Here is a 223,979-nt window from a genome sequence, read left to right as displayed (position 1 = left end):
AGTCCCCGACAGGCCCGTTGGTCGTTATTTTTTACGAGGTTCAGATTTATTATCACATACACTCCAGGCAGCAAAAACATCAAGGCAGATGCCCTGTCCAGATGTTTCGAATTAGAGACAGCACAGCCTCCCGCTTCTGAGTCCATCATCCCGCAGAGGCTGGTGTTAGCAGCCACAGAGACCTGGGAGGATTGGACAAAGGTTTTGGGTCCCTTTCAGCAGGATGTCCCTGAGGGAAAACCGGAGGGGGTCTTGTTTATCCCACTGTTTTTTCGTCTACAGGTCTTACAAATGTTTCACGCCCATAAGAGTGCTGGTCACCCTGGTGCTGCCAGAATGCAGGATCTGATTGCCAGGTGTGCTTGGTGGCCTTCTATGGCATCAGACTGCAAGGAATATGTCAGGGAATGTGCGGTATGTGCCAAAAGTAAACCCTCCCGGCAGGCACCTGTCGGTACCTTACAGCCTTTACCCGCCCCGAATGATGGTAAAAATTCAAGTAGCCAATTTCATGTAAACAAAATTGGTAAATGTGGTGGTAAAAATATAAAGTGCATGGTAACCAATGCTCGGAGCCTTGCAAATAAAATAGACGAACTAGAGTTCATTCTGAATGACAAAGGCTATGACATTGTGGGAATAACCGAGACATGGATGGATGAAAGCCATGACTGGATAGCTAATTTAAAAGGATACAATGTGTTTAGGAGGGATAGAACAGGGAAAAAAGGTGGAGGGGTTTGTCTCTTTGTTAAGAATTCTCTTACAGCTGTCCTCAACGATGAGATGGAGGAAGATTGCGAAGATGTGGAGTCCGTTTGGGTAAATATTCATGGTGGAAATAAAAGTTGCCAATTGCTTATTGGGGTATGCTACAGGCCACCTCTTATTAATGAAGCTGCAGAACTGCGATTACTACAGCAGATTGAAAAAGCTGCAGGTAAAAATGAGGTCATAATTATGGGCGACTTCAACTTTCCAGACATTGACTGGAGTATTGAGGCTACCCATTCTGGTAAAAGCAGCAGATTTCTGGCAGCACTACAGGACAATTACTTGACTCAAATGGTAACTGAACCAACTAGGGGGAATGCGTTACTGGATCTGATCATTTCTAATAGACCAGATAATGTATCAAATGTGCAGGTTCAAGAACATTTGGGAAATAGTGATCACAACATGATAACGTTTGAGCTGGTGACTGATAGGCCACGGGGCAGCGGGACCACTAAAACTATGAACTTTAGAAAAGCAAAGTTCACTCAAATTAGGCAGGCACTAAGTTTGGTGAACTGGGATAATGTACTACAAGGGGAAGACACTGAAGGGAAATGGCAAGCTTTTAAACTTATACTCAATCAATACTGTAGTATGTATATCCCATATGGAAACAAAATGTCTAGGAATAAAAAAAGGCCTCTATGGATGAATAGAAAGGTTAAAGATAAAATGAAGAGGAAAAAGAATGCCTATAAGGTCTTAAAACAGGAGGGGACAGAGGCTGCACTAAGCAATTATAAGGAGTGCAATAAAAATTGTAAAAAAGAAATTAGGCAGGCAAAGATTGAAGCTGAAAAACAAATCGCTAAGGATATCAAATCTAACCCAAAAAAGTTTTACAAGTACATTAACTCTAAAAAAAGAAAGGTTGACTGTATAGGACTCCTAAAGGATGAGGATGGGAACTCAATGGTGGATGACCAAGGTAAGGCAGAGTTATTAAATGCTTTCTTTGCTTCTGTCTTCACAAAAGAAACAGCACTGTTGCAAACTACAGAGGCGGAAGAGTCTCAATCTTCTAACTGTAATATTAAATACTTAACGCAGGAAGAAGTGAAGGCAAGACTAAATAAATTAAAAATAGACAAGGCACCTGGCCCGGATGGCATGCATCCTCGGGTCCTAAGGGAATTAAGTTCAGTTATAGATAAACCCCTTTATCTTATCTTTTGTGACTCTCTTGCAACTGGCAGAGTCCCAGTGGATTGGCGTACAGCCCACGTTTTCCCATTATTTAAGAAGGGCAAAAAATCTGATCCAGGAAATTATAGACCTGTAAGTTTAACATCAGTTGTATGCAAACTATTTGAGGGGTTACTAAGAGATACTATACATGACTTCATAGTAGAAAATAATCTTATTTCTCAGCATCAACATGGGTTTACTAAAGACAGGTCCTGTTTGACTAACATGCTCAGCTTTTATGAGGTAGTGAATGCTAATATGGATATTGGGAATGCTGTAGATGTGATATACTTGGACTTTGCAAAGGCCTTCGACACTGTTCCCCACAAAAGTCTGGTGCAAAAGTTGAGGATGCAAGGACTGGGGAAGAGTCTGTGTTCATGGATAGGGAACTGGCTAATGGACAGAAAGCAAAGAGTTGTGGTCAATGGATCATACTCAAAATGGGAGACTGTTAGCAGTGGGGTCCCACAGGGGTCTGTTCTGGGTCCAGTGCTCTTCAATTTATTTATTAATGACCTAGTAGATGCAGTAGTGAGCAATGTTGCTATTTTTGCAGATGATACAAAATTGTGCAGAATCATTAACTCTCAGGAAGATAGTGTCATATTGCAACAGGATCTGGATAGGATGGCTATATGGGCACATACATGGCAGATGAAATTCAATGTTGACAAATGTAAGGTCATGCATTTTGGACGTACTAATGGTCTAGCACCATACAAAATAAATGGGATACAGTTGGGGACATCAAACTTGGAGAAGGACTTAGGAGTACTCATTGACAACAAGTTAAATAATCGTACTCAATGCCAAGCAGCTGCAGCTAAAGCTAACAACATTTTGGGATGCATTAAAAGGGAAATAAAAACTCGAGATGCTAGCATAATATTGCCCCTGTTTAACTCTCTAGTAAGGCCACATCTGGAATATGGAATTCAGTTCTGGGCACCACATTACAAAAAAGATATTGCAGTTTTAGAGCAGGTGCAGAGACGAGCAACAAAATTGATGCGTGGGATGGAAGGTCTCACTTATCGACAAAGGTTAGATAAACTGGGTTTATTTAGTCTAGAGAAAAGACGCCTTAGAGGGGATCTAATTAACATGTATAAATACATCAGAGGGCAATATAATACCTTGGCGGATGAGCTTTTTGTCCCTAGGCCTTCTCAAAGGACTAGAGGACATGATCTGCGCATGGAGGAAAAACGTTTTAGCCATTTATTTAGGAAAGGGTTCTTTACAGTAAGAGTGATTAAGATGTGGAATGCATTGCCACAGGAAGTCGTTATGGCAAACTCTATACCTGCATTTAAAGGGGGCTTAGATGCTTTCCTTGAGTTGAAAGACATCCATGGCTACAATTACTAGGTAATGCCTAATGATGTTGATCCAGGGATTTTATCTGATTGCCATCTGGAGTCGGGAAGGAATTTTTCCCTTTAGGGGCTAATTGGACCATGCCTTGTAAGGGTTTTTTCGCCTTCCTCTGGATCAACAGGGATATGTGAGGGAGCAGGCTGGTGTTGTACTTTATACTGGTTGAACTCGATGGACGTATGTCTTTTTTCAACCAAAATAACTATGTAACTATGTAACTATGTAACCATGGACCCACTTGTCCATGGATTTTGTGGGTGAGCTCCCCAGGTCTGAAGGCATGTCGGTCATTTGGGTGGTAGTCGACCGCTTCAGCAAAATGGCCCATTTCGTGATTTTGAAAGGACTCCCCTCGGCCCAAGAATTGGCTGACCTTTCATCGTCCACATTTTCCGGCTGCACGGCATTCCGGAGAACATTGTGTCCGATCGGGGAGTCCAATTTATCTCTAAATTCTGGAGGGCATTTTGCCACCAAATGGGCATGAAGCTGTCTTTCTCGTCAGGCTACCACCCACAAACGAATGGGCAGACTGAACGAATTAATCAGTCTTTAGAACAGTTTTTAAGATGTTACGTTGCGGAGGCACAGAATGACTGGGTGAAGTTTCTGGCTTTTGCAGAATTTGCGCAGAATAATTTAAAGAGTTCTTCTTCTGGTTTTTCCCCGTTCCAGATTGTGACAGGGAGGTCACCCAAGTTCTCCCCTTTGCCAGTTGCCTCTTCTCCGTTCCCAGCACTGGAGGATTGGCAGAGGTCACTCAGGGACAATTGGGGAATTGTTAGAGATAATTTGCAGAAAGCGTTCCAAAGTCAAAAGGGTCAAGCGGACAAGAGACGTTCCATGGAATGGAAGTTTCAGCCAGGGGATTTAGTCTGGGTGTCCACACGTCACTTGACCCTGAAGCAGCCTTCTGCCAAACTGGGCCCCAGGTTTGTGGGTCCGTTTTCTGTGACCAAAAAGATCAACAACGTCACTTATACCGTTGATCTCCCCGCCAGCATGCGTGGGGTGAGATCATTTCACGTATCCCTGCTCAAACCTGCAGTCCATGTGGGCCCTACTCCTCCTCCTCCTGTCCTGGTGGATAGTCATCCTGAGTTTGAAATAGAGAAAATTTTGGACTCTCGCATTGTCCAGAACTCGGTACAGTATCTGGTACACTGGAAGGGATATGGCATTGAGGAGAGACAGTGGGTACCGGGGACTCGCATGCATACGGATGAGTTGAGGAAAGAGTTTCATGCCTTACACCCCGAGAAGCCTGGTAGGAGTTGTCCGGAGTCCACTCCTCGAGGGGGGGGTACTGTGATGAAACGCGGAAAAGCCGCTGTCTCTCAAGGCGAGGCGGCTGTTTCCGCGTCCAGCATGGCGTCACAACGCGGAAAAAACGCCGCATGCCGCTTAGGCAGAGCGGCGGAATCCGCATCGGAGGCGGCTCCCGCACTCAGTTCACTGGATACATTGCAAGACAGTACTGGTGTGGCTGGGACTGATAGTCCACCAAGATTCAGACTTACACGCGCGCGAGCACAGAGGCAGAGTTTAAATAGCAGTTAGAAGGGTGTCGGCTGACCAGCTGGGTCAGCTGACAAATTCCACTACTCTCATTGGACCAGCAATTAGGGAGGTCCTGGAAAGGTCCTAGAGTATATATACCGCTGGTTGTTCACTTGCTCTTTGTCTGGCGTGCGATCACATATGTGGAAGCACCCAGATCCGTAGTCAGATCCGCAAGTGTGCCGGGACCAGCTGGAGCTGTAATCCTACACTTAGCTAGATTTTGTTGATAGCTTAAAGTACTTGTTTGATTGTGATTATTTGTTATGACTTTTGCCTGCCTTGACTACCCTTCTGAACTCTGATCTTGTACCTTGATATTTCTGATACCCTGTTGCCGAACCCCGGCTCGTTTCTAGACTTCGCCTCAGCCTCCTGATTCTGTACCTCGATATTTCTGATACCCCGTTACTGAACCCTGCCTGTACTTAGACTCCGCCTTTGCCTCCTGATCTTGTACTTTATCTGTCCGTGTGTGTACGACCTGGCTTGTCCGACCTCGAGAACCGACCTTACCGTTAGAGGCGGTTCCTCGCTCTGTTAGCGACCTTTCCTCCTGAGGGTCACTTCCAGACATCCTTCCTACTGTCAGTCTGACTCCTCCCGTCTTGGAGAGCTCAGGTCTGCAGAAGGAATCTGTGCAGTACTCCTTGCTGCACTGAGGCCTAGTCCTTAAAGTGTTACTGTTACACCAAACACTACACTCTACTCAGGTGAACAGAGGTTAGCTAGTATATCGGATTATCGGTGAGACTGCAGATCACTTATAATCTGGTATATATCTGTATTCCCAGTGATACTGCAGATCACCGGTAATCAGATCCTCTCTGTGCTTCACCGATCGTTACAGTGGGGTTTATAAAAGTAGCAGCAACAACATAGGTGAATTATTTTTCATTCTTCACATTCATACCTAACATACTACTCCAGGCTCATTTGACCTTTTTTGTCAGTTTACTTTCCTGAGTCTCAAATCCCCATTGGGTCACTTCAGATTACTTTTTATGATAAGTGAAAATTGTATACTTACCTACCGGTAATTTTCCTTTCCCCATGCCTCCATGGCAACACAACGGTATTAGCCCTGCCCCCTAATACCCCATAGGATGTGTTATGTATAGGTGTTTTGAGAGTAACCCAGCCAGCTGTCTTGTAACTGGTACCTCACCGAATAGTGGGAAGGCAGGCTGTGTTGCCATGGATGCTGACCGCTCTTCCGAATTCTAAAGAAGTTGCGTCTGAAGTATCAACTTTGTAATAATTAATAAAGGTATTGATATTAGTCCAGTTCGCTGCCTGACATATTTTTTCAGGAGTAACTTTCGCTTGAGATGCCCATGAGGTAGCAATACCCCGAGTCGAGTGAGCTCGGATTTCTTTTGGTGGTTCCTTTCCCAACGATTTATATGCATTATGTATAACTCGAACCAACCAAGATGCAATTGTTCTGCTCGAGGCTGCCTGACCTTTCCTGTAACCAGCCTGTATAATAAACTCAGATTTTCTAATGTCCCTTGTCGCTTGCACATAAGCCTTCATAACTCGAGACATCCAAGGAATGAAGTCTAGAGGAATCATGCTGCGTGAAATTTGGCAACGACCACTCCTGATTGAGATGATAAAGCGAGGAGACCTTTAAAAGAAACCCCTGAACAGGCCTGAGCTGCACTCTATCGGGATAGAAAATAAGATATGGCTCTAGATGGCTGAGAGCTTGCAACCCCGAGACTCTCCGAGTTGAGGAGATCGCAACTAAAAAGATTGTCTTTAGAGTTAGGTCCCACAAAGAACATTGTTCTACAGGCTCAAAGGGTGGCTTTGTAAGATACTCTAATACGAATGGTAAGTCCCATGTAGCAAACATTGGTTTTGTAGGGGTGTAACTTCATCACTTCTGCCACAAATTGTTTTATGAGCAGGTTTTCTGCCCATTTCTGACTGGTTAAGGCCAATATTGCATAAATTATTACCTTGATGGAGTGGAAACTTAGGCCCTTTTCCACTCCCGTTTGAAGAAAGGCCAAAATCTCATTTACTAATGATTTAAGGGGATCAAAGTTGTGCATTCTCGCAAATTCCATAAAAAGTTTCCAGATTCTCTGGTAGGTGGTATTAGTGGAAAGTTTCCTAGCTTTCTGTAGAGTCGAAATTACTGCCTCCGAACAACCGAGATTCCTCAGCTTCCTCCTCTCAACTTCCAGGAGATCAGCTGCAACCGAGCTAGGTTTGGATGATATATTGGTCCTTGAGATAGCAGTTCTTCGCTGAGAAGAAGTTTAAGTGGCTGAGTCATTGTCATCTGTAGAGCTATAGGAAACCAGGGCCTTTTGGGCCAGTATGGAAGAATCACTATTAAGGTTACAGGTTCTGATCTGAGTCTCCTCAAGAGATGCATTATCGGAACTGGTGGGAATACATATGCCAACTGGAAAGTCCAAGGCGCCGTCAATACGTCCACCTCTTCCGCATACAGTTCCGGGTACCGACTGTAAAACCTTCTGCACTTGCTGTTGTTTTTCATGGCCATTAGGTCCACTTCCGGAATCCCCATCTGTGAACAGACCCAAAGGAATACTGCCCCATGCAGTTCCCACTCGTTGGAGAGTTGTATGCGACTGAGGTAGTCGGGAATAATGTTCAAAGTGCCCGAAATATGTGTCGCTGAAAGAGAGACTAGGTGACTTATTGTATATTTGAACATAGCTCTCGTCTCCTCCAACAGAGAAAGGCTCTGAGTGCCCCCCTGATTCCTGATATAGGCCACCGCCGTCGTGTTGTCCATTCTCAATATCACCACTCTGTCCTTGACTAGATGATAAAAGGCTTTCAAGGCACAATAAGCTGCCCTCAATTTCAGTCTGTTTGCCGGCCAACTGTTCATGATATGAGGCCAAACTCCCTGTGCTATCTCCTGCGCACAGGAAGCTCCCCAACCTGTTGTGCTTGTGTCTGTCGATACAATGATAGGTTTCTCCTGTCTTAGTTGAACTCATTTCAGAAGGTTGCTGTCTGTAAGCCACCAACTTAAATCTCTCTTCATGAAACTTGTTATTAGAATGTCCTGTTGCAGATTCACTCCATCCCATTGTTGAAGAAACCCCTGTTGAAAATTTTCAAGTGCCAATGTGCCCACGGCACCATTGGTATGGTGGATGACATTGTCCCTAGGACTTTCAAACACAATCTTGCTTGTGCATGATGCCCCAGAAGTACCTGTGACACTCTTTGCTTTATTACTGGCACTTTTTCTTGTGGTAATCCTACCGCATTCTCTTCTGTCAGAAATCTTGCTCCCAGATATATCAGATCTTTTGTCGGTGAGAGATGGCTCTTTCGATAATTTATTATCCAACCGAACTTTACAAGTGCTTGAATTAGTAGCTGTCTGTGAGCAGATATCTCCTTTTCTGACTCTGCTAGGAGCAGGATGTTGTCCAGATAATGATGACAACGTAGACCTTGTAGTCTTAGAAGTGCGATTATCTCTATCAACACCTTCGAGAATGTCCTCGGAGCTGTGCAAATCCCGAACGGGAGGCAGACAAATTGAAAATGTGGATTTCCTACAGCAAACCGGAGATATTTTTGGAATGATTCTTGTATAGGGACGTGCAAGTAAGCGTCCTCCAGACCGACTGAAAGCAAGAAATCGTTTGGTTTTACTGCTGTGATTATCGTGTTCAATGACTCCATCTTGAACTTGTCTAGATGTATGTATGAGTTCAGACTTTTTAGATCTAGGACCGGCCTCCAATCTCCCGACTTCTTTTGTACAATGAATAGGGTTAAGTAGAAACCTCGTCTTTTCTCTCGATCTGGGACTGGTATAATAGCTTGCTTTAGATGCTGCAGGTAAGTATCTAGTATTGCTCTTTTGTCTGCAGTTCTAGGTGTTTTTGTCCTTTTGAAGTGCTTTTCTGGTAGAACTTTTGAAAAGGTCCAGAAATGCCCTGACGTTAGAGTTCTTATTACCCAAGGGGAATGGATGTGAGATTTCCATATATGGGCAAAATTTTTTAATCTTGCTCCCACCGGACATTACTGGCCTTGACAATTGTCAAAAAGACTTCTTAGGAGTTGTTGCCAGAGTTGCCTTTTGCCTATTAGCTTTGGCGTAACTGGTTTGACCCTTTTGCCAATTTCTTCGATAACTACATCCAGTTTTGTAATTCCTGGTATTTCAATATCTGGACGACTGTTGCTGATTCTGTGTTGTCGGAAACTGCCTTGTAGGACGTCTGTCCTGCGGTATGAGAACCGATTTACCGCCTGTAACCCTCGTGATTGCTGTATCCATTTTATCTCCAAACAAAGACTTTCCGTCAACGGAATTTTACACCAGAGCAGACGGGAAGCCCGGTCCGCCACCCAGGACCTTAGCCATAAGGCTCTCTTCGCTGTAACAGATACCAGTATAGACCTTGCTGAAGAACGGATAACGTCTATGGCCGCTTCTCCAATGAAATCTGCTGAGATTTTCAAATCTTCTAACGAAGCAATCAACTCGTCTTTATCAGCATCCTCTCTCAATCCTTGCTCTAAGTTGTCAGTCCATGCTCTAATAGCCTTACCCACCGAAGTGAGAGCAATTGCGGGTTTGCAAGCACCACCACAACCTACATATATCTTCTTTAGGTCTAGATCAAGCTTTCTGTCCAAATGATCTTTAAATGCAATAGAATCTTCTATTGGAAGCGTGACATGCTTTGCCAGTCGGACTACCGACGCATCTACTGTAGGTGCATTTTCTAAGGATTGTACTCCTTCTTCCGGTAAAGGATATAGCTTTGAAAGTCTATTGGCCATGGGCGTTTTCTTCTCAATCCTTTGCCATTCTTCATGAATCAAATCTTGTATTTCTTCCATGATTGGGAACGTCGTTCTGGTTTTGGATAAATGTTTATAATATCTCTTTTTAGGTTTTTTAGATGTATCTTGCGATTCCGGTTCTGTATCTTCCCATCCGATCACATCTCTCACTGCCTTAACATACAGCTCTACTAGAGCAAAATCAAAAACAATTTCCAGTTCGCCTTCCGGAACTACAATAGCTGATGTAGAAGGCTGATCCTGATTGTACAACTGTTGTTGCTGTGATAATTGGACTGGTAGTTTTGCTATGTAATCTTGCATAGAATCTTGCACTGCTTTTTGTATAATTTCCGAAACGTCTACCGGTTCCGCAGTCGTTTCTTTTCCTTTTTCACAAGACCATCTTTCCTGGATCTGCTGGTTGAGCACATGCCCAACAAAGTTTTTCTTGACTTTCATAAACTGGAGATCTTGATTTCGATTTCGTTTTTTTATGAGATTTAGTATGTTTAGATTTTCTTCTCCGCGATCTCTCCTTAGAATTCGACCTCTCTCTTGACCGATTCCGTGGAGGTGAGCCAGATGCACGCCTTTTATTGCGTGATCTCGAACTGCAATGAACAAAAAGCAGTAATGAGCACTCCTAATAATTTTTTTTTTTTTAAAGAGACACTGTAACGAGAAAAACGTCCCCTGGAGGGGTACTCATCTCGCGACTGTGAAGCCTCAGGATCCTAATAAGGTTTCCCCCGTCCTCCTCTGTCCCACGGGGGTCTTGCTGCAGCCCTTCAAAGCCGGCGCAACAAATCCGACAGCCTGTTCAATATTTACCTTTCCAGGCTCCAGCGGGGGTGCTGTTTCGGCTCTTCTGTTGGAGATAGGCGGAAATAGCCGATCTCCGTCGGGTCCGTTCTACTGCGCAGGCTCAGGAGACTTGCGCCTGTGCAGTAGAGCGGCCCGACGGAGATCGGCTATTTCCGCCTATCTCCGTGGGAAGAGCGGATACTGCGCCTGCGCTGGAGCCATGGAGGTAAATATTTATATCGCCGCCGCTCCGGGAGGATTTTCACCGCCACCGTGGGACCGAGGAGGACTGGGGAGTCTCAATAGGATCCAGAGGCTTCCCTCGCCCGAGGTGAGTACCCCCCAGGGGACGTTTTTTCGTTACAGATTTTCTTTAAACTTACCTTTAAACCCCCTTACCTTTGACTTTAATGCTGGTCTGTGTAGGGCCTGTAGGCATCCATAGTTAGGCAGCCAAAACAGCTGCAAGGAGGAACAGAGAGAAAGTAATATAAGTGAAACCTATACTGTTCAGAGAAGTCCCAGAGATAGGGAAGTAAGTAAAAATATTTGTGCCTACCAGCAAGGAGTCTGAAAATGAAATGTATATATAGAGATTCTGTATGTATAAACTGTATGTATAAACTGCCGTGCGGGAAATTTTCCCCCGTGCGCACAGCCTTCAGACACTTTGTACAGCACGCCAGCTGATTAAATAGGCTGTGTGCGCTGTGAGCCAGAGCACGGCTGGCGCACAGTTCCAGCCGGCGACAACAGCCAATAGGGGCTGGCGGAAGTTATGTTTTTCCTCAAACTTCCGATTTCTTCTCCTGCGTTCCATTTGCCGATACCCGGAAGCCATAAGATAGTGGAGCGCACGCCGGACCTTGCTCTGTGCGGCCATGAAATTCAGCAGACTCTCGCCAGGCAGAGAAAGAGGAAAGGATGCCAGCCCAGACCGCACTATTAGAGTGGTAAGACAAAGGAACTCTAGCCCATGACATTGAGACACTGTGTCCATAAAAACACATGAGCGAGCGACATTATATACCCTCAAGAACCAGAAGAACGGAGTCACCACATGTAAGCCCATTTAGAGCCTGTTTAGTGGTCCTGCAACAGGGAGGGCAGCCTGTACGGGGGTCACATGATGCGACCGATAAGGGAGTAAAAATAAAAATGTTTTGCAGGATTAAAAGCCTGCCGTCCTGTGAGGTGAGGGACCAGGAAAAAAGACAGCTGGCTGGGTTACTCTCAAAACACTTATACATAACATGTCCTATGGGCTATTAGGGGGCGGGGCTAATACCGTTGTGTTGCCATGGAGGCATGGGGAAAGCTGGATTCCAGGGAGAGAAACAACCTAGTACACTTTGAGATATACTGGTGATGGCTAAAGATGTCATTGTATTAAACCGGTTAGATTACTACAAAAGTTTACCAGCGCAGGATTTTACTACAGGCTTAGCAGGCAAAATAGTTAAAAAGGGCTGAGGTGTGCCTGGTGATTTGGACGCCACAAAAGGCTGCTATTCAACTAGCGGCTATGTATTTGTGTGTAATTTGGGTGCTAGAGTTACTCCAGCTATCGGGGAAACAGTAATAGGCACCCATTTGCAGTATAGACGAGCACCAGGAAGGTCCTTTATGAAGCAATTATTGTAGGCTTTTAGAGCCGCTCGCCTTCCTACTGTAATCTCCGTCTTTATGCTGTTTACTGGCCGCGTTCCCCTCACAGTAAAGTAATGCATTGAACAGTGCATCACTGTGGCTCGATTAATACTCAATAAATTTACAGCTTTGATCTATTAATAATGTATGTGCTGTGTGCGGTTAGGGTTGCCACCTTTTTGGTGGAAAAATACTGGCTTGGGGGTGTGGCCTGGGGGCATGTCCTAAAATTGGGAGTGGTTTGCCACCCAGTACATGTCTTTCTCCTTGAGTTTTTTTATACGGGGGTCCCTCAACAGGCTGGACAGCATGAAAGACCCCATCTGCACAAGGTTGGATGCCGACCTACTAGTCATCTCCTCTTCCTCACTGATGTTAGATAAGTTCTCCTCCTCCCCCCAGCCACGAACTATACCACCGGTACCCAAAAGGTGAGCAGCACAAGCCCCCTGCGACGCCTGCTGCGGTTGTTCTTCCACCTCCTCCTCAAAGCCACCTTCCTCCTCTGACTCCTCTTCCCCAGACGACTACTCCTCCGCCCTCCTCTGTGCTGCCGCAGGTGTTGACGACAAATCTGGTTCCGGTGATGGTGGTTCCCACAACTCTTCCTCCTCTTCCTGTTCACGCTCTTCTTCAGCTTGATCCACCACTCTACGCATGGCACGCTCCAGGAAGAAAGCGTATGGGATCAGGTCGCTGATGGCGCCCTTCGCTGTGACTCACCAGGTTTGTCACCTCCTCAAATGGACGCTTGAGCCTGCAGGCATTACACGAGTGTCCAATACCTCGGAAAGAAAATCCCCAGCTCCCCAGAGCCTGCCCGAGCACTGTAGCTGTACAGATACTCGTTGACGGCTTTCTCCTGTTGTAGCAGGCAGTCAAACATGAGGAGCATTGAATTCCGGCGAGTCGGGCTATTGCAAATCAAGTACCTCACTGGCAAGTTCTCTTTCCTCTGAATATCGGAGAATTGCGCCATGGCTGTGTAGGAAAGCCTGAATTGCGCACACACCTTCCTGGACTGCTTCAGGTCCTCTTGTAAGCCTGGGAACTTACACACAAATCGTTGGATTATAAGATTCAGCACATGTGCCATGCAGGGCAAATGTGTCAACCTGCCCAAATTCAAAGCCGACATAAGATTGCTTCTGTTGTCACACACCACGTTGCTGATCTCCAGTTTGTGCGGGGTCAGCCACTGATCCACCTGGTTTTTCAAAGCGGCCAGGAGTGCTGGTCCGGTGTTACTCTCGGCTTTGAAGCAAGACATGTCCAAGATGGCGTGACACCGGCGTACCTGGCATGCAGAATTGGCCCTGGGGAGATCGGGGTGTGCAGTTGGAGAAGAGAGCGCAGCAGTAGAGTAGCACTCAGCCAAGGAGGATGTCGACAGCAAAGAGGATGTAGGAGGAGGAGGCTGAGAAGGAGAGCAGGTGGCAGCAGGCCTGCCTGCAAGCCATGGGGGTGTCACCATTAACTCCGCTGCACAGCCACGTACTCCATGCTTGCCAGCAGTCACCAGGTTTACCCAATGTGCCGTATAAGTAATATACCTGCCCTGACCATGCTTTGCAGACCAGGCATCTGTGGTCAAATGGACCCTTGACCCAACGCTTTGTACCAGAGATGACACCACTTGCATTTCAACATCACGGTACAGTTTGGGTATCGCCTTTTTCGAGAAATAATTGTGGCCTGGTATCTTCCACTGCAGTGTCCCAATCACCACAAAGTTTTGGAAGGCCTCAGAGTCCACCAGCTTGTATGGTAACATCTGGTGGGCTAACAGTTCCGCCAAGCCAGCTGTCAGACTCCAGGCAAGGGAGTGACTGGCAGACATTGGCTTCCTCCGCTCAAATATTTCCTTAATGGACACCTGGCTATGGGCAGAGGAGCAGGAACTGCTCAAGGTGAGAGGCGGAGTGGAGGAGGGTGGCTGTGAAGGTGCAAGGGCAGCAGAGGATAAAGCGGCTGAAGATGCTGCACCTAGAGGAGGAAGAGGAGGCGGAGGGAGGCTTTGCATTTATGTGCTGCTTTTCCTCATGTGCTCATCCCATTGGTGTTTGTGCTTCTTGATCAAGTGCCTTCATAAGGCAGTTGTCCCTAGGTGGGTGTTGCTTCTTCCACAACTCAATTTTTGGTGGCAGATATTACAGATGGCATTGCTGTAATCTGAGGCAGACACACACAAAAAATTTCCACACGTGTGAGCTCTGGGTTAACGGCATTCTGGTGGTGGCAGCAGTTGACGTTGAAGGGTGTGTTTGCTGGCTGTCCCTAGGTGATGATACATGCCGCCGGACACTGCCACGAGCTGTTTCTGATGAGCTCCCCCTGCTTCTTACAGCAACTTGTCTCCTCCTCCTCTCTGTCTCCCCCTCTGATCTGTCCCCCTGTTCATCTTGTCTTCCAGGATCCTACGTGACATCCATGCCATGATCATCATCATCATCATCCACAGCTTGGTTTGTATCAGACACCTCAAAAACTGCACCAACAACAGGTACTGCATCATCCTCACACTGTACATTCATAGTGACGCCTAACTGAGAATATGAGGTGGTGTAACATCCTTAGCACCTTCATCTTGTACCAATAATGCTCTTGCATAAGTAAATTCACCACAAACCTGTGTGAATAACTCCTGCAAACTCTCAAATGGAGCAGCTGTGGTGCTAGTAGTCGTGGTGTTGGCTGCTGGCTGAGTGTTAAGTAGTTGTGGGGTGCCCAAATCAGAGCAGTAGGAGGAAGATATGTCACAGTTCCGTCCGGAAGCTGAGGAAGATGAGGTGTTCTGTGTTATTAAATCAAGTATGTACAATGAGGGTAAAGTATGTACAATGAGGGTATCAAGTATGCCCTCATAATCTTGGGGGTTGAGGGTACGTGCCCTCTGAACACTGTGCATCAGTCGAGGGCCGCACGAAATCACACCAGCACGACCCCAAAAAGACCTACGGGGTGTCCTGCTTCTGCTTGTCATTTTTTCCATATTGGGTATGCAGTAATACTAACAATATTCAATAGTGGTAGACAGTGTGTGTAATCACAGAGGCCCACAATCAGTGTCAAATACACAGCAGCTGTGTATGTGTGTATCACAGTAGTAGAACTGCAAAGCCCAGCAACTGACTGTGGACTGCATGCAGTGTGTGTAACCCACACAAACAGATATCAATAACATATACAGTAGCAAGCTAAGCACAGCTTATGATAGACAGTGTGCTGGCTTGCTTGCAATATAGATAGGAGAGTATAGTAGAACTACACAGCCCAGCAATGACTGTGTGGCCTGTATGCAGTGTGACCAGTGACACACACACACACACACACACATTTTTACAAGGGAAGGGACCTCCTCCTAGTGTTTCTCATACTGCTGTAATTTAACATACAGTGGTGTGAAAAACTATTAGCCCCCTTCCTGATTTCTTATTCTTGTTTTTTTATTATAATAAATTTTTATTTCAGAGTAGAGATACATACAGGTCAATGTTCATATAACATTAAGGTTGCCAATTTACCATACAGCTTAGTATAATATTATCTTATACCTCAAATAGTGGTGATATAGTTATAGGCATGTCCATCTTGTTGGAGGGTCACATATAGTCCGAAAAAAATGAAATGATTAAATACATTTCCTCTTGTACTTTTTCTTACTTGTTCTGAGGCGCAAGGAAAGAGAGTCTCAGTCCACTACTCCCAAAATTGGGGTTGGACTGGATCTCAATTTGCCCCCCAGTGATCGGAGAATGGTAGGAACAGTGGTCATTAACCTACCTACCACACTGATAAACATATACTTCTCTTCAGTTAGTCGTAAGATTAGTTCAAGAGTTATGATGTATTATAGATTGTTTTTATTAGTAAAACTAAACCACCAATATGCGCATTATTAGGTTCAACACTTCAATAGTTAGTTCTACTGTCTAAACTGGTAACCAATTAAAAGTGAGATCTCTCCTCTGAGATTTTAACTTTGAAACTTGGAAGCTGTATATCTCTCTATTCATCTATATCGTCTTATTGGCTTACTACAACTCTATTCTACAACTACAGCCATGTCCACTCAGGTGTAATTGGCCTATATAATGTATCTTCATTCAGATGATATTGGGCGGAGTCTTTATGGGATGCGTCTTATCGCCATGTGGAGATATTCTAGCTCGAATATACTTTTCCATAGTTAGATTATTCTTGAAAGTACAAAGTATTACATGGAAGGGGATAGGATCTGACGTCTTCCAGTTGCTCACAATTATATGTCGGGTAGCTAATATGATATGGCATATTGGTAGTTTAACTGATTGGTCAATTGTATCTAGGCCGATGGATAACACTGCTAAAGATTGAGACAAACAAAAAGTGTTGAGGAAATGTTGTTGGATATATGCTTCCGTTTGTATCCACAAAGCTTGTACCACCGGGCATTCCCATATCATATGTATTAATGTGTCAATCGAGGTGGAGCAACGCCAACATTGTGGGGAAGAATTAGTGTTAAACAGGGCTAACTTCCTAGGTGTTAAATACCATTTAGAGAGAATCTTAAACCAACATTCCCAGTGGGAGGTACATTTAGATAATTGTAAGAGACTTCTATTAGTTGATAATATTTGAGGTATAGTGATTTGTGTATGCAAATCATATGACCACGTTTGGACATATTTAGTCAACGGAGATATCTGATGTCTATTCAATACCCCATACCATAAGGATATTGTTCCTTTCTGAGGAATTGTGGTGTTTAACATAGTAAGTATTTTATCATTAATTTCTGGGAGAGCTATTTTTTTGTTTTTTAGGAAATCCAGAATTCTGTGGCAAGTAAAAAGGGTACTGAGTGTTAATTGGAATTCTTGGTGTACATCTCTAATCTCTTTGATTTTGTTATGCTCATATAAGTCATTAATGAGGGTTATCCCAGCTAAAATCAGAGGTTCTACATTTAAGTCATTCATGAGTAATTGCAATGTGGATAGTGGTATTCTCGGAGTGATGGACTGTGTATTAGGAGGAGGGCGTTTTAGGAAATATTCCCATGCTAATAGGGTAGCTTAGATGGATGGAAAATCCGTTTTGGGGGGTTTGAAACCCAATAAGTTGATGCATAGAAGGTCTCTTAAGGATTTCTTTAGTAGGTTTTGTTCGAGGGAGACCCATTTCTTATTTGTATTATTTGACCATGATTTCTTATTCTTTTGCATGTTTGTCACACTTAAATGTTTCTGCTCATCAAAAACCGGTAACTATTAGTCAAAGATAACATCATTGAACACAAAATGCAGTTTTAAATGATGGTTTTTATTATTTAGTGAGGAAAAAAACCTCAAAACCTACATGGCCCTGTGTGAAAAAGAAATTGCCCCCTGAACCTAATAACTGGTTGGGCCACCCTTAGCAGCAATAACTGCAATCAAGCGTTTGCGATAACTTGCAACAAGTCTTTTACAGCGCTCTGGAGGAATTTTGGCCCACTCATCTTTGCAGAATTGTTGTAATTCAGCTTTATTTGAGGGTTTTCTAGCATGAACCGCCTTTTTAAGGTCATGCCACAACATCTCAATAGGATTCAGGTCAGGACTTTGACTAGGCCACTCCAAAGTCTTCATTTTGTTTTTCTTCAGCTATTCAGAGGTGGATTTGCTGGTGTGTTTTGGGTCATTGTCCTGCTGCAGCACCCAAGATCACTTCAGCTTGAGTTGACGAACAGATGGCCAGACATTCTCCTTCAGGATATTTTGGTAGACAGTAGAATTCATGGTTTCCATGTATCACAGCAAGCCTTCCAGGTCCTGAAGCAGCAAAACAACCCCAGACCATCACACTACCACCACCATATTTTACTGTTGGTATGATGTTCTTTTGCTGAAATGCTGTGTTACTTCTACGCCAGATGTAACGGGACACGCACCTTCCAAAAAGTTCAACTTTTGTCTCGTCGGTCCACAAGGTATTTTCCCAAAAGTCTTGGCAATCATTGAGATGTTTTTTAGCAAAATTGAGACGAGCCTTAATGTTCTTTTTGCTTAAAAGTGGTTTGCGCCTTGGATATCTGCCATGCAGGCCGTTTTTGCACAGTCTCTTTCTTATGGTGGAGTCGTGAACAATGACCTTAATTGAGGCAAGTGAGGCCTGCAGTTCTTTAGATGTTGTCCTGGGGTCTTTTGTGGCCTCTCGGATGAGTTTTCTCTGCGCTCTTGGGGTAATTTTGTTCGGCCGGGCACTCCTGGGAAGGTTCATCACTGTTCCATGTTTTTGCCATTTGTGGATAATGGCTCTCACTGTGGTTCGCTGGAGTCCCAAAGCTTTAGAAATGGCTTTATAACCTTTACCAGACTGATAGATCTCAATTACAGTACTTTTGTTCTCATTTGTTCCTGAATTTCTTTGGATCTTGGCATGATGTCTAGCTTTTGAGGTGCTTTTGGTCTACTTCTCTGTGTCAGATAGCTCCTATTTAAGTGATTTCTTGACTGAAACAGGTGTGGCAGTAATCAGGCCTGGGGGTGACTACAGAAATTGAACTCAGGTGTGATAAACCACAGTTAAGTTATTTTTTAACAAGGGGGGCAATCACTTTTTCACACAGGGCTATGTAGATTTGTTGTTTTTTTTCTCACTAAATAATAAAAACCATCATTTAAAACTGCATTTTGTGTTCAATTATGTTATCTTTGACTAATAGTTAACGTTTTTTGATGATCAGAGACATTGAACTGTGACAAACATGCAAAAGAATAAGAAATCCGGAAGGGGGCAAATAGTTTTTCACACCACTGTAAATAAAAAATAATAATACCTGTATTACCGTATATACTTGAGTATAAGTCGAGATTTTGGGTCCAAAAAAGTGGAACAAAAGTGGGGGTCTCGACTTATGCTCGAGTCTCCACCCCTCAAGTGCATATCATCCATGTCCCCTTAGTGCCCTGAGTACCCCCCGAGTGCCTCCTTGTCCCCCGCCATGTGTTTTGGCTGATTCCGATACAATTTATGTGAGCCCTGAGACGCGTGCATCTTTGTCATCCCGCTAATCTCTCCCCCGAGTCTCTCCCCTAAGCCAAAGCGCATCGATATGCGCTCTTACCGGTAATGAGTCCGATCGTTATGCATAGAGGTCCTGCACAGCGTTCATTCAGACTAGAGATGGGAAGTTCGGATCTTTTCAATGATTCGGATGATTCGAATCGGATCATTGAAAAGATCCAGACCTTTGATCCGAATCTCGGATCATTTTACTAGGGAAGCATTCGGGGGTGAAATGACTAGCAGGACATGACTTTCCCTGCGGTGGACAGAGAAGGGGAGGGGGGTGGACACATAGAGAAGGGGAGATGGTGGACAGAGACGGGAAGGGAGTGGACAGAAAAGGGAGGAGGGACGAGCAGAGAGCAGAAATGTTTGTTTGCACACAATACCCACATGCTGCAATCATATGCTTTACATATATTTCACCTATATGTTCATCTGTATACCTTGGATGCAAACGTCGCACAGTGAAAGAAAGCATTCCCCAAAGCATTCCCAGAAGTAAAGTGCAACTGTTTAGATAGAGTGCAGGAGGATCATATTGCACTGCAATCACAGTGCCTGCCCTGTTCTAGCCCAACACGCTGTCTAGAAAGTTACTGAGCTGTGCCAAAAGTTTCCAATTTGTTCAATGTGCACAACTACGGTACGGAACAGACAGCCTATAATGAGCAGCACATTATAGCCAGTATGTGTGCTCTACACATATCTGGCAGTGGCACCGATGTCCCCTCTCTCTGATCTACCTGTCCCTGCCAGGCTGGCTCCCCTCCAACAGAGCAATCCATCTCTGCTCTGCTTCCAGGACCCCGCTGCCCACTGAGAGGGGGGTGTGCCGCTCCTGGCCCCGCCCCCTTTGCGATCCGAATCACTTATTTGGATGATTCGACTCACAAAGAAGATTCGGATCTAAGATCCGAATCGTTCATGATCCGGACAAAACTAATTCAGACCACACTGGATGTAGGAGTCTCCTGTATATGATGCCCCCTAGTGGCGCCTTTAATTACTTGCGCTGCTGCAGGACGTCATAGATAGGAGACGCTTACATCCAGCGTGGTCCGGTGAGTGAACGCTGTGCGGGACCTCTATGCATAACAATCGGACTCTGCACCAGTAGTTCTGCACCTGCGCAGTAAAGCCCAGAGGACGTCCGATGACGTCAGCGCGCCCGCGTGGGACGCAGAAGAGCCCGTCCTTGGAGCGCAGAAGAGCCCGACCTGGCAGCCGGCCTGGCCAGGTTGGGTCGGCCACTGAAGACGACCGGAAGCCTCTGGAGCGGCGGCGAGGGCACCTCCTGCCTGCCACGGGCTGGAGGAAGCCCCAGGTAAGTGGATATGGATTTTTATTTTTTTAAAGGTTTCCCTGAACCTTACCTTTAAGGTAAAAGTTGGGGGTCGGCCTATACTCGGGTCGGCTTATACTCGAGTATATACGGTAAATGAAAATACAGTCATTAAAAGCACAGCAGAGCCCACAAGCAGCCTAAAGGTGCCCACTCACCATGCAATTTTTAAAATATATTTTAAATTCAAGACTTTCAATACATTTTTCTAACTGATTGTAACATTTCAAAAATTTGACCAATGTACCATACACCTGTGTTAAATTTTTACCCAATTATGAAAAAGATGAGTGAAAACGCTAAGAAAATTGCATGGAAGTATATACAGTGGATTGCAAAAGTATTCGGCCCCCTTGAAGTTTTCCACATTTTGTCATATTACTGCCACAAACTTGATTCAATTTTATTGGAATTCCACGTGAAAGACCAATATAAAGTGGTGTACACGTGAGAAGTAGAAAGAAAATCATACATCATTCCAAACATTTTTTACAAATAAATAACTGCAAAGTGGGGTGTGCGTAATTATTTAGCCCCCTTTGGTCTGAGTGCAGTCAGTTGCCCATAGACATTGCCTGATGAGTGCTAATGTCTAAATAGAGTGCACCTGTGTGTAATCTAATGTCAGTACAAATACAGCTGCTCTGTGACAGCCTCAGAGGTTGTCTAAGAGAATAATGGGAGCAACAACACCATGAAGTCCAAAGAACACACCAGGCAGGTCAGGGATAAAGTTATTGAGAAATTTAAAGCAGGCTTAGGCTACAAAATGTAAAAAAATTCCAAAGCCTTCAACATCCCACGGAGCACTGTTCAAACGATCATTCAGAAATTGAAGGAGTATGGCACAACTGTAAACCTACCAAGACAAGGCTGTGTACTTAAACTCACAGGCCGAACAAGGAGAGCGCTGATCAGAAATGCAGTCAAGAGGCCCATGGTGACTCTGCACGAGCTGCAGAGATCTACAGCTCAGGTGGGGGAATCTGTCCATAGGACAACTATTAGTTGTGCACTGCACAAAGTTGGCTCTTATGGAAGAGTGACAAGAAGAAAGCCATTGCTAACAGAAAAGCATAAGAAGTCCCGTTTGCAGTTTGCCACAAGCCATGTGGGGGACACAGCAAACATGTGGAAAAAGGTGCTCTGGTTGGATGAGACCAAAATGGAACTTTTTGGCCAAAATGCAAAACGCTATGTGTGGCAGAAAACTAACACTGCACATCACTAAGAACACACCTTCCCCACTGTCAAATATGGTGGTGGCAGCATCATGCTGTGGAGTTGCTTCTCTTCAGCAGGTACAGGGAAGCTGGTCAAAGTTGATGGGAAGATGGATGGAGCCAAATACAAGGCAATCTTGGAAGAAAACCTCTTGGAGACTGTCAGAGACTTGAGACTGGGGCGGAGGTTCACCTTCCAGCAGGACATTGACCCTAAACATAAAGCCAGGGCAACAATGGAATGGTTTAAAACAAAACTTATCCATGTGTTAGAATGGCCCAGTCAAAGTCCAGATCTAAATCCAATCGAGAATCTGTGGCACGATCTGAAAACTGCTGTTCACAAATGCTGTCCATCTAATCTGACTGAGCTGGAGCTGTTTTGCAAAGAAGAATGGGCAAGGATTTCAGTCTCTAGATGTGCAAAGCTGGTAGAGACATACCCTAAAAGACTAGCAGCTGTAATTGCAGCAAAAGGTGGTTCTACAAAGTATTGACTCAGGGGGCTGAATAATTACGCACACCACACTTTGCAGTTATTGATTTGTAAAAAATGTTTGGAATCGTATGATTTTCGTTCCACTTCTCACGTGTACACCGCTTTGTATTGGTCTTTCACGTGGAATTCCAATAAAATTGATTCATGTTTTGACAGTAATGTGACAAAATGTGGAAAACTTCAAGGGGGCCAAATACTTTTGCAAGACACTGTATAAGGAAACTGACAATCTACCCTACACCATTCAATTTTCATAAAAATTGATCAGAAAAATCCAGCACTCCCGATAGACTTTTATCGAATAAAAATGGGAAATCCGATCGGATTTCTTGCTCGAATAAAAAAAAGCTTTTGATCTTTGTGGAAAATACGATCGTTTTTATCGAATTTCTGTAAAACCGGATCATTTTATTGTATCATGTGTGGTCACCTTGGAATTTTTTTTTCAATTTTTCTAAAGTTTGTATGGTGTGTTTTACATTGTCAGTTACACACCCTAGCAATTTTCTCAGAGTTTCCAATCATTTTTATCATAATTGGGGAAAAATTGAACATAGGTGTGTGGTACATTGGTCATATTTTTGAAATGTTACAATCAGTCAGAAAAAATGGATTGCAATTCTTGAATTGAACAGATATTTAAAAAATTGTATGGTGTGTGGCCACTTTAAAGGGAACCTAAACTGAGAGGGGAAATGGATGTTTCCTTTTAAACAATACCAGTTGCCTGGCAGCCTGGCTGATCTCTTTGGCTGCAGTAGTGGCTGAATCACACACCTGAAACAGGCATGCAGCTAATCCAGTTTGACTTCAGTAAGAGCACCTGATCTGCATGATTGTTGAGTGGCTGTGGCTAAAAGTAATAGAGAGACAGGATGGCCTGGTGCACACCAAAAACCGCTAGCAGATCCGCAAAATGCTAGCAGATTTTGAAACGCTTTTTCTTATTTTTCTGTAGCGTTTCAGCTAGCGTTTTGCGGTTTTGTGTAGCGGTTTTGGTGTAGTAGATTTCATATATTGTTACAGTAAAGCTGTTACTGAACAGCTTCTGGAACAAAAACGCCGGCAAAACCGCTCTGAACAGGCGTTTTTCAGAGCGGTTTGCGTTTTTCCTATACTTAACATTGAGGCAGGAACGCATCCGCAATCCAAAAAATGACTCACCCCGGGAGTATGCGTTTCTGCATAACGCCTCCCGCTCTGGTGTTAACCACCCCATTGAGATACATTGACCAAGCGTATCCGCAGCCGCAAGCGGCTGCAGAAACGCTGAAAAAGCCGCTCGGTGTGCACCAGCCCGATCAGCCAGAGAGTCAGGCAACTGGTATTATTTTAAAGGGAAAAATCCATATCGTTCTCAGTTTAGATTCCCTTTAAGACTTTGGCCTTCACTGCTGTGAGTACTTACCGCGATTTGTGCTGGTTGGCCGAGACTGCTGGTTACTTGAGTTCCGGATAACCAGGACTCTACTGTAGTTATATACGTTTCAAAAGATCTCACCATAAACCATGGTTATGTAACATCCTGCTCAGTCAGTTTAAATATGGAGAAACCGCCCAAACACTACTGTTATAATGACCAATCCAATTGGTGAAAAAAATCCCAACTCAATTGATCAATAGATCAATAATGCACTAGAACGTACCGCTAAACTATCTCAGGCCTCATTCACATTGCGTTCCGTTCACTTTAGTGCTTGCGTTTGGCGTTTTTTGAGGATTTTTTTTTCTCCTCCCGGCGCTCGGGTGGGCACTGCGGTTTTTGTAAATCGCTTTAATAAGCGCTTTTTCAGAGGGATTGGTTTGTTTTCACTTGCTGATGCAAGTCAGGAAGTGAACTCTTTGACCCCGAAAAAAATAAATACAATGTATTTATTCTTAAAAATGTGAACGCAATCAGAATCAGAATCTATTTATTTCGCCAAGTACAACGGTGGATTGTACCCGGAATTGGTTTTGGCGCATACATGGTCGTTGATGAAAAACAAGAAAATAGCACGTTTAAGCATGGTACATACGTAGACGTGGGACAAGCGTACATAGGACAACATTACAGTTTGAGCGTACACTTAAGCAGAGCGTTGTATACAGTTAAGCATGGTACATACGTATAAACAATAAAAGCAAAACAAAAGCAAAAACAGAGCATTACAGCATACACATACAGTTGACGTAATTCACAACAGAGCATTACAGCATACACGTACAAATAACGTAATACAAACATAGCAGGACATACACTGATAGCAGGAACAGAAAAGAGTGGGACTGGAGGAGCAGCCTGAGAGCTGATATGAGCGCTGCCATTTTCGGCACTGGACGCTACACAGCGACACGCTCCCAAACTAGACAGGTGCTACCGATTGTCCACGAAGAGCAGAGAGGAAGCTGGGGGGGATAGAGAAAGAGAGAAGGGATAGCTAGAGATAGAATAGGGAAGAAGAACAATGAGAGTGAGAGTAAGGTCCCTTGGGCAGTGCGGTGTGACTGGAAAGCGTCCCGTTTGGCTGGCTGTGCCGCAGTGATGCGAGATGGAGCTGGTGGGTGCACGGGCCCTGCCATGAAGCTGATGATTGCAAGGGGCCATGCAGCCCGGCGCACGATCCGCGCTGATATGCACCTTCTCATAGACATTCATTGCACAAGCGTTTTGGGGCGATTTTAAAAATTGTCTGCACTTGAAAAAACGCTGAAAACGCCTCTAGTGTGAACGAGCCCTCAGGGTTATTTTCTACAACCTAAAAAAAAAATATGTTGGCAAAAGGGAAACATAATTTTGTCACTACTTTTAGCTGACAATCACAAGAATTTAAACAAGCTGTTAGGGCTCGTTCACATCTAGGGCGTTTTGCTTTTTTTTTTAAGCACCGGAGATTTTCAAAATCGCTTGTGCAATGATTCCCTATGAGAGAGTTCACATCTGAGCGGTTCATTTCCCATCCGCTCAGCAAATCGCTGCCTATACCATTTGTAGGCCTCTTGCACACTACATGCGATTCTGACTTTTTATATGCCCGATTTGGATGTAGCACGCAGTACATTTTTTAATCGGAATCCAAAATCGGATCAGATAAAAAATCGGAATCACATGTAGTATGCAAGAGGCCTTAGGGCGTTTTTGCTACAATGGAAGGTATAGGAAAAGCGCAAAACGCTGATGTCAGGAAGTGAAAAATCAGAATCGCTTTGCAAAAAAGCTTAGAAAAGCGCTTTATAAAAAACACGGCGCGCAGGTAAGCGCCAGGAGGCGCAAAGAAAATCGTGCAGAAAATCAGTCAGCGCGATTTCTATTTTAGATGTGAACAAAGTCTTAGGGCTCTTTCACATTAGGGCAGACTTTGTGCGTTAACGCAAACGGAAGCCGTTTGCGTTAACCAAGGTAAGATGAAAGTCCATAGACTTTCATTTTATCTTTCACACTCGACGCTGCGTTTCGATGCGTTGCGGCTCCGACGCACCCGCGCGTAGTTTTTCCTCCAACGCACCCATGAGCCGGCGTTTTCCGTTGGGTTTAATTACCAGCTACCGCCGCTGATTGCGTCGCACCGCAGATACCCGACGACACGCCGCAGGCAGACAACGCGTGCAGGAGAACGGCTCCTGTTCGCGTTGTCTGATGTGAAAGAGCCCTTACTATGTTATGGCCCATCCCTGCTCTTAAACAGGCTTTTCCTTCAACTAATTTCACATTTAGGAAATCTAGATCTATGACAGTGCCTTGTAATTTAAAGGACAACTGTAGCAAAGGGGCTATGGAGGCTGCCATATTTATTTCCTTTTAAGCAACACCAGTTGCCTGGCTATGCTGCTGACCCTCTGCCTCTAATACTTTTAGCCATAGACCCCAAACAAGCATGCAGCAGATCAGGTGTTTCTGACATTATCGTCAGAACTGACAAGATTAGCCGCATGCTTGTTTCTTGTGCACTTCAGACACTACTGCAGCTGAATATACGCAGGGCTGCCAGGTAACTAGTACTGTTAAAAAAGAAGTTGTCCTTTAGAGAAAAATCCTAAAACAAATCCAGCACAGCTATACAGAACAAACCCACAGGTGCTTTTAAATATTTATCCAGAAGATGTCGCTCTTGCTTTACCACCAACAACCACATCTTTCAGTAATGGCAGTAAATTGAAGATGAATTCCCTGGCCATACACTGGTCGATTTGCCATCAGATTCGACCAACAGATAGATCCCTCTCTGATCGAATCTGATCAGAGAGGGATCGTATGGCTGCCGTTACTGCAAACAGATTGTGATTCGATTTCAGCATGAAACCAATCACAATCTGTGAAGCTACCGCGGCTGCCCCCCCTTGCATACATTACCTGTTCCGGCCGGCGCGTATCCCCTGTCACTGCTGTCTTCTTCTCCGCTGGGTTCCGGAACGGCTGGATTCACTTCTTTCTGTCCGGGGAAGTTTAAACAGTAGAGGGTGCTCTACTGTTTAAACTTCCTGCCGGGACAGGAAGTAGCCAGCCGAAACCCGGAATCCAGCGGAGAAGAGACAGCGGTGACAGCGGGGACTCGCGCCGGCCGGAGCAGGTAATGTATTGCTGCTGTATTGCGTCAGTCGTCGGGCATTCAAACGCCGCTATCGACGCACTCCCGACCCGCCGGCGATCGAGCAAAATCTTCCGCATGGACAGCTCGACGGGAATCGATGGGAACGATTGATTTCAGACGGAAATCAATTGTTTGCGCAACGATTTCACAGCAGATTCGATCACAGTGATCGAATCTGTTGTATATCAGCGGTAAAATCGTTAGGTGTATGGGCCCCTTTAACCTCCCTGGTGTTCAGTTTCTGCTGGGTTTCTGTGCAAAAAGTGATCCAATTAATTTTCCTGTAACTTACCAAAATGTGTCAAGCAAGGGTCTAGTATACATTTTAGCATAATAAAGGCTTAAAACACAAAATCAAATCAAAACTTACATTTCAAAATGACTCCCCAAAATATCTGATCATTTACATTTCTGAGCTGTAGCTGCTTAACCTGCACTAATAATTAGCGATGATTGGCAGATTCGACCAAGAGACAAATCTCTCTCTGATCGAATCTAATTAGAGAGAGATCTATTGTCTACCCATATACCACAGGCCGATTCCTGATTGACAGGGTTGCTTGGATACCCCTGATCACGAATACGAGTGATCATCAGCATGACTCCGCCCACTTCTGAATTGACTCGAGTAGAAAGGAATATCCGACTCGAATGTGATTTCGAGTTGAATAAGCGCATGTAATCACGAATCACAAGTCGGTATTCATGATTAAAAACCCGACGACTTTAGCGGTTAATAGCAAAGCCCCCTTACATGCTCGAAACACTATTTTACAGGGTATCTTAAAGGATACCACAGCCTACAGGCTGTGGTAAAATAAATGCTGCTATGCGTAGGGAGAAAAAAGGACATACTCACCTCTTCCCTCGCTCCCTTCCGTCGGCCCCGCTCGTCTCCTACAGCTGCCGGTACCGGCCGACTCTCCTGACCCCTGACCCGGACATGCTGCGCATGCACAGTATGTCCTATAATCTTCCCTTCTGCCGTCGCATCTTGACGGCAGAAGAACGGACACTCCCTCGCCTCCTCCCTTCCCAGCGTGTGCTCTCCACTAATAAAGCTAGCGTGACATGCTAGCTGGAGTTGCGCTGGGAGCGGTGATTTGGAGAGAGAGCGGAGGGGGAGATAGTTGGGATGGGCAGGGGAAGCGGGCACTTTGTTATTGATAGTGCCTGCTTCCCCCGTCCATCCCAACTTACTCCCCCTCCACTCTCCAAATCGCTGCTCCCAGCGCAACTCCAGCTAGCTTTATACCGGAGCACACACCTGGGAAGGGAGGTGGCGGGGGAGTGTCCGTTCTTCTGCCATCATGATGCAACAGCAGAAGGGAAGATTATAGGACATACTGTGCATGTGCAGTGCAGTATGTCCGGGTCAGGGGTCAGGAGAGTCGGCCGGTACCGGCAGCTGTAGGAGACGAGCAGGGGCCGATGGCAAGGGGTGAGGGAAGCAGTGAGTATGTCCTTTTTTCTCTCTATGTATAGCAGAATTTATTTTAACACAGGCTGTGGTATCCTTTAAGAAGAACAGTGGGAACAAGAGGATTTTTTTTTTTCAAAAAGACCTTATAGTTTTTGAGAAAATCGATTTTAAAGTTTCAAAGGAAAAAATTATACAAGCAAATGCGGTAAATGACAGTTAATGTAGCGAACCTAATGGTAGTGTAAATTTACATATATCAAAAGAAAAAGCAATTAATTTAATGACGAACCCCTCGGAGCAGCAACACTTTGGCCAGGGATCGCTATACAGCCACAATATAGCTGTATAAAGATCCCTGGCATCTTTTCCCATTTTTTAAACGTGGGGTCCCCCCTCCCGAGTCTTTTTTAACCCCTTGTCCCCCATGCAAGAAGCTAGGATAGCCAGAATGCGGAGCTCCGGCCATGTGGGGCTTCGCACCCTGAGCTATACCAGCCCGCATGGTCCATGGTACGGGGGGGATGTGCCAGGGAAGAGGGGCGGCCAAGCCTTTCTGTCCAAGGCTCCCTATTGGTCTATTAACAGACCAATGGAGAGCCTTGGAGCCAAATTCAAAGATGCTTTAGCTCTGCTATACTAAGTATAGCTAGAGCTGCGTCTCGCTCTCTGTCCTCCATTGCTCCCAGCTTCACTCTCCTTCCTGCCCATCGCACCGATATCGCCCACCTATGCTGTCACCCTGAAGCACCCATAGAACCCTCCAAACAGTCTCAAGCTATGCCAACAAAGTTTAGCAGAACACATTTATTTACATACTCCAGGGGAAAATGCAACACATTTCGCAGGTTTGACCCCGCTTCATCAGACAATAGTAGGTACAGTGCAGGTCTGTAGCGGGGCCAAGTGCCTCTGTCACTATTGGAGGTACATGATGAGGGATCAACATGCCAATGGTATAATAAGTGCCCCCAGTATAGGTAGCCAAGTATAGGTGACCCAGTATAGTTTAGCCAGCTATAGGTGCCCCAGTACAGGTTATCTAGCTGTAGGTGTCGGAGTATAGGTAAGCCAGCTATAGGTGCCCCAGTACATGTTAACCAGCTATAGGTGCCCCAGTAGCCAGCTATGGTGTTGTAGTATAGGTTAGCCAGCCATAGGTGCTGCGGTATAGGATAGCCAGCTATAGGTCCCCTAGTACAGGTTAGCCAGCCATAGGTACCACAGTATAGGTTAGCCAGCTATAGGTTCCCCAGTATAGACTAGCCAGCTATAGGTGCCACAGTATAGGTTAGTCAGCCATAGGTTCTCCAGTATAGGTTAGCTATTTATAAGTGCCCCAGTGCAGGATCCCCCTGCCTCTAGCTCTCTCCGCAGCGATAATGGACAGCTGGTGCTGTTACTCACCGTATCGCACCACCAACTCCAGTCTTCTCTGTCTACAGTACTGGGGTGCAGCTTGATGACATCATCAGGGAACTTCCCGGTAATGTAGATGGAGAGTGTCACGGACAGTTGCGTGGCCGCAGACGCGTCCTTGTACCGCCCGTGAAAAAATGCGTGTGATTTGTAATTAGCATATGACTGGAATCTGGACCTTAACAGAGGTGTCAATTGCTCAGCCATATGGCTGCCTGAAAGGAAGCCAGCAAGCTAGCTCCCCATGTGGCCTGGATGAGCTAGCCAGTGCGTCACCGCTAGGGGCAGATTCAGATGCATGTGTTATATGATTTTTTTGCATATTTACGGAATACCGTAAATAGGATAGTTATGAGAGCAGCATCATTGGATTTGTAGAGTCGTGCTGAATCTCTTGATACCAGTCTAGAGGGGCCAGGGGCTCCTACAACCAAGTTATTAAACTTCTCAGGAACTGGATCCTCAACCCTAATCAAGTCTGATGTCATAAGAATTGTCATCATCTGAGGACTATTAATCTGTTATCAGCGCCAATGTGGCATTTATCGGTTTTGAATTACAGTGCTCTATAGGTTTAAACCTAAATCTCTCTCAGAGGGAATGAACTGTGATTGGTTTGTAGTTCAGAGGGGGCAGGCGTTGCCACACCACCAAACCAGCTTTATCAAAAGCACATTGCTAGCAGGCGGGCTTTAGTCCTCCCCTGTCTACCATCACCTGATCAAGCCAGCCAGAGGACCATGTGGCTGGCGGCCATTTTCCTGAACTGAAACAAAGGACATTTTCCATGTGCTCAGATTTTCCCAGAAGGACATATTTCCACGAACTCTAAGGGCTTTATTCTCAAAGACTTCCCGCATGCGGTAAAGTGCATGCGGGAAGTTTGCACCCAAAATACCGTCAAGTTGGAATTCTCAAAATGTTCCGCATGTTTTTTCCGCATGCGGAAAAAGTGTGGTAAAAGTGCGGGATAAAAGTCGGTATTTTCCGCAATAAAAGATCAATTCTCAAAAATGTTTAGGCGCATCATTTCGTCGTTAATTACCGATTTTTTATCACCTACAAGTAGTAGGTGATATATTCCGCATCCCATTGACTTTAATGAAGTGTGGAGGCTTAAGGGCTGTGTTTGCTGGACTTTAACTTTTTTTTTTTAAACACTTTTTCATGCGACCTTTTTACCGCATAATTTCCGCATGAATAATGGCTGTTACCGCATCTTTTTTCCCGCATGCGGAAAACATGCGGAAAATATTAGTGAATGTGGAAAAAATGCAGAGTTTACCGCTGGCGTGAATATAGCGGTAAAATTTTGCGGAAAATTTGGCTCTTTGAGAATAGAGCCCAATGTATTTTCTCCTTTTTTATTTTCATACTGGCTATTAATGTTTCTATAATTGTTGATTTTAACAATTTTCTGTATATATTAATTATTTATATTGTGTTTTAATAAACGATGCTAAATGTTTTTTGTTGATCCAGCTACCCTGCTATTCAGCCGCACAAACTGAATCCTGGTCTCTGAAGAATCGCTACTATTGTTACTAGCTAGACAGAATAGAGTGTGTTTAACCGTTTTCATTTGCAGGTCTAGAATCAGCCAGTCAGTGGGCTCCTCTGTCCCATGGTAACAGAGGTGGTGGCAGTTATACCCTGAAATAGTGTGTAATTTGTAATTACCGTAACTCACAGGCTCCCTTCTAGTCGGTCTGCTGCCAAAATTCCGTTGGTTTCTGCGAACCGATTGCGACCACAGCTTGCATGGTCTGTGTGCTGAAACCGATTGGAAGGCATTTTGTGGTCCGGTCACTAGGGGTCCTGTGACAGAGAGGACCGGAGTTGCTGGTGCTTTTATCGGCGCAGGCAAGAGGCACGATGAGTAACAGTACCGGCTGCCCCCAATCGTTGCAGAGGGAGGGTGGGAGAGAGGAAGAGGAGGGATAGGGGACACCTATACTGTGGCTCCTATACAGTATCGGGCTGGGAGGTGAAAAAACTGAGGAAATCCACCTGCTGGCCAAGCAGCAGTAACCCTGTGTTATCACTCCCAATAGAAACCTGCAGCAAGTCTTCACTGTGAGCAGCAACACCTGATTACTGCTGCTTGGGCTGGTAGTGGATTTCCTCAGCTTTTCCCATTCCCAGTCCGACACTGCTCCTATAGCTAGTTAGCATGTTCTGGTGCACTTTTAGCTAGCTAACTTATTCTGGGGGAACATAGCATGCTAGAAAACCTCCTGGGCGGCATGCCCATCACTGTGTCGGGCATATGCTTTCAGCAAATTTTTCTTGCTCGACTGTGTCGGGCATACCGCCCAGGAGGTCAAATGCTGTTAGCGCTTATGTCATTTACATCATTGAATGTTTCTGTGGATATCATTACATAGGGAGGACTTTGCAAACCATCAGAAAAAAATAAATATAGAAGTAACACTGAAAAAAACAAGCACAGTGTCTCCAGATATTTTTCTCTTCACCATGATAGCAATCCATTTCCTACTTAAAATCACTCCCATCAAGTTGATCCAGAAAAATATTCCGAATAGATTAACCAGCCTCTGCTACAGGGAAACTTTCTGGATATACAAATTAGGAACCATAGCACCCTGTGGATTAAATAATTGTTTTGATACTCTTTACTTTTAAGGCTCCCTGCACACTGCAAATCCGTTTTCCGATTCCGATTCCGTTTCCGATTCCGATTCCGTTTCCGATTTTCCTTGAATACATTCAACAGAAAAATGGATCAAAAAACGCAGCATGCAGTTAAGATTAAAAATCTGAATCGGAATCGGATGTAAAAACAGATTACAAATCTGAATCTGAATCTGATTTGCTTGCAGTGTGCAAGAGGCCTTAATTATGTATATTTATGAACAGTGGGATGTTCTTAAATTCAATCTTTCTTGCAACATCTTGTATTTCAATGTTTTTCATTGCCCTATGCATAGGCGCTTTTTTAATTTTTTTTAGCTCTCCTCTGTCAGACATGAAAGGTCTCACACTGAGCACATGAATAGGGCTTCTCACCAGTGTGTGACCTCTCATGTGTGACAAGCAGTGAATTATGCTCACATTTCCCATACTCAGAACATGAACATGGCTTATTTCCAGCGTGAAAGCTGTCATGTAAAAAAAGCTCTGATTTCTGTCCAAAACAATTCCCACTCTAAAGGGTTTCTCACCAGTGTGAGATGTCTAATGTATCTAGTTGTGATTGCCGTGTAAAACGTTTCCCCCACTAAGCACATGGATAGGGCTTATTTCCGGTGTGAAATCTGTCATGTAAAACAAGCTGTGATTTCTATAAAACCATTTCCCACACTCAGCACATGAATAGAGCTTTTTATCAGTGTGAAAAATATCATATCTGACAAGCAGTGATTTATGCCCAACACATTACCCACACTCAGAACATGAATATGGCTTATTTCCAGTTTGAAAGCTGTCACGTAAAGTAAGCTCTGATTTCTGTGCAAAACATTTCCCACACTAAGCACACAAATAGGGCTTCTCACCAGGGTCAGTTCTTTTATGATTAGCAAGGTTTCCTTTATCACCCAAATATTTCCCATTATTTTCCAGCACTGCCTTTACTCTCCTGGGCATGGAGTTCACTAAAGCTTCACAGATTGTCACTGGAATCCTTTTTTACTTTTCCATGATGAAGCTAGTGAATGAAGCTGGTGAATGTTAGAGATCTTGTACTCACCCGTTTTAGGATGCTCCACAGACACTCAATAGGGTTTAGGTCTGAGTACGCCTGACGCTGACACTGTATGCGGAAGTTCGGGTGAGGTGGACGCCGTGAGGGGACCTAGCGGGACGCCGCGCACGGACTCGGAGAGGCACACCAGGCCCAGCAGACTTGCCGCTGTGACATGCTACTGACCCCTAAGGGGAGCTTGTAAGTGTATGGAGGGCGCGAGGAGCGCAGTGTGGTTTTATTTTTCTTTATATATTGCGCAATGAAAGTTTTATGTGTTTTATTGAGGAATAAAAGAAACTAACCGTTTGGAAAATTGCATATGGATCATTGATGCACCTAATGTACCATATATTGAACGAGTACCCCACCCTGATCTGGTGGCTACAATCTGGTGAGCCGCTCTTTTACTAGAGGTGGTGGGAGCGCGAGTGGACACTCAGTTTTCACGTGCACAGTGGATATGTGTGTTGCATATAACAGTAGTTGAAACAGTATTACACTATATATATGATTTGGTCTTAGGTGTGGAAGCGCGCAGTGGATTACTTTTTATCTTCAGGTCTGAAGACATGTTGCTCAGTCCAGCACGTTTATCATCAGTTTCTTTAGCAAGGCAGTGGCCATCTTGGAGGTGTGTTTGAGGTCGTTATCAGGTTGAAATACTGATCTGCAGCCCAGTACCTGAGGGGAGGGGATCATTCTCTGCTTCAGTATGTCACAGCAAATGTTGGCATTCATGGTTCCCTCATTGAACTGTAGCTCCCCATGTGCTGGCAGCCCTCATGCTGCCCCAAACCATGACATTCCCACCACCACATGTACTGCTCACCTGGTTGTTACCACACATGCTTGACACCATCTGAACCGATTAAGTTTATCTTGATCTCATCAGTTCACAGGACACGGTTCCAGTAATCCATGTCCTTAGTCTGCTTGTCTTCAGCAAACTGTTTGCAGGCTTTCTTGTGCATCATCTTTAGAAGAGGCTTCTTTCTGGGACAAAGGCTATGCTGACCAATTTGATGCAGTGTTCGGCATATGGTCTGATCACTGACAAGCTGATCAACCCACCCCTTAAAACTTTGCAGCAATGTCACCAGCACTCATACATCTATTTGCAAAATACAAACTTTGGATATGATGCTAAGCACATGCACCCAACTTCTTAGGTCGACCATGGCAAGACCTGTTCTGAGTGGAACCTGTCCTGTTAAACGCTGTATGGTCTTTGCCACTGTGCTGCAGGTCAGTTTCAGGGTGTTGGCAAACTTCAGCTAGTAAAAAATGCTGCCTGCTATTGCCACATAACACCAATTCTTTGCTTACTACACTTGCTAATTGTCCTGTCCTGTCTTGTCCTGTCATGTCTTGTCGTATCCTGTCCTGTGGTGTCTTGTCCTGTCGTGTCCTATCCTGTCATGTCTTGTCCTGTCATGTCTTGTCCTGTCGTGTCTTGTCCTGTCGTGTCTTGTCGTATCCTGTCCAGTCGTGTCTTGTTCTGTCCTGTCCTGTCTATTCTTGCCGTGTCTTGTCCTGTCCTGTCTTGTTCTGTCCTGTCGTGTCTTGTCCTGTCGTGTCCTGTCTTGTCTTTTCCTGTTGTGCCCCGCCTTGTCATGTCGTGTCCTGTTGTGTCGTGTCTTGTCCTGTCGTGTCTTGTCCTTTCCTGTTGTGACTTGTCCTGTCCTGTCGTGTCTTGTGCTATCGTGTCTTGTCATGTTGTATCATGTCCTGTCATGTCCAGTTCTGTATTGTCCTGTTGTGTCTTGTCCTGTCCAGTCGTGTCTTATCCTGTCATGTCCTGCCTTATCCTGTATCTTCCTATCGTGTCTTATCCTGTCGTGTCTTGTCCTGATGTGTCCTGTCCTGTCGTGTCTTGTCCTGTCGTTTCTTGTCCTGTTGTATCTTGTCCTGTCTTGTCTTGTCCTGTCATGTCCTGACGTGTCCTGTCCTGTTGTGTCTTGCCGTGTCCTGTTGTGTCTTGCCGTGTCCTGTTGTGTCTTGTCCTGTCGTGTCTTGTCCTGTCGTGTCTTGTCCTGTCGTGTCTTGTCCTGTCGTGTCTTGTCCTGTTGTGTCTTGTCCTGTCGTGTCTTGTCCTGTACTGTCTTTTCTTGCCGTGTCTTGTCCTGTCCTGTCTTGTTCTGTCCTGTCTTGTCTTTTCCTGTCGTGCCCTGTCCTGTCGTGTCGTGTCCTGTTGTGTCAGAGATAAAGTTGAGTCCGGCACCATCCACTTGTATGCTCTTTCACTTTATTGTTAAATCACTGACATCACAACGTTTCGGAGGACTAACCTCCTTTATCAAGTTAAAGGGATACTGTAGGGGGGTCAGGGGAAAATGAGTTGAACTTACCCGGAGCTTCTAACAGTCCCCCACAGACATCCTGTGTTGGCGCAGCCACTCACCGATGCTCCGGCCCCGCCTCCGGTTCACTTCTGGAATTTCTGACTTTAAAGTCAGAAAACCACTGCGCCTGCGTTGCCGTGTCCTCGATCCCGCTGATGTCATCAAGAGCGCACAGCGCAGGCCCAGTATGGTCTGTGTCTGCGCAGTACACTCCTGGTGACATCAGCGGGAGCGAGGACACAGGTGTGCAGGTGCAGTGGTTTTCTGACTTTAAAGTCAGAAATTCCAGAAGTGAACGGGAGGCGGGGCCGGAGCATCGGTGAGTGGCTGCGCCAACACAGGATGTCTGCGGGGGACCATTAGAAGCCCCGGGTAAGTTCAGCTCATTTTCCCCCGACCCCCCTACAGTATCCCTTTAAGTCAGCATCTAAACCACTTCACAATTATGTCTCCTTTTATATTCAGTTAGTACAAAATAGACCAATCAGCTGTTCCTGTCGCATTATAGCGACCAATCCCCTGCTGTCCGTCAATCGGACCTGATAGGGGACTTCTCATTACCATGCAACACGCTGTGTCTCCAATGAGAGCACAGTAGGAGTGGCCATGCGCGTATGTGGAGAGCCATCCCCCTGTGCTGCCTCCGTGTGCGCCGACCAATAGGGACACGGTCACCTGGTGACATGGCGTCAGGCCATGCCCCCCATAGGAGCGGACCTGACGGGAGACTTATGTCCCAGGGAGGGGAGCATAACTCCTCCTCCCGGCAGCGCGTCACGCGCCACCCAATAGGGATACAGTCACCTGTTGACATAGCGTCAGGCCACGCCCCCAGGAGCGGACCTGACGGGAGACTTGTGTCCCTGGGAGGGGAGAATAACTCCACCTCCCGGCAGCGCAACACGTCAGCTGGATGGGCGGACCTCGTCATTGTCCGCCTGCCCGCTGTATCTAGGCAACCAGCGGGACGCTCTCCACCCGCCCATAGCGTCCATACAAACATTGCAACATCTAGCTACTCAAAACTAGATTCTCACTAAAGTGCTATTAGATGGATATATCTATCATGGGGCATCATATGCAGCAACTCAGAATAAATAAATGATATAAAAAGAAGGAGTTATTAAATGTTAAGGTGACTGAAATCTACTATATAAATGGAAGCATGTCATACTCCCTATTCATCCCTCTAGGTTCTAGAGTATCCAATCTACGGAACCATACTGCCTCACGGTATAGGAGTTTTTTAAGCCTATCTCCTCCACGTCTCAATGGAGCAGTGGTAGTGATGAACTCAAAAGATTATAAGAATGAGATATACCGCTTATTATCTGATACAGCAACTTGTGTCAAATTAGATGGTGATCCAACTAGAGAATTTAAAGGAAGAATAGCTACTTTATTGAAACAAGCGGTAGATGAAGGGATTATTGACGAAAAGTTAATGCAGTTCCTTATCCAACAAGATCCTACCATACCAGTGTTTTACATATGTCCCAAGATCCATAAGAGTCTATCCCGGCCACCGGGTCGGCCCATAGTGGCCGGGATAGACTCTATTTTCTCTCCTTTGGCTAGATACCTTGATGTGGTGCTCAGACCGTATGTTGTTGCGGGCAAGTCTTATTTAAGAGATACATCCATGTTTATTGATACTATTAAGAAATTACCATTGATTCCAGAAGGTGCATTATTTATTTATTCTGAGTTGCTGCATATGATGCCCCATGATAGATATATCCATCTATTAGCACTTTAGTGAGAATCTAGTTTCGAGTAACTAGATGTTGCAATGTTTGTATGGACGCTATGGGTGGGTGGAGAGCGTCCCGCTGGTTGCCTAGATACAGCGGGCGGGCGGACAATGACAAGGTCCGCCCATCCAGCTGACGTGTTGCGCTGCCGGGAGGTGGAGTTATTCTCCCCTCTCAGGGACACAAGTCTCCCGTCAGGTCCGCTCCTGGGGGCGTGGCCTGACGCTATGTCAACACGTGACTGCATCCCTATTGGGCGGCGCGTGACGCGCTGCCGGGAGGAGGAGTTATGCTCCCCTCCCTGGGACATAAGTCTCCCGTCAGGTCCGCTCCTATGGGGGACTTGGCCTGACGCCATGTCACCAGGTGACCGTGTCCCTATTGGTCGGCGCACACGGAGGCGGCACAGGGGGATGGCTCTCCACATACGCGCATGGCCACTCCTACTGTGCTCTCATTGGAGACACAGCGTGTTGCATGGTAATGAGAAGTCCCCTATCAGGTCCGATTGACGGACAGCAGGGGATTGGTCGCTATAATGCGACAGGCACAGCTGATTGGTCTATTTTGTACTAACTGAATATAAAAGGAGACATAATTGTGAAGTGGTTTAGATGCTGACTTAACTTGATAAAGGAGGTTAGTCCTCCGAAACGTTGTGATGTCAGTGATTTAACAATAAAGTGAAAGAGCATACAAGTGGATGGTGCCGGACTCAACTTTATCTCTGTCTATTTGGAACTGTTGGCTGTCAGTTCTATCTCCGGGCACATCCCATATCATCTACTGGTGAGCGGCTGTCTTCTACTCTCATAGTGTCCTGTTGTGTCGTGTCTTGTCCTGTTGTGTCTTGTCCTTTCCTGTTGTGACTTGTCCTGTCCTGTCGTGTCTTGTGCTATTGTGTCTTGTCCTGTCATGTCCAGTTCTGTATTGTCCTGTTGTGTCTTGTCCTGTCCAGTCGTGTCTTATCCTGTCATGTCCTGCCTTTTCCTATCGTGTCTTATCCTGTCGTGTCTTGTCCCGATGTGTCCTGTCTTGTCTTGTCCTGTCGTTTCTTGTCCTGTTGTATCTTGTCCTGTCATGTCCTGACATGTCCTGTTGTGTCTTGCCCTGTCCTGTCGTGTCCTGTCTTGTCCTGTCGTGTCTTGTCCTGGTGTGTCTTGCCCTTTCGAGTCCTTTCTTGTTTTGTCCTGTCGTGTCTTGTCCTGTCTTGTCCTGTTGTGTCATGTCTTGTCTTGTCCTGTTGTGTCTTGTCTTATCGTGTCATGTCTTGTCGTGTCATGTCTTGTGACTTGTCCTGTCATGTCTTGTCCTGTCATGTCTTGTCCTGTCCTGTCGTGTTTTGTGTCATTTTCAGGGCTGCTCAAATCCGGATTTGGGAAACATCTGGATAGTTCTATCCGAATATCTCCCAGTTCCCTGTGCGGGGTGGGCGGGGGGTCTTCTTTGGTCCATCCCTCGGCGCCTCCCACGATGCGGTCCAAGCGGCGGTCACGTGATTACAAACACTTCCTCCTTCTGGGTTGAAGGAGGAAGTGTTTGTAATCATGTGACGCGCGTGGAGCGCATCGTGGGAGGCGCCGAGGGACGGACGAAGAAGACCTCAGACAGGTAAGATTGACCCCCCCACCTCGCATAGGTTTACTGGGAGAAATCCGGATAGCAACTATCCGGGTATCTCCTGGATCCGGATTTGAGCAGCCCTAGTCATTTTTGCATGTATTTTGTGTATTGGTGCCATCTTAAGCATGCTGTAAGTATCCAAAGACTAGTTAAAATCACCTTCCTCTTATATCAACAGCTTCTACAGCTTAATAATCCTGGTAAAAAAAATAAATAAAAATAAACTAAGTTTGCTTTAAACCATGGAAAAGGTACAGGGAATTCTATGCACATTTCTTTTGTGAAATTACAGTAACATGGTGTGCCTAGACTTGATCTTTATTTAATGTAGAGCTGTTGAAACAACGTGATGTCCCAGAAGTTCTGGCATGCCTCTGATGATGCCACGTAGACATCAAGAGCAGGGTGACGCGTGTTACCAGGCCCGGATTTACCTCACAGGAGCCTATAGGCACAAATGCCCTGGCACCTTAGACTTTGCCCTCCATGAACCTACAAACCCCCACCGAACCGCACTGCAATTGTGCTGGCATTTCCAGCTGTCACTTCTCCCTTACTTACCTTGCCCTTCATAGGTAGCTACAGGTGCCCCTTATTATTAGGTAGCCAGAAGTAACCTCAAAATTGAGTAGCTAGAGGTGCCCCCAGGTATTAGGTAGCTAGAGGAACATCAGTATACCGTAGCTAGATGTGCCGCTGACTGAAGGGAGATCTGGTCAGTGGAATGCCGAGAGCCAGTTGAGTAGCCTCTCATTTACACTCTAACCAGGACTCTGCATAGGGAGAAGGGAGGGAGGCACTCTGGGAGGGGAGTGAGCTGACTTTCCATCATCAGGCGTCTTTAGGCACGTGCCTACAGTGCCTTAAGTTAAATCTGGCCCTACATGTTACATATGTATATCAAAAGTCTATGGTTCTATACAGTACTTCCCGTGCTAAAGAAGATGCTAAAGACATTTGTCAATGCTGAAGAAAACTGTCTTGAACTGAGCAATAACAGAATGGCACGAGTGTTCAAACAACAAAGTAAGTAGTAACAGCTAAGTGTCCACTGTGCAACGCTGCGCTAGATTGAAGCGCTGTACAAAAGTATCCGCGATCGGCATTAGGCGGCCGTAAGGTGGCTAAGGAATACCAGTTGCCTGACTGGCCTACTGATCCTGTCTCTAATGCTGGGCATACACAATTCAATTTTGCCACTCGATTCTTCTGCTCGATCGATTCCCCAGGCGATTCTCTTATCTTCCGCGCGTTTTTCTTAACTTTTTCCATTGTGTTCAATGCGGAATCAAGTGGGGAAACGATCGGGCGGGAGATCGGACATGTCGGAAATTTTCTATCGAGCCATCTAAATGGCTTAGAATCGAGCCGTCAATTCCCAGCATAATACTTTCACCCTAAAGGTGCGTACACACACACTACTAAAGAGAACGACGGGTCCATCAGACCCTCCAGCTGGGCGGGTGTTCTCCCGACAGTAGTGCGTGTGTACAGTCTGTCTGCAGACTGATAAGGCTGTTTCTGAATGAGCCTAGTCTGCAGATAGACTGTACACAAGCACTACTGTCGGGGGAACGACCGCCCAGCGGGAGGGTCTGACGGACCCGTCATTCTCTTTAGTAGTGCGTGTGTACGCACCTATAGACCCTGAACAGGCATATGCAGATCAGGTGTCAGTAATCCTGCGCTTACCAGCTCAGTTGCTGTTTCCTCCGCTGGTAGCGCATCTGGGGCTTCTGGTGCGGCCTGGCAGGAATGATGTCAGCAGCATGCCTGCGCGGATCCGGTCGCATGATACTCTGACTGAAAATGAGGGCGGATGCATGCACTGGCAGCGACACGCAGGACTCCACCTCTGGTTCCTGATTGGCCAAGCGGCTTGAGGGCGTGGTTTCCTGCTTACTCAGGCTATTTAAGCTCTGTTCTGACACTTGCTCACTGTCTGCTCTAGCTAACACTTCACAGTAAAGGCTTCAGACTTTAGTCAGATCCGTGTGTGCTTTGAACCGGCAAGACCCCGGGGATTTCACACTAGCTCAGCATAAATATATATTATTGTGATTATTGACCTCTGCCTGATTATTTACTCTGATTTTGCCTATCGATTCTGTACCTCTGCCTATCTGATCTGTTGCCGACCCCTGCCTGAATACTCACTCTGATTTTGCCTAACGATTCTGTACCTCTGCCTATCTGATCTGTTGCTGACCTCTGCCTGTATACTCACCCTGATCTTGCCTGCCAATTTTGTACTTTATCTGTCAGATCTGTTACCGACCCAATTTGTTGACCACTCTGTTAATCTGTATCAGTGACAGTACTGCCTTCTATTGTGATTGTCTGCAGACTATTTCCCTGTTGGGAACGTCTGATATTTGTCTGTCTGCTAGTGCTCACACACTAGCAGATCTTTACATCAGGTGTTTTATGACAATATTGTCAGAACTGACAAGATTAGCTGCATGCTACTGCAGCCAAATAGACCAGCAGGGCTGCCAGGCAACTAGTATTGTTTAAAAGGAAACAAATATGGCAGCCTCTATATCACTCTCACCTCAGGTTCACTTTAACGCCAACCTGAACTGAAAATAAATTGTTGAGATAAATAATTGTATTTATCCTCCTACTCCTAAAAATTACCTTTTCTTTTCTTTTAGAATCGTTTTTTCTTATTTTTTATTTATTCCCTTCTTGCTTGCTGGTGTCTTTTATTGTGCTTTCCTGCCTTTTTCCTTTTACAATGGTGGAGGACAGCAGATCTAGGAGCATGTTATATTACTATATATTATAGAGGAATTACTACTGTCACCAGACACTGCATCTATCCGGGCACCTCCTACCACTTCATTAGTCAGCAGATCTACTCACGTTGGGCGATTCTATGACAAATGAAAGACTGCAGTGTTCGAGTATTTTGTACTGAGTAAGATGTCCTTATGAGAGAGATGTTTCGAGCCACACAAATATATCATTTCATTCATAGTACATTCCCCCAGTTCGAACCATATCAGGTCACCTCTTTTGAATCCATTTGTAGTTCAGACCACATTCGTAAAGGGGTATTGTCATACCTATATTCTATCTTAAATCAGGATCTGTCTGAGAAGAAATTAAAGTTCATGACAGACTGGGAAGAGGACATTGGGTGTACAACCAGCAATGGTTTCAGTGTGTAGAGACTCTGGGTAAAGGAAGCTTGCAGATGAACCACATGGAGTACTAGGAAAGGTTGGAGGCGCCCGTGTTGAAAGAGAAGAAACATATATATATATACACCTCTATATGGTAGTGTCCAATAGTAAAACATTGTCCTACCATATAGATGTCTCATTAAGCATTAACACAAGTAAAGATTCAAGATAAAAAATGAAAACAATTTTATTAATGCACTTAACAATGTGTTTCACGGCAAAAAGCCACTTCCTCAGGTCAAGAGCTTCCGGGTGCCGTATTAGGCTATATGGCCCCCAGAAGCTCAGCACACTGCTTTTACAGGCACTGTTACTGACCAGAGGAATCAGCTTTTGCCGTGACACGCGTTGTCAAGTGCATCATAAAAATTGGTTTCATTTTTTCTTGAATCTCTACTTGTGTTAATACCTAATGAGACATCTATAAGGTAGGACAATTTTTTACTATTGGATACTACCATATAGAGGTGTATATATACTTATTCTCCTTCAATACAGGCGTCCCCAACCTTTCCTGGTACTTACTCAGTACCCCTAACTGTATAGGGGAGATTGGTCGAAAGTTTTTCTCGACCAAAAATCCTTTTTTTGGAGCAGCAACCACTTTTCCATGAAAAGCCGAGTGGGGACGGTACTTCCCCACATGCGACAACGAGTGGTTGCTTTATAAAGCAACTCACTCTTGCGAGTATAATCTCAATTGTTTTCTTTACCGTTTTGACAAACTAACGATATTGCACCAGACTGGAATTCACCAACTACCCCCCCCCCCCCACACACACACACACACACACTCCATCCCATTGTTTTAGAGGATGTAACACTGGTGGGACTTTTTTACCACACTTGGTGGCTGTGCCCTGTAGTAGCTAGGTGTGGTCTGGTCTATTAGGTATTATTACAGGCACACTAGTGTCCGGACCACTCAGTGCCTTCCAATGTATTTTAACCCACAGGCTGTCCTCTTGGACGCAATCGATGAGCTGGAACCGTTGGAGTTTTGCCGCAGACAGGCTAACAGGGAACACAAATTACACACTATTTCAGAGTACAAAACTGCCACCACCTCTGTAGAAGGACAGAGAACTTATTCTAACTGATTCTAAGACCTGCGAAAAAAAAACGGTTAAGACACCCTAATCTGTCTATAATGAACAGTAGTAGTGACTCTTCAGAAAGCTAGGATTCATTCTGTGTGGCTGAATAGTAGGTGTAGCTGAAAAATAAGTGACTTTGAAAAGTCTTTTATTATAAATGCAATATAAATAATTAATATATACAGAAAATCATTAAAGTGACAATTAGACAATCATAACCCAGTGTAAAATTAAAAAGGGAAAGAAATAAACAAATACTTAAGTTCAGGTGAAATATGTCTCTTTAGGGAAATCTAAGCACATGGAAAGTCTTTGTTCCAGGTCAGTATATCCAAGTATATCCAAGATGGCTGCTGGCTCGGTCCCCAGGCCAGCAGCAGGCTTTCGTAATGATGGTAATATGGAGGACTACCTGTATGCATCCTGGTTTTATTGAAGCTAGTTTTTGGGGTGGGACCAAGCCTGCCCCCTCCGGTTTACAAACCAATCACAGTCCATGGAGATGGAGAGAGATTTTTAGGTTTAACTGTGGAACACTGTAAGTCAGAAACAATAAATGCCATATTTGTGCTGATGACAAATTCATGATCCTCAGAATATGACAATTCCTATGACATCAAACTTGGCTACCGTAGGAGGTCCAGTTCCTGAGAAGTTTAATAACTTGGTTGTGGCGTACCCCTGCCCCTCAATACCGGTATCAAAATGTTCAGCAAGACACCAAAAACCAAAGGATACAACTCCCATAACTATCCTAGGTACGGTATTCCGTAAATAAGCAAAAATCATATACTACATTTATGTCATATCTGCTGACAATGGTGCCAGCCTGTCTTACTCATGCAGAGTGGAAAGCTTGTTTCAGACCTCCACCAAATGGCTCTTCTTTTCAGCTCAGCAATTCACACCTGGGTGTCACTGCTAATGAAGGAAGTCCTTTTGAACCAGTTAATTAAACAAACATTGCCTTATCAGAGAGCAAATGTATTATATGAAAAGAAGCTCTGCTAGCAGCTGAGATGGCCAGATTCCACAGGACCCCAGGCCTTTGCAGTCTTCTAGGACTTACACATACATTTGGATTGTATCCTTAACCACAATCGGTGCAGAAAACTGATTGCGATTGCATTTTCTCACGGCTTTTCCGTGAAAGGTATGATTTGCATTATGTTTGATATGTCCTTTAATAAAGACCCAAAAATGTTGCTATTGGGCTATAAGCCCTCTAAACGTAAATATACTCAGCACAAACTCACTCACTTCACTTCATGGCGGCAGCCAAGACATATATTGCCTCTCAATGGAGGCAAAGGGAGCTTCATGGATAGGATTGATACTGGGATTTTGAATGAGCTCATTAATGCCGTCATTAAAAGGAACCTAAACTGAAAAGCATATGGATTTTTCCTTTTAAAATAATACCAGTTGCCTGACTCTCTGGCTGATCCTGTGTCTCTAATACATTTAGCCACAGCCCCTGAACAAGCATGCAGATCAGGTGCTCTGACGGAAGTCAGACTGGATAAGCTGCATGCTTGTTTCAGGTGTGTGATCCACTTACTACTGCAGCCAAAGAGATCATCAGGACTGCCAGGCAACTGGTATTGTTTAACCAGTTCAGCCTATCTGGACGAGCATGTTTGTCCAGATAGGCTGTGGTGCTGCAGCGGCGCTGCGCGCGCTCTCGCCGCCTGCCGTTGGCCCCCCGATCAGTGAATGGGACTATAGTTCCCATTCACCGATATAAGTCCCCCACAGAAAAACCGACGATCTCTTATCAGAGACCGCCGTCTTTCTGCATTAAAAAATAAATAAATCCCGTCCTCTTTCTAGTTCCTGGATGCGAGATCGTTCACATCCAGGACTTTTTTGACTGTAGCCATCTTGTGGCCAAATAGTAAACTACACCCACATACATTTTTTATTAAACAATTACATTATTTTACATTTAAAATTAGCTGTTTCCCTCCCACACCAAAAATTACCCAAATAAATGTTTTAATAAAAAAAAATTACAATTAAAAAAAACAAACAACATAAATAGTTACCTAAGGGTCTGAACTTTTTAAATATGCATGTCAAGAGAGTATATTATTATATTTTTTTAAAAGTGCTGATTTCTCCGTCCCTGGTGTTAACAGGGTGGAAAAAGGGACAGAGAAATCCGCACTGCTGGGGGTAAAGTGGTTAAATATGCATGTCAAGAGAGTATATCATTATATTTTTTTAAATTATAAGCTTGTAAATAGTGATGGACGCAAATTGAAAAAATGCACCTTTATTTCTAAATAAAATGTTGGCGCCATAAATTGTGCTAGGGACATCATTTAAACGGTGTAATAACAGGGACAAATAAAATACATGAGTTTTAATTACAGTAGCATATATTAATTTCAAACTATAATGGCCAAAAACTGAGAAATAATGATTTTTTTTTCATTTCTTTCTTAATCTTCCTGTTAAAATGGATTTAGAAAAAAAACACTTCTTAGCAAAATGTACAACCCAAAGAAAGCCTAATTAGTGGCGGAAAAAAGGATATATACAGTGGCTTGCAAAAGTATTCGGCCCCCTTGAAGTTTTCCACATTTTGTCACATTACTACCACAAACATGAATCAATTTTATTAGAATTCCACGTGACAGACCAATACAAAGTGGTGTACACATGAGAAGTGGAACGAAAATCATACATGATTCCAAACATTTTTTAAAAATAAATAACTGCAAAGTGGGGTGTGCATAATTATTCAGCCCCCTGAGTCAATACTTTGTAGAACCACCTTTTGCTGCAATTACAGCTGCCAGTTTTTTAGGGTATGTCTCTACCAGCTTTGCACATCTAGAGACTGAAATCCTTGCCCATTCTTCTAGGCAAAACAGCTCCAGCTCAGTCAGATTAGATGGACAATGTTTGTGAACAGCAGTTTGCAGATCTTGCCACAGATTCTCGGTTGGATTAAGATCTGGACTTTGACTGGGCCATTTTAACACATGGATATATTTTGTTTTAAACCATTCCATTGTTGCCCTGGCTTTATGTTTAGGGTCGTTGTCCTGCTGGAAGGTGAAACTCTGCTCCAGTCTCAAGTCTTTTGCAGACTCCAAGAGGTTTTCTTCCAAGATTGCCCTGTATTTGGCTCCATCCATCTTCCCATCAACTCTGACCAGCTTCCCTGTCCCTGCTGAAGAGACGCACCCCAGAGCATGATGCTGCCACCACCATATTTGACAGTGGGGATGGTGTGTTCTGAGTAATGTGCAGTGATAGTTTTCCACCACACATAGGGTTTTGCATTTTGGCCAAAAAGTTCCATTTTGGTCTCATCTGACCAGAGTACCTTCTTCCACATGTTTTCTGTGTCCCCCAGATGGCTTGTGGCAAACTGCAAATGAGACTTCTGATGCTTTTCTGTTAACAATGCCTTTCTTCTTGCCACTCTTCCATAAAGGCCAACTTTGTGCAGTGCACGACTAATAGTTGTCCTATGGACAGATTCCCCCACCTGAGCTGTAGATCTCTGCAGCTCGTCCAGAGTCACCATGGGCCTCTTGACGGCATTTCTGATCAGTGCTCTCCTTGTTCGGCCTGTGAGTTTAGGTGGACGGCCTTGTCTTGGTAGGTTTACAGTTGTGCCATACTCCTTCCATTTCTGAATGATCGCTTGAACAGTGCTCCGTGGGATGTTCAAGGCTTTGGAAGTCTTTTTGTAGCCTAAGCCTGCTTTAAATTTCTCAATAACTTTATCTCTGACCTGTGGTATGTTCTTTGAACTTCACGGTGTTGTTGCTCCCAATATTCTCTTAGACAACCTCTGAGGCCGTCACAGAGCAGCTGTATTTGTACTGACATTAGATTACACACAGGTGCACTCTATTTAGTCATTAGCACTCATCAGGCAATGTGTATGGGCAACTGGCTGCACTCAGATCAAAGGGGGCTGAATAATTACGCACACCCCACTTTGCAGTTATTGATTTGTAAAAGATGTTTGGAATCATGTATGATTTTCATTCTACTTCTCATGTGTACACCACTTTGTGTTGGTCTTTCACTTGGAACTCCAATAAAATTGATTCATGTTTGTGGCAGTAATATGACAATATGTAGAAAACTAAAGTTATTGGCGAATGAATGGAAGGTGAACGTTGCTCGGATGCATAAGGTTTTCGACACTGTGGGGCTGAACTGGTTAAAAGGAAACATCCATATCCCTCTCAGTTCAGGTTCCCTTTAAAGCCAATGGGTACCGCTGTAAAAAAAAAAGTCAGATACTCACCTAAGGAGAGGGAAGGCTCGGTCCTAATGAGCCTTCCCTCTCCTCTCATGGTGCCCTCGGTGCTGCGCTGGCTCCCCCGTTCGCGTCCGCCGCCGCAGGGACTTCGAGAGCACTCGGGCTTCCGAAGACGGGCCGCTCCATACTACGTACGCGCAAGCGCGTCATAGAGGGCGCTCGCGCATGCGTAGTATGGAGCGGCCCCGTCCTCGGGAGCCCGAGTGCTCCCGAAGGCTTCCGAAAGCTCCCTTCGGCATGCGGAAGTGGCAGTATTTGACCGAACTGGTCGAATACTGCCACGGGGGATCCTGCACGGGACCGGGCATCGGGAGAGGAGAGGGAAGGCTCATTAGGACCGAGCCTTCCCTCTCCTTAGGTGAGGATCTGACTTTTTCTTTTTTCAAACGGTAAACATTCACTTAAGCATACAGTCCCCCAGTTTGAAAAGGTTTGGGAATGGGGTTGACATACAGAGGGGTACCTCTTTGTCCTCTCTATTTTAACTATGTCTAACTCTTAACCAGGGGAGCCTATTCTACCTTGTTGATTTCTCTCATTTTTATAATACTGCAACATGTGAACGCCATATATTATGTTTAAGCCTGTTGTCTTTAAATGATATTCCTAGACTTGGGCAGCAGGGTAGCGTAGTGGTTAGTGCTCTTGCCTTGCAGCATTGTGTCTCCAGTTCAAATCCCAGCCAGGTCAACACCTGCAAGGAGTTTATATGTTCTCTCCGTGTCTGCGTGGGTTTCCTCTGAGCGCTCTGGCTTCTTCCCACATGCCAAAAACATACAGATAAGTTAATTGGCTTCCCCTAAAATTGACCTTAGACTATGATACATGCACTAAATACATAAATAGACATATGACTATGGTGGGGACTAGATTGTGAGCCCCTCTGAGGGACAGTTAGTGACAAGACAATATATTCTGTACAGTGCTGCATAATATGTCAGTGCAATATAAATACTTAAAGGAACTCTGTTGCGAAAATCTTAAAATGTAAAATACATGTAAACATATACAAATAAGAAGTCCGCTTCTTCCAGAGTAAAATTAGCCATAAATTACTTTTCTCCTATGTTGCTGTCACTTACAGTAATTAGTAGAAATCTGACATTACCGACAGATTTTGAACTAGCCCATCTTCTCATGGGGGTTCTCAGGGTTTTCTTTATTTTTAAAAGCACTTAGTGAATGGCAGTTGCTCCGTCCAACTGCCCAAAAAAAGTGTACGGTGAGCACAGAGGCTGGCCGGCATCTTTGTGTAAATCTTTTTCAGGGAATGTCTTTATAAAGAATAAAGGCCATGCTGAGAATCCCCCATGAAGAGATGGACTAACCCAAAATCTGTCGGTAATGTCAGATTTCTACTACTTACTGTAAGTGACAGCAACATAGGAGAAAAGTAATTTATGGCTCATTTTACTCTGGAAAAAATGTACTTCTTATTTGTATGTGTCTTAAATTTTAAGTTTTTTGCGACAGTTCCTCTTTAAATAAATAGACTATGTATGTGACTGATGATTTAGTTATTTCCTGTATGGTGGGATATTAACCCACATAAGTTTATTGTAAGCCAATGTTTGGCTAATGTTGTAAGTGTTTTATATGCTATTATTTTCAAAATAAAATCATTTGAAACTAAATGTATTTTATTGATAAAGTGTGAAAAAATCTCCTGGGAGAAAACTCATGTGAGAGGTTAAATGTATAGAGCCCTTCCTGTCTTTTTAGAATTTTGTTTGCTTGTATTCTCCTCCCAGTTCATATCTCACTTCTGCTTTTTTTTCTTCTTTCTCTGTACAGTGTAAGATGTCATTCTTCTTCAAACTTGCTTTTTTTAAAATTTTGAAAGCTTGCAAGAAAACTAAGTTTAGTTAGGCATTAAAGGAATTACCTAGAGTGAATTAACATTTTTTTGGCTTGAAGTTAGCAGTTTGGTCTGAATAAGTTTCCTTCAACATATAGGCTGTTTTAACCCTATATGCTTTCATAGCTCTCTATAGAATGTTCTTTTTCTACCTATAATAAGGACCTTTTCATTTTAAGAAAATTATATGATCTTCAAAAGGTACAGGAAGGCTCTGCGGCAGGAGTGCCCACACTTTTCCGAAAACTTCTGAGTCAAAGTGATCTACCATCAAAAACCTCACACAATTCCCTCCCGCCTCCCAAATCTCCAGGCTGGCAGCCTGTGAAGGATCGCCGGCCCCCAGTGGGTCGGCGTCTTCTGCACATGTGCGGGAATGTGCCCATGTCACTGGGAGTGTAATGTGCCAGCGCAGCATGCTTCTGATGACATGGGCGCATGCGCAGAAGACGCCAACTCGTAAGGTGTGGGCGATACTTCAGAGGCTGCCAGCTGGAACCGTGAGAAGACTGGAGCTGCAGCGAGGGACACATGTGACTTTTAGGAGATGGAAGAAGCCCCAGGTAAGTAAAGATACATTTATTTTGTTGCCTCCCTTATCCTTTAAACTCACGATGAGCAATACATGCAATGCATTACGCTCTACTTATCGCAAGACTTTAGCCAGGAACAGGTGCCCTAGTATAGGTAGCCTGAAAAAGGTACCCCAGTATAGGTAGCTAGCTATAGGTGCCCCCAGTATAAGTAGCCAGGAATAGGTGCCCCCAGTATAGGTAGCCAGCTATAGGTGCCCCCAGTATAGGTAGCCAAGAAATAGGTATCCAAGTATAGGTAGCCAGGAATAGATGCCCCCAGCATAGATAGCCAGGAATAGGTGCAGCTAGAATAGGTAGCAAGGAATAGGTGCCCCCAGTATAGGTAGCCAGGAATAGATGCCCCCAGCATAGATAGCCAGAAATAGGTGCAGCTAGAATAGGTAGCAAGGAATAGGTACCCACAGTATAGGTAGCCAGGAATAGGTGCAGCCAGTATAGATAGCAAGGTGGAGGGGGGACACAACGGCAGGTGACGAACAGCGGCGGAGGTGGGATGCAGCGGCAGGGGTAATCAGAAACTCACATTGCCAGGATCTATTGCTGCATGTACTACTTACTTTTTTCCTGTTTCTGCATTCCATCTCACTGTAACAGCGCCCTAGGGGCATTGTTACTATGAGATGGAACGCAGAAGCAGAAAGGAGTAAGTAGTACATTGCGACTGGATTCCGGCAAAGTGAGTATCAGAGTATCACCACTGTTAATGCACCCGTTGCGTCCAACCCCTGCCACTGTTCGTGTGCCCGCCGCTGCGTTTCCCTCCCCCGAATACCAGTAATAGAGGATTGTGTATGGTATGATTACCATGCGCAATAAAACAATGGTAACCCTAGTGAAGAGGCTGGAAAAAAGATGGCCACAATCAATGTGAGAGAATGGGAAGTTGTACTGGCCTCACTTCTTATTGGGGGGGGGGGGGGGGGGGGAAGCAGAGCGTATGTTTTCCCACCCACCCTGGGGGAATAATTTCCATTGAATGCTAGTTTTCTGGTGCTATGCGATGCAGGAAAATTATGATCATTGCATGCTGAAGCACGCATACATTCTGCATGTATTGATTGACGGCTGCATACAAAAAGTTGCTTTAAATTTCTGATTAAAAAAAAAAAAGCACGGAAATCCGCATACAGTAAAATGTATGCGAAATGTAATATAGTAGTGGAAACGGGCCATATAAATGCCCTCTTGTTTTCATGAGGTACGTTTGTGCTGGAAGCCCAGCTCTTCTATTCCTGTCAGACAGCACAGCACCTGAGCCTCTTCCCTGCAGACAACACTGTATACAAGTTCATTAGAGGCGGGCAGAAACGTCGCCTGGTTTGGACTAGACTTCAACAACATGGCCTCGTCGTCCCTATGGTTCTCCAGGAGTCTGCCCGCTACACAGACACTGACACCGCAAGTTATAAGGGTTATTACAGCCGCGCTCACAAGCTGAGCCTCACTAGAACTGTAAGCGGCGGCAGGACATATACATTGATTAATAGGGCAGCTAAGAAATCATGTTGACAGAAATGGGGCGGGCCAGTGACGTGATGCGGACGTAGGGCTGATGAGCAGTAGAGGGAGGAGGGGGTGAGAGGCCCGTCCGCTCCACACACCGAGAAAGTTGGCGTGAGGTTAGAGAGAAGAGCCAGCAGCCGGGGGAAGAGCGGGAAAGGGGCGCGGAGTGGTCTGGAAGCGGTGTGTGGGCTTCAGGCATCGATGACTGCCGCACATTGCGCTTCTTCTGACGAGTTGGACTTCAGGCTGACATTTGAGGAAACAACGGCGCAGCCTTCAGCACCGAAAGGTGAGAAGCGGCTGCAGCGTCCCGTCTCCTGACTGGTGACAGCACAGCGGACGCGTACCTACATAGCTGACGCGTAGTACTAGTTAGGGCTCGACTGTAAATAGTAATCAGTCTGTGGTCAGTTGTGGTGAATATAGGTAGGGGGCGCTATCATTTTCGGAAACATGATAAGCTTGTTCGGTGCGTTATAAACTCGCGACCTTACAACTTTTGAAGAGACACCAAGCCTAGGATATTCCGTTACCCGGAGGCTAATGTGGCATGCTGGGACGTGTAGTCATCCATGGGGAGGCTTGGCATACTTGGCTTCCTGTTATGGTTTCTCTTGCCCGTGGTTAAAATGGCATTTGCTGGGCATGGAAGTGTTCTACAGCCTGGCATTGTGAGTGAGCGGTATGGAGTTGGCTATTTTAATTCTGCATACTTGTGTTTGTAGCAGAGACGTCCACCAATATAGACGTACGTGAGGTGTTAAAGTGGAACTCTAGACTTCCCCACTATAGTTGACATTTATGCTAGAGACAGTTCAGTACTGATTTACCATGACAGGTGCAAAGGAAGGCAGAGAGACGTTGGTGCGGGTGCCCAGAACTGCCAGTTGGAATTTTTTGTTTCATTTAACAGCTGAATCTTGATTGGTTGCTCTGAGCAGCTGGTCCAGTCTACTTTACATTGGTCTTGATAGATGCACCACACTGTAAAGTGCAAGCGTGAACTGAAAATAAACTCATGAGATGATTCATTGTTTGTGTAGTATTAATAGTAAGTCTATTATTTTCGATTTGAGGGGATAACAAGCATTTGTTTGCTTTGTAACATCAGTTCCCACAATAAACAGAATTGTTTACCTGTTGAATTTTTCAGCCCCATCCCCACCCTATCATGGTTTGATCTGTCAGATACAAATGTTTTGTCTTTTATATACTTTTCAGTAAAGTTTTTTTTTTTTTCTGCATTTGATTGCTTCATTTGCATAGGGAAAGCACTTATTTGTGAACCCTTACAATAAATAAAGGAAAGTACAGTAAACGGGCAAGTACAGTGGCTGTGCCCTGACGCTATATGTTGTGACTTTTTATTACTTATACAGGTGGGTAATGCAACTGCTTGTGAATTGGCATGGATGGTGTCAGAAACTGTGCCATTTGGTTGTACTTTATTTGCGCTTGTGATCAGCAGATGAGGCGCTGAATTGCCCGACAAGCGTGCAGTTAAGCCCAGAGCTGAGAAGTCGGAGCAGTTTTGGGTACCTGGAGTCGGTGGTTTCATGAACGTTGGAGTCGGATGCTTTTTGTACTAAATCCACAGCCCTGATAAGTATCATACTTCGGAGTCGAGGAGTCAGAGCCATTTTGGGTACCTGGAGTCGAGTTGGTGGTTTCATAAACTGAGAAGTCTGAGTTGGAGTCGGATGTTTTTTGTACCCACAGCCCTGGTTAAGCCATCTGTCTGAAAGAGGGCTAGGACTGCTTACCTATGTAAGCTTGTCATCATGGGCCTGATGCACCTAAAGTATGGCAAAGTTACTGTGTGCAGGGAGAGCACAACAGTTTTACCGTTACTATCGCAGGGGGAGCACTGGCTGTGGCTGTCAGCCTGTTAGCGTCACGCATGTTACCATGGTAATGGCCGCATTTCTGGTGTAACCAGGTCTGTGAAGTCAGGCAAAGCAATTTTTGGGTACCTGGAGTCGGTGGTTTCATAAACTGAGGAATTGGATGATTTTTGTACACTCCATAGCCCTGTTGTAACGCATGTGCTGCTAATGAGTTGATGGCGGTGCTCCCCCCCCATCCTTGCTAGTATGGGTAAAATTGCCAAGCTCTTTCTGCGCATGGCAACGTTGCCATACTTTAGTGCATCAGCTCACTTATCAGTTTAGTTTTGTGAAGCTTTCCTCTGAAATGACAACACTTCCCTTTTTTTTTTTTTTTTTGTTTTTTTTTTTTTTTTGTTTCTTTATTGATTTTTATCCAATGGGCTCTATTCTCAAAGGAGCCAAAGTACTGCAATATATTACCGCAAAATTTCCGCCAGTGGTAAACTCCACATTTTTTCCACATTCACTAAAATTTTCCGCATGCGGTACAAAACAAGCGGAAACAGCCATTAAAACATGCGGTAAAAAGGTCGCATGAAAAAGTATTTTTAAAAAAAAAATGCCTAAGGGTGCGTACAGACATGCGACTATAGTCGTTTAAAACGATCGTTACCGACGGCATTGCCCGACGATCGTTCGTAAAAAGTGCACGAGCGATCATTAAAATGACCGACCAACGAGATATGTCGTTGGTAAAGAACGATCCATTCTGCCAGATCTTTTCCAACGACCATCGTTCAAAAAGTAATGTCTGTACAACGATCGGTCGTTGATCGATCGTTCGTTCTCAAAGCTTTGCACATGCTCAAACAGTTCTTTTTGACACTTGTGTTTGAAATCAGTTTATACATCATGTTGCGCACGCAACGCTCGTTCCAAGATCGTTCGTACACGAACGATGTTAAAAGTAGCCTTTCTTCAAACGATCATCGGCCGATACCTCCATTAACATCGTTCGTCGTTCAGAACGAACGATCGTTATCGTATGTCTGTACGTACCATAAGTCCAGCAAGCACAGCCCTTAAGCCTCCAGACTTCATTAAAGTCAATGGGATGCAGAATATATCACCCACTACTTGTAGGTGATAAAAAAAGGTAAATAATGTTGAAATGAGGAGCCTGAAATGTTTTGTAAATTGATGTTTGTGTGCGGAAAATACAGACTTTTGCGGAAACTTTTCCGCATGAATGCTGCACTTTTCCGCACGCGGAAAAAACATGCGGAACATTTTGTGAATGTGAACTTGCTGATGTTTTGGTCGCAAACTTCCCGCATGTACTTTACCGCATGCGGGAAGTCACTGAGAATAGAGCCCAATGTACCTTTTTATTATTCTGCATAGTTGCTTGTCGCCTATAAGAACCCATAAAGCGTAATACATGTGGCCTGATGCATACAGTACATATAAATTATGCATCACTGCAACTGTTAACGTGCACATTATGCATTGCAGCACTGGATGTATCGATTTATGCCGATACGTTGCACCGCTAATGTGTTGATGTGAACATACCATTACAATATCATGATTTATATTAATCAGTGCATTACGTGTCACTGCGAACATATTCTAAGATATGGGTATGACAGTCAGTGTGTACAGTTTGTTGTTGGACTGTGCTTATACAGGTAGTAACAAGCTGCAGCCTGTGCTGATCCCTGCTAAAATATGCTATGTAGCCAGCACCACTACTTCTACAGGGTTAAATTAACCTCTAAACTCCTGGGCATATTTGACATGCTGATAACATCTGCAAACACTGAGTACATGTGTACTGCTCCTGCCTCATTTTTGTAAGCATTGGTGGAGAAGAGCTTGTATTTTTAAAAGAAAATCAAGTTGTGCAAGTGGATTGTATTATTAATCAGAGCCACATTTGAAGTTATTTTACGCATAATTTAGCATGCAGAATTAATTATTTGTAATGTTTGACTAATTTTTCAACCTTCACTTGGATATATATGACCCCAGTATTTTTATTTTCAGCGTTGTAAATGAAATTATGAATCAGATTACAGCTTCCCAACCCCCCCCTCCCCCCCCCCCCCCAGTTCATTTTATCTGAATGGGTACTAAGCTCCCGTACACATTAATTTACATTGGGGAAGACTGAAAACCTTTCCAATCTAATTGATCTGGAGTAGAGATGGTCAGTGGGAAAGTGGCCATACATTACTCGATCTGCAACTAGATAGATCCCCTCTGATTCAATCAGAGATGGATCTATTGCCTGCCCACACACTGAACATGGTCTCCCAATAGATTTCAGCATGACATCTAAATCTATTGGAAATCATCCTAGCCCCGAACTTGCCGGCCCCCTAAGTGTATCACGCACACACGCGCGCCTGTGACAATGGTGCAAGTAGTGACGCTACAATGTAGTGGTGTCGCGGGCCCTTGAAGTATCAAAGGAGGTGAGGAATTGCACCAGCATAAAAGGTGAGCATGCAATTTTCCCTGCAGGCCTGTGGGGCGGGGCAGCCAAGGGACCATCGTTTGCTATGAATCAAACATTACCTGCTGCACACAGATTAAGCCGATGCGACCATGATTCTCTGGCATGCCTGATTAATTCTTTTGACCCATTTCGTCTGGAAATCAATCAAAATGATTGGGTAGCTCTGTTGCGGCATCTGTATTTTCCAGATTTGATTATGATTGCATTGGTTGGTTATCGATAATTTACTGATGTATGGACACCCTGATTTTAACTACCGTAAGTTAATTTTATTTAAAGCTCTGCACTTTGGAGTTGGACTAGTCAAATGCAGAAGCAGATTACTTTTATTGGCCAAGTTCCAAGTTGCATCAGTGCTCTCCCCAGAATTTTTTCTTCAGCCGGGTGGTATGAAAAAGTAGCCGTGTGGCATGAAAAAGTAGCCGGGTGGGGCGAGATTAGATCATGCAGGGCTGGAGCTTCTCTGCTTACAGCAGACAAGGAGGTGAGCAGATAACAGCCAGGTGGTCATCAAAATAGCTGGGTGGAGCACCTGGCTAAAAGAGTATGGGGAGAACACTGCATAAATTTTAATCTGCATCGGCTTCAAATTGTTAGCATCTCAGGGATTATTTCTAATTAACACTTTACTTAAATTTATATAATAAATACATCTATTTATTCTAAAAAAATATGTATCTAGCACTGACCTCTTCTTCTTCTTTGCCTGGGACCTTAACACAGTGACATGAATGTAATCTATTATTATTAATTATTATTGTTTAGTACTATATCAAGTCTGAGTCGGAGCATTTTTGGGTACCTGGAGTCAGTGGTCTTAATAAAGTGAGGAGTCGGAGTCGGATGCTTTTTAAACCAAATCCTTAGCTTTTAAAAAAAATTAGACTAAGGAGTCGAGGACATTGAGTCGGAGCAATTTTGGGTACCTGGAGTCTGAGTCGGAGGTTTCATAACCTAAGGAGTCTGAGTCGGACAATTTTTGCACCATCTCCACAACCCTAGTATTTATATAGCATTGACATCTTGTGCAGGGCTTTACAGAGTATATAGTCTTTTCACTAACTGTCCCTAACAGGGCCGGATTTAGGCCTAGGCCACCTAGGCCATGGCCTAGGGCACCACAGGAGCAAGGGCACCAAAGAAGCTGACTAATCTGATGCAGCATTTGCAAGCTTGCAAATGCTGCAATGCAGGGAGATCAGGCAGCTTCTGACCACGAGTACCCTGCTGCCAGCTATCTGTGCAGTGGCCGCCATGCTATCTGTGCACGTTGGCATTGTGGCGGGCGGCTACGGACTTTGGCAGCATTGGAGACGGAGGGGAAGAGGAAGCTTCTACACTGGAGATAAGCAGAGAAGTGAGTGACACTGATGGCTGGTGCGGTGTGGAGGCAAGCTGTACTGAAAGGGAGGAGTGGGAAAGGAAGGGATTCAGGGAGTAATCTGGCTATCTATACTGGAGGGGGAGGAGAAGGGGTCATCAGGCTACTTATACTAGAGGGAAAGAGGGGTGGGTCATCTGGCTACCTATTCTGGAGGGGGGGTAATCTGGCTACCTATACTGAAGGGAGGGGTCATCTCGCTACCTATACTGAAAGGGGGCGGCTGGTGACATTGGCCTTGGGCGGTAAAAAGTACAAAACCGGCCCTGGTCCCTAAGGCTCACAATCTGATCCCTACCAAAGTCCTATGTGGATTATTTTAGGAGGAAGCCAATTAACTTACCGTATCTGTATTTTTAGTAGGAGGAAAATGGAATGCCCAAATAAAATCAACACTTTTTTTTTTTTTTTTTTTTTTTTTTTTTTTTAGAGCTCTATTTGACTATTGAGTTGATCAACATGCTTTCTGTTTATAAAAAAAAAACAAGAGAAATCTCCCCAAAGGGAAGTTTGCTTTTGATAGCAGTCATTGGAGTACCAATCAGGATCTATAGCTCCCAACTTCTGCTCTGGTGCCCACCTCAATTTTAGGCCTGGAACCCACTAGCATTGCTTTTCTAAGCTCTTGCAATTTGAAAAACTCTTGCCAATGTAATTTTACTGGTGAGGGTTTTTTTTTTTTTTTTTAATCAGATCCTTAACCACTTCAGCCCCACAGTGTCGAAAACCTTATGCATCCGAGGAACGTTCACCTCCCATTCATTCGCCAAAAACGTTATCACTACTTATCACAATGAATTGATCTATATCTCGTTTTTTTCTGCTACTAATTAGGCTTTCTTTGGGTGGTACATTTTGCTAAGAATTATTTTGTTCTAAATCCATTTTAACAGGAAGATTAAGAAAGAAATTGAAAAAAACATTATTTCTCAGTTTTTGGTCATTATAGTTTGAAATTAATATATGCTACCGTAATTAAAACTCATGTACAGGGTGTGCAGAATTATTAGGCAAATGAGTATTTTGACCACATCATCCTCTTTATGCATGTTGTCTTACTCCAAGCTGTTTCATTCAGCTTTGATATTAATGAGTTTTTTGGGTTCATTGAGAACATGGTTGTTGTTCAATAATACAATTATTCCTCAAAAATACAACTTTCCTAATCTGCACTACCTGTATTTTATTTGCCCATTCATCCCGGTTATTACACCGTTTAAATGATGTCCCTATTACAATTTATGGTGCTGATATTTTATTTAGAAATAAAGGTGCATTTTTTTTCAATTTGCGTCCATCACTATTTACAAGCTTATAATTTAAAAAAATATAATAATATACTCTCTTGACATACATATTTAACCACTTTACCCCCAGCGGTGCAGATTTCTCCGTCCCTTTTTTTTAACCCTGTTAACACCAGGGACGGCGCCAACCGATCGCCTCAAGATCCATGAACGGGAAAAACCGTTCCCATTCGTTGATCTAAGCCCCCGCAATGATCAGCTGCTTCTATGAGAAACACCGCAATCATTGTGATTTTCCCAGCCTCATTGTGCTTCCTGCAAGCGTACTTCCGGACGCTTGCAGGTCGCATAAACAAAAAAAATCACTGTGGTCATCTTGTGGCCAAATAGTAAAACTACACCCTAAAGCATTTTTCATGTACACATACATTACTTTTACACAATTAACTCATACTTATTTTTTTTTTGTAATTAAATTGATAATAGATTGGGGGGGGGGGGGGGCTCAGGACACTAATACCATGGGGGAAGTTATACTTGGCAATATCTGGCAACCTGTACTGGGGCGGGGGGGGGGGGGGGCATATCTGGTTATCTATACTGGGGGGGGGAAACCTACGTAACACTGGGGGCACGTCTGTCTTATATATACTGGGTTTGGAGGTCTACCCAATACTGGGGGCACAACGGGCATGTCACATGTGAGCACAGCAGCAGCCATGCTTTGAAGTGATGAGTCGAAAATTTCACATTTGTGTAGTTTTGCACCATAATACTGTACTACTATGTGAAATCGTAATTTCCAACACTTGTAATTTTGCATTTACACGTACTTTTGTGTTTACTTTAGTTTTAACTTATTTTCTAATTTTGCTTAATTTGTGGGAATTGTGTGAATAATAATAATAATAATATTAATAATAATAATAATAATCTAAACATTTATATAGCGCTTTTCTCCTGTCGGACTCAAAGCGCTCAAGAGCTGTAGCCACTGGGACGCGCTCAAGAGGCCACCCTGCAGTGTTGGGGAGTCTTGCCTTGAACTCCTTACTGAATAGGTACTTGACCTAGCCAGGATTCGATCCCTGGTCTCCCATGTCAAAGGCAGAGCCCTTAACCAGTACACTATCCAGCCACTGTCATAATTACACGAAAAATAATTGTAATTATGCATAATAAAAATTGACTTACAAAAATTGTAATTACAAAAATGATGCATATACTCAAAATTGCGTAAAATTTTGCGTAATTTTTCATATTTACTAAAAATAATGCAAAGTTACTAAATTTACCGTTGCTATCATCACTAACTGGGCTGTGGAGTCGGTACGGAAATCCTCCGACTCCTGAGGTTAGGAGCCTCCGACTCCTTAACTCAGACTCCTATAATATGCATGTTACAAGCTTGTTGATTGAAAGTATGTACCATGAAATGCATCTCTTAACTGCCAACTCTTAGGAATTTTAAAAGACAACTGTGAGAGGAATATGGAGGCTGCCATATTCATTCCCTTTTAAACAATACCAGTTACCTGGATATCCGGCGGATCTTCTTCCTCTAATACTTTTACTCCTAGACTGAAACTAGTCTTTGGTAAAAGTACTTGTAGAAGGTAGACAGGAACAAAGAACATCTATCAAGTCCTAGGCAATGTAACTGTGGTACATGTAAGAGTGATGTGCAGGTACTCTGCAGGAGAATGAGGCCATTCCGCCTCTGTTATACATTCTTCATGTACAATCTGAACCAGGTTGATGGGTGATAGACAAGACCTCTGTGTTTAACCACTTCCTGACCGCCCCCAGCCGATGGGCGGCGGCAAAGTCCGGGCCCAAACGACCGCAATACGCCCATCGGCGGGGGCGGCTGCGGGAGTGGCTATGCGGCGATCGCGTCATTCGTGACGCGATCAGCCGCCGGGGACTGGCTCCGCCCACCGTTCGCTGTAACCCGCCGGCCGTTCGGAAGCGCCGGCGGGTTACTAGCACTCGATCGCCGCATGTAACATGTATAATAGGCTTTGTAATGTATACAAAGCCTATTATACTGGCTGCCTCCTGCCCTGGTGGTCCCAGTGTCCGAGGGACCACCAGGGCAGGCTGCAGCCACCCTAGTCTGCACCCAAGCACACTGATTCCCCCCCCCTGCCCCCTGATCGCGCACAGCACCCCTCAGACCCCCCCTGCCCACCCCCCAGACCACTGTTTGCACCCAGTCACCCCCCTAATCACCCATCAATCACTCCCTGTCACTATCTGTCAACGCTATTTTTTTTTTTTTATTTATTTATTTTTTTTAGTCCCTAATCTGCCCCCTACTCCCTCCTGGTCACCCCCCCCCCCCTGTGTACTGTATGCATCTAGCCCCCCTGATCACCTGTCGATCACCCGTCAATCACCCCCTGTCACTGCCACCCATCAATCAGCCCCTAACCTGCCCCTTGCAGGCAATCTGATCACCCACCCACACCAATAGATCGCCCGCCGATCCGACATCAGATCACCTCCCAAGTGCAGTGTTTACATCTCTTCTCTCCTCTAAACACCCACTAATTACCCATCAATCACCCCCTATCACCACCTGTCACTGTTACCCATCAGATTAGACCCCAATCTGCCCCTTGCGGGCACCCAATCACCCGCCCACACGCTCAGATTGCCCTCAGACCCCCCCCCTTATCAATTCGCCAGTGCAATATTTACATCTGTTATTCCCTGTAATAACCCACTGATCACCTGTCAATCACCCATCAATCACCCCCTGTCACTGCCACCCATCAATCGGCCCCTAACCTGCCCCTTGCGGGCAATCTGATCACCCACCCACACCAATAGATCGCCCGCAGGTCCGACATCAGATCACCTCCCAAGTGCAGTGTTTACATCTCTTCTCTAAACACCCACTAATTACCCATCAATCACCCCCTATCACCACCTGTCACTGTTACCCATCAGATTAGACCCTAATCTGGCCCTTGCGGGCACCCAATCACCCGCCCACACCTCAGAACGCCCTCAGACCCCAGCCCTGATCACCTCGCCAGTGCATTGCTTGCATCTATTTCCCGCCTCTAATCACACCTTGAGACACCCATCAATCACCTCCTGTCACCCCCTAGCACACCTACCCATCAGATCAGGCCCTAATTTGCCCCGTGTGGGCTCCTGATCACTCGGCCAAACCCTCAGATTCCCCTCAGACCCCCTTCCGATCACCTCCCCAGTGCATTGATTGCATCTATTTTCCCCTCTAACCACCCCCTGAGACACCCATCAATCACCTCCTGTCACCCCCCTAGCACTCCTATCCATCAGATCAGGCCCAATACATCCTGTCATCTAAGAGGCCACCCTGCTTATGACCGGTTCCACAAAATTTGCCCCCTCATAGACCACCTGTCATCAAAATTTGCAGATGCTTATACCCCTGAACAGTCATTTTGAGAAATTTGGTTTCCAGACTACTCACAGTTTTGGGCCCGTAAAATGCCAGGGCAGTATAGGAACCCCACAAGTGACCCCATTTTAGAAAGAAGACACCCCAAGGTATTCTGTTAGGTGTATGATGATTTCATAGAAGATTTTATTTTTTGTCAAAAGTTAGCGGAAATTGGATTTTTATTTTTTTTCACAAAGTGTCATTTTTCACTAACTTGTGACAAAAAATAAATTCTATGAACTCACCATACCCCTAACGGAATACCTTGGGGTGTCTTCTTTCTAAAATGGGGTCACTTGTGGGGTTCCTATACTGCCCTGGCATTTAGGGGCCCTAAACCGTGAGGAGTATTCTAGAAAACAAATGCCTCAAAATGACCTGTGAATAGGACGTTGGGCCCCTTAGCGCACCTAGGCTGCAAAAAAGTGTCACACATGTGGTATCGCCGTACTCAGAAGAAGTAGTATAATGTGTTTTGAGGTGTATTTTTATACATACCCATGCTGGGTGGGAGAAATCTCTCTGTAAATGGACAATTGTGTGTGTAAAAAATCAAATAATTGTCATTTACAGAGATATTTCTCCCACCCAGCATCTGTATGTGTAAAAATACACCCCAAAACACATTATACTACTTCTTCTAAATACGGCGATACCACGTGTGGCACTTTTTTGCACCCTAACTGCCCTAAGGGGCCCAAAGTCCAATGAGTACCTTTAGGATTTCACAGGTCATTTTGCGACATTTGGTTTCAAGACTACTCCTCACGGTTTAGGGCCCCTAAAATGCCAGGGCAGTATAGGAACCCCACAAATGACCCCATTTTAGAAAGAAGACACCCCAAGGTATTCCGTTAGGAGTACGGTGAATTCATAGAAGATTTTATTTTTTGTCAAATTTCTCAAAATGACCTGTGAAATCCTAAAGGTACTCATTGGACTTTGGGCCCCTTAGCGCAGTTAGGGTGCAAAAAAGTGCCACACGTGGTATCGCCGTACTCAGTAGTATCATGTGTTTTGGGGTGTATTTTTCCACATACCCATGCTGAGTGGGAGAAATATCTCTATAAATAGACAATTGTGTGTAAAAAAAAAAAAAAAAAAAAATTGTCATTTACGGAGATATTTCTCCCACCCAGCATGGGTATGTGTAAAATACACCCCAAAACACATTATACTACTTCTCCTGAGTACGGCAATACCACATGTGTGGCGCTTTTTTGCAGCCCAACTGCGCTAAGGGGCCCAAAGTCCAATGAGCATCTTTAGGCTTTACAGGGGTGCTTACAATTAGGCACCCCCAAAATGCCAGGACAGTGAACACACCCCACAAATTACCCCATTTTGGAAAGTAGACACTTCAAGGTATTCAGAGAGGAGCATAGTGAGTCCGTGGCAGATTTCATTTTTTTTTTTTTTTTTTGTCGCAAGTTAGAAGAAATGGAAACTTTTTTTTTTTTTTTTTTTTTTTTTTTTTCTTTGTCACAAAGTGTCATTTTCCGCTAACTTGTGACAAAAAATGAAATCTTCTATGAACTCACCATGCCTCTCACTGAATACTTTGGGATGTCTTCTTTCCAAAATGGGGTCATTTGGGGGGTATTTGTACTATCCTGGAATTTTAGCCCCTTATGAAACCTGACAGGTGCGCAGAAAAGTCAGAGATGCTTGAAAATGGGAAAATTCAGTTTTGGCACCATAGTTTGTAAACGCTATAACTTTTACCCAATCTAATAAATATACACTGAATAATTATTTTTTTTTGTATCAAAGACATGTAGCAGAATAACTTTCGCGCTCAAATGTATAGGAAATTTTACTTTATTTGAAAAATGTCAGCACAAAGTTAAAAATCATTTTTTTTGACAAAATTCATGTCTTTTTTGATGAATATAATAAAAAGTAAAACTCGCAGCAGCAATCAAATAGCACCAAAAGAAAGCTGTATTAGTGACAAGAAAAGGAGGTAAAATTAATTTAGGTGGTAGGTTGTATGAGCGAGCAATAAACCGTGAAAGCTGCAGTGGTCTGAATGGAGAAAAAGTCTCTGGTCCTTAAGGGGCGAAAAGACTGTGGTCCTCAAGTGGTTAATGTGCACAACCTTCTCAGTGGATTCCTTGCAGCTCTGTGGGGAGTGCGTATGTAGCGTATAGGGATGATCGGAAAGAGCAATTTCCGTTCCGCCGTAATTCGCAGATTCTGCCAGCGCTTAATTCCGTCGCTATGAAATTTCCGCCGGATTTTTGCGAAATTCCGTGGAATTCCGGATTCCGACGGAAAAATTAATCGCAAATGGTACCTTGTTTATGCTAAATGGTAGCCCATAGTACCTATTGACTGTTCCCTTAGTCCTTTTTCACCTTCCCTCCTCCCCCGAGCTTGCTTAGGGATTTATAGGATGTCAAAAGCCAACTCACATACATTGGCCAGGAATCGAACCCAGATCTACCGCTTGGTAGGCTGCTATCCTAACCATTATACCACCAACACAACACACTACAATGCTACATGCTGAAGCCAGCCTAGCATGTACCATTGTGATATATCCAAGAGAAAAATGAGCTTGCTTAGGGATTTGTAGGATGTCAAAAGCCAACTCGTATACATAGGTCGGGGAGGAGGGAAGGAATAAGGAAGCCTATCGAGCAGAAATTATTTTTAGGCAGAAATGAGTTTGGTGGCAAAAAAATTTGCATCCCGTACAATTCCGCGGAATTTCAAAATTTTTTTCGTGGAAATTCCGCCATAGTGATATAGCAATCATCAAATTCCGTCCGGAATCACAGAAATCTAACTTCCGCGGAATCCAGCGACCATCCCTAGTAGCGAATAGTACTACTGTTTCTCAAAGTGAACCTGAGACAGATAAAATTTAAAAAATTTTTATACATACCTGGGTCTTCCTTTAGCCCCCTTCAGGCTAATCAGTCCCTCACTGTCCTCCTCAGCCACCTGGATATTCTGCTATGGGTCCAGGTAGTTGAGCCAGTCAGGCACACACTCCGCTGCCGGGCGCGTACTACACCTGCGCAGCACTATTGCGCAGGTGCAGAATACTCCTGGCTGTGGGAGCAGCACGCGGCAGGACTGCGCTGACTGGCTAAATTACCGGGAATCGGGAAATTAGTGCGGGGAAGTGAGAACTTCTCTGTACCTGCATTTATGGACTACATCTTCTGGCATGAATTATGATGCATGCGAGAGATGCTTTCATAGTGTCCCTTGCATTATAAAAATAGGCAGATGCGGTCAGTCTGTGGAGAAGATATGGCATTCCATATGGCCTGGGGACCAGAGGAGCAGCACACTGTACGTAAGTAGTGAGGCTCACCCAAACCCCAGTTAACGTTATCACCTGGATGTTGTGCAGATTTGAAGAACTAGTTTGTATGTTTTGGATGTCTCTTCCTGGATGTAGTTTTTTGTTTTTTCTGTCTTGCTAGATCTGCAGCACTCCTCCCTTCAACAGTAGAATCCTGTAAAAAGATGAGTGCAATTCCAAGAAATGCCAATAGCACCGCGTACCTACCTGGGATGCGACCCCATCAGCCGCAGGGGGGCCCGGGGCCGCTCTAGGGCCCGCTCACTGTGCGTGGGGGAGCGCCGCCGCCCGCCCGATTCTGGACCCCACACAAGGTGCTCAACTGGCTGCAGCGTAGACCAGTTCATTCCACGCAGCCACGCTCCAGCAGCCTGCAAATTCCTCCGGCAGGCAGAGCAGTGCTACGGCAAGATGGCTGCCGAAGAAGCCCTGCACTGGAGACTATTTGTGTCTCCAGTGCAGGGCTTCGGCAGGCGGCAGCCATCTTGCCGTAGCCCTGCACTCTGCCTGTCAGCGCGGGAGATGTGCTGCAGTGCACAGGAGGATCATCAGGGAGCTGGTGCCACATGCCAGGAGAGACTCCTGACAGGTAAGTGAATTGTTTCTCTTTTTACAGGGGCATTTTTTTTCCCCTGGTAACTGCTGTCCACATTACGATATTCTGGTGTCAGCTTCCCACATTAGGATTTTCCGGTGACTGCTGCCCACATTAGGATTTTCTGGTGACTGCTGCCCACATTGCGATTTTCTGGTGACTGCTGCCCACATTGCGATTTTCTGGTGACTGCTGCCCACATTGCGATTTTCTGGCCCACATTAAGATTTTCTGGTGAATGCTGCCCACATTACGATTGTCTGGTGAATGCTGTCCACGTTACGATTGTCTGGTGAATGCTGCCCACGTTGCAATTTTCTGGTGACTGCTGCCCACGTTGCAATTTTCTGGTGACTGCTGCCCACGTTGCAATTTTCTGGTGACTGCTGCCCACGTTGCAATTTTCTGGTGACTGCTGCCCACGTTGCAATTTTCTGGTGACTGCTGCCCACATTGCGATTTTCTGGTGACTGCTGCCCACATTGCGATTTTCTGGCCCACATTAAGATTTTCTGGTGAATGCTGCCCACATTACGATTGTCTGGTGAATGCTGTCCACGTTACGATTGTCTGGTGAATGCTGCCCACGTTGCAATTTTCTGGTGACTGCTGCCCACGTTGCAATTTTCTGGTGACTGCTGCCCACGTTGCAATTTTTTGGTGACTGCTGCCCACGTTACAATTTTTTGGTGACTGCTGCCCACGTTACAATTCTTTGGTGACTGCTGCCCACGTTACAATTTTCTGGTGACTGCTGCCCACATTATGATTTTCTGGCCCACATTACGATTGTCTGGTGAAATGCTGCCCAATTTACAATTAATTTACAGTGAAACGCTGCCCCATTACGATTATTTGGCACCTATGGGGGGGGGGGGGCCCATCCAAATATTCGCAGGGGGCCCAGTGATTTCTAGTTACGCCCCTGGCCAATAGCCTTTTTCTCATCACTCTGTCTCTTCACTAGCCTACTTTCTGAGAGACTTCAATGCTCACCATACCATGTCTGGATTATTTCCTGATCTGAAGCCACTTGAGATGATCTTGAACCTGGGTTTAGCTTTAAAGAGAACCAGAGCTGAAAAACAAATAGATTTATACATACCTGAGGCTTCCTCCAGCTCCATAAGCCTGGATCGCTCCCACGCCGCCGTCCTCCGCTGCCTCTGTCCACCGGTACCGTGTCCCGTACTTTCGGTCAGTCGACGCAAGCACAGTGCGCTCCCTCCGTACTATGCAGGCGCACGGGTACAAATCCGGAGGGAGCCCCTGCGCATGCGTTCAACTGGTCGCGTCCGGCAGAAGTGACGGGGCCCGATACCGGCGATAGAGGCAGTGGAGGACAGCGGCGTGGGAGCGATCCAAGCTTATGGAGCTAGAGGAAGCCCCAGGTATGTATGAAATCTTTTTCCATTTTTTTAGCTAACCCTCGTCTCTGGTTCCCTTTAAGAGCTCTGGTGGACCTGTTTTGGATTATGAACACAAAAAAAGCCTCCTTGTTCTCTTACATGTTTTTCTCAGTATTTTTAGACTGATAAATATCTCCCACCCCACGTTTTATATCCGACCTCAGGAAAGATAGAAGTTAGAAATATGGTGGAACTTTGAGGCTGCAAGAGCTCTAAAAAAAATAAATAAAAAAAAATGTTGTGGCTTCTTGGTAAAAAAGTACAAATGTGTTCTAACCACTTACGCAGTCTCCTGTCTAAACAAACAAGGGGGCACAGGAGCTTCCACATTTATCCACAGAAAGGTTATCTTGGGCAGAGGAAATTATGCTATCAATTTCAGCTGTCCATTGGAAGGGTTTATTAATTATAGATGAACACAAACCATAGAAGACAACTTTGAAATAGAACATGTATCAAAGGTACATATACACAATACTACCGGTTTGTATAAAGTACAAGGCTTATTGTAATATATTGCAAATGAAACCATCAAAAGGCAGTGTAGAACTCTACCTACATTGCTTTGAGTAAATGAATGCAGACTATACGTAAATGTACTAATTGCAAACCTGTGACAAATCCAGGTACAATTTAAAAGCTTGCCAGATGAGCGTTTTGTCCCTAGGCTTAAAGGACACTGGAAATGAGGGCTATAGAGGCTGCCATATTTACTTTTAAACAATACCAGTTGTCTGGCGTCCTGAATTAATTTTTTTTTTTTATGCATCAGTAGTTTCTGAATCAACTACCTGAAACAAGCATGTGGCTTATCCAGTCAAACATTTGATCAGTAATACTTTTTTAGCCATAAATCCTGAACATGCATAGACGCAAAGCATTGGTAGCTCTGCTGTAATTGCATAGGCACCAATGTAATTCTGTGGCATCGAAGGGGATGAAAGTGTTGGACTTCTTTCATCCACATAGGGTGATGCAGTGCCAGACTGTATTTGCAACTGTGCACCTTTGATCTAAAGGGACTGATGCTGTGCTGGATTTTACCAGGCATCAGCTCCCCTAGCAGGAGCTAGATTATCTTACGTCAGACTATGTCCGACATTGGACCTATTATGGAAATGGCCATTGTCTCATGTAGTCAGACATAGGATTGGAAAGGGTTAAAATGACTGAAGAACCTGCTAAACTTCAGGTTCAGTTTTAAAGGACAACTGAAGTGAGAGGGATATGGAGGCTGTCATATTTAGTTCCTTTTAAACAATACCAGTTGCCTGGCTGTCCTGCTGATCCTCTAATACTTTTAGCCATAGCCCCTGAACAAGCATGCAGCAGATCAGGTGTTTCTGACATTATTGCCAGAACTGACAAGATTAGCTGCATGCTTGTTTCTGGTGTAATTACAACACTAATGCAGCCAAATAAATCAGCAGGGCTGCCAGGCAATTGTTTTAAAAGGAAATAAATATGGCAGCCTCCATATTCTTTTCACTTAAGTTGTCCTTTAACGTAAAGCGTTTTCCCCTGTAATGCATTGTAAGGCAGCGTGTGAATTTTGCTTAGTGAACTACCGTAGTTATTCCAGTCAGTCATACAGGAGAATTGGCTTTGAATGTTGTGCATGAGCATGTGGAAGAGATAGTTAATAAGATCATTAACTAAGTAACTGTTGCTCTCACCAGCTTGATATGAAAAAAAAAACAACTGATTGTCATTTATGTCAATCAGTTGAAACAATAGGAGCATAGAATGTCTATGGCTGCCAAACTTGTTCCCTATGTAATGAATATTAATGGCTTGATGTGAAAATACCTGAATGTTTGTCCATTTAAAAGCAAGGAAGTTTCAGCCTTTTTCAAGAATAAAGAGATTTCCTGAACATATTGCTACTGACACCAACCTGGAGGCTTGTGTCAGACTTAAGAACTCAGAACAATTCACCTGGCTTCCCTAGGGCCTCATAATTATAACTTGCAGTTGTAATATATATTTTAAAAAATGATGGCAGGTACAAGAAAAACTGCCACACAGTCTCTCACAGCTGTCTTTGGAGCACCTCTCCTCTGCAGCCTTGAATAAAGTACCCATACACTTTCATAGATTAGAGGTTGAACATTTTCTTAGGGGGTGTGCGTCACTCTGTGTTAATTCTGCATGTTCTATTGAGTTTTCCATATGCAATTTTTCATATTGCGGGTAAGTGCATTACTATTGCAAACACATGCATTGTGCGTAAATAAGTAGATATATATGTAGTGCTGCACATAATTATTCATACCCCTGGCAAATTTTGACTTGAAGTTCCTTTTATTCAGCCAGCAAGTACAAGAGGCATTATTGTGGGAAAAAAACATTTCTCAGCTTTTATTTACATTTGAGCAAAAAGTGTTCTCAATAATCAATAGAAAATACTTTATTGGCTTTTACAGCAAACGCTTTCTATAATTGCAGACCAGCTTTTTGCATGTCTCCACAGGTATTTATGGCCATTCATCTTTAGCAATGAGCTTCAAATCTTTCAGGTTGGAAGGTCTTGTCTTCTTGCCATCACCCTGATCTTTAGCTCCCTCCACAGATTCTCAATTGGATTCAAGTCAGGACTCTGTCTGGGTCACTTCAAAACATTAATGTTGTCTGCTAACCATTTATTCACTTTTGCTGTGTGTTTTAAGTCATTGTGATGCTGAAATGTCCACTGGTGTCAAGGCCAAGTTTCTCTGCAGCCTGCCTGATGTTGTCATTGAGAATCCTCATGTTTTGCTCCTTTTTTATGGTGAAGTTTACTGTGATTAGGTTCCCTGGTCCATTAGCTGAAAAACACCCTCAAAGCATTAGGTTCCCACCACCATGTTTGATAGTGGGGATGGTGTTCTTTGGGTTAAAGGCTTCTCCTTTTTTTGCCAAATGAAGTAAACCTTGTGACCAAACAATTAAATTTTTGTTTCATCTGACCATAACACAGAAGACCAGAAGTCTTCTTCTTTGTCCATTGAGCATTTGCAAAGGCCAAGTGAGCTTTTGTGTACCTTATCTGGAGAAGTGGCGTCCTCATAGTTCTGCATCCGTGGAACCCAGCAGTGTGCCGCATTCGTTGGATTGTCTGCCTTGAGACATTGCCACCAGCAGAGACCAGATTCACCATGATGGCCTTGGTGGTGATTTTCTCCTCTCGCAATCCTCCTGGCCAGCACAGGTGCCACTTTTGCTTCCGACCACATCCTCTGAGATTTTCCACCGTGCAGAACATCTCTTATTTTTTTTAATACTTTGCACTGTAGCCACTGGAATTTAGAAATGGCTTTGTAGCCCTTTCCTGACGTGTGTGCAGCCACAACCACAATACACAGCCACAGGTCCTCACTGAGCTCCTTTGTGTCAGCCATGACTGTCCACAAATCGACTGCAGAGAGCTAGCTGCTGTTTAACCTATTGAGTTGATTAAACCATCTGTTCCCAATTAACCAGAGTAATTAGGATACTTTAGAACAGCTTGGGCTATTTGGAATGGTATAGAACTTTACATTTTCCCACAGACTATGACAGTTTGTGAAGGGTATGATCAATTTTGGACTGGACGCTTTTTGCTCAAATGTAAATGAAAGCTGAGAAATTACACACTTACACGCACGCGCGCGCCTCTTGTACATTGTCTTATCTTTTGGGAGGCACCTATGTCATTTCCTGTTAAAAAAATTACTTGCTGGTTGAATAAATAAGTCAAAATTTGCATATGAAGAATAATGTATGTAGTGGTTTGCAAAAGGATAAAACCCTTGATTTTTTTTTTCCACGTTTTGACATATTACTGCCACAAACTTGAATCAATTTTATTGCAATTCCGCGTAAAAGACCAATACAAACAAGTGTACATGTGAGAAGTGGAACGAAAATCATACATGATTCCAAACATTAAAAAAAAACTAAAAACTGCATAGTGGTGTGTGCATAATTATTCAGCCCCCTGAGTCAATACTTTGTAGAACCACCTTTTGCTGCAATTACAGCTGCCAGTCTTTTAGGGTATGTCTCTACCAGCTTTGCACATCTAGAGACTGAAATCCTTGCCCATTCTTCTTTGCAAAACAGCTCCAGCTCAGTCAAATTAGATGTACAGCGTTTGTGAACAACAGTTTTCAGATCTTGCCACAGATTCTCGATTGGATTTAGATCTGGACTTTGACTGGGCATTTCTAACACATGGATATGTTTTGTTTTAAACCATTCCATTGTTGCCCTGGCTTTATGTTTAGGGTTGTTGTCCTGCTGGAAGGTGAACCTCCGCTGCAGTCTCCAAGAGGTTGTATTTGGCTCCATCCATCTTCCCATCAACTCTGACCAGCTTCCCTGCCCCTGCTGAAGAGAAGCACCCCCAGAGCATGATGCTGCCACCACCATATCTGACAGTGGGGATGGTGTAAAAACAAGGAACACCAAGATCCCCAATAGTGTAGTATGTACTGGTAAATGGTTGCTAGATAGAGTAAATATTAATACTCACAAACCAGGGTTACCATTAGGCAGCCACTGTAAAGGCAGGTGGGGAGATTTTCCTGACCCCACTCAGGAATAAGAAGTCGCTCTCTGTAGATGAGAAAAAAGGGGGTTCAACCCTCCACCCAGGGTAGACTCAATATTATGCAGGAGAACAGAAGCACCAAAAGGATAAAAGGAAGCTAAATGAGCTTAAAAACCAAATTCTTGGTAAATAGAGGAGGTAGTGGTGGACTTACCACCTCCCAAGTAGACACACAACGACTGTAGTAAAGACAGTCAATATATTTTATGAACTCCAAATATGCAACGCGTTTCACAGGTTTGATCCCGCTTCATCAGGCAATAACAACGGAGCAATAGCATATGTGGTCAGTAGAAGAGCCAGGCACCTCTGGGGATTGTGTGTTCAGAGTGATGTGCAGTGTTCGTTTTCCTCCACACATAGCGTTTAGAATGTTGGTCAAAAAGTTCCATTTTGGTCTCATCTGACCAGAACGCCACCTTCCACGTTTGCTGTATACCCCACATGGCTTGTGGCAAACTGCAAACGGGCAACTTTGTGCAGTGCACGACTAATAGTTGTCTTATGGACAGATTCCCCCACCTGAGCTGTAGATCTCTGCAGCTCGTCCAGAGTCACCATGGGCCTCTTTACTGCATTTCTGATCAGCGCTCTCTTTGTTCGGCCTGTGAGTTTAGGTGGACGGCCTTGTCTTGGTAGGTTTACAGTTGTGCCATACTCCTTCCATTTCTGAATGATCGCTTGGACAGTGCTCCATAAGAGGTTTAAGGCTTTGGAAATCTTTTTGTAGCCTAAGCCTGCTTTAGCCTCCCTGGCGGTATGGACGAGCTGAGTTCGTCCAGCAAAAACTTGCAAAAAACGTTAATGACGAGCTGAGCTCATCCATGCTGACAGGGAGATTTCCTGTTTCTCTGCCCCGCCGGCTGCATTTTTTTCTCATCAGAGGGATTCCCCAGGATGGCTGGATGCCTGACTGCACGCTGTGGGTAGCGATCTGTGCTACCCACAGCGTGCAGAACAAGCATCCAGCCACCCTAGGGAATCCCTGGGCAGCCAGCGGGGCAGGGAATGTGCGGGGTTCCCCCCTGTATGCGGAGGCTATGTGGGCGGGGGGATCCCCCTCTGTGCGGGTGGGGGGATCCCCCTTCTATGGTGGCTGTTGTGGGAGGGGATCCCCCTCTGTGCGGGTGGGGGGATCCCCCTTCTATGGTGGCTGTTGCGGGTGGCCTATTCCCCCCCCCCCTCCCTCCCGATCTCCCCCCTCCTGATCTCCTCCCCCCCCCCCCCCTCTAAGCCCGTGGAGTAAATGGTTGTACTCACCAGCGGGCTTTCTCCAGCGACGCAGCAGCACTTCCTCCTCCATCTCCAAAGTCCCGGTCTCTGTACAGTTACATTACGAGGCTTGGTGACGTCACCAAGCCTCGTAATGTAACTAAACAGAGAACGAGACTTCGGAGATGGAGGAGGAAGTGCTGCTGCCATCGCTGGAGAAAGCCCTGGTGAGTACAACTATTTACTCCACGGGCTTAGAGGGGGGGGGGGGGAGGAGATCGGGAGGAGGGAGGGGGGAATAGGCCACCCGCAACAGCCACCATAGAAGGGGGATCCCCCCACCTGCACAGAGGGGGATCCCCACACGCAACAGCCACCAAATCCAAATCCAAAAAAGCTTTATTGGCAGGACCAAATACATTTAGCATTGCCAAAGCAAAACAAAACAAAACATTAACATGGGGGGGGGGGGGGGTTGTGGGAATAAGGGAAGGATATAGGGAGTTGGGGTATATAGTCCATAGGTGTGTGGATGATGTAAGGGACAGCATGGGGGACTGGGATATACAGTCCATAGGGGGGTATTGGGGGGGAATACAGTCCATGTGGTATCATGTTCCTCTCAGTTGGTGGCAGGCTGTGACATATCGGGCAGCTATTTGCACGGTTGTTTCCTCCTCCCCCAGTAGGATGTAGAGTTTCCGCTCCTCATCTGTGGAGGTAAAATCCTGGATGTGGGTGGAGAGTCTCTGGAAGTGGGCGGTCCTCACAGGTGCAAATTTGCTGCAGTGTAGCAGGAAGTGGGCCTCATCCTCCAAGACCTCCTGGTCGCATTGTCTGCACAGTCTCTCCTCCCGGGGCTTCCATGTCTGTCACCATAGAAGGGGGATCCCCCCACCCGCACAGAGGGGAAACCCCGCCCGCAACAGCCACCATAGAAGGGGGATCCCCCCACCCGCACAGAGGGGGATCCCCCCCGCCCACATAGCCTCCGCATACAGGGGGGAACCCCGCACATTCCCTGCCCCGCTGGCTGCCCAGGGATTCCCTAGGGTGTGCTTGTTCTGCACGCTGTGGGTAGCACAGATAGCTACCCACAGCGTGCTAGGAGGGGGGGGGGGACCGGGAGGGGGACATCTGGCTACCTATAAATCTGGCTAAACACCTGGCTCGCTATACATCTGGCTAACTATACCTGGCTGCACATCTGGCTAACTATACATCTGGCTAACTATACCTGGCTGCACATCTGGCTAACTATACATCTGGGTCTTATACTCACCATTGGCATGCTGATCCCTCGTCGCGTACCTCTGATAGCTTCCCCAGTGTCTTCTTCCATGTCCCTTGGCGGATTTTGCTTCTCCCTCGGCGATCACATGTCCCCCGCTGATCGGCGTATATGACACCAGGGTCACACAGCGTCATCAACATCTTGCAGAAAACACTTTGTTGTTTTTTTTTAAAATTGCGGGTGGGGGGATCCCCCTTCTGTTGTGGCTGTTGCGGGCGGCCTATCCCCCTCCTCCCCCTCCCTCCCGATGTCCCCCCTCCTGATCTCCTCTCCCCCCCCCCCCTCTCTAAGCCCATTGAGTAAATAGATTTACTCACCGAGGGCTTTCTCCAGCGATGGCAGCAGCACTTCCTCCTCCATCTCCGAAGTCCCGGTCTCTGTACAGTTACATTACGAGGCTTGGTGACGTCACCAAGTCTCGTAATGTAACTGTACAGAGAACGAGACTTCGGAGATGGAGGAAGTGCTGCTGCCGTCGCTGGAGAAAGCCCTCGGTGAGTAAATCTATTTACTCAATGGGCTTAGAGAGGGGGGGGGGGGGGAGGAGATCGGGAGGGGGGACATCGGGAGGGGGAGGAGGGGGATAGGCCGCCCGCAACAGCCACAATAGAATATGGATCCCCCCACCCGCACAGAGGGGGATCCCCCCCCGCCCGCAAAAGCCACAATAGAAGGGGGATCCCCCCACCCGCACAGAAGGGGATCCCCCCGCCCGCAAAAGCCACAATAGAAGGGGGATCACCCCACCCGCACAGAGGGGGATCCCCCGCCCACAAAAGCCACAATAGAAGGGGGATCCCCCCATCCGCACAGAGGGGGATCCCCCACCCGCAACAGCCACAATAGAAGGGGGATCCCCCCGCCCGCACAGAGGGGGATCCCCTGCCCGCAACAGCCACCATATAAAGGGGTTCCCCCCGCCCGCACAGAGGGGGATCCCCCGCCAGCACAGCCTCCACATACAAGGGGGATCCCCCGCACATTCTCTGCCCCGCTGGCTGCCCAGGGATTCCCTAGGGTGGCTGGATGCTTGTTCTGCACGCTGTGGGTAGCACAGATCGCTACCCACAGCGTGCTGGGGAGGGGGGGGGGGGGAGGATCGGGAGGGGGACATCTGGCTACCTATATACCTGGCTAAACATCTGGCTCACTATGTACCTGGCTAAACATCTGGCTCGCTATATACCTGGCTAAACATCTGGCTCGCTATATACCTGGCTAACTATACTTGGCTAACTATACCTGGCTGCACATCTGGCTAACTATACCTGGCTGCACATCTTCTACCTATACATCTGGGTCTTATACTCACCATTGGCATGCTGATCCCTCGTCGCGTACCTCTGATAGCTTCCCCAGTGTCTTCTTCCATGTCCCTTGGCGGATTTTGCTTCTTCCTCAGCGATCACATGTCCCCCGTTAATCGGCGTTGATGACACCAGGGTCACACAGCGTCAACATCTTGCAGAAAACACTTTTTTTTTAAATTGAATTCAATACAATAATCTGTATTAAATTTAATATTAAAAAAAAATTGGTTGCAAAAAAAAAATGGTTGCAAATTATTGGAAATTAATTGAAACACTTTTTGCACGGAAATCCTGGGGAAACTGAACGCCAGGGTGGTTAAAAACTATAATGGCCGAAAACTGAAAAGTAGTAATTTTTCCCCACATTTTTTTCTATTTTCCCATTAAAACAGATTTAGAATAAAATAATTCTTGGCATAATGTCCCACCTAAAGAAAGCCTAATTGGTGGCGAAAAAAACAAGATATAGTTCATTTCATTGGGATAAGTAATAATAAAGTTATAGACAAATTAATGGAAGGAGCGCTGAAAGGTGAAAATTGCTCTGGTGCTCAGGGGGTAAAACCCCTCAGTGGTGAAGTGGTTAAGGACAGCATCAAATCTTCTAGGCATGGAATGAACAAGTTGGCGACATATTGCAACATCTTTTTCCATTCTTCAAGAATAACCTCTTTTTTAGTGCCTGGATGCTGGATGGAGAGGGATGCTCAACTTGCCGCTTCAGAATTCCCCACAGGTGTTCGATTGGGTTCAGATCAGGAGACATACTTGGCCATTCAATCACCTTCACCCTGTTCTTCTTCAGAAATGCAACAGTAGCTTTAGATGTGTGTGTTTGGATCATTATTATGTTGGTAAAGTGCGCATTGACAAAGTGCATGGAGTGATGGCAGCATCTTCTACTTCAGTATAGAGCAGTACATTGTTGAGTTCATGATACAATCAATGAAGTGCAGCTCCCCAACACCAGCAGCATTTATGCAGCCCCACATAAGGACACTGCCACCATCATGTTTCACTGTAGGCACCATGCATTTTTCTTTGAAATCCTTTACGATGCCATACAGTTTTGAAATCATTAGTTCCAAAACCAGTGAGGTTTGTCTCATCACACCAGAGTATAGAGTCCCAGTAGTCTTCATCTTTTTCAGAATGGGCACTAGCAAATTCTAGGCGTGCTTTTTGTTCATGGGATTTTGGAAAGGCTTCCTTCATGGACGATACCCATGCATGCCATTCTTGCAGTGTGTGCGGCGTATGGTGTCACGGGAAATGGTCACTCCAGTTTGGCTTTCTATTGCTTTAGCTAACTGCAGTGAACTTGCATGGCGATTTTCTTCAACCCTTCTCATCAGAAGATGCTCCTGTTGAGATGTTAACTTAACGGCCTGGACGTCTCTGTAAGATGGTTGCACTTCCAAAAATTTAGGAAAGATGGATCACTTTTGCTACAGTATTTTGACTGATATGTAAAGCTTTGCTGATTTTCTTGTAGCCCTCACCTTTTGTGTAAAGTAATGATTTCCTTTCTCAGATTTTTTTTTTTTTTTTGACATTTCTCTTCCATGTGGAGCCATTGCTGACAGCATAAAAACGGGAAGGGCATTTCTTTAAATAATTCCCTTTTTATAGACACCTGTCTGCTGGACACGTTAAATTAATCATTAGACTCGCCTGAGGTTGAATACCTGTAAAATGTTGTGGTCTTATGGGTGGCTTTTCACCTAAGACTATATAATTGGGGTGTAATCAATTTTGCAACATGGGCTTGAATGAATTTGTTAGGGAACTCACTTAAACATAACCATAAAAACCTTTTATGTTTATTTGGACATAATAGCCCCTGGTTTATACTACATCATTTTGAATAATCCATTAACTTCTTTAGGACCACAGGCATACACCTTCCCCCCCCCCCCCCCCCCCCTAGTGCCCACTAGTTTTTCACACCTGGGCCATTTGGCAGACTGGGAGCATGAAGTACATTATGTGTGTACACGAGTGTAATAAGTAAATGTGTAAAATACCAGGGCTGTGGAGTCGGTACAAAAATCTTCTGACTCCTCAGTTTATGAAACCTCTGACTCCAGGTACCCAAAATGACTCCGACTCCGACGTGTAATACTTACCAGGGCAGTGGATTTTGTACAAAAATCATCCGACTCCTTATTTTATGAAACCACGACTCCGATTCCAGGTACCCAAAATTGCTCTGACTCTTCAAATCCGACTCCACAGCCCTGTAAAATAAGTCCATTAACCACTTGCCGACCGCCTACTGCATATTGGCGGCGGCAAAGTGGCAGCCCCAGGACCACGTAACGCAGAATGGCGTCGGGTCCTGGGGCACTGTTTTGCCGGGGATCGCGTGCTGGGATGCGCGCGCATCCGCCGGCAATAGGCTCCGCCCACCCGCGACGTCAACCCGCCGGCCAATCGCAAGCGCCGGCGGGTTGTTAACCCGACGATCTCCGCTTAGGAAGCGTATAATACGCTTTGTAATGTTTACAAAGTGTATTATACAGGCTGCCTCCTGCCCTGGTGGTCCTAGTGTCCGAGGGACCACCAGGGCAGGCTGCAGCCACCCTAGTATGCACCCAAACACACTGATCTGCCTGCCCACCCCCCAGACCACTGTTTGCACCCAATCACCCCCCTAATCACCCATCAATCACGATCTGTCAACGCTATTTTTTTTATTTTTTATTTTTATTTTTTTTTGTCCCTAAACTGCCCCCTAGGGACTCCTGATCACTCCCCCACCCCTCAGATTCTCCCCAGACCCCCCCCCCCCCCCCCGTGTACTGTATGCATCTATCCCCCCTGATCACCTGTCAATCACCCATCAATTTCCCCCCTGTCACTGCCACCCATCAATCAGCCCCTAACCTGCCCCTTGCGGGCAATCTGATCACCCACCCACACCATTAGATCGCCTGCAGACCCGACGTCAGATCACCTCCCAAGTGCACTGTTTACATCTGTTCTCTCCTCTAAACACCCACTACACCCATCAATCACCCCCTGTCACCACCTGTCACTGCTAACCATCAGATTAGACCCCTATCTGCCCCTAGGGCACCCAATCACCCGCCCACACCCTCAGAACGCCCTCAGACCCCAGCCCTGATCACCTCGCCAGTGCATTGCTTGTATCTATTCCCCCCACTAATCACACCTTGAGACACCCCTCAATCACCTCCTGTCACCCCCCCCCCCCCCCCCCAGCACTCCTATCCATCAGATCAGGCCCAATACAACATGTCATCTAAGAGGCCACCCTGCTTATGACCGGTTCCACAAAATTCGCCCCCTCATAGACCACCTGCCATCAAAATTTGCAGATACTTATACCCCTGAACAGTCATTTTGAGACATTTGGTTTCCAGACTACTCACGGTTTTGGGCCCGTAAAATGCCAGGGAAGTATAGGAACTCCACAAGTGACCCCTTTTTTAGAAAAGACACCCCAAGGTATTCTGTTAGATGTATGAAGCGTTCATAGAAGATTTTATTTTGTCAAGTTAGCGGAAATTGATTTTTATTGTTTTTTCACAAAGTTTCATTTTTCACTAACTTGTGACAAAAAATAAGATCTTCTTCTATGAACTCACCATACACCTAATGGAATACCTTGGGGTGTCTTCTTTTTAAAATGGGGTCACTTGTGGCGTACTGCCCTGGCATTTTAGGGGCCCTAAACCGTGAGGAGTAGTCTAGAAAACGAATGCCTCAAAATGACCTGTGAATAGGACGTTGGGCCCCTTAGCGCACCTAGGCTGCAAAAAAGTGTCACACATGTCGTATCGCCGTACTCAGGAGAAGTAGTATAATGTGTTTTGGGGTGTATTTTTACACATACCCATGCTGGGTGGGAGAAATCTCTCTGTAAATGGACAATTGTGTGTGTGTAAAAAAAAAAAAATAAATAAATAAAAAAATAAAAATAAAAAAAACAACAAATCTAATATATGTCATTTACAGAGATATTTCTCCCACCCAGCATGGGTATATGTAAAAATACACCACAAAACACATTATACTACTTCTTCTGAGCACGGCAGTACCACATGTGTGGCACTTTTTTGCAGCCTAACTGCGCTAAGGGGCCCAAAGTCCAATGAGTACCTTTAGGATTTCACAGGTCATTTTGCGACATTTGGGTTCAAGACTGCTCCTCACGGTTTAGGGCCCCTAAAATGCCAGGGCAGTATAGGAACCCCACAAACAACCCCATTTTAGAAAGAAGACACCCCAAGGTATTCCGTTAGGAGTATGGTGAGTTCATAGATGATTTTATTTTTTTGTCGCAAGTTAGCGGAAATGACACTTTGTGAAAAAAAACTATTAAAATCAATTTCCGCTTACTTGTGACAAAAAATAAAATCTTCTATGAACTCACCATACTCCTAACGGAATACCTTGGGGTGTCTTCTTTCTAAAATGGGGTCATTTGTGGGGTTCCTATACTGCCCTGGCATTTTAGGGGCCCTAAACTGTGAGGAGTAGTCTTGAAACCAAATGTCGCAAAATGGCCTGTGAAATCCTAAAGGTACTCATTGGACTTTGGGCCCCTTAGCGCAGTTAGGGTGCAAAAAAGTGCCACACATGTGGTATTGCCGTACTCAGGAGAAGTAGTAGACTGTGTTTTGGGGTGTATTTTTACACATACCCATGCTGAGTGGGAGAAATATCTCTGTAAATGGACAATTGTGTGTGTGTGTAAAAAAAAAAAAAAACCCCAAAACACATTCTACTACTTCTCCTGAGTACGGCAATACCACATGTGTGGCACTTTTTTGCAGCCTAATTGCGCTAAGGGGTCCTAAGTTAAAAAAGTCTTTTTTTGACAAAATTCATGTCTTTTTTGATGAATATAACAAAAAGTTAAAATTGCAGCAGCAATCAAATAGCACCAAAATAAAGCTGTATTCGTGACAAGAAAAGGAGGTAAAATTCATTTAGGTGGTAGGTAGTATGAGCGAGCAATAAACCATTAAAGATGCAGTGGTCTGAATGGGAAAAAAAGGCTCTGGTCCTTAAGGGGTTTTATGACTGCAGTCCATAAGTGGTTAAAAAAACCTGTTTTTACCCAGTGAAAAATAAATGAAATACAAAAAGTGAGAGGTCTGATGCTGGATGTGACCATCTAGATTCAAGGAATATTCTGTCCTATTTGGGGAGGGGGAAGGCATTCATTTTGCTTTTAATCTCCATTTTTTTTTTCTTTTTTAAAGTTTTTTTTTTTTTTTTTTTTTTTTTTGTTGTATTTATTTTATTTAGTTATGTTTATGGTGAATTCTAGGACTGTCTGGTCTGTACTGCAGTTGACTGAGGATCTTTTGCCCTTTAATGTGCCAGGATACCTCTTATGCAACAGTCTGGATTTTATTGGGATCCCTCTTTTGAGCAGTAATTGTTCTGCATTATTTGCACACTTTTTTTTTTTTTTTTTTTTGTACAAGTGTATTTTCTATTTCTTGCCAATAAACAGTTAAAAACAAAAACTCCACAATGCGAAGTGGTTACGTGGTTTTTAATAGGAAATAAATATGCAGCCTCCATATATACCTCTCGCTTCAGGTTCCCTTTAAGCTAAGAGCAGGAAGATGTAATCCCAAAAATATTGCCACACGCACAGTGCCTGAAAATGATTCCCCATACACTGCTGTATGCAATCGAAATTTCAGATTTTTAGTTCCACAAGTGTCATTTAACACAAAAAGTAATCAGTGGGCTCAAAAATGTATCTAACCTATTACAGTGGTATACTGAGGCCTCGCTATGGGCTGGATGTTTTTCTTATCCAGATCATGTGTTTCTACACTGGTTTTAGTTCACCAAGTATCTCTTTTTATGAGACTTGAAGCAACTAAATAGAGCTCACCTAATGAAAAAGGTATAAAATAAATCAACATAGAAAAATATATTGGCATGTCCTGTGCTTTGCACCAAGGTTTATTGAGCACTGTGTGTACATACTGTTCAGGAGCCAACTGGTCAAAACGGCTGAAAAGCTGATGCCAAACTTCTTACAGCCATTTTTGTTTTCCTCAGAGCTGTAACACCTTAAATCTTCATAGTGTTTCCCACATGGTACGGTCAGCAGAATTTTTTTTATATGTCAGTCCCTGCATCTGTTGTAATGTTTTAGGTGGTGCATATCACATGCTTGCACACAGTTCTTAGTGTCCAAGATATACGGTTACTGATTTTTGAAGGTCAGTTGCACTCTTCGCACCATCAGCACAAATCTTGTTATAAAGCCTTTACATAGGAAATGAACAGAGCTCAGTTGATGATCACTAAATAAACCCAACAAGTAAGAATTAAAATTAAGATAGAATGAATGATTTGACCTGGTAGATTTGGATTTACCTCTGTGTGTGTGTGTATATTCTGCTCAGTAGCCAGCTAGTCACAAACCCCAGATCCCTGTAATGCTGAGAATACACCATACAATCTTCTGTTAGATTCTTCTGTTAGATTTTCTGTTGGAATGCATAATTAGATTATTTTCTGTAGAGAATGGTCTTGATCTCTGGTGCATTGTCTTCTGTTTATCTCCTGCTGAGTAGAGCAATGCCTAATTGCTCGGCAGATAGATGGTAAGATAGATAGATTTCCAACATGTTGAACTTTATCTATCTGGCAGGTAAATCTAACAGAAAATTCTCTACAGAAAATAATTTAATTATGCATTCTAACAGAAAATCGAACAGAAAAATCTAATGCTGGGATTACACCATACAATTTTCTGTTAGATTTTTCTGTTATGCCTGGCATACACGGGCACGTTGCGGGAGTCGATCCGGCAGCTAATCGGCCGCCGGATCGACTCCCGCAACGTGCCCGTTCGACCGTGCGGATCGATTCCCACTCATCCCCGCCGGCGCTCCTTATCAGCCGCTCGATTCCCCGCCGTCGGACAATAGCGGGGAATCGAGCGGCAGGTCATCGGACCTGTCGGATATTATCAATCGAGCCATTAGCGGCTCGATTGATGAGAAAAAAACTTGCCGTGTATGGCCAGCATGAGATTGTCTAATGCTGGCTACACACGGTGCGTTCCCGCACTCGATGCGCCGCTCGATTCCCATCGATTTGTTTATTTCCGACATGTCCAATTCGCGTTTCGATGGATCGTTAGGTCGATTTGCCATAGTTTACATGGCAATCGACCTAAAAATCATCAAAATGCGCTGGGAAATAAACGAATCGACGGGAATCGAGCGGTGCATTCAATGCAGGAATGCACCGTGTAGCTAGCATAAATTCAACATGTTTAAAATGTATCTATCTTACCATCTATCTGCCGAGCAATTAGGCATTGTTCTACTCAGCAGGAGATGACCAGAAGAAGACAATGCACCAGAGATAATGACCAGTCTCTACAGAAAATAATCTAATTATGCATTCTAACAGAAAATCTAACAGAAAATTGTATGGTGTAATCCCAGCATAACAGAAAATTGTATGGTGTATTCCCAGCATAACACCTCTCAAAGCCTCACCCTGCACATAGATTAATCCAATGTTTGGGACCACAATCTGTGTACCAGCTGGGAGCAGGCTAACAAAACTGGAGCGCACATACAATCTAATCGCTTGATTGCATGTTTTTGTGCTTCTGTTCTCAGCTTGCTCTCAGCTGGCACACAGATAGTGGTCCTCAGCACTGGAACATATCTATGTGCAGGTTGAAGCTGTGAGAAGGGGTATGACAGGGAACTTTAGGTTTGATAGTGGCAGCACTCTTACCTTGTAGCGCTGGGTCCCTGGTTCGAATACTATTGTTTTATTTAGAGCCAACGATCTTGCGGGCAGGAACACGGTTCCATCATTGGGGCCAATCACTGCACTTGCTCAGTAGCAGTGACATCTGATGGGTCACTGCTACTGAGCGAGTGATTGGCCCAAATGATGGAGCCGTGGTCCCACCTGCGATACCATCGGCTCCAATTCAGAAAGGGAGCGATGCGTTGCCAAGATTGGCCGGTCTGGGTCATAGCCCCCCCCCCACCTGATTGGTTGATGGCTTACCAAAGCCTGTTGAAAGGATACCCGAGGTGACATGTGACGTGAGATGGACGTGTATGTATAGTACCTAGCACACAAATAACTATGCTGCGTACTTTTTTTTTTTCTCTGTCTGAAAGAGTTAAACATCAGGTATGTAAGTGGCAGTTCCTGTCTGGGTGAGGACGGAGTCAGACTACAGTGTGACCCTCACTGATATATTACAACTATAATGCACTTTGCTAGCAAAAGGTGGCTTCTGAGAGCAGAAAAGGGATAAAAAGGTCAATAGTTCATAGATTTTAACTCTAGCACACTTCAATTGCAAAAACAATAAAACAGTAAAAACTTAAAGTACTGTAATTTTTCAGAAAATTAGACGCTCTGCACTAGAAGACGTACCTGTATTACTGAAAGATGCACAGGCCTGATGTGAATAGATGGTGTATGGAAAAACAATGATGCCAGTACAAATAGAGGAATTTTACTGCTGCACAGCATAGGGAAATGCAGGCAACCATATTCAGTGTTCTCCCCCAAAAATGTTTCCAGCCGGGTGGCATGAAATAGTAGCCGGGTGGGACAAGATGATAGAATGCAGGGTCGGTGCTACCCTGCTTACAGCAGAGGAAGAAATGAGCCCATGAAAGCTGGGTGCTCACCAAAACTAGCCGGGTGGAGCACCCGGCTAAAAGAGCCTGGGGAGAACACTGATACTGTTTTGTTTTTGTTTTTTTAAGCAATACTGGTTGTCTGGCTGCATTGCAGAGCCTCTGCCTCTAATACTTTTACCCTGAACAAGCGTGCAGCAAATCGGGTTTTTCGGACTTTGCCAGATCTGCATGCCTGTTTCTGGTGTTATTCAGACACTACTGCTGCCAAATCAAAGGGCTGCCAGGCAACTGGTGTTGTTTAAAAGGAAATATGGAAGCCTCCATATACCTCTCTCTTTAGTTGTCCTTGAAAACTTTTTTTGTATTCATGAATGAGCGCTGTCATCTGCAGGTCAAAAAGATTGCGCCCCTTGTAAAAAATAGCCAGGTGCTGGAACCAATGAGTAATAGCCCGAGAAGTAATGAGGTTCCACACACTGTAAATAAGATTAATTGGCTCAACATACACATACAATCTTTGTCAATCAACAACCATTTCATCAACTGGTGACCTTCACAAGGTGGGGGGCACTCTTAGGCCCTGTTTACACTTAATCAGTTGGTACGCGTTTTTAATTTTCCACAGCAGTGCATTGTGAAAACTATTTCAGTTAAATGCGTTAAAGAGAAACTCCGATCAAGAATTGAACTTTATCCCAATCAGTAGCTGATACCCCCTTTTACATGAGAAATCTATTCCTTTTCACAAACAGACCATCAGGGGGCTCTGTATGGCTGATATTGTGGTGAAACCCCTCCCACAAGAAACTCTGAGGACCGTGGTACTCCTGGCAGTTTCCTGTCTGTGAACCATTGTGGGAAATAGCTGTTTACTGCTGTTTCCAACAGCCAAAACAGCAAGCAGCAGCTACATAACCTGCCAACAGTAAAAATGTCACCATGTGGTAAATGTCAGAATGTAAATCAGGGATTTAAAAGATTTTACAATGGGCAAACACTGACTAAATCATTTATACATAATTATTGTAAAAATGAAGCACTTTTTTTTTATTACATTATTTTCACTGGAGTTCCTCTTTAAAGAGAAACTCCAGTGAACATTTTACTGTTGGCAGGTGATGTAGCTGCTGCATGGTTTTTGGCAGTTGGAAACAGCTGTAAACAGCTATTTCCCACAATACAAGGTTCACAGATGGGAAACTGCCAAAAGTTTGAACTTTTCTTGTGGGAGGGGTTTCACCACAATATCAGTCATACAGCGCCCCCTGATGGTCTGTTTGTGAAAAGGAATAGATTTCTCATGTAAAAGGGGGTATCAGCTACTGATTGGGATAAAGTTCAATTTTTGGTCGGATTTTCTCTTTAAGTGTGAAAGGTGCCATAGGAAAACATGGGATTTGCTTTGAAAATCAGTTGACCTTTCAGTTATAATTGAGAGCAACTGATCAAGTGTAAACAGGGCCTAAAGGTACAAGTACACACGTCTGATATTTCTGAACGACTTGTCGTTTGGATGACAGTTTGGTGCGTGTATCAAGGATCGTTAGACTGATGGCAGCAGTTTTGACTGATCTGCTTGGTGGATCCGTGGACTAACTGTCGTTTAAACGAAAGTTAGATCCGTACATGTGTACAAACGACTTGTTGTTTGGAAGTCTATTAGTTTGTCACTAATAGACTTTCAAACAACAAGTCGTTTGATCTAGCCCATTGTTCTATCATGTCTATTGACCAGTCAAACGATATGTAAATTAGCTGTAATTAGCATTTAAAACGTTTTGTTGCCGGTGTACAAGGAGTCTGACTTTTTGTTTGACAAGTCGTTCAAATGTCCGGTTTGAATGACAATCTGGCATAAAATCAGACGTGTGTATGCCCCTTTAGAGGCCCCAAATCAGTTGTTGGTTGATGAAGATTGCATGTGTGTGTTGGCACAATACAACTATTGATCCTGTACACATTGTGCCGAACCTCATATATCTGCAGGACTTGATGGCTTCGGTGACAGTTTGGGGCAAAATGCTGCACAGGCATCACAGATTGCTAGAGGCTAGCAGTGGGATGGGGGGAGGGGGGGGGGGGGGAATGGGCACACCACCACTCCCCTTTACCTCAAAGTTCAGATATCCACCCCCCCTTCCCTGCAGAGTAAAAAATGTCAGTCCCTGTGTAGAAGCTGCCAAACTGTCTACTCGCCTCCTCCAGCTTGTAATGCAGTACAAGCAGCCACGTGCAATGTCCTCATTTTCCTTCTGTGCTTGTGGTAATGTACAGACAGGAATGTGGTCAAGGCATTTGTAAAACCTGGGACATTCTGGGTATGACTAGTAGAAATGTATTTTGAATACTGTATATTAAGATGGATTTTTTTTTTTCATTCAAGTGAATCATAGGTGCTATTTCATGTTTTATCCTAGCATTTTTATATACAGGTCCTTCTCAAAAAATTAACATATTGTGATAAAGTTCAATTATTTTCTGTAATGTACTGATAAACATTAGACTTTCATATATTTTAGATTAATTACACACAACTGAAGTAGTTCAAGCCTTTTATTGTTTTAATATTGATGATTTTGGCATACAGCTCATGAAAACCCCAAATTCTTACCTCAAAAAATTAGCATATCATGAAAAGGTTCTCTAAACGAGCTATTAACCTAATCCTCTGAATCAACTAATTAACTCTAAACACCTGCAAAAGATTCCTGAGGCTTTTAAAAACTCCCAGCCTTGTTCATTACTCAAATCCGCAATCATGGGTAAGACTGCTGACCTGACTGCTGTCCAGAAGGCTCCTCCACAGTCAAGCCAGCACCATCCGTAATGTAATAGCTCTTTTATTGGTTAAAATAGCATGACAAGCATCTTCACAGCGACAGCAGCGCTGTTTCGATCATCAGATCTTTTTCAAGCTGTATAAAGCAATGTCACACTGAGCACACAAAAACCTGCCCTTAAATACCCCCTTGAACACACCTTCACCAATCAGAGTCAGGCATCTACAGCCTATCAGAACGTAGAGGCAGCAAGACGGACCACAAAGAGAACTGTAGTCTCTAACATTCAAATATATCTATCCCATAATAGTACCCACATGGTCACCACTATCTGCATTACACCAACGGACGTATAGGGAAACTACTCATAACCATGTAAATTATATGCGCAGCTGCGCATTCGCTCTCACCTGGCTCCCCCGCCGTGTGTGTTAGCCTGTGAGTCCCGTAACAGCCACGACCTGGCACCTGCTCACAGTGCCAAAACCACTGGTAAATGGTTTACTGACCATGGTATTACTGTGCTCAATTGGCCTGCCAACTCTCCTTACTTGAACCCCATAGAGAATCTGTGGGATATTGTGAAGAGAAAGTTGAGACGCAAGACCCAACACACTGGATGAGCTTAAGGCCGCTATCGAAGCATCCTGGGCCTCCATAACACCTGAGCAGTGCCACAGTGCCACAGGCTGATTGCCTCCATGTCACGCCGCATTGAAGCAGTTATTTCTGCAAAAGGATTCCCGACCAAGTATTGAGTGCATAACTGAACATAATTATTTGAAGGTTGACTTTTTTGTTTTTGTTTTAAAAACACTTCTTTTATTGGTCGGATGAAATATGCTAATTTTTTGAGATAGGAATTTTGGGTTTTCATGAGCTGTATGCCAAAATCAGCAATATTTAAAACAATAAAAGGCTTGAACTACTTCAGTTGTGTGTAATGAACCTAAAATATATGAAAGTCTGTTTATCAGTAAATTACAGAAAATAATGAACTTTATCACAATATGCTAATTTTTTGAGAAGGACCTGTATGTTGATCCTACCCAACAGTCCAGGAACGTGATGACTTGAGTGGAAATTTATACAGATTTTTATCATCGGAAGACGAGGAAAAATAACGTCAAGTTCTTTATAACACTTATGCTGGTGAAATATTGATGGAGGCTTTCAGGTATACAGATTACCCTCAGGGCACTCTGAGCAGGCTTGACATATGTTGATCACATTGACTCTTTTTGTGTGTTTGGTTCTGAAAAACAGTTGTAAATATGAGTAATGTGGTTACATGCCAGCCAAGCCTAGTTCTCTTTATCGGACTGCTGCTATTTCATGTATACATGACATTTAATCATTATACTGCATATCTGCACGTACCAAAGTCCACATTCTTCAGTAGTATTGTCATTTAGGTGCAAAATTGAGCTTGAGAATTATGCAAATTATATAATCTGTTGTAAAATAGACTAATGAAATCTTGCAGTGAAAGAATTTAATTTGGTTCATTTGCAAGCTGCATAGATTTACAGTAACATTTGTATAATTCTGTATCAACTTAAGTTCCTTTGCATATTTTAAGTAAAGTAGAAAGTGGTCACTAATCCTAAACTTTGTACTAAATGCCTTCTAGACATCCTCAGCACAGGAAAATGGGGAAACAAAAAATTGCCTTTAGCGCCATCCATCCACTGTTGCTAAAAGTAGTTTTGTACTAACATTTGGATGCGAAACACAGAACACTTATAGATGTCCGAAGGCAGTCTAAGGGTTAACTTATTAATATGATAATAAAATACGATGTAAATTTTACCACTTATTGTAAACTTAGAACTTTTTCTGTTTGCTTATTTCCTGTGTGCTTACCCAGAAAAATGATTGCAACTTTAAATCCATAGACCAGTTTCCAAGAAAACAAAACCTGTACTCCGCTTTCTGCTCTAAACTACCAACTGCAAAAAGAGCTGAGTGATGTAGAAGAAGCGCTTTAAAAACAGCGCTGGAGATTTGGGCGCGGCCATAGGCCATAATAGGAATTACGACTATAGTGGCGCTCAGTGAATAATTTGGGCGCCCTCGAAAGACTGAGCACGAATTACTATAACACTGTAATTTAGCTGCCAGCAATAGATGGAAGTTATTGAATTATGAATTATCTTTCTCCACTATCCACGGCGACCTGGAGGGGGGAAAGTAATTAACTCCAGCGGGACTTTTGCAGGAGCAGAGTGAGCTGGTTTTTGGCTTTACCCTGCGCTCAAATCTCCCAACAGCTTGATCATATTTACGCGCTGTACAAGATCCAACTGAAGTGGCTGCATTGAATTGATATGCCGACCTTGCATCCTTCCACCCATGTTCTGCTCCCATTGGCCTCCAAGTTGGTGCTCAGGCTGTGGGATGAAGTGCTCATGCTTTATAGCCCAAAACAAGGAGTAATGGCTGCTCCAATTCAGCCTTACTTTATTACCCCACAGAATAGATATTGAAACTTTCAACCCCTGCCTAGAGATGGTCAATGATATACAACCAATTTAATGCAACTTGCATGCAGTTTTTAGTTGGGTTAATCAGATACACTTATTGCTGGCTTGGGTTGGCCAAATTTCAAGCTGCATGCAGGTTGGAATTGATATATCTCCTGAACTAGCTATACTGTACTTTACCACTTTTTGTTAATCTTTTTATTCTTTGCAATAATTCATTTTAGATCAAACAGAAGACCCTCATCAAGGGAGCGATATGCATTTTTAGACATTTCCCAGCTGAGCTAGGAATTTGATAATTCCTGCACATGATTGCTGGGAACAGAACGGAAAGTGATATCTCTGTTCATTTGCTATTGGGACATTTATTGGGAGTGAGAATCTCAGGCAGGTTGCACTAATTGGGTGTAGAAGAGTTTTATTCACACCCACTGCTAAGTAAGGAACTGGATAAGTGATTTCTTTTTTCCAGGGACACAGAACCAGGGTTGAGAAGGGTGATCTTTCCAGGCAGAATGCATGGGCAAGCCAAGAATGGGGAAAGTGATATTGCAAGAGCTGCTGTGCTCCGGGCCAAGAATAGGAGCGCATAAACAGCACATGGATTACCATGCATTTTAATACCTGTTTTGCAAAGTATTCCATTTCATTTGAAACCTTAAAATATCAGGAATACTGCATAACTGAAACTGTCACTTAAATGTCTGTTCTGCATGTTTAGATTGGGCTCATATAAAATATATACTAATAATAATTTTACCAAGTCACTGTATGTTGTACTTGTAAGGAGTTTCCCTGGAAGGCCTTCAGAATTTAATCTAGGAGAACATTTTCAGAGTCTGCATAGGAAGAGCACTATGGGAGGGGTGATGTTATTTGTAATATGTACGGTAAATCAGTGATTCGGGGATGCAGTCAGTGAGCATAGGCAAATGCATGAGACCTATTATTATTATTATGTAGTGCCAACATCTTCCACAGCTCTTTACATTCTTTACATATATTCATGTCACTAACTGTCCCCCAGAGGGTCTTACAATCTAACCCAGACTTGCTCAACCAGGGTTCCCTGGAACCCCAGGGTTCTTTGAGTGCTCCTACAGGGGTTCCTTGGCATTTTTCCCCATGGTGGGGGTTGGGGTAAGTATGATGGGGAGCACACTATAATAGGGAGTACTGTACAAATAGAGTGGGGGTTTTGAATTGGTGGGGATCAGAATGATAATGAGCACATTAATAAAAATCACTAATATAAGGAGACACTATGAGTGGGCAGTGTAATAGGAGCTATTGAAATAAACAACCTCACCTACTTTTAAAGACCATGCCTCCTGCAAAATAAATGCAGGGGTTCCTCGAGATCAAAACATTTTTTGCAGGGTTTCCTTGAGATCCAAAAGTTATTTGTAGGGTTCCTCCAAGGTAAAAAGGTTGAGGAAGGCCAATTTAGGAGTAAGCCAATTAACTTATCTGTATGTTTTGTGATGTGGGAGGAAACCGGAGTGCTGCAGGAATCTGCTGCAAGACAAGAGTGCTATCCATTGCACCACCATGCTGCACACATAGCCAGATGGAATAAGCCTGCCTAAGCACCAGATTATAAAACAAGATGGCTGCACTTTCATGAAAAAGCCATGAAAGTATGCAGTTTTATATTGGTTTATTCAGGTTGCAGTGTTCTCATATGGGTCTTGATTCATTACGTTGCATTATATCAGCAGCGCAAGTTAAAATTGTAAAAATCAACGCACGCTACACGCAGTAGTGATGTATAGCGTTTGCTCCTAAATTACGCACACCCCTTCCTAGTTATGGGCACTCCTTGCATCTACCACGAGATGTGAAGTAGCCCGACAGCTACCAAGCAGCAGCAGCTCGCAGTTACGCTACTTCACATCTCGTGATAGATGCAAGGAGCGCCAAGAACTAGGAAGGACCGCATGTAATTGTGCGCTGTGCAGCACTACTGCGCACACACTGATTTTTACCTTGTGAGGCTTAATTTTGACTTGCACTACTGCTATAATGCAGCTTGAGGGTTCAAGTCCATACACCCATTCTTGATTACCTCTTTTAGAATGCTGACTGTACTTAGAGTACTGTAACTGTCGGGCATAAAATCAAAAATAAATTCTTTATTTTTATCTGGTAAACAAGTAATATGGATGCTAATCAGGCAATCCAAAAATTAAAATCACTATTACTTTTCTTGTTGATAAATTATCCCCCAGTTTACATGACTCTTATTTGGTACACAGAAAATTTGGTACACAAAAGAGAAGTTGCAGGGCATGCTTGGTTGTCTCTTTTTTGCTTTCCTACTTCCCCTCAGACTTAACTAATGCAGCCTGATTGGCTGAAGCCTCTTTGCCTCCTGTTTTCCCCTCCTACACCTCTGTTGCTCTTTTGATAGGCCAAAATGTCGCAGGCTGAAACAATGCACTTTCTATAGTGAAGGGCGGGTAAATCAGGCAGAGGAGACTAAGGGCAGATATTACATCACGACTGGCTTCAAAATAGCCACAGTAAATATGGAAACTGTCTAGAATAGGATTCTCTACTTTTCATTTATAAAATTCACAGGAATCATAACGTGGACAGTGCATCACATATGTTATGTATGTAGAGCAAGTATTTTATCTACTTATATATTCGGTTTTTTTTTCCTGAGATAGTATGGCTGACGGCTCCTCTTTAAGCTACTGACATACCTTACTTTCAGTAATTAGTTGCCTGAAAAGATTGTTCTGCAATTGGTTGTTGTACAGAATTTGCTTGGGCGCCTTTCCTATTCAGTCAAGATGAGAAATGGGGACAAGTGAGAGAAATCCCACTTCAGGACTGCTGTAGAAGTCAGTTGCTAGCAACATGACAAGTCACAGACAGTGTTGTATGGGGACACCTGTTCTTTCAATGAAGGATCTTTCAGGCTCATGAAAATGTGGCATGTTTATGTAATTTTACAGTCAACAATATACCTATCCTCCTCATTAGCATAGAGTAAATTCCTTGGTCAAGTGCCAGCCTCCATGCACAGAAAAGCTCAAAGTAAAATGGGGTGGCGAGGGAAGGATGCTGGCACAGTGTCTGTCTGTGTCATGCTCCAAGCAACTGCTTTGACAGTCTGCTTTGCCCAAGGCTTGACTGAGATGATTGCTCTATTATGCTAATGAAGAGGAAAGCGAAGTCACTGACTGTAAGGGCTCCTTCACACTACAAGAGCTTTTCTGAGCGCTTGTGATTTTTAAAAGCTCCTGCTAATGTTATCCTATGTGTGTGTCCACATTGGAGCGATGCGATTTTGTAAAAATCCCCCATAGCATTGCAATAGCAAGAGCTTTTACAATCTCTAGCACCTTTAAAAAGCTCTTGTAGTGTGAATCAGCCCTAAGAACAATCTGTAATCTGTGGGTCACCTTTTATTTTTAGCATCTCATTCACGCTCAGGGCTTCTTTACACTACGGGTCCGTTCACACTAGAGCGCTTTTCAGGTGATTTCTGCATCGCTGGAAATTGCTAGCGTTTTGAAAAGCGCTTGTGCAATGTTAAGTCTATGTGGCTGTTCTCATTTAAGCATCTTACGTTTTTCAGCGATTAGCTGAAATGCAAACTCGTAGCCTGCACCATTTCTGAGCGATTTTGAGCGATTAGCGCTTCAATGTCCAAAAGCTCTGGGCTGTTCAGTCCTCAGCGTTTTTCCAGTGCTTTTCCTCAGTAAATATTGCAGATTACCCACAAGACAGAGCAGATTACCCATAAAACACGTCTGTTTCCTGTCTAATGGCCGTTTCCTGTATGGGAGAGCTAAACGTAAAACACTGGAAAATGCTATCTCATACAGTGAAAAAACGCTGAAAAACCTATGGAGGAAAACGCCAGAAAAAAGCTCAGCGTTTTCCTAAGCGTTAGCGATTTATAGTGTGACTGGGGCCTACAAGCATTTTTCTAAGTGCTTTGTGATTTTAACGTCCGACCGCTCCACGCCAATTGGCGTGAAGTCCTGGGGGCGGAGATTGCAGGGGATGGCGAGCGCCGATGCGCGCACATCTCCGCTTGAATGATGGAGCTCCATTCTGCCATCAGTCTCCCAGCGGTGTTCGCTGTTAGTAGACTGTACATACGGCTGTACAGCCGTGTGACATGACTGCCCCCTGCGAGGCTTATGAGTGATCCGCTGTCATAGGCTGAAGCCTAGAACAGATGATCGCTGTCATTGGCTGGCGGGGGGAGGGAGGGTGAGGGGAAAAAAATAGGAAAATTCATTAAAAAAATAAAAATATGTATAAACATGCCGGCAGCAAGCAGAGCCCATCAACAGAAAGCTCTGTTGGAGGGCAGAAAAGGGAGGGATGTGATTTCTATAAAAAAAAGCGCCCCCCCCCCCCCCCCCGCCCCATGGCATTGCATTAGCAAGAGCTTTTAAAATCTCAAGCACTTTAAAAGCTCTTGTAGTGTGAATCAGCCCTAAGGGCCCATACACACTAGAAGTGCTTCTCTGAGCATTTTGCGATTATTTACCGGTTTTTAAAACCTCTCCCATTCACTTTCAATAAAATCGCTGTAAAAATCGTGGGGGGGGGGGGGGGGGCGGTGGCGTCCCCGGCTGCCAGAGCTGAATAAGAGGGGGCAGGGGGAGGAACTAGAGCCGAGGAGCCGGCTTCATTTGTCACATTGAAAGAGTGATTAGGCTGGGAAATCTTTTTTTTTTTTTTTTTTTTTTTTTTTTTTTTATTTCTCCCATTGGTCGTCCTGAGACGGCCACTTCTAGTTTGGCCCGGCCTGAACCCGTAGTGGCCAGACTTCAGGTTCTGGCAATTAACATGTATTACAAAGATGTGGCAAGTTGGCTCAAGATTTGAAAATCGAGGCTGTACAGTTTATGGACAGATTATTATATAGGATTCGGCATCGCATACAGACTTTATGAACCAATGCTCTGCCAGTGCTGAAATAGGCAGATGCAATTGCCATCACACTTGAGAAATGGTGAGCACTTTGCTAAGTGACACTAACTAAAATCATCTGCAGTGACACATAGGGCCTTATTCAATTAGCCTTTCTTCTGAGTTTTATCCCAGATCATCATTTTTCACGTTACAATATTTAATTTTTTTTTTCCAGCACCTTTCATTTGAAAAGTTACTAAAGAAAAATTAGTAAAGAAGAAATATCTAACTTAGATTTAGTATTTTCTTGTTTTCTAGGGGCCTAAAAGATGATTTATAGATAACTTTTCTCAAAGGAGATGTTTTTACAACTTTATTTGATTAGGGGGCATGGAGAGCAATGTACCGTTCAATTCTTATATGGTGCATTTATACTTTTCATTCTCCATTGGAATGACCCTAAAGGTGGCCATACATCTAGCGATGATGGGCAGATTCTACCAAGAGACAAATCCCTGAATGAATCTGCTGAAATTCATTAAAAATCGGCCTTGTGACGCCGCATCCGCTGCCTTGCTGGCCTAATGCAGCCCTCCCTCCTACCCCCTTCCAGATGTAAAATGTTCCCTCACCCTGTGCAGAATACTTTAACTGTCCATGTCTGCCCCATGTGGTTGCCAAAGTAACGTGGGCACGTGTGTGTCATCACACGCCTTCTTTATTCTGACAACCATGTGGGGAGCGTGTATGCGGATCGTGGATAGAGTCCGGAGCCAGCGACTGACCCATAAAGTATACTTTACCGGGGAGAAGCTTTTTTTCATTGGGGATGCAGCTCGTCACTCGTCCTGAGTACACTTGCCATTACTGCCGTGGACCTGATCGACCACAGCAGCCTAACATCTTGCAGCATGTCCAATCTATACATGCAACCAATTTTGGTCCAAAATTGGTCGCATCATTGAATAAGGTATGCTCTTGGCAGCACTGATTTTCATCCAATTCGATACTTATTATCAAATAGTCGATCAGCCACCAAGTCAATAGATGTAGGTCCACCTTAACCCTATCCAGATGCATAGAAGCCCTAAATAAATCTTCCCCAATCTACTAATTATTTTGACAATAAAATTATAAAAATAGTTTGTACTGGGCCAGTATATGTGAAAAACCTAGCAGGCATCCCTATGAAGGAAATTCTCTTTTATGTATTGATCGATCCTAAAAATTAGAAACTAAGAAAGTCTAGATTGTGTCATCTTATTCTCTTCACAAAACAAATTGTCCCTTCCCATCAATGCCTTCAGCTTAGTTCAGTTCAGGTTACATAATTAGTGCTATTAGAACCTGCATAAAATGTTATTGCGAATACACGGACCATAACTCCATTCTGATATGCCAGCTTCTACATTTCATTATCCTGCTTAGCTATCCCTTCTTCCAACTGTCAGGCAAACCCACCCTTCAGTTAGAAGTGATTGCTATTTTATTCCACCCCATGACCTAGTACCAGTATTGTGAAGATACGTGGGGCCTGCCCAGTATTTATTTTCTCAGCACTACACCTCATTTTTTTTTTCTTCCCCAAAATGCAGCAAAGTTTGTTCTGATACTTAAGGACAACTGTAGTGATGGGTATATGGAGGCTGCCATATTTATTTCCTTTGAGCGGCAGGGGAATTTGAGCGACAGCAGGATGAACCGTCATTCCGCTCACCCTGCGCCCAGTTTACCGGTGACTTACATATACCTACGTTTCTGTGAGACCTGGGTCAGGGTGTTTTTTTTTTTTTTTTCTCTTTCCCATAGTTTACTAGAAACAGCCATGATTCTGCTTTGTACAATTTAGCTGGCTGCACATCCAGCCAGTTTCAGCACAGATGTATGTTTTATGGCTCTTTGTTAGAAAGTTTATTAAAAATGTACTGTAATGCAGTTCTGCAATGAGATGTTAAGTTTATTTATTTTTTATTTTTTTACTGTCCTCCTCTGTAATACAAATGTACATGTGCTGTCAGTACCTTTCCTTGTTACCAGGTCACCAACTCATATTTCAGTGAGTCTAAAACCTTTTTATTTTTTTTTTATTTTTTTTTGTTATATGCAATCCACTTTTTATTCTTCATCTTAATTTCCTCTTGGCAATGCTCATTTGTGCTTTTTTTGTTTTTTTTGTTTTTGATAATATCAAACGGTGAAAGTGTTCCTTCAGAAATGCGTAAATGTCTCCTTTGTATTTTGGTACCTTTTTACACTTGGTGGCCATTGATATTGTTTACATAAGGTTGATGTTATCTCAAAACTGTGTGAGAGAAAGTAATTATGTAATGAAAGAAACACACAGGCAGAGGTTATCTATTGTAAAGGATGTGGAGAGGGGGAAGGGAGGGAGGAGGAGAAGCAGGTGGCTTACCTGCAGAGCTCTGGGACAAAGCAGTCTGCAAAAAAAAAACAAAAAACCACTAAGCAACTACTCCTCATCTGTGTTTTGACAAGCACAGAAGACTGGACATCTACAGGTCCTTCTCAAAAAATTAGCATATTGTGATAAAGTTCATTATTTTCTGTAATGTACTGCTCTTGGTAGCGTCCTGCTCCAACACCACCAGGCGTTGCGTTAGGGGCACGTTATGTGCCCTATAACGTCCCCTAAACACAACGTCCTGGTGTGTAAGTAGCCTCAATGGTAACGGACCATGGTATTACTGTGCTCAATTGGCCTGCCAACTCTCCTGACCTGAACCCCATAGAGAATGTGTGGGATATTGTGAAGAGGAAGTTGAGACACAAGACCCAACACTCTGGATGAGCTTAAGGCCGCTATCGAAGCATCCTGGGCCTCCATAACACCTGAGCAGTGCCACAGGCTGATTGCCTCCATGCCACGCCACATTGAAGCAGTCATTTCTGCAAAAGGATTCCCGACCAAATATTGAGTGCATAACTGAACATAATTATTTGAAGGTTAACTTTTTTTTGTTTTAAAAACACTTTTCTTTTATTGGTCGGATGAAATATGCTAATTTGAGATAGGAATTTGGTGTTTTCATGAGCTGTATGCCAAAATCATCAATATTAAAACAATAAAAGGCTTGAACTACTTCAGTTGTAATGAATCTAAAATATATGAAAGTGTAATGTTTACCAGTACATTACAGAAAATAATGAACTTTATCACAATATGCTAATTTTTTGAGAAGGATCTGTATATAGACATAAGACTGATGGTTAGAACTATCATGAATGATTGCATTACTGGCAATATGCTTAACTTTTGTTAGCAACTCTAGACTAGTCAAATCTAAAGGTGGCCACACACCATAAAATTTTTTAAATATCTGTTCAATTTAAGAATTGCAATAAATGTTTCTGACTGATTGTAACATTTCAAAAATATGACCAATGTACCACACACCTGTGTTCAATTTTTCCCCAATTATGATAAAAAAATAATTGGAAACTCTTGAGAAAATTGCTTGGTTGTGTATATTAATAAATTGACAATCTAACACACACCATAGAATCTTTAGAGAATTTGACGAAAAATATCTGGCATTCCGGATAGATAAAAATCGGAAAAAAATGAAAAAAGCTTTCGATTTTTTTTTCGGGAGATCCGATTGTTTTTATTGAATTGCCGTAAAATCGGATAATTTTATTGTATCGTGTGTGTGTGTGTGGCCACCTTTAGGCTACGATGCCACTAATGCAGTAGGATTCTTTTGCGGAAAACGCATAAACGAATTCGCTTGCGGATGCGAATTTGTAAGTGCATGCATTTTCACGTATTTTTGTAAGTATGCGAATTTAACCATGTCAGTGCCTGTGTACTTTTAAAACATTAATTTTACACAAAAACTTGTGCAAATTTGCATAGCGAAACCGCATGCGATTTTCCTATTGCATTACATGTGAATTGCACACTGCTTGCGGTGTGTGAGTTCTGATGGCTCTGCTGTGCAGATTTTTTTTTCTGCACAGCCCTGCGTGCACTTTTTTTTTTTTTTTTTGCTAGTGGAAACGGGCCTATTGACTTGTATTGGTTATGTGAATATGCATGCGAATTTGCGCTAGTCGAAAACTTGTTAGGCAGTTCAGCTTTCGGCTGCAAGCCTCATGCATTTTTGGCTGCATTTTCATGCAACCCCAAATGGCAGCGTTTGTATCACCACTTGTCATCATTCGACACGGTGATGTTACACAGTGGCAAAAAAGTTGCATCTGAGCATGGCTACAACTGTGCTCGTGTGATGGGGTTGCCTTTGTAATACCCATGTCAAGCGGAAGCAAGCACCCGGCCAGTGCACCTGACCGAGACAAAGTGTATCCTATACAGCAGCCCCAAACCAGAGGTAGTTCCAATAATACAAAATTCTTTGATAATCACAAAACATCGCTTTAAAAACCCAGAAGGGTAAGGTGGCAGGACCAGTTTCAATTGTACATTTTGCAAATTAGGAATGATTTTTATACCATGATGATCCCATCCACAAGAATTAAATTAGCCGTTAATTTTTAGTCTGTGTATAGATCATATCCCAATAGGGTTTATTATTATTATTATTATTATTATTATTATTATTATTATTATTATTATTATTTAGAGAATCCACACATAGACCAAATGAACAATGGATTATTTTTTTATTAAATCTTAAAGTAAACCATAAATAAGCAGGTATTAACTACTAACTAACACTACCTAGGTAAGTAGCTATCTTTTTACTCTGGGAGGCTACAGTTTTATTTTAAGGTAGCCATACATCTAGCGATATATGGGCAGATTCGATCAAGAGACTAATATATCTCTTTTTGAATCTGATAAGGGAGAGATCTGTCAGCTGCCCATACACCGCCAGCCGATTCCCAATCATTTTCATGCTGAATTCGATCAGGGATCGGCCCTGTGCGCTGCCTCGCCGCTATGTCCCTCCTAATGCCCGCCATGCCAAAGCATATACATTACCTGTCCGCGGCCTCCGCATGTCCCCTGCTGCTCAGGACACATTCTCCTCTTCCACATACACGTGCCCTATATGGTTTCCTAGTAAGGGCGTGCGTGTGACGTCACACGCACGCCCTTACCAGGAAACCACGTGGGGCGAGCGTGTATGCCAAGAGGAGAATGCGCCTCTTTGGCACGGGGCATTAAGGGGGACATAGCAGCGAGACGGCGGATGGTTTCGTTGGTCATCGGGAAATTGCATCACCAGACCAACCAACTTTGGCCCGACATCTTGCAGCATGCGCTTTCGACAATGCGACCAATTTCCGTCCTGAAATTTGTGGTTTGTCAGGCATGCACTTAGCGGCACCGACTTTATTCCTAATCGATTATAATAATCGAATTGGATGGTCGATCGGCCGCCAAGTTGCCTGATGTTTGGACACCTCGGCCATACATCAGTGTGGCCAGTGTTGCCTTATTGTTTGAAAAGAGGTTTCTGCAGATAAATATCCTATCTTGAATTCATTTAATTTTATTGCATTTTTTTGTAAAGGACAAAAGAATGGCTGTATTCAAATCCATCTCACTTCAAGCTCCATATCCATTTCACTTTGTCCATAAATACTACCTGACAGCAAAGCAATCTAGTTAACATAGTTTTAGTACTTCTGGGAATAGCTGATTTTGGTGACTTGCTTGTAAATGAGTGGAAAGAGGCATTTGTTTTTTGGGTTTTTTTTTTACCTGATCTGTAACTGCTGCTCATCTAGTTTATTGCAAATTGATCTGAAATGAAGCTGTATAATTCCTAGTGCAGTAGTAGTGAGTTCAGTACTTTGTGACAAAACTGAACCTGAACACCAGTGTCATTTTTTTTGCTCTGCTTCTTGCTGCCTGAGAATGTTGCATTACTGGTTAGGATTCCTTGAAGTAGTGGTGTTGATACTCCAGGAATGAATCTGGTACAACAGAAGTCTGTGTGGTATGTAATTGTTCACTGGAAAATGTAATCCTGATTGGGTTGGTATTGACCGCATCAAAAGGCAAATGTGTAAAAAAAAAAAAAAAAAATTGAACAAGACAGAGCAACTTGATGAGTTGATGTTCCAGGTTTGATTATACTTTTACCTTCAGTGTTCCAGATCTCTGGAGGTACCAATTGTTTTGACTAGCAGTTTTTAGTGCAAATAACTTCAGCTTATGTATTTCCTATTAGATGCAGTTTTAGAATTAGAATTGTATAGGTTTGTGACAGGTCTTTATTAGTGACCCTATAGTAAACTTGGGCAATATAAACTGAGCATATGGTAAAGTTCACAATCAGAATTTACATTTCTGTATGACCAGATATTTTTGGTTTTAGAGCCATATCCAAGAGGTAAGGTTGTGTTGCTAAGTGACAGGAGGAGACCTCTTTGAGTCTTCTAGACTTCCTGTTGGTTCCTTTAACAGAGATTAAAAAAAGCTTCCCCAAGCCCCCCTGCAGCCGTCCTGTGCCCTCGCCGGTCCTGAACTGTCCTCCGGTCCCCCGCCGTGAGTTAGTTTAGTTTTCGTCCAACTAATAGTCGGCTTTTGGTTGCGCGCATCCTTGTTTGCGTTCCCTTCAAGCGCGTTCTGTGCAGTACGAATTTTCTCTTACTGCACCTGCACAGGACACGCTTGATGATGGGAACATGAACAAGGATGCACGCGACCAGGAGCCCACTCTGTCGGACTGGCAAAAGCACAGGACGGCTGCAGGGGGCTTGGAGAAGCCCCAGGTAAGTGAGATTGACTAATTTTACTTCAAACAGTACATCTGCTCTGATCTCTGCTGAAAACTTAGACAAACCGTTCTGGTACTCTTGATTGGTATTTTCTTATGTAACTTATCATCTGTTTAGTTTAGTTTATATTGCTCACATTTTACTTTAGGATCATTTTAAGCAGTCTGATACTACTCCCATTTGCTTACATTTTGCTTGAGTGTAAAGGTGTGTACACACTTTTGACTTCTTCTGTCGCCCTGATTCCTCCTTGGATGACATTGCTGGGCTGGCCAGTACATACATTGGTCAACTATGTAGCTGTCGACACGTACTGTTGCTATGCGGAGGTACATTGGAGCATGCCCCATGTCACCTGTGGGGAGCAGCATCTTCAATGAAGTTAGCCGTCCATCGGGTGAGTTGACTTGCCGGGTGTATCAATCACGGGTTGAGGGGCCTGGCTGAGGCGGCCAATGACTGCCTCAGTCGATAATCACGTGTGTGTATGGCAGCCCCTGACCCCCAACCTGCAAGCACTCCGTCCGGTGGATCAACTTACCCAGTGGACAGCCAACTTTTTTTGAAGAATCTGCTTCCCCGCCTGTTGAGTAACGTCATGCACATGCCACTATGTCATCGCTCGATCTTTACTTGACACTCTACTACTCCATTCCTCTTCCGTCATGTGCTTTCAAACAGCTGGAATGCCTAGTTTACAATAGGCTAACATCCTCTTTCAACTCCAACTTGCTACTCGCTGCTCTCTTAACTTTCATTCCACACACTCAACAGAAACTGTATTTGCAAAACCAATGTTGATCGATACAAGACCGTTTTTTACTTTTTCTGTGATTTTGATTTCACTCTTTTTTTCTCCTTCACTCGGCAATGTATCAGTATTTGTGATGTTGACTTATTTATCTCCTTGTTCCCAAACCCCTTCAATGGTGGCTCCTCTTCACTTGCTGACATTCCCTAGTGCCCAGACCTTGAACTTATGTCTTTGCACTTATACACTTGGTAAAATCCATTCATTTGGCATTTGTCACACATTTACTCAAATGACACCCTGATTTTCTCATTCATCAAAAAAAAAGTGTCTTGCTGCCTCAAAGCCATCTCTTAGCAGATGTCTGACAGGTATCTGGAACTCAGCCAGGATAAGGATTATCTAGTAATCTTCATTGACTACCTTTGATGCAACCCCACTTTCCCTTTGACATCTCTCTAGCTGTAAATGGCACTGCCTTTTTTTTTTTTTTTTTTTCTTTTTTTTCTTCACACAACAGGCACATTTCTCTGGTGTTGCTTTCATGTGCATACTCTCCTTCACTCCTCATTTACAAAACATCTTAGTCTTGCCTCTTCCACCTGCACAGCATCTCCAGAGTACACACAGTTTACATTCCCCAGAGATCACTGAACTACTGAATGCTGTCATATTAGTTGAACCACAAAAAGTAATTATTGTGCTAAAATACCTACATTTTAACTGAAATGTGTAGGTATCCACTTACCTTATGATTTGCACATATGAACAAACTATTTTGTATTTATTTTGTTGATTTAGCATGTGTTTTGATGGAAATGCTCTAAAATGCTCTAAAACAAACATTTTGGGATGTGGGAGGAAAGCAGAGTGCTCGGAGGAAACCCGCAAGGGTGTATCGGGATCCAATGGACAACCGCAAGCCATGTGAATCTACTCACCTCGCCTTCTTTCAGCCCTTAGCAGTCGGAGTTCCCTCACCTGTAGTTCAGATGCAGAGTGCCGCTATCCCGTCCCCTGCACATGCGTGGGCCTGTCCGTGCGTCTCTCTCAAGCATTCTGCATTTATGCAGTTTAAAGGGATACTAAAGTCATCTAAAAAAAAAATGGCAGTTTTGCTTACCTGGGGCTTCTACCAGCCCCCTGCAGTTGCTCTGTGCCCGCACTGGTACTCGTCAATCCTCCGGTCCCCTGCCATGGCTCAGTCTCTTTCGGGGACTGAGCTAGTCTCCGGCCACTGCGTCCTAGATCGAGCGCGTGTTGCCAGGAGCGCCCTGCGCAGTATGGGGGAAAATCTCTTTTGCTGTGTAAGACACACTGTTTCTCACCAAAAATAGTGAGAAAAAGTCCCTGCATCTTATACGGCAAAGGCAGGATATCCCCGACTTATGAATGTGCGCCAAAACGAACTGCCACCACGTCAGGGTTTCTCTGCCGCTGTGTCCGCTCCCCCACTCCCCCCAGGTGTGTAGCAGCTTGCTTAACTAATACATGGCACAGTTTAAAGGGATACTTAAGTCATCTAAAAAAAGAAAAAAAATGGCAGTATTACTTACCTGGGGTTTCTACCAGCCTCCTGCAGTCACTCTGTGCCCGCGCTGGTACTCAACAACCCTCCGGCTCTCCTGGCGGGTGTGTAGCGGCAGCTGGCTTGCCTAATACATGGCACCCGCAGGGATTGCAGACATAAGTCTCCTCAGTGCAGCTTGCTCTAGTGATGGGCTTTTATTGATGACGCAATCAATACAATCGGATCACTAAAGGGAGCTGCACGGAGGAGACAGATATCTGCAATCCCCGGGAGTGCCATGTATCAGGTAAGCCAGCTGCAGCTACACACCCGGAGGGGGTCAAGAGACAAGGGAGAGGGAACACACAGAACAGAAATGGACAGAGGATGACATATGGGGGACACATATAGAATACAGGACGACACATGGAGAACACCATTTTGGGGGGGGGGGGAGAGAAATGTACAAGACTCTCCTGGAACATGGACAGACCATTGCACCAGGTATATTAAATCTAGGTGCGTTTTATATTCCAGAGCTTGTTTTACGGCGAAAATTACGGTTCCTCTCTTTAGTTCTGTAGTTCCAATGCCCTCCAGGGAGCCATTGTCCCCTCAGTTGTGGTCGTGTTACTGCACTTCTGTTTACCCGCCTCTTACGATCACACTGTGCGTGGTTCACAAAGACTTAAAGGGATACTTAAGTCATCTAAAAAAAAAAAGGCAGTTTTAGATTCTACCAGCCCCCTGCAGTTGCCCTGTGCCCACGCAGGTACTCAACGATCCTCCTGTTTCCTGCCGCGATTCAGTTATGCTTTCAGCTACTGAGCCCGTCGACTGCAACCACGCGTATCCTCATTCACGCTCCAGTCCAGTTGAATAACCTCACCTCTAATAGTCTTTATAGACTGTAAGAAGCAAGGTTTTACCTTGGAACACACAGCTACGGTATGTAGTGTTACAATGTATCATAGACATCATATCCTAAACATAGTTTTGCTTGAAATTCTAGTAGAATAATAGCAGTATCTTACAAAAGTGAGTGCACCTCTCGCTTCAATCTTTTTATGGAACACTGGTAACTTTACATTGTATCAAAGTGTTACATCTTCAATGTGCAGCCTAGGGCTGGTTCACACGGACGCTTGGCGGTAAACGTTTACCACCAAGAGTTCAGGACTTATCGGCTAAATGCTCCGTTCAAGTGAATGGGAGCATTTAGCATCGCGAGATTAGTCGATTGTGCAAATGCGGTGTTCCGATCCCGATTTAACGAGTCATTTCAGCCGGCTCTAGAAGCTGCATGCAACGTCCAGAGTCGCCTAGGCGCTGCCACTTCATGTCCCCTTGCGGGGATGAGAAATGCTGATCACGAAGGGAAGCATGCCGTCGACGCAGCTTCCGGCCGCCCCACCTGCCGTCCGTGTGAACCAGTCCTTAACGTGTAAATTTGCTGTCCCTTTGAAATAACACAGCAGCCACCAATGTCTAAACTGCTGTCAACAAAAGTGAGTACACTCCTAAGTGAAGAATGTATAAATTCTTCCCAATTAGATACTTCCCTCCCCGGGGTCATGTTACTTATTAGTGTTACAAGGTCACTGGTGTGAATGGGGAGCTGGTGTGTAAAATGTGGGGTTATCACTTTCACGCTCTCCCTCATACTGCTCACTGGAAGTTCAACATGGTACCTCAATGCAAAGATCTTTGTGGAGATCTTAAAAACCTTACCTGAGAGGGATATGGATTTTTCCTTTTAAACAATACCAGTTGCTTGGCAGTCCTGCTGATCTTTGGCTGCAGTAGTGGCTGAATCGCAAACCTGAAACAAGCATGCAGCTAATACAGTCTGACTTCAGTCAGAGCACCTGATCTGCATGCTTGTTAAAGAGAACCCGAGGTGGGATTTAATTATATTAGTGGGGCACAGAGGCTGGTTGTGCACACTATCACCAGCCTCTGTTGTCCTATGGTGTGCCCCCAGGACCCCCCTGCGATCTGCTGTCCCCTCCGCCGTGCTAGCGACACGCAGCGTGTCGCCAGCACAATGTTTACCTATGCGTGTCTGTCTGCGCCGCTCCCCCGCCTCCTCTGTATTGGCGCTACCTGCCCGCGTCCCTTCCCTCCAATCAGTGGGGGAGCGGCGCTGACAGACACGCATAGGTAAACATTGTGCTGGCGACACACTGCGTGGCGCTAACACGGCGGAGGGGACAGCAGATCGCAGGGGGTCCTGGGGGCACACCATAGGGCAACAGAGGCTGGTGATAGTGTGCACAACCAGCCTCTGTGCCCCACTAATATAATTAAATCCCACCTCGGGTTCTCTTTAAGGGTCTGTGGCTAATGCTGGGAATACATGGCTCGATTTTGAGCCATTAAGATGGCTCGATAGATAATTTCCGACGTGCCCGTTCTCCCATTTATAAACATTTTATTAATTTTTATTTTATACCCCTCCCCCCCCCCCCCCCCCCCCTGCCAGCCGAACACGTTTTTTGTACCTGCCAGGGGGACAGCTGTGTCACTCGGCAGTCCCCAGTACAGCGCTGCTGCAGATCGCAGCGCTGTACAATGTTTATAGATGTCTAACAGTGTCCGAGTGGCGATCGCTACTGGGAGACTGAAGGCTGAGCTCTGCCTTCCAAGCGGAGATGCGCACGATTTCCTGCTAGCCCCATCGAAGGCCGTTCACGCCAATGAAGTGGTCCTGGGACTGCTCATTTGTTTGTGCATGTATGGAGAGAAACAGTGATACAACATACTGCAATAATCTTAATGAAATGAAAGTAGTTTACATAATATACACAGACATACTAATATGTAGTAATTACTGTAAATCTTTTCCAGACCAAGTCGGACCTTACCTTTTTTTTTCATTTTTTTTTTTCTTTTTTTCAAGATGTGAGATACAATCTGACTCACCTTCATGGTATGTGAAAATTTCAAGACATTCCAAAACACGTTTCTGCAAGTGCATGGCAAGAATCTGGACCTCATGTTTTGTCATGTCACCTGCACATTCTGCATCTGTAAATCTTGTGTCAACTACTACATTTTTTTTTATACTGTAATTATTTAGTGCACTTTAAGGTTTGAGGTTTTTGTTATCTGTTTGTTTTGCCAAATCATTTTTTTATTTTTTTTTTATTTTACACCTTTTATGTATTTCTACAATCAACGATGTTTGTACTTTCTTCCATTTAGCATCATGGCCGAAAGTGGGACTGTATAAATCAGTGAGAGCCACACTGTACACCAGTGATGACATTTATATAGACACCTGTTTTCAGTACATCTATTAATAATGATTTATCGGTTTGTCCGGCATCAGCTAATGTTTTATGCCTGATGTACTTGGGTCCTCTGGGGTGGAGAATACTGGACAACTGTAAAGAATACCGACCAAGTTTACGAGATCACTTAAAGCGGACCCAAACCAAACCTTTTTTTTAATTCAAAATATTTAGTTGCACCACTCTGACACATACAAAGATAAATAAACACTCCTTCAAGCCTATGAGCATTTCAGTGCATGCTTTTCACACTTCTCTTTCCAGAACTAGGATTATACAGGTGGCAGCCATTAGCAATTCCTCCTTTGCCAGACACCTTTTACTCCACCAGTTTGCCGGATACTGTCCCGGCAATATAAAAGGAAGGGAGGGGTTCCTCCAATAAATGTAAAATATTTTATATTTGTCATCATGCAGCTGAAAAAAGGCTGCTATTTATTATTATAATTTAGAAAATAGATTTTATTTCTGAAATCTTGTATTTTTAATTTGGGTCCACTTTAAGAATTGTCTGACAAGTGACAAAGTTTGCAAACCCCCATCTGGGTCATAAGACTATAATGATTGTTAAAAGTTTGGGGAAGTAGTAATTCTGTGATTGCAGTCATCACTTTGCTATTTCACTAGGCCTTTAGCCATTCTCACTCTAGTCTCCTACCTAGAAGCTTTTTTTTTTTTTCTATTTAGCCCAGGTTTACTGGACTGCTTACATTTTCCAATGTTCTTCAGTCTTAGAAAACATTAGGACATCAGGCCCTTTGCATTGATATGAAGTATCCGTACTAAGCTGAAAAGTCTGGTTTTACATATCTTTTAGTTCTCTTCTATGTAAAAAAAAACCTCTTGTGTTAGTAGTAATGATGAATAGTAGAGTTGACCAAAATTGCTGTGCTACAGCAGGCAAGCTGATACTAAAATACTTAAGCATGCATGAAATACGTGAAGTCCTTTCTAAGAATGCTCGTTTCTTGCAACCTCTGCAGTTACCTGAATATTTCTCTATAAAACATGTACTCAGGTCTTCTGAGTTCCTTGGATCTGCTCCGTTGCTGCAGTGTAGTGATTTAAGTACTGTACTGTATTTTAGCAAGTGGGATCAGCCTTATGCTAGACACACACCATTCAATTTCCTGTAAGATCGACTGATTGAACCAATCATTTCCAACATGCCCATTGTGCTCTTGATCGATAACTGAATCTATTTTGTGTAGTAGTGATCTGAAAATCAATCAGTTATCGATTGGGAGCAGAGTGTCAGAAATTATAGGTTCTACCTGTTGATCTGACAGGAAATTGGTGTTTACCAGGCAATAGTCAACATGTGTTTTCAGCAGGGCTGTGGAGTCGGTCCAAAAAACCACCGACTCCGACTCCTCAGTTTAGGATTCCACCGACTCAGACTCCACGACTCCGACTCCTCTAATTTGCATATTACAATTTTGTTGATTAAAAGTATGTAACATGAAATTCGTCTCTTAACTGCCAACGCTTAGAAATTTTAAAAGACAACTGAAGTGAGAAGGATATGTAGACTACTATATTTATTCCCTTTAGACTAAAACTAGTCCTTGGTAAGAGTACTTGTAAAAGGTACAACCGGAACAAAGAACATTTATCAAGTGTGGGTGCATGTAAGAATGATGTGCAGGTACTCTGCAGGGGAATGAGGAGATTGTAAACAGACAACACCTCTGTGTTCAATGTGCACAGCATTCTCAGTGGATTCCCTGCAGCTCTGTGGGGAGTGCATATGTAGAGTATAGTACTACTGTGTAACAAAGTAAACCTGAGACAGATGAAATTAAAGTTTTATACATACCTGGGGCTTCCTCCAGCCGCCTTCAGGATAATCAGTCCCTCGTTGTCCTCCTCCACCACCTGGATCTTCTGCTATGAGTCCAGGTACTTGAGTCAGTCAAGCGTAGTGCACATGCACACACTCCGCCGCCAGGAGCCTACTACACCTGTGCAGCACTATTGCGCAGGTGCAGAATGTTCCTGGCTGTGGGAGCGGGGTGCGGCCGGACAGCGCTGACTGGCTGAATTACCAGGACTCATAGCAGAAGATCCGGGTGGTGGAGGACAGTGAGGGACTGATTAGCCTGAAGGGGGCTGGAGGAAGCCCCAGGTATGTATAAAACTTTACTTTTCATCCGTCTCAGTTACCCTTTAATTTGTAGTCACCAAACCAAATTTTAATAACCTATCAAATTATTTTATTTCATCAGCAAAGGGAGTGCATACATTTGCATAAATCAGCATCAATGCAGAATTATTTCCATCTCGTTGACCATCTCTATTAGTGACATAGCTACACATCAGGCTTTATTCTTACAGCATAGATGTTATTTAGTATATATATGAGATTCCTGTGTACACATCATATATACAGTCACAATCAGATATGTATATCTGACCTTAAAAATACAGGGACTGCTTTATTGAAGCAGCACAAGTAACTAATTTTGATTGGTTTATTTCATTTTTGTGGACTAAGCACAGCTATTACTGTATATATACTGTATATATACATTATTTTTAATGACTATTATCTGAGAAATAGAACATTTTATCATATTTTCTATTTTAATTAGTTACAAATTCATTAGGAGTCGGAGTCGGTGCATTTTTTCCCGACTCCGACTCCAGGCACCCAAAATTGCCCGACTCCGCGACTCCGACTCCACGACTCCGACTCCACAGCCCTGGTTTTCAGTAGGTCATCAATGGCAGTCTTAATGTTTCTCTAGACTTGCTGTAATTCATCTGAATTTTCTGGACAGATTTTAATTCTGACTGAAAAATATATATGAATTATTTTTTGTTGTTTTTTTATAAGATCTCTTTATGTGTAATTTTTAAAGCTGAAATTAACTGATCAAGTTTGAATTGTTGCAAATAACCTGAGACAGAGCAGCAGGTCAGTGGGACAAGTAGAATTTCTTAATGTTCTTATTACTATGTGTTTTATTTACAATTTTTTCATTTTTATATTTTTTTTTTACTTTTTATTTCTTTATTTTTCAGATATTGAGCCTGATGACAGTGCATCGTTTTATATCTTTAATGTAGACCATGGATTATCAGCTGTGAACCAGCCTAATTGTCTCCCACGGCCTGACCATGAGCCAAGCCGCTCATCTTGGTCTCCAACATCCTGCTTTCAAGGCTACAAAACTTATGATGGCACGAATGACGTCCAGGAGCCCAATTTCAGTCCCTCTGCCGGACCAAAGACATTTGAATGTCCCAGCATTCAGATTACATCGATTTCTCCCAGCTGCCACCACGATGGTGAAAACACACATGAACTGCATAACAGTTGCCCAGCAAATAATTATGTTGAAAGGCCTTCCCGTGACCACCTCTACCTCCAGCTTGAACCATCTTATAGGGAGCCATGTTTAAGTCCAAGCCCTGGGAGTAGTATTTCGTCTAGAAGCTGGTTCTCAGATGCCTCTTCTTGTGAATCTATTTCCCACATCTATGATGATGTTGAAACAGAACTGAATGAAGCTGCAGCACGTTTTAGTCTGGGCTCACCATTGGCATCTCCTAGCTGTTCTCCAAGAGGTTTTCCTGGTGATGATGCATGGCAACAGTTTAACTATAGTACATCTTTGTCACCGAGACAGTCCCCCTGTCACTCTCCTAGGACTAGCATTACTGATGAGAACTGGCTTAGCCCACGGCCTACTTCAAGGCCTTCATCTAGGCCTACCTCTCCTTATGGGAAGAGAAGACACTCTAGTGCAGATATCTGCTGCCAGGGTTCAGTATCTCCTCATCACTCACCAACACCATCTCCTAGTCATTCGCCTAGGGGAAGTATCACAGAAGATACATGGATTAACTCGTCCCACAGTTCTGTGGCTATTTTATCGCCTTCTCAGTGCTTCCAGGAAACTGATATTCCCCTCAAAACACGAAAGACCTCTGAAGACCAAAGTGCCACATTGCTTGGAAAGATTGATCTTTGTTCTGAGGATCAGGGAGGTTTATCTCCATCTCTTGAAACATCTTCTGAAGACTGTACAAGCTCTGCACTTTCACTCAAAAAAGACACTTCCACCGATCAGTTCTTATCGGTTCCATCGCCTTTTACATGGAGCAAACCAAAATCTGGACACACCCCTATATTTCGGTGAGTATGGCAGCTGTTGTTTTGCACAATGACACACAGATGAGGAAAATTACAGCAAAAGTAATAAATGGGGTTGCACTATAGAGTAAGCTGTCTGCACAAGGGTAGTGGAACCTAGGATCATTTGACGCAGTGCTTGGATAGTGTACTGGTTTAGGCCATGGTTCGACTCCTAGCTGAATCCAGTACCTATTCAGTAAGGAGCCCTTGGAAAAGACTCCTCAGCACTACAGGGTAGTCTATTGGGCACACCCTTAGTGGCTGCAGCTCTCAAGTGCTTAGAGTCCCAACAAGAAAAAAATGCTATACAAAGGTTAGAGATGAGCCCCAAAAAAGGGTGATTCTCTGATCTGTCCCCCATGCGGTATCGAGTGCAGAATCGATCGGGCGGGTGATCGGACATGTTGGAAATTATCAATCGAGCCATCTAAATGGCTCAATCGAGCGGTACAAAAGTACTGTGTATTCCCAGCATAAAGCAAAGTGGAAAATATCTGTACTATATAAATGTCTACTAAGAATCTTCTTTACAGCTTGACTTTTTTTTTTTTACGAATGTAATAATTGGGAGATTCTTTCCCACTTTTCTCAGGTGTTACTAGGGGCAAGAATTCATGGAATATTTACATAGTGGCCATAGATTATGAGAGCATATTTAGTGATGTGACCAGTTCAGTGATAAAGTTCAGTGATAAAGTCTAATCGTTCAGAAAAACAATCTGAATCAGATCAGACCAGATTGTAAATTATCTATCGAGCCATCTACTGTATCTGCCGAAAAAACTCTTGGTGTATTCCCAGTATTATACAGTACATGTGAATAGTAGCTGCACCCAGATCTGATGCTGGATACACACCATGCGTTTCCGCGTTCGATGCGTCCGTCGATACGCATCGATTCGATTATTTCCGACATGTCCGATTAAAGCTTCGATGGATCGTTAGGTCGATTTGCCATACGTTACATGGCAATCGACCTAAAAATCATCGAAATTAGTTCAGAAATGCTCGGAAATAATCGAATCGACGCGTATCGACGGACGCATTCGACGCGGAAACGCATGGTGTGTATCCAGCATGACAAGAGTGTAGATCATTCTGCTGCAAACAGACTGCCCAGCACCAACACTGCAGTCATGTTTTTCATAGTAATAATTGTAAGTTAACAAATGAGACATTCTTTATTGTTTTAATAGCTTATGAGCTTGTGAGGCTAAGCCAGGGTTTCATTGAATTTTAAATCTGGGCTCAAATGCTTCCCTACATTTGAGTAAGCGCCCAGTGGCAGTGCTTCATTTTGTATGTGGAAGCTTCTTAAAGGACTACTATCACAAAAAAAGTATGCAGTTAAAACCTGACAGAACCGACAGGTTTTGGGTCAGTCCATCGCTTCATGGGGCATTCTCAAGGTGGCCACACACCATCCAATTTTTCACCATATAGATAATTTTGATTGGTTGTCCCAAAAAATCGATAGCTTTTCTTTGTTTTGGATCAATCAAACCGATCGAATTTCTTGTTTTTTGGGGTGGGGGGGGGGGGGGGGTTGTTTGGGTTTCTTTTTCTTCCATTTTTGGAGATTGGACATGTTCGAAATTTCAGATCAACTTTATCAAGAACTACATGGTGTGATGGATTGTCAAGGACTTGATGTACAGTTCTAATCAATATTTTTTTTATTTTATTTTTTTTAGCTTTCAATTTATTTTATTCATGGTTGGGTAAAAATTAAAGATACTTATCCGTTAGCCGGGCGCATCCTCTAGGTGGCGGCAAAACTCCACCAGAGTTACATCTTTCCCTACTATCCATGTCGGCCTGGAGGGGGAATAGTAATTAGCGCCACCTGCCGGATGCGCCCGGCTAACGGATAAGTACCAAATTAAACATAGGTGTGTGGTAGATTGGTCATGCTTTTGAATTGTTACAATTAGTCAGAAAAAAATGATTGCTATTCTTGAATTGAACAGATATTTATAAAATGGTATGGTGAGTGGCCACCTTCAAGGTTTTCTTTGTTTTAAACAGCATTTCCTGTACAGCAGTTGCAAAGTCTGACAAAATAGTGTGCAAGTGAGTATGGAGGCCGGCTGGTATCTTAATATTTTGGCAGTTAAACTGTTGTTCAGGAAATGCTGTTGAAAACAAACAAAACCTTGAGAATCCCCCATGAGGTGGACTGGCCCAAAACCTGTCTGTTCTGTCAGATTTTAACTGCTTACTTTTTTCACGATAGTGGTCCTTTAACCACTTTACCCCCATGCGTACGAATTTCTCCGTCCCTTTTTCAATCCTTTCACCCCCAGGGACGGAGAAATCCGTACTTTCAGCGCTCCTGCCGCTGTCCGTGCTCCCGCTCGCTGTAGCGCGCACTCCCGCTCGTGAACACGCCGCTTGCCCGGAGATCAATGAACGGGAAAATCCATTCCCGTTCATTGATCTAAACCCCGCAATGATCCACTGCTTCTCCGCTAAGCAGCGCGATCGTTGTGAGGGAAAAAAAAACTTTCTCAGCCTCCTAGTACTTCCTCCAAGCGTCCGGAAGGACGCTTGGCGGTCGCATTAAACAAAAAGTTAATGTTGCCATCTTGTGGCCAAATAGTAAAACTACACCCTAAAGCAGAGTTCCCCAACCCTGTCCTCAAGGCCCACCAACAGTACATGTTTTGCAGAAAACCACAATCATGCACAGGTGAGGTCATTAGTGTCTCAGCAGAGCTGATTAACTACCTCTCTGGATTGCCACAAAACATGCACTGTTGGTGGGCCTTGAGGACAGGGTTGGGGAACACTGCCCTAAAGCATTTTTTACATACAAATAAATTAGTTTTACACTAAAAATTAACTCCTTACCTCTCACACTCCCCAATTTTTTTATTTTTTTTTTGTAATTAAAAAAAAAAAAAAAAAAAAATACTATTAAAAAAAATACAGTGTTACCTTAGGGACTGAACTTTTTAAATATTTATGTCAAGAGGGTATAACTCTGTTACATTATAAACTATGGGCTTGTAATTAGGGATGGACGCAAAACTGAAAAAAATGCACCTTTATTTCCAATTAAAATATTGACGCCAAACATTGTGATAGGGACATAATTTAAACGGTTTTATAACCGGGAGAAATGGGCAAATACATTTCATGGGTTTTAATTACAGTAGCATGCATTATTTGAAAACTATAAAGGCCGAAAACTGAAAAAAAAATTTCCCCACATTTTTCCTATTTTCCCATTAAAACACATTTAGAATAAAATAATTCTTGGCATAATGTCCCTCCTAAAGAAATCCTAATTGGTGGCGAAAAAAACAAGATATAGTTCATTTCATTGTGATAAGTAATGATAAAGTTATAGACGAATGAATGGAAGGAGCGCTGAAAGGTGAAAATTGCTCTGGTGGTCAAGGGGTAAAACCCCTCAGTTGGGAAGTGGTTAATGGATGTAAAATAGATCACTACAGTACCCTTTTCATGAGCACTTTCTCCGGCCATGTTCTATACTTCACTCTCACAGCTGCTGACTACAATTTTCTTAGAGCATTCTATTGATACCCTGCCCTTTTGCAGCCTGACCTCGAATAATGCAAGCTATGTAGCAGCACTGCCTGTAAAGCCTATCAACTTATCTGTTGGCCCACTAGAGATTAGCTGACCAAATTCAGAGTTTTTTCTTGTTTTAGCTGCAGGAGCCCTATTAGACGTAGAGATCACACTTGCTTACTAAGCCGCTGAAAGGCAAATTTAAACCTTTACCTTGGGTTGAGGTGTAATTTGCTCGATAGGCACGGGAAAAGTTGAAGGACAATGGCATGTAGTAAAATCTGCTAGCAGATTGCTGTCCATTGTGCACAATGTTGGAGGATAGTATGGGGTGTAGGAAAGTGTACAATGCATGGATGTGCATTGTGTGTTTAAGTATATAGCACAGGGGTGAAGGCAGAGGAATCTGAAAAATCGTGTGTGCGTGCGTTATATATGTGTATCATGGGTAAGAGTGGATTGTATGTGTTTACACACATGCCCTACACTTATGCACATGCTAAAAAGTAGTGATGGTCAAGTTGATGCACAATTATGCAAATTTATGCAGCTTGAAAATGAACCAATCAAATCCTACTGAGGTAAAATTCGATTGGTTCATTTTCAAGCTGCATAAATTTGCATAAGGATTTGCGTCCACTCAGTTATTTGCATCTACTTGACCATCACTACTATAAAGTATGTTAGATATGTGCGCTAGTAAGTGTATATTCTATGTGTTCAGAGTGTGTAAGGTGTATAGCATGGTAATAAATGTTGGGTATATGTGTGTAGCGTGTGGGTAAATGTAGGTTATATATTTTGGTAAGGGCTCTTTCACACCAAAAATCTTCCCAATCATCGCAAAAGTCTGTGCAATAGCGTGTTGCGATTTTTCACTTTGGCTCAATCAAAATGCTGGATAAATGCAGCAGAACCAAGATTGCCTTTTTATAAAATCGTAAATGCAAATCGTATGAATGCATTCCCATGATTTCAATTGTAACGTCATTGTACTTGCGTTTGGAAAATCGCAAGCCTTTTACAAAGCTGAACTCAGCTGGTGTGAAAGGGCCTTGAGTGTAGGGTATATGTATGTGTATTGCATTGTACCCCACTGCACAGTGTTTCTGGTGCTATGTGGCTACAGTTCATAGTCATGAATAATAGATGTGTGTAGTAAACAGATACATGCAGCTATGCATTGTGTGTTGCTCATTTAAAGAGAATCTGTAATGAAAACAAACAAACCCTAGAAGACACTTACGGAGTTGGAAGACTCTGGATCCTAATCCCTGCTGGATCCAGCGATGGCAGGCCCTGAACAGCGGCGATCTAAATATTTACTGTATCTTCCCAGCTTTAGCGCAGGTGCAGTAGCAGCTTTCTGACAGGCTCTGTCGGGAAAAAGCAGAGCCAAATTAAGTCCGCTCTACTGTGCAGGTGTTGCACGTCTGTGCAATAGAGCGGACCTGATCAGGCTTGACTATTTCTGACAGAGCCCGTATAGTCTATTGCAGGTTGATGGCAGGGCAGAGGGAGCAGCATTCATGTTTGAGTATAGGGATTTCTGTCTTTCTACATGTGACTTGATCCTATATGGTAGGCAACGCTTCTCATAGGATGGGGATAGGTGGAGTGTGAGGGTCTCGGGACCTATTTGTGAGAGGATGTAAAGGCCAAATATGGGCACTCTTGTAGGAGTGAGTGTAGGAGGAATGTGTCTCTGTGCCTATGAGTGTGTGTGTGTGTCTGCAGACACTGGGACCACTGTATTCTTCCTCTTCCTGTTCTTTCCTGCTTGGAACTACAAGCTAATCAGTAGATTTCTTTCACACAAAGGCCTCAATTCACTAAGCTTTATCAAACAATTTATCAAACGTTTGATAATTTACATCATGGGTAAAACCTAATTTTGAATTCACTAAGGTGTTATAGATTTATTGAATGTTTTATCGATAAAACATTCGATAAATATATAATACCTTAGTGAATTCAAAATTAGATTTTACCCATGAGGTAAATTATGAAACTTTGATAAAGTGATTGATAAAGCTTAGTGAATTGAGGCCCAAGTATCCACTACTAAAGAAATGTTTCATTAGTTATAGCCCAACTAAACCCAAAACTGAACAAGACACATTTTTACAGCAATTATGTTGCTCAGTATACATTATCAAAATGATAAGCTAGAGAATAAACCAAAATGCAGGGGCCATTACTCCTAGAAGATGATTTGCACCCTATGTGCAGTATCACTTAGCAGCTTCTTATATTAAACACGTCCTACATTAACATTTGCAAGCTGCTCGATCTTTCTCCGGTGTACACAGGGCTGGTTCTAGACTTTTTCCTTGTGAGGCTGCTGCTACCTGCAACCCCCCCCCCCCCCCCCCCTCAGTAGTAACATTTCCCCCAGGGTTGGTAGCCTGGTCAGTAGGTGGTATTGCACGAAGTGACCCGAGCAGTGGAATGCAACGCTGCAACAGAAGGAAAGGAAGTTGAGTCATTGCTGCCTGGCTGCAGACATTTAATGCTGGTAAAATAGCTGGAGGGGGAGCGCAGTCAGAGGGCTCGAACACGCTTGACTAAAGTCGGCTGAGGCAGCTGATAACGACCGCCTTAGCTGATAATCAAGCGTGTGTACAGCAACCCCAAAACTCATTACTGCCAGCCAAATTCTTTGAAGATGTCGCTCCCCATCCCTCCATGTGACATCGCGCACATGCCTCTGTCGTACCTCCGCATAGCAACAGTATGCATCTCAGCTGACTTGTCTGTATGGGATGGCCCAGCAGTGTCACCCAGGGGGATCGGGCCCTGATACCATACGGGCGACACAAGTCAAAGGTGTGTACGCACCTTTAGAATATTTGAAGGTACAGTAGATTCTCATTATAGTAAATGCTGATCTAGTAAACTCAGTCCCCAGGTCCTGACCATATGCCTGAATGAATTTACAAAGTATGACCAATTAGTCGATAATGTCTGATATGGTTACCTACTCGTCCAGGTCCCTTTTTAAAGTTTACTATAAAGAGATTACCGTACTTGTCATGAACATAGATGAGGTATAATTAAGAATGGAAATTGACAACTGTCATTTTAGCTTCCAAAAATAAAAAGGAAGCCTATTTATTCTGAGTCTCAGTAATTCTATTATTCCATGAAACAGTGAGAGCTCATTCCAGGAGTACCGTTTATTCTGCTGCTCAGAAGGTTAAATACTGTGGTTTTGTTGTGCTCTCTGCACCAATTTAAAATTGTTGGGGTTTCGAAACCTGGTCAAAAAAGTGGCTATTTCTAAGTGCTAGAGAAAAATGTAGTAATTGTCAATTTGTTGAATATTTAATAGAATCTCAAGCTTACAAATAACGCAAAAGGAACAGACTTAGGCCCGCTTCACACTGGCATTAAAAACTCTATCCGAACTAAACGGACTGAATGCTAACATAGGAGAACAGATTGTATCTTAACCAATAGGATCCATTCACATTGCTCTGTGTGAACAGATCCTTTTGCCCGCTCTGCCGAACAAACAGCGAGTTTGGGGTGGGAGCGATGGATGCGTTGCATTGACCATGCGCTAGTGGATTGGAGGTTCACTGATGAAAATCTGATGCCTTTTACAAACTGATCCGTTTGTACGGATCATGTTTTGCCCATATCGTTTTTTTATCTTGCAGTGTGAACTTGCGTAAAGGTGCATACACCCACAGAATGATTGTCTTGGCCAAGAACAGCCTAGCATGACTGTGTACCGGCCTTTATGCTGAATGGTACTAAACTCTGGAGCCTTGTACGAGGCATGTTGCAAGGTGGGAATCGGCATCCAATCCCTCAGGTGACATGCCAAGGCTGTGCAGCCACATCGCTAGTCTGTAGGCTAACGACGAGTTATGTTCCTATGCGAGGGGCATAGGGCTGACGAAGAGTGGGAATGACTTCATGCAGGGTGAGTGGAGAGGGCAATGCTCTCGACCGCATCAATCCATCAGGCTGATCACTGGTCAAAGTGTCATGGAGCATTTGGGGCCGCTGTAGACCCGCTGGATCCTCGGTAGAGACGGTCATTATCGGCCACCTTGCTGAATTTCATCTAGCATGTGTATGAATTCTGAGGAAGCAATATCAGAGACCCCAGTGTAATTGGGAAGCTTTTGAATAATTCTAGGACTGTCCACAATGAGGCATCTCTGTATAGTGCACTAGTAGCTACCTAAGGTGTGTTTTTGTTTTTAAGAATCCCAAGCCACCATCCTATCTGTGGGCATATGGATGTTGGTGGACCTTAGGATGTTTCTGCCCCAAATAAATGCCAAAAGTTTATTTTTGAAGTAGTGGCCTGCAACCTTTATTGAAAGTGATTCTGAAAATATTTTAGGAGTAAGATCATTTTGATAAAAAAAAAGTGATCGGATCTGGATCAACATAGTTATTTTTTTTTTTTTTTTTTTGTTAGTAGTGGAAGGTAATTTCTGTGATTAGTTGGGTAGTATTTGGAGCTAAGATCACTCTCAATTATTGCACAGAGCAAGCCAATTGGAAGGTTTTTTTTTTTCCTTGTTTGTTGCCTCTTTTTAATATGGCCTACAAGTAGTGTTTTTTTTTTTTTTTTACTCTATGCTATCACAGGGCAATCTTACAAACTGTGGATGGGACCCTCGCCCTCCTGACTCAGCCCAAGTCACCAGTATTCATCAGTGTTTGGATCCCAGATATGGATGTTGGCTAGCTTTTGTTCCACTCCCCCTGATATTTGTTAGGTAGTCTTTGTGTCCCCTAGGTCATAGTGTTAAGTAGCCTTTTTCCCCACTCACCCCCCACCAGATATGTCATGAGATAAACATGGGTAGATATTATATTGATCCCATTAATATATTGCACCATAGAATAAAAAAACAGTTCAGGAGTCAAAACGTAAAATGTTTATGCATATCATGATTTGTTAAATAATGGGTTATTGTAATCGATAAATTTGGTATGGAAATGAATGTTCGAGAACAAAGGAAATGGTTGCTTTATATTTACGCAGCGCCCTTTTTATACATGTCCTGTTTAATAGACACCATTATTACGTTCTACCATTCAGCCAGGCTCTTGAAAAGCAAATGGCAACAAAACACTTTTGACTGTGCACTATTTTCTTTCCCAACCTATCGGGAAGCTGCTCTGTTGGTGCCATAATTGGCAGCCATGTCTACAGGATTCTGTCCTTTTGTCTTGTTTTTCGTCTCTTTTCCCTACCAATTCACTTTGTTCTCCCCCATGAAGGTGTGCAGTGTTGTCCAGTGTAGCCTGGGATGCTGGTGTGGGTTGTAGGGAGTTCAGTACCTGGAGTTTTTTTCTGCTGCCTGGCTTCGTTGTCTGTGCAGGTACAGGCCTGACCTCCTGGGTAGCAGCCGTGGACACCACTGTCCACGGCTGCTACCCAGGAGGTCAGGGCTCCACTGTGGTCGGAAGACACCGCGCCAATCGGGACACCTTTTGGCCTTGCTGGATGCCGGCTCCATCCATTACTGCTGCTCCACTGCAGCAGGGACACCTTTGGTTCAGCCCCTCTGTGATGCCAGCCGCTACTCCGGAAGTAAGGCCTGCCACAGCCGGATGCTTCTGTAACAGCCGGATTCTCAACAAGACCTGCCGAATGCTGCCCAGGAGTCGGGACCCACCACAGAAATGAACACTACTGCACCATTTGATCTGGAACACCTTGGCCAGCGCTGCAAGGTGTCAGCAATCGGCCACCTCAGCAGCATCAGCCATCACCGCAGGTTTCTTTCATGAAGAACTGGGTCATCACTGCTTAAATTTTGCCTCTCTATTGCCCCCCAGCAATGTCTCCTTAGGGGATAATGGATGTTGCAAAGTGCAACTGGTGGCACTGTAGTATGACAGCCTCGGCTCTTGGCTTTCAGATATTAAACACCCTACCCCCCCCCATCCTTCCAGAACCTGTATGAGCCAAAACCAATTCCGGGTACAATCCCCCTTTGTACTTGGCGAAATAAATGATTCTGATTCTCTTGTATGTTGTACCATCATCCCTCCTCCCTACATAACTAGCCTGCAAGCTAGGGATGTCTGTACAGCATTTGGGCCCATATGCAATTCCCCTTTTCTCCTTAGTTTTCTTCAAGTTGATATTTTCACTCCTTGTAAATAAAATGCCCTTTAAACCCCAAGCAAGCAAGAAAATACTTAAAATATTTTTGATAGTAGTTTTTCTACTGCTTTTGGTACTTTTTCAGTTGCAAAATGCTGAAACTTTATTTTAAAGAGAAGATGAAAAATTATCACCTAGGAGAAAAAGTGAATTGCATATGGGCCCTAGCTTCATACTTATAGAGAACCCAAGGTGAGAGTTGACATAGTTACAGCAAAGTCCCTGTTCCCCGGCATCAAAAGGGATTGGCTGATGCTGGATGAGGCCTCCTTTTTTCCACTGACTGTTGAACAGTGTGCTCAGCAAGCAGTTGCCAGGCAGCAGTGAGCAGTTGTGAGAGTTTGAGAGGCATTTCACTTCCTATCAACAGTCCGTGGAAAAAAGCCCTAAGTGTGCTTTCTGGCTGTTTGAGACTCCACGTTAAAAAAAAAGTCTAGCTGATGCTGTACAGCTGAACTCTGGTCCCCTACCATTCGTGTCCTTACCTCTCCCTCTAGATTGTAAGACTTTGGGCAGGGTCCTCCTCCTTTTGTGTCCTACCTGATCTTGCACCTCTGTGAACCCATGCTATGCATCTGAGTGAACCTAACTTGCCTAATCTCCATGCTCCATCCAGTGGCTGACTAAGCATTACCTGGTACTCATACTATGGTGTGTGATCTGGTTTTCTTGTATTCCTGTATTGTCATATTGCTGTATGTCACCCCTAAATATTGTCTGTAACCTAAATTAATGTTCAGCGCTGTGTAATATGTTGGCGCTTTATAAATACAATAAATAAATCATAAATACCCCACTCTACCCCACTCATACATAACATGAACTCTATTAATGTTTACCTCACCTGTCTGTCCTGCTGGTGCCTGTATCCTTTTGTGGGCTTTGTCCTTCCTGGTGGCCACTGCAAGGGGGGTGCCTGGGAGCAGTCTGAAGGGCATAGTCATGATGCCTACGGCAATTTTCCGAAATGTGGCCTAGCTGCCAGTCTGAAGCCAGGCCCTCAATGTTGTGCAGTAGCCGCAAATGGTGGCGGCCTTGCACAGTAGTCAAGCCCACCAGAGGAATTTTAGAAGAAAGTTTCTCTGAGGCTTCAGAGAGGAGAGCTAGCGGAGCCCTGGAATCCTGCTTTTTTAGCCAGCAGAAAACACTGGATCCGCTCGAAATTGCAGCAACTGTGATAATGTCTCAAGGATCCAAAGGAGCCAGTCGCTTGAGATTTACGGTTAAGTTGAAATTTCTTTTAAACAATGACTATCCTGCTGATCCTCTGCCTCTAATACATTTAAGGTGCGTACACAAGCACTACCAGCGGCAACGACGGGTCCGCCGGACCCGTCGTTGCTGCTGGAAGTGCATGTGTATGCACCTTTAGCCACAGACCCTGAACAAGCAATGCAGATCAGATGTATCTGACTGAAGTCTAAATGGATTAGCCACATGCTTGATTCAGACACTACTGCAGAAAGGGATCAGCACTCCTGCCGGGCAACTGGTATTGTTTAAAAGGAAGTAAATATGGCAGCCTCCATATGTCTCACCTCGGGTTCCGTGGAAGCCTGAAGGATCATGCCCCAAGCCATGCGAGCAACAGTAATTATTGCATGCGAACGCACCTGACCTGCTCCATTTTTCCAGATGAACGGATGCATTGCCCATAGCTACCTATTGTACAAGGTGAATGCGATAGTGGAGTGGATACTGAACTGGTTCTCTCCACTCTGTGCTGAATGGACTCTTAGCCATGGGAACCAAGCCCTAGAAAGTGCTCTGACTGCAAAGCTAATTTTAGTTAGGCGCTAAATGAACCAGGTTTTACATCACATTGATATGGATGCTTTGCACATTACAAAGTCAAAATGTAATGATTTACACAAGGACACTTCTTTGTACTATAGCTAGTACATAAATAATTAATGATCTTCAGTTGAGATTTGCTTTAAGAATAGGTCACATTAGCAAAGTGCTTTTCAAAATGCTAGCGACTGGAAAATCACTAAAAAGTGCTTTTGGTGTGAAACAGCCCATAGGTTTCTTTATGGCTTGTGAATAGCAAAGAAACCTCTGCCACAGCTCCGTTTCGATTTGCCGACTTAGCCGGTCGATGGCGGCTGTGCGCCCCTGGGTGCGTGCATCCTCGTTCGCGTCCTGCGCAGGCACAATACTAGAAAATCTCTACTTCGCCTGCGCAGGACGCTCCTGGTGACAGAAGCAGGAACGAGGACGCATGCGGCCAGGGCTACTGCAGGGGCCGGTAGAAGCCCCAGGCATTAGTTTAGGTCCGAACATAGGCAGTTTGATGAAGCACTTTTTTGTTCACTAGTGTTCTTTTTTTTATATTTTTTTGTATGTACATACTTATGCAATTTCAAACATATTTTCCATTTCCTCTGCACCAGGACATCATCTTTGCCTCCATTAGACTGGCCTTTACCCAGCCATTATGGGCAGTGTGAACTGAAAGTAGAGGTCCAGCCGAAGACACACCATCGAGCACATTATGAGACAGAAGGTAGTCGAGGAGCTGTGAAAGCTGTGACTGGTGGTCATCCAGTTGTGAAGGTACAAAGTTTAAAATGGTTCTCCCTTCTTATGTTTATTAAAGTGGAAATAATTCCTTGTTAAAGTTGAACTAGTGAGACAGTTGTGTGATGTAAAAGAAATCTAAGGCCTCGTTCACATCAGGGCCGTTTCTGTGCGCTTTTCACAGCGCACTGCCCTGTGCGATCAGCAAGGTATTCATTTTTCCATGTAACTAAATGTAGCTGGTTCACATCTATGCGCTGCACTGAGCAGCGTTACAGAAACGTAGGGTTGCATGCATTTCTGTGCGCTGAGCTGTAAAGCGCACAGCAATGCAAGTGAATGGGTCCGCTTTTTTAGCGCATAAAAGCGCATGCGTTTTTTACCCTTAATTGGAGAAAAAAATACATTTACGTACAAAAACAAAGTTTTATTGACGACTGCTGCTGCTACAGTAAGCAAAACGTGCCTTAAAGAAGCGCAACGCATAGAAACGCGGACTAAAGCGCGCACAAGCGCATGCGTTTTTTACCATGCGCTTTAACACGTTTTTCAGCGCAGCAGATGTGAACGAGGCCTTAGTCTTATCCATAGCCTGATTTAGATATTTCAGGATGACTTGAAGGCAGCCAGAGACCATGACACTATGCTGACTTAGTGTTACCACCATTCTATTGTAGGGGTTATACTTGGCACACAGTCACTGCCAGGATGTCCGTTTCAGCCATAGATAAATATAAAAGAGCTTATCAAGGTCTCTTGTTTTTACAACTCTGTTTCCCAAAGAGTTGGGAGTGGACGCTGTGTAAAATGGGAATGAAAACAGAATTTGACAATCATTTAAATGCTATTTTTGACTGAAAATAGTACAAAGGCAACTTATCAAAGGTTGGAACTGTGAAATGTTATTTTATTAATAAAAATAAATGTTCATCTTTAATTTGATGCCTACGCGTTTCAAAAATTAGGACAAGGCAACATAGGACTGGAAAAAGTTCTGTAATGCTTACAAAAATGCACCTTTTCACAACAAATTAGGTTAATTGACATGTCATTAACATACACTCTTAAAGTTCAAAAATTGGGATTTAATTGAAGCAGACATAATATCACATTAGTATTCAAAATACATCACATTTATTGTAACAAAGTGTTTCACAAATTTCTTCTGGTTTCATACAACATGAAAAAGTAACATGTAGCTCCATATGCAGAATTCAAAGATTGCCTGACTAGAGGCCGCTTCCTCAGCGGGATGTAAATACATGCACTTGCTTCCTGAAGAAAAGTCTCATATATCTGATACTGTCACAGGAACCCACATATAATGTGCCTTGATCCCGAGGATGACCACACTTTGGGAGCAAGAAGGAAGGCATGAAAATATGACAGTGGAGTCTTTGAATGGTTGAGCAAGCTGAAATCCTATATCAAGCAATAACGGGGAAATTCACTTTTAAAATCGCAACACATTTTTTTAACCACTTCATGACCATAGGCTTACACCCCCCTAGTGACTAGGCTACTTTGTACAATTCAGGCCATTGCAGCTTCAAGGCCTCACTTTTTCTTCCCCCTCCATCCCTCTCCCCGCCAGCCACTGACAGTGATAGACTGTCATAGGCATCAGCCTATGAGAACCAATCGCTCTTGTGCCTCCCCAGGGGACAGCCGATTGACACGGCTGTCCCCAGTACATCGCTGCCGTAGATCGCAGCGCTATACAATGTAAATGGTGCCATCTAACAGTCTCCTAGCGGCGATTGCCGCTGGTAGACTGATGACAGCAATCGCATCGGTGCACGCGATCCCCTGCAATCTTTGCCCCAAGGACTTAACGCCAATTGGCAATACACGGTCCTGGGGGAGCTGGCGCGTTCACGCCTGTCGGTGTGACGCGGTCATTAAGAAGTTAAAGGGAACCTAAAGCAAGTGTTGTATTGAGGCTGCCATATTTTTGCCTGGCAGTTGCCCGGCAGTCCTGCTCATCACTCAGGCATCTGTAGTGTTGGAATCTTGTCAGAAACCTTAATTCTGCATGCTTGTTCAGTGTCTATGGCCAAAGCTCAGTTTCCACTGTGACAGTATGCATCTGCGAGACATGATGCAAGCACATTTTGTAATTTGTGACTGCATGCAAATCCCTTGCAACTTGTGGGATGCGACTTTATGCTGCCAAACATTCTTTTTTTTTTTTTTTTTTTTTTTTTGCTCACACATGAGTTAGAAGGCAAGCTATTGATTTCAATAGACTAAAATTCTCTGTCCAAATTTGCATGCGGATAAATTGAAGGGAATCTTAGCAGTGGAAACTCTGCCTAAAAGTGGCCACACACCATACAATAAAATTATCCAATTTCACGACAATTCAGTAAAAACTGTTGTCCCGAAAAATCAAAAGCTGTTTGGTTTTTTTCGTTCGTTCAAGAAATCTGATTGAATGTTTCCATTTTTATCCAATAAAAGATGATCAAGGGTGTTCGATTTTTCTGATCAATTTATGTGAAAGTTGAATGGTGTAGAGTAGATTGCCAATTACTTGATGTACAGACGCAAGCATTTTTTTTTCTGAGTTTTCAATCCTTATTTTCATAATCAAGGGAAAATTGAACACGTGTGGTACATTGGTCAGATTTTTGAAATGTTACAATCAGTCATCAAAATTGATTGCAATTTTTGAATTGAAAAGCTTTTTAAAAAAATGTATGGTGTGTGTGGCCACCTTTAAAAGTAGAAGAGGCTGAGGATCAGTAGGAGAGAATCTTTTGAAAACACCAAGTTTAAAAGCACGTGACTACCTCCCCTATTGATTTTAGCGACTGTACATAAATCTTGGCGCACACAGTATTAGCCACTTTATCCACCACTACAGTATATCTACGTCCTCTGTGACTTCATCTAAGCCACAAGTCAGTAGATATACGTCTTGTAGCAGAAGCAGTGCTGTGCAGGCTTGCCCCTGTGCACATTTCTGGCACTATCTGATGCAGCACTAATTGGTGAACGGGAATATGTTTCCTGAGCTAATGAGATTGATTTTTACCATTACAAATACTTTTATTTTCTAAGTTCATAGTCAAAAATACACTCTGTAGCATTATTTCAGTATCAAATATCTTCACCATAAATTGTGACCGGAACCTAAGTTTTTTGTGATAAGCGGTAAGAATACCCAAACAAAATGTGTTTTTAATCTACAGTAGCACTTTTTATTTTTAAACTGGAATTGGTAAAACTGAGAAATGTTTTTTTTATTTTTTTCCCTTGTTTTTCCATTAAAATTCACGGAAAACAAAATAGTGCGAGGGGAAAAAATAGCATACAATGAAAGCCTAGTTTGTCTTGAAAAAAAAATACAGTGGGTTGCAAAACTATTCGGCCCCCTTGAAGTTTTCCAGATTTTGTCCTTACTGCCACAAACATGCATCATTTTTATTGGAATTCCACGTGAAAGACCAATACAAAGTGGTGTACATGTGAGAAGTGGATCGAAAGTCCTATATCATTCCAAACATTTTTTTTACAAATAAATAACTGCAAAGTGGGGTGTGCGTAATTATTCGGCCCCCTAAGTCAATACTTTGCAGAACCACCTTTTGCTGCAATTACAGCTGCCAGTCTTTAAGGGTATGTCTCTACCAGCTTTGCACATCTACTGTAGAGACTGAAATCCTTGCCCATTCTTCTTTGCAAAACAGCTCCAGCTCAGTCAGATTAGATGGACAGCGTTTGTGAACAGCAGTTTTCAGATCTTGCTACAGATTCTCGATTGGATTTAGATCTGGACTTTGGGCCATTCTAACACATGGATATGTCTTGTTTTAAACCATTCCATTGTTGCCCTGTCTTTGTTTAGGGTCATTGTCCTGCTGGAAGGTGAACCTCCGCCCCAGTCGCAAGTCTTTTGCAGTCTCCAAAAGGTTTTCTTCCAAGTTTGCCCTGTATTTGGCTCCATCCATCTTCCCATCAACTCTGACCAGCTTCCCTGTCCCTGCTGAAGAGATGCACCCCCGAGCATGATGCTGCCACCACCATATTTGACAGTGGGGATGGTGTGTTCAGAGTGATGTGCAGTGTTAGTTTTCTGCCACACATAGCGTCTTGCATTTTGGCCAAAAAGTTCCATTTTGGTCTCATCTGACCAGAGCACCTCCTTCCACATGGTTGCTGTGTCCCCCACATGGCTTGTGGCAAACTGCAAACGGGACTTCTTATGCTTTTCTGTTAACAATGGCTTTCTTCTTGCCACTCTTCCTTAAAGTGACACTGTAACAAAAATGACAATGTTTTTTCTATCATCCTACAAGTTCCTAAACCTATTCTAATCTGTTCTGGCTCACTGCAGCACTTTGTACTATCACGGTGTCTGTAATAAATCAATGTATCTTTCCCCTGTCAGACTTGTCGGCCTGTGTCTGGAAGGCTGCCAACTCTTCCTGCTGGTCTGTTCCTCTATGCACACTCCAGTGTGTGTTTTATTTACATAAGCCAGCAGCTTCTCTGCTATCTTATCAGTGATAGAAGAGAGCTGGATAAAAATCCTCCTCTGTTAGGCTGTGAAAGTATCTGGCTGACACATACTGAGGAATTACAAACACAGGCACAGGCAGAGCTGTCTGCAGGAAGCCTGTAATGTTCAGTGCATGAGAGAAGCAGGGGACAGAAGGTAAACACATAAATGATCTTTTGAGATTCAAAAGGAAAGCTGTATACAGCCTGCTTGTGTATGGATGTATTTTCTCTGTGTGGACATATTGTACATCAATCTACTTCCTGTTTTGGTGGCCATTTTGTTTGTTTATAAACAAACTTTTTAAAACTGTTTTTGACTACTTTTAATGCGGCGAGGAGCGGCGAAATTGTGACAGAGGGTAATAGGAGATGTCCCCTAACACACTGGAATGTTTACTTTTGTGCTATTTTAGCAATACAGATTCTCTTTAAAGGCCAAATTTGTACAGTGCATGACTAATAGTTGTCCTATGGACAGAGTCTCCCACCTTAACTGTAGATCTCTGCAGCTCGTCCAGAGTCACCATGGGCCTCTTGACTGCATTTCTGATCAGTGCTCTCCTTGTTTGGCCTGTGAGTTTAGGTGGATGGCCTTGTCTTGGTAGGTGTACAGTTGTGCCATACTCCTTCCATTTCTGAATGATCGCTTGAACAGTGCTCCATGGGATGTTCAAGGCTTTGGAAATCTTTTTGTACCCTAAGCCTGCTTTAAATTTCTCAATAATTTGATCCCTGACCTGTCTTGTGTGTTCTTTGGACTTCACGGTGTTGTTGCTCCCAATATTCTCTTAGACAACCTCTGAGGCCCTGACAGAGCAGCTGTATTTGTACTGACATTAGATTACACACAGGTGCACTCTATTTAGTAATTAGCACTCATCAGGCAATGTCTATAGGCAACTGACTGCACTCAGATCAAAGGGGGCAGAATAATTATGCACACACCACTTTGCAGTTATTTATTTGTAAAAAAAAAATTTGGAATCGTGTATGATTTTCGTTCCACTTCTCATGTGTACACCACTTTGTGTTGGTCTTTCATGTGGAATTCCAATAAAATTGATTCAGGTTTGTGGCAGTAATATGACAAAATGTGGAAAACTTCAAGGGGGCCGAATACTTTTGCAACCCACCGTATATACATTTCATTTCTGTGTAGAGATAAAGTTATTTCTGATTAAAAAAGGACATAGCTGAACTGTCAAAACTGCTCTGGTACATAAGTGGGAAACAAGGTCTGGATGCGAAGTGGTTAAATCTAGTGCCCCACTATATTAACGGCTACAATTTGTAGCCACTATTTGTAGCTGTTATTTTCTATGTGTAGCTGCTATTCGTTGCTGTAATTTGTACCCACTATTTGTAGCTGCAATTCCGGCACCCTTTAAAACGAGATGTTGGGGTTAAGGTCAGTTGCACGCGGGGGGGGGGGGTAGGATAGTTAAGGGCTGGTCACCACCGGGGGGTTAAGCACCGTCCTGGATCTGTGTGAGAGTAGGGAGAGCAAAACATTCAAGACTAATCTAAGAGAATGGTTATAGAATAGCAAACACTGCATTGTAATGTGATAAAAGGTATAGCCCAAGTCAGCCCTTTTGTCACAGTACAATGCACTTTTATAGCACAGCACCTTTTTATTTCATCTTCCTGATGAAGCTTAATTTTATTAATACGCGAAACATGTTAATTTGTGGGGGATAAACTCCTTTCTTCCACGGCACAGATATTGTAGCGCTCAACTCTTTTGCATGTGCTTAGAGTTTTGATCTGACCTGTGACAGATTTTAACCTTATAGCATTAACCTACCTCTCTGCTATATGATCATCTAGTTTCTAGATACTTTGATGTGATTTTGGCCCTGGATGACTCACTTTATATCCTACAGAACGTGATGGCCGTGATTTTTCTGTGAATGCATTCTAATGGTGTTGTTACTCCTCCCCCCCCCCCCCCATTAATGTTTATGGTGATTGTATATTAACCCTCTTACCTTTTTATGATGTATATTAAAAGTTACGTTTTAGATATTGCAATACCATACATAATTAATGGTCAATTAGAGGTTGTTGAGAGTAGGGAGAGGTTGGGTCATAGTAAAATATTGGCAATATTACAGATATTTTACTATATGAATGTATCAGACTATTGGTAAAACTACCTATATTCTAGTACAGGGAGTGCAGAATTATTAGGCAAGTTGTATTTTTGAGGAATAATTTTATTATTGAACAACCATGTTCTCAATGAACCCAAAAACTAATATCAAAGCTGAATATTTTTGAAAGTAGTTTTTTTAGTTTTTTAGTTTTAGCTATTTTATTGGGATATATGTGTGTGCAGGTGACTATTACTGTGCATAATTATTGGGCAGCTTAACAAAAAACAAATATATACCCATTTCAATTATTTATTTTTACCAGTGAAACCAATATAACATCTCAACATTCACAAATCTACATTTCTGACATTCAAAAACAAAACAAAAACAAATCAGTGACCAATATAGCCACCTTTCTTTGCAAGGACACTCAAAAGCCTGCCATCCATGGATTCTGTCAGTGTTTTGATCTGTTCACCATCAACATTGCGTGCAGCAGCAACCACAGCCTCCCAGACACTGTTCAAAGAGGTGTACTGTTTTTCCTCCTTGTAAATCTCACATTTTAGGATGGACCACAGGTTCTCAATGGGGTTCAGATCTGGTGAACAAGGAGGCCATGGGCCATGTCATTAGTTTTTCTGCTTCTATACCCTTTCTTGCCAGCCACGCTGTGGAGTACTTAGATGCGTGTGATGGAGCATTGTCCTACATGAAAATCATGTTTTTCTTGAAGGATGCAGACTTCTTCCTGTACCCCTGCTTGAAGAAGGGGTCTTCCAGAAACTGGCAGTAGGACTGGGAGTTGAGCTTGACTCCACCCTCCACCCGAAAAGGCCCCACAAGCTCATCTTTGATGATACCAGCCCAAACCAGTACTCCACCTCCACCTTGCTGGCGTCTGAGTCGGACTGGAGCTCTCTGCCCTTTACCAATCCAGCCACGGGCCCATCCATCTGGCCCATCAAGACTCGCTCTCATTTCATCAGTCCATAAAACCTTAGAAAAATCTGAGTCTTGAGCTATTTCTTGGCCCAGTCTTGACGTTCTAAATTGTGTGTCTTGTTCAGTGGTGGTAGTCTTTCAGCCTTTCTTACCTTGGCCATGTTTCTGAGTATTGCACACCTTGTGCTTTTGGGCACTTCAGTGATGTTGCAGCTCTGAAATATGGCCAAACTGGGAGCAAGTGGCATCTTGGCAGCTGCACGCTTGACTTTTCTCAGTTCATGGGCAGTTATTTTGCGCCTTGGTTTTTCCACACGCTTCCTGCTACCCTGTTGACTAGTTTGAATGAAACGCTTGATTGATCGATGATCACGCTTCAGAAGCTTTGCAATTTTAAGAGTGCTGCATCCCTCTGCAAGATATCTCACTATTTTTGACTCTTCTGAGCCTGTTAAGTCCTTCTTTTGACCCATTTTGCCAAAGGAAAGGAAAGGAAGTTGCCTAATAATTATGCACACCTGATATAGGGTGTTGATGTCATTAGACCACACCCCTTCTCATTACAGAGATGCACATCACCTAATATGCTTAATTGGTAGTAGGCCTTCGAGCCTATACAGCTTGGAGTAAGACAACATGCATAAAGAGGATGATGTGGTCAAAAATACTAATTTGCCTAATAATTCTGCACTCCCTGTACAGTTATCCTGCACCCTTTTAAACATGCAGCTTTTTAAAATGTACGCCAGTTGGACAGCCAGGCAACTGGTGCTGTTTTAAAATTGAATACATTTTGTTAGCCTCCATATCCCTCTCACTTCAGGTTCCCTTTATAATCTGTTCTTGGCATCAAATTCAAAATGAACACTTAAATTTTTATCAGCTTACATGATTTTGAAGTACCACATGCTGTTTTTTTTTTTTGTTTTTTTTTTTATATCCGCGCTTTACACAGAATCACAATTTTTTTTTTTTTTTATTTTTTTTTTTTTTTTTTGTACAGACCATGGCCAGAATATGGAATGGCACTGTTGGAGGAAATTTTATTCAGTTTTACTTTGTAATCATAATAAGATACAACAGCTAGTTTGTTACAGCTTAACATTTGCCTTTGCAAAACATACCTCAGGAACAAAAATGTTGTAAGAAAAAGCACATTCTCATCGTCTTATCTTTTTCAGATCAAGGAGAGGAAAAAAATGAATTTGAGGGAAGAATATGGAATTTTTCCATATAGTGGGCAGTCACTTTTACAGAAAAGAAAACATTTCTCGCCTTAAGTAGCAAACTTTTTTTTTTTTTCCCCTTCCCAATATTTATTCTAATCGGTGGTCTGTCCGACATAGAAATGCAGGATGCTGGCTCCAGTGTACAGGCTCTCCACTGCTCCCTTCCTGCTTGTGACCACACCCCACATGTGTATGTTTGATGTGGGCTAAGTGTGAACAACTTGGAGCGGGGGAAAGGGAACATGAGAATCCTGGGGTATAAAAGAGGCCAGAAGCGTGACTAGTTTCACCCAATTTTTATTCTATCTGAATGCTCAGAACAGTTTTAATATTATGGCATGAGTGAAAGGGAGTAGCTGTATAAGAGTTCCATAAGGGTAACTGAAGGCTGTGAATTCACCGCCTGTAAGTTGCTCTTTTTTTTTTTTTTTCACCACCTGGGCACTTGTTAGCGTTCAGTACCAGAGGTGGGCGGGGCCATTTCTTGTTTAGGCTCAGACAGACTGCACAGTCTGCTGGGAGCCTTGTGCAATTAAAGTAGTGATTACAAACCCTTTCTGTGACACAAGTCTTTCTGCAGATATGCTGAGGTGACACAGCACTTTGGACTGACAATGCACTGAAATACTTCTGTCCTGTGAATAGTGCTGATGTGTGCCTGTAGGCATTACGTTTGCAGCATGGAGAGAAAGGCAAATACACATTATAGTTTGAGACGTGTTTATTGAATGAAATGTAACTATGTACAAATAAGAAATGACAAGCAACAGAAATGGAAAAAAATGTCCAGCTACAATGAAACAAAAACAAACACAGCAGACCTAAACATTGACTAACTGTTGTGTACAATAATTTCAAAACCTACAAAACTGGGTAAGGCGGGGAAGCATCAGCAGCAAGTCACTCCAGCAAGCAGGAACCCAACTAAACTGAAACTCTGGTGAATGCTTTTGGAACATAAATTCCTTACACAGGGGGACTGCCCACTATCTCGTCACCCTCTCAAAGAGGAGTATATGCTACTTGGCTATGGGCGAGCAGCTTCACTGTACTGCAAGCAGAAATCGTGTTCTAATAATCATTAGGGTGACCTTAAAATGCTTGCAGTTTTGATTATTTTCAAGCTTATGTTCAAATGTATAAAATAAACTTCAAATTGGATTGAAATGGCAAGAGTTCAGCGATAACTTTACTAAACTCCTCTTTCAATGACAAAATTGGCATCTTTGTATGGGTTTTAGTGTCAAGCTGTTTAGATAGTATGGTATCTCCTTTTATTACGTTTACATGTGTATTTTTGGTTTAAGGTTCCTCGGTTTGCTGCATACATTTAACCCCTGTTGATTTTGGCGCTGGGTTATCGCTGATAGAATTTTGGTCTTTTTGTTTTTTTACCCATACTCTATTTGGTTCTTTATCTTTTTACACTAGCCCCCAACCCCCCCCCCCCCCCTCCCCTCTCTGCAAAAGCAAATCTCTATCTATTCACCTAACACTAACCGCCCTTCCTAAGCATAAGAATACTCAGAATTAGATTTATTTTGCCTAGTGAGGCAGTTGCCACATCTGGAATTGTTTGTGGTACACATCGGCATTGAAACATAGTGGCGCAAATACCCATGCAATGAGGAACAGACATAGGCATTGAAAAATAGTGATACAAAAACTGCATTGAACATATGTACATGCCTAATACTTTTCCCTAATCCTTTATTAAGCAGTTAATGAAATGTTGAAAATATGGGGTTAGTAGCTTCTCAACTTCTGAGGCTACGTGTTTATAACTAAGTCTGTTTGGGATTAAGGTCAATGAATGACCTAAACTTTGTTCGAAGAAAGAGCCTTGTAGGATTGTTTTTCGTTTTTTTTTGTATTGCTCCATTTTAGATCTTCCTCCTTATAAAAAGTAGAATGAGTAGAATACTGGGGCATGTTGAACTTGTTGCTAAACTTTATCACTGGAAGCTTCAAGTGTTTTTCAAGGGCAGTCCCAAGACCTGTGTAGTTCTGATGGTTACACCCAGTTGTCACTTAAGCTATTAAACTGATTCAGGTCAAAAGCAAGCAATATATTCAAAGCTTTGAGCTAAAAGTAAAAAGAAGTGAATACTAGACCATTGTAAAAAGTGGTGCTGGAATTGTTGGATAGATAAATAGCTAATGCAAACCACAGATTCAAACAGTTGTGAAGCAGTGAGAGAAAGCAAGACATGAGCAGCATTCAACAACTGCAATAGTCCTTTCTGATGTCGGGCCTCCTTCCAGGCAGTTCAGCTGAGCAACATACAAGGTTCTTCAAGCATCAATGATTCTGGCTACCTTGTTTTTGTGCTGTTTTCAACACTTTAACCACTTTGGGACCAGACAGTTCTGGCCCTGTAAGGACCAGTGCTGTCCTTTCCCTATTTGTAAACTGTGGTTACTGTGATTACTGAGTCAGAAGCCAATGAAATTATCTGAGCAGCCTTACTGTCCCCAGAATGTCACCCTCAGTTCCTCTTGCTTGTGTGTTGGCAGCTTTGTAAAATCCATCTAGCTGGTGTATCTCCTAGTGTAGCAGTTTGCTTGCACAAAATGACATCATAAGGGAATTAATCCTGTTTAACACTTGGGATTAGTAGAACTTTTGCTCTGTCCTGTGCACCAATACAAAGCTTAAGGAGTTATGGTGTTGCTGGCATGGGTGTTGAGGGTGTTCCAGCCATGCATCAGTATGGGGGATAGAGCAAAATGCATGGATCATCTATTTCTGCAGCAGTGGTTATACCCTAACAGACATTTTGATGGTCAAGTATGCATTTTTTTTTAAATGTAAACATGGTTTCCACCCTTTTCTTGTGGTAGAAACATTTTGTACTATAAATGCACATATAGGTCCACTTTGTTTCAAGTCCAGATGCAAAAAAAAAAAAAAGTGCCTGTGTTGTGTAAAAATAAATAAATAAAAAATAAAGTTCCACCTCAAGTGCCTTGTGTTTTCTGCAGTTGGTTGGCTACACAGAAAAAGCTATTAATCTACAGATGTTCATTGGGACAGCAGATGACCGATATTTGAGGCCTCATGCCTTTTACCAAGTACACAGAATCACTGGGAAAACAGTGGCCACCGCAAGCCAAGAGATTATCATCACCAGCACCAAAGTTCTTGAAATCCCTCTCTTACCAGAAAATAACATGTGTGCCAGGTAAGTTTACTCACAATAGTATTTTATAGTGCATTATGGGAAAGCCTACTTTATGGAAATTGCTATAATGGTGGCAAAGCTATAAATAAATCTTCTGGAGGTCTTCCAGTGTTTTGGAATGCATGACTGTAGAACTTCAGATTTGGCAAGACTCTAAACCTATTTGAACAGGGCTCTCCTTCGCCTCCAGAGTATGTATGGCAAAAGATACTGAAGGATAAATAGATCCAATCTGTAATGAATTGTAAAAACTAAAAGTGCTTGTGTATCGTGTGTGTATATTGCGTTTCTGGTAGAAAGACGGTACAGGTACATCATCAGGCAAGCAAAAACAATCAGTGTTCTCCCCAGAATTTTTTTCCAGCCAGGTGGCATGAAAAAGTTGTCGGGTAGGGCACAAGGGGTGGATGCAGGGATGGCGCTTCTCTGTGCAACTCTGCTTAAATACAGCTTAGGAAGAGGATGAGGCGGTGGGCCGATGACAGCCAGATGATAACCAAAATTAGCCAGGTGGAGCACCCAGCTAAAATGCCTGTGGAGAGCACTGAACTATGATGATTTAATTGCAATCTGGATGTTAATAATTTACGCAAATTACATATAGTAGTACTGTCCAAGGTTATGTAAACTGCAGGGGAAAGAGCTATATTTGGTTTTGTGAACTGGATGTGTAGTAGATATCGACATGGAGACCGTACACTTTGGCACACAATTTGTGTACAGTGTACTTTAGATTAAGCTCACAGGGGCTTTTTACCACATGGACACAACCTTTTCAAACTAAAAATAACATTATAACAAATGGTTACCAGATTGATAACCTAAAGGAAAGCATCCAATATGACTCGGTAACTATGTTTGGTGCAAACATTATCACCTCGAAACTGGGAAGGCTCATGTGAGAATGATACTTAAGTTTTCACTAACACATAGATCATCTTCTGATCCATGCAAAGGCCTAATGTATAAAATCATGTAATGGTTAAAGGGCAAATCAAACGCATCAATATTAACCCCTTGCCCGTGTTTGTTTAACATTGTAAGCAGTATGATGTAAGTTTATCTTCTTTTCCAAAAACCTTCTCTAAAAATGTCAATGTTAAAAAATAAAGAATTAACCCTTTGCTCTCACAAAGTACATACACACGGCAACCTGTAATATAGACAGTGATTAAAAAACACACTCATCAATATCGAGAATATTTGCTATCACAACACTGCAGTATTTTGCGTTAAGCCACTTCACCGATGTCCAGGTTTGCTCTTTAGAGCTACTCTCTACTGTAACCCATATGATTTTGCATTTAAAGAGACATTTCAGTATCATACCTTAATTAGATGCTTATTTGGAATTCTGAACCTTTAAAGGGAACCTTAACTGTAAAAAACAGAAATGAGTTTCACTTACCTGGGGCATCTACCAGCCCCCTGCAGCCATCCTGTGCCCTCGCAGTCACTCCCGGCTCCTGCGGACCCCCGCCGCCAGCTAGTTTAGTTTTGCCAACTCGGAGGGCCACCATGTGTACCTTTGCACGCATTCCCGCTGGCGCGGGAAGCTATCCCGGACATTAACATGTACAAATTTGTAAAAATGTACACCTGCAATGCGTAAAAATGTACGTGTTAATGTGCGCAATAGCCTCCTGCCCCAGCGGAATACATGCAAAGGTACACGTAGTTGCCCTCCAAGTTGGCAGAAACGAAACTAGCTGGCGGCGGGGGACTGGAGGAGCCGTGAGTGACTGCGAGGGCACAAGATTTTTTTTTTTGAGTTGAGGTTCATGGCTGTGTAGCTTGATGGGGGTCATGTGTCTCTAAAGTTGAAGACCGTTGGAGCTGAGTATGTGGAGTGGGTCCCCTTTATTAAAGTTTGAGGTGAGTGAGAGGGAGTAGATCTAATAAGTTAAAGCTTATTTCTTAAATCTTTGAGGATATTGGAGAAAGCATATGGAAGTGAATTGTGTTTTTTATCGGTAGTTACAGTGGTATACTGCCATCTTGTGTCGAAACTAAAATGCTTCAGCTTTCCACTTGAAAAACTTTAAACCTGCTGCTGCTTTCTCTAAAACGGAAAAACGGTCACACACTATGCTTTCTGTGCTTTTTGTTTTAGTATCTGCTGTTACCAATGAGGGGTCAAGCTAGATTTCTGCCAGAGAAATACTTTGCCTAATATATAGTCCTATAATAGAGAATGTCTTGAATGTGTTATCATGTTTTCTGAATATTTATATGAACCTTTTTTTCGAACCTTGTAATATTTTTGCCAAAACATTTCTGGGGATAAAAAGCATCTGAATAATTCAATCTGTACCACCCAAAGGGTTGCTGCTACGATAATTTACTCAGGGTGGCTCCTCTATAGGCAGACTCTTGTTATTTAGGCCTGGTCCACACTGACTGCGTTTGCATTTTTAAAAGCACTGCATGATTCTCATTCACTGAAAAATCGCAACAAAATCACAGCGATTTTGCACAGATTTTCACCGTAAACTGGGCCTAAAAGTGGCCCAGAGAGTATTGTTGTGACTGAATAATACATTTTTAAGCAAGTGGGGTTTTTAGGTACAAATGTTTGAAATATCTTGCTGTTTATCATTTGTTTCTAATGTGTCCACTTTATATGACTTGCATTACAGCATTGACTGTGCTGGTATTCTAAAGCTGAGAAATTCTGATATTGAATTGCGCAAAGGAGAAACTGATATTGGCAGGAAGAACACCCGTGTACGCCTGGTGTTCAGAGTACATATACCCCAGCCGAGTGGAAAAGTGCTTTCCTTACAGACTGCCTCTATACCCATTGAATGCTGTAAGTATAACAGACCATTGCTGAGTAAGTGCTTATTCATATTTTTTTTTTCATGTCGTAACATACATATATACATATATTTTTGACATAAAGATTATATAACTAAATGTATTTGGACATTCTTCCTAATTAGTCTTTCTCCATTGACCTACATTTGCAGTAGAAATGGTTTTACTGAGCTTTGTGATTTTCAGTGGCATTGTCAAATGAGGCCATCTTTCCAGCAAATCAGGTGATCAGATGTCTGCCCTCCTACACCTGCCAATGGACAACCAATAATTCTGTTCAGCCTGTCTACACACACCGTGCCTTTTGTGGCCTGTTGGCAGTATTGAGATATTAGACTTTCTCGGATGAGGGACAGAACACATGTTCCCAAGTGGATAGTGGATGTAGTTGTAGATGTCAGCAGGGCTCAGTTATTCAGTTCTTAGGCCTGAAGTTGGGTGGATATGGTTTAGCATCAACCACAGTAGGGCGTTGGTCTTCCTTTGTGACAGAGGAGGTTTTGTATGTGTTTATATCCACATTATGTAGTGGTGTAATGTGTATGCACATCCCTGTACTTGGCCTTTGGTTGAACTGTAAACTATAGCATTTTGCTATAGCGTTGTCTTGATGTTACACATGTCTTGATGTATGTATGCTTATATACCCAACATATGAACTTTTCTTCACCAATTGATCATCTGGTCTGTTCTACCCATCCTCCATTTGTATGGTTTTATAACTGGTACACACAATGAGTTTTTCTGGCAGATTTACTGCAAGGTAGATTATTTCCAACAAGTCCGATCTGATTTCCGATCTATTTTCCAATCGATTTTTCATAGAAGTGCCAAAATCGATCAGAGATCAGACAAAATCTCATCATGCGTACCAGGCATTACCTATCCTCCATTTGTATTGTTGTACTGGACAGGATGCAATACTTTCTCTTATGCCTTAATGCACATTATTGTTGACATTGGTACTGTCTTTGCCAGTGTATAATATTATACCATATCTACTATCTTTTTTTTTTTTTTTTTTTTTTTTTTTTGAAAAGTGTACTAACCATGAATTAAAGTTGTGGTGTGTATTATTTGCCTTTAACATAACCTCTATTTTCCAAAGTACACTTTGCACACATTAAATTTTGCAGGCATGTTATTGAGTGTCTGGCGACGTGCGCTGCGGACAACATGGCCATGATTGACAGCGGTGCTTGAAGCAGGCGCAGTAAGGACGACCTTGAGGTTGTCCTCTGCACTGTGCAGGCAGCCCGGGACAGCAGCGGAGAGCGGGAACGGTCAGCGTGGGACAGTCGGCTGCAAGGGGCTGGAGAAAGCCCCCAGGTGAGTAACGCTCATTTTAAAAATTTTCCCTGATTCCTTTTAAGGCTGCTTTCACAGTGGGACGTTACAGGCACACGTTAGTGCAGCCTGTAACGCTCCCCCAATGCACAGCAATGTAACACAATTGGGCTGTTCACAGTGCCCACGTTGCGTTACATGTAACGCTGCACATTGTAGTGAAAGTGCAGCATGCTGTGCGTTCTACTACTGTTTGCACATGCTCAGTGGGGGGCGGAGAGGAGACAGGGAGATGCCGCTACAGTAGCCGCGCACATGGCTACTTAACCACTTCAGGACCACAGTCTTTTCGCCCCTTAAGGACCAGAGCCTTTTTCTCCATTCAGACCACTGCAGCTTTCACGGTTTATTGCTCGGTCATACAACCTACCACCTAAATGAATTTTACCTCCTTTTCTTGTCACTAATACAGCTTTCTTTTGATGCTATTTGATTGCTGCTGCGAGTTTTACTTTTTATTATATTCATCAAAAAAGACATGAATTTTGTCAAAAAAATGACTTTTTTAACTTTCTGTGCTGACATTTTTCAAATAAAGTAAAATTTCCTATACATTTGAGCGCGAAAGTTATTCTGCTACATGTCTTTGATAAAAAAAAAAACATTCAGTGTATATTTATTGGATTGGGTAAAAGTTATAGCGTTTACAAACTATGGTGCCAAAAGTGAATTTTCCCATTTTCAAGCATCTCTGACTTTTCTGCGCACCTGTCATGTTTCATGAGGGGCTAAAATTCCAGGATAGTACAAATACCCCCCAAATGACCCCATTTTGGAAAGAAGACATCCCAAAGTATTCAGTGAGAGGCATGGTGAGTTCATAGAAGATTTTATTTTTTGTCACAAGTTAGCGGAAAATGACAGTTTGTGACAAAAAAAAAAAAAAAAAAAAGTTTCCATTTCTTCTAACTTGCGACAAAAAAAAATGAAATCTGCCACAGACTCACTATGCTCCTCTCTGAATACCTTGAAGTGTCTACTTTCCAGAATGGGGTCATTTGTGGGGTGTGTTTACTGTCCTGGCATTTGGGGGGTGCCTAATTGTAAGCACCCCTGTAAAGCCTAAAGATGCTCATTGGACTTTGGGCCCCTTAGCGCAGTTAGGCCGCAAAAAAGTGCCACACATGTGGTATTGCCGTACTCAGGAAAAGTAGTATAATGTGTTTTGGGGTGTATTTTTACACATACACATGCTGGGTGGGAGAAATATCTCCGTAAATGACAATTTTTTTATTTTTTTTACACACAATTGTCTATTTATAGAGATATTTCTCCCACTCAGCATGGGTATGTGGAAAAATACACCCCAAAACACATTATACTACTTCTCCTGAGTACGGCGATACCACATGTGTGGCACTTTTTTGCACCCTAACTGCGCTAAGGGGCCCAAAGTCCAATGAGTACCTTTAGGATTTCACAGGTCATTTTGAGAAATTTCGTTTCAAGACTACTCCTCACGGTTTAGGGCCCCTAAAATGCCAGGACAGTATAGGAACCCCACAAATTACCCCATTTTAGAAAGAAGACACCCCAAGGTATTCCGTTAGATGTATGGTGAGTTCATAGAAGATTTTTTTTTTTTGTCACAAGTTAGCGGAAATTGATTTTAATTGTTTTTTTTCACAAAGTGTCATTTTCCGCTAACTTGTGACAAAAAATAAAATCTTCTATGAACTCGCCATTCTCCTAACGGAATACCTTGGGGTGTCTTCTTTCTAAAATGGAGTCATTTGTGGGGTTCCTATACTGCCCTGGTATTTTAGGGGCCCTAAACCGTGAGGAGTAGTCTTGAAACCAAATGTGGCAAAATGACCTGTGAAATCCTAAAGGTACTCATTGGACTTTGGGCCCCTTAGCGCACTTAGGGTGCAAAAAAGTGCCACACATGTGGTACCGCCGTACTCAGGAGAAGTAGTATAATGTGTTTTGGGGTGTATTTTTACACATACCCATGCTGGGTGGGAGAAATATCTCTGTAAATGACAATTATTTGATTTTTTTTACACACAATTGTCCATTTACAGAGAGATTTCTCCCACCCAGCATGGGTATGTATAAAAATACACCCCAAAACACATTATACTACTTCTTCTGAGTACGGCGATACCACATGTGTGACACTTTTTTGCAACCTAGGTGCGCTAAGGGGCCTAACGTCCTATTCACAGGTCATTTTGAGGCATTTGGATTCTAGACTACTCCTCACGGTTTAGGGCCCCTAAAATGCCAGGGCAGTATAGGAACCCCACAAGTGACCCCATTTTAGAAAGAAGACACCCCAAGGTATTCTGTTAGGAGTATGGTGAGTCCATAGAAGATTTTTTTTTTGTCACAAGTTAGCGGAAAATGACACTTTGTGAAAAAAAAAACAATACATATCAATTTCCGCTAACTTGTGACAAAAAATAAAATCTTCTATGAACTCATCATACACCTAAAAGAATACCTTGGGGTGTCTTCTTTCTAAAATGGGGTCACTTGTGGGGTTCCTATACTGCCCTGGCATTTTAGGGGCCCTAAACCGTGAGGAGTAGTCTTGAACCCAAATGTCTCAAAATGACCTGTGAAATCCTAAAGGTACTCATTGGACTTTGGGCCCCTTAGCACAGTTAGGCTGCAAAAAAGTGTCACACATGTGGTATCGCCGTACTCAGAAGAAGTAGTATAATGTGTTTTGTGGTGTATTTTTACATATAACCATGCTGGGTGGGAGAAATATCTCTGTAAATGACACATTTTTTTATTTGTTTTACACACAATTGTCCATTTACAGAGAGATTTCTCCCACCCAGCATGGGTATGTGTAAAAATACACCACAAAACACATTATACTACTTCTCCTGAGTATGGCGATACCACATGTGTGACACTTTTTTGCAGCCTAGGTGCGCTAAGGGGCCCAACGTCCTATTCACAGGTCATTTTGAGGCATTTGTTTTCTAGACTACTCCTCACGGTTTAGGGCCCCTAAAATGCCAGGGCAGTATAGGAACCCCACAAGTGACCCCATTTTAGAAAGAAGACACCCCAAGGTATTCCGTTAGGGGTATGGTGAGTTCATAGAAGATTTTATTTTTTCTCACAAGTTAGTGAAAAATGACACTTTGTGAAAAAAACAATAACAATCCAATTTCCGCTAACTTTTGACAAAAAATAAAATATTCTATGAACCCATCATACACCTAACAGAATACCTTGGGGTGTCTTCTTTCTAAAATGGGGTCACTTGTGGGGTTCCTATACTGCCCTGGCATTTTACGGGCCCAAAACTGTGAGTAGTCTGGAAACCAAATTTCTCAAAATGACTGTTCAGGGGTATAAGCATCTGCAAATTTTGATGACAGGTGGTCTATGAGGGGGCAAATTTTGTGGAATCGGTCATAAGCAGGGTGGCCTCTTAGATGACAGGATGTATTGGGCCTGATCTGATGGATAGGAGTGCTAGGGGGGTGACAGGAGGTGATTGATGGGTGTCTCAGGGGGCGGTTAGAGGGGAAAATAGATGCAATCAATGCACTGGGGAGGTGATCGGAAGGGGGTCTGAGGGGGATCTGAGGGTTTGGCCGAGTGATCAGGAGCCCACACGGGGCAAATTAGGGCCTGATCTGATGGGTAGGTGTGCTAGGGGGTGACAGGAGGTGATTGATGGGTGTCTCAAGGTGTGATTAGAGGGGGGAAATAGATGCAAGCAATGCACTGGCGAGGTGATCAGGGCTGGGGTCTGAGGGCGTTCTGAGGTGTGGGCGGGTGATTGGGTGCCCGCAAGGGGCAGATTAGGGTCTAATCTGATGGGTAACAGTGACAGGTGGTGATAGGGGGTGATTGATGGGTAATTAGTGGGTGTTTAGAGGAGAGAATAGATGTAAACAATGGATTTGGGAGGTGATCTGATGTCGGATCTGCGGGCGATCTATTGGTGTGGGTGGGTGATCAGATTGCCCGCAAGGGGCAGGTTAGGGGCTGATTGATGGGTGGCAGTGACAGGGGGTGATTGATGGGTGGCAGTGACAGGGGGTGATTGATGGGTGATTGACAGGTGATCAGTGGGTTATTACCCGGAATAACAGATGTAAATATTGCACGGGCAAATTGATAAGGGGGGGGTCTGAGGGCAATCTGAGCGTGTGGGCAGGTGATTGGGTGCCCGCAAGGGGCAGATTAGGGTCTAATCTGATGGGTAGCAGTGACAGGTGGTGATAGGGGGTGATTGATGGGTAATTAGTGGGTGTTTAGAGGAGAGAATAGATGTAAACAATGGATTTGGGAGGTGATCTGATGTCGGATCTGCGGGCGATCTATTGGTGTGGGGGGGTGATCAGATTGCCCGCAAGGGGCAGGTTAGGGGCTGATTGATGGGTGGCAGTGACAGGGGGTGATTGATGGGTGGCAGTGACAGGGGGTGATTGATGGGTGATTGACAGGTGATCAGTGGGTTATTACCCGGAATAACAGATGTAAATATTGCACGGGCGAATTGATAAGGGGGGGGTCTGAGGGCAATCTGAGCGTGTGGGCAGGTGATTGGGTGCCCGCAAGGGGCAGATTAGGGTCTAATCTGATGGGTAACAGTGACAGGTGGTGATAGGGGGTGATTGATGGGTAATTAGTGGGTGTTTAGAGGAGAGAATAGATGTAAACAATGGATTTGGGAGGTGATCTGATGTCGGATCTGCGGGCGATCTATTGGTGTGGGGGGGTGATCAGATTGCCCGCAAGGGGCAGATCAGGGGCTGATTGATGGGTGGCAGTGACAGGGGGTGATTGACGGGTGATTGACAGGTGATTGACAGGTGATCAGGGGGGATAGATGCATACAGTACACGGGGGGGGGGGGGTCTGGGGGGGGGTCTGGGGAGAATCTGAGGGGTGGGGGGGTGATCAGGAGGGAGTAGGGGGCAGATTAGGGACTTAAAAAAAAAATAGCGTTGACAGATAGTGACAGGGAGTGATTGATGGGTGATTAGGAGGGTGACTGGGTGCAAACAGTGGTCTGGGGGGTGGGCAGGGGGGGGTCTGAGGGGTGCTGTGGGCGATCAGGGGGCAGGGGGGGGGGGAAATCAGTGTGTTTGGTGCAGACTAGGGTGGCTGCAGCCTGCCCTGGTGGTCCCTCGGACACTGGGACCACCAGGGCAGGAGGCAGCCAGTATAATAGGCTTTGTATACATTACAAAGCCTATTATACACTGTTGCAGCGGCGATCCGGATGCCAGTAACCCGCCGGCGCTTCCGAACGGCCGGCGGGTTACGGCGAACGGGGGGCGGAGCCAGTCCCCGGCGGCTGATCGCGTCACGAATGACGCGATCGCCGCATAGCCACTCCCGCAGCCGCCCCCGCCGATGGGCGTATTGCGGTCGTTTGGGCCCGGACTTTGCCGCCGCCCATCGGCTGGGGGCGGTCGTTAAGTGGTTAATATGCACTGCACTGGCGGCCGCTGATTGGCTGGCGGGACCACGTGATGCGGAGTGTCTCGCTCCGCATCACGTGGTCCCGCCGGCCAATCAGCGCCACTCTGGGAGACCTTATGCGGATAGAGCCGCCTAACGCGGCTCACTCTACCGTCCTCTCCCGCACCAGCAGGCGTTGCATTAGGGGACGTTATGCGACCATAACGTCCCCTATAACGCAACGTCTTAGTGTGTAAGTAGCCTAACAGTTATGCCAAAATGCTACTAATACCAATAATTAAGGACTTAAATTAAAACCGTTGGAGCAATGGTTATTGCAGTTTCATGAGACACAGAACCCAAGAGGTCACAGATGGCAACAACCAGGTGGTTAAATTGAAAGACTTCGTTAATTGTGGAAGTAACTGCGTCGTATATCTTCTCACCTGTGGATGTCTTAAGCCTTATATAGGTAGAACCACAAGACCCCTAAGACAGAAGTTGGGGGAACATAAGTGGAACATTGCTGATCAAAGAAACATCATGGGGAGACCACTGATACACTTAACATCATGGGGTTAGAGATGATCCCCCAAAATCTACATAAAGGGATCAGATATAGGAAACTCTGTGAGAAAGAATCCTACTGGATATTCAGATTCAATGCACTGTCCCCCAATAGTTTGAATGAGAGCCTAGAATCCACCACTTTCCTGTAATAATATTAAGGTCCCCAATTCTTTTGATCCTGGTTCATATCTGTTTTAGGATCATACATTATCTATGATGTACTTAATCGCTGATCATTAGAAGCCCCTGATAAGTTCAACTCATTATCCCCCCCCCCCCCCTTACAGTATTCCTTTACTCCTATTGTTGTAGAAAATCGCAGCAGTCCAGTAACATGAGCACTGAGACAAGTGGGTGCAGCAGGGACAAAGCCAGGTCAATAATGATCATTTCATATCTTCCTGGAGCTTGAATACTCCTCTGTTGTGCACTACCATTGGCTGTGTCTCACCACTCCCAAATTTATTTCTGAAAAGATTGGCTCCACAAAGCTCTGATCTCAACATCACGCAACTGAGACACACATTCTACAAATTTATTTTTTTATTCCTGAAGGCTGGAAGAACCTAGCTGCAGTTTCATTTATTGCGGAAAAACCCCAAAACCCTGTACAAGTGTCAATAGCGCAATTTATGCTATTTTAAAGGCAAAGGGTGGTCACAGCAAGTATTTTGAATGATTCGCGTTCTTTTTTTGTTTTATTAATATATAAATGAAAATGATTTTTACTTTATTTTTAAAGCATCCTCACTGTAAGGCCTCGTTCACATCTACGCAGCGCGATCAGAACTTAACGTGTTCGATCACACACCATCTGCGCCGCTACCTGCTGCACTACTAATCCCATCCATTGACAGTGATGGGATCAGCTCTGCGCTTGGGGGCAAAATGCAGGCAGCAGTACGCAAGCGCATCATAGCACATCGTACTGCTGCGCAGCGCAGTAATGTGAACGGCAGAAGGGCTGTCTATGCCCTTCTGCCTTTACTGCGTGTCACCACGTCATACGCGCTTCCAAATGTGCACGGAAGCGCGTATGATGTGAACGAGGCCTAAGGCATTCATTTCAACATTTGCACATTAGACAAGACAAATAGCATTGACATTGCATGTTCCTCCTGGCAGACGCAAATTGCTGGAGCTGTAGCCACTAGGGGTGCTCACAGTGGGGCCCTAGCAGTGTTACTTCATAAAATATATACAACTGCCTGATTCTGTTTTTACATTTTTATAAATGTAATTCTAATGTAATTCTAAATGTAATTCTAGCCCAGCGATCTGCCCAGGAGTTGCCTCAAGTGGACAAATATAACCTAAATAGCTGCTTGGTAACTGGTGGAGCTGAGATGGTTATCACTGGATCCAACATCCTGCCTGAATCTAAAGTAATCTTTATTGAGAGAGGCCAAGGTATGGTCCTTTTTATTTTTTTCTTAAGTAAAAACTGTTACACGTCCCAGCGGAGTGCCATCTTTGTTTGAGGCACTTTTAATTGATTTATGCAGTATTCAGTGCTATGTGTTGCTCTCTGTTATTCATAGTGTAATCCGGTTGCACTTCAATTGTGATTGTGAAGGATTGTGAGCACAGCCTTTTGGAAACAAAACTTTAGCTACAGGTGTGTGTCCTGCGTACAGCTCAGAATTGAGTCGAATACGCCTTAAGGTGGCCACTAATGGTCCAATTTCTAGTGAAAAATCATTCGAGCGATCAGAAATTCTGATCGGACAAAAAAATCGTTTACTACACCATCAACTAACCAATCATTGCTTCTTATCTATCATGACCAACAAGAAAATCCAAATTTTGGTTTGTCAAATTCAATCGGACGATTGTTTTTATAATCGTTCATTATCGATTGTGCCCATCAACTGAGATTATTTACAACCAATCCGATCAGAATTTCTGATCGCTCTAACGATTTTTCGCTAGAAATTAGACCGTTAGTAGCCAGCTTAAGGGGAACAAGGATGATTCCTCCTATTCACCATCTAACATTTCTTTCCCATTGCCTCAGGCTTTTCTCTATTGAGCCATCACTTCTTCAGTTAATTAGAAGATGAAGTCTTGGAAATCCCCACCTGTTCTGGGACTATTTTATAATCTTATCATGCTTCGTATGGCTAATTAGATACTTGTTTTGAATTGCTTATATACTGCATATCTTGCTTGTATATACCTATACCTTTATTTTGTCATATTATGTAAAGCTTGTAATGTAATATTTTTGTAATAGGACTCTCCCATCTGATTCAGTGTTTAGTTACATTTCACTGTGTCATCTCTATTTGGGAGTCCTTTGCTTTTAAATTCAATTAATACAGTTATCCCAGAAAGAGGAAAATGGGTCATGCAAATCAGCTTATATTTTTAAATAGATTCCAGTTTCTTGATGCCTTACCTTCTACTTAGTTTAAGGGCCCTTGTCCACCAGCGCGTTTGCGCTAGCTGAATCGCAACGTCGCAAACCGCTAGCGATTTTACAATCGCTACGGTTTGCTTTTTAACATAGGAATCGTGGTAGGTCATTTCCACTACCGCGATTCGTTTTTTACCCGAACGCGCGGCGGAGTGATATTTGCCGCGATTTTGCTATGCAGTGCATAGCATAGCAAAATCGCGGCCGCAAAACGTCGGGGAATCGCCGGTTTTGCGATTCAGCAATCGCTAGCGTTCAGTGTGAACGCTAGCGACTGCAGGTGGAAAAGGGCCCTTAGGGTCTCTATGTTTTCTTTAAACTGCTGAACACTCGCTTTGAACACTCGCTTTGAACACTCGCTTTGAACACTCGCTTTGAACACTCGCTTTGAACACTCGCTTTGAACACTCGCTTTGAACACTCGCTTTGAACACTCGCTTTGAACACTCGCTTTGAACACTCGCGGTACGCTGACTGGTTTTACTGGATTAGCCATATGCTTGTTCCAGGTTTTTTTTTTTAAACTGACATTAATTATGCCAGAATATCCAAAAGGCTGTCAGGGAACTGGCATTGTTTACAAGGAAATAAATATGGGAGCCTTCATATCACTTTCGCTTTGGGTTCCCTTTTTACTTGATATCATCAGGTCCTTTTTTTTTTGACAGGCTTCTCTGGCCTGGTGGGTAATTTGAAAATGTATTATCACTGAAAAACTTTATGTACTGGATTACAATCCATTCACCCCACCTTAGGGTGGATGTTTATGAAGTCCCACTGACTCTATAGGGAGTATTCCAATAATTTTTTCCATAACATATTTTCTATCAATATTAACCACTTGTGGTTCCTGGACGCAAGTCTCACGTCCAAATTTGTTGCATTGTAGGTTCTTGGACGTGAGATTAATGGCCCATACTCACGAGGGACTTTTGTCGCCTCAACACGCGGCGCGCGCGTGTTGCGGCGACAGGTCGCCCGTGAGTATGGGCCGTCGCACACGCGCGCACCCCGAACTGTCGCCCGCCGCTCATGTCGCCATGCGATTGAAACTTTCAATCGCATGGCAACAGTCGCCGCTGCCCCCCCGCCGCAACTGTCGCTAGTCCGCGTGAGTACGCGGACTAGCGACAGCAACCTCCATGTAGGTACATGGAGCTTCCGGCGGGGGGAGGAGGAACGTCAGCGACAGCTTCCGCCTTGCCGCTGGTCCCTCTTCCGCGTGTGTACGCGGAGGGACCTGGCGAGAAGCTGTCGCCGGCCTGTCGCCCACACGCTCACGTGTGCTGGCGACAGGCCACATTTCTCGCCCGTGAGTATGGGCCATTACATTCAGCACTAAAATCCGTCACCGCTGCGATCCTGCACTAATCCCATTGTGAATGATTCACATAAAGTTACAACGAAAATGTTTTCTTACTTAGTGTTATACATAGAATACAAATAAAGTTTTTTTTTAATTAACTTTTAAACCCACCAAATGAACTCCTTGTCACCTATACTTGGCCTTAAAATTTGTAAACCCCCATAATGGCTGCAGCCCATAGCGATCAGATGCAATCACTATGGTGACAGCTAGGGGAACCAACTCTGTATAGGTGCTTTGAAATATTGTTGCCTAGCAATGCATTTATACAGCACTGGGGTCCCCAAAATGTGCGCCCTGGTGCTCGCATGCAATCACTAGACGCACAGGCTGGCGATAATGGTGCATTACCTGCCGACTAGGAGTGAAATATGGCATAGATGGTATCTTTTTAACCAGGTCAAGCCAAATAATGTATATTGAGGTGTCTTAAAACAGTGGCACTTGTAATGTAAAAGTTAGGAAGGGGAAAACATGGAAAAAAAATGTAATTTTTGTGTTTACGCTTAATTTGTCTTGATAAATTGCCCATAAAATCAAAAACTTGGGAAAAAAAATTTACCCTAAGAAAGCCTAGAGTGTCTTGAAAAAACCCCAATATATGTATCACTGTGATGGCATTGGTAATAACAAGTTATTGCTGTATCAAAGCAACATGGCTAATATGCCAAAATTGTCAGGATCTTAAGAGATAAAAACCCCGAAACTTGAAGTGGTTAATCACAAGGATGGATAATATACAAACTGAAACCAATTAATCCTACCGCATGTTCATGTATTGGAAAAAAATTAAAAATTGTATCTACTGATAGTATAACTTCATGTGACCACTATGAATAAATTAATTATGCCTATTATACCTATGCTCTTTAAAGAGACACTGAAGCGGAAAAAAAAATGATATTGTGAATTGGTTGTGTACTATGAATAATTACTAGAAGATTAGCAGCAAAGAAAATATTCTCATACTTTTATTTTCAGGTATAATAGTGTTTTTTCTAACATTGCATCATTCTATAATATGTGCAGATTACACAACACTCAGCATTCAAAATGAGTCTTTCAGAGCAGTCTGTGAAGTAATGAACTCTCCTCTAGCAGAGGAAAAATAGTAAATAGTCCAGGAACAGTTGAGATAATAAAAGTCAGATAACAGCCCTCTCCACGACTAACTTAGTCGGAGAGCTTAAAGCCAATGGGTACCGTTTAAAAAAAGAAAAAGTCAGATACTCACCTAAGGAGAGGGAAGGCTCGGTCCTAATGAGCCTTCCCTCTCCTCTCCCGGTGCCCTCGGTGCTTGCGCTGGCTCCCCCGTTCGCGTCCGCCGCTGCAGGGATTTCGGAGGTCTTCGGGAGCACTCGGGCTTCCGAAGACGGGCCACTCCATACTCCATACTACGTATGCGCGAGCGCGTCATAGAGGGCGCTCGCGCATGCGTAGTATGGAGCGGCCGCGTCATCGGGAGCCCGAGTGCTCCCGAAGGCTTCCGAAAGCTCCCTTCGGCATGCGGAAGTGGCAGTATTTGACCGAACTGGTTGAATACTGCCACGGGGGATCCTGCGCGGGACTGGGCACCGGGAGAGGAGAGGGGAAGGCTCATTAGGACCGAGCCTTCCCTCTCCTTAGGTGAGTATCTGACTTTTTCTTTTTTTTTACTGCTAAACATTCACTTTAATGGCTTGTTTGCATAGAGATAACAACTGGAGTTTCTCAACTCTTCCTGTACTGGAAACCATTACACTGATGTATCTGATCTTAATGTTTTATTTCTTAGCTGTGCTACACATACAAATCATCATATCATCATTTTTTTTTTCGCTTCAGTGTCTCTTTAATGACAGTGTATAGTTGCTCAGTAAGCTGGCTACTCAGATGTTCCCTGGCCTAAGCCATCATTGTTACCTGTCTCATGAACTGAAAACTTTAAATTGGATCTGCGCTCTTGCACAGGACAGAAGGAAAACCTAGAGAAATATACCCTGTATGTATTTAGAGAGTTTAGCCCGTCTAATCCCCCCTCATCCATGTCTAATCACAAGTTGTAATTTGAGCTCTCCCCGTGTCTGCTAACTGCCACAGCAGATAAGCTCATTTGGAAGCACAGGATGTTAATGTTTGCTTCTATGAAAGCAGGAAATTGAAACACTGCAGATTTATAGTTTGATTTGTATTAGCTGTAACAAATGTTTTTCTTTAAAGGTTATTATGCTGTTGCGTATCTTTTAGAGCAGAGGGGAAGTTCTGAGTTTGGGTCAGCTTTAAATGTATGCAGGTGTACCGCATTGTCTTTGGTCTTCACCTCAGCGATTTGGCAGAACCCGATTGCTGTCCCTGAAGAGTTACTACTGTTTCTGCAGGAGCTTCCTTTGAAGTTCCTAGAGTAGAGCAGTAGCACTTCGCATTTTTCTTCGCCTCTGTATGGAACAGAACATGTTTGGCTGGAAACCAAGTAGTATTTCTGTACGTCATTCATAAGCACAAACTTTATCCCAGTCTCTTCTATAGGAGAGAGGTCTAGCTAGAGAATGGGAGTGGCATTCAGGGCCCATTCTTACTACTAAGTAGCAAAACGGTAGCGCTTAGTGCTACCGTTTCGCGTGGGTTATTTTTACCACGATTATTGCATTAAAACCACTGTACACTCCTGCGATTCCCAACAATCCTGATCAGTGCTTGTCTAAGCACTACTGCAATCGCTTGAGAATCGCGGCAAAATGCTTTAGGTAACACATTTTACGATTGCCGTTTATCATGACACCCACTCGATCAATGGCAATTGCGGCAGTGAGATCACTGTCATTAGGTTCCTATTGTGCTAGTGCTTTAAAAAGCGCTAGCGTTTCGGCGATTAGCAGGAATCGCCCTCTAATCGCCCTAGTGAGAACGGGCCGGATCACTGTGGTTCTCACTGGTCAAAATCGAGGTGTCAAGACTGGCCCCATTGTTATTGCTAATTAGACCCCAAGTAATGGCAATGGCCCTTTATTAACATATTTGAAGCACTACAGGAACAAAATACTAGGTTCAGGTGTTCTTTTCGAGGAATTTAATTTATTCTTAGTACAATAAATGGCAATTTTTTTATTTATTTATTTTTTTACTTTTAGTTATTTTTTTATTTATCTTTTACAGATGGACGTCCACAATGGGAAGTTGAAGCAAAGATTTTAGCTGAAAAGAAACAAGCGGTAAGTCTTAAATTGAGTTTCTGGTCACTTTGGTCGCATATTCCCTTGTCCCCAGTGCTGAGAACAATGTCCCCTTCTACCTTTGTGTGTCCCAGAGGGGGACAATGGTGTCTTATGGTGGACCTCGCAGCCTTTGAGGACATTCAAATATCCACATCCACCCAATGAATAGAATACAGTGGTACATTCATACACCTTACCCATCCCTGCAAAGGGTTAAAAAGGAGAAAAACAAACACACACTTATTTCAAGAGGTTTTTTTTTTTTATTATTTATTCAGGTCATAATGTGTACAAGATATCTCTTGCTAATCATGGCTTACTGGGACTTAGTACATCCTCATACCCTATAAACTGATATGACTAGTGTTTCCAAACCCCCATCTGCACTGATCAGACAGCAGACTGGCATGAATCAAGCATAGAAGTATTTTAGATTATTCCTCTTTGTATGGTGTACGTTCTATACCAGAGCTGCCCAATAGGTCGATCGCGATCTACCGGTAGATCGCGACCGCCTGATTGGTAGATCGTGGCCTCGTGGCCACGTCCCATTGAATTTTGCAGCCAGCAGCTTACGCGTCCTGTCGGACTATGCTGCTGGCCGCTATTATCTTGTGGGGAGGAGAGGGGCACGGCAGAGAGGCCAGGGGCGGCGACGCAGTGTCATGGCTGAGGGGCGGTGACGCAGTGTCATGGCAGATGGGCGGCGCTGGAGACAATACTTCCGCCTCCATTTACGCTGCCCGCCGGAGCTTTCCTCAGCCGCCGAACTGCATATCTGCCCTCCAGGCAGCCACGGCTGAGGGAGTGAAGCCAGGACGCCACCGCTGGAGCTGGAGGGAGGTAAGTTCCGTGCACCCGGGCTCCTATACCCAGCTAACCTACACTAAGGGCACCCAGCTTACCTACACTAAGGGCACCCAGCTAACCTACACTTAGGGCACCCAGCTAACCTACACTTAGGGCACCCAGCTAACCTACACTTAGGGCACCCAGCTAACCTACACTAAGAGCACCCAGCTAACCTACGCTGAAAGCACCCAGCTAACCTACACTAAGGGCACCCAGCTAACCTACACTAAGGGCACCCAGCTAACCTACACTAAGGGCACCCAGCTAACCTACACTAAGGGCACCCAGCTAACCTACACTAAGGGCACCCAGCTAACCTACACTAAGGGCACCCAGCTAACCTACACTAAGGGCACCCAGCTAACCTACACTAAGCGCACCCAGCTAACCTACACTAAGCGCACCCAGCTAACCTACGCTGAAGGCACCTAGCTAACCTACGCTGAAGGCACCCAGCTAACCTACGCTGAAGGCACCCAGCTTACCTACGCTGAAGGCACCCAGTTTACCTACATTAAGGGCACCCAGCTTACCTACACTAAGGGCACCCAGCTTACCTACACTAAGGGCACCCAGCTTACCTACACTTAGGGCACCCAGCTAACCTACACTTAGGGCACCCAGCTAACCTACACTTAGGGCACCCAGCTAGCCTACACTTAGGGCACCCAGCTAACCTACACTTAGGGCACCCAGCTAACCTACACTTAGGGCACCCAGCTAACCTACACTTAGGGCACCCAGCTAACCTACACTAAGGGCACCCAGCTAACCTACGCTGAAGGCACCCAGCTTACCTACGCTGAAGGCACCCAGCTTACCTACGCTGAAGGCACCCAGCTTACCTACGCTGAAGGCACCCAGCTTACCTACACTAAGGGCACCCAGCTTACCTACACTAAGGGCACCCAGCTTACCTACACTGGAGGCACCCAGCTAACCTACACTGGAGGCACCCAGCTAACCTACACTGGAGGCACCCAGCTAACCTACACTGGAGGCACCCAGCTAACCTACACTGGAGGCACCCAGCTAACCTACACTGGAGGCACCCAGCTAACCTACACTGGAGGCACCCAGCTAACCTACACTGGAGGCACCCAGCTAACCTACACTGGAGGCACCCAGCTAACCTACACTGGAGGCACCCAGCTAACCTATACTGAAGGGACCTATACCGAAGTACCTTTGCAGGGGAGTTCCAGGGAGGGGGGGGGGGCGGTTGCCTTTGAAACGTCGGTAGATCTCCTGGCCTCAGCGAATTTAAAAGTAGCTCGCGAGCCGAAAAAGTGTGTTCTACACCATACAAGCCTAACGTACGTTTCATGGCTCAAGGCCGCTTCATCAGAAGCAAGGAATCCACTTTCAACGCATCAAGGAGCCGTCCTAAACATATAGTTAGCAGGACTTGTATGGTTATACACACGATTAAAAAAACAAGGCACCCATAAGTATCCCAATGTCCAGTGAAAGAGGACATGTCCTCTTATGAGAGACGCACTTTTGTTGAGCTGACATGCCTGTCTTTAGTATTGAGGAGATTCGAGTTTCCCTGGAGATTGAGGTGTGTGTGTGTGTGTGTGTGTGTGTGTGTGTGTGTGTGTGTGTGTGTGTGTGTGTGTGTGTGTGTGTGTGTGTGTGTGTGTGTGTGTGTGTGTGTGTGTGTGTGTGTGTGTGTGTGTGTGTGTGTGTGTGTGTGTGTGTGTGTGTGTGTGTGTGTGTGTGTGTGTGTGTGTGTGTGTGTGTGTGTGTGTGTGTGTGTGTGTGTGTGTGTGTGTTGCTTGGAGCGTTACCTAGCTATTTAGTCTAATTAAACATCATATGACTGTCATACAGGAGATAATTATTGCAAACTCGGCTAGTCAGGTAATTAAAAAAAAAAAAAACTTTGTGCCTAGCAAGTTATGATATATTAAAGAAACTCTAACTACAAAAAGTTCCCCTGGGGGGTACTCGCCTCGGTAGGGGAAAGCCTCTGGATCCTATCGAGGCCTCCTCTCCCCATCCTCCTGTGTCCCACGGTGGTCTCGCTGTGCCCGAACAGCGGGCATGTAAATATTTACCTCCCCAGCTCCAGCGCAGTCTCCGCTCTCCACTCGGAGATAGGCGGAAATACCTGATCGCTGTCAGCCTGCTCTACTGCGCAGGCGCAAGTCTGCTGCGCCTGCGTAGTAGAGCGGACCCGACAGAGATTGGGTATTTCCGCCTATCTCCTTACGGTTTGCCGCAACAGCGCCCCTGCTGGAGCCAGGAAAGGTAAATAAATCAGCGCTTGTCAGCCTTGTCGGTGGAGGATTCTGGGACGCTTCGGGGGAGCCAGTGCTGGACTGCCTGCAGCTACAGCGGAGGGGGAAGCCTCATTGGGACCCTGAGTCTTCCCCCTACCGAGGTGAGTACCCCTCCAGGGGAACTTTTTTTGTTTTTTTTGTTACACAGTCTATTTAAAACATGCAAGCTTTATTTACTTGTCTATATTCATCAGTTGAGGTTATGAATGTTTTTGCATTATGAATAGATTGAATAAAATCACTTAGCAGAATATTTTTTCTTTCAGACTGAAATTGTTGTTGAAATTCCTCCATACCACAATAAATCAATTTTGATTGCAGTCCAAGTTCAGTTCTATCTTTGTAATGGGAAAAGAAAACGAAGTCAGTCCCAGAGGTTTACCTACACACCAGGTTAGTTGCTGTAGTTTCACGTTATCAGTAAAGCTGGCTTATTATTATTTTGTATTTATGTAGGCCTTGCATCTTTCTTTATAATTGTATCTTCGGTGATATGAGGGATTAATATGTCTTGGCAGCAGTATCACTAGTTTTATTAAGGTTGTGCAAATTTTTTTTTATTTTTTTTTCAAACAAAGTTTGAGAAAACCTGGACTAAAAATAACATCAATTCACAACCTTTACCAAGTTTTAATATGTAATGTGAAAAGGTACAATCAATACTTTAAATGTTCATTCACTGACAGATTTTGAAATATGTTTTTACAGTGAACGAGTTTAACTGAGAACTCAAGCCTTTGAAATCCTCATTTTATCAACTTTGACAGTATCTTAGCATTTCATGAACTGTGGGGAAGGTGAGGTGTCAAAACACACGTTACCATGACATGAAGTACTCACATATGCAGCTGGTATGATCCTCTGCTTAAAGGATACACTAGGTGACATGTGTATGTAGCGTGCCAAGCACACATATGCTGTGTTCCTTTTTTTTTCTTTCTCTGCTTGAAAGAGTTGAACATCAGGTATGCAAGTTAAGGTTTCTGTCCGGGTCAGGACCAGGTCGGACTGGGTCAAACTATGGCATAACCCTCCTTGATAAGAAATTACAGCCATAAAACACTTTTCTGGCTGAAAATGGCTTCTGAGAGCAGGAAAGAGATGTCAATAGTTCATAGATTTTAGTTCTGGTATACTTCAAAGCATGTGTCATTGAGCAGAGACCATTAACGAGTAAAAATTTTTAAAGGGACACATAAGGCAACCCAAAAAATGAGATTTACTCACCGTGAGTGGCTGCTGCCGGCAGGGGACGGGCGCCCCAGAGCGAGACTGCGTGGGCACCGAACAGCTGCAGGGGGCTGGTAGAAGCCCCAGGTAAGTAAATCTCATTTTTTTGGGTTGCCTTAACCACCCTGGTGTTACAGTAAAATCACCAGGGTGGCGTGCAAACAGGTTTTTTTTCAATTTTTTTTTCCTGAATCATTGTAGCTAACTTTCAGTTAGCCTGTGCAAGGGGTGTGGGCGGGAGGGGCTACCTTACGCCGCTGTAATCAGCGAATCGCCGCAAAGCGGCAGCGATCGCACCCCACACGCAGCTAGCTGCGTGTATGAAGGAAAAAAAATTGCAAAATCGACCCACAGGGGCCGGAGTTATCCACTGCAGCGGTAATGGACGAGCTGAGCTCATCATTACCGCTAAGGTGGTTAAGGGTCACTTTAAAAAGTAGATTTAAAAATAAAACTGTAGGGGGGAAAAAGTATTTTTGAGGAGGAGGATACATACAAAGGTTTATCTCATCAGTTTTTCATCTCATTTTTTTTTTTGTGGAGCAGCTAGTAAAGTCAACTTTTTTTTTAAATTGCAGATCCTCTTTATCCAGACAGTTATGCTGGGTACACACGGTGCGATTTCCCACTCGAACAGTGGGATCGATTATTTCTGACATGTTCAATCATGTTTCGATCGATACAGCTGTCGATTTTTTCATGTGAAGTATGCAAAATAGACGGCTGTATCGATCAAAACCCGATCGAACATGTCGGAAATGATTGATCGATCCCACTGATCGAGTGGGAAATCGCATTGTGTGTACCCAGCATTAGCAAGGTTCTTGAATAGTATTATTGATTTGATACCAATATAATAAGAGATGTGACTCCAGATCCTTAATGATGGCAGTAGAAAAGCTTTAATTGATGCAAAACTCTATACCAAAATAGAACAGGAGGAAAGCAGGGAATATGCCTTGTGTGCCTCCTGGCTCTTTCCAAGCAAACCATGAATTTTTTAAACCTGAAGTACAGCTGGCACATATACTCCTGTGGTAGAAAATATTATTGTATCAGTGGCGTCACTAGCATTTAGACACATTCCTCAAATGTTGGCAGTGGTGCCCTGATCCTTCTGTTGGACCGATTGGTCCCACTCGCAATCTGTTATGTAGGGACTGGAGGCAGAGCAATCAGCAAGGGTGATCAACCGCACAGTCTTTCTATAATGACGGTCTTGGATGATGTGGAGTGATATTTACTTCAGACATGTCGCACATAACTTAATTCTCCATCACACAGTTGTTTTGCTGACTGCACTGATGGGGTAGACCTGCTTTCTTTACATAACAATAATGTGCCTTTGTGACTATCTGCTTGTTTACATTCTGCCCAAACAGTCATGCTTTTGTTTCTCATTTGATCCTCTGAGTAGTCTAATATGAGTGATGCAGTTATTACATGGCTTTTTGTGAGTGATACTGTATATACAAATAAGGTTATAGAAAAATGTCCAACTAGAACAACCCAATACAATTGTATGGACAGTGAGTGGCCTTTTCTGCAACGCAACGGATGCACTTGTGAATAGAGGCTTAAAGGGAACCTGAAGTGAGTAAAATGATTTAAAATAAACACACGATGTACCTGCAAATGAATATTACATACTAACCTCACTGTCGGTTCCTCTCAGAAGCTCGCCATTTTCTTCTTACAGCGATCCCTTCCAGTTCTGACAATATTTTGTCAGAACTGAAATATACCAGTTGCTCTCAGTTATATATCAGCTGCTGTCAGTTACAACTGAATGTGCAAGGTAATGTCTATGTTTTCCCTGTGGCTCAAGTGGGTGATATTACAGTTAAACAGTGTGCTGACCAGATAGCTGTTATGGGGTAATGGCCATTTTCAAAATGGAGGACAGAGCATTCCATTGGTCACAGTGGACAAACAGGACGCGGGAGAGGAGAAAGAGATTGATGAGTAGACTACACTGGAGGTAAGTATGATGTGTTAATGTTTATTTTGATTTTTTCATTTTCAGTGCAGGTTCTCTTTAAAAACCAGTGAGAAGAAGATGGAGGCTGCTTTATTTACTTTTCAACAATACCAGCTGCCTGGCAGCCCTGCTGATTTTTTGGGCTGCAGTAGTGTTGGAATTGCACACCTGAAACAAGTATGCCGCTAATTATATAATCTTGTCAGATCTGACAATGGCCGCAATTCACGAAGATCATGCTGGAGATAAGGCAAGAGAAAATTGACCACCACACATCACATTGGTATTTCCAGTGTTAATTTACTAAAGAAACTTGCCTTATTAAAGTATAAGGATAAGTTTTCACAGTGAGACGAGTTATCTTATCATTTCTGTCCTTAAGTTACCTCCTCTGTAGTTATTTCCACATGCAGTATATAGGGCCTGTCATTAACAACTGGTTCTCGTTCCACGGTTTTTACACCTTCAAGTTCCTGACATTTTTGACACTTTAGCTGTGTCATTTTGATACAGCAGTAACTTTTTAATTATCTATGCCATCTTAGTGATACATATCTTGTTTTTTTCAGTACAATCTAGGCTTTCTTTTGGTAATCTTTTTCTTCCCAAACTATTTTTTGTTTTATAGTCCATTTATGGGGAAAAATTAGGCGTAAATGCGGAAAACAAACATTTTTTCATTTCACCCTTCCTAATTTTCACATCCCACAGTTATAAAACCTTTACAAATAAATTATTTGGCCCTTCCCGATTTAAAATGATACCCCCATATGCCACATTTTACTTGTAGCTGAGCATGTGACGGACCGTTATCCCCAGTCTGCGCGTCTTTGGAGATCGAATGTATTTGCTAGGGCGACAGTTCAGGGGGCATAGAGCTGTACAGATCCATCACTGGGCAATGGCAGAGAGTTACATCTGTAGAGCATTGGGGCCTGAAACTTTCGTCCTAGCGATTGCATCCGATCGCTACTGGTGGCAGTCATTAAACGTTTATAAACAGGTTTAGGTATTGTAGGGGTTAATAATGGGTTAATAGGCTAGGTTTGGGTTAACCACTTAAGGACCAGGCTCTTTTTTTTCCTGATCTGTGCTGCTCTCCTGCCCACAGCACAGATCAGGTTTGCAGCATGGCGATCCGACTACCCTCCCCCTCCACTAGGGGGATGTCCTGCTGAGGGGGGGGGGGGGGGTCTGATCGCCGCCGGCTATCTGTGATTTGCGGAGGGGAGCTCCTCAAAGCCCCCCTCCGCAGCGATTTCCGCCCTCTCTGCCATTCCCTCCCTCTCCCTTACGCTGTGGGCTGCGCAGGACGGATATCCATCCTGCGCCGCCTAGGATAGGCCTATCAGATGCCAGTGATCCCCGGCCAATCAGAGGCCGGGGATCGCCGATCTCCTTCACGGCGCTGCTGCATAGCAGCGCCGTATGATGTAAACAGCGGGGATTTCTTCCCAGCGTGTTTACATTTAGCCTGCAAGCCGCGATCGAAGGCTCGCGCAGGCTGTTGGAGGAGACACCCTCCGTGAACTGACATGGAACAGCCGCTCGAACGAGTGGCCATTTCCATGGTAACACCACTTCAACCTACCGACGCCTATTGGCGTTAGGCGGTCGTTAAGTGGTTAAAAGTTAATGGAGAATACTTTTAATTTGATTGGTACTATGTCACTTTGAAAAAAAAATTTTTTACTTTTACAACTTTTTTTTTTCTAATTTTATTGAATGATTGTTGCTAGCTAACCGCAACAATCATTCACTTTACCATTCACATGACTGTGCACAGGTGTGCACGGTCACATGCACGTGCGGCTACGTGCACGTGAAGAGTTAACTTTAGAGATCTTAACTTAACCTCCCTGGCGGTAAGCCCGAGCTGAGCTCGGGCTATGCCGCGCAGGAGGATTTCTCAGGCTGTACTGGGGCGATTCGCCCCATTCAAAGTGCTGTGCGCGCAGCCAGCACTTTGCTAGCCGTGCGCACAGCTTGATCGCCGCCGCTCTGCGGCGATCGGCCGCACGCAGCGGCGAAAGAGGCCCCCCCCCGCCAGAGCCCTGCGCTGCCCGGACCAATGAGTTCCGGGCAGCGCTATGGGCCGGATCGGATGCGCCTGACGTCAGGACGTCGGCTGACGTCATCCCGATCGTTGCCATGGCGACAGGAGAAGCCAAACAGGGGAACGCGTTATATACGCGCTCCCCTGTTTGCTATTAGTGCCGGCGACTATCGCACTAGAGGGACACATGCGCCCTCTAGTGGTGTTTCATGTAGCTACCACTCTGGTAGCTTTACATGAAACAAAAAAAATAAATAAAAAAAAATAGGATTTTTGCCCATGTGGCAAAAAAAATTAACCACCAGGGAGGTTAAAGACAGAAGAGTTAACTTTAGGTTTGCCTGAGGTAAAATGTTTCCTGAATACTACATGCCTTATCACCGTGGTGATAACTCTAGCAACGTTATTAAAGACATGAGATAAGCTTAGTGAATTGAGGCCAATGTCTGAAACACCTGATCTGCTGCATGCTTGTTCAGGATCTACAGTATAACTAAAAGTATTTGAGGCAGAGCTTCAGCAAGATCGCCAGGCACCTGGTATTGCTCAAATGCAAATAAATATGGCAGCCTCCTCATCCTTCTCACTTCAGTTATCCTTTTAACTTTAATCCATTTATTAGAAGATGTCTCAGCTCCCCTTATACATGGCACCCTTATAATGCAACCAAGTGCCTTTTTTCAGATGTTTGTAAAATGAACTTTATACTGTAATTAATAAATTCACAATTGCCAGAATGATGGTTCTATGTTTATTTTTTTGTGTTTTTTTTTTTTTGTTTTGTTTTTTTGGTTGACATGAAGCATGAATTTCCAAAGGTGGCCACACACGATACAATAAAATGATCCAATCCCACCAGCAATATGATAAAAATGATCGGTTGGACAAAAACAAAATCTAAAGCTTTTTTTTTTCTCATTTGAGCAGGAAATCCAATCGTAATTTGCGTTTTTTTTTTTTCTCCATATAAGTTGATCGGGAGTCGTGTTTTTTTGTTTTTTTTGTTGTTTTTTTTTTTTAAAATGAAAATTGAATGGTGTATGGTAGATTTGCAATTGCTTATTATGACAGACCCAAGACATTTATTATGAGCTTTCAATTAATTTTTTTTTCATAATTGGGTGGAACAATTGAGCACATGTTTGTGGTACAGTTGATCAGCTTTTTCAAAAGTAACAATCAATTAGAAAAATAGATTGTAATTCTTGAATTGAATACAGTATAATCTCTATAGTAAACTCCAATGGTCCAGGAAATGTGGTTTACTATATCAGATATTGTCCTAGAAATGGCCCTGGTACATTCTCTGCTGCAAATCGCCAACTCTGTCCTCCTATTGGAGGTACAGTGCAAGCACTTGCACATTTGGAGGACTACAAGGCTAAGTATACCTTAGAGCCACTAGCCACCAAGCTGTACAAATTTCTGGTGCAGTATCTAGGGCTCCTTAAAAAGCAGTCACTGAATAGAGGCAGCCACTCGCTTCCTGTGAGTGGCTCAGATACCTCCGCAGGCGGGACTTGCAGCACGTGTCACGCTAAACTTTCTGCTCACACTTGAACCAATCCTAAAGCCTCTCTTCAAAATGCATCCAATTATGAGCCACTCGTATCTGTAATGCGAGCTACTCTGATACCTCCACGGGCAGGACTTGGAACTCTACTCTCCTTAGTTTTTTTTTTTACATTTACATTATTCCTCATTTTCCCCAGGCTGCTTATTTGTACAGTACTGTATATCCAGTGCCGGTGCCATTCTTCTTGTCTTACAAATGTTATCAGACATCAACTCACTTACAACCAGCCTTAAGAGAGCAGACAATCATGGGTTTCACACTGACATATGATGCATGCACTGCCCACTGTTTACCACATCCAGAGTCCGCATCACGTAGGCCAAAAAACAGGTTTACTATAACAGAAGTTTTATTGTATCTGAGTTTACTATACCAGGTGTTGCTCCCGTAGACTTATAATGGAGATTTGCTGGGACCTGGAGAGGTAGTTTATTATACCCAAATGTTTACTATACCAGAATTTATTAGAACGAGATTATACTGGCCACCTTTTTTGGCCACCTTCAGGCTTTACACCTGTGAAGGCAAACAAACATGCATGCATCTGAAGATCTTCAGAGCAAACTACTAACAGACTGCTGGTCCAGGATTCAGACAATCCAAACCCGTACAATGTCTGATTCAGGACTAGTGGAAAAGTTGAAGTTGTTGCTTGAAGTTGTTTTTTAACAAATAAGAATTCAAACTTACATGGTGCATAGAAATCTCATATCACTTTTTTTTTCTTTTTGTAGTTCTTCTGAAAAGAGAATGCCCTGAAGAGAAGGATATTTCAGCAGCTTCTTCTTTATCACCAACCCATATAGTTAGTGTTTCAGGTCAACAAAGTCTGCACTCCAATACGCCTTGTCAGAAATCTAACCATAACAATCTGATGCCCTCTATGGAACAGGGCCTTGGATGCCCATCTCAACCACTCTACTTATCTTTGGGCAACCATGGAGTCGCGGGTATTTCACAAGGTAGGAATGTTAATGGGAGAGCAGAATGCCTCCGTACGGCATTAGAGCAGTTGTATCATGTTTCACCTTCTGCTGCGAGGTCTTCCTACACCTCTCTGCAATCTAATGAAATGTACAATGAACAGTCAAGCCTTCCCCTTCATTTAGCATCTGCTCAGGGGTATGATCCATTGTGTTTTCAGCAAGAAGGGGCAGTTCCACAGCTGGTCACCGTTGATCATCAGTCTTTGGCAATGATACAATACCATTCATCTAGCGCAAGCTCTGCATCTTCATCTCGTGCCATCACTGAACCATTGGTCCATTCAGTTCAATCAGCACATCTTCAGCAAATCAGTTACCACTGTCCAAATGCTAGACAGAATACTGGTCCATCATCTTCAACAAACCAACTGACTGATCATTCACCAATTCAACTTACATCTGTCTCCCACCACCTTACAAAACCAGGCCCTGTTTCTTCTCATTCTGGCACTTCTTCCTCTCCATTAACACATTCGCCGTTGTCTAGTCCATCTTCTCCTCAAATGCAGTCAATGCCTTACCAACGTTCCACTTCAAGTTCAGTGGCTTCATCATCCAGCTCCATGGTTCATTCTGGACATCTGCCTCCTCAAACTCACAGTGTTGGCTTGCCTAGCCTTCCCCACCCTGTCACTCTTGGGCATCATGCAATGCAGGACTCTCCTTCATTTCTCTCTGATGATGTTCTCCCTGTTAAATCTGAGCCTGAGGATGGTGAGCTAAGCTTCCAGACAATTGGCTTGCAGGACATCACACTGGATGACGGTAAGAAGTGCAGTTTGTGCATTTTTTGGGCAAAACTAAATGATTGGCTTTAACTTCAAAAATGTTGAGTGGAAAAGGTTGAGGAAGCTGCATGTTATGGGTGGTCAATGAGATGCAAATGATTCCGAGTTGATGCATTTTTTTATGGTAATTTTATGCCTCTTGAAAATGGACCAGTCAATTGTAGCAGTGAACTATTTCAAGCTGTGTAAATGTGCATAAAATTTCCTACAACTTGAAATTATTTACATTTCACTAATTAGCCTTACTGCTTATGTCCTAAATGCAGATATATAAGCAGTGCCGGATTTACTATAAGGCACTGTAGGCACGTGCCTACTGGGGCCTGATGGTGAAAAAGCGTCTCACTCCCCGAGCACCTCCCTCCCTCCTTCCCTATGCAGAGTCCTAATGAGAGGTTACTCACCCTGCTCTCTGCATTCCACTGACCAGATCTCTCAAGGGCACCTCTAACAACTTAATACTGAGGGTACCTCTGGCTACCTAATACTTGGGGACACCTCTAGCTACTTAACCTTCCTGGCGGCTATGCCGCGCAGGAGGATTTCTCAGGCCCCGCTGGGCCAATTTGCATTAAAAAAATTTTTTTGCACACGCAGCTAGCACTTTGCTAGCTGCGTGTACTGCCCGATCGCCACTGCTCTGCGCCGATTCGCCGCTAACCGCCGCGCAGCCCCCCCCCCCCCCCCACAGACCCCATGCGCTGCCTGGCCAATCAATGCCAGGCAGCGCTGAGGGGTGGATCGGGACTCCCTTTGACGTCGCGACGTCGGTGACTTCATCCCGCCCATCGCCATAACGACGGGGGAAGCCCTAATGGAAATCCCGTTCAGTTGTCCTTTAAATATTTAATATTACCTTAACTTTCTAAATTATTTTATGCTTGTAAGTTCACAATAAAGTATAAATGCATGTTTAACACATGAACTTGGGCACACTTATGTGAAAAGCCCTATTGCAAGAACATTCAAAATATCCCACATGTTTTTGTGGTCATGCAATATTTGGCCAATAACTGACACTATGCAGTGGATTTGTACTGCTCAACGCAGAATACCCTATGAGCAAAATGTTTTCTTCCACTCAAGACAGCTTTCCCTGTTAACTCCTCCCTCAAAATCTATTCAACAGTCAGTAATGTCTGTGGGGAACAAAAGATTTACATGGTGAAGCAAAATGATTGCATCTCCGTTATTTTTCAGGAACATAATTGCATGTGTGCCCAGCCTTAGTTTTTATCCCCTTTCAGCTACAGTATTCTTTTTCTTGCAGCATAGGAAACATGACTAAACTTCTTCTCCACCCATTGGTATATAATGGGATTGGTGGAGGTGCCCACTGGTGTGACAGACATACTCACCTACCCAGTAGCTTATTTGTGTCATCTTCATGAAAATGCCAGGCATTTGACTTTACACACAACTATGTAAGCCTATCCCCACTCTTCTAGCGCCTGTATTTTCTCTTCAGTAATTGCACACATCTACTGAAATCCCAGATTGGGTAGATGGGAGTGTATCAGCTGCAGGAGTGGGGAAAAGTCAGTTGAACCTGGGTGAATCTATAAAACAAACTTCAGCTAAACTTTTTTCTCCACCTGATCTCATTACTCCATACCTAAATAACATAGTTATACTACTATACATTTTGCTAACTCTGAAGTCTCCTAAAAATAAGGTTTTTACTTTAAAAACCTCTTTAACCTAATTACCCCTCCTAAAACGCCAAATCCCATGGCTGACAATGCCACAAATCACCCCTAATTACCCTTGCAAAATCCACGACTTTCTTGGTCGTGGATTTTGCTGCTGGAGGAGGCAGAGCTTTCAGCTGTAGCTCTGCCTCCATGTGCGTCTATCGGCGCGTATCTCCGCTTCTCCTATGCCCCTCTCAGTGAATAAAGACAGAGGGGCGGGGGAGAGGCGGCGATCCGCGCTGATAGATGCATGTAGAGGCAGAGCTGCAGCTGAAAGCTCTGCCTCTATGCGGAAGGAGCCCCGCGATGTCCCTTAGGTAGTTTGGGGTGATTTATGGCATTGTCAGCTGTGGGAATGCAGCATTTTAGCGGGGGCAATTAGGTTAGAGGTTTTTAAAGTAAAAACCTCATTTTTAGGAGCCTTCAGAGTCTCTTTAATTCAACAGAGCTGCAAAATGTACTGTCTGTGTACCATATTGCCTTCCATCTTTCCATTTGCAGAGTTTGACATTATGTACATATGGCATTTTGTGTGCATCGTCCTTACTGTAAATTGTTTCTCAGCATCTTTGACATAACACAATTTTACTCTGGGGGGGGGGGGGGGGGGGGAGGTCAGTGGTAATATGAGCATTAGTCAGAAGGGTCTTCGTTTTTTATAGATAATTTTTTTTTTTAGACTGGAGGTCTTATTAAATGTAATGTTCAACCTATTGAAAATATGGTATCATATATGAGTATCTCTTAACAGTTGGTGCAGTACGAGGAAGGCAGTATAATTACCACCAGAAGGTCATTCTGTGACTGTACTGAATAGAAAAGAAAACCTTTTAATAGGTTAGGTCAGAGTATTGAATTGTTTGATATCAATTGCTGGTTTATTTTATTCAGCTCCCATACAGAGTTATGATGACCTGCTGAACCCTCGCCTCTTCCCCGCTATCAGAGATTCTCACAGCCGCACATGCTATATGACCTCTTGTTAGTTATCTCGGAGAATCACGCCAGTCTTATTTCATCCCGCTGCAGAAAGACTGGCTTTTATTGGTAACCAATCAACTGGGTGTAACTGATATATGAAAGGGACTACTAGCTCCAAAAACACTAGTATGTTAACCAAGTGAATGAAATGAAGACGAAGTCATGTAAAAAGGATTCAGGGCAAGAGGGCAAAAGCCAAATGTAGGAATATCAGCATGCACACAGGCAGTAGTAAACATTAATAGAAGTAGCACGTTGCAGTAATCATAAGTTACCCCTTTATGAGCAATCTCAGAAATGAAGCGGACTTAAGTCAAATATATATATATATATATATATATGCATATATATACAGTGGGATACGAAAGTTTGGGCAACCTTGTTAATCGTCATGATTTTCCTGTATAAATCATTGTTACAATAAAAATATATGGGAGACACGCACAGTGATTTTTGAGAAGTGAAATGAAGTTTATTGGATTTACAGAAAGTTTGCAATAATTGTTTAAACAAAATTAAGCAGGTGCATACATTTGGGCACCACAAAAAATAAGTGAAATTAATATTTAGTGGATCTCCCTTTTGCAGAAATTACAGCCTCTAAACGCTTCCTGTAGGTTCCAATGAGAGTCTGGATTCTGGTTGAAGGTATTTTGGACCATTCCTCTTTACAAAACCTCTCTAGTTCATTCAGGTTTGATGGCTTCTGAGCATGCACAGCTCTCTTTAACTCACACCACAATTTTTCAATTATATACAGGTCTGGGGACTGAGAGACCATTCCAGAACATTGTACTTGTTCTTCTGCATGAATGCCTTAGTGGATTTTGAGCAGTGTTTAAGGCCTTTGTTTTGTTGAAAGATCCAGCCCCGGCGCAGCTTCATCTTTGTCACTGATTCCTGGACATTGGTCTCCAGAACCTGCTCATACTGACCGGAATCTATGCGTCTCTCAACTTTGACAAGATTCCCAGTCCCACTACTGGCCACTCAGCCCCATGATGGGACCACCACTATATTTTACTGTAGGTAGCAGGTGTTTTTCTTGGAATGTTGCGTTCTTTTTCATCCGTGCATAATACCCCTTGTTATGCCCAAATAACTCCATTTTAGTTTCATAACTCCACAGCACCTTATTCCAAAATGAAGCCGGCTTGTCCAAATGTGGTTTAGCATACCTCAAGCAGCTCTGTTTGTGCTGTGGGCAGAGATAATGTTTCCTTTGCATCACTCTCACATATAGCATCTCCTTGTGTAGAGTGCGTCGAATGGTTAAACGATGCTCAGTGACTCCATCTGCAGCAAGATGAAGCTATAGGTCTTTGGTGCTGGTCTGTGGGTTGACTCTGACTGTTCTGACCATTCGTGGCTTCTGTCTGGAAACACACAGCTGAAATCTGAGTCAGCTTTCTGTATCCTTCCCCTAAACCATGATGGTGAACAATCTTTGTCTTCAGGTCATTTGAGAGTTGCTTTGAGACCCCCATGTTGCTACGCTTCAGAGGAAATTGAAATAGGAGGGAAACTTATATCTGACCCTCTTAAATACTCTTTTTCATTGGATTCACCTGTGTATGTAGGTCAGGAGTCACTGAGCTTACCAAGCCAATTTGAGTTCCAATAATTAGTTTGGTTCTGGAATCAATAAAAGGACAACCGTGCCCAAATTTATGCACCTGCCTAATTTTATTTAAACCATTATTTGCGCACTTTCTGTAAATCCAATAAACTTCATTTCACTTCTCAAATATCACTGTGTGTGTGTCTCCTATATGATATGTTTAACTGACTTTTTATCGCAACAACCAACAATTTATATAGGAAAATCATGACAATTAACAAGGTTGCCCAAAATATACACATAGCGATAGATGGATAGATATAGATAATTTGTTTTTAAATAGTGTCCAACTTCTCCCTGTTTTGTGAATTGTTACGGTTTTAAAGTACATGAAGTGGAATACAAACCCGGAAATGGCATGTGTATTTATATATACGGTACATCTTATATACACACATAAAATATTGTAGATTGTTAAACTATTGTCAGTGGCGTAGGGCCCACGGGCGCAGCCGCGACTGGGCCCTTTTGTTCCAGGGGCTCGTGTGTGACAGGACTGCTTTACTGTCCTGACTGCAGAGTTCCATTCCTGACTCCCGAACATACCGCGTGAGTTAGTACACTGTTCCGTAACTCAGCAGTAGGCATCACCTCTATGCCAGGCACCCAGCACCGCCCACTTCAGTTAGCCCTGCAGCCAGTAACAGTCTTTAGATGGCCGGGGCCCGGCTCCTCCTCCCCACTTCCTCTAGTAAAGAATGTATTTAGCGTGAGTGGCTGCAGATTCCATGTGTCTGGTGAGTGAGGTAACTCTTCCTCTCCCTCTCCTTTACTTGCTCCTAAAGTGTCCATCCACTGACTTTTATGTTCTTTTGTATTGGCACCTCTGGCCCTGGCAAATCACAATCCTGCCTGCTTGAGATGTGCCATCTGGCACAGTGCAGCGTCTGTTGTGTGCCATATACTTGTCATCCCTCGCCTGTGCTCTCTTCCAGCAACGTCTGCTCAAATGAGGGGGAGGGGGAGATGCTGAGCAGACGCAGGGGTTACAAGCAGGAAAAGAACATCCCGGGGACAAGTATACGGCACATCACAGGGGCTACACTGTCAGATGTCAGTGCACAACGGGGCCCAGGCACATATCAAGCAGGCAGGACTGTGCTTTGTCCAGGCATGTGATGCATCAGAGGAGAAGAGAAAGTGTCTGGCTGTATAGTCCTAGTCTAATGTCCTACCATATTATTATGTATTTATATAGCACTGACCTCTCCTGCAGTACTGTACGGAGTACATAGTCATGTCACTGACTGTCCTCAGAGGAGCTCACACTCTAATCCTACCATGGTCATAGTGTAATGTCCTACCATATTATTATGTATTTATATAGCACTGACATCTTCTGCAGCACTTTAGAGTACATAGCCATGTCACTAGCTGTGAATTATTGATAATTATTACCCTGTATGTCTTTAAGGATAATTTTGCTTGTGGGGAGTTCAGCAAAATAGGTTGCAAGCAAATTGGCCTTAATGGGGGTGGGGGGCCCAGTTTTAAATTCCGCCTCAGGGCCCAGAAGACTCTAGCTATGCCACTGACTGTTGAACTTGCCTTTATCAATCATTAAAACATTTCTTTTTTTCAATACAGTAAATGAGATCATAGGACGTGACATGTCTCATGGATCCACAAGGATACGTCAAGATTGCCGGAAATCTGCAGCGTTTGGGGTACCAGAGGAAGGCTAAATTGTACAGTTGGGAATAGCAAGATGACTGCAGAAGGTCTATAGTTCATCCCAAAGCACTCTGATGTCTGACTTTTTAGTTTTGGGCTTCCAGCTTCGTTGCCTTTCTTATATGCCCCTTTGGGGAATTAATGTTCGCTATGATAATTTACATGGCAGTTTGTTACTTGGGGGTATAGTTCAGTAACTTAAATTTCTTTAAGGGTTTAAATTGTAATAGGAACTAAATAATGTAAATGGGATATGAAGGTGTCATGATCCCCTTTCTTACTGTAATAGAAATTACATTTTAAGAAAAATTCAGAATAAAATTGCCCTTTATTGTCCGATATACATCTGTACCGTCCGTATTGTAATATTTACAAGTGGGTTTGGTTGTACTGAAACTGAAAGATTATGGTTGTCCTGGAATGTATGAACAAATGTCTTGCTGTCCATACAGGAGCTAATCTCAGGGAATGCAGCAAAATCGTAGACCTGTTGTAAGTTTCTAGCGTGTGTGACTGCTGAAAACAAATCTTTAATTATAAGAAATAATTCTATCTATAAGCTATAAAAGCCTACCAATAGTTCTCACAAACATCTGATTTATTGTGAAGATGTGGGTTTGTGCATAAAGTACTCATTGCTCTTCCATCACATGCTGAGATGGAGAGTAGAGGAGGAATAGCAGATCTATGAACAGAGTCAGGAAGAAGATGTTTGAAGCTTTTTAGCTCTCCACATATGTTTAGGAGTCTGCTTAGGTTAAAGTGTACTAGAGCTTTAAAAAATAAAGATTTGATACTCACCCACAGCTTCCTCCTGCAGCATGAAGTGGTCTGAGTCCCACGCAGTGCTCCAGAGGTCTGCATTCAGCCGCGATCAGCCCCGGTAAAAGGCTGTCAGGTCAAGTCTGGGTCTTCTGCGCGGATGTCCCGTGCATACACAGTAGACCCGGACTGACACGACTGAGCCAGTTACTGGGGCTGATTGCGACTGAACGGCAGACTGCGGGAGGACGGCGTGGGGCTTATGCCGCAGGAGGAAGCTGCTGGTGAGTATCAAATCTTTATTTTTTTACAGCTCTACTACACTTCAAGGGGTTGCAGAAATATGAATCTCTCACTAAATGGTTTCTTTATGCTCCTCGATACAAATCCTCTGGGAAAACCATCAAGAAATACATGCACTTCACATAGTACTGAACATAATCATATTTGACATGGAGTATTATTAAAAGGAGAACTCCAGCCAGGGGCGTAAACTACAGAGGAACAGCGGGGGTTCAAAGCTGTAAGTGGGCCCCAACTACTACTTGTTTTATGATCCTCGCAAAATGGGCTTCCAAGCTGTGAGGGTTATAGAATGAAAACCTCAAAATGCCTGTTTGTCAGAACGGATATTAAGGTCTGTGGTGACATTTTGTGCTTTTTGGTTTCTTGATTAGTCCGTTGCCTTAAATTCGTAGCCATCTTCTTTGATTGGCAACCCAATTCCCAAGCATGTTGCATATTATTTGCCCAGTTCACAACTCTGAAGTAAGAATATTGCACTGCAGCAGATGTTATGCAATGCAGGTGTGCAAAGCAGTTTTCACTTCTGATAGAAGGTGGAGAGGTTACTCAATTGCAATTCATTTTACTGTGACAGAATAGTACAGACAGTCCCCAACTTACACATGACTCAGGTGACTTAACTGATTTAAGTTCGAGATGCAAACAAAGTTGTCTCCAGGTACAAAATATACAGTAGTTTTTTTTTTTAATTACATATTTTTTAAAAATGTTACAGTATTGTATAATGCTTTAAAAGCACATTGAAACAACATAGTTTATACTAGATGTTCAGTAAATCAATTATCCACATGTCACCATGTTTAACACAGGACTCAACTTGCAAACAAAATCAACTTACAATGTCTCGGAACTTAGTAGAGGACCGCCTGTAGTGTCTGTTGTTCAGAATCATCAGGGTTTGGCTGATGCTGGATAAGGGTGCTTTCTGGTTGCTTGAGATTCGATGTTAAAAATAGGCTTAGCTAACACAGTACTATACTTCACTCTATATACAAACCATTAATAATATAAAATACAATGATTGAAAGTATTTTAACCTTGATGGAGCCATGGAATCCAGTCTTTTAAAGGGACACTACAGCAAAAAACTGTAAAATTGTAAAATATGTGCAAACCTATATAAATAAGTACATTTTTTTTTTCCAGAGTAAAATGAGCCATAAATTACTTTTCTCCTATGTTGCTGCCACTTACAGTAGGTGGTAGAAATCTGACAGAAGTGACAGGTTTTAGACTAGTCCATCTCTTTATAGGGGATTCTCAGGGATATATTTTTCAAAAGCACTTGGTGAATGGCAGTTGCTCTGTCTAACTGCCAAAAAACTGTGTAGCCAGCAGGGAAGCTGGTCAGCATCATTGTTTAAATCCTTTTTAGGGAATATCTTTATAAAGAATAAAAGCCATGCTGAGAATCCCCTATGAAGAGATGGACTAGTCCAAAACCTGTCACTTCTGTCAGATTTGTACTGTCTACCGTAAGTGACAGCATTATAGGAGAAACGTAATTTATGGCTCATTTTACTCTGGAAAACAATGTACTTCTTATCTGTACAGTATATGTTTGCACATATTTTAAATTTTACAGTTTTTCGCTGTAATGCCCCTTTAAGCACAACAGAGCCCACAAACAGCCAGCGATATGTGCTGGTTGGTTGAGAATGCTAGTTAAGTTTTAGATAACCGGGACTGTGTTGGATTTATTAGAATGCTTGTGTTTTTTTAGGAATGCAATGGATTTCTCCAGAACAAACTCCCACAGAGGTGTTACCACTTCCTGGATTCGTATTTGTTCCTTAAACACAATGTACTAGCTTGATGGTCTCACTAATGTGGCCCAGATCAGTTTATACATGGAATATCTAGGCTATGTTATAAATTAAGGTTTGCTGGCATTGATAAAGTGAGAAATATATATGACCTAAACAGGACAAGGAAGGGGTGGATTGGAAAAATAATTTGGTAGCAACCATGTAGAGTTCTTATGAAAGATGGTATCAAATAGCTGAAGCTAAGCAACTTTGTTAGAACAAGTATTAATAAATATCCAAAAAGGACTGTTTTTAATACAAATACACATATGTATACACATATATGTGATCTTCAAACAGGAAAAAAGCATGCAAGTCGATTAATGCATGGTGCTTGAGTAATGGAAGTCTATGGGTGATGCAGTAGGTGTAAATGACAGACCGCAGTGCATTGTGGTGCACTTGCGTGGACCAACGGAAATCCCAGTGACTTACTTCCTACACAGCAGAGAGTGCGTCACTGACCCTGTCAGTGCATGCTGCAGAGTCATATGAGTGAGGTTTTTTGCAATGCGGCAGGAGCATTGCAATGCAAAAAAACAAGTGTAAATCCTGCCTGAAACAGCACAGCTTTCCAAGTTGTGTATTGTGAAATATTATGCAGACATTGAGGAACATGTATGTGACAAACTTAAGCAATGTAGACGTTTATGGCACAGAGGATGACAAAGTATGAAGATCAGAATTTTGTGGAATAGTTTTATAGTATCACTGAATCAAGTCTTTTTATGAATACAATCATAATTGTGCTGAAAAAGTAAATGATTATCATTAGTTAAACCATGTTGCTCTGTCCACTTTCATATAACTTCTTTGTTTGCTTCGGTTTGTTTTTCTTAAACAATGCACACAATATCACAAAAGGCCAACTAATAGTAAAAACAAGAATCGGATAATTAAATATTCATGTCTTCAGCAGCAGAGCCCTCTTGTCCAGATTGTCACCATGAATGTGGGGCTGTAATCTTCCCAGACAAAATAATGGACAATAAATGTTATGTAATGGTGCCCATACATGGTACAAATTCTTTTTCATCCAATCTTACCATTTCTACGTATTATAAAGGTAAATTAAGTGAATATACTGAAAGGATAATTTAGGCACTTCCCTTATATTACATAGAAATGTTAAGATTGGATGAAAAAAATTGTACCATGTGTGGGCACCATAAGAATGACAAGCAATTGCAGATCTATAATTGAAACATTACACGTCAGAGGTGTTAATATATATTTTTATTTAAGTAATGGCATGTTGTAGTTTCCTTACCAAATGGTGTTAGAACTGTAGTGGAAGATCTGTGAGGATCAAAAGTACTCCTTGTTGAATAGACTGCTAAGGACCTAGATATGTGGCACACAATTGTGGGGTGATATGGGGCCAGACCATTCACAGCGGGATCACTGGTCAAAAGATACCAGTGTTTGTGGAGAACTACAAGTGTTTGTAGATCCACTACAAGTGCTTGTAGTGTGTAGAGTGTTGGAGAGAAAACCTAGTGATCTCCTGACTGGAATTAAGAATTGGCTTTGGGTTTATGCTTCAGAGAACCATTTTCCTTGTATCCTGTAGATGAGGCCTTAATTTCAAAGTCCTGTGGATGAGGACAGTTGTGATGTGCACATAAGTATTGTCCAAAAACGATTCCTTGTCTGAATGCCAATCAGATAGGGACTGTTTTAAAAGTTTGTTGCCACAGGTGTATCATTTAACCACTACCACTTCCTCGGCACGAGTATCTATGTCCCTGTTTAGTAAACAGGGACGTAGACACTGCTGCACGCCCCCGCGCTTGTTACTGCTGCCGTTAGTTAGCCGGGAGATCAGTGAATGGGATTACAGTTCTTATTTATTGATCTAAGTCCTCGTGTGAATAGCTGCAGCCGTCCATGAGACGGCGCCAACATTCACAAAGCCCGTCCACTCGGTGCTTCCTCTTAACGTAGTAATACTAGGCATGAGAAAGTGATTTTAAACATTTTAAATTGACCCCTGACCTCCCACACTCCCCAATAGTTCCCCCAAAAATGTTGAGGATGAAAAAATGACAATTAAAAAAAAATACATAGTTACCTTAGGGACTGAACTTTTTTTTTTTTTAATATGTCAAGAGGGTATATTACTGTTAGTTTTTAAATTATGGGCTTGAAATTAGTGTTTTATGCAAAACTGAAAAAAATGCACCTTTATTTCCAAATAAAATATTGGCGCCGTACATTGTGCTAGGGAAAAATTTTAAACATTGCAATAACCGGGACAAATGGCAAATACAATGTGTGGGTTTCAATTACGGTAGCATATATTATTTTAAAATGGCTGAAAACTGAGAAATGAATTTTTTCTTATTTTTCCTTTTTAAATGCAGTTGGAATAAAATAATAGCAAAAATTACCCCCCAAAGAAAGCCTAATTGGTGGTGAAGAAAACAAGATAGATTGTTTTGTTGTGAAATGTAGTAAAAAAGTTATAGGCAAATGAATTGAAGGAGTGCTATTGCTCTGGTGTTTATGGGGAAAAACCTTGGAGGTGAAGTGGTTGGTGTCGTGACTGGTTTGTAGCTGGTTGCAAACCCGGTGTGAACCGGCCCTTAGGGCTCATTAACACTAGACGAGCTTTTCTTAGCGCTTTGTTATTAACGTTTTTTAAAATCGCTCCCATTCACTTTCATTAAAATGGCGGGAAAAATTGCCACAATTATCGCGTACACGATCGCGAAATCACAGCGATATATCAGCAATTTTAATGAAAGTGAATGGGAGCGATTTTAAAAATGCTATTCAATCCCAAAAAGCTCAGAAAAGCGCTTCTAGTGTGAATGGGCCCTATGGTGCCCATTTACTATTTGATATTCTTAATAGATTGGACCTGAAGACAATCTTCTAAAGCAGTGCTGTCCAACTTCGTGGGCATGGAGGGCCGTTTTTTTTTCCAGACCACATGGTGGAGGGCCGGCAGACCGACACCACAACACCACGCCCCTGCAGATTTACCCACAAAATACATTCAGATTGGCCACAGATGTGCCCACCAAATGCAGTCAGATTGGCCGCAGATGTACCCACAAAATGCACTGATTACCCGCAGATTTGCTAAAATATTTACACACCCCGCCCCCCATCGTTGTCCCCTGTGCTGCCGCCTGAAACTCACCTCAGATCGGCAGCGGCGGGCGGGAGATCGGAGCCAGTCAGACCAGCACATGGCAGCCGCGCAGTGAATTTAAATGCAGGAAGTGACATCATCGGTCACGTCCAGCACTTAGTCCCCCGTGCGGCTGCCATGCACCGGTGTGGCTGGTTCCTATTTTCTGCCGCCGCAGAAGGGGCAGCCTGTAAATATTTATAGTCCGTAGCATGGGGGAAAGGTTTTTTTTGTTTTTTTTTAAAGTTGCGCTGCCACAGCACGGAGCAGGCGGCAGGGCAGCCGCAGCAGGAGGCCCGCGGGCCGCCAGTTGGACAGCACTGTTCTAAAGGTATGGTATTTTCAATCAATATTATAATCTAAATATTGATTGAATATTGGTTGGGCATGTGTTGGGTTTTTTTTTTTTTTGTTCTCTTCATACTAGCACGAAAGCAGGTGGGAGCAGTGGGCTATCAACATTTGCATAGTTTACTTTTGAAGTTTGCAGCAGTCAGATATATACAGTATTAGAAAAGATCAAATATGTAATGGTGCAAAGTGCATCAACAGATAAATGATGGTATCTGGAAAATGATGGTCGTTTATCCCAACTACCACAAATCTGAAAGTGTATGGGTAAGCTTCTTTTTCAGGGAGAGAAAAAGCATATTTAATGGATATCTTTAAGTGGGTTAAAATGAAAAAAAAAAAGTTTGATAAGAAGTTATAACTTGAGAGATGATTTTATTTATTGCTTTGTGGAATTCTTCTTTAAAAAGCACAGCAGCCACGCAAGTTATTCAGTTTAAAACTAGATCAGCAATGTCTTTCATATTCCATCATTTTAAAGGACCGCTAACTCAGAAGGGATATGGAGGCTGCCATATTTATTTCCTTTTAGGCTACTTACACACCAAGACGTTGCGTTAGGTGCCACGTTAAGGTCGCATAACGTGCACCTAACACACCGTATGGTGCTGCAAGAAAGGACGGTAGAGTGAGCAGCGTTAGGCGGCTCTATCCCTATAAGGTCTCCCAGAGTGGCGCTGATTGGCCGGCGGGACCACGTGATGCGGAGCGAGACACTCCGCATCACATGGTCCCGCCGGCCAATCAGCTGCCGCCAGTGCAGTGAATATTAAGTAGCCATGTGCGCGGCTACTGTAGCTGGCTCTTCCCGCCTCCTCTCTGCCCCCCACTGAGCATGTGCAAACATTCTAACGCGGCTATAGCAGCTCTAACGTCGTAGCATGCTGCACTTTCCGGATAACGCGCAGCGTTACATGTAACGCAACGTGGGCTGTGTGAACAGCCCACTTGTGTTACATTGCTGTGCGTTGGGGGAGCGTTACAGGCGCACTAAAGTGCGCCTGTAACATCCCTTTGTGTAAGCAGCCTTAAGCAATACCAGTTGCCTGGCTATCCTGCTGATCCTCTGCCTCTAATAGTTTTAGCCATAGACCCTGACCAAGCATGCAGCAGATCAGGTGTTTCTGACATTGGCAGATCTGATAAGATTATAGCTGCATGTTTGTTTATGGTGTGATTCAGAAACACATTGTTTAATACTGGTTTCACAGTGGGACGTTAAAGTCTTGGTGTGTAAGTAGCCTTAAAGGAAATAAATATGGCAGCCTCCATATTCTTCTCACTTCAGTCGTCCTTTAAATATATCCTGTGACATCTAGGTATTATGACTTCTCAACACTATTTGAAGATTTTGTGTGTGTACTCGAGAGAGCTGGGCGGCAGAGGACGACGGGTCCCGAAGGGGGGGGGGGGGGGGGGGGGGGGCGCAGCGCCACCCAGAGGGTGCGCATGGCAAGAGAGAGGCCAGTGCGGGGGGGCGCAGCCACAGCATAGCGCCAGTTTTTAAACTGGCCTTACGCCTAAGATGTATATATTATACAGGTCCTTCTCAAAAAATTTGCATATTGTGATAAAGTTCATTATTTTCTGTAATGTACTGATAAACCTTAGACTTTCATATATTTTAGATTCATTACACACAACTAAAGTAGTTCAAGCCTTTTATTGTTTTAATATTGATTGTTTTGGCATACAGCTCATGAAAACCCAAAGTTCCTATCTCAAAAAATTAGCAGATTTCATCCGACCAATAGAAGTGTTTTTAAAACAAAAAAAGTCAACCTTCAAATAATTATGTTCAGTTATGCACTCAATACTTGGTCGGGAATCCTTTTGCAGAAATGACTGCTTCAATGCAGCGTGGCATGGAGGCAATCAGCCTGTGGAACTGCTCAGGTGCTATGGAGGCCCAGGATGCTTCGATAGCGGCCTTAACCTCATCCAGAGTGTTGGGTCTTGCATCTCTCAACTCTCTCTTCACAATATCCCACAGATTCTCTATGGGGTTCAGGTCAGGAGAATTGCAGGCCAATTGAGCACAGTAATACCATGGTCAGTAAACCATTTACCAGTGGTATTGGCACTGAGCAGGTGCCAGGTCGTGCTGAAAAATGAAATCATCTCCATAAAGCTTTTCAGCAGATGGAAGCATGAAGTGCTCCAAAATCTCCTGATAGCTAGCTGCATTGACCCTGCCCTTGATAAAACACAGTGGACCAACACCAGCAGCTGACATGGCACCCCAGACCATCACTGACTGTGGGTACTTGACACTGGACTTCACGCATTTTGGCATTTCCCTCTCCCCAGTCTTCCTCCAGACTCTGGCACCTTGATTTCTGAATGACATGCAAAAGTTGCTTTCATCCGAAAAAGTACTTTGGACCACTAAGCAACAGTCCAGTGCTGCTTCGCTGTAGCCTAGGTCAGTCGCTTCTGCCGCTGTTTCTGGTTCAAAAGTGGCTTGACCTGGGGAATGTGGCACCTGTAGCCCATTTCCTGCACACGTCTGTACACAGTGGCTCTGGATGTTTCTACTCCAGACTCGGTCCACTGCTTCCGCAGGTCAACCAAGGTCTGGAATCGGTCCTTCTCCACAATCTTCCTCAGGGTCCGGTCACCTCTTCTCATTGTGCGTTTTCTGCCACACTTTTTCCTTCCCACAGACTTCCCACTGAGGTGCCTTGATACAGCACTCTGGGAACAGCCTATTCGTTCAGAAATTTCTTTCTGTGTCTTACCCTCTTGCTTAAGGGTGTCAAGGGCCTTCTGGACAGCAGTCAGGTCGGCAGTCTTACCCATGATTGCGGTTTTGAGTAATGAACCAGGCTGTGAGTTTTTAAAAGCCTCAGGAATCTTTTGCAGGTGTTTAGAGTTAATTAGGTGATTCAGATGATTAGATTAATAGCCGTTTAGAGAACCTTTTCATGATATGCTAATTTTTTGAGATAGGAATTTGGGGTTTTCATGAGCAGTATGTCAAAATCATCAATATTAAAACAAATGGCTTGCACTACTTAAGTTGTGTGTAATGAATCTAAAATATATGAAAGTCTAATGTTTATCAGTACATTACAGAAAATAATGACCTTTATCACAATATGCTAATTTTTTGAGAAGGACCTGTATATACACGCGCGCGCACACACTCACGCACACACTCACGCACACTCACACACACACACCACACACTCACACTGATTTTTATTTTTTTATGCCACTAAGCAAAAAAGACAGATATACATATTGGCAGAGATATTTCATATGGGTATAAATATACAACATTTCCAGATGTGAAGAAAATTAATTCTCCAAATTGTATGATGGAACTAAATACATGGTAATCATATCTTCAGTGGAATCACCGCTGTAGATGACCTCCAATAATTATATATGTAAAACAATTTATATTTAATTTGTTTATGGATGGGATCGGCAGACAGTAAGTCGATAGGAACAACCAGGATGGGACATGGCTGTCGCCCCAATCGCAAATATTGGATTTGCAGTGGCTGGTCTTGACAATTACTTATCAACACAGGACACGGCTGAAGTGCTGCTTGTTATTGACTTAATTGGATCAATTAATTTAGACGTCTAAGTCTATTTCAAGGTGCACAAAATTCCTTAAATTGTTGGATACAGTCATGTAGTTTACCCTCTTGACGACCGGCTAACGCCGATCGGCGTAAACTGGTTGTCTGCGGGTTTCCATGAAACGGCCGCTCGTTCGAGCGGCCGTTCCATGTCAGTTCACGGAGGGTGTCTCCGTGAACTGCCTGCGAGCCTCCGATCGCGACTCGCAGGCGAAATGTAAACACGCGGGGAAGAAATCCCCGGTGTTTACACTGTACGGCGCTGCAGCAGCGCCGTAAAGTAGATCGGCGATGGTCGGCCTCTGATAGGCCGGGGATCGCCGCCGTCTGATAGGCTGAAGCCTATCAGAGGCGGTACAGGACGTATCGCCGTCCTGTACTGCCCACAGAGCCAGGGAGAGGGAGGGTGGAAAAGCGCTGCGGAGGGGGACTTTGAGGAGCCCCCCCCGCAAGGCACAGCAGAGTGGCGGTGATCAGACCCCCCCAGCAGGACATCCCCCTAGTGGGGAAAAAAGAGGGGGGGGGAAGTTTGATCGCCCTGCCTGCAATACGATCTGTGCTGGGGGCTGAAGAGCCCACCCAGCACAGATCCATGGGAAATCACTTGGTCGGCAAGTGGTTAAACACATGAGAATTTTTGCCCATTGGAGTGTTCTATTATCAATTTTTATCAATGACCTCTAATGGATTCCATTAGTACCTGTAGTGTGGTGTGTATGCTGAGTTTCCTTTTTCTACGTTTCTCTGGGTTTGGCGCACCTCACTGCACTACTGATCATCTCTCAACTGTAGCCTGGGGGTTGAGCTGCCTTTTTAGTCCCTTTACTTGCTATGGTCTATGATCATTTGTCAGTCATAGAGTGTGTGTGTGTGTGTGTGTGTATTAAAATAGGAGCAGCCAGCACTCCAAAATCCAAGGTTACTTGATCATGTCACAAAACTGTTTTGTGATATAACTTTGTTATAAGGCAGAGGTCTCAAACTCGCAGCCCGCGGGCCATTTGCGGCCCTCAATACAATATTTTGTGGCCCGCGCCGGCTTCCTTATAGTTCGCTTCAGTGCTCCCAAGTAATCCGCCGCATCCCCACCGCTAAACGAGGGCTGCCGAGCCCCCAAATCGCCCGGGGGGGCAATCCGCCGGCATTTCCTGGAAGGGGCATAGCTTTCAGCTTCAGGGGCTCCTGACGTCAATCGCCGCACGGATCGCCGCCTCTCCCCGCCCCTCTGTGAAGGAAGAGTGAGAGGAGCGGGCAGAGGTTGACGTCAGGAGGGGCAGAGCTGAGGCTGAAAGCTCTGCCCCTTCCGGGAAATGACGGCGGATTGCCTCTTGGGTGATTGGGGTGCTCTGCAGCCCTCGTTTTGCGGCGGAGACACGGCGGATTACTTGTAATGGGAGCACTGAAGCGAACTATAAGGTAAAATAGGCAAAATAGTTCGCTTCAGTGTGAATTTGATTTTGAAATAAAAATCAATGCAAGGGGGGGTATGCCGGGGGGGTGGTGGCTGCTGATTGTAAAATCCCTTATGCGGCCCAGCCTCATCCTGACTTTGCCTCCTGTGGCCCCCAGGTAAATAGAGTTTGAGACCCCTGATATAAGGTTTCTCCATGGGCCCGAAAGTCTGGTGATTGACTCATTTTATTGTGCTGTGATAAACAAATATTTTTCTGTTTTCCGCACAAATATTTCTGAGTCTCCCATCTTATGCTGGGCATACACGGTTAGTTTATGCGCTGGTATCGAGCCAGCAGCTGGATGCCGGCGCATCACCACGCGTGCGCACGGATCGATTCCCCGCTATTGTCTGCCCACGGGGATCGAGCGGGCAATCTATCCGGCGGGTCATCGGACCTCTCGAATATTATCAATCGAGCCATCAGCGGCTCGATTGATAAGGATACAAACTTACCATGTATGCCCAGCATTATGCTGGGAATACACCATACAATTTTCTGTTAGAATGCATAATAAGGTTATTTTCTGTAGAGAATGGTCATTATCTCTGGTGCATTGTCTTCTGTTTATCTTCTGCTGAGTAGAACAATGCCTAATTGCTAGGCAGATAGATCGTAAGATAGATGCATTTCTAATGCTGGGAATACACGGTTCGTTTTTGCCTTCGTTAAAACCTTCGATTCGTTCGGTAAACGAATCGAGTGTTGAAAACGTATGTGAAAATAGTCATAATCTCATTATAGTTTCGATTAATAGACCCCAAAAACGAACGACTAGTGATCGAACATGTTTGATATTATCTCTCTTTATCCATCTAATCGAGCCATTGGTAGGCTTGATGGCTGTTCAGATCGATTATATATTCGTTTATGCTAGTCCGTCCCTGTAAAAAGGGATTTTCGTTTCGTTTCTTTGCAGCCTTCGATCATTGGAAAAACGAAACCATCAGAATCGAAAAAAAAAACGAAACCATGGGTGGTGATATTAACCGTATGACCGATTATTTCGGGATCGAAAAGGACAAAAGGCACAATCGAAACGAAGGTTTAAACGAAGGCAAAAACGAACCGTGTATTCCCAGCATAACATGTTGAACTTTATCTATCTGACAGGTAAATCTAATGCTCAGAATACACCATACAATTTTGTGTTAGATTTACGTGCCAGATAAATACAGTTTAACATGTTGGAAATGTATCTATCTTACTATCTATCTGCCGAGCAATTAGGCATTATTCTACTCAGCAGGAGATAAACAGAAGACAATACACCAGAGATAATGACCAGTCTCTACAGAAAATAATCTATGCATTCTAACAGAAAATCTAACAGAAGAATCTAACAGAAAATTGTATGGTGTATTCCCAGCATAACAGAAAATTGTATGGTGTATTCCCAGCATTAAAACCATAAAAGGAACATTAATTACAGCCATGGAAGAGAAAACTTTTTAACTTCTTGCTTTATCAGTCAATAGCCATTTTAAGCAGAGCGTGGTTAATTTAAAAGCATATTTCACTTTCTGTTTGCTAGTTCTCTTCCTTTAACACCTTGAATTTTAAATCCAGAACAAGCAAGCCGTTCAGATGTCCTAACCCATTTCTGCTAACATGCTTGTTCCAGGTGTGTTATTCAGACCACTTACATTGAAAGATCAGAATGACAACAAAATTGCTTGGCTAGCATTGGCAAACTTTTAAGTCAGAGACATTGCAAAGCTATTTTCAATACATTTCTTTTTGAAGCAGGAATTACTAATGTTTTTGTTTTCCTGAATTATATTCATAGTTAATCTTTATGCAAGTTGATATTTCGATAAATATTTTCATATATACTTTGTAATTGCATATGTACAGATTATAAACCACATCCTTTTCATTAGATGGCACAACTCTGAAAACTGATCTGATATTAAACCTTCCCGCTTTGAATAGGAGTTTTCTGTTATTTAACTGTATTTCTTATTTCTTCCAAAACACCTGTGTCAGCCTAAAGGCACCAAATTAGCCAACAGATCCAAATGATTCAGTCTGATCCTGTTCGATTAGTGTAACATTAGCAGAACGTTGTCCCATGCAGTGTTTCAGCTCCTTGGTACCCATTTAATGAAATGTGCAGGCACTGGAAAACATTGGAAATAAAAAAGAAATGCCTTTCTCCTTACTATGCTGTGGGAATAAAGCATTAGGCTCAGATCACACTATGCTGGAATGTCAGCATATCTGTTCACTTCTCATGCTATGTTGCTTTGATGATCCATGGAGGTATCTGTTCCTCCAGTTAGACTTGAGTGGAGTACGTCTATGGCAAAGCATCTGCTTTCTGAAACATTTTTGTGTAATGTAGATGCAATTGACACACCTGGACATGGTGAAGATAGACATGAGTAGAAAGGTCCATGCTTTTATCTAGGAAAAGCATGAGGTCTATTGGTCCACTGCCATCTGCTCTGGGAAGCGGTTCGACAACTGGCCTAGCATCAACCAGTCATTAGGATATGGCTAAGCTTTGAAATGCAATACAGAACAAACCTTTGTAAGAAAAAAGGCGGGACTGCAAGTAAGCATTTAATTTACTATGTATTTATTCAACTTCACTTGTACTTCAATTGTGTAGAAGAGACTATTGAAGTAAAAAAAAGTGGATAATAATGAGACCAAAGTATACAGACTTGGTATCTGATCTGTAGGTGCTATTTGTACCTCTTGAAGTTGCCTTATCTTTACTGTACAGAAGCTAAATAAAGTTGTTGCTTCTTTGTTTGTTTTTTATTTATCACTAGTTCTGATCTTAGCGATACACAAATACATTTCAAACCAAAAAGTATATTCTATCTAAAGCATTTTGGGCTGAAAAAAAATCCCTTTTCATTTATGTTAAATTTAGAGCCTCCAAAAATATTCAGAGAAACCTTGTAAAGAGGAATTCGACCGCCCACTTAATCCTGAAGGAGGATTCACTATATAGGGAAGATTTGGAAATTGCAGATCGTCTTTTTAAATAAAATAGATGTGCTCCATTTGTAAAGCCTAGCAATCAATCAATTTTAAATCCTAGGATAAGCATTATAACCATAGAACGTGCAACTTTTGGTACCATGAAATAAAAAACAAAAAAAAGATGAAAGGGAGCTAGAATCATGGAGGAGTTAACTCTTAAAGCCCATCTAAATCTTAAAGCTTACCTGAGCCGAACCTCTGATCAAAAGGTAAATACTTACCTAAGGAGAGGGAAGCCTCTGGATTCTGTAGAGCATGTGTCAAACTCTAGGCGTGCGGCCCTTCCTACCATTTTATGTGGCTCTTGAGCTTCCAATGTCCAGTATTGATCGCAGCAAAAGACAGCACACTGCCTTCCCACCCAGAGGATTATACCAGTGTTTCTGATTGAAACCTTGTCCATTTGAGTCCGGGTGCAGCAATAATCGATGGAACTCAATTGTTCGGGGGTGAACAAAGTTAGCATGGGGCTCCCTCCTTGGATCCAACACCCCCAAGCCCCTCCTGGTAACTGGTAAAACACGCACCCCTCACACCTCCCAATACCACGGGAGCCTGTTTAGACAGAATACGGTTCTAGGTTTGAATGAAAGACATTGGCCTCAATTCACTAAGCAGTTTAGACTAGTATACTGATAATATGGTGTAATGTTTTAGAACTGTTTTTAGACCTGGTCTAACGTTCAGTAATTACACAATTCAGAAAGTCAAACAAGGAGTAACCACACCTGCTTTTTCTGACAGATTAGACCAGCTTTTTCTTGTCTGTAAAGTAATTTTGTGAGGTATTTTAGATGTGAGGATGGAACCTTTTTAATTATGCAGGAGTTTAATTGTGTGCAGAGGAGAACTCATCAAAGAAGGATGTCAGTCATAGCTACTTGTTTGTGAATTGGATCTTTTGATCATTTACCCTGCTTTACCGACCTAATTATCAAATGTTTTAGACAAGGTCTAAAAACGGGTCTAAAGCATTTGGTAATGGTGAGTTCACCTTTGCTGCAACTGACTAAACAATCAGTAGACTAAAAACCATTAGTATACTAGCCTAAACTGCTTAGTGAATTGAGGCTTGGAGGGGAGAAGGCCTTACACCTATTACCTATGGAAGTATGCAGCAAGGAGTAGTGCAGCCAGACCACTGCTGAGCTAGAAAGCTGGGGAGTCAAAGACTGCAGAGAACAGCAGTGAGGTTTCAGGGCCTTTTTACACAATGGTGGTGTTGAGCTTTTTGGTTGTTTTTTTCGTAAGAGGCTGCGAAGTCAAGTCTATGGAGACTTTCATACTTAACATAATGAAGTGAAAAGGAAGTATTCAAATCTCTGCAATATTGTTGTAAAGTGAACAGTGCATTACTGTATGCTCCGTGCCTACTGTACGGATCATGCAATTAAGCAAGACTATGGCGGCTCATTGCGACGGAGTGCGGCGCATGCACGGACCGACAGAAATCCCAGTGACATACTTCCCGTCCAGCAGGGAATACGTCACTGAACCGGGCTGGGCCTATGAATATGACCCTGTCAGCGCACTTTGCTGCAGGGTCATTTAAAATACTGATTCGAGCAGTGACTCCATGGGATGCTGCCATGCCGTGGGATCACCGTACTGCACAAGTGTAAAACCAGCCTCAATGTATGCATGCCAAGTACCATTTATGTGCAGAAATGTTTCTACCTCTGAAATTCATTGGAAATTTAGAGTTCAGTATTCCCATTGTATAACCCTGCTGTGATAGGGCTGTGGTAGTTGCTATATTTTAAACAATGCAAATTGCCTACATGACCTATTGATCCTAGGCCTTAGAGTGCGGAATCTACATAGTTCTGAGTCTGTCTATTCACATGTTTTTGTGAGACACTATTGAAGTTCAGCAGTACAGCCATGCAATTGGCATTGTTTAAAAGAAAGGAAGATGGCAGCCGTATACCTGTCACTACAGGGTTATTTTAAAGTGTACAAGAGCCAAAGGGACATAACAGATTTATACATGCCTGGGGCTTCTTTCAGCCCCCTCCGCGCAGATCGCTCCCTTGACGTGTTCTAAAGCCTTCTGGATCATCCGGTATCCGTTCCGTTCTCCCCGGCCATTCAGCGCAGTGCGGCCAAGTGCATTTCTCTGTTTTGCTCCCGGAGCAGGGCTGCTGGGCCGCGCATGCACAGTACGCCTGATTGGCCAGGTAGAACAGGACTGATACTGGATGATCCAAAAGGCTTTATACAGCGGCAAGGGAGCGATCTTCACGGAGGGGGCTGGAGGAAGCCCCAAGTACAGTGGTGTGAAAAACTATTTGCCCCCTTCCTGATTTCTTATTCTTTTGCATGTTTGTCACACTTAAATGTTTCTGCTCATCAAAAACCGTTAACTATTAGTCAAAGATAACATCATTGAACACAAAATGCAGTTTTAAATGATGGTTTTTATTATTTAGTGAGAAAAATAACTCAAAACCTACATGGCCCTGTGTGAAAAAGAAATTGCCCCCTGAACCTAATAACTGGTTGGGCCACCCTTAGCAGCAATAACTGCAATCAAGCGTTTGCGATAACTTGCAATGAGTCTTTTACAGCGCTCTGGAGGAATTTTGGCCCACTCATCTTCACAGAATTGTTGTAATTCAGCTTTATTTGAGGGTTTTCTAGCATGAACTGCCTTTTTAAGGTCATGGATTCAGGTCAGGACTTTGACTAGGTCACTCCAAAGTCTTCTTTTTGTTTTTCTTCAGCCATTCAGAGGTGGATTTGCTGGTGTGTTTTGGGTCACTGTCCTGCTGCAGCACCCAAGATCGGTTCAGCTTGAGTTGACGAACAGATGGCCGGACATTCTCCTTCAGGATTTTTTGGTAGACAGTAGAATTCATGGTTCCATCTATCACAGCAAGCCTTCCAGGTCCTGAAGCAGCAAAACGACCCCAGACCATCACACTACCACCACCATATTTTACTGTTGGTATGATGTTCTTTTGCTGAAATGCTGTGTTACTTCTACGCCAGATGTAACGGGACACGCACCTTCCAAAATGTTCAACTTTTGTCTCGTCGGTCCACAAGGTATTTTCCCAAAAGTCTTGCCAATCATTGAGATGTTTTTTTTTTAGCAAAATTGAGACGAGCCTTAATGTTCTTTTTGCTTAAAAGTGGTTTGCGCCTTGGATATCTGCCATGCAGATTGTTTTTGCCCAGTCATTCTTATGGTGGAGTCATGAACAATGACCTTCATTGAGGCAAGTGAGGCCTGCAGTTCTTTAGATGTTGTCCTGGGGTCTTTTGTGGCCTCTCGGATGAGTTTTCTCTGCGCTCTTGGGGTAATTTTGGTCGGCCAGCCACTCCTGAGAAGGTTCATCACTGTTCCATGTTTTTGCCATTTGTGGATAATGGCTCTCACTGTGGTTCGCTGGAGTCCCAAAGCTTTAGAAATGGCTTTATACCCTTTACCAGACTGATAGATCTCAATTACAGTACTTTGTTCTCATTTGTTCCTGAATTTCTTTGGATCTTGGCGTGATGTCTAGCTTTTGAGGTGCTTTTGGTCTACTTCTCTGTGTCAGATAGCTCCTATTTAAGTGATTTCTTGATTGAAACAGGTGTGGCAGTAATCAGGCCTGGGGGTGACTACAGGAATTGAACTCAGGTGTGACAAACCACAGTTAAGTTATTTTTAACAAGGGGGGCAATCACTTTTTCACAGAAAGTAGATTTGGAGGGTTTTTTTCTCACTAAATAATAAAAACCATCATTTAAAACTGCATTTTGTGTTCAATTATGTTATATTTGACTAATCGTTAACGGTTTTTGATGAGCAGAAACATTTAAGTGTGACAAACATGCAAAAGAATAAGAAATCAGGAAGGGGGCAAATAGTTTTTCACACCACTGTATGTATAAATCTTTTACACTTTAAGCCCTGACCCCAAATCTCTTAACATTGTACATTCTGACACATATAAAGTTACATGGCTGCATAGATTGATAAATAAAACACATTGATTTTATAATGTACTTGTTTGCTGGAAGACACAACTTCAAACTCCTGTAGATGTGAACTAGCAGCGGCAAAGAATTACTGGTAATGAGATTTCATGTGAATAAATACTTATGAAACAAGAAGGAGCTGTCCGAGCAGTCAATACAAGAGTGTCTGTGGCAAATAAGTGCAAACTGAGGTTTAAGTTCATTTTAATATAAGTCCAAGAAATGTATTCTGAACTTACAGAAATTATTAATGTAAGTGGATTTTTCACCTTAAAGAGACACTGAAGTGAAAAAAAAATTATGATATTATGATTTGTATGTGTAGCACAGCTAAGAAATAAAACATTAAGATCAGATACATCAGTGTAATTGTTTCCAGTACAGGAAGAGTTAAGAAACTCCAGTTGTTATCTCTATGCAAAAAAGCCATTAATCTCTACGACTTTTAAAGTCGTGGAGAGGGCTGTCTTCTGACTTTTATTATCTCAACTGTAAGTGAACAGTTTTCTTTTTATCTGCCAGAGGAGAGGTCATTAGTTCACAGACTGCTCTGAAAGAATCATTTTGAATGCAGAGTGTTGTGTAATCTGCACATATTAGGGAATGATGCAATGTTAGAAAACACACTATATACCTGAAAATAAAAATGAGAATATTTTCTTTGCTGCTAATCTTCTAGTAATTATTCATAGTACACAACCAATTCATTATAGCATTTTTTTTCTGCTTCAGTGTCTCTTTAAAGGGATACTGTAGGGGGGTCGGGGAAAAATGAGTTGAAGTTACCCGGGGCTTCTAATGGTCCCCCGCAGACATTCTGTGCCCGCGCAGCCACTCACCAATGCTCCGGCCCTGCCTCCGGTTCACTTCTGGAATTTCAGACTTCAAAGTCTGAAAACCACTGCCCCTGCGTTGCCGTGTCCTCGCTTCCCCTGATGTCACCAGGAGCGCACAGACCATATTGAGCCTGCGCAGTACGCTCCTGGTGCCATCAGCGGGAGTGAGGACACGGCAAAGCTGGCGCAGTGGTTTTCAGACTTTAACCACTTGACACCTGAGGCATTTTTCCTCTTGTGGACCAGAGCAATTTTCACCTGTCAGCGCTCCTCCCTTTCTTTTACCAATAACTTAATCACTACTAATCACAGCGTAATGATCTATATCTTGTTTTTCTTGCCACCAATTAGGCTTTCTTTGGGTGTACAGTATGCCAAGAATTATTTTATCCTAAATGCATTTTAACATGAATAATAAGAAAAAAAAATTATAAAATGCATTATTTTTCCGTTTTTGACCATTATAGTGTTAAAATAAAACATTCTACTGTGGATAAAAGCCACACATTTTATGTGCCCTTTTGTCCCGGTTATTGCAATGTTCAAAAAATTTCCCTAGTACAATGTATGGCGCCAATATTTCATTTGGAAATAAAGGTGCATTTTTTCAATTTTGCGTCCATCACTAATTACAAGCCCATAAATTAAAAATTAATAGTAATATACTGCCTTGACATAAATTTTTAAAAAGTTCAGTCCCTAAGGTAACTACTTATATTTTTTTTTTTTTGATGAAATTTTTTTTCCCCCTTTTATAAATAAAAAAAAAAGTTTGGGTATTATGGGAGGGTGTGGGAGGGAAATAGTTAATTATATCAGTCAGTGTGGGGATTTTTATTAAATAAAATGCAATTTTGGTGCAATATACTATTTGGCCACAAGATGTCCTCAGTCGTCATTTCCGATTCACGTACGTAAGCACGTGAATCGGAAGTAATCCGTGGCTGTGTAACACAGGAAGATACAATGAATGCCGGCGTCTCGTAGACGCTGGTATTCATTGAATCGGGGACTTAGATTTATGAATGGGACCTGCGGTCCCATTCATTAACTTCCCCTCTAAGCGGCGGTAACGGCGGTGCGCGCGCACGCGCGAACGGGAGCGAGCGGCGGCTGCATGCCGCTGCAGACTTGTTTTCACGGCCCTGCTGCATCCTGTCTTTTTTAAAGGGCCGTGAATATACTGCACGGCATGCAGCAAGTAGTTAAAGTCTGAAATTCCAGAAGTGAACCAGAGGCGGGGCAGGAGCATTGGGGAGTGGCTGCGTGGGCAGAAAATGTCTGTGAGGGACTATTAGAAGCCCCGGGTAACTTCAACTCATTTTCCCCTGACCCCCCTACAGTGTCCCTTTAGGGCTGGAACCCACAGGAGCGCTTTTGGCAGCGTTTTGGCAGCACTGCGATACGCTAGCAGTTTGCCAAAACGCTGGGCTAATGTTAATGGATGGGGCAACTTACACAGGAGCGTTTGCGTTTCCCAGAAACGCAAACGCAGGACCTGCAGCATTTTGGGAGCGCTAGCGCTTCAATGTAAAGTATTGAAACGCTAGCAGAAACGCTCAGCAAAACCTAAACTGAGCGGTTTTGCTAGCGTTTTGCGGTTGAGCACACTTTAACAAAATTAAAAATAGTTCACAGGACCAATCAGGATAAAAACGCAAAACGCTATGCACCCGCTGGGCAAAAAAATACAATGTTGCAAAACACGACCAAAAACGCGCATTAATCCGCTTGCAAACCGCTCAGACAAAACGCTAGCGGTTGCGTTTTGCGTTTGCTAATTTCAGTGTGTTCCAGGCCTTAAAGCCTACCTGAGCTGAGATGTCGCCAGCATGAGTACTTATAGTAATACAACTACTAACAACTCTTTTCAAATTCTAATGTTTTTTTATGCGCCTGTTAACCTCCTTGGCGGTAATCCCGAGCTGAGCTCGGGGTATGCCGCCGGAGGTCGCCGCTCAGGCCCTGCTGGGCCGATTTTCATTCTGAAAAAAGCAGCACACGCAGCCGGCACTTTGCCAGCCGCGTGTGCTGCCCGCTCCGCCGCGATCCGCCGCGTGCAGCGGCGAAAGAGGGGGTCCCCCCAGCCGCCCGAGCCCAGCGCAGCCGGAACAAACAGTTCCGGCCGGCGCTAGGGGCTGGATCGGGCGGCTCTGACGTCAGGACGTCGACTGACGTCCATGACGTCACTCCGCTCGTCGCCATGGCGACGAGGAAAGCGAAACAAGATAGGCCGCTCATTGCGGCCTATCTTGTTACTTTCGATTGCCGGAGGCGATCGAAAGTACGCTTCCGGAGCGCCCTCTAGTGGGCTTTCATGCAGCCAACTTTCAGTTGGCTGCATGAAATATTTTTTTTTTAATTTAAAAAAAACCCTCCCGCAGCCTCCCTGGCAAAATAAATAAACCGCCAGGGAGGTTAAACGTAAGGTGGTTCATATATGCAAATGAGGCAATCGACTTGTAGAGAAAAATAGACTATGCAAATAATCCCGATAAAAATAAAAGTGCTAAAAAGCATAACCTGTATTTATAATTGGGAGCTGAATGAATCTCAGTTTAACTGTAATTTTAAATAAAACTTGGTTCAAATACATGAGAATTCTCTTCAAGAAGAATCCAAATCTGCTTTTTTTTTCTCTTTAGTGATGGATGCAATGTGGATGGATTATGTTATTTATCAGATCTTATCGTTGTCAGGTTTCTAGTTCCCTTCACAGCCGGTCTCAGAGGCAAGGTCACTTAGAACAAGAAATTGACATTATTTCTGTGGTGGTGACAGATTTCATTACTGACACTTTTACATTGCTGTAGGAGAATGTTCATTTTTTGCCAGTGCCCTTATTAAAGGAAATGCTGTTGAAAACAAAGAAAACCCTGAGAATCCCGCATGAGAAGATGGACTGGCCCAAAACCTGTCCGTTCTGTCAGATTTTAACATAATAAAAAGTCAAAATAAACATACACAGGCTATACTTACCTCCCATGTAGTCTGCTCATCAATCTCTTCCTCTCCTGAGTCCCATTTCTCCACTGTGATCGATGGATTTCTCCATCCTCCATTTTGAAAATGGCCATTACCCCATAACAGCTTCCTGGTCAGCACACTTAAACTGTTATATCACCCACTTGAGCCATAGGGAAACATGGACATTACCTTGCACATTCAGTTGTAACTGACAGCAGCTGATATATAACTGGCAGCAACTGGTATATTTCAATTCTGACAAAATCTTGTCCGAACTGGAAGGGATCATTGTAAGAAGAAAATGGTGAGCTTCTGAGAGGAACTGGCGGTGAGGTAAGTATGTAATATTCATTTGCAGGTACATCATGTGTTTATTTTAAATAATTTTACTCAGTTCAGGTTACCTTTAAGGATATTCTCCCTACTTACACTCTCCCTTTAATACAGTCAGTGCATACAGGAAATAAGCAGAAACATACCTGGCACAAATGGCAATAAAAACCTACTAGATGTTTTAACCCAATCCAAAATCTTGCTGTAGCAGTTAATCCTGTCCAAAGATAAAATAAACCATAACTACATTTTTTCTTTTGTGGCAGTTCAATAAACCTACAGATGGCTGTAATAAAAAGGTAATGTTTGTTAAACTTAAGTTACGAAATGGCTTGTTGAAATTGTATAAATATATTATATCAATATTTAATCAAAGTGAAGTTTTCCTTTAAATATTTTGTAAGACTTTTTTTTTTTTTAACTGATTTGCTGTACAAAATGTTTTTAAACTGATAAATTATAGATTTTACTAGCAATAGTATTTTAATATGCTGCTGTCGAACGCATCTTTTCATTTTTGAAAGTTACTACCGTAAGTCTAACTTATTTTAAATGCTATTATCCCTTTTAAATAAAATACTACTGAGAAGCCTTTGTTGTCATTTTGTTCTTTTGCATAACACTTTGTCCTGTTTTCCATTTTATGTGTATTGTTAATGGTTTTATGGAATGAAAATTGACATGCTTATGAAAGTTAATTGGTGCTGTTTCATTACATGAAAATGTTCATACAGTCTGCTGCATTTTTCCATGTGCATACAAAGTAAGCAGAGGAGGCATTTGTTATGTATGCTGCCTGCATATGAAAATTAGCATACAATTTTGTTCGTTGTTTTTTTTTGTTTTGTTTTTTTTCTTCTTCTTCTTTCCTTGTGGAATACAATCTTGTAGTGTAAATGAGGTTTAAGGCCTGGAACCCATGAGCAGCACTTTACTAAGCGCTCGTGATTTGAAAAGCTCTTGCTAATATCAAGGTGGCCACACACCATACAATTTTTAAAATCTCTTTTCAATTCAAGAATTGCAATCAATTTTTCGGACGGATTGTAACATTTAAAAAATCGGACAAATGTACCACACACCTGTGTTCGATATTTAGACAATTATGAAAAAATTGAGAAAAATTGCTTGGATGTGTATATTTAAGGAAATTGGCAATCTACCACACACCATTCGATTTTCATAAAAATTGATCCGAAAAAATCCAGCACTCCCGATAGACTTATTGAATAAAAACGGGAAATCTGATCAGATTTCTTGCTTGAATAAAAGAAAAAAGCATTTTATTTTTCAGAAAATCTGATTATTTTTATCAAATTGCCGTAAAATCGGATCATTTTATTGTATTGTGTGTGTGGCCACCTTAAAGAGGAGCTGTTAGGTATAAGGTCTCAGAGAAAATAAACACATATATCAGTAGCTAAAGATTGGCTGTACTTACATTACATATGCATTTCACTGTCCACGTTTGGATTTCACAGAATTTGTATATAGTATATGCAGAGATAGATGCTCCTGACAGCTCATGGCAGGCTCCATGTTTTTCTGTCAAATGTGTCGTCATGTCCTGCCTGCTTCCTGATCACAGATAAGCTCGTACTTTAACAACACAGTGTGCAGTGAATATTAATGAGCCATGTGGCTAGGAACAATAGCTGACTCCTGCAGTGTACTCTGCCCGAGATTTATCAGTGCTACGCGATTACAAGCTGCTGTAACCTCTCATTAGCAGCCGAGGGGAGAGCCCCAGAATGCTTTGCAATATGGTATGCGGCTTGCGTCTTCTTAAGAATAACAGCCTTGCTGATAAGCACACATCAAAGGTAACTGAGATTTTTATCTTCACTAATTGCTTTTGGGCTTCCTTCTAAACTGTTTAATACAGGAGAATAGAGGTTTAAATTAGCTTCTGCAGCCTGACAGTTACTCTTTAAGGAATGTGATTATTTTTTTTTTTTTTTACAAATCGCCCATAGCCTTAAGTGGGATCACACACATAGCATTACATTAGCAAGAGCTTTTCAAATCACAAGCGCTTTAAAAAACTGTGCTGCTAGCGGGTTCTAGGCCTTACGCTATGTTCACATTATAAATAGCCAGCGCTATCGCAAGCGCTGAGCGATTTATTGAGCTTTCTTAAAAGTGCTTTTCCCTGTGGTTTGAGCTTAGAAAAGCGCTTTTGTAAGCACTTTTCTATGCGATTTTGATGAGCGTTTGAGATTTTCACTTCCTGACGTTAGTCAGGAAGTGAACTCTTTGACCCGGAAAATAAATACAATGTATTTATTCTTAAAAGTGAGCGGGAAATCACAATACCTTCCATTGAGCCAAAGAGCTCAGAAAATGGTACATGTAGCACGTTTGCGATTTTACTAAAATCGAAACACTCATATGTGAACACTCTCATAGGAAATCATTGCACAAGCGCTTTCAGGGCGATTTTATAAATTCGCCAGCACTTTAAAAAAAAATCAGAAACGTTCATAGTGTGAACGAGCCCGTACTGAATGTTGGCTGAAAACTATATGGGATCGGGCTCGTCCAGCAGTTCCAAGGCAGGTTTCTTTTCGCATTCAAATTTGTGTTCATATGTACATTTTCGCATGCTCTGGAAACCTGCATGCGATAATTTGCAATTAAAATTTTAATGCAAAAAAAAATACATGCAGCAAAATATTTTTCTGCTAAAGAGCTGAAGAGTGGGGAAATTATGGCCGACATGATTCTGTTAGGAACTTTTATTATACTCAAAATGTATACTAGACCCTTTCTTGACACATTTTGGTAAGTTGCAGGCAAACATTTCATGAAAATTGATTAAACCTTCTTGCAAAGAAAGCCAGCAGAAATTGAATGTCAGGGGTGTTAATAGAACAAGTCATTTAAAGCTTGTTCATACTTAGGAACTTTAAAATGCCTTACACAGATTTGACAAGCATTTTGAGGCATTTTTAATGTCACCATTTACTACTATGGAGCTTTCAAATGCTTCAAGATGCTGACCTTGTTTAATGTGAATATGTGAACATGCCCTTATGATGTTTGACAGTGTCTCTCTCGTGATCCTTGGATGTACTCCAAATGCCTGCCCTTTGCACCAGTTAATAAGGAAAGATGGAGCAGTTAGGAACAACCTTGCTGCTACATAAAAGCATTCCAGAGCCCTCTGCTTGCCATTTATAGATGTTACTAAATCTGCATAGATCACAATACTGCAACACAGTAAATGTAACTTTAGTGGACCGATTTAGCTTTTCCTGGATTTCTTCTGCCACACATTACATTGCATACAGCCTTATTTCTTTTCAAGAAAATGTAAAACCTACTGTAACTACTTCACTACTTTGCTCATTGAAAAAAAAAAAAATGGAACTTACATTGAAGGATCACATTGATTCAATTCTGAGGTTTTACATGCCAAGACCGAATGAACTACTCTGGTCAGGTCTTAATTACTGTAGGTACAAATTCAACTCCAGGTGAACATCAATACATGACCTATTACTCTGTTGTGTGCTGTAATTAACAAAGACAAAAAAAAAAAACTGGTACTCTCATGTAATTTTGATTGGTCAATGGCTGGCCATTTTTATCAACTCCATGCAGCATGAGGGCTTGTGTAGGTAAGCTCTCGTACTAGATGGAAATGGTAAAATTGCATATATGGGCCACGCTTAAAGTGAATGGGAACCGCATTTTTAAAAAAAAAATGAAGCAAACACTTACCTAAGGAGAGGGAAGACTCTGTGTCGTATAGAGCCTTCTGTCTCCTCTCTCGGTGCTCTCTATCCTGTGCTGGCTCCCCCGCCAACACCCCCCCCCCCCCGTTTCAATCCCACGCCAAAAGGGTATTTGGAAGTCTTCGGGAGCCGTGTCCTCCCGAAGACATGCGGCTCCATACTGCACAGGCGTGAGAGTGCAAGAAAGCGTGCTTGCGCAGACGCAGTACAGGGCTGCCCTTCTTCAGGAGCACTCGGGCTCCCTGGAGACTTCTGAAGCCTCCTTCGGCCGGGTAAAGCAGCATTTGACTAATTTAGTCAAATACGGCTACCGAGCGAGCCAGCACTGGAACGAGGGGACCAGGAGAGGAGCCGGAAGGCTCTATAGAACCCAGAGCCTTCCCTCTCCTTGGGTAAGTATCTGTCTCATTTTTTTAAATGCGGTTCACATTCACTTTGTCGAAATGTAAAAGCAGTGTTTGAAAAAAGACCCTAATCCTTAACACTTCCATATGGATTAAGGGGGTAAGAAGTAGCCAGGTGCTGCTAATGAACTGTACTTGATTAATTAATCATTAGTAAGTGTAACCACCTCTATCAAGCAGAAGTTTTGGTGGGTTGCTGCTCTAGAGCATTCGTGTGTGGTTTAATTCAGAGCCACAGAAAAAAAAAAGACCTCAAAAAGTCAGTGGTGATGATATATAGTAATTGCTAAGTCAAAAGTTGGATAAGCTGACTTTTTGACACCAAAATTTGGGGAGCTGTGATGAATGGCAGGCAGAGGTAAATAGCAGGCTAGCAACAATTTGCTTGTTGCTAGCCTGTTGCTTTTTTCTTTTTAAGGGGGGACAGCAGAGCCCGGGGGAGGGGGGCTGGGTGGAGGCGCAATAGGACACACAGACTGGTCACTTCTACACAAAACATGCCTCTGTGTCCTAATATGATTTGATAAACACGCCTCGGGTTCTCTTAAAAGAACCCCTTTAAGCAGGAAATGGGTCATGCAGTATATTAAGAGTGTAAATAAATACCTGAAAACCTCTGTGAACAGAAGTTATGTAAAGAGAAGTGTGCCAGATTTTCTCCACAACGACGTGTGAGTGAGATAATGTCATAGGCCACGTTTGGTACTCACCCCCGCTTCAGTAAGTCTCAGTGGCCATTAAAGTCAATGAGACCTGACACGCTCCCTGCGGTGCGACTTGAGGCAATGGAAGTGCTCCGGGCGCTGCTGTTCTGCGACTTTCGTGGTAATCCCAGAAGTGCACAGAAAGTTGTGTTCATTTCTTTTTCCCCTTCAGTCGCACTGCAGCTATACCACAATAGGAAACATTTTGGCTGTGGTGTGATTGTAAGCTCACCCAGTGTAAAAGGGCCCATGTAGAAAGTGATTACTTCAAATTATTACTGCAAAAGGTGATTCTACAAGCCTTTTATATTAGGAATGCACTTTAAGGGAACCTGAGTAAAAAAAAAAAATTTTCACTTACCTGGGGCTTCCCCTAGCCCCCTGCAGACGTCCTGTGCCGTCACTCATCGATGATCCGGTCCCCCACCATGGCTCAGTTTTTTCAGCAGTGCATGTCCTCCATCGCGCTCCTGTCCTTGTGGCAGTCTTGCATCTGTACAGTACGTGTAATACGCATGCACGTGTACTGTACAGGTGCAAGATGGCTACACGGATGGGAGTGTGTTCGAAGACACGTGGTGCCAGAGCCGTGCAGGCGCACTGGCAACTGATCAGTCGCCGAAAATGAAACTGAGCCACAGCGGGGGAGTGGATGATCAGTGAGTGACAGTGTGGGCACTCAAAGCGGACCCAAAAGTGTTTCTTTATCTTTGTATGTGTGTTAAATGTGGGATTTGTAGTTTCAGAATAACGTCTTTCAGAGACCAGAGTAAATCATTTAAAAGGATGTGGTTGTTTATTTAGCATTATTGATCTTCCATGAATATTCAAAATAAATCAATAAAGGTACAAATCTTAGTTACATTATAAATGATTACAAAAGATGAACAAATTGATTGCTGAGTAATCTGTAAGTATATGAATAAAAAGCTTATTGTATTGGCTTGTATGTAGATGAGAGTGAATGTGTGTGTGTGTGTGTGTATGAGGCTGGAAGAAGCAGGAATGCCCCACTCCCGCCTAAAACTCCTGGTATAACTAAAATGGGTTGGCCCCACAGTGTGTCCCAATGCTATCTGTGATTGGTTTGTTCAAATAATGCTGTAGTCTCTATTGGTCGACTACTGAATCTAGCTATTTCAGTTAACTGTTCCTTTATTCCAAAGCACATGGTCAAACTGGTTGAAGCCAGTATTCTAACAGCTTCATTGTGCTGCTTTGGACTAGTGGCATAATTAGATACAGCTGTTTGACCAGCTTCTGACTGGGGGGGATGGTTATCCTATACATACCATTGCTTCTCAAAGCACAGAATTCCTGAGAGCAAACCTATTGTCTATAGAATTACCAACCCAGCCTTGTTACCCTAACCTAAATAATAGAAGATTTCTTTTCGATCAGTCTTCTCAATATCACATATATAATTTATCTATAGCTTTGATATCTCAATCGCGTCACATCCAATATAGATAATTATTCCCTCTAACATGGCAGGGCCCTTGCCATGCAGAAAGCTCCAATCATCGTATATTTAGATTGTTCAGAGGTTAAAACATCAAAACTACTTATTACATTTCCCCCTTTATAGAAGTTAAATCATATATTAAAATTACTTTCACTTCTATAAATACATTTAATATATTTTAATCATTATCAAAATTTTTGTTAAAATATAACAGTCATATTCTGTCATCTTTCATTAATAATTACCTTAAAATTTTGCTACCTCTAAATTTTTAGACAAATTAATAACTTTTATTTAAAGTAATTGCATTTATATGCTCTTCATACATCCCTTGTGAATGAACTCTGAGAAGGGAAAAAAAACTCTTAACCTCTGCCTTGCTGGACTTAACTTAAACAGTAACTTCTTTTGTACTCTCATGTGTAATTGAAACAGTGTGTGTTAACCCTTTCACATTTTGTGGTATAGGAAACTTTACCTTTGACAAAAATGGTGGATTCTTCTTAAAATTAAACTAACACCCTTAAACTAAACATGCAAGCATGATGACAAATCTAAACTTTGAATTTCATTACTTTTTCTTCCACTTTAAAATGATCATAAAACCTTTTTTATAAAACAATCATAATAATGTATATAATTAACTGGATTACCTAATAATGTTACATAATAATCAGATGTATTGCCTTACAACTACTAATATCATTAAAATATTAATCAATCATCTTGATGGAATTCATATCACTTATCCATCCCAAATCAATATGAATTAATGTATACCTGTATTCTTTAATTATGTCATACCTCCCTAAAAAGTTTGTATTACTGTTTGGAAATATCTATAAAATATATAGTTTGAAGTTTCAAACATATCCTAATCAACTATTGTTTCCATTATTAATAAAAATTAAAAATATTAAATCAAAAATGTATCATTTAAAGACATGATACTGATGCGCTGTATATAATAATACCTTAACATCATCTGATTTACATATTATTATGCTATCTAATTAGCCCTATGCTTTCTAACAAAACCTTATTATCTTTAAATCAGATTTCAAAGTTTCTTAATACAACCCATTAATTATAATCAATGATTTTTTTGCACCATCTAAAATTCCTTTTCTAATATCTTGATCAAACTCTCAAAATAACTTTGCATACCAGATATATTATGGAAACCCCTTTCTATCAAAAATATCAATTTCCAAACATTAATCAAAAATTCACCTTATTTTTTTTTTTTTTTAAATGAATGGATCTATAAGTTATTGGATAAAAAAAAACTTTCCTTAAAACCCAACAAACAAACAAAACATAAACTGAACATTAAGACATCAAAACAAAAAAATGACAATGTCTTTTTCACATGTGTCAACTGAATTATATGTATGTAAAGAGATTAGATTTCCAGTTCAGTTCGTGAAAAAGGAAGGAGGAAAAAAAACTCTTCAAAGTCTTTAGGCTGTAAACTTCCTTTCATCCCTTTATCAATGGAAGCATGGAATCTCGTCTCAATAGGCTCATTAGCATGTGAAAGCCTTGTAATTTTCGCCAACTCTGCATGTGACCTTTTTCCGTCAATCAATCTTTAGAAATACGTCTACAATTAAAAAATATGGTATCAATGATCTTATTTCAAGAAAATAACTTTAAACTTTTGTTCCCCCTTTGAACAAACAAACTCATATGACATTGTCTAAATTGCAATCCTTTGATGAGGACACAAACCATGAACTTTAATAAATCTCGTTTATCTAATAAACATAAGTTTCATAACCTTAGACAAACCTAAAATAAAGCTCAATAAAAAAAAAAACCTACAACGTCATCTTCCTACACAACTTATTGTGAGGACATCAAAGTTATATTCTCTTATGTAAATGTGTAATAGCATGTTAATATGTGTGTGTGCGTTTACATAACATGCTAATCTCATGTGTATATGTCATTATTAGTATACCTGCTGTGTGTGTATGCAAGTTGCAAGTAACTAAATGATACCTTTAAATTTCTTACATAATAATACCTCAAAAATGATCAATGCATTATTTATAAAAACTTCTGACGTATCTTTACTCATGCCGTTTGAGTGACAGCAAATGGCTTCAGATTACAGGACTCCAGCTGTTCTTAATTAACCCTACTCTCGCTTAACATAGATGCCACTGTTTCTTATAGAGACAGACGAAGGCACCTCCTACAAAGTCTCTGCTAAAACATTTCTATGTCACTAAAACTTAACTTGAAAATTTTTCTTTAATTTTTATTTAAAATGACCTCATCTTACTAAAATACATTGCAACTGATGTAACCAATTGCTAGTATCCAAAATAAACTCATGGAAACATGAAATCCACTTTCCTATAAATAACTGATACTCGAATTACTTTTAAATCCAATATCCCAATCAATATTGTACCTCAATTTTCATCAATTTACAGAAAGGAAGGAAATCACCACCATCTCTGATTCTCTTCACATACTTCTCAGGAAACAAAATTTAATAATTAAGGAGATAGAATACATGTGTACACCAAATCATAAAAGGGGAATAAAAACATTATCACATAAACACATATAGAATAAACAAACAATAACTTTTATCAGAGTTCTGCTTTAACCTGTTGTCCTTTAAACGTTTAATTTTTAAATTTCCTTGAATTTGAATATATTGTGTACAGTCTAAAATATCAGTGCATACATTACTGTATCAATAATCTACAGCAATGACCAAAGTATACAATTTTATTTCAGATATTTAATACACCAACACCAAGTCCCTTGTATACCAACAATTTGAACTGGTACATCTGATTTCACACCTCTGACCGGAAAAGATATGAAAACATTTGTCACCATTCTTCAATTATATTTTTATAAATTTCCATTTCTCTTCCGGTAAAGAAAAACAGATCTTTACAAAAATAATGCATATATAAGTATAAGGATATACTTATTCATGACAAATCACTTATGGGACTAAGCACTCAATATACATCATAATCTGATCATATTTCCAATCATCACTTACATTAGACTGAACACACATATTATCTTTAAATATATATCTTCACCTTATAAAGTGTCAAAATCATCTAAATGTAATAACTATAGTCATGAGCTACCAAATTTATTTATACATTACAGATTAAATTTTTATGTAATTGATGCAATCGTTATTTGCAACAATTCAGCTTTATTTAATCAAAATTAAACCAAATCTCTTTATTTCACCATAAACTCACTAAGAATATCCTCCTGACTAAACCTATAACTTAAAAAAACTTATTTTATCAACTTTTGTGTAAATCGAATGTTACAATATATATCTGTCGTCTATGGACACCAACAATCACATCTTACTTATGAATGCTGACCCTTATCACAATATCCTCATCAATCCACTAATACAGGAACAGATATGTCTATCATCAAACTATGATGATTGACACTCCTATGCAAAATTATAACAAGCTCATTTTAATTAATTAATATTTATTTTATTTTTTAATATCAATTATTATATTAATGACTATATTTTATACTCTTTATCACAACTCAAATGGAAAACTAGAACAACAACTCTGAAATGTGAATGAAATTTTCATAACATATATAGCTTGCAATACAAATACTTTTATGTGACATCTGCAATGATTTTACACTCCTACTTGAATAGCTGTCATATGATACATGTTGCTACTGCTGCTGCTGATGCATGTCATTTTGGTAACCAGAAACATTTTATTTTTCCCTGGCTTTCAGGATTATTGTGCTTCTAATAAACCACTATTACAGATATATTTCCTTTTTATATAAACTGTCACTTATTCATGGTCTATATATTTTCTTTCCTTCTACACAAGTGGCCAATTAAAAATAAATATGAAATCCTTATTTTACTTATAGAAGCCATTATGGTAAGTTTTGCTTCTATGAACCAATTACACTATCAAAAGCTTCAATTTAAACCATTTTTTCCCAAGTTTAGCTTGCAACTTTGTAATCAAGAATATCTGCATCTTTAAATAAACAACACCATTATCGAAGTCTGCATCCTGTCTGCTACCACTAAGGCATTTTACATAGGAATAAGAAGAACATTCCTTTTGCCTGCTATTCATTTTAGCAAACTCTAAGTAACTATTTCCCTAATTAACTAACAAATATTCTTTATTTCTTTAACAACTTCGGACAACGCATCTGACTTTTAAAACTTTTAACCAATTCAACAGGAAATAAAACATAGTCACCTTATGCAGACAGACTTCTGGTATCACCCACATCTTATGGAGGTCCATTCGCTTCTGGTCTGGTCTCCTCCCTTGCTTCAGGCTCAATCGCAAAAATAGTTTCAAAAATACCCAGCTTCCTTTCTCGTTCCCCCATTTTGAAACGAGCTTGCGATCTATAGCTGAGTTAATTCTTCATGAAACATTTACGACTAGCTGGCTTGCCAAAATGTTAAATGGGGGATTTGTAGTTTCAGAATAACGTCTTTCAGAGACCAGAGTAAATCATTTAAAAGGATGTGGTTGTTTATTTAGCATTATTGATCTTCCATGAATATTCAAAATAAATCAATAGAGGTACAAATCTTAGTTACATTATAAATGATTACAAAAGATGAACAAATTGATTGCTGAGTAATCTGTAAGTATATGAATAAAAAGCTTATTGTATTGGCTTTTATGTAGATGAGAGTGAATGTGTGTGTGTGTATGAGGCTGGAAGAAGCAGGAATGCCCCACTCCCGCCTAAAACTCCTGGTATAACTAAAATGGGTTGGCCCCACAGTGTGTCCCAATGCTATCTGTGATTGGTTTGTTCAAATAATGCTGTAGTCTCTATTGGTCGACTACTGAATCTAGCTATTTCAGTTAACTGTTCCTTTATCCCAAAGCACATGGTCAAACTGGTTGAAGCCAGTATTCTAACAGCTTCATTGTGCTGCTTTGGACTAGTGGCATAATTAGATACAGCTGTTTGACCAGCTTCTGACTGGGGGGGATGGTTATCCTATACATACCATTGCTTCTCAAAGCACAGAATTCCTGAGAGCAAACCTATTGTCTATAGAATTACCAACCCAGCCTTGTTACCCTAACCTAAATAATAGAAGATTTCTTTTCGATCAGTCTTATCAATATCACATATATAATTTATCTATAGCTTTGATATCTCAATCGCGTCACATCCAATATAGATAATTATTCCCTCTAACATGGCAGGGCCCTTGCCATGCAGAAAGCTCCAATCATCGTATATTTAGATTGTTCAGAGGTTAAAACATCAAAACTACTTATTACAATGTGTCAGAGTGGTGCAACTAAATATTTTGAATTAAAAATTTAGTTGCACCACTCTGACACATAGAAAGATAAACACTCCTTCAAGCCTATGAGCATTTCAGTGCATGCTTTTCACCCTTCTCTTTTCATAACTAGGGTTATACTGGTGGCAGCCATTAGCAATTCCTCCTTTGCCGGACTCCACCTACTTCCCCAGTCTGCTGGATTCTGTCCCGGCAATATGAAAGGAAGGGAAGGGTTCCTCCAATAAATGTAAAATATTTTATATTTGTCATCATGCAGCTGAAAAAGGCTATTTATTATTATAATTTAGAAAATAGATTTTATTTCTGAAAGCTTTTATTTTAAATTTGGGTCCACTTTAAGGCTCCCTTTAAAGTAACAGTCCTGCAGATCATCTGCCTCTCCTACTTTGTTATACAGTATAACTTCATTATGGTAAACTTCAAAATACCAGGAAAAGAGGTTTAAAATATAAGAAATTGTTCTAGAAATGGCCCAGTATGCCCAGGTACATTCTTTGCTGCAAAGGACCAATGCTGTCTTCCCATTGGAGGTACAGTACAAGTACTTGCACATTTGGTGGACTACAAGGTTAAGTATACCGAAGGGCTGCATAGCAAGGCTGGACCAATTTCTGGTGCAGTATCCTAAAAGGAAACCTGATGCAAAAGGGATATGGATGCTGCCATATTTATTTCCTTTTAACCAAAACCAGTTGCCTGGCTATCCTGATCTTGTCTTTAATAATTGTAATCACAGACCTCGAACAAGCATGCAACAGATCAGGTATGTTACTGAAAAGGCTGTCTATCTGCAACTTGAAACCAGGCTGTCAGTAAACAACATCCTGGACCCTCTACAATCTGGCTTTAAGAAACACCACAGCTGTGAAACAGCCCTCATCCAAGTCTGCAACGATCTGCTCATGGCAAGGGATAGAGGGGAATGCTCCATCTTAATCCTGTTGGATCTCTCTGCAGCTTTTGATACAATTGAGCATGAAATCCTGCTTAACAGACTGCAGGAGTACTGTGGCATCAGTGGATCAGTCCTCCAGTGGTTCAGATTCCTGACTGACAAAACACAGAGAGTATCCCTAGGACCTATAATGTCCAAACCTGCACCTCTACAATTCGGAGTGCCACAAGGATCAATCCTATCCCCTCTGCTGTTTGCAATCTACATGTTGCCACTCGGTACACTTATCCAACGACATGGCCTGACGTACCACTGCTACGCCGATGACACACAGCTATACCTATACTTTAAACCTGGTGGAACAGACCCTACTCCAAAAATAAACTTGCTTAGCTGAGCTACAGGCATGGATGAATAACTGGTTGAAACTGAATGCTGACAAAACTGAGGTCCTTTTTGTCCAAAGCCAACGCTCGCCATCAAAACAGCTCTATCCTAAAGCAACACCAATCAGGATTGGGAATTCAGACATAAACGGCTCCAGCCTTGTGCACAGCCTTGGTGTACTAATCGATGGGGAATTGAGTTTCAGAAACCAAATTTCATCTGTAGTTAAATCTTCCTACTTTCATCTGAAGAACATTGGAAAGATTAAACATCTGATTCCCCCAGAGGATCTTCCAACCCTAGTTCACGCCTTCATCACATCATGGCTGGACTACTGCAATGCCCTTTATGCTGGCCTCCCCAAAAAGGACCTGCGTCGCTTGCAATTAGTGCAGAATGCTGCTGCCAGATTGCTAACAAACCAGCCTCGCCACTGTCACATTACACCGATCCTTCACTCACTGCACTGGCTACCAGTAGAATGGAGAATACTCTTCAAGATTGGTCGGCTGACATTCAAATCCCTGCACAATCTGGGCCCTGGATACATGAAGGACTTACTGAAGCTGCACCACACCTCTCACAACCTCAGATCAGCAAGTTCTATAAACTTGGTCACTCCCAGAGTGCACCTCAAAAAATCTGGAGACAGAGCCTTCTGTCATGCTGCCCCTACTCTTTGGAACTCCCTGCCACACCCAGTAAAGACAGCACCATCCCTGGAGCTATTCAAATCCAGACTGAAAAGCCACCTATTTAGCCTGGCATTTCCGGACTTATAAAACTTTTCCTCTGTACCATGATGGTCTGAGCCATGCTTATGTGCTTTGAGTCCTACGGGGAGAAAAGCGCTTTACAAATGTTATTTGTTATTGTTGTTATGCTGACTTTTTTTTACTGGATTAACCATATGCTTGTTGCGGAGTTTTAACACAAACACTGCTTGTGCCAGAAGATCAACAGGGCTGCCAGGCATCTGGCCTTGTTTACAAGAAAATAAATATGGCAGTCTCCATCTCCTTCTCACCTCGGGTTCCCTTTGAAAATTGAAGCAGTCACTGAATAGAGGCAGCCACTCTCTTCCTGTGAGTTGCTCCGATACCTCCGCAGGTGGGGCTTGCAGCATATGTCCTGCAAAACTTTCTGCTCATGCTTGAGTCAATCATGAAGCCTCTCTTCAAAATGCACACAATCATAAGCCACTTGCATTTATGATTCGAGTGGCTCTGATACTTCTGTGGAGCAGGACTTAGCAATCTCCTCTCCACTTTCCTAAGTTTTGCAGCAAGTAGGCCTGATTTGATCTGCACTACAAGTAAAAGTAAGTAACCTGTACTGCGCTCCACACGTTACCCAGGAGGGTCATCACTAACAAGGGAAGAGATACCCGACAGTGCGAACAATTCTGTGGGAGGACTGTGACGATACTTATCAGTGATTGCAATCCTCGCTGCATCCTCTTTTGTTTACATTCACATTATTCTTCATTTTCCCTAGGCTGCTTATTTGTACAGTACCGTATATCTATGCTGGTCGCAATCTTCTTGTCTAATGCTGGGCATAGCAAAGAAATGAACAGCGCTACTTAAAAACAGATAAGTGCCTACCTGCAAGAGAGTGCAAGCCCCACTTGTGGGATAAAATACACACCTATCATACACATAACCTGTCTACCACTGGAGGATGTTGGTTTCCTGTAACAGCTTGCATGTAACTTGTTAAGTACTCGTCCCTCCCACTGCGGAGAAGTCATCCCCCTATGGGAGGGGACCTAACACTAACTAAATCCTAACCTATGCATATGCATAGCCTGGGTGCGCTACCAAGTAAAATCGAAAATTGAAAATTGCGCAAAAGATGGATCAGCGCATCATAATGCTGGGCATACACAGCTCGATTTTGCCGCTCGACTCTCCCGCTCAATCCTTTCACCGCTTGATTCCGCAGGCAATTCTCTTATCTTCCACTCATTTTTCCTATCTTTTTCCATTCACTTCAATCCGGAATCGAGCAGCAAAACGATTGGGTGGGAAGTCGGACATGTCGAAAATTATCTATGGAGATATCTTAATGGCTCAAAATCGAGCGGTGTATTCCCAGCATTACAAATGTTATCAGGCATCAAATCACTGGCAACCATCCTGACGAGAGCAGCTGACCATGGGTCTCACGCTGACATATGACGCATGCACTGCCCACTGTTTTCTATATCCAGAGTCAGCGTCATGTAGGGGCCAAAAAATCTGTTTAACATAACAGAAGTTTTATTATATCAGAGTTTACTATACCAGGTGTTGCTCCCATAGACTTATAATGGAGTTTGGCTGGGACCTGTAGAGGTAGTTTTCTATTCCTGAGTTTATTATAACGAGATCATACTGTACTAGTGACCTTAGCCCATTTAAAAACGGGCTAGATCTGTCACCGCGCACACCCACCCACCGCTCATGCACGCACGCCTGTCCCTTCCTCCCCTTCAGTGTCCCCTTCAGTGTCTCTGCGTCCCTCTCTGCACAAGCGCAGTACAACAAAACACACACAGGGACATGGGACGCAGAGACACTTGGGTTTTATTACTGTATAGCCTAAACAAACATGCAGATCAGGTGCTTTGAGTAAGGTCAGCCTGAATTTGCCTCTTCACGCCTGTTTCAGGTGTCTGATGCAGACACTAATGATCCTTAAAAGAATTTGTGCCAGCTAGCTCCGGTTCACTGTCATGTGGGTTGTATCCATCACCTCCCCGCTCAGAGGCGGAGCAGCATGTATAGCTGAGGCCTGACCACAGCTCGCTCATCTACATGCACAACTTTCACCACAGCAGTCACCGCCCAGCACTCGGGGGTTGCACTTTGGTAGTGACTCATGTATAAGCCGAGACCCCAACTTTTAGGTCACTTTTTTGGGGTCCAAAACCTAGGCTTATACATGGTGTATATATACATTAGGTATATTCTATATTTCAGATGCAGCCTTGCAAGAGAGCTGAATGTCCAGTATTATGCTGGCATCCCAAGTTTTTATTTCCCGTTTAATGCATCCCAAAATTGTATTTGCTTTAGTTGCTGTTTTCAATCAGTATTTCTAAGTACTTCTCCACGTTTAATGTCCACATCTTTATCCTGTGTTTTTTTTGTATGGTGCTAGACCATTGGTATGAACAAGCAGTGGCTTTACATTTTTCATCATTGAACTTTATCTGCCATTTATTTGCCCATGTAGACATCCTATCCAGATCCTTCTGCAATATGCCAATATCTTCCTGAGAGTTGATAATTCTGCACAACTTTGTATCATCTGTAAAAATAGCAACAATATTTCATACTTCATCTACTAGGTCATTAAATCAATTGACAAGTGTTGGACCCAGTACCAACCCCTGTTAATAGTCACCCATTCTGAATACGAATCATTGACAACTCTTTGCTTTCTGTTATTAGCCTGTACCTTATCCACACAGCATTAGCTTGAAACACAGCATTAGCTTGAAAAAGAGGTATCGCCTCGAAATGTCGCAATGTTTGCTGTGATGACAACAATAAAAGAACGTGAAATATATCCTGGATGGTGCTGGCTTACTTTCTTTTCCTGTACCTTATCCATGCACACAGATTCTTCCTTAATCCTTGCATCCATAACTTCAGCACCAGACTGTTGTTGGGAATGGTATTGAAGGCCTTTCCGAAGTCCAAGTATATCGCATCTACATCATTCCCAGTATCCACACTAGCATTCACCACCTCATAAAAGCTGAGCATGTTAGTCAATCAAGATGTTTCCGTTGTTAAGGGCTCAGACACACTATAAGCGCATTCCTGAGCACTTTTTGGCCATTAAAGCTTTCTGAGCGCTTTTTTAAAGCGGAACTGAACTCAGAACATCCTCTCTGCTCAAAATTATACACAACAGAATATTAACGTTTAAACAAAAACATTTCTTTGTTACAGCCGATATAAATCCTAAATTAAATCTGCACTGTTTCTACTTCCTGATTCTTGGAAGCAGACATATTGCTAACAGCCTGTGCTTTCAAATGAGCTTGACTGCCTTATCTGCTGTGGCAATCATGTGATGCAGGGAGAGATCAAATTACAACTTGTGATTAGACACAAATGAGGGGGGAAATTAAACAGGCTAAATGCTCCAAATACATACAGGGTACATTCCTCTGTTTTCCTTCTGTCCTGCGCAAGGGTTCAGGTCCACTTTAAAAATGCTCCCGTTGACTTAGGCTAGGTCCACACTAGACACAGTTGCAGGACGGACACTGCAGTCCGGATCAGGGGAAGATTAGGGGAAGTACCACCGTACTGCAAACTGATGAAAGTGCATCAGTTTTGCATCAGTTTCCGTTCAGTTTTTCCCTGACAGAAAACGTCTCTATCATTAGGAAGGAGTGGGAGGGTTTTTTTGGGCCAATCATAAAGCTCAGGCTATCCGTTTTCACATCAGTTTTTTGCCTGTGGAGCTGGAGATGCGTTTTCTCATTGCTTTTCACTACCCCTGCGTGTATCCGTGGTCCTGATCCGTTGCGTGAAAATGCAGCAGATCCGGACCTTCTGTTCAGGTTTTGAAAACGGGTCCCCGCAAACGCAGACGGATCCGTTTTTTTACTTGGGTGAGGCTGGCTGCTTTTTTGAACATTAGTATCCGGGACTCCGTTTTTCATCAGCTTTGAAAAACGCAGCCACGGATACGTTTCCAGACCTAGTGTGGACCAGGCCTTACATTAAAATTGCTTTAAAATCGTGATCATGGTAAAATCGCACAATTTTACCGCAATCACGATTTTAATGTAAGACAATGGGAGCTTTTAATGTAAGTCAATGGGAGCTTTTTTTTAAAAAAAAAAAGCTCTCAAAGTTTTGATGGCCAAATAGCACTCAGAAAAGTGCTTATAGTGTGTCTGAGCCCGAATACTGATAAATTAGATTATTCTGTGCTATGAAGTCTTGTATAGCATTTCTTAGGAAACCCAAGGAGTTTTGAATCAGGATGATACCATTTATTGGCTAACTTAGAGATGGATAAACATTGAGCTTTCGGCTTATAAAAAGCCTTCGTCGGACTGGTTCCTGACCAAAACTGAAAAGCACAGCTTATATACACTGACATACAGAGGAGAAACATTCTTTAGCAAACATAAATGTAATTAGATGCCTCAACTGTTACTGAGGAGGCTTTCCCAGGCATCCTGGCTAAATTGATAAGATCAACAGTTCCCTCAACATGACATGAAGTAGATTCTGGTGATGGGGAGACATTGTAAATTCAAAGCTCAAATTGTAACTGGGCTGGTTACATGCACCATTAATTCTAAGCTTAAGAGAATTGTGGCATTTAAAACCAGCACATGAAAGCAAATAAAATGAATAGTGACAGTGAACACCATCTTACACAGCATATGGCACACAAAATGAATGAAAAGATAGAAACATTAAAATTAAAAGAATTGTGGCATTTAAAACCCATCGTACCAGCACAAGAAGTTAAGAGTCCTTGTTTAAACCATCTTCTACAGTTTTGAACCAATGTATAAACTTTGTTTCTGGTGATAGTCTCATGTTTCCCGATTTGAAGCCACCCATTAATACAGCAATGCGGAAATTGCTTGAACTGTGTCCAGGTAAAGAAAAGTGTGTTGGTATTGGTAGATCAGTATATTTTGTAATATCCATTTTTCTGTTGTTGATAGTGAATCTGTGGTGTGTCATGCGATCACGCAGTGGTTGACTTGTTTCTCCCACATAAATTCCTTTGGGGCATTTTGCACACATGATCAGGTATACCACATTAGATGAGTCGCAGGAAAAGGTGCCTTGTACTTTGTATTCCTGTTGTGTACCTGGTATTAGTATCCTGTCAGTGGAATGGATGTGTTTACAGCTCCCACACCTTTTCCCTCGGCAGGGGAATATTCCATTCTGTTCTGGCCTATTTAAGACACTCCTTACTATCATCTGCTTAAGATTGGGTGGCTGTCGGAACGCTAGGAGGGGAGGTTCAGGGAATATCTCTTTCAGTCTCTGATCCTTGTGTAGAACACAGGATGAAGTTCTTTTGCAATCTTTCTTAAGATTTCCAGGCGTGGGTTGTAGGTGACTACCAGTGGGAAACTGCTCTCTTCCTGGTTCTGCTTGTACTCCAGGAGCTGAGTCCTAGGGATGTTGTTAGCTTTCTTGATTTGGGTCTCAGCCATTAGAGGATTGTATCCCTGTTTAATGAAATTCTTCTTCAGGTAACCCAGGTGTTTGTCTCTGTCATCCCTGTCAGAACAGATCCGATTGCATCTTATTGCCTGGCTGTAAATTATGGAATTCTTTATATGTTTGAGGTGGAAACTGTCATACCTGAGGTATGTGGGACGATCCATCGGTTTGTGGTACATGGACGTTTTTAGGCTGTTCTCTCTGATGTATATGGTGGTGTCAAGAAAATTAATCTCCCTGTGAGAGTAACTCAGTTTCAGTTTGATTGTGGGATGGAAGGCAGTGAAGTTCCTGTGAAATTGGTTAAGATCCTCCTCCCTTGCAGACCAGATGATCAAGATGTCATCTATAAAACGGAAGTAGGCCATGGGTTTTATATGACAAGTATCCAGGTATTCTTCTTCAATCTTTGCCATGAAGAGATTTGCCTACTGCGATGCAAACCGTGAGCCCATTGCCACTCCCATTTGCTGCCTCTCCAAAAGTGAAATAATTGTGGGTGAGAACGAATCTCATCAGTCTAGCAATTGGCTTTATAGGTGTGTCCAAACCTTGAAGATATTTAAGACAGGCTGCAATACCATCATTATGGGAAATGTTGGTGTACAGAGACTCTACTTCCATAGTGGCAAGAATGGTGCCTCCAGGCATGGGGCCGATGGCTGCCAGTTGGTTCTGGAGGTGTGCAGTATCCTGTATGTAGCTGGGTCTTTTACAGATTAGAGGTTTCAAAATGTTTTCCAACCACCCTGAGATATTCTCTGTGAGAGTCCCATTCCCTGAGATAACAACAATAACAATAATATTTATATAGCGCTTTTCTCCCTGGGGACTCGAAGCGCTGTGACCCTGCATTATGCAGTCTCAAAGGCTCGGGAAAAGAGGTGAGTTTTTAGCCTATTTTTAAAGCTGTCCAGAGAAGGAGTCTCTCGTACTGATTGTGGAAGAGAGTTCCATAGAGTAGGGGCTGCGTAGGAAAAGGCCCGAGCACCAAATGTTAAGGGTATCCTGGGAATAATCAGCTTCATCTTGTTGGCAGAGCGGAGGGTGCGTGGAGAGGCATAAAGTTCCAATAGATCCGCTATGTAATTGGGTCCCATGTGGTGTAGAGCCTTGAATGTCAGCAGGCAGAGCTTAAAATTGATTCTCCATTTTACTGGCAACCAGTGAAGAGTTTGCAGTACTGGGGTGATGTGTGAGCTGTGGGGGGCATTGGCTAGGAGTCTGGCTGCAGCATTCTGTACTAGCTGTAAGGGGCACAGAACCTTTTCTGTAGAGCCGATGAACAGGGCGTTGCAGTAGTCTAGGCGGGAGGATACAAATGCATGAACCAGGGCAGGTAGGACTTCAGCTGGGATAAGGTGTTTGATTTTCGCTATATTTCTTAGTTGGAAGAAGGAAGACTTGATGACAGCTGATATTTGCTGTTTGAGTTTTAGATTTCCATCCAGGATCACCCCAAGGTTTGGCACAGAGTCTTTATACTGTACAGTATCTCCCCCAATTGCTAGTTTGAGGTGGTGAGCGTTTTGAACTTTATCCATCATGTGTGGACCACCTACCACCAACACCTCTGTTTTGTCAGAGTTCAGCCTCAGCCAGCTGGTGTTCATCCAATTTTGTAAATCCACTAGACACGCATTTATGAATGCTGATGGGTCTTGGGTGCCAGGCTTAAAGGACAGATACAGTTGTGTGTCATCTGCATAACAATGGTATCCTAGGCAATAGTTCTGGATTATTTTTCCCAGTGGGAGCATGTAGACTGCAAAGAGTAATGGTGATAGTACAGAACCCTGTGGAACTCCATAGGGAAGTGGCACTGGATTAGAGTAGTGTGTGCCCAGACATACTTGCTGTGTCCTGCCAGATTGGAAGGTATGAAACCAGCTAAGAATAGTACCCCTTAGGCCACAGTAATTCTTCAGTCGCTGGATTAGTATTTCATGATCCACAGTATCAAATGCTGCAGACAAGTCAAGAAGAATCAAAATTGAGCAATCACCCTTGTCCCTTGCAGTAAGTAGATCATTCATTACTCGGACGAATGCAATTTCAGTGCTGTGCCTTTTCCTGAATCCTGACTGAAAAGTATCAAAGATGTTGTTATCTGTAAGCCTGGCTTCCAGCTGGTTGGCGACTACTTTCTCGATAACTTTTGATAGGAATGGTAAGTTCGCCACAGGTCTGTAGTTGGTTACAGAATCAGGATCTAGTGATGGATTCTTCAAGATGGGTTTTATGATTGCTTTCTTTAGTTCTTCTGGGAAAAGTCCACTTTGCAAGGAGCACTGAGTGATTTTGTGAAGTACTGGCCTGATCAGCTCTGGGCACTGCATTAAGGATCCAGTTGGGCCAGGATCCAGGTCGCAGGTAGTGGGGCGGAGACTTTGAATGAGAATTCCAAAATCTTCTTCACTCAGAGTGTCAAAGACTTGCCATGGTGGTACTGTAGTAGGCAGATGCAAAGTCCAGTGGTCAATTGATGTTGGTGTAATGCTGGCACGGATGGTAGACACCTTGTTTGTGAAGAAGGCAGAGAATTCTTCACACCTTTCCCTGGAGAATGTGGTTGGGGCTTTTAGGCAGGAAGGATTGCAGAGACATTCCACTGTGTGGAAGAGTTGACCAGCTCTGTTGTTGGCTGTAGATATTTTGTGCGAGATAAAGTCTGATTTTTTTCTTGGTTATTGCTTGTTGGTATTGTCTGAGGTGTTGAATTAGACTAGATTTGTGCTCCTCAGACCCTGATTTACGCCACTGTCTTTCAAGTCTGCGCCCTTTCTTTTTAGATCCATGATGGTTTTGTCAAACCAATTAGCTTTCTGCTTTTTGGTTGCTGATTTGGTGCGCCATGGGGCAATACTGTCAAGTGTTTCATATATCGTGTTGTTGTACTGGGTTACTAGAGTGTTTGAGTCCATTTGACTGTGGAGCAGATTTGTAAAATCCAGGTTGGCAGTTATCCTCTCAGGTGTTAATTTATTCAGGGGACGGATTTTGATTGTTTAGGGAGCTGCTTGATAGGGTGATGTTCAATAGTAAACTGTATTATGTGATGGTCTTCCTGGGTTCCCCTCTTTGTGGACTTTGGGAAGCATGTAAAAGCAGGCGGTTCTCGGCTTTTCCGGGATAAGGGTCTGTACATGAAGCCTGGTGTTTACGGGCAATTTCTTTACCATCCTATTGAGTGCCATCCTGTACCTTTCTGTTGGGTCCTCCTGTAATTTGGCATAGTGCATGGTGTTAGACAACTGTCTTTGTGCCTCCTGGATATAGTCACTGGTGTTCATGATGACTATGGCACCCCTTTACCTGCTGGTTTAATAATAATGTGCTTATTCTCCTTAAGGGATGTGATAGCTTGTCGCTCTTGCAATGTTATGTTATGAGCCAGAGTTTTTCTTTTATTCAGAACCCTGTCAGAGATTTGGCGTCTAAATTTGTTGATGTATTTGTCCAGGGTAGGATTTTTTCCAGCTATAGGGGTCCAGCCGCGTTTTTTTGTGAATCTGGTGTGTGTTGGCTCATTATCAGTAGTGTTGCAAGATTCCTTGTCATAGTAGTGTTCCTTGAGACGTAGCTTCCTGAAGAATTGTTCCATATCACCACAGAGTGCAATCTTGTCTATGGGCTTTGCAGGACAAAATGACAGGCCTTTGGGCAGTACTGCCATTTCAGCTTCAGTGGCCTGATAAGAGGAAAGGTTAATGACACCCGTGGGTTGTTCTTTCTCTGCTGCTTCTGTATCCGGGTGTCCACTCTTTATTCTGAGTCTCAGAAGTTTTTTCTTCTTGTTTTTAATTAAGATCCTCTGCAATTTCCTGTAAAAGGTCTGTAGCTGTTCCCATGCTCCTGTGGGGTCATCAGAGAGGCCTAGTGCACACCGGAGCGTTTCCGCTGCGGTTTGCGATCTGCTTGCGGGTGCGGATCCGCTAGGGTAATGTATTTCAATGGGCTGGTGCACACCAGAGCGGGAGGCGTTTTGCAGAAACGCATACTCCCGGGGTGCTGCAGATTTTGGATTGCGGATGCGTTTCTGCCTCAATGTTAAGTATAGGAAAACCGCAAACCGCTCTGAAAAACGGCACTTCAGAGCGGTTTGCCAGGCGGTTTTTGTTACAGTAGCTGTTCAGTAACAGCTTTACTGTAACAATACATGAAATCTACTATACCAAAACCGCTACACAAAACCGCAAAACGCTAGCTGAAACGCTGCAGAAAAATAAGAAAAAGCGTTTCAAAATCTGCTAGCATTTTGCGGATCTGCTAGCGGTTTTTGGTGTGCACTAGGCCTTAAAGAGGATTTCAGACTTTGTATATGCTCCTGATCAATCCTCTTCAGGTTATAGCAGATAAATGGTCTGCACACAAATGATGTTAATCTTACAGGTCTGTTCCCAGATCTGATTTTTTTTCTCTTTTTGTCCTTCTTAAAGGACTTACGAGACCAAATTTAAAAAAAAAATTCCGTACCTGTATGATTTTTGAATGCACGGAGGACGCCATCTGCGCCCTCCGTGCAGTTCCGCCAGGTCCCTGCTGCTAAATCCCCCCCCCCCCCCCCGAGCCTGTAGCGTGGATCAGGGGGAAGCCCTAGAGCTGCGCAGCCGCACTCGCGTCTGTACAGACTGCGCAGCCGTGACCTCCTCCGGCGGCCATTTTTGAGGAGGCAAGAGAGTGGGGTCAGGATCTGGCCGGGCAGAGGGGAGATTAAGCAGCGGGGACCCGGCGGAACTGTAATTGAAAAAAGGGGGGAATAGTGCTACAAGTGAGACAAGACCAAAGCTAGAAAAGCATATAATTGGTACAAAATTCTTCACTTTATTATATCAAAAAGGGGATAAAATAGATAACTGGATGTCAGACAGAAATAACAAAACCCTCCCACCCACCAATAAAACCCACAAATGCAAGGAGCGAGGACCCAATATTTCAATTGGTGATAAAAAAATAGATGGGTGTAGCTGTAGGCTCACACAGCATGTCACTTCAAATCACGGAAAGATGCTTTGATGCAGTCCGAAATGCCACCAGATGTCCTGTCACAATATGGACACTAAATAGACTGATTGAAGATGAGTCCCACTCGCAGACTCACAAATTATGCAAGACAGACAATACAAGTAACGTGTAACTGGCAGAGAAAGGGCGACAGATGCAAGGCAGATGCGTAAGCAAGGCTGCGGGTGTATGGCTTAATGGCACAAACTGTTCTCATAGATGCAAAGTTCACCAAAGGTTGCCCATCATGCAGCCCAGTAAGCACTCACAGTTCCTGAATCTGCCCGGGCCCTCCTCAGTGACACTCTATTCCGTGGGTGGTGATGGCTTGTGTGTGTCCGAGATTGCGCTGGTTCCAGGACTCCAGCCCGCCAGAAGGATGAAGGTCCTGCGGGTATTGGTGTCCTTCCGCGCGAACACTTCCGTGTATCAGCTTACACGTAGTTTCACATAAGATGAGATGTGTAGTGGGTCCTCAAGCTCCGCCCACCGACCGGTTTCTCGCATGCGCGCTTCCTCAGGGTGTAGTTACACCATGGCTACGGAGTGCATTTTATGCCCTGACTCAAGTGATCCGCCTCCAAGGCGGAATAGACGCAGGTCATACCGAAACAGCAGATACAGAGCGACAGCCGCCCCGGAAAGGGAATGGCAAATCAAAACAGATAAAAGGTATTAGCAGGAATAACAAAAAGTAGCAACGTTTGGGTAAAATCATACCATGCTTATGAAGCAGTGATTAATAGCAGATAGCGCATTGGTAGCAGAGTCCCACCACAGAGAGGGCAGAGCAGGATCCATCCCCAGCCACTCGCAAGATTGTAATTGAAGAGCTAACTGAGGGAAATCAATCGAAGATCTAACACCAGCTCTCACCCAACAGAGGGAACACTTCCCTCCTGTTGGGTTAACGGAGGGGGACAGAGGCAAGGACCAGGGCCGAAGCAAGTGCGGGTGAATCAAAATCAATGGCTATAAAGGGGCCTCACAGAAAGCATTGCAGCCCAACATCTACATTATGCCCAACTGGGGCTAAAGTGTGAAGCTTAAAGATCCAACCGCACTCCCTCTGCTTCAGGATCCTGTCAAAATCCCCCCTGCGAGAGGAAATGTTAAGTTTGTAGATCCCCTTGACCTTCGAGCCCACAAGATCGCCCCCATGAAAATCTTTGTAATGTTGCGCGAGGGGAGTTGTGTATTCCTCTTCTCTTGCATTACGCATATGCTCACCAATCCTCGCCCGCAAGGGACGCGTCGTTTTCCCTATATAATGCATGTTGCAGGGACAGGTGAGCATATACACAACCCCCTCAGTGGCGCAATTAATAAAGGATTCGATCCGGTAGGTTCTCTGGCCAAGGGAGTCAACAAATATCGCAGTGCGGTCCACCAGAGGGCATACCTGACAACCACCACACCGATACATACCACTGGGGGTAGCCTTGCCAAGCCACGTAACAGTGGTACTTCTTTAAAATTCACTCCGAGCCAAATGGTTCCTTAGAGACATGGCTCTCTTGGCAGTCAAATGAGGATAGTCGCCAACTAGGGCCTTAATCTCCTCTGAGGCTGTCAAAACCGGCCAATGTCTGGTTAGAATCTCCTTCAAGGACTCCCAGTGGCTGCCATAAGGGGTGGGGATCCTAAGGACTGACTCCCTCCGAGGGTCCCCGCACTCAGAAGCTCTCTCTCGCTTGCTATGGAGCAGGTGCTTTCTCTCCAGTGCCCATGCTCTCTTGAGGGCCTTCTTTAGAATCTTATGAGGATAACCTCTCTCTCTAAAACGGAGATACATCTCTTTTGATTCTTTAGCAAAGGTTTCATCTGAACCACAATTTCTCCTTAGCCGCTGGAATTCACCAATGGGGATAGACCCAATCTGGCACTGCGGGTGACAGCTGGTGGCGTGCAAGACCGTATTGCCAGCTGTTGGTTTTCTATAGCTGGAGGAGACCAATCTGTTCTCGGTTATCTTTATTCTAAGGTCCAGAAAGTTGAGCCCCACATCGCTCACATCAAAAGTGAGCCTAATATTCAAGGGATTCTCGTTTAGATCCCCGAGAAAAGACTGGAGCTCTCTCGAACTGCCTGTCCACACCATCATGATATCGTCAATGTATCTTATCCATAGGAGGGCGTGCTCCTGCCAAAGCGGATGTTGATACACCACCTTTCGCTCCCAATAGCCTAGGTGTAAATTCGCATAGGCAGGAGCACACGCCGCCCCCATGGATGTTCCCCGTATCTGATGGTAAAACTGCCCATCAAATAGAAAGCAGTTAAAACCCAAAATGAACTCCAGGATCTCCGCCACAAACGCGTTGTGGCAACGATATCCCGGATATGCATCTCGGAGGAAGAAGCGGGTGGCCCCGACCCCCCTCACATGTGGGATCGAGGTGTATAATGATTCCACATCGATCCCCACGAGAAGGGAGCCGGGGGGCACCACAACCCCCTCAATCACTCCAAGGACCTCAGTGGTGTCCCGTACATAGGAGGGCAAGTGAACAACGATGTCCTTTAGCTTCTGATCAACAAATTTGCCAACTCTCTCCAAAGGGCCATTCACTGCTGAGATTATGGGGCGACCAGGGGGGCTGACCAAATTTTTATGTACTTTTGGTAATATATAGATAGTGGGAATAGTGTATTCAGTAATCACCATATACTCCCACTCCTCTTTGGTCAGAACCCTCTGATCGTATCCCGAGTCCAACAGCGAATTGAGATTATTCTTAATAAGTTCAAAGGGGTTATGTTTAAGTTTCCTATATGTCTCCGAGTCTGAGAGCTGTCGTTTAATTTCCCCCAGATAGTCGTCCTCTTTCAAGAGGACTACATTGCCCCCCTTGTCACTTGGTTTAATAACCAACCTAGGAGCACTTTTTAGTTCATTCAGTGCTTGTCTCTCTAGTGTGGAGACATTCTGGACAAGGGGGGCAATGCTCCAATTTACATTTCTGAGATCACTTTCAACCAGCTCAAGGAACACGGAGACATATTTATTAGCGGAGGTCGAGGGCATAAATTTGGATCTCGATTTAAGAGTTGTAAAGGAGGGTACACCAGTTTCATTCGGTACGTCATCCTCCTCCACACAGTCACCGTGCTCATCCTTCATCAATTCTAGCTCAACTATAGACCTCCTGTCAACAGCAGAAGGGACTATGGAGCTATGCAAGGTCTGAGTTTGATCCCCTGATTGTCCAAACATGAGTTTTAAAAGGAGTCTCCTCAGGAATAACACAATATCCTTATAGGCCTCGAACTCATCTCCCAAAGCAGTTGGGACAAAGCTGAGCCCTTTTTCCAGGAGACTAACATGTCTGGGTTCAAGGACAAAGTCAGAGAGATTAATAATATTGTTTGTTACTTGCTTCGGGAATTGCTCGATGACTGCTGGCGACTGGACTGGCTCCGTGTTTGCCTGATGCCCTCCTCCACACTCGAATCCGAGGATTCCGTCTGTTCCCCGTTTTTTTAATCTTTGGATACGGAAGCAGATGATTTATTACTTTTGTCCAGTCTTGTATCTATATTATGGGAATATTGGTTTTTCTTTTTCTTTTTATCTTTATCACTTGCAAAAGTCACCGACTTCACACTATCTGGGGAGGCTGGAGAACTGTCAGGCTTACTTGGCGGAACTGCCTGGAGGGCGCAGATGGCGTCATCCGTACCTGTATGATTTTTGAAGGCACAGAACTTTTTTTTTACATTTGGGCTTGTAAGTCCTTTAAAGGGAAAAGTGGGCTGTACACCAGTCTTATAAGTCTTATAAGACTATCAAACGTGAAAAAGAGTTAAAAAGATAAGATATAGGGATTTATCATAACTGAACTTCTCACTCGAGGATGCTTTCCAGGCCTGGTACCCTGTCAGTTTTCATTTTATTTAGTTTAGACTTCACAGCGCCTTTGCTAAATATTTAAAGCAGAAGACCGGACTCGCATCTGTAATATGCAACTAAGATGTTTCCCTTGTGAAGACAAAAGCAAAGCAAGCAATTTTTCATACATTACTATTCCATTTTGCTTTAACTTTTGTTAAATAATTATACAGTATGATTTCTCGTACAATGTTTATACCTGAGGTTAGATTTGAATAATTTTAGAACTTGCTAAGGACCAGGGCCCGTATGCAATTCATTTTATCACCTGCTTTTTCTCCTAGGTGATATTTTCAAAATTGTCAAAATACATTTAAAACTACCAGCAAGCAAGAAAATACTGGAAATAATTTTGATAAAACATTTTGGTACTTTTTCAGTTGCAAAGTGCTGAACAATTATTTTAAATAGAAAATGAAAAATTATCTCCTAGGAGAAAACTCAGGTGAAAAAGTGAATTGCATACGGGCCAAGGTGATTTTTATTTTTTGTCCTGATATTTAAAACCATAAATTCGAAAGATAGCATACACACTTTTTTTTTTTTTTTTTTAGTTGTAGGCTCTGGGTTTGCTAATGGAACAGAGATATTGGTGGGGGCAAGTTTGAAAACCAATGAAAAAGCTAAATTGCAGATTCATCAAAGAACAAACACTGTTTTTAACATAATTGTCTATTGCTGGCCAATATTTCATTCATTTTAAGGTTTTTTTTTGTGTACTGGTGAACTTGTTGTTTTAGTTACAGAAAAGAGGCTTGAGTGTGCTTCCAGAAACAATAAACCAAAAGGTACATTTAAATGTGGATCCACCAGATGTCACTGTTGCACTAATATGTCAGCCAGTGCCAGACAAATTAAAAGAATTGTTATCATTTAGTATTTATATAGCACTAATAGTGCTTTACAGATTATATGGTCTTTTCACTAACTGTCCCTCAGAAGAGCTCATAATCTAATCCCTACCATACTTATGTCCATCATAGTCTAGGGCAGGGGTCGGGAACCTATGGCTCGCGAGCCATATATGGCTCTTTTCATGCCTGCGTATGGCTCTCTGGCTCGCTAAAAGACGGGTGACAGAGCGGCCAGAGAGCCTGTGTTTAGTAATCTGCCCCGCTGTAATCTGCGCCGCCGCCCCGCCCCCCTCCTCCATGCCGGTAATCTGCGCCACCGCCCCGCCCCCCTCCTCCATGCCGGGTCTTTGTAATTGCGCTGATGCTGGCGCTGCCTGTGTGATGTCACACGTTACGTGTGACACATTGGCGCAGCCGGCGGGAACTGAGGCAGCTTGGCGGGGGGAGGAGCCGACCCCACGACGTGCGACCCGGAGGCAGCCGCACCCATAGGTACTGCTCCGGAGCGCACAAGCCAGCAGCAGCCGTCGCCGCCGCCGCAGGAGCCGCCGCAGTCACTCCAGGACAGGTCCAGGAGGTCACTCCAGTCTGGTAAATTCATTTGTGGGGAAATCGTCTGCCAATGAGATAGGATAGGCATTTGTGGGGAAATCGTCTGCCAATGAGATTGCATTTGTAGGGAAATTGTCTGCCAATGAGATTGCATTTGTGGGGAAATAGTCTGCCAATTGAGATTGCATTTGTGGGGAAAGCGTCTGCCAATGAGATTGCACTTGTGGGGAAATTGTCTGCTAATGAGATTGTACTTGTGGGGAAATCGTCTGCCAATGAGATTGCACTTGTGGGGAAATTGTCTGCCAATGAGATTGCATTTGTGGGGAAATCGTCTGCCAATGAGATTGCATCTGCCAATGAAATTGCATTTGTGGGGAAATAGTTTGCCAATGAGATTGCATTTGCGGGGAAATTGTCTGTCAATGAGATTGCACTTGTGGGGAAATCGTCTGCCAATGAGATTGCACTTGTGGGGAAATTGTCTGCCAATGAGATTGCATTTGTGGGGAAATCGTCTGCCAATGAGATTGCATTTGTAGGGAAATTGTCTGCCAATGAGATTGCATTTGTGGGGAAATAGTCTGCCAATTGAGATTGCATTTGTGGGGAAAGCGTCTGCCAATGAGATTGCATTTGTGGGGAAATCGTCTGCCAATGAGATTGCACTTGTGGGGAAATTGTCTGCTAATGAGATTGTACTTGTGGGGAAATCGTCTGCCAATGAGATTGCACTTGTGGGGAAATTGTCTGCCAATGAGATTGCATTTGTGGGGAAATCGTCTGCCAATGAGATTGCATCTGCCAATGAAATTGCATTTGTGGGGAAATAGTTTGCCAATGAGATTGCATTTGCGGGGAAATTGTCTGTCAATGAGATTGCACTTGTGGGGAAATCGTCTGCCAATGAGATTGCACTTGTGGGGAAATTGTCTGCCAATGAGATTGCATTTGTGGGGAAATCGTCTGCCAATGAGATTGCACTTGTGGGGAAATCGTCTGCCAATGAGATTGCACTTGTGGGGAAATCGTCTGCCAATGTATTTAGTTTTAAACATATTGTATGGCTCTCACAGAATTTCATTTTAAAATATGTCGTGTTTATGGCTCTCTCGGCCAAAAAGGTTCCCTACCCCTGGTCTAGGGCCTAATTTAGGAGGAAGCTAATAAACCTGTATGTTTTTGAAATGTGGGAGGAAACCGGAGCAAACTCATGCCAACATGGGAGAACAAACAAACTCCATGCAGATCATGTCCTGTATGAATGTGAAGTTTACCTTGTAATCGTGTTTACGTTTCAAAAACTTTTATTTGGCATGAAGTGCCGTTGTTTAGAAAAAAATACATAATAACAGCATATAAAAATAGTGCAACAATTAAGGCAAGTCACATGACAAGTTGAAGAGGACTTAAACATGTCAATTTAGCATTAGACTTAAGTAATTTAGCGTAGCTTATTGTGGCCCAGATGTAAATACAATTTAAAGAAAGGTCATCACTTGTCTTGGAGTCATGATCCTTATGATGCAGGGAAATTTTAGAATTATGATTCTAGTTGGGTCTGTGAGCTTCTAGGTAAACTGTGAGTGGTCCAAAGGTCCCACACGCTCTGCAAATGGTTGATCTGATTATCCACAATAGCACTGATACGGTCACAGGTAAGGGTATGGTTAATCCAATCGATCACCTGGGTGACTTATAATTTAGGGCAATTTCAATTACTTGCAATGTGAGTTTTCACGGCCATGACAATACATTGAATCAGTTTATGTTGTACATGGGGTATACAGTCTAGCTTTAAACCCAACAGCATCATTTTCTGGTCTAGGGAGATCTGGTGGGAGAACATTCTATTGATCAGGGAGTGAATTCTTCCCCAAAGCTGTGGGACCCTCAGATATGTGAGACCCCTGAACAAAGTGGATCACTGGCAGGGTCCTATTTGTGCAGTCAGTGCGGGACTAGGTAAGTGCGGTGCATGTTAGTGGCTCATTGTAATCGTGTTTTGAT

The 223,979-nt window shown here is 43.2% G+C and overlaps 1 protein-coding gene across 1 annotated transcript; it reads left to right on the top strand.

Moving 5' to 3' along the window:
• Window positions 1-51,701: 51,701 nt before the first annotated feature.
• On the top strand, window positions 51,702-170,333 carry NFATC3 (nuclear factor of activated T cells 3). The gene is made up of 10 exons (XM_068261611.1): window positions 51,702-51,939; window positions 109,873-110,989; window positions 123,071-123,233; window positions 134,965-135,164; window positions 137,804-137,976; window positions 146,559-146,699; window positions 152,207-152,262; window positions 155,672-155,798; window positions 162,983-163,999; window positions 169,906-170,333. Exons 1-10 carry the CDS (start codon window positions 51,852-51,854, stop codon window positions 170,001-170,003), a joined length of 3,180 nt encoding a protein of 1,059 aa, XP_068117712.1. The 5' UTR covers window positions 51,702-51,851; the 3' UTR covers window positions 170,004-170,333.
• Window positions 170,334-223,979: the final 53,646 nt, after the last annotated feature.

Source organism: Hyperolius riggenbachi, chromosome 11 (genome assembly GCF_040937935.1).
Source record: "Hyperolius riggenbachi isolate aHypRig1 chromosome 11, aHypRig1.pri, whole genome shotgun sequence".
NCBI classification, from domain to species: domain Eukaryota; kingdom Metazoa; phylum Chordata; class Amphibia; order Anura; family Hyperoliidae; genus Hyperolius; species Hyperolius riggenbachi.
The sequence above is the reverse complement of the archived record's forward strand: the minus strand, read 5'-3'. Positions and strand labels throughout refer to the sequence as shown.

Excerpts from the sequence above, each read along its gene's own strand:
- NFATC3 (XM_068261611.1), top strand. The coding sequence starts at position 51,852 with ATGACTGCCGCACATTGCGCTTCTTCTGACGAGTTGGACTTCAGGCTG. Across the intron at positions 110,990-123,070 it reads GGACACACCCCTATATTTCG|GACATCATCTTTGCCTCCAT; the intron begins GTGAGTATGGCA and ends CCTCTGCACCAG. Across the intron at positions 146,700-152,206 it reads CTTTATTGAGAGAGGCCAAG|ATGGACGTCCACAATGGGAA; the intron begins GTATGGTCCTTT and ends TATCTTTTACAG.